The 274,594-nt window shown below is 44.4% G+C and overlaps 1 protein-coding gene across 8 annotated transcripts; it reads left to right on the top strand.

The window, feature by feature from the left end:
- The first annotated feature begins 34,138 nt into the window (after positions 1–34,138).
- IRF2 (interferon regulatory factor 2) lies at positions 34,139–186,205 on the top strand. Of its 8 annotated transcripts, none has more exons than XM_029584385.1 (11): positions 34,140–34,384; positions 94,034–94,141; positions 119,556–119,593; positions 122,816–122,934; positions 143,333–143,432; positions 143,934–144,110; positions 145,526–145,572; positions 161,763–161,880; positions 172,245–172,406; positions 175,553–175,596; positions 184,798–186,205. In XM_029584385.1, exons 4-11 carry the CDS (start codon positions 122,848–122,850, stop codon positions 185,158–185,160), a joined length of 1,098 nt encoding a protein of 365 aa, XP_029440245.1. In that variant the 5' UTR covers positions 34,140–34,384; positions 94,034–94,141; positions 119,556–119,593; positions 122,816–122,847; the 3' UTR covers positions 185,161–186,205. The 8 variants fall into 8 exon arrangements, with proteins under 8 accessions (XP_029440533.1, XP_029440379.1, XP_029440168.1 ...); XM_029584225.1 differs by having other exon boundaries at positions 34,140–34,490; XM_029584673.1 differs by lacking the exon at positions 119,556–119,593 and having other exon boundaries at positions 34,139–34,384.
- The last annotated feature ends 88,389 nt before the right edge of the window (positions 186,206–274,594 follow it).

The raw sequence follows: 274,594 nt of genomic DNA, 5'->3' as shown, positions 1-274,594 counted from the left end.
AGGCAAGTCTTGCCTCACAAATCTGCTTCACTTTTTTGAAGGAGTTAATAAACATGTGGATAAAGGTGAACCGGTAGATGTAGTATACTTGGATTTTCAGAAGGCATTTGACAAAGTTCTGCATGAGAGGCTTCTAGGAAAAGTAAAAAGTCATGGGATAGGTGGCGATGTCCTTTCGTGGATTGCAAACTGGCTAAAAGACAGGAAACAGAGAGTAGGATTAAATGGACAATTTTCTCAGTGGAAGGGAGTGGACAGTGGAGTGCCTCAGGGATCTGTATTGGGACCCTTACTTTTCAATATATTTATAAATGATCTGGAAAGAAATACGATGTGTGTGATAATCAAATTTGCAGATGACACAAAATTGTTCAGAGTAGTTAAATCACAAGCAGATTGTGATAAATTGTAGGAAGACCTTGTGAGACTGGAAAATTGGGCATCCAAATGGCAGATGAAATTTAATGTGGATAAGTGCAAGGTGATGCATATAGGGAAAAATAACCCATGCTATAATTATACAATGTTGGGTTCCATATTAAGTGCTACAGCCCAAGAAAGAGATCTAGGCTTCATAGTGGATAACACATTGAAATAATCGGTTCAGTGTGCTGCGGCAGTCAAAAAAGCAAACAGAATGTTGGGAATTATTAGAAAGGGAATGGTGAATACAACGGAAAATATCATAATGCCTCTGTATCGCTCCATGGTGAGACCGCACCTTGAATACTGTGTACAATTCTGGTCGCCGCATCTCAAAAAAGATATAATTGCGATGGAGAAGGTACAGAGAAGGGCTACCAAAATGATAAGGGGAATGGAACAGCTCCCCGATGAGAAAAGACTAAAGAGGTTAGGACTTTTCAACTTGGAGAAGAGATGGCTGAGGAGGGATATGATAGAGATGTTTAAAATCATGAGAGGTCTTAGAATAGGTAGATGTGAATCGGTTATTTACTCTTTCGGATAGTAGAAAGACTAGGGTGCACTCCATGAAGTTAGCATGGGGCACATTTAAAACTAATCAGAGAGAGTTCTTTTTTACTCAACGCACAATTAAACTCTGGAGTTTGTTGCCAGAGGATGTGGTTAGTGCAGTTAGTATAGCTGTGTTTAAAAAAGGATTGGATAAGTTCTTGGAGGAGAAGTCCATTACCTGCTATTAAGTTCACTTAGAGAATGGCCACTGCCATTAGCAATGGTAACATGGAATAGACTTAGTTTTTGGGTACTTGCCAGGTTCTTATGGCCTGGATTGACCACTGTTGGAAACAGGATGCTGGGCTTGATGGACCCTTGGTCTGACCCAGTATGGCATTTTCTTATGTTCCTATGTGTGAGAGTGAACATGAGTGTGATATCGTGTGAGAGAGAATGCTTCTACTGCCCGCCCTTGTGACAATCTCAGGGTGCTAGGAAATCAAAAGTTCCCAGGTATGATCAGGCCCTGCTAGGGGAGAAGAAGATGCATCTGAATAGCCACCACTCCTGTTGTCCTACTTTCAGCGAGCGAGTTACAGTAAGTCCTAGGTTCACCTGCAATCATGGGTGTTAGCTCTACTTTCTCTCCCAGCACACAGCTCTTCACTGCCATGACCCAGGAAACACAGATTGGCCTGCACTTTCTCTGCAGCCACAGACCATTGGACCTTTGTGGCTGCTTCGAACAGCTAATCACACTCCTGCTCCTCTGTGATGTCCACGGTAGCTAGATCAACCCCTGCTGTCATTCTCATAGCTGCAACGCAGGTGTGGGATGCCCCCAACCTCCTGTCGCCATCCTGCTAGCAGCTCCTGAGTTAAGATAGCAGGAGGGGAAGGGAAGGAAGGAGTGAACGAGTGGGGAAAGCCATGGGGGAAGGAGGGAAGGAGCCGGGTTAGTCAGAATAATTATGGGGGGAAGAGGAGGAAACTAGCATTGACCTGTGGATAAGGTGACCATGTTCTTTAAGATTAATTTTAAGACTTAAATTTCTCAACTTATAGACACGTATATATCTAACTTTAAAAACAATACAAACAACAAAACTAAGAAAAATAAGACACAGTGCCCTTGTCCTTTCATTGAATGTGAAATTAGTTTTGTGATCACATTCCACTCTAAATCCTAAAATTATGCAATTCTGGATTAAAGGCATGTGTGAATAAATAGGGCTTTAATGCTTTCTTGAACTATTTCAAGCATATTATAACTTGCAGTTGTTCAGGTAGAGACTTCCAGCACCATGCGCCCTCTATTGAAAAAGCCTTTCCCTTGTTATATCCGATGAGAAGGCAGTGGTAAAATGTTCGGTCTTTGCTTAGATAAGACTTGCGTCCAATGTAGAAATTAAAGTAGACGTTGTAATGTGCAATGCTGAGTGGATTATGCAAAAATCTGTCCTTATGGAGAGATGAACAGAAACCCAACCCATAGCCTCTTATGTATGCAGCAGTGGGCCCTCTAGTTCAATGTTCTTCAAGGTAAGGGTCGTGGGCCATTGACTCCCCCCCTGTGGACCCATAGTATGGCCCTCAGCTTGGTCCATATCGGTGTATGTATTCTTCCTCAGCTTCTGACATGCTGAACTCCTGCCTCCCTCCCACACCCAAATTACAGCTTCCGCCTGTCTGAGGAGCAGCGTTATGGCAGCATCCTCCATCAGTATGTGAGGAAAAGAGTTGGCAGGCTCAGTGCAGCACAGAGAATCAGAGGAGCATTATTGAAATTGTAGGCACAGATAAACAAATGGTGCTCTTGCTCCCTGCTCCCTCGCCCCCACACACCCACGCTGATAGGACCAACTGGGACCCAAAAGGAGTAGGAGCAGACCAGTGCCGAAAGTAAGTTACCCATATGGCAGCCCATGCATCATTGGGCCATGGTACCCCTGATATCCCTGCCAATTGAAACTATTCCCCTGGTCTGACTCCCACAACAAAACATGGTGGTGAGCTGCTCCCTACCCCCGCAGGTCAACCCATATACCTCTGGGTCCCAATACTGCAGATGCTTTATCGAGAGAGCTGCAGAACCACCATCAAACTAACAGTGGATGTGTGACCTGGCTTTGCCTCTCACTAATATTTTTCCCAATATTTTCCAGCAAGAGTGGGTTTTGCATTTTTGAGTCTTCCTTGACTTTATCCCCACCTTGTGGTGGGAAGTGTCTGAGGGATATAATAAATGTTCCCCTGAGCATGAGATCTGGTTCATTGACTTTCCCCAACAGGTTGATCAGTAATTGGTCTTTATTGCTTGTTGAGTGACTTGAGCAGGAGAAGGTGGAAGATTTTTGTAATTTTGGATTTTTGATCCAGTTCCTGAAGGAAGGGCAAACCCTGGTTTCTAAAAGGGCTGGGTCTTAGATCTTTTGTCTTTGCTACCAGCAAATAGCAGAAGTGGATGCTGGTGCAAGTGTAAGAAGAACATCTAAGGGATTAAACCATGGGTAAAGATACTATGGTGGTTTTTTGTTTTGATTCTGCTGGTGTTTTTTCTAACTTTTCTATATAAGATTGGATTCTTATTTTCAAACTCAAACTTTTATTTTGAACACCATTACTGGATTCTATGGTTCTGTTGACTACTAGTACCGAAGTGGATTGTTGGAGATTTTAATATACATAATAGATCCGGATGTGCTATTCTGGTCCTCAAGGGCTGCAAACCAATTGGGTTTTCAGAATATCCCTAATAAATATACATGAGAGAGATCTGCATGCACTCTACCTCAGTTTTATGCAAATAATGTAAAGCAAAGCATTTTTGGACCATTTGTAGCCCTGAATTTTATATAGGCCATCCATCAACCATCATGCTGGTCCTACTTTAGATCATCTCCTTTACCAATCCACAGCAACTGGAATATCCAAGGTCAGTTCATTATTTTTTTGTTATTATTTTTTTATATAGTTATTGGTCAATTGGAACCTAACAGCTGCTGTATACAAAAGGAAATGAAAACTGTTCACCCTATTATGGACTTGGAGAAGTTTGCAGAAGAATGGTGCCTATCCTGGCTTCAGGAACTTCCCATGGAGAAAAGTGCAGAGGACTTGTGTGAAGCCTACAATAGTTCATTAAGCTTAGCTTATGATGTAGTCTTATACCAGCAAGATACTTTTTAATGACCACCCATTAGATTAAGGACTTATGTTAAGGAATTAGATGCAAACAAATCAGGTACTACATGAAGCAGTGTGTAAACAAAATGTCTTGCATGCAAATAAGCAAACAAATTGGGCTATGACATTGGAGGAGGCTCTTTCCTGCCTACCATACTGTTTAGCCTATTGATAGTCCAGCCAGGCTAAACTGTACGAAAACATAGTGTGTACTCTATGTGATATAAGAACCTCCTCTTCTACAAATCTATATATGTTCGAAAGCATCCCCAAAGCTCTTCCTCTACATGCTTTCCCCCATTTTGTTTTATGTCTTGAGTTGGCAAACACCGATGCTTGGTTTTATTTTCATTAATTTAAACATTCAAAGCAGTGTTTCCATTAAGGCACCCAGTTTTTAGTTAATGTGGAAATTATCTATTGTCCAGCACGTCTGAACAGGAAATGCGAGTCTGAAAACAGATCTATGCTATTTATGTACTAATTTTAGTATTTGCGGCATAGCATGAAGTTTCAAGCGTCTTACTTCCTGCTCTTCTGAACAGGTTTCTGACCTTTAAATGTAACTGATTTTTTGGGGGGGTTTTTTTATGTTCATCACTTGCAGCATATTATGGATATTACTGTCTATAAAACTGAAATAAAATAATGAGAATGGAAGATGTTGACCATGACTACAAACCATTTCTAATTCATATAAAAAGACCAAACTTTAGAGCAGAGTTTGTCTTCTTGGGATCATCTCAGCAGAGATAACACAGAAGCTGCTATTAAATATCTGGATTATCTGCAATGTGAGAGTGTTTTTATAGTGTCTGTGCAGCCACACAAAGCAAGAGAACGGTGTAAAATAAGCTAGGAAAGAATGAACTTAGAACCAGTAATAATCAGACATTATGAGGAATTTAAGGGCACCTGTGTGCACAAAGGTGGGTATGGAGCTCGATTTTGCACATTTTTATGCACATACTAAATAGGCATTCTGAAGGGGAGAGCTAAGGCAGGATCCTGATTTATCTGCACACTTTCAGTTCTGGAAAGTAAGTGTGTAAATCTGCATGCCTGCTCGCCAGTGGGTGTGGCTTTGTGCAAGCGCAGTGTGGGGATATGTGCACACCTGCAAATTTTCAAAGCGTTTTTATGTGAATCAATGAGCTTTCAAAATTCTAGCTAAAATCTGCAGGTAAACCAGCAGCCCTTAACCTACATGGGTTGTTTGAAAATTAGGTGCAAATGTCTCAGTGTACCTAATCAATCTGCAAACAAACATCTACCCATAATGACCCCACCCCCCTTTCTAAATGTTATGTTGGAGAACTTTATAACTAGCAGACAGACTGATGAAGTTTAAGTTTGGAAACAAAATGGCTTTGCACAGTTCTGGATTTGTCGATAGGCACCCTAGGCCTGTGCCTAGGGCAGCAAAAATCTCAGGGGGCAGCTGGCTGGCTGAAGATTCACTGCCTTCCGGCTGTGCTAAATCTCACTCAGCCAGAGAATAGCCCTCTGCTTCCTGATCCAGCCCTCCCTTCTCAGGCAGCATGCAGGGAACAAAATGGGGAGGGGGTGAGCCTGGACCCCAGAGCAAAGGGGGGATCATGTATTGGTAAAATTAGGAAGGGTTGAATGGGGTTCATTGGGAGTGAGAAGAGAGGTTGAGGAATGAGAATGGTTCAGATAGGGGTAAGGGGCATGGTGTGGGTATGTGCGCCAGACTAAGAGGTTAGAGGGGAGCAGGACCAGCGTACAGGATGGATACCAACTTCCTCCCTACCCACTGCAATTCAGGTTCTCTCTCCCTTATTCTTGGATTCTAAACCCCAGCTCCTGGAACTCACCCCCCCCAACATATCCTACTCCCTTCTCAATCCCAGAACCTCCATCCCTCTCCCTCTTTTCCTCCCATCTCAGATTCCCGATTTCCCCCTTTCCTCTACCTTCCATATCTCCCATCCCTTTCCTCCTCTCCTCCCCATCCTCAATCCTCTTTCCTTCTCATACCTCTCCCTCCTCTCCCCAGTCCTCTCTCCTTCTCGAACCCTTCCCCATCCCCAGTCCTCTTTCCTTCTCAAACTCCTTCCTCCTCTCCCCAGTCCTTTCACCCTCTCTCACACCATTCTTAGTCCTCATCCTTTCTTCTCCCCATCCCTGATCCTCTTACTCTCTTCTCTTTTCTTCATCCCTGAACTATTACTTAAGATCCCTTTTCCTCTTCCAATAAAAAAAAAAAGAATTATAAAGACACAAGCAAACTTGGAAAATTACTTCATTTTTATAATATGAAAGATGGAAATGTTTGCCAATGCGCTTCAGTTTGTTCCAGTTTTTGCCACAGAATCTATGCCTGAACTGCCTCAGTAAACCGTGGGGCTGTGCCTTACCCCTCCTGCTCACTGTGGTCTGCACTTACCTGGGAGTGGGGGGTGGTGGTAAGAGGGGGGCGCAACAGCAACAACAGTGTTTAGGGATAGTAAACTCTTAAATCCGTCGCTGGGCTTGCAATGTGTCAGCAAAAGCAGCGTTTCCTCCCCTTGCGCTGACCTCTGTGCAATTTTCATTCCGTGGGCAGAGTTGCAGATTTTGAGCAGGAGTCCCTGAGTGCTGTGGGGCCTGAGTCTTCAGACTGTCTGGCACAGCTTCCCCCAAACCATTAGGAGAACTCAGATGTCTGTTACTTTGCTACAGCAATAGAACTAAAGCTGCACACACCATCGTATATTGTCCATGGGGGCAGAACACCATTTTGATTGAAGGAGGACAAACAAATCAACTAAGCTCCAACCCCTCTGGCCTCCCTCCCTGCACCTTCTCTCCCCCCAGCCTTCTCTCTTTCTCCTTCCCTGCCCTGCATCCCCCTGATCTTCTGTTTTCCTCCTCTCCTGACTCCTGCCCTCCCTGACGACTCCCAGCTAGCAAAACATAATTCCAGGCCTTCCCTTCTCCTTACTGCCTGCAGTCTCTCCTGCCAGCAGCTGACAGCAGGAAGCAACGAGAGGAAGAGGCCCCTGCTCTCGGGCCCAGCAGTAAATGTGATGATAGAGGGAGGAGATATTGGAAGTTCTATGCATATACAGCATGCACGTCTCTCCCATGTTTTCTGCAGCTGTGTCAACCTGTACTGAGAACACCAGAGCTGCAGGGCCCTCCAGGTCACTGCCCTGCCAAATGTTGATTGGGTTATTTTAGTCGGCTCCATTCCGGTGCCTATGGTGCCATCTCAGTACAAGAAGATATACCACAGGAAACAGTTGCAGTATTATGGTTTTGAAATTTCATCCATTTAAAGACACAATTTGTTTTGTACCAAAAAAAATAGAAAAATACCCAGTGCAAAATGTTTTATTTACTTTTTAAGATTTTTCTAAAAATGTTTGCTTAATTATATTGAATACTTAATGTGAATAGGAAACTATTTAATATGGAGGAAGAGGACTTCAGATGCCAATTCTCAGGCAGCCGCTTTGGGAACTAGTTCACTGGGCAAAATCCTGTCTTTAAAAAAAAAACCTTCAAATTAAAAACCCACAGGAAATGTTTTTTTTAATCTTAATAAACTTTTATGAAGAATTTTTATAGAAAATATGTTTACTCAAATCGTCAGATACAACCAACTTTAAACAGTCCCCACATTGTTCACATTAATGTGGATTTTTAATTTGGAGGTTTTTAAGACATGATTTTGCCCTATGAGCCAGTTCACAAGGCAGCTGTCAGAGAGTTGACATCTGAAGTCTTCTTCCTCCATATTAAAAATGTTCCTGTTCACATTAAGCATTCAATATAATTAAGCAAAACTTTTTAGAAAAATCTTAAAAAGTAAATAGAAAAATACCCAGTGAAAATGTTTTATTTTTATTTTTAGGTTCAAATTTATACATGGTAGTCTCCTCTTATTTGTTGTATACTCTGTTTTGTGACAATCAAGAAATAGAGACGACAATAGGAATCGGATGATAACAAGCCCTTTATTAAAATGCAGGGCATTTTAATAAAGGGCTTGTTATCATCCGATTCCTATTGTCGTCACTGTTACACAGCTCACTGGATCGGCTACCGCTTTGTTTTTTGAATCAAGAAATAGAAACATTTCAGGCTGTCTCAGACCCATGGAATATCATTTCTTTTTTTTTTTCTATCACCTCCTCCCTTTTATTGACATTGTGTTCTGGCCTGCAACCTCCAGGGTAGCATTCTCTGAAATGCTCCCTGTTCCACGTGCAGGTCACCAGAGACAGGCAGAGCTTCGGAGTCTCAATGCGTGGATGAGACGATGGTGCAAGGAAGAGGGATTCAGTTTTGTTAGGAACTGGGGAACCTTTTGGGGAAGGGAGGAGTCTCTTCCGAAGGGATGGGCTCCACCTTAACCAGGGTGGAACCAGACTGCTGGCACTAACCTTTAAAAAGGAGATAGAGCAGCTCTTAAACTAGAACAAAGGGGAAAGCTGACAGTCGCTCAGCAGCGCATGGTTCGGAGAGAAGTATCTTCAAAGGATACTAATGATGCATTAGAATTAGGGCATCCCGACAGTGAGGTTCCAATAATTAGAAAAATAGTCCAAGTGCCTGTAACTAAAAACTCACCTGAGCTAAAAAAATTCTAACTTATCCCTATCAATTAAAAAGCAGAATGAAAATACAAACAAAAAACAAACTTTGAAATGTTTGTATGCTAATGCCAGAAGTCTAAGAAGTAAGATGGGAGAATTAGAATGTATAGCAGTGAATGATGACATAGACTTAATTGGCATCTCAGAGACATGGTGGAAAGAGGATAACCAATGGGACAGTGCTATACCGGGGTACAAATTATATTGCAATGACAGAGAGGAGCACCCGGGAGGAGGTGTGGCACTTTATGTCCGGGATGGCATAGAGTCCAACAGGATAAACATCCTGCATGAGACTAAATACAAAATTGAATCTTTATGGGTAGAAATCCCTTGTATGTCGGGGAAGACTATAGAGATATTACCGTCCACCTGGTCAAGAGAGGTGAGACGGACAGTGAAATGCTAAGAGAAATTAGGGAAGCTAACCAAATTGGTAGTACAGTAATAATGGGAGACTTCAATTACCCCAATATTGACTGGGTAAATGTATCATCGGGACACGCTAGAGAGATAATGTTCCTGGATGGAATAAATGATAGTTTTATGGAGCAATTGGTTCAGGAACCAACGAGAGAGGGAGCAATTTTAGATCTAATTCTCAGTGGAGCACAGGACTTGGTGAGAGAGGTAACGGTGGTGGGGCCGGTTGGCAATAGTGATCATAATATGATCAAATTTGATTTAATGACTGGAAGAGGAACAGTGTGCAAATCTACGGCTCTCGTGCTAAACTTTCAATACCATTCTAGAAGCACAGTCCAGATGTATTCCACACATTAAGAAAGGTGGAAAGAAAGCAAAACAGAATGCTGGGAATTATTAGAAAGGGAATGGTGAATAAACCGGAAAATATCACAATGTATCGCTCCATGGTGAGACCGCACCTTGAATACTGTGTACAATTCTGGTCGCCACATCTCAAAAAATATATAATTGCGATGGAGAAGGTACAGAGAAGGGCTACCAAAATGATAAGGGGAATGCAACAGCTCCCCTATGAGGAAAGACTAAAGAGGTTAGGACTTTTCAGCTTGGAGAAGAGACGGCTGAGGGGGGATATGATAGAGGTGTTTAAAATCATGAGAGGTCTAGAACGGGTAGATGTGAATCGGTTATTTACTCTTTTGGATAGTAGAAAGACTAGGGAGCACTCCATGAAGTTAGTATGGGGCACATTTAAAACTTCTCGGAGAAAGTTCTTTTCTACTCAACGCACAATTAAACTCTGGAATTTGTTGCCAGAGGATGTGGTTAGGGCAGTTAGTACAGCTGTGTTTAAAAAAGGATTGGATAAGTTCTTGGAGAAGTCCATTACCTGCTATTATGTTCACTTAGAGAATAGCTACTGCCATTAGCAATGGTAACATGGAATAGACTTAGTTTTTGGGTACTTGCCAGGTTCTTATGGCCTGGATTGGCCACTGTTGGAAACAGGATGCTGGGCTTGATGGACCCTTGGTCTGACCCAGTATGGCATTTTCTTATGTTCTTATGTATGCGAACACTGTGGCACCCCATTCATTTTGGTGTGTATGATTCATGAGAGGTGTTTTGGTCTTTTTGATTAATTAGTGAGTACCTTTCATGTCATAAAGGGAAAGAACCTAATGTTCCATCAAAGGCAGTTTCACTCTGTGAGGACTTAAGCTAATGCAGGGAGGCAAGAGGGAATGGATGAAAGGGAAGCATGCATTACAAACAAAGAAACAGGAAACGTGGATGAAGCTGGCTCCCAAATGGTTAATTTCCAGATCTCAGAGATCCCTGGACACTAAACTACCCAGATCTCTCATTTCATTTCTAAAGGTTTGTTTTCTGTTTTAGTCGCCAATTTTTATATTTCATTTTTCTGGTTTAGCAGAGCTAAAAATGAAATGAAAAGCTTAAGGTCACAATGGAAAGAAGCAGGCTGTCAGATGTAGGCGTCGCTGCTCTCACTCTCACCCTGTGTCTAAATACACACTTTAAAAGCTGGCCTCGAGGTAACTACTCTATGACTGGTTTACTCATTAAGAACCTACCCACATCATCAGTGCAATTCTCTCCCTTATTAAAGTACAGTAATTGAGGGATGGCCAGGGGAAATCAAGGTGCACAACCCACAGACAAAAATCATCAAAGACAGGATTTTTAACATTAAGAAAAATAGGTTCTTTATTAAACAATGACTGTACTGGCTGAAGCTGCATTTTCACCCCTAAATCAACTAAGATCCCTTCACAGCTCTATAGAAGTTACAGGGGCAATCAACTTTAAATTTTTTGGAAGCCAAAAAATTCCACTTACAGCAAATAAGCATCAGCACAATGTTTGCCATTAGCAAATATTATTTGAGAATCAACAAATAGGGCATATCACAACAAAAGCATGAAAACGATGGAAATAAAAAGAAAATAGAAAAGAGAGAGAACAAAATAAAATATTTAGAAAAACCTAAAGCAGTTCTATATGGAATTGGGAAAGAAAATCAATACTCTTAAAATACCACCAACTAAAGATGAAGCAGACACATTTTGGAGAAATATATATGAAGATCCTGTACAGCACAACAGAGAAGCAAAATGACTGCCCAGCATACAGGAGAGCGTACAAAAGGCAAACATTAAAGCCATGCAATGGCCTAAAGTTACAACAATTAAGCTAGAACCCAGGTTAAAAAGAGTCCAAAATTGGAAGTGCCTTGGCCATCATAGAGTGCCTAACTTTTAGCTCAATCATTTAACATCTCTCCACCAAGAGTTGGCTAATTGCAGAAACAAATAAATAAATTTGATCAGACAGCCAGAATTAACTCAGCAATGGCTAATCACATGAAGAACATTCCTTTTTCCAAAGGGAAACTCAAATAACACCCCCGCCAAAATGACTGACCAATAATCTGCTGTTGACTGAATGAGCCACAGATGGAATATATGATTACACTGACTCTAATAACAGAAGGATAACAAAAGAGGTGCCTATGAAACCGAAGACCAGTTGATGCTGAATAAAACCATTATGGACCCTTGTATAAATAGTTGAAACCTCAGTATAACATGGTTTGACTAAAAGAAAGTTTTTGATAGCATCTCACAGTTCTGGATAATAAATTGTCTTGAAATGTATAAAGTTAACCCTGCATTGACTGAGAAAATCACGTTCACCGTGACATATGTGGCAGACCATATTATACCTGAATTATGAAGATGGATAATTTGTCATTTCTAACCCTAAGATCTGGTGAGAAATAGTCCAGGGAGATTCCCGGTCACCGCTGTTGTTTTGTGGGGCATTAAATGCACTGAACACTCTAACTAATGCCTTGGACTATGGAATTAGCCTTAATCCTAGAGCTACCGACCCCCAATTGATGACGTCTTACTATCTGTAGATGTCTTGAAACTGTACAGCTCATGTGATGGCAATTTAGCAGAACAACTCGGGGTAGTGAAGAGCTTCTAAGATGACATCAGGATAATTTTTGGTTTGGACAAATGTGCTAAAATAACTTTCCTTAGAGGAAAAATTAAGTAAAACTAAAAACATCTCCCTGATAGAAGACTGCAATATATAGGAACTGGAGCAGGAAGATAAATATAAATATCTAGGAGCAGAGGAAGGTGGAAAAAATTAGGCATAAAATACTGAGTAAAGAGTACTATAGGAGACTGAAACTAATATTGAAAAGTGCTTTAACAATCTATCAGCTCGATCCAGTAAAGTCCGCGGGAGAGCGGACGAACGCCCGCTCTCCCGGCGCGCGCACCGGCCCCTCGCCGGTGTGCGCTATCCAGTATTTAAATGAGGCGACGCGGTGCAAACGGGGAAAAGGAGGCGCTAGGGACACTAGCGCGTCCCTAGCGCCTCCTTTTGGCCTGGAGCGGCGGCTGTCAGCGGGTTTGACAGCCGACGCTCAATTTTGCCGGCGTCGGTTCTCGAGCCCGCTGACAGCCACGGGCTCGGAAACCGGACGCCGGCAAAATTGAGCGTCCGGTTTTCGGCCCGACAGCCACGGGCCGAATTCAAAATTTTTTTTTATTTTTTTTTTTACTTTTTTTTACTTTTGGGGACCTCCGACTTAATATCGCTATGATATTAAGTCGGAGGGTGCACAGAAAAGCAGTTTTTACTGCTTTTCTGTGCACTTCCCTGGCGCCGGAAGAAATTAGCGCCGACCTTTGGGCGGTGCTAATTTCTTAGAGTAAAATGTGCGGCTTGGCTGCACATTTTACTTACTGGATCGCTAGGGAATACCTAATAGGGCCATCAACATGCATTTGCATGTTGAGGGCGCTATTAGGTGCCGCGGGCGGGCCGCGTGTTTTCCTCCCCTTACTGAATAAGGGGTAAGGGAAAACACGCGTCCAGAGCAGGGTGACAGTGCGCTCCGACGGAGCACACTTTACTGGATCGAGCTGTATATAAATAAAAATGTAAATGTTCGTTTGTTCAAAATCTTAAATCTCCGAAAATTCTTCACCGATTGCTTTGAAATTTTGACACAACTTTGCATTTGAATACGCGCGTGTTTTTATATACCTATATTATATAGATGTCACACCTGTGACAGGTAAAAACATGATTTTTTGCAAAAACAGCGCCATCTGTTGGACGTAAAAGCAATGCTATCTACAATATAAATGGGCTCTGACAGATGGACCGCAAATGTGCAGTAGAGAGCAGCTCTACCATGCTTGTGCGGACAATAGAGCTCTGCGCTACGTGCTGGGTGACACAAAGGGGAGGAGGAAAGGGCAGACGAGTTGCTGCTCCGAGAAATGGCTCAGCCCGTTCCTCTGCCGCTGGGGAAGAGGGGAGGGAGTAGGGACTGCCTGGCAGTTACACACAGGAGGAGGAAAGGGTAGAAGAGTCACCGAGCCAGTCCGTCCACCGCCGGGGAAGGGGGGAGGGAGTTGGAACGGCCGGAGCAGAGCAAATGCAGAAACGTGCGCTCTCTCTTTTCTTTCTTTTCCACTTAACCAGACTGAGCCACAGCAACAGGTGGCCGGGTACAGCCGCTGGGGAAGGGGGGAGGGAGTAGGGACTGCCAGACAGTTACACACAGGAGGAGGAAAGGGTAAAAGAGTCGCCGAGCCAGTCCGTCCACTGCCGGGGAAGGGGGGGAGGGAGTTGGGATGGCCGGAGCAGAGCTAATGCGCATTGTGAAATTAAACCACACTGAGCCACGGCAACGCGTGGCCGGGTACAGCTAGTGCAAAATAAAATTCCAGGTATTAGTGAGCTTGCAATCCCTACTCTCTCATACAACTTTGGAATAGTAGACTGGCCCCATTAAGACCTTGAAAAATTAGCTGTAAAAACAAGAAAGCTCCTGCTTGCCCATCAGATATTCTATAGGAACCACTGTATACCAAGTTAGTATATCGCTAGAGCTGAAGGAGGTATGGGTCTCACAGAAACAGATTACACATATAGAGCTAGTATTATAGGCTTCCAGGCTTACTAATTGCACCAATGGAACCAAATACTCAAAAAGAGCTGAAGTATGACAGTGAACAAGCAATATCAGTGTCAGTCCTTAAGCTTGGATAATTGTTCTGGCAAATAGAAAGTATGAGTGAGAATGCAACAGCGCACAAGGAGAAAGAAGCAACAGCATTTGGAAAGCAAGAGAAAAAAAAAAACTATTTAAAGATTTAGACCAGCAAACAAGCAAAAATAACTGGCAAAAGCACAAATACAGTGGGAAGTACAAAGAGTTATTTCAGAAACCACACGTGGATCGACATCTGACATAACAGTGGTTAAGGAGAAGTGAAGTCAAACTGCAGATCAGAGATAACCGCAGCATAGGATAGTGGGCTACAGACAAGATGGTTCACAGCTAGCACAGAAAACAAATGGTAAAATGGACAAATGCGATTACATATCTCATCGCTGGAGTCAGAAGGCCTTTATGCAGGAAGACACAATAAAGTGGCACAGCTCAGCCACAGGAAACTGTGTAAACACTATAACAGTGATGTACCAAAAAAAACCCTGGAAGCACAGCCCAAATAGAATAAAGAAGTTGTGATCACCTAGGATGTTCCTATCCCAAAAGATAAGAAGACTGATGCTAGAAAACTGGATATTGTGATAAAGTAGAAAAACACAAGAGCAGCATTGCTGATAGAGGTGTCAGGATCCAGCAACTACTTTGTGGATCTTATGGAGAAAGTGAAGATTCTCAAATACCAAGACATGCAATAAGAGACCAAGAAAATGCAGCAGAAAGATACTGAAAAGGTTCCAGTTATATTGGGTGCCACTTACCTGATTAAGAAGATTGAGATCATTCCTAACATACCCTGGCTTACAAATGAGGCTCATTCCAGTCAAGGTATGTGCAAAGCAAACTCATTTGGAGATACTGCTCCCACAAGAGGTTAATTTAATATTTATCTTCTGGTTTTTTTTTTCCAAGATTGAAATTCTACTCAGGGGGGTGGATTTTTAGAGCCCTGCTCGCGTAAATCCGCCCAAAACCGGGCGGATTTACGCGAGCAGGGCCCTGCGCGCCGGGAAGCCTATTTTACATAGGCCTCCCGGCGCGCGCAGAGCCCCGGGACTCACGTAAGTCCCGGGGTTCTCCGAGGGGGGCGTGTCGGGGGCGTGTCGGGGGGCGGGCCCGGTCGTTGCGGCGTTTCGGGGGCGTGTCGGCAGCGTTTTGGGGGCGGGTACAGGGGCGTGGCTATGGCCCGGGGCGGTCCGGGGGTGTGGCCGCGCCCTCCGTACCCGCCCCCAGGTCGCGGCCCGGCGCGCAGGAGGCCCGCTGGCGCGCGGGGATTTACGCCTCCCGGAGGGAGGCGTAAATCCCCCGACAAAGGTAAGGGGGGGGGTTTAGACAGGGCCGGGCGGGTGGGTTAGGTAGGGGAAGGGAGGGGAAGGTGAGGGGAGGGCAAAGGAAAGTTCCCTCCGAGGCCGCTCCGATTTCGGAGCGGCCTTGGAGGGAACGGGGGTAGGCAGCGCGGCTCGGCGCGCGCCGGCTATACAAAGGGGCGGATTTTCAGAGCCCTGCGCGCCGGGAAGCCTATTTTACATAGGCCTCCCGGCGCGCGCAGAGCCCCGGGACTCGCGTAAGTCCCGGGGTTCTCGGAGGGGGGCGTGTCAGGGGGCGGGCCCGGTCGTCGCGGCGTTTCGGGGGCGTGTCGGCAGCGTTTTGGGGGCGGGTACGGGGGCGTGGCTGCGCCCTCCGTACCCGCCCCCAGGTCGCGGCCCGGCGCGCAGGAGGCCCGCTGGCGCGCGGGGATTTACGCCTCCCTCCAGGAGGCGTAAATCCCCCGACAAAGGTAAGGGGGGGGGTTTTAGACAGGGCCGGGCGGGTGGGTTAGGTAGGGGAAGGGAGGGGAAGGTGAGGGGAGGGCAAAGGAAAGTTCCCTCCGAGGCCTCTCCGATTTCGGAGCGGCCTTGGAGGGAACGGGGTAGGCTGCGCGGCTCGGCGCGCGCCGGCTATACAAAATTCATAGCCTTGCGCGCGCCGATCCAGGATTTTAGTGGATACGCGCGGCTCCGCGCGTATCTACTAAAATCAGGCGTACTTTTGCTTGAGTCTGATGCGCAAGCAAAAGTAGGCCTATTCGCGCTTTTTGAAAATCTACCCCAGGATGTATTTTAGATTTTGATTTAATCCACACTATCTTATGCATCAAATAGATAACTTCATCCAAAAATCTACAATTAATACATTCTAGCATATATAAAATAATCTCTTTATATATTTACAATGATTTATATTCAGCCAGATTCCAGTACTTCTGTTCAAGGAAGAATGTTGGATAGAATTACATAAAAGAGATCAATATCTTCCCATCAGAAGACACAATAACACTTTAAAAAAGGGACAAAACTTCCAGAAATCTGACATGTAGGATGCAAATGTGAATATATGGGATGAGTTTGAAGCCTGAAAAACTGGCCCAATATGTTCAGAGAACCTCCAAAAAAAAAAATTCCCCTATTGCTTTCTATGGGAAACTGTTAGAAGCTACAACTGCTATTGCTTATAATTTCTAAAGCGCTACTAGACGTACCCAGCACTGGACAGATAAGAGAGAATCCCTGCTCCATGGAGCTTACATGTTAGTCAAGGCAAACATACAATGATAAATAAGGACCTTCATTTCCAGTTTTTATTTTATTTTCCCCAAGAATTTATCAGTGTTTATTAAAACCAACAAAAACAGGAGACAATTTTGGGGAAATAAATGTCATTTTTTCCCACTGATTTTCTGCCATTTTGTTAGTTATAATAAACACTGATAAATTCCCGGGGAAAAGAAAATAAAAACTGTAAATGAACGCCTCTAATGATAAACAAGAGTCTACTGTGAAATGTATGTATTATAGAGAACCGGTTAAGATTTAAAAGTAGCCTCAAAAAGGTGAGTTTTGAGAATGGATTTAAATATGACCAGAGAAGGAGCATGACGCATGGACTCAGGAAGTCTACTCCAGGCTTACAGCACAGCAAGGCAGAAAGCTCAGAGACAGAAGTTGGTGGTGGCGGAGAAGGGCACAGATGAAAGCAACCTGTCCCATGAAATGAACGGAGTTCATGAGGAAGGATATAGGGCAGAGATGGCCAACCTCAGTCAAGAACCACAAACAGGTCTGGTTTTCAGGCTGTCTGCAATGAATATGCATACAACAGAGGCAGTGCATACAAATGTATCTCATGCATATTCATTGTAGATAGCCTGAAAACCAACCCTATTTATAGCTCTTGAGGACAAGTTAGTCACTTCTCCCTAATGTACAGGCCGATACAGTACAGTGCGCTCCGGTGGAACGCACTGTTAACCCGCAATTGGAAGCGCGTTTTTGACGCGCTAGTGTTACCTCTTATTCAGTAAGGGGTCGAAAACTCGCGTCCAACCCCCCCGAACCTAATAGCGCCCGCAACATGCAAATGAATGTTGATGGCCCTATTAGGTATTTCCGCGCGATTCAGAAAGGAAAATGTGCAGCCAAGCCGCACATTTTGCTTTCAGAAATTAGTGCCTACCCAAAGCGCCTACCCAAAGGCGCTAATTTCTCCGGGCATCGGGAAAGTGCTCAGAAAAGCAGTAAAAACTGCTTTTCTGTGCACCCTCCGACTTAATATCATGGCAATATTAAGTCGGAAGTCCCGAAAGTTACAAAAAGTTAAAAAAAAATTTTGAAGTCGGCCCGCGGCTCGTGGGTTGAAAACCAGATGCTCAATTTTGCCGGCGTCCGGTTTCCAAATCCGTGGCTGACAGCGGGTTTGAGAACCGACGCCGGCAAACTTGAGTGTCGGCTGTCAAACCCGCTGGCAGCCGCCGCTCCTGTCCAAAAAGAAGCGTTAGGGACACGCTAGGGTCCCTAACGCTTTACTGTCGATAGGGAGGGAGAAGATAGGTAATGAGGAGGAGCTCTAAAATGAATGCATTTGTTTGTGATAAGAGAAACTTGAACTATATGTGAAAGAGGATTGGAAGCCAATATACAGACCTGAGAAAAGAGATTACATAGTCATAGCAATGTTGAAAGAAGATAATTCGTGCAGCCGAATTTTGATTAGATTGTATTGAAGAAAGATGAGTCAGTGGGAGGCCTGCACAGAGCAAGTTGTATAAGTCTCAGTGGGAGGTGGTAAGACAGAAGGCGAGTGTTTTGGTAACATGCTCAGAAAGGAAAGGAATAAGGAATGGATTATAATGATGCTATAGAGAAAGAAGCAAAATGCTTTAGCAGTGTTTTGGATTGTGTGTAGAGGAGAGAGAAGAATCAAAGATATCCCCCAAGCTTATGGGGGCAAGGGGACCAGGAAGATGAGAATGCCATCCACAGAGACAGAAGCTGCAGATATTGACTAGTGCTCATTCCAAAAGCCCCACCCCCTTACGCTTCCAACACTTTGGCCCAAAGCAACACAGGCAGAGACAGGGAAAACACTTGGCGAAGAATGGGACCAAAAGGTGCTTTTAAAGCCAGCTCCCCCACACTTTCAGAATCATACCAACTCACACACCTGCCCCATGCACACCCACACTTATACGCCCCCTCCACCACCCCACAGACACAGGAAAAATAAATGAATGCAGCTGATGAAGGATGATGCTGCATGGCACCTTCCAAACCAGCTTCCCTAACATGTTTCGATTCACATACACTCCCCACCAGCACATCCATCTGCTCCATCCACATCCCTTCACCTACACACATGCAGCCCTACCTATATATACCTGTACATAGGCTAAGGAAGTGGAGAACTTTCAAGCTCGTAGCATGGTGGCAATCACCGCAGTAGAATATCTACACATCAGCAACCGAGCCCTCTCAAGGGCCATATCATAAGACAAAATCGATTCAGATCTTTGTGAAGAAAAGGTCATTGCTATAACAGATCCCTGTGTGCCAGAAACCAGAGGGGAGAGTCTACCAGGAGCCTTCACAAATCTGCATGCCATGGTCTTCTGGGCCAATCTGGTGCACCAGAAGCACCATCCCCTTGTGACTCTCGATCTTCCGAATCATTCTGCCCAACATGGGCTAAGGGGGAAAGGCATCCAGCAGCTTGTCTTCCAGCCACTCCAGCAGAGGGCATTGATGCCTAAAGACTTTGTATCTCTCCTGCGACTGAAGAAGCAAGGGACTTTCGCATTACAAGCAGTCACCAGTAAGTCCATAAACAGAAGGCCTCAGCGATTCACTATTAGCTGAAATGCCTCGTTTGACAATTCCCATTCTCCTGGATCCAGACTCTGTCTGCTGAGAAAGTCGGTGCTTACATTGACTTTTCCTGCAATGTGCAAGGTTGAGATCTCCTGAAGATGCAGTTTCTCCCATTCTATAAGATGAGCTATTGCCTGCAACACTTGCTGGCTCTTGATTCCTCCCTGCCAAATGATATAAGCCACTGTCGTTGCATTGTCCGACATTATCCAGACCATTCGATCCTCCAATCTGTCGCTAAACTGCAAGCATGCCAACTGGACCACACAGGTTTCCAGCCTATTGATGTTCCAGAGAGACTGTTCTGCACTCCAGTGCCCTTGCGCTGTCAGCTCCTGACAGTGAGCTCCCCAGGCTCACATCTGCCATGAGTACTAGCCAGTCCGGTGATCTTAGGGAAACCCCCTTTCTTAGATGATCCGCTTTTAACCACCACTGCAGTTGAGTGCAGACCTCCATTGGCGGGTGGAGCTGAATCAATTAGTTTTGAGACTGTGGGCTCCAATGAAGACAGCAGAGTGCACTGAAGGGGACGCATATGTGCTCTCACCCACCGTACCACCTCCAGGGTCACTGTCGTCAATCCAAACACCTCTGGATAGGACCACACTGTCGGGCGTATTGTGTTTATCAATAGGCGCACCTGCGCCATCAGCTTCTGAATAAGGCCCTTAGGCAGGAACACCTTGCCCTATTTCATGTCGAACTGAACACAGAGATACTCTAGTGATTGTGATGGCTGAAGATTGCTCTTGGTCAGGTTCACAACCCAACCTAGCTCCTGCAACAAGGAGATCACCTTGGGCAAGACCAGAAGGCTCTCTTCCAGACTCTTGGCCCGAATCAGCCATTCGTCCAAATACAGGTGTACCAGGATCCCATCTTTTCTCAACTCTGCTGCCACCACTACCATAACCTTGGAAAAAGTTCTGGGCACAGTGGCCAACCAAAAAATAGTGCTTAAAACTGATAATGACGCCCCAAAACTGCAAAATGCAGAAATCATTGATGCTCTAGCCAGATGGGAATATGCAGGTACAGCTCGGACAGATCCAGAGTCCTCTGAAAAGACATTCCTCTGTAGGGTCAAAAACATCTGAAATGCAACCACGACCTACCACACAGTGAACAAAATGAGCTTGAGAGTGGGGCCTAGCCGCAAAGGCTGCTCAACCCACCAGGCTGCCTGTGTCCCCTGATCTCTCTCAGAGGCGGGATTAACTGTCGGATTGTGTGCTGAGCACAAAGACCGGGGGGGGGGGGGGGGGGGAGGTGGTGGAGAAATCCCTACTCAACTCCCTTTCTTCTCTATTATTATTTTTTTAAAACTACTCTTTACCTAACTTCAGCCCATCCTGGCTGAGAACAAGGTCAGTCTCCAGCTGCGGGGGGGGGGGGGGGGGGGGGGGGGGGGGGAGAGCGCATATACCTTCACTGCTGCATTTGGCTTCCTGCAACTGCTTGCCTGTCATCTTTTTTTTTTACATCTAAGCCCACGCCAGTTGAAAAAATAGCTATCGGACCAAGGCACTCTTCTGAGGGACCATGGAAATCATCTCAGGAATTCTCAACTGAGGGAAGGACCATAAGTTATCACCATAGGAGAACGGGGCAAATAATCCTTTTCTTCTCCATTTTGTTTTAAGCAATCCCCAATAGGGAGATGCACGTCCACTATCTACTGGAGACGGAGAATACTGGCGGGCTGATTCACTGCAGGGGTGTATATACCGTGATGTCAGCTTTGCTCCATCTCCATCTGCATAACCCATTGGTTTTGGATTCACCTGTCTGAACGCTATGAAATCTAGAATTGGTGAGATTGGGTTTTTTTTATTTGCATTTCGTTTGGGTGCGATATCCAACCCTGGAACCCTATTTTTTCTATTTCTACTCTTAATATCCTGCCTTATATCCTTATGCATTTCCCAAAGTGAATTACAGCAATTTAAATATATGTTATACTACTGGACTACTGGACTACTGCAACGCCATCCTACTAGGTCTCCCAAAAAACACCCTTCAACCATTACAGCTCCTACAGAATGCTGCCGCCCGCATCCTCACAAATACTCACCGTCATGACCACATCACCCCAGTTCTTCAATCCCTACACTGGCTCCCAGTAAACTCCAGGATAATCTATAAATCCCTTACCCTCATACACAAAGCCATTCACAACCAAAACATGCACTGGTTCCCTGAACATCTCCACATCCACAACACAACCAGACCTACTAGAAAACAGCATCAAGCCAAACTCCTGACACCCTCCCCCAAAGTCATCAAACATGCCTCAATCAGAGAAAGATCATTCATTATAGCAGGCACATCCCAATGGAACAAAATGCCACCCCACCTACGCCAGGAACCTTGCCATAAAAAATTCAAACAGAATCTGAAAACCTGGCTCTTCAAACTAGCATACCCCGACTAAAGATACGACCCTCGACTGACACGCCCCCCTGAACTTAATAACCATTACCCCCCTCTTCCCCCCCACATCACTGTACCCCCCCCTCCCACCCTCCTCCTCCCCCTCCCACCCTCCTCCTCCTCCTCCTCCTCCCAACCCAACACAACACCCCATCCTCCTTCTCCCCTCCAATACCATATACCCGACACCTTTGTGAATAGTTAAAGACCGGACACCTTGTGAATAGCTGTAAATCTAAATAATGTTTACCTATGTTTATCTATTCTAAATTATTGTAAAGCCTGTTGCTACATTATCTATGTTTATCTACTCTAAATTATTGTAAAGCCCGTTGCTACGTTACGTTACACTGTGAACCGGGGTGATGTTTTTAACGTGCCCCGGTATATAAAAACCTCTTAAATAAATAAATAAATAAATAAATAATCAACTGGTTGTTTGTTATATACTGTATATTTGTAAGAAGCGAGCAGTTCAACATACAACATAATATAACTTGAAATGTAAACAAAGACCTTAGTGTGGAATAGAAAGAATCAAAAACTAAAGAAAAGATGCTAAACCTTTTTTAACTTAAGATGCAAAATACATGGGAACAAAGCTAGAACAACATGGTGACTTACACGAGCGCATTTTATGCATGACTCGGGAAGTGAGAGGATGCCTGTTATGGCCGCTTAATCCTAGACTTGTATATTTTGCATTTTAACTCTTTCGACTAATTTAATTTTTTTTTTACCTTATGCCTTTGTTCTCCCTCCCATTTCCCATCTCTCTCCTTCATTTCCTCTCTCCTTCTCTCTAGTTCTATCCTCCTTCCCTCCAAAGTACTAATGCTTCTCTCAGCCTTCTCTGACCTGCGTGGACCTTCACTTCCTGGCGGTTGGCAGTCCTTGGCAGCCCAATGGGTTGGGCTGCTGTTGCTTTGGCGGTGGACTTCAGCAGCTCAGTGGGTTGGTTCCACTGGGCAGTCAGCACACTTATATTTATTTGGACTCGATATGCCGCCTATATAAAGATCTAGGCAGTATGGTGAATTGGGGTGTGCTTATGTTAGTGGTTTGTCTACCTGCTCATAGCTGCATCATCGCAGTGTCACCGCTAGTCTCCGCCTGAAACATCAACGTAACAGTTAGACGGATAAGCCGGAAACATACGCATACTTCATTTTCATAAAACACATTAAAACAGGAAAAAGCAAGTGGGACAGGATGGGGAGATACCATGAGGAACTGAGGGGAGGAACTCTGTACCAATGCAGTAAGGACTGGCAACTCTAGGTCTTATCTCTCAAATGATTCTAGTATATTCTCCTGGGTCTGAGCTAGTCTTAGCCAATCAGCACATAGGATTCTTCCAAAATCCTTCTTAATTATACTTTTAGGGAGGGGGTCTGCGCTCTTTTCTCCATCGGAACAATCACTTGGCTGCAGCAACCCTGGTTAATTATGCTCAGGGCTCCTGGTCTCCTGTGATGCCATTGGAAGGGCTGCAAAAATTGGACCCTGACCACAGAATTGTCCAGTTCTCAGGAATTCATTGTGGGAGACAGGGAGCCAAGCCAGGTTGAGAAGTAGAGAGGTGGTGGTGGTGGGATGGTAGGAGGCTGCAGCTGGCTGGACGCCTGTTTGCAACTTTCTCCACTGGCTGATTTCCCCCTCTCCTCGTGCTGATCAGGCCAGCAGGAGGAAATTTGTTTTCAGTTAATTTATAGAAAAGCAGTTAAACTACTTGTGGATGATATGTGTTTTGGGATATGTCATTTGCACATTTCAGTTGAGATCACTTGCGTAGCTAATGGACTTTGTCAATATTGCTAGGGGAAGGGGGAACCTCTTTTATTTATTTAAAAAACTTAGATGTTGCATTATCCAGTGTCCTAGGCAGCTTATATGACTCTCCCCTCAATTCCAGACAATAAGATCATCATGGGGGCAGGGGCTTGGGACATTTGCGACCCATCCAAAGATGCTGTTTTTGCTGCTCGTGTCAGTGGTTGCAGCTGGAACCATGGAGTCCTTCCTCAGCACAGAAACGAGCTGCAGCAGAATTTCATCTCACTGCTTCCAGGAATGCTGAAAGTGAACTGGGAGCTCGCAAGCCCACCAGCCTGCTTTGAGGAAGGAAGGGATGAAGGGAGGAGGCGAGGGGGAACAGTAGTGACAGGGGAGACGAGGTAAAGATGAGGAGGGGAGACAAGCAGAGAAGATTAATTGCACAGGCTACAAATAAAATGTCACCCTCCTAAGCACCTCATCCAGCTGGTGAAACAGACTACTTAAGTAATAAATAACTCCTTTCATCTCAGAAGAACATAAAAGAATGTCACTTCTTCTGGCTTGGGAGGGTGAGATGTAAGTACAAGTGATAATGCTACTGCATTATATATTTTGCACAACTTCACATCCAAATAAGGAAGTCATATGTTCTGGAAAGCTTTTAAAATATGACATATTTTTGTTGCTCCAATGAAAGATACCCTAACCTACAATAATTCCATTTTTGTAGAAGCCAACAAGTGATACTGTAATCCAGCAAACATGGCCACCATTGTTGCTGTTATTAGAGATGTGCTTCCGGTTGTATATCATATCGGGCTTCGTTTTGGGGCCCCCCACGTGGGAATTTCGTTTTCCCCGCGGTTCAGGGTTTTTTTTTGGGGGTCCCGATTTTTGGATTTTGTGCGCACTAACTCTGCCACGTATTGAACAAAGATGTGAAGATTTTATTAACAGCTTCCCAGGTGTTGATTATATGGTCTGTACTTATTGAAAAAGGAAAAAAAAAAAAAGAAAGAATAGGCATCTGGCAGCTCCATCTGATACTAACTTTGAAAGGAAAACCACCGAACACTGTGTGGAGAGAAATAATTCAGTTTTTTAGAGCCACATGGAAGCCCTGGAATAAAGACTGTGTTAATATGTAACATTTCAAAAACCACTCAAAGCTGTGGCAATTTGTTTTTGAATGCACATTGTATGGCTGCTCCCAGGCTTGTTTATTTTTTTTAATACAAAATTTTCTCAGCTGCTCTCTGTTAGATTATTTTTTCATGTAATAGCTTACAGCTGTACAACTTCATGTGTGGAAGTTATTTTTGTACAGCTGTGCCGTGGACTGGTGCACATCTTTGATATTAAAGTCCGCTTTAAAGGTTCAGTTATCGGGCACCTTGTAAATGCATTATAGAAATCTAAAATTTAAGTTTTTAAAAATATTTTTATCTCGGCAGGCCTCACAGGGAGCTACCTGCCCTTTTAACCATGCTGTTCAATTTTCTCCTGCAGACAGGTCTTGCTTGCTCAGCTGGACAATAAAAAGAACTTCTTAAATATTAAGAGAAGCACAAAGATCTCTCTATTTAGTAACGGATAAACTTTGGGATAAAGTTCCTCAATCTTTGGCTGTAAAGGACCAACAAAATGAATTAAGAATGGTGTTGCTAGTCCAGCTCTATTATTGTCACTCAACTCCAGTCCTCATGGCCCCCGATTTGGTCTGGTTTGGATGTTATCTTAGGTGCATATGTATGAGACATTTATATAGATTTGGTTGAAGAACCTGATTCAATTGCATATTTGATTATCCCCGAAAGCCAGATCAGGTTGGAGACTGCAAGGACTGGATTTTATGTTACCAAGAGATATTAATTTGTTTCGATTTTATAATTCTCATCCCAATGCAACGGAACTAGAAAGACAGAACATGACAGCAGAAAAATACTGTCCGGCCCATCCAGTCTCCTGCTCAGCTTTATAGTGCCTGCCTCTCCTTAGAGATCTTCTATGCTTGTCCCATTTTGATCTTGAATTCTAATACTGCCTTAGTGTCCACCACCTCCACAAGGAGGCTGCTCTGTGCACCCACCACCCTTTCTTTTTCAAAGAAATTGCCATATTTATAACAGGTTGGCTCAATGAAAGTTCCATGGCTGCATCACAGGATTGTCTAGAGAACTTTTTTAGGTTTTGTACATGCACCAAAGGATTGCCAGCCACTTTCAAGTTGAGTCTACTGTCTAAGGAAGCATGTCTTACTGAGCCTCTGCTGTTGAAGCAATTTGGGGTATTTGCTAAGAACACAAGAACATGCCATGCTGGGTCAAACCAAGGGTCCATCAAGCTCAGCATCCTGTCTCCAACAGTGGCCAATCCAGGCCATAAGAATCTGGCAAGTATCCAAAAACTAAGGGCCTCATTTTCCAATATCGCATTGGTAACGCATTAGGGGGCGTTACCAATGCAAATGAGCCGCCTGTTTCACGGGGGGGGGGGGGGGGGGGGGAAGAGAGAGAGAGAGCGCCTTACTATAGTGCCTGTGCCCTAGACAGGTATTGTAATCCCTATGGGAGGGCCACCTACTAACTCGGGGTGGGGATTAGGTATCAGCGTCGGGGGTTGGGGGCCACTTTCGCATTCCACATGAGACCTACGGAAAGAACAGTGGTCTGTAGTGAAGATTTGCTGGCCGTCGGAGTGAGGAAACTCACTCAAAGAGGAGATTTGGGCAACGTTCTCTCCACCTAGCTTGCTGGACACTCTACCTGGGCAACAACAAGCTAGGTGGAGAGAACGTTGCCCAAATCTCCTCTTGGAGTGAGTTTCCTCACTCCGACAGCCAGCAAATCTTCACTAGAGACCACTGTTCTTTCCGTAGGTCTCATGTGGAATGCGAAAGTGGCCCCCAACCCCCGACGCTGATACCTAATCCCCACCCCGAGTTAGTAGGTGGCCCTCCCATCGGGATTAAAATACCTGTCTAGGGCACAGGCATTATAGTAAGGCTCTCTCTCTCTGTCTCTCTCTCCCGAAACAGGCTGTCCGGGACTATCGTGGATGGCGATAATCCTTTTCTGGCCAGTAGCGCAGTCCATAACGCAAATTTGAGGGTTGTAGTTATTAGCCGCGATAGCAGCCGCGCTAACACTGCGGCTGTTTCGCCGCACACGATAAACAGGTTCCCGCTTTACATATGCTCCGCCCCAACTCCGCCCCCTGAATACCAAATAACTAATTTGATTTCGCAAATCACGTTAACAGCTGTTAACGCGATTTGCGAATTTATCGCACGCAGTAAAGTGCTTGGAAAATGAGGCCCTAAGTCTATGCCATGTTACCGTTCCTAGTAATAGCAGTGGCTATTATCTAAGTCAACTTAATTAATAGCAGGTAATGGACTTCTCGTCCAAGAACTTATCCAATCCTTTTTTAAACACGGCTATACTAACTGCACTAACCACATCCTCTGGCAACAAATTCCAGAGTTTAATTGTGCGTTGAGTGAAAAAGAACTTTCTCCGATTAGTTTTAAATGTGCCCCATGCTAACTTCATGGAATGCCCCCTAGTCTTTCTATTATCCGAAAGAGTAAATAACTGATTCACGTCTACCCGTTCTAGACCTCTCATGATTTTAAACACCTCTATCATATCCCCCCTCAGCCGTCTCTTCTCCAAGCTGAAAAGTCCTAACCTCTTTAGTCTTTCCTCATAGGGGAGCTGTTCCATTTCCCTTATTTTGGTTGCCCTTCTCTGTACCTTCTCCATCGCAATTATATCTTTTTTGAGATGCGGCGACCAGAATTGTACACAGTATTCAAGGTGTGGTCTCACCATGGAGCGATACAGAGGCATTATGACATTTTCCGTTTTATTCACCATTCCCTTGCTGTTGCAATTTTTTTTTTATATTGTTGTTTTCACAGTTTTTTGTTCTGCCTCTTAGCTTCCTTAAGATCAGATACACTAAAGGGTTTTTCCATTTTGTGTTTATGAGAAAAAAAGCTTTCTACACGTGATCCCTAATCAGGCATTTTTACTTTTTTTTTTCTTGTTGCTACCTTGACTACTTCATGTGACTGCAGCAGTTTTGCTTCACTGGGTAGTTGTAAATGGAGTACACTCCGAGGAGGGGGGATATTCCTAGTGCTGTGCCTCAGGGATCAGTCCTTGTACCCGTTCTTTTCAACATTTTTTGTGAGTGACTCCGAGGAAAGAGTATCAGGAAAAGTTTGTCTTTTTGCCAAAATCTGTAGCAGGGTAGACAGCCAGGAAAGTATGGAAAATATGAGGAGGCACCTTTTTCTCAACAGAGTCTCCAGGGAACACCTAACCAGTCAGGTTTTCAGGATCTCCACAATACATGCAACTCTATCTCATGCATAGTCATTGTGGATATCCTGAAAACTTGACTGGCTAGGTGTGCCAGAGGACTGGATTGAGAAGCACTGATCTAAACCAACAATCAGATATTCAAGTACAGGGGTGGAGAAATAGTGTGAAAACTTGGGTGTCAGCCCCAAATTTTAAGGGCCAGGATAAAAAAAAAATGTTTATAGCTTTTTCATGTAGCCCCTTGCTTGCTGACTATATGGGCATAGGGACTCACATGGGAGTGCTGAGGCCATTTTCTGTCCCATGCTCTCTAGGTTCTTCTTCTGACAGAGGGTGGAGGAGGAAATCTTCCAAAGTCCTTAAGGCTTTTGGAGGTCTTCTGCAACAGTCCAGTGAAATAAATACACACAGCACCACTGCAAGCATTGTTTAAAATGAAACCTCTTTACTGGTAAACTCAATGGTTGGTTAAAAAAAAAAAAATCACTGTGGGCATACTTTTGTTTAGTGAACATTCAACATAGAAAAATATGGTTCCAATAGATCACAGACTCAGCCAATAGTAAATCTGCACATGCGTTTTATTAAACTCAGGACACCGCCTACTGGAGATTGTCAAACACCTTCATCACTCCTACTCTCTCTGACCTCATACTCGGGAGACTGAGGCCTACTAACAAGAGACAGTTTTGTGAATCCCCTTATATTAAAAGAATTATTTTGTTTTACTGTGTTTTGTCTTTTTTCTTGCTTTGTTTCATCTTTCTTCTGCCCTCTTTTCTATCCTCTTCAAAATCATCTGTTCAGTGGCCAAACCTGTGGCTGCCCTACTTCTGCCTACCAATAGTGATGGCTCTGGCTCCTTGCCAGGCAAGATCAGACTGCTCTTCCTCCTGCTGTAGATGGCTCCTCTCCCACTTGCCAATAGTGGCAGCAACTTGTGGTCCAGACCCAGCTCCTCTCTCATCCAGCAATGGCAATGGCACCAGCTTCTCTTTTGCCTGTTAATGGCAGTGACTCCTTGCTGGCCTGGACCTGGGTCCTCTCCAACCTACAGCTATGATTCTGGCTTCCTTTGACTTGAACCCATCTCCTTTCCCACCCGCTGATGGTAGCAGCTCAAGCTTTCTCTAGCCTGAATCAAATTCTCCTCCTGCCTGATGACAATGGCAGCATCTTGCCAACCTGTCAAAAAAAATATACAAGCAAATGAACTGCAAGGAATGTTGGGTAGAGAAGCATTATGGGCTGTCCTAAAAAAGAGGATGGTATATCCATTTTTACTGGTGTGGTTTACAGGCCTCTGACTCAAACGGAAGAACTAGAAGGTGGGAAAGAAGGGAGGTGTTGATTGTTGGAGATGTTAATCTTCTTGATGTAGACTGGAGAATCACTTCTGTGGAATCTATCACATGTAGATTCCACAGAAGGGATTTGTAACCCGCCCCGAACTTTGGAGGGTGCGGGAAATAAATACTTTAAAATAAATAAATACCAGAAGTAGAGAGACAGTGGATGCCCTGCAAGAGGCTCTGTCAAACAAATGGTAATGGAACCCACGAGGGAGGGAGTTATACTCAACCTAGTGCTCACTAATGGGGATGTCGTCTCTAATGTCTGGGTGGGTTCTCACCTCAGCACCAGTGATCATCAAACGGAATGGTTTGATATCGCAAACATGATACAGAGAAGTCACACGAAGACCCGAGTTTTGAATTTCAAAAATATGGACTTTGTCAGATATCTCAGAGAAAGGTCCAAAGTGGAATGGTGAAACTGAAAAGTGACAAAGATCAATGTGTGGAGAGAGACAAAGAAATGGCCGAAATATTAAACAAATACTTCAGTTCTGGGTTTACTAAAGAAGACCCTGGAGAAGGAGAGTTGCTAGTTGACAAGACTGTGGAAGGGGGTGGAGTAGACAATACTCCACTTACAGAAGAGAATGTATGGGAAGAACTAGGAAAACTGAAAGTGGACAAGACTATGGGGCTGGATGAGGTAAATTCTCAGGATACTGAGGGAGCTCAGAGATGTGCTGGCTGGTCCGCTGAAGGACCTGTTCAATAGATCCCTGGAAACAAGAATGGTGCCGCAGGATTGGAGAAGAGTGGTGGTGGTTTCGCTTCACAAGAGCAGGAGCAGAGAGGAGGCTGGAAACTACAGGCTGGTTAGCGTCACCTCGGTGGTGGGAAAATTAATGGAGACTTCTGAAGGAAAAGATAGTGAACTATCTACAATCCGGAGGGTTGCTGGATGAGAGACAGCATGAATTCACCAGGGGAAGGTCCTGTCAGACAAATCTGATTGATGTTTTTTATCGGGTAACTAAAGAATTGGATTGAGGAAGAGCACTTGATGTGATCTACTTGGATTTCAGCAAAGCTTCTGATACAGTGCCGCACAGGAGGCTTGTGAATAAAATGAGAAGAATGGGAGTGAGTGCCAAGGTGGTGATGTGGATTACAAACTGATTGACTGATAGGAGGCAGAGTATAAACAAAAATGGAACCTACTTTGAAGAGAAAATCGTACTAAGTGGAGTGCCACCGGGATCAGTTTTGGGTTCTGTTCAATATTTTTGTGAGCAACCTGGCGGAAGGGATAGAAGGTAAAGTTTGTCTATTAGGGGATGATACTAAGATCTACAAAAGAGTGGACCTGTCTGAAGGAGCAGACAGAATGAAAAGTGATTTAAGAAAGCTTGAAGAGTGATCGAAGTTTGGCAGCTGAGATTCAATGCCAAGAAGTAGAGTCGTGCAGCAAACCAAGAGCTTTATGTGATGGGCGGTGAAAGACTAATGTGCACGGACTGGGAGAGGGACCTTAGTGTGATAGTTTCTGATGATCTGAAGATGGCGAAGCAATGTGACAAGGTGATAGCTAAAGCCAGAATTCTGGGCTGCATAGAGAGAGGAATTACCAGTAAGAAAAAAAAAGGTGATAATGCCTTTGTACAGGTCCTTGGTGAGGCCTCACCTGGAGTACTGCATTCAATACTGGTGCCTGTATATCAAAAAAGATAGAGACAAGATAGAGGCAATCCAAAGAAGAGCGACCAAAATGATGAGGGTCAGCATTAGAGGATTTATGGGGAGAGGCTAAAGGATCTGAATATGTATACTCTGGAAGAGAGGAGGAGCAGGGGAGATATGATACAGAACTTCAGATACCTGAAAGGTTTTAATGATGCACAATCATCAAACCTTTTCCATTGGAAAGAAATCAATAGAACTAGCAGGATTGAATTCAGACAGTAATCGAGGGCCCTGACTTTTATGGTTTGAGGAACAAATAAACATGGGGGTAACTGGCTGATGTGGCACTTGCTGTCCTTATCTCTAAGCCTGATACTTTTGATGCAACTCCAACATTGCTCTCTGCTTCCACAGCAACGGTTAAGGGAAATTGGATTCAAACAGCATCTGAGGGCCCTGACTTCTACAATCTGGGAAACTGATAAGCATGGGGGTAACCTCTACAATGCAGTAGATACTGGCATAAGCTTGCTGGGCAGATTGGGTGGATCATTTGGTCCTTTTCTGCTGTCATTTCATTTTTTGGACCTAATCCATTTTCTGCCTGCCAACAGTGGTGGCTCCTTGATGACTTGGGTTTGGCTCCTCTCTTCAACTCAATAGAAGCAACTTTATCTCCTCTCTTTCCTGGACCTGGCTCCTCTTCTGCCTGCCAATGGCAATGGCTCCAACTCACCAAACTTTACCAAAGTGAAGTGTGTGGTAGATGATTTCATAGGCAGAGCCGTGACTAATCTGCAGCTGGTTTGCCACTTCATTGACTCTCATGTTGCTGAGAATCATTATGTGGACTTCTTCAATGTTCCTTTAACAGGTCGATGTGGACAAAACCCTGATCGGTCTTCGTCAGTGACACCTGTTCGGCCATTTTTTTTTTTTTTTTAAATATCAAGCCATTTGTATGCGTTGCTGTGGCAAATATCATCACCGTACTCTTCTCATAGTCTTACTGAATTTACACATCTTACACCTTTAGCCCACAAAAATCAAATCACTGCATGCTACTCTTCTTTGGTGCAGGTGATAAAGTGAGAAGCCATACTGACTGCAAACATGGAATGGAAACGCCTGTTACGGTAAGATACTGTGTGACAAGCTGAAGCCAGCATTTTGGAGTAAACACCAAAGACAGCTGTTACAAAGTGCTGTGCTGCATGACAATATTTGTCCCTATACTGTTGCCCACACTGTTGAAATACTCCAGCTGTCGTGTTTTGAGATCTTAGGACATCCATCATACAGTCCTGACCTTGCTCAGTCAGATCAGCATCTGTTTGGACCCAAGGGCAGGCGTTAACTTGAAAGCACCAGGAAAAGTGTACAGAAAAACCTGTTTTGTACACCCTCCGACTTAATATCATAGCGATATTAAGTCGGAGGCACCAAAAAAAAAAAAAAAAATCTGCCCACGGGTTTGAAAACGGACACCAGTAAAATTAAGTGTCGGTTGTCGGACCTACTGACAGACGCAGTTTCCGTTAATAAGGAGGCGCTAGTGTCCCTAGTGCCTTCCTGTTAGTGTGTGGCCTCATTTCAATATAAAATTGTACACCTAGGAGAGGTGCCTGGGCGCTCGTGGGGAGAGCGGGCGCTCGACTCGGAGCGCCGGCTCTCCCACACCTCTTATTGCATCGGCTTCTCTATCCCTATCTTGCTCCCAGGGCTGGTGCAAGAGTATTTGGTGCCTCAGGCGAACTTTTGATCCTCCAGCACAGTGCTCCCTCCTTTGGCAGTATTGGCTTTCCCCCTTGGGCCTCATATACTGGTGGATTTTGCTGCCTTTCAAAATTTTGACAGTAAAGGCAACTGCCTAGTTTGCCTAATGGAAGCGCCAGCCCTGCCTGCTCCTCTCCTCTCCCCACCCCACTCCCTGTAATTTTAGTTTATCCCTCCAACTTTCTGTTTATTCCACCTCTGCCCTCCTCCTGCTACTCATCTTTCCGTCTATCCCAGGCTAGCTAGTCTCTTTGACCTCCCCAGCATATTTCCTTCCTTCCATCCTCTACTTACCCCTTATATAGTCTGCTAACTATCTTCCCCTTATACTTAGGGCACCAAATTTTGAAGAAATGAAATATCTGGGCTGAAGAATAGTGCAACCGTGCCAAGGAAAAGCCTCTACCGCCGTCCACTTCAAAGGGTCACTACCCCCCCCTCCCCCCCTAATTTCCAGGATCTCTCACTCCTCACTATCCAATCCTGTCCATAGGTGCCTTAAGTTTAAATCCAGCCTTGCCTATACATTCCCCCACCTACCTTCCACTTTTTGGTTCTGTCCAGCAGCACCATCAACTGAGTAAATCCTGAAGCAGATAGGAACTGAAGGAAAGCAGGAAGTGCAGCATGGGGCTCAATGAGGCTTGCAAGGGGTATTTTGTCAGACTCACTAATGCCACGGCATGAAGCACTAGATGAGGAGAATGAAGAGAGAAGACAAGGAAGTAAACAAAGAATACAGAAAATGATGGCGTGTGAGGGTAATAAAACGTCTCCCACTCATTTTTACAGCAAAATCAGGATTCAACTTTGGCATATCCTTTGTAGCAGGAAAACAACCTTATCCTAAGTTTTCAGAGTACAATAAAGAATAAGAAAATTAAACAGGAGTTAAAGAAAATCAGACAAGCTTCCCCCCTCCCCGGCTCAATCATGGGAGAAAACAGGCAACAAATAAGGGAATAAAAAGGAAGTGCTGCCCTACCTGCTTTATCTCTAACTAGAATGTGAATTATAGAAGTAAAGCCTAAGGACTATAAAGAAAGCTGAAAAAGTGCCTGCAAATAGCAAAAGATATAAGTACTACACAGAACAAAACGTACGAGCTAATACCAAATAAAGGATTTGATCCTCGAAAAAAACAAAAACAGAAAGAGACCAAGTAGGACACACAAACAATTCGCGAAAAATTATCAGAAACTCAGCTAAAGCACAGGCCCTGGCAACACGGAGAAATATTTGCACGGTTCCGAGCCGATTGTCTCGGCAACAAAAGCCTCCAGTCCGCCCAACTCTCCTTCTCCTTCCCTGCTGAGCACATCCGATTGGGCTGGGCAGAGGGGGAAGTGAAAATGAAATTGACTTTTCCGAGAAATGCAGAAAGCGGCTTCGTGCACCAATAGGAGACCGGAGCAGGCTTGCGCGTTTCTCGGGTTTCAGCCACACCGCCCTACGAAGCGTCCCCTCCCCTCCCTGCCTCTGAGCAAACACGAAACAAACAAACTGGGGGGAATTTCCACCCGCGGCTCCGTTTCCTCTCCTTGTTTTGCTTTCGATCTGCTTGAGCCTAAGCTCTAACTTTAGTTTTCGTTCCTGTGATTGTTTTTTTTTCTTTACTGGGATGTTTTAACTTCCTTTTTCAAACACTGGGCATTTAAGTGATCAACAGCCTGTCCATTTTTGTAAGGTAATTTTCCCCCTCTTCTTTCTAAAGACTGTACTTCAACGTTTACTGCAGGGATCGTTTGCAAACAGGAAGTGTCCGCTTACAAAATGCTCTTCAAGATAAAAAGGTCAGCGCTGTTGGCGATCATCTGATTTTAGTTTCTGATATATGAGATTTAATTTCACTTTTGGATTTAAGGATGATGAAAGCAGGGAAGGTAAATCAAAAGCGCTTCAGGCACAGCTGACTCGTGCAGCTGAATGAAGTGCATTTTGGGCTCAAGATGTCTACTTTAGGCTTTTACGAATTTTAAATTCATTTTTGTATTCAAACATTAAGCAAACAATTGTGTCAGCACCAAAGGATTTACTATTATGCGACTAGCTACTACGATGTGCATTATGATTATTATTTCTTAGACTTGTCGAAAATAGTATAAGGCATTTAACAAATTGCTTTGGTCAGCTGAGAGGTGGCGATTGAAAATCTGCAAGTGATTTTCTTCAGCGCTGGTCTGGCTTATTTTTTTTGCCAGGAATTGTGCAAAGACATTCCTGACATGTTTTACGATTTCAGTAGCACAGGGACATGCAGATTTCCCCCCATATGACAAAGTAAAACTAGGAAGTATGCTGGGAAGGAGACGATTTTTTTTTCCTGCCCGATGTAGCTTATTTAGGACTTAGGTTACAGACTGTAGAAATATAGGACTAAAAATAAACTTGAATATCGGTGCTGTTCGTCTAGACTGTATTTCATTATATTGCTGGTTTCATGTTACTCGATAAATTGTTAGACGGGTGGGACTTCGGGTTGAATAATTTTTGCTCTCAGTAGTCTGCTATGCTCACGGGAAAAAATATAACCTCCTCACATACTTGTTGCAGTTCAATCGTAGCATTTTTTTTTCTTGGTGAGATTAAATATAGACACTTTTTCTTTTGTGTTTAAATGATGCATTCGTCTGGGTTAAAACGAGAGAAGGCAGAGCTGTTTTCTAGGTAAGCACTTAAAATGGAGCACGTCTGGAATACGGAAAACACGAAAGCCTCTCCGCGAGAGGCCTTGCAGAGGCCCTCCCAGCCCCGTTCTCTCCTCCCTCTCTGTCCGCGTGTGGAAGCTCTACGAGAAACGTACGCGCCTTGCTAGCTAGCAAGTCTTTTATTATGTTCGCACAGAAGTACCGAGGGCATTTGCAGCTGAAACTTGATTTTCTTTCCATGGCTGAGCTAGGCTTTGGCGGACATGCAGCCGGGCGGGGGAGGGGCATAAACCAAGCTGCTGTATGTCCGTCCGGCTTAAAATAGGCCGCACGTTGCACCCTGAGAATCGAATTTGAGCCCCCCCCCAAAAAAAAAACCAAAAACCCGGGATCGGTGGGACACAGGACTGCCCCCACTAAATTTTGCTCGCGCAACATGCCCAGCTCTGCCCCCGATTGTAGGCATTAACTCAACCGGAATCTTTCATTCTTCCTTTGGCTCTGCAGGCCCACCTTCAGCGTAGCCTGAGCTTTATTAGGGAGCAGCGGCCGTACGGTTCGCACATTCATTGAGTATTTCTCCTATACATCCCCCTTTGCTTACTTTCTATTTTCTCTGCAGCTGGCCTTCTATCCCCTCCCCCACCCTCTTCTCCCTGTTCTGGCGGCTCCGCCGATGATGGGCATCTCACTTGGCCAACGGGAGGAGCGCAGAGCTGCGGCCACCCAGCCAATGGCTGCGCGCTGCAGATGCGGATGCTCGCAGTGCGCGTCAGAGCCTTCAGTAGGGGCCTGGCTGAGGGTTCTGTGTGTTTAAATCATATGAATACATTTCTCTATGTGGAATAGTTACATGCAGTCTTTATTTTCCTTTGGCTTAACGTTTAATATGTTATTTTAATTGCACCTTTTTTTTCTCCCTGATTTTGTGTGACAGTTTCTCTAATTTTTTTTGTCACCGTGTTCATCACTTAAGGCCAGATGCACTAAAGGATTTTGCCTGTTTTGAGCCTTATCAAAAAAATGTTTAGCATACCTGACCCTCTAATTTTTCTGGTTTCATTCCTTTGCTGTTATTTTTCAATTTCACTTTTTTTTTTTATTCCCATGACTTATGAGAGACTTTAGATATACATAGTAATGACGTCCATACAGACTGTCCAGCAAGTTTCTTGTAGTAGTAACTATTATTTAATGAGAACCAGTATTGCCAACTGTCAGTAAAATGCCAAATTATTTCATGTAAGTAAAATTGTCTTTGGGGCTGGGCAATACTACTTGGGAGTTGGGGAATCTCAGGATCATAAATCCGGCCGTTCATAACGTGGTAAAGGTAAAAATGTGCTGAAAAAAAAGGTTGTCAGTAAAAATCTCAGACTCCGTTTAAAGCATTTTTCATCAGTTACCAACCTTGGCAAGATTACACATCAAGATCTTGTGTCCAGTTCTAGAGGCCATATCTTTTTAAGGACTTTAAAAACTTAGGGGCTGATGCAATACAGTGCATTCAGCCTGATGCGCGGTTGGACGTGCATTTTAGATGCGCTAGAATAACTCCCGATTTGGGATTACCGCTCTCAAAATGCGTGTCCACACAGGCACATAGCTAATAGCACTCATTACATGTAAATGCCATGAGATGAGGCTATTAACTCTTACCCCGAATCAAAAAATCACCGTGCACCCAATGCACACATTTTAACATGCAAAACTTTATGCCAGTCCCCCGAGCTGATGTTAAGTTTTCAAATGCGCCAAGCCTCCACAAAAAAAGCAAAAAGTACTGCTTTTCTGTGGTTCCGACTTAATATTGTCACAATACTAAGTACAAGGAACCACAGAAGGCAGTATCAGGAAAAAAAGGTTTTGATGATGGTCAAGTTAGGAAAAAGGACGCTCAGTTTATGAGCGTCCATGGTCCTAATCCGTGGCTACGTGTGGGTTAGAAAAACGGACGCAAACATAGCCACGTCTCCTGGGCTCCTGATGCCAAGGACACACTAGGGACGCACAACTGATTCTTAGCTCGTCCTTTTTAGTGCGGCAACTCATTTAGATATTTAATAAGGCGCCTAGGAGATGTGGCTGTGTGTGTTAAAAAAAACGGGCGTCTGGTTTGGACGCACATTTTTACCCGCAGCTTATTGCATCAGCCCCTTAGTAGATTGTGATACCTTTTGAAAGGATCAGCAAAAAAAAAAGATGAGCTTCTGAGACATCAGAGAAGTGGTCTGTGAGGTGCCAAAAGCTAATGTAGTACATCTTTGTAAAAGATTGCTCCTTTTAAAAAAAAAATATAACTTAAGCCTCCAGTTGTATCCAGAACCAATGTATTTATTTAAAATATTTTTTTGCCTATAATATGCTAGGTGAATTGCAATATTTAAACATCAAATACAATTAAACAAATTAAAATGCAAATGTAAAGCAAAACATTAAACACACCAATGTAGCTACTAGATCTCTACATTCAGGACATTCAAATGATGGAAGCAGAAGATCCATCAAAATGGTACAGGCACTGCAACATCGATTCTATTCAGAGAAGCATAAGGCGTGCAGAATGTACTTGCTAGATGAGACAAAGGAAAGTGGGAAACAATAGAAACATTCAAATAGATTCAGATAACTTTATTAACACAATAGTTTTACACGTCTTGCCAAAGTAATACATGATTAAAATGAGGAAGAGAGAAAATAACAATAAAGTAAAAGTACAGTAACAAGGACAAGTCTCAGGTTTTGATGCTGGCCATATTGTCCCTGTTCAGACTATATTTCTGGCCTGATTTGCTGCTATAGCTGCTGTTTCTTCTGTTTCCCTCAGGATTATACAGTTTTTCAGGGTTTTGTGTTACTTCACAGAATGCCTGGTATTGGAGAGCGTATGTATTGCTGTTAAGATGCCATCAGAATTTGAATATTTTTTTGTATGGTGCGTAGTAAGGGAAAACAACCTAGTTCTGCTCTGCACCCATAATTCTGGGTGTTTGTGTGGACACGTAGTGTCTGCAGAACCAGAAATTTAGGATTTCGGTATAGTTTGGAGTTAATGATAGACCCCCAAATCTCACTCCCACCTAAAAGGATTGGTTGAATAACGCTATGAAATAATTTTAAATAGGAGCTTTACTGGGGGGTTGAATTTATCCAGAGGTTTCTTTTTGCCTATGAGATTTTTGGAGCTTTTTCTTGTGCGTCTTTATAGCCAATTCAAAACTCCCAGGTGCATGTATCTCAAGTATCTATAGTCTAGTTTGTACTTAGATTCTTTCTACATAAAGAAGCTTCTGTAAATTACAGGAAGGGAGTGCATTCAATATAAAAATAAATTCAAGGAGAAGGGGACATGATATGAAGATGGAGGGAAGGAGGTGCAGAAGACAACATATAAGGAGATATTACTTTACTGAAAGCAGAGTAGGTTTCTGCAATAGAAACAGAGACCATATGATGTTGGGAAAAGAACGTAAGGCCCATCTGGTCTGCCCAATTTAATTCTTGTTGAGGGCCATAGACCCCAGTTAATTTCTGGCTTTTTATTCACTTCTTTACTGCCAAGAATCCTTGGTGCTTTCTTGAATTCTATTATTGATTTGGCTTCCACCATTTTCAGTGTGAGGCAATTCCATGCATCCACCAATCTTTCTGTGAAAGTATAATTTGTTACTCCTGATATTGTGACTTTAATTTTAATTTAGTTTCATACTTTTATTTTGCCTTTCATAGCTGGTCAGTCGATTCAAAGTGGATTTCATTGGACGGTTAGTCAAATTAGAATATCATAGTATAGTTAAGTAGCACTGAAAGCATTATTTTACAGGTAGTTTGCATGCATTGAAGTGTGCTGGTATAAGATCAGGGATGCTCAAACTGGTTCTTGGGGCCCTCTGGGCTTTCAGTATATGCATGAGATTTTCATATACTGCTTCTAATGTATACAAATATTTTTCATGCATATTCATTGGGGATATTCTGAAAACCTGACGGGCTTGATGGGGGGGGGGGGTGCCCGAGGACTGATTTGAGTGCCACTGCAATAAATAAGGTATGATTTACAAAACAGCTTCTTTAATTAACTCAGCAATTATTTACAAAGACCAATTTTTTCAGTAGTTATTTACATCCAGTGTGGGTGGGTTAGGTCAAATTTAGAACACTGTTAGTTTCTAGAACTTCTTTTTCACTGAAGAATGTATTGCTCCTTAGCATTTGGGTAGGTCAGTACCAAGGATTAGGTTATGCACCTCTGCAAACAGATGGAGACAGAGCAAAAGCTGACGTAATGGTATATAATGGTATAAAGTCAACAGCCTTCTAACTCATCTGCCTTCTAATCCCACCGACCCTGCTCTTTACCAGTCTCTTCAACAATCATCCCCCAACAACAATGGTCTGGAAACACTTGAACCCATCTCTATCTTAGAGATACAAACTCTTATAAGAAGAATGAAACCTTCCTCCCACCCTTTGGATACTATCCCCACCAAACTGCTCCTGGCCATCCCTGACTCCATCGCTAAAACATTGTCGGACATCATAAACTGCTCACTCTCCCAAGGACTATATCCTGACGACCTCAAATTGGCCTCCATCAAACCTCTACTCAAGAAACCCAACTTGGATCCTAAAGACCCCAACAACTTCCGTCCTATCGCCAATCTCCCATTCATAGCCAAGATTCTAGAAAAAGTTGTCAATACTCAACTCTCCGAATACATAGAAGAAAACAAAATCCTATTCCAATCACAATACGGATTTCGCAAATCACTGAACACAGAATCCCTCCTCATCTCCATGTCTGACTTCATATTAATGGGCCTTGACAAAGGCCAATCCTTCCTCTTAATTCTACTGGACCTATCAGCCGCCTTTGATACGGTCAATCATTCCATTCTCACTTCCATTCTGGCTTCTATAGGTATCTCAGGCACCGCTCTCTCATGGTTTAAATCTTTTCTCTCCAACAGAGGCTTCAAGGTTAAGATACAGAACAAAGAATCTTCACGAATGGACGCATCCATAGGAGTCCCTCAGGGCTCCTCACTGTCACCTACACTCTTTAACATTTATCTTTTACCTATCTGCCAACTCCTCTCCAACCTTAACCTCAAACATTTTCTCTACGCCGACGACATCCAGATCGTGATACCCATTAAAGAATCTTACACAAAAACATTGGTTCACTGGGAAAACTGTCTCTTCGAAATTAAACATCTCCTGGCTAACCTAAACCTAGTTTTAAACTCCTCTAAAACAGAACTGCTTCTCATCTCCCCAGATAACAATGCCATCTCTAATCCTCCAACTATCCCAACTACTTCACAGGTGAGAGATCTAGGAGTATTAATTGATAACCGGATGAACCTTAAAGCTTACATCAACAGAACCACCAAGGACTGTTTCCACAAACTCCAAGTTCTGAAAAGAATTAGACCACTCTTCCACACTCAGGACTTCAGAACCATTCTACAAGCTATCATTTTTTCTAAGATCGATTACTGTAACTCTATCCTACTGGGCCTACCTTCCTCCTATACTAGACCCCTCCAGATGTTACAAAACGCTGCGGCAAGACTACTGACAAACTCCAGGAGGAGGGACCATATATCTCCAATCCTAAAAGATCTCCACTGGTTGCCTGTTCACTTTAGAATCCTCTACAAATCTCTTTCCATAATATACAAAACCATCCATCAACACACCCCACTCGACTTACAATTCCCATTCCAAATTTATAACTCCGCCAGACCAACAAGAGACACACTCAGAGGATCTCTTCAAGTGCCCCCAGCCAGATCTACCAAACACATTACCTTGAGAGATCGGGCCTTTTCAACAGCCGGCCCCCTTCTATGGAACTCCATCCCACCGGACCTTAGACAGGAGCCCAGCCTCCCAACCTTCAGGAAGAGACTTAAGACCTGGCTGTTTAAAAAAGCTTTCCCGGACACCGATTAATTCTATTCAGCCAGATTCTACCACTTCCACATGTAAAAATGTTATTACTAATGTAAATACCTATACCTAATGTTATTCTCTCCCTTTTCTTCTCTCCTCCCAGTTCTTTTACCTTGTTATTTGTAACTGCTTCCTTCTACACAAATAGGTTATTGAATTGTTCACTGTACACCCCTGTTATATGTAAACCGGCATGATGTGTTTGCAACATGAATGCCGGTATATAAAAATTTTAAATAAATAAATAAATAAATAAATATATAGTCTTACCCTGACATCAGCCTGCCAGTATCCTCTGGTTCCAGAAGATGGTGGACATGCATTTCCCTTCAGGGGATTGCCTGTGGGTTAAAAAAAAAAAAGAAGCTGGAAAGGAGATGTTGATGTAGCTCTGTTTGCTTCCTGAGGTGATACTGTGCGGTCTCCCTCAGTAGAGAGCCTCAGTCCGGTAGCCTTGTCTGGAGTGGCCCTAAATTTCAATTAGCGGTTGTAGGCTGACTAGGGTTGCCAACTGTCCGGATGTTCTCAGGACAGTACAGAATTAAAAGTACTGTCCGGAAGCCAGATAGAGGGCTAAAATGTCTGGAAATTGTCTGGATTTTAACTCCTCAGCCAGCCTAAAGGAACGGTGGTGCTATACAACCTCCAGGAAACTGCCTGTGCATGTGCATATACCCTTTCTCCCTGCTACAATCCGGGCCGCCGACTACTTCCCTCCTGTCTGCAGCCCAACAGAAAATGTTCAGCAGAGCCTCCAGCACTTACCCCCCCCCCCCCCCCCCCCCCCCGTCCATGGACCTACAATAAAAGCCCTGTGGGGCCACTGGCACCACTCTTCCTGGCTCCTGCCTGTGGCAAAACAAGAAGAGCAGCCCCCAACGACTCACCTCGTGCCCGTGGCACCTTTCCTCCTGGCCATAGTACAACACAAAGTGGAGCCTCCATCATCTTTCCTTCTGCCTGGGGCTGAATCTGAAAAGCATCACTGGCACCACCCCTCTTAGCTCCCACCCAAGGCAAAACAGGAAAAGCTGCCGCTGGCACCGCCGAATCACCCTCCACCCACGGCACCTCTCCTCCCAGCTGCATCGCAAGAGAAAATGGGGCCACCAGTACCTCTTCTCCTTCTCACGAGCCAGTAAGTAATGGCCATTGGCATCTCCTCTCCCATCTGCAACAAAACAAGAGATCCAGAGGGATAAAGGTGTGCTGAAGCAGAGGCCAGAAGAACTTTTGAAAGTGAGAGCCTGTGTGTGTGTGAGGAAGAGTGAGTGAGAACTTGTATGTATGTGTGAGGGAGAGAGCGGCAGTGAGTATGAGAGAGCCTGTATGTGTTTATGGGATGGAGAGAGTCAGTGAGTGTAAGAGATCCTGGGTATGTATCTGAGGGAGCATGAGTCAGTGAGTGATGAGAGATTGTGTATTTGTGTGGGAGAGAGTCAGTGAGTGTGAAAATGTGTGTGAGGGAGAGTGAGTGTGAGAGATTCTGGGGGAAGGGTGTGAGGGAGGGAGAGAGTCAATGAGTGTTGAGAGCCTTATTTGAGTGTCAGTGAGCATAATAGATCCTGTATGTGTGTGGGAGGGAGGAGTGTCAGTGAGTGTGAGACAGCTGTGTGTGTGAGAGTGAATCAGTGAGTGTGAGAGATCTTGAGTGTATGTGTGGGAGAGAGTCACTGAGTGTGAGAGAGCCTGTGTGTGAGGAGGAGAAAGTACGTGAGTTTGAGAGAGTATGAGTGTATAAGGGGGAGAGAGCAAGTGAGTATGGGAGAGCCTGTGTTTGCGTGAGTGAAGGCCAGAGTTTTGTTTGAGTAGGTGAGTGAGAGAAAGAAAGTGAGCATATAAGAGAGGGCTTGTGAGTGCCTGTATGCTTTTGTGTGAGTGCGTGTTTATGAGAGAGAGAATGAATGTGTATGTGTGTGTTTGTGTATGAGAAAGAGAAGATAAAGTGTGCACCTTCCTCTCCCCCACTATATCATGACGATCTAAGATGACTGGCAATCAGAAGTTCCCAGGTATGGAGTCCTGGAATGTTTTTTACCTCTATTTGTTTGAATTATTGGACTTTGATATGTGTACTGTTTTGAAATAGTTTATTGGTGTTTGGTAAATGTTTAAAACTTTTAATGTGAGTTTATTATTGGATGTTATTCTTTTTATCAGCTTTCTTGAAATATTTTAAGAATCATATTGAAATAATGTTTAACTATTAAGATGTTTAATATTCTTGATGTAAAGGTTTTGTGAGATATGATGATGTCTCTTTTTTTTTCCATTCTTGCATTATATAAGGAGTCTGGCTTGTAGTTACCAACTGCACATTTCTGTTTATACTTTATGGTCTCTGTTTTTGGTGAGGATCTTTCTGTTCTGCTCGTGTATAGTTTCTGTGTAGGGATCAATAGCAGCCTGCCTTGTTCTGTTTCCTAATTGGAGATGTGTTGTTTTAGGGCCTGATGTAATATTTTAAGTGTTTGTCTTTTCTTAGGATTTTTACTTTTTGAGTGCTGGCAGTTACTGCTGTTTTCTTGAGATTTACCATACTGTAATTGTGTGTCTGGGTGTGAGATTTACCATACTGTAATTGTGTGCGTCTATTCTTGTTTATGCATGCAATTGGGCATTCGTTCTTCTGGATGCACATATCAGTCCTGGGCATCCAGTGTGGGCATTCAGTGGGATGAGTGGCCGAGGTGCAGGCGCTTGGACGCACATTTTTTGTGTGTCCATATTGTTTGCGCTTGTATGCGTGAAAAAGCTAGGTGCGAGCCTTTCGTGGATTGCAAACTGGCTAAAAGACAGGAAACAGAGAGCAGGATTAAATGGACAATTTTCTCAGTGGAAGGGAGTGGACAGTGGAGTGCCTCAGGGATCTGTATTGGGACCCTTACTTTTCAATATATTTATAAATGATCTGGAAAGAAATACGACCAGTGAGATAATCAAATTTGCAGATGACACAAAATTGTTCAGAGTAGTTAAATCACAAGCAGATTGTGATAAATTGCAGGAAGACCTTGTGAGACTGGAAAATTGGGCATCCAAATGGCAGATGAAATTTAATGTGGATAAGTGCAAGGTGATGCATATAGGGAAAAATAACCCATGCTATAATTACACAATGTTGGGTTCCATATTAGGTGCTACAACCCAAGAAAGAGATCTAGGTGTCATAGTGGATAACACATTAAATCGTCGGTACAGTGTGCTGCGGCAGTCAAAAAAGCAAACAGAATGTTGGGAATTATTAGAAAGGGAATGGTGCTCCATGGCGCTCCATGGTGAGACCGCACCTTGAATACTGTGTACAATTCTGGTCGCCGCATCTCAAAAAAGATATAGTTGCGATGGTGAAGGTACAGAGAAGGGTGACCAAAATGATAAAGGGGATTGAACAGCTCCCCTATGAGGAAAGTAAAGAGGTTAGGACTTTTCAGCTTGGAGAAGAGACGGCTGAGGGGGGATATGATAGAGGTGTTTAAAATCATGAGAGGTCTAGAATGGGTAAATGTGAATCAGTTGTTTACTCTTTCGAATAATAGAAGGACTAGGGGGAATTCCATGAAGTTAGCAAGTAGCACATTTAAAACTAATCGGAGAAAATTCTTTTTCACTCATCGTACAATTAAACTCTGGAATTTGTTGCCAGAGGATGTGATTAGTGCAGTTAGTGTAGCTGGGTTTAAAAAAGGATTGGATAAGTTCTTGGAGGAGAAGTCCATTACCTGCGATTAATTAAGTTAACTTATAAAATAGACACTGCTATTACTAGCAACAGTAGCATGGAATAGACTTAGTTTTTGGGAACTTGCCAGGTTCTTATGGCCTGGATTGGCCACTGTTGGAGACAGGATGCTAGGCTTGATGGACCCTTGGTCTGACCCAGTATGGCATGTTCTTATGTTCTTATCAACTGAGATCTACTGCATTGACTGAGCAGACTGGATGGGCCTTGTAGTCCTTACCTGCTGTCATGTTTGGTTTCTGTGCAATATGCTTAGAAGTTTTTTCAGCAGGCTAGTGGTGCCTAAGAAAATTGAGACTATTTCTGTATCTTTCTGCCATGGTTTCTTGGTTTTTGATTACATATCTTGTTACTTGATCATTTCGGTCCCTACATAGTGCAAAATAGTCACTTAGTACTGCTACTTCTATTAGAAAAAACATAAGAACCACATTCATTTCTTGCCATTCTCTGGGGGTTAATGTTGCTAAATCGTTTTGTTTTGCATATGTCATGACTAGAATGAACCTCACTCTTAAGTCAGGATATGTGGGGTTATGATCTCAATCTGTCATATCATCAGAGAGCAATGCTGGTTGTAGGAGGTTCCAGTTGCCTGCCTCATATTCAAGTTTACTTAGCTTGCTTTTTCCGCTTGCCCAAAACAGTAACATTAAAATTGAACAACCACAGTAAAAAGCAAAATATAAAGCTAAAATGCAATCGAGAAATAGGAATCCACCATATAGCGACACAATTAAACAAATTCATGCCACCACTTCACAGTTAGTTGTTCCTGCAGGAGGCTTTCCTGATGAAATCAGAACAGAACAAGAACGTGCATAGATTCCCTGTAGCACTGTGACATCACTTTTACCCAACAATCCTTGTGACAGGAGACTAAGATGGCAGTCCACGGGGAAAACAGGAAATGACTCCAAAAGTACTTTTGCTGGCCAGATACTAGCACATTTAAAATTTAAAATGGAAAATCAAAGACAGATTCCAAGTAAGCCAACAACAAGGTAATTTAAATCTTAAACATTTCTGACAGTACCCCCCCTTCTGTCTTACAACACCTGCTACAGGTGCAGTCTCATCTCTTGTATCTACCACCTTATACATTGGTGACAAATTCTGGCAAAGTGATTCAAAACCTGCAGATGTACCCACTGGAAGTCCTACCATCCACACACTCAATAAAAAAAAAAAATGTTGGATGCCTTGCTGAAGAAAGCCAGCCATAGTAAAGCACAACTTCCCTGAAAGGTATTTTATTCCTGCAGTGTTTTGTTTTTTTTTCAATGAAACTGAATTTTCCATGAAAGAAACTGCAGTTTAGATCTTTGGGTTTTTGTGTGGCTTCTCACCTACTCCACTTTATCCTGAATGCTCTGGGTTTTTTTTTTTGTGCCCAGAAATGTCAAATAGAAACTGATCCGTAAACCAGATGTGCTGTCTATGTAATACAAGTTTGACTAAAGTTTGGAGTGGAACCTGTTGTGGTGACGTGCTTCAGTCTTTGCTGCTGTCATGGCAGAAAACGGCCTTCCCTTTTGTGTAGGAGGTTTTAGTTTTCCATTCTAACATTAAATGTAGACCAGATAACTTGCGCCTCTCTGTATGTGACCTTTGTTCTCTTCAGTTCTGAGGCTTAGTATGTTTTGGCCCAGCAGCTTCCTCCTGATCCTTTGGCCTTCCACTCATTTGGAAGTACCCTCCTTTGAGCCAGGGTGCCATGAACCTTTATTTGCAATTGCCTGGGATCATTTCCCTCTCCTCTTTATCCCCTCCCAACTTACTGAGCCCAGCTGTTATTTCCATGCCTGAGCCAATTAAGGTTACCCTTTAAAATTTCTATTTCAATGACTGTCCCTAGACCCTGACTCTAGCTACTCAGTGTTCCTGTTGTGTGTGTGTGCGTGTGTGTGTGTGTGTGTGTCCCCTGCGCGCTCTCGCTCTCTCTCTCCAGGGCTGTGAACATTGCCTTTACAGCATGCTTGACCCCAGCCAGCCCGGGCAAGTCCAGGCCTGAGAATTCAATTCAGCTCCTCTGCATGGCAGTGCGCAGTGCTACTACTCGGCCACCAGATCGGCCCATGCTTAGCATGACTTTAAGTTTTCTTCAGATGTAAATCCAGATATTATTTTCTGCTGAAAAAAGACTTGAGTGACTCTTTTTTTTTTCTTCATTTTTAAGATGACTCCTATTTGTGTGATCTGAGAATTACTGGTGGGCTCCGTAGTGTGATCTCCTGTAGTATATCTGATACATTCAAAGCCGGTCGTGTTTTAATTGTAATGCATTGGTGCTTGTTAAAAGCAAGTATTGTGCACATGCTGGGGTAGATTTTAAAAAGCATTTACTCGAGCAAAACTGTTTTTTGTTCGAGTAAATACACTTTACTCAAGTAAGTGGGCTTTTCAAAATTGCTACAATATATGCCATTGAATTGTCCATAGGATTTACTCAAGTAAGTGCACTTTACTCGAGTAAATAGCTTTTGAAAATTGCTACGATAGTATGCAGGGCTGGTGCAAGGGTATTAGGCACCCTAGGCGAAACGTCAGCTATGCCGCCCCCCCCCCCCCACACACACACACAATTAACTTACATTGTGCATTAATGAAAATAACGAAGTCTGTATTTATAACAGAACACTTATTTGACATTTTTATGCCATGTAAACCATTGAGATGATTTGTCTTATCGACGGTATAGAAACTCTTTTATAAATAAATAAATAAAAATAAATAAAATAAACATAAACCAAAGCTATACTTGTTGCTCAAACAAAAAAAGCAGACACATCACATAATATTAAATAATTAAAATGGCAGTCAATCAAGAAAAATAAACTTAAAAAGCCATCTTTACTTACCCCCTCCAGCAGCTCTCTTACTCCTCTTCCATGCAGGCTGTAGCACACACCAGAAGCAGCAGTAGTGGCTAAGCTCTATACTCATGGTCCTCTTCCTTAATGCCCATGTCTCTCACACACACACACCATATCAGTCATGCCCCCATGACCAGTTTCTGTCTCTCACACACCAATCATCTCCCAAACAGTCTTTGGCACACACACACACCAGTCACCTTCCTGAACAGTTTCTCTCATGCCATACACACACAGGCTTCCCACTCCCGTGTTCCACTTACATATATGGGCTTCTCACTCTCATAATCACTTTCTTTCTCACACACATACCCAGAGTTCTCACTTCCATGCTTTTTCTCTCTTTCACACACACACACACACACACACACACACTCACCAGTCTCTCACTCCCATGCTTTCTTTCACATACACCCCCACACCAGGCTTCTTACTCCCATGCTTTCTCACATACCCAGAGTTCTCACTTCCATGCTTTTTCTCTCTTTCACACACACACACACACATCCCTGACTGTCTCACACATCAGTCATCTCCTTGAGCAGTCACTTTCATTGTCTCTCACATATACACATACATCAGCTCTCTGACCAGTTTCTCTCAATCACACACACATGCTCTCCATCAAATACATTCTCTCACTTACACACAGACTCTCAATCACACGCAGGCAGGCAGGCAGGCTGGCTGCTTCTCTCTCTTTCTCTCACTCACTTCCTCCCCCCCCCCCAGCACAAACGGTAGCTGCTCCTCCTCCTCCAGCCCCTGCAGGCCAAGAAGGAAGAATCCCATCGGCCGCAGGAGGCTCGTGCTGCTCTCTCCTTTCCCGATTACCGGCTGCTTCAGTTGCTCGGGGGCCGATGCTGCTGTCGCCGCTATTTTTTCACGCAGCACTTCTCTTTCTTCCCGCGCATCACTTCCTGTTCCGGTTCAAAGGGGGGGGGGGGGCGGGAAGAAGACCAGCCGCGGATGCAACAGCTTTTTTTTTTTTTTTTTTTTTGCACCGCTGCCGTTCCCGCTGGGCTTGAACGTGCTGATAGCCCGGCGGCAACGGCAGCAGGGAAGAAAGAGCAGCGGGAGGGACTGGGAGCCACGCGAACCGCTGGGGGAGGTCAGATGGGTCTTTTGGGGCGGGCTGCCGGCAGCGGCTGTTTTATTTTTATCGGGGGGGGGCGGCCCCCGGGAAGCTGGCGCCCTAGGCGACCGCCTAGTTCGCCTAGTGCTTCCGCCGGCCCTGATAGTATGTCACATTTACATGCGTAACTCCTTTGAAAATGACCCCCGCTGTGTACAAGTTTATATTGTTGTTTTTTTTCTTTCCCTAATTATGTGGTCCTCTCGTTGCTTCTTACATTATTTATTTAAACATTAATAAACCGCATTATTGCAAAACTTGTTCTAAGCAGTGTAGAGTAGGCATAAACAGCATATGTATAACCATCTGACACAAAAAGGTTAGTAAAATTCTATCACGCAACCTTTTAACTGCTTACATCATGAAGGCATTACACTGATCTGACTGGATCCTGCCATGCCCCATCCTGTACCGACCCATTTTGGTATCTTGGAGTTCTGTTTGCAAACAGCAGCCACCTTGCTCTGTTCTTGCAATATGAATATCAGTCATTTCTTTTTTATATAATTGAAATTTTATTAACCGGTATAATGCATAGCACAAATACAGAAAATAAGCATGGATAGATGGCAATACACAGTGACTAATCATTTACATCAACATTATCATCCCAGCATCCTGGATTACATGTTTCAACCCTCCCCAATGTTGGTTGCACAAAAATCCCTACAGTTCCTGAACACCCACCCAACCCCCACCCCAACCTATGTAATCGCAATACTTTAGTGTTTCCATTGTAGGTGTGGGTGCCATATTTTCTCAAAAAGAGCCAACCGATCATTTTTCATAGCTGTTTAATTTCCCCGTGTAACAAACACTATTAGTTCTAGCGCACGCATCAGCCATGGAGGGGACGGTGGGCCTGCGCCACCAATAGGCAATCTCGCAACGTGCAGCTGTGAGCGTTGAAAGTTCTCATTACCCACATCTGCCGGTATACACAATAAACATATTTTGGGATCCTTGGTAACAGTAATTCCACTCAAAGTGTTAATAAATTGAAGCACTGTATCCCACAATTTCTCAGTCACCGGACACTCCCACCACAAGTGGAAAAACATGCCCAGAGCTCCACATCCTTTCCATCATCTATCATTAGAGCCTGTAAACATTTTACTCAGTCTGACAGTAGTAGGATACCACCTGTATAACACCTTATACCCATTTTCTTTGATTAAAGTCGAAATCGAGCTCCTACTGATGGCTGAAAAACATCGATCCCACTCTTATCTTCTAGGGCACCCCCTAAGTCTGCCTCCCGGGCAATTTGACATGCCATTTTCACTTGCAATTCCTTATTTAACAAAGCACAGGTCCTGGATATTGGCTTTTTAAGCTGATTAGCTTGAGTGCAATGGTTCTCAAAGAGCGATCTGCCCTGTTTGAGTTCCAGACTCAATCTTTGCCAAACTAAAAAAGTGGATTAGTTGATTGTATCCAAACTATCAGCCACTGACACAAGATACATCGGTATATTAAGAATTTTTCCCCAGGGAATGACCATATGGAGTTAGAGAGATGGAAGAGGAAGGAACTATTTAGATGGGAGCAGATTTGAGACGGGCATGGCTTGCTTACATTTCACAAATTAAAGAGGAAGGAGGTGAAGTGGCAAGCCTGTTTTTCCCTCACCAACCTTGATTTTCACTTCCCCCACGCCTTTAGGACTGAACTGGAGAATGGAGATAGACCAGTAAGAAAAAGTTTCCCCCCTTGCCAAACTCTAACATTTAATGGCGGGTCTCTTGCCCCAGTCTGAACTATCCGAGCCCAAGGCTTAAGTTCCCCGTCTTTATTCCAAAGTATTAAAGCACTCAATTGGGAGGCATCTAAATATTAAATTAGGAACATTGAGACCCCCCTTCTCATCTTCTCTTGAAAGAGAACTAGCTTAGAAACTCTAGGGGGCCGACGTTTCCAGATGAATCTAATTAACTTATGTTGCCATAGAGTCCAGAAAGAATCTGGCATGTTCACGGGCAAGGTCTGAAAAAAGTAGCAAAAACGAGGTAATACATTAATTTTAGTGATAGCCACCCTCCCCAACCAGGAGAAATCTGTTCTTTCCCACCTGTCTAAATCTTTTTGTATACTTGATAACAAAAGAGTATAATTAATCCAGAACAACTCACCTACATTAGGTCCTATTTTTACCCTCAAATATTTCACCCATGCCTTCGCTATCCGGAAAGGAAGCTTATCCTTGATATTCACAAATTTGCTTCCCATGCATTCAATAGCTCCAATTTGTCCTCATTGACTTTGAACCCTGACATTGTCCTAAACAGTCTCAGATCCATCAGTCTCAGATCCATCAGCAGTGCACCCACCAGCATACCCTGAACCCGGCATTACGTCTCACCCTCTCTGCAAGTGGTTCTAAAGATAGAGCAAATAGCAGTGGTGACAGAGGGCATCCTTGTCTGGTACTTCTGTTTACCTCAAAGGAGGCCGAATAACCCCCATTAATTTTAAGGCAAGCCCTGTGATTTTTGTATAAATTCTGAATCCATCCAATAAACTCAGTACCCTACTGCATTTTCTCTAACACTTTAAATAGAAATGGCCAGTGAAACCTGTCAAAGGCTTTCTCAGCGTCCACTGCCAGCAGTATTGCCGGGACAATGCCTTGCTGTGCTTGCCAAATTAGTTCTAAAACCCTCTGAACATTGTCTGAAGCCAGCCTCCCTGGGATAGAACCCAACTGATTTTCATGAATAAGAAAATGAGCCACGTCCCTAAGCATATCGCTAGTACCTTGGCCAAAATTTTCAAATCTATATTAAGAAATTGGTCTGTTATGACCCACATAATGTATGATCTCTCCCCCTTTGGCCAATATGGTTATCTCATCCAAGTTAGCCTCTGATGAAATTGTACCCCCTGTCCGCAAAGAATTAAACATGTCCACTAGCAGCAGGGCTACCATAGAGTGGAATGTTTTGTTTGGCAGTGAATCCATCAAGACCTGGAGACGTCCCCAATTTCAATCCCTGAATGACTTGATACAGCTCGCTATGGAAAATTTCCCCGTTTAAAAGTTCCCTGGCTTCTTCTGGCAGAATAGGCAGTTCTATGCTCTGCAGATATCTTTCAATATCCCGTTCCTTCACATTGTCATCTGAGGCGTAAAGCTCCTCATAGAATCTTGTAAACCTATTGCTAATAAACCCTGATTCATACAAAAATGCACTGTATAATCTTTAATTTTAGTGATAAAGTTCTGTGTGGCCCTTTCCTTCAGTTTCCTCACCAGCAGTTTGCCGCTGTTAGGATTCGTGGGTGTCGTGGACCCTTGGCCCGAGGTGAGAGTTGATACCACCTGTGAGAAGGAGCCCCACAGGTCCTCACCGTTGGGAGGCAAGGCCAGTTGCAGCAGGAGGTCAGGTAGTAGTGGCAGAGAGATAGGGTGTCCTGCGTCACAGCCACGTGATCGCAGGAGCTAGTAGAGAGGATATTGTGAGGAGTCCCGAGGAGCAGGGTAGAGACACAGTTCAGAGGGGAACCCACAGTACTCAGGCAGGACTGGAGATGCAAGTGCCAGAGCAGGAGCCTCCGACAGAGGAGCACTAGCAGACCGAGGAAAGGGGGAGCGCGAGACAGGAACTGTAGAAGGAGTGCAGCAGAGACTGTCCCGAGGGGTGGGACAGCGTAGCGAGCGAGGCTCTGGTGTGATGATGTAGGAGGAGCAGGGAAGCCCGAGTTGAATCTCCGAATCAATGACGTAAGCCGCCCAGAGGAGCGGGGCTGTGCACGATGGAATCCCTGGTAGAGAAACAAGGCACTGCCCCGAGGAGCGGGGAAGCGCGGAATGTAGTCACTTATGTAGAACATTGGCACTGCCCCGAGGAGCGGGGAAGCGCGGAATGTAGTCACTTATGTAGAACATTGGCACTGCCCCGAGGAGCGGGGAAGCACGGAGTACAGTCACTTATGTAGAACATTGGCACTGCCCCGAGGAGCGGGGAAGCACGGAGTACAGTCACTTATGTAGAACATTGGCACTGCCCCGAGGAGCGGGGAAGCACGGAGTACAGTCACTTATGTAGAACGTAGGCACTGCCCCGAGGAGCGGGGAAGCACGGAGTACAGTCACTTATGTAGAACGTAGGCACTGCCCCGAGGAGCGGGGAAGCACGGAGTACAGTCACTTATGTAGAACGTAGGCACTGCCCCGAGGAGCGGGGAAGCACGGAGTACAGTCACTTATGTAGAACATTGGCACTGCCCCGAGGAGCGGGGAAGCACGGAGTACAGTCACTTATGTAGAACATTGGCACTGCCCCGAGGAGCGGGGAAGCATGGAGTACAGTCACTTATGTAGAACGTAGGCACTGCCCCGAGGAGCGGGGAAGCATGGAGTACAGTCACTTATGTAGAACATTGGCACTGCCCCGAGGAGCGGGGAAGCACGGAGTACAGTCACTTATGTAGAACGTAGGCACTGCCCCGAGGAGCGGGGAAGCACGGAGTACAGTCACTTATGTAGAACGTAGGCACTGCCCCGAGGAGCAGGGAAGCACGGAGTACAGTCACTTATGTAGAACGTAGGCACTGCCCCGAGGAGCGGGGAAGCACAGAGTACAGTCACTTATGTAGAACATTGGCACTGCCCCGAGGAGCGGGGAAGCACGGAGTACAGTCACTTATGTAGAACGTAGGCACTGCCCCGAGGAGCGGGGAAGCATGGAGTACAGTCACTTATGTAGAACATTGGCACTGCCCCGAGGAGCGGGGAAGCACGGAGTACAGTCACTTATGTAGAACATTGGCACTGCCCCGAGGAGCGGAGAAACAAGGAGTACAGTCACTTATGTAGAACGTAGGCACTGCCCCGAGGAGCGGAGAAACAAGGAGTACAGTCACTTATGTAGAACATTGGCACTGCCCCGAGGAGCGGAGAAACAAGGAGTACAGTCACTTATGTAGAACATTGGCACTGCCCCGAGGAGCGGAGAAACAAGGAGTACAGTCACTTATGTAGAACGTAGGCATTGCCCCGAGGAGTGGGGAAGCACGGAGTGCAGTCTCCCAGGCAGGAAGGTGGTCTGAGGGGCAACCCTGAGAAGCAGGGAAGCCGGCAGGCAGAGTCTCTAGAAGGCGCAGGGGCTAACCCGAGGAGCGGGAAAGCCTGGAGACAGGGTCTCCAACTGGCCCCCGAGGAGCGGGTACCCGACCTAGAGTCCAGAGCCGCAGGCAGATCCGATGCAGGAACCACAGGTCCGAGGAGACAGGAGCAAGCACTAGGCAAAGGAACTCCTTGCCAAGTCAGCTAGCAAGGGGTGAAGGAGGTCCTTAAGAATCTCAACCTTGTGATGTCATCAGTCGGAGACGCCCCTGAGGTTCCCGCCATTGGGCCTCCAAAGAGAGGCCCGGTGGCGCGCGCGTGCCTAGGAAGGCCCAGAGTTGGCGTGGGTGGCGGCGGCGGCGGCGTCCTGGCCGCCACGAGGAGCCTTGAGAACCCAGAGATGTGCGGCGGTGGCGGCTGACCCGGAGAGGAGAGCAGACCAACACATGTCGTGAGTAGAATCGGTCGCAGCCATCTGCGACAGACGGTCTTAACAGCCGGCGTTATTACTAAGCTCAAAATGCCTTTGCTTTAACATGTCTAATTGATACGCTATCTTAGCCAGATCAAGTGCCTGCAATTCCCTTTTGCTGCCTCCAGCTCTGCTAACCCGCTGGGATCTGGAGACGTTTTGTGCTTTAATTCCAATTTAGCTGTATGTTGCAAAATAAAAAAGAAAGGGCAGGCAAAAAGTACTTAAGATATGTAGCTCGGGAGATCAGCTTAACCTGCAGCACCATTTTTAAACAGTCCCATACCGTACCTGGGGAGACATCATCCATTATGTTAAGGTCTAGATATTCCTGTACCTTGCCTATAAGGGAGTCCATAAAGGTTTTATCATCTAACAGACTATCTTTTAAGCACAAAAAATGTCTGTTAGTACTCCTACTCGTCGTTCTCAAGACTGACCATACTGGAACATGATCTGACCAAGTTATGTTTCACACCTCAGCCTCAACTATTAGGTTAACCAGGGATTTATCAATCAAAAAGAAATCCAGCCGTAAGACTGATGTACATGAGAAAAGTAGGTATAATTCCGCAGGGTAGGATTTTGTAATTGCCAATCACTAGTCCACGCTCACAGATCAAACTTTTAAGTGCCTGTCTGTGACTCTAAAACCCCCCACCCCCCCAAACTCGACCCTGTATTATCAAGATATGGGTATCTTGTGAGATTAAAATACCCCCCCAGCTAGAATGTGACCCTCAGGCCACATCTCCAAAAGATTAGAAATGCGGTTAAAGAAGGGATCCTGATCTACATTCAGACCATATAAGTTGAGAAATGTGAATAGTTCGTTATCTACCATAGCCTGATTAAAATAAGTCTACCCTCCATATCCCGCAAAACTGACCGAACACCCACCACTAATGTGCGAGAGAATAATATACCCACTCCACAGTATTTCTTTTTAATCTGAGCAGAGACTTAAGTATTGTTGAGGATAGGATCTATCCCATAATAAGCGCTCTGTGCGTTTGGGTAAATGGGTTTCCTCACAGAAGGTTAGGTTGGCCTGCAAATCCCATGCCTCTCGAAATAGAAGTTTACCCTTGGCTGGGGAATTCATTAGTATTGATGGGGAGACTAAAAATAGTTTCTATCATTAAGCAAGGGCTCCATCACCTTCCCACTCCTTTAATAACATTGTGTGAAAGAACAGCGCACCCACACATTAAACCACTCCCACCCACCAGACTGTTAAAAAGCCTTACCAACCACTCACCATATCATCAACCTCCCCCCCCCCCACCCGACACCGATCCACTTCCCTGCTCCGTGGATCCCCTCCTGTAGGAATGAAGTCCTCGCACCACAATGCTGCTCAGCCTGATCCCCAACCCAACAACAGTCACAGAGGATAAAACAAAGAGGAATTCCCCTTTCTCTCCCTTGCTTAAGTAATTGAAATTGCAGGTAAACAACAAACAGCACCACTTAGTCCTTGTAGACCTTATGGAAAACAACTATTCCAGGGCTCATAAGTGTCCCGGCGCTTCCTTGGATGAAATCAAATCACCAGAGTGCCTTCGCAGCCTTCTGACTCCCTGGTCCACTCTTTGCCACCTTGTAGGTTCACTGTACAGTCGTCCACTTTCCGTAGCCCGCACGGTGGTAGTGGGAGATGAGACGTCCGTACCTGCTGCTTGTAAAATATCCACCACTTCAGGCACTGTCAACACATGTGAGAACACCCTAGCAATGCTGAAGCTCAGGCCGAATGGGAATAGCCACCTATTTTGATATTATTGCCGCTGAGCAATGACACAATGTCCTGAAATTCTCTGCGCTTGCGGATGGTGGAAATTGCCAAATCCTGATATATTTCGACTTTGTGGCCCCTCTATACCTCTGGCCCTAACTTCCCTGCTGCCACCACGACTTTCTCTTTTTGAGAGAAACTGGAAGCAAGAAACAATGTTTTGTGGTAAGTTATAAGGTGCAGCTCAAAGGGCATCATATACCTGGGTCATGTATTGGATGTGGGAGGCTCCCCTCTCTCTTTTGCTGATTTACAGGAATTCGGTGGGTTAGCAGGGACTCATAGATTTGGTTATCTGCAACTCACCCATTATATTAAGGCATTGGGACTCCCGGCCTGGCACGTGGTGGCGTTCAGCGCACTAGCTGAGCTTTTTCAATTTGACCTCTCCAAAGCACCCACTCTTTCCATGTATTATCGAGGGTTGGCGCGAGAGGTTCTCCTATAGACTCTTACCAAATAGCAGTGGATCGATGTTTGTTAACCCCAACTATTTTTTCCTTCAGTGTCCAGTGTGTGGTTCCAATTACTGGGAACATGTATTTTAGAGAAATGCACCTCAAATTTCTGCGACGGGCATATATCTCACCCCACATTGAATAACCTGGTTATTCAGCAAAACATTCAGAGATGGCGTAGGCTAAACTTCACAACCCCATCATCTACAACACCCCTGCAAGATGAAATCACTAACAGTTCCTCCGCTCCCATCGTCCTTTCTTCTTTTCCCCTCCCCTTCCGATCCCACCCCTTTCTCTCTCCCCCCCGCCCCCCCACCTTAACCTCTTGCATACTTCTTTGCCATTTTGTCTTGTTATTACTAACTCGTTTCTGAGTTCCTTTACTACTGTTAAAGTTTTAAATTAAACTTGACGCGACCTGGCTCAAGCGTTTAAAATTAGTTCTAGGACAGTCTCCTAACAGTTTGATGTAACCTATTCCATTCTATATTCCATGTACTGTTCTATGTAACAAGTTGTTCTACTGTAAACCGGGGTGAAGGCTAATTGCTAAACCTCGGTATATAAAAGCTCTGAAATAAATAAATAAATATCGTGTTGGGCTCGCCTCCACGGCTGCCTGTGTGCGCTGCCGGGTGTTGGTAGGGAATATGTCCCATGTTTCTTGGAGTTGCCCTGCCATCCATGGTTACTGGCAGCGGATTGTAAGTTACATGACTTCTCTTTTAGGCGTGCAGCTCCCAAGGTCCCCTTACCTATGGCTGTTTCATTGTATCACTTGTTTCTTGGTATCCGACGCAGGTCAGCGTTGTGTTCTTAAAAAAGCAGGTCTGGTGGGAAAAAAGGTCATCCTGCTGCATTGGCGAGATGTGGAGTTGCCCTCCTTTTGGGACTGGAGAACGCATCTTCACCTGTTAATGCAAATGGAAAATCTGCTATCTAGAAGTTCTCCAAAATACGGACGTTTCTTTTTGGAGACATGGGAACCATATCTACAATCATTATCACACAAAGCCAGGAGTTTGATTCTCAATGGTGGAGGACTTTTGACTTGGGTTAACCCGATGGGACTCTGATGTAGATCTCTGGGTCTGGGAGGGTGGGATGGCATGTTGGGAGGGGGGGAAGAGGGGAAGGGGTGTCATGGAATATGGAATACGGCAGCCTTGATACCTTATTTTGTGTGCTAGTGGAACCTGTAGGGGCACAGGAACAATGCACCTCGGGTTCCAGAAGTCAATACTGGAGGTTGCGTTCTGGGGGAGCTGGGATTGGCGATTATTTCATTTTAAAATGAAGTGATTACCTAACCCCTTTGTTGCCTTATGTGTTTGTACCAAATCAGTTACAGTTTATATGCTTCCATGTATTGTTTTTGCCTTGGTGATGTCTATTCCATGTATCACTTAATAAAATATTTTGAACATAAGGTGCAGCTCACAGCGCTCTGTGTACTCTTTCCAGCTTTATCACATGGGCCTCTGCCTGCTCCGATTCCAAGCCCAGGACCATCGCGCTGATACTGGCAACCACTTGATGACAGTCAGAAAACTTGGGTCCTTTGGGTATCCCGATGAACTGTAGGTTTGCTCTGCGGGATCTGTTTTCCAGATCCTCAATGTGTACAGCAAGGTTATCATTAGTTTGTAAAAGTTTGTTATGGGTGATTTTCCAGCTGGCCAACTCTGAGGCCTGGTCTTCCAGCCGCACCTCGGATTCTTCAACCCACCTCCCCAGGTCTGCGGTATCGCTTCTCATGTCCACCACCAAGTCTCTGATCTCTTTTTTGCGACCTACCATGTCACTACGTATGGAACCAAACCACCCCTAAAATTTGGCTCTGGTCAGTGCCCCCGCACCAGCGCAATCGCTGGGATCGCGGGCCTCCTCTGTCACCGCATGGTCGTTCTGCATGGCCTAGCTCGTTGTGTGCGGTGGTGTTCGGAAACTAAAACTGTTTCGAGTCAACGTTTTGTGTACTGCCATACCTCAGCTGAGCAGAAAGGTGGGTTGCTAAAAAAAAAACCAAAAAATGTCGCTGCTGTGCTGTGGTCGCTTGATGCAGGGGGATTTAGTTAGCTCGGGTCAGGGAGCTTCAGCCTTAGGCCGTTTATCTTTATCCTATATTTGAATTGTGTGTATATTTGAATTGTGTGCCTTCCTCTAGATTTAGTCTAGTTCAGGGCTTCCCAAACTTTTAGTTGATGTGACCCCACTTTTTCACTTGGAAATTCACTTGACCCCAGGACCATGGCCCCCTCTGTCACTCCATTCTCACCCTCCCTGCACTCCAGCTGATTCCCTTTTTCAACTTCCACCCTCTCCAGTCAATCTTTTTTTCTCAGCCTCCACCCCTTCCTGAATACTCCCCTCTGGGTTAATCTCCATTTTCCAGTTTATCCTCTCTTATACTCCAGGTCCTCTCACCTCCCCAGCCTATACGCACTCTCACCTCAACCCCTTCTTAGAACCACAAATGATCGTTTGTCATTTCTTCTCTTTCACCCAATCTCTCATTCCCTTCTCACTCTCATCTTCATCCCCTCTTTCACCTCCTCCTCTCCAACTCTTCTTTCATACATCTCCATTGATCTGTCACCCCCCCAGCAACTTTTGTACATCCCCCAGTCAACCTTCAGTTGTTCATCCTTTCTCACTCTCCACAGTTATCCCTCTCCACCTGATCCAACCCTCTTGCATCTGATCTCTCTCTTCAAACAGCCCATCCTCCAAACATTCTCTTGGCCAGGGTCAGTTTTCATTTGAGTCCCAGTCCAAAAGTGGATGGCAACTGGTGGGAAAAGATGGTAGACTGATGATAGGGACAACATTTTTCTCTTGAATAGGGTTTAGTGTTGGGTGAGGGGCGTGCAGCGGTGGCAATCTCCACTGGCTCATGCATACTTAGCTCGCCCCTCTGCTTACGGCTGGTCTGAAGCCTGACAGTGATCTACAAGCAGCAGCTGCATTAGTATTGAAAGTCAGCATGGGGCCTGTGAGCTAGTGCAACCTCACAAACCCTGCAGTGGCCCCAATCCCTCCTCATGCTGACATTCTGCATACCACAGACACTCATGCAGGGGGCAGTGCCACTGTAGGGCCTGCGTGCGTGTGCAGACTCACAGGCCCCACACTTACTTCCTTCCTCTACTAATGCTGCTGGTACCTGGAGAGCTCAGCCGTTTGAGGCACTTGTGACTTCAGCTGAAGATTTTGCGACCCACAGCTTAGGAAGTCTTGCTCTAGTTTGCTTCCTTTTCTGCTGATTGATGAACACTGTACTCTAAAGCTGTGGTGCCACTGTAATGTGCAGCTTGGAGTGTTTTATTACTGTTGTGATCATCAGGGCATTTCCTTATTTACACAAAGATAGTTAGTTACTTTTTAGATTTTAAGGTCAAAGTCCAGCAACTTGCAGCTGATTCCATCTGCGAGTACAGGTTGTAAAATTGTAAACCATTTTGCACTACCAGATATTAAAGGATAACTTTTGTACTCTTTAAAAACAGGCAGTCCTAGTGTTGCATTGTGTGTCTAGCTTCTTTCCTGCTGGACACTAGCCACACACAAAAAGAGATCTGCAGGTAAACCGGCTTAAAATCATCTTCCTCATGCTGTCAGGGTTGTGCTGCTTCTGCCCAGTAGGAGGGCACAGCCTGCCTTGTCACTTCACTCCAGCTTGCCCTCCATTCTGCTGTAGAAAGCCAGGCGTTGTCCATCTCTGCTGGAGAGAGGGATGTTCATGTGCTCAGCAGCTGCACAGAGCAGGACTTTGCACAACAATTCACTAGAAAACCACTGATTTTTTTGCCTTCAGAAGAACAATCTGGCTTGATAACCTTTCTTCTCCACTATGACCCTCTTGCTTCCTTTGTATTTGTTTTGCATGCTCTTCTCTGCATCTTCTGCACTAAACAAACCACTGTCAGGCCTTCTCACTTCTGGATCCTATCCCGTGGAATAAACTCCCCTCAGACGTCCAGGATGCCATCTTCCTCTACCTTCCAAGCCAAACTCAAAGCCCATTTATTCCCACTTAACTATCCTGAATATTAAGCATTGGGGAAAGCTCCTTACAGCTTGGGGTGGCTGATGCTGATAGAATGAATTATTTTCTTTTGGACTGTGAAACTTGCCCTGTTTAGAACAAACAGGAGGGAAGGACTGCACACAGGGTAACAACAGTTGTGCAATGGATGTGTTCCCATTGTGTACTTACTGGATAGAGAGGGCTGTAGATAATTGTATTTATGGGAAAGAAAATACTAGAATAACAAGGCGTGTTTATTTATTTATTTTTTTAAGCAATGCATTCCTGCACTGCATTTGGATACTTTTTTTTTAACTAAAAAGCATTTTTTTCTGTTAATATGGTTATTAGTGGTTTGGTTGATTTTTTTATGGTGTTTCATGAATGATTCAGATTTAGTTTAGTTGAAATTAAATTTCTCCTGTGGCAAGTCTGTCGCTTCCCATGAACTGTTTCTCACACGTCTGGTAATGCAATAACATTTCTATTGCTATATGGCAAATGCATAATTTTTATAAAGCAACACTGTAAACGGTTCTCGGTGGGGCAAAAAAAAAAATAAAAGCAGGCATATTTTAATTCTTTTTGTTCTTTTTATTTATCTACTCTACGACCAGTTAATGTCTTCTGACTCCATGGCTGCTTGCCCAAATGGAGCCTGCTCCGGTGCTGTTTTGTTATGGTGATGGGAGGTGAAGGGTTCAGAGTTGCTCAGGATGTTTGTTTTTTTTTATTTGCATACCTGGGTACTTTTTGAATTCTGGTTACCCAGAGATTGATCAGTGAGGAGAGGTGCAGAGACTTTTTCTTGGGGATTTGGGGTGAGTGTTGTATGTGGGGAGTATAAACTTTGTCTTTGCCCCCCAGAAAATCTTCCTTTCTTTTTCTCTCCCTCCCCAGGCCCGATTCCAGCCAGCTTCTAACCCTTCTTATCTGTTCTAGCTGTGACTGTTGCAGAATGATTCAGCTGCAGCTGCCACCTCCTTCCAGCCTTTGTGGGCGGCTGTGCCACCACAGCTTTCCTCCTGAGTTTTCCGGTGCTTCTTCGGAGACCCAGCAAATGATGCACAATCCCGGAGTTTGTGGGTAAAACCCAGAGAACTCTCAGGCATGTTTGTTTTGCTGCCGTCGGGTGGTTCTCTGTTTGAGCTCCATGATACCTGCTACGCTTTGCGACTTGCGGACAGGCCCTGCGCGCCGAGGCACTCGCCCAAATGCCACCGACCTCCCTGCGCGTGGCCGAATGCCGCCAGAACTGCAGCCGTTGGCGGGCGCCAACCCTTTTTGCCTTTGAAGGGCCTACGGCTGGGAAAAAAGTCGCGGCTCTCCTTGATGATATCTACTTGACCTCATCAACGAGTCACCTGCCTTCCAGTGTAGTGTGAGTCGCTGCTTCTCCTGTGTTGCTGAGCCCAGCCCGCCTCGTCTCTCCAGCCTAGTCTTATCCAGCCCTGGCCTTCCTTCCTGTTCCTGCCTTGTTAGTCCTCCTTGTTCCTACACCTGCCGTTGGACTTCATCGCATAAGCTCATTTTTTGGGGAATATGGTATCTCATAAAACATTTATATTGCATCTCTCACATAACCCCAGAGTACAAGTAATGGATCTTATTCTTTTAAAGCAGTGAATATATTGGGATTCTGTTAGCTCAAGATCTATCTTTTACTTCCAGGCCCTCAAAAGTCACCCAAAGCCTATATCTGTCTTGTTCCCCAACAATTTGTGATAGTAATAAGATATTGTGCATCAGGATAGATCCTCCACATCAAATATTTCAGACAAGAATTCCCTCTTTTCATTGACCCAGCCTAAGACTTTTAGGGATTGAAAGTAATGCCTAGTTTGGAAATACGCAAAATACTGTTTTGTTCGACCGCAAATTCTGTCTTAATCTCTTGAAAAGCTTTTATACCCCCCCCCCCCCCCATTCAAGAATTGCACAATTACTTTTAGTCCCGGTGATGCCCTTATTTCAAAGGTCTGGTAATAAGTTCTTGGCTGAAATTCTCAATTCCCAATCATAGGTAAGAATTGTGATATATTAGCTTTCAGTTTCAACATAGAACAAAGTTGTCTCCACCATTGCACCAAAAAAAACAACCAATAGGCTGTATTTAATCTTGTCTGGCAAAACAGACTTCGGGGAATGAAGAATATAACCAAGGCTAGTTTGTTAAAATAATTCTTTTTCCATATGTATAGGAGTGTAAAATGGTGTATCCAATAGCCAATTTGTGACATGGCACAGATTACAGGCCAAATTGTAAAACTTCGCCACACGGAAACCCCCATTTCTTAGCGTCTAGTCAGATGAATCCAGAACAAGTGAGTTATGCCCTCCTACCAGCAGATGGAGCTGGAACAGGCTGACCTCAGCCTGCCAGTATTCTCCGTCTCCAGCAGATGGTGGACGTGCATTTCCCCACTGGGGATTGCTTCAATTTAAGAAGGAGAATTAAGGAAGAAAATTACTACCCCGCTCTCCTGAGTTGATACTAAATGGTCCCTCCCACAGTTGAGAATTCCAAAGGTGAATTCCATGATCCCTCAGAGGGATCATGGAATTAGCCCAGTAGCTGGTTTTCTGGCGTGGGCTTAGCTGCTTGAGCAGCTGAAAGGCAGTGGGTGCTGGAAGCCGAGCGCGGCAGTGACAGTGATGGCAAATTCCCTCTTCCCCCTGCAGCTGGAGACTGTCTCTGTGCTCAGCTAGATAAGGTTGAGCGCCAGTAAGTTTTTTGGGTTTTTTTTGTTTGTTTTTAAAAACTACAGAGACTTAACAGGAGGTTTACTTGCAGGGCTTCCTCTGGTCTCTGTGCTCAGTGCGCTGTTCTGACGTTGGTCCCGCTCTATGGGAGGTTGCAGGTCATGGGCAGCCTGGCAGGTTGAGCAGCCTTTCTAGGCTAGGCCCTGCTTTGAGGCTTTTGCTGCATGCTTGTGGGAGGCCGCAACAGCTTTTCGCGTGCTTTATTAGGCTGCCATCTACAGGCTTGTTGGTTTGGCGTATGTGTCTCGCTGTTTGTTAAGTTTGTGTGCCCAGTTTTTGAGCGCACAGTGCAGCCTTATTCTTTGAGCATCCACATTACGTCCCACCTAGTGGCCACGTGCTTATGTTGGCGCACATCTGGCATTGTGTGTTTTCTTTTTTTGTGCGTCTTCCTATTGGCCACCTGGGTGATTGCTTAGGTGCGCGCGCATAACTTTTGGGCGCCTAATTAAGTGCCTATATATATTAAAAAAAATAAACACCAGCTAGATGCACACCTCTGGCCACCACTCAGCACCTTGTCAGTCATTATGGCGCCTATGCCTAAGACACCCAAGCGCTTCTCTCTTTGCACTGCTTGTCATATTCAGGCGTCTCAGCCAGGAATGCCCGCTGAATTGTGCCAGCGCTGTTTGGAGGCTCGGGGTGACTTATCTTCCTCTGATTCACTAAGCCTGGTTCTTCCCAGCCGGAAGTGGGTCTGCATAAAGTGGCTCAGGTGGGGCACCTGAATTTGGAACTCTCCTAACTGGCTCCTCAGCAGGGGATGGTAGCTCAGTGAGTACTCCTCAGATACCTCCCAGTCTGGATGCTTCTACGTTTTCTTGGGTAGAATTTTTTCAGGTCTTACAATCTTTTTTTTCAGGCACAGTCCTCTGTTCCGTCCCATGCTCCTAGTGCAGAGGCACAGGTGGGCACTTTTTCTGAACCTTTGGCTCTGCCCCAGAGTAACCCCTGAGTGACAGCGGCTCTTCTGTCTAGCGATATGGATGTCACAGATAATGACGCTGATTTTGCCTTTCTTGAGGATGGGGAAATCCCCAGTGGATTGGAACCTTATAGAACTATGTTGCGGTTCTTTCACAGAGATGAGCTGCCAGCCTTAATTTCCCAGACTTTGTTTATGCTTGGAGTTCCTGGGGCTTATCCTGTTTCTGAGCTGAAGAAAAATCTTATTTTGGAATTTTTGCAGGATATCTTGAATAAAGGCTTGGCTCTTATTCCTTAAAGGTACAAGTAGCGGCTCTCTGGTGGATCCTTGTCGGCTCATCCTGATGTGGCACATTTTCTGAAAGGAGTGAAACATCTTCATCCTCCTTTACAGTTTCCGGTGCCCCTGTGGAGTCGTAATATGGCATTGGATTTTTTTGGCAGGCCCTACATTTAGACTGCCACGTACTTTGTCCTTATGGTTGTTGACCTTGAAAACAGTGTTCCTTGTGGCAGTTTGTTTGCTGCGTAGGGTTTCCAAAAGGCCATGTCTTGCCGGGAGCCATTTCTCCACGTGACTCCAGGGGTGGTACAGCAGTGTACTATTCCTTCCTTTTTACCAAAAGTAGTCACTTTGTTTCGCTTGGATCAGACCATCTCCCTGTCGTCTCTGGATAAAGAAAGAGATGCAGAGGAGTATCGTCTGTTGTGACCCTTGGATGTCTAGAGACATATCGTCAGGTATCTGAAGGTTAATGAACCTTTGCGGAAGTCAGATCGTCTGTTTGTCCTTCATGGCGGTACTAGACAGGGAGAGCCAGCCTCGCAAGCTACCATAGCTCGCTGGATTAAGAAGGTAGTCATGGCTGCATATGTGGATGCCGGGAAGCCATTGCCTAGTCAGGTTCAGGCTCATTACACTCGGACTCGGGCAGTGTCATGGACAGAAGTGAAATTGTTGTTTCCTTTCGACATTTGCCGAGTGGCGACATGGTCCTCCTTACACACCTTTTTCAGGTATTATCGCCTGGATGTTCAGGCCCGGCCTTTGCGCAAGTGGTTTTGTCTGGACTGGGGGCAGCCTCCCACCCTGTTCAGGAGTAGCTTGGGTACATCCTGCTTGTTCTGGGTTCATCTGACTAGACGCTAAAGAAATGAGAAATGACTACTTACCTGATAATTTCCTTTTCTTTAGGACAGTCAGATGAATCCAGCTTCCCTCCCTTGGTTGCCGTGTAGTTGCATATAGTTTTTCTTGTGTGCCTACATGTTGCAGGGTTTACTGGTAAGTGTTACTCCATTCCCTAGACTAATGTTGTTAGGTTCTTTTCGGAGCTCAGTGTTGTCTGTTGGCCTAGTATTGACATGTTTAGTTGTTTTTAATCAACATTTTTGGCTTGTCTGTCCACAGTTGCTTTTGAAGAGAATATTGGCAGGCTGAGGTCACTGCAGGGGTATATATACTGTGACATCAGCTTGCTCCGTCTCCATCTGCTGGTAGGAGTGCATAAACCCACTTGTTCTGGATTCATCTGACTGTCTTAAAGAAAAGGAAATTATCAGGTAAGTAGTAATTTCTCATTCTCCCATTTACGCATCAGTTTTGCTAGAGCTAGCCTTAGCTTTTGTATTCTTCCATAAGAAAAACCTCATAATACCCTAGCCAGATGACCCATATCCTGTTTTGTTAAAATGCATGGTATCGTCTGAAGCATATTTAGCCATTTGGGCAATATGACTATTTGAAAAAGATTTATTCTTCCTACCAAAGATAGAGGAAAATCCCTCCAACAACTCATCATTGTTTTTCTATAGTTGAGCCTTTTTTTGAAAATGAACTTTATAGAGTTGCATTGGCTTGCTGTGAAGGATTATACCCTGGTAAATGTATGAATCAGGGACCCATTGCATCAGGAAATCCTCTCCCCAATCTTGTCTTATCTGACTATCAGTAGGAAGTGCCTCATACATGTCTACATTTAATTTCAGGCCAGCTACTGTGCCATATTCCTGATTATCCTTAGAACAGCTTATGAGGAAGCCCTTGAAACCATGATATGAATAAGAATATCATCCGCAAAAACTGCCACCTTAAAGATTTGTGTGGTCCATGTCCCCATTGAAACCCCTTTAATGGACTCGTTATCGCGAATGTGTATGAGAAGAGGATCTAATGATAGAATAAACAACAGTGGAGATAAGGGTCATCCCTGCCTCATGCTTTGACTTAACCTGAACACTGACAAGTTGTATCCATTAACTGAAACATATGCTTGAGGGGCGCTGTATAAAGTAAGCCTGTTATTCCAAAGGCTTGCAACATTTATTTTATTTTATTTATTTAAAGAACTTTTGTATACCGACATTCATAGGCATATCTCATCGGTTTACAGATAACAGGGGAAAATAAAAATATATCGCGACTGAAAGGAAGTATAAAGTTACATGTAACAGGGGTCTGAGAAACTTGGAAAGGTAGAGGAAAGGTCAGGTGACCTAGGCAAAAAATTAAATGTAAGAACTATCTAACTATAACACTCACACTATGTACATATAATACTTGAATTAGATTCTAAAAAGAGAGGAGGGGAATGTTTCAGGGAGGAGTCTCTGACTAAATATTTGTGTTTATTTGAAACTTTGTGTTTCAAATAAACATTTGAAACACAAAGTTTCATTCCAGTCTATCAAATGCCTTTTCAGCATCTAAGTTGAGTAGCACTCATGTTATCTGATGCTTCTTCCTGCTTTCTAATGAAGCAATAATTTTACGGATATTCATAGTGACATAATGGCCTTGGACAAAACGCACCTGTTTTTCACTAATAGTCTGAGGCAAAACTTGTGCAAGCCAGTTCGCCATTATCTTTGCCAACAATTTGACATCAAATTGTAATAATAATGATATCGGCCGATAAGATGCAGGAGACTTGAGATCTCTTCCTGCCTTAGGCAGTTCTGTGATCACACAGCAGCATTAGGTGTCAGTGGAAATGCCCCAATTCAATTAAATAACCAAATATCTTTCCCATTGGGGTAACTATTTTCAAAGCCAATAATTTATAGAATTCAGCTGAGAACCCACTAGGCCCTGGGGCTTTCATTAGCTTAGCCTCTTTAATACCTTGTTGTATCGTCTGCAGTTGCAAAGGTTGGTTCAAAGACGTCAGCTGATTCTCTGTTATTTTAGGCAGATGTACTGAGTCCAATTAATTAGCTACTTCTTGCGAGTTACCTGGAGCCACTGTATATAGTCCCTAAATACAGCATTAATATCTTTCCCTGAATTTACCAAATGACCTGCATTATGTCTGGTGGTTACATATCTAGTGCTTGTCCACTTTTATTTATTTATTTATTTATTTATTTATTTATTTATTTAAAGTTTTTATATACCGACATTCATCAATGATATCACATCGGTTCACAGTGTAACGCAAACAGACGCCTGGGGTGGCGCTTTACATCGAACAAATATAACGTCGAACAAATATAACATGTTAACAAGAGAGTAATTGAGGGGGGGGAGATATAAAGGGGAGTATAGCGTTAAATTATTATAAACAAGATTTGCAAGTTTATACAATATGTACAATAATGGGAGATAACATAAAATATAAAATTTGGGCAGAATATGAAGTGAGAGGGGGGGTGAAGGGAGAGGGGAGTGGGGAGGGTAGCGCGGTGGAGAGAGAGAGGGAAGTTAGGTGTATGCTTTAGTGAAAAGCCAGGTCTTAAGCTTCCGCTTGAAAGTTTTTAGGCATTCTTCTTGCCGTAGTTCGACTGGCATTGTGTTCCAGAGGGTCGGCCCGGCGATCGATAGCGCACGGGCTCTCGTGGAAGTTAGTTTGTAGAGTTTGGGAGAGGGGGTATTTAACTTTTGGTTTAAATTAGCTAGTGATCGACCTATTTTATTACTAAGTTGATAACATTTATATTGGTAATACATAACCCCTTTTTATGCCCTTTAATGGATTAGTATATTAAGAGCTATCTGTATCAAAATATTGCTCCCTTTTTTTCTTTACTCTTGACCAGGTCATATTGCTGCTTGTCATATTGCAGTTGTTTTTCCAAAGCCAATATGTCTACTGTCATTGCTTTAAGTTTAGCGGTTACATATGAGATGACATCCCCTTTTAGCATTGCTTTGACTGTCTCTCAAAATAATATTGATGTATTTTGATGGTCTTTATTGTGCAACAAATAATCCTCCTAGCGTTTTATCAAATATTCTCTAAAGGATATATTATACAAATATTGCTGAAACCACCAGGCCTGATTTGTATCAGTTGGACGAAACCCCTTTAGATCTACCCATATGGGTGTATGGTCTGAAATAATAAGTAGACTAATGTGTGCATTCAGAAATCTGGAAAAAGTTTCCCGATCCACTAGCAAATAAGCAGTTTTTGATTGTGAATTATATATATATGAGAGGCATATGTAACTCTCTCCCTAAAGGGTGGAGTGATCTCCATGGAGCTACCAAATCAGTATGCTCAAGGACCTTGAATGAACCACTGTAACAGAGGAGCGATCCAGCTGAGCATTCGGCACACAGTTAAAAGTTGCCTGCTGTCACCAAAGGGATATTTATATATGCCTGTAGTAGCTGAGCTAAGTGTATAAAAAATCAGTGATCGTAATTATTAGGGGCATAATCATTACAGAAAACAATTGGTTTCCCATATAAGAGCCCTTCCTTCCCCTATCAAATACCTCCCATCCTTATCAGCAATAACTTTGGTTTCTTGAAAGGCATTGTTTTTCCTACTAGAATCACTACCCCTGCTTTTCTGGTGCCAGATTGCGATGAATATATCTTCCTCACCCATTGTTTCTGTAACGTCCGATTGTTCTGCTTCATCTAAATTTGTTTCTTGAATTAGCACAATACGTGCACCCTACTTCCTCAGTGCTTGTAGAACCTTGTATCGTTTAACCACTGAACCTATACCTCCCATATTCCATGTTATGTAACGGACATCTGTCGTCATCACTCAAGTATCAAAACTTCCAAAAGTATCTAGCTGGCATTTATTCTCAATCCCATTGGGACTTCCCAGCCTAAGCCCCAACCTTCTAAACTGATAAATCTGTATATTCTTCTTTCTCCATTGTCTTGCACTGTAATTGCTCCCCTTTCATCCCCTGTCCCACAGACCCTTACCCCCTTTTCCCCCTCCCTCTCAAACAAATTGCTAACGTAAAACATTTGCTCAAACATGAGCAATTGGCCATGTGTACCCTTTGCATAAAGGCCCCACTCCCTACACTCCCCCAGCTTCTCCATAGAGTATAAACATTTCTACACTCTTATAGTATCAGACAAGTTGCGTACTGCATCTCATCATTTGTTTTCTTTCGGTTCGCAAGTCTTAGCATTCATTATTTGTTCCTTCTTTAGATCACACTCAAGCGCTAAGCTCTAATTCACCGCTGCCCTCTCCACATCGCTGGCTCTGCTCACATGTTTATCCAATGTAGCTGTGAGAAGCTTTCCAAATCGAGCAATTTATTTTTGAGGAAAGCATGCACCTATGTTCCTGATTTAAAAGGTCACTTTCAATTTTGTCAGGAACTGAAGAATAAAACTAACTTGATGATAGGTTGGGCTTGCCGATGCATGTATTATGTTAAATCGTAATGCTGTTTAAGTATAATCAAGGTGATGCAACTGTATTTGTGTTTTCTGGAATTTAATAAAATTCACACGTTAAAAAAAAACAAAAACCTAACTCGATGGAGCACGAGCCTGAAACAAATTGACTGAAAGGCTTTTGCTGCCGAATAATCTTTTGTCGATACTGCCGTAAAACATCCTCTTTCCAGCGAAAATTCAGAAATTTTGCAAGTACCGGCCTCGTTCTCTCTTAGCCACTACTCCGAATGCCCCAACGATGCGCCCGCTTGATTTGTACGACCTCGATTGTATCCGTGAGTTAAAGGGCCCTTGGCAGTCCCGATTCGTAAAAGTCCCGCTCTGCAATACTCTCCAGCAAGCCTATGAGCCTTAAATGACCTCTCCTTGAGCAAGTCTCGAGGTCCTCTAACTTTGCCTCTGTGCGGGATGCTGCCGCTTTTGCTGCTGCCATATCCTGTTCCAGGAGATGCACGTGTTCATTTACCCTGGTAAGATGCGTCTCAACATCAATAATTTGTTTAGTATTGTCCGCCAGTAAATTGTGTAACTCTTCAAAGCGCATGTGAATTTTGCCTAGATTGCTGCTATAATCGCTGCCGCAACATCTGCAGATTCGCCCTCCATGGCCTGCAGTGACAGAGGGTTGCTGGCTTACCCTAATCTTTATGGACTGTTTTTGTCCCTATCGCATTTATTTTCTCTCCATTAGTGAGCACTTAGAGTTGATGCGGTCCGATATAGGGAGTGGGGCCCCGGAGCGACAAAGGAACACGTTCTCACGCGCTTACTGCATCACATGACCTCCTCTGCAATAAACTTTTTAAAGCAGTCCTCTTGCAGGTATTTTTACAGAGCATTGATTGGGTACACAGTGCTAGAATGAATACAACCAATTTTATTTTATTTTTTTGCCAGTCTTGATCAAAGGCTGCAAAGATGGAGCAAACACTTTTTGTTTTTGGCATTCTTTTTATTTATGTAAAATGATTTTATTTAAAATTATTTATATCTTGCACCCTCCAAAGTTCGGGGAGGGTTACATAAAAACATTCATAATATCCAAATTGGCAATAACAACCACTAATTAAAACACAAATAGGAGACTAAATCTCCTCGGGGAAAACTCTTGTTGGAGGAATGTTAAGGAACCTGTGCTGGTGTTTATTAAGTCATCATATGCGCTCTTAAAGAAAGACGTTTTAAGGGCTTTATGGAATGCACTTTTTATTCAGAGGCTTTGCAGCCTGTGGTCAGCGTTACGGAGGCTGAGCAGTTATCTGAGGCTCCGGGGTGGAGCAGGGGGAGTGGGCTGAAGTCATAGCTGCCCCTGTGGCTGCTGAGTCTGGCATGGAATTGCTAGCATGCTGGGGGGCGGGGGGGGGGGGGGGGGTGTAATTAAGATCTGTGATCTTCATTTTATGTCATCAGAACTGTTTAGTTTTTAAAACCATCATTCAGTGTCTGCTTGGTGTCCCATGCCCCTGTTGCACCTCCTGATCTTTGCAGTCTGGAAATTTTGAGCCCGTTCCAGCTCTTGGGCAAGTCATGTCGGGGAAACTCAGAGGTCCATATTCAAAAGCATTTAGCAGGTAACTCAGAAGTTATCTATCTCAATGAAGATTTGGGAACTTATTCAGCTAAACTCTAAGTTAGCCAGTGGCATTCCGGGAGTGTAACTGTGAGGAGTTGTTAGCCACTTAAGTTATCCAGCTAACTCCAATATTCAGAGTTAGCTGACTACCAGAGGCAGCTAAGTCTGGTCGGACCAAAGAGCTGCCCTGAAGTTAGCCGGCCTTATTCAGTGGTGCACCTGCACTACTGAATATACTTCCAAAGTTAGCCGGATAAGTCCATCTGGCTAACTTTGCTATCCGGACAGTGATTGAACATGAACCTCTCAGTTTACAGTCCCTGCCAAGAAGATGAAGGAGTAGCGATGCCGTCTCCCTGCAGCCAGAGGTTCTGGAAGGAGCCTGCTAGGTAGATTCACTGGCATTAGAGGTTTTCTGACCGTTCTCAGTTCATGTCCCAATAGCCATGGGGTGAGGGGATGGGTTTTTAAGGACACAGCATCCCCAGATGCTGTACATGAGCGCTATGCTCTCCCTCTCCCTCTCTCGCTCTGCCCTCCCTTTCCCCTTCTCTCCTCACATTCTTATAAAGTAGGTGATTGGGGATTGATAATATGGCTCTATTAGGCCCAGAAAAGAAGTCATAAAGGACAGTGTTGGGAAAAAAAAAAAAAGAAAGCCAGGAAAATGGAAAGGGGGGGGGGGGGGGGGGGGGAAAGTAAAACATAGATCCTTACCCATGCTTCTCCAGAATGGATAAGGATCTCGCCTCTTGCCTCCTGATGCTTATGAAGGGAATTGTTGATAATGCAAAGTAAGGAAGTAAATGGTGTCTATACAGCAAGATGGTGCTTTTATCCTTTTCATTAGTGTAATACACTGCAGAAGAGGCAATTAGACTGGTAGGAGTGTCACCTTCATTTTGCAGACCTTACTCTGAAAACTTTTTAAACCCTGGAAGGTCCCTGCTCGGCTGCTGTGCCTGTTGGTTCGGTGGCACAGCAGCTGAGTCAGACCTGCGCAACACGAGATTAGCGGTTGCGGGGAAGTGGGGCAGAGGAGAAGCATTTCCAGAGGGTGTTTTATGAGACACGAGTGTGCCAGGAATTGCTGCCTTTGTATGGGTAGGTGCCACCCAAACAGCAAAGCGATGGGAAAGGACCTATTGGTAGCATCTGTATGCATATAAAGTGGCCATTTCTGGTACACTCACTTGTCCCTGCTCTACTTTCTTTGTCTTACATTTTTCCTTCTCTTCGTCTCTCTCCCCCTCTTCTCTCTTACCTACCTCAGTTCTGCTTTTGCCCCTCTTCCTCTGTCCTGTGTGCTGAACCTTGGCTTCTTCTCCCCAGAATTTTGCAAGGCCCCCCCCCCCCCCCCCCCCCACTCTCTTCCTGCCTCTGCACTCCCCTTCTTTCTCTCCTGCCCCCGTTGTACTGTGCTAAAGCACAAGTGGGCTGCAAGGAGCTGGCTGTAAGCACTTCTCGCCTGCATTTCGTAACCTACGGGTGAGCAGCCACAGGAGGAGGTGGGAGCAGCACAAGCAGAGAAAAGCATGTCCCGCCTAAAGCCACCATCCACTTGCATTGCCCCTGCAAGTCACTTTCCAGTTTTTCAGTTTCTGATTGCCATTCCCAAGCCGACAACCGAGAAATTCACACCCTGGTTTATCAGTTCCTAGCGTGAAAAAGTTTGAGAAAAATGCATTGGGTGGGGGCCAAAGACACTTACACTGTTACGTCCTTTGAGAATAAGTCTGAATTTTGTGTCTGAAATGACAGGGAAAAAAGAAATAGTTGATAGGATATGTGTTGTATATCAGCTTAGTTTCTTAAGCATCTCTGTAGGATTATTCCAGTAGGGGTTGCATGAAATGGCAGGTGGGATTGAGTCTATCGAGCAAAATAGATAACAACTGTATCTATGAATTACGGGAGAGCATTTTGGAGGTCATAGTAACATTCAGACCGATACAGTAAAGCGCGGCCGCAGTTGCCCGTTTTTTAACCCGCTTTGGACGCACGTTTTGAGCGCGTAAGGCGGACCCGCAATTCAGTATCGGCTTTTACGCGTCCTTAGCGCTTGCCGAAAAAGACACATATCCATTTCCACCCGCCGCATGTATATCATATGTTAATGATCGGATTAGCTATTCCCCCCAATACAGTAACGTGCGCCCAAATTATCGCGTTTTTAACCAGTTTATTTACCGCGTCTTTAATCTCAATATTTACCGCCTACCCTGTCCCTGCGTTAGTGTGGTATTCAGTCAGCTTCGGACCGGACAGCGTCATGGACAGCATGCATATATTGGCTCTGGCGATCTTTTTCATTCAGTTGAGAAGCAGAATAAGAAATGCTCGAAATGCTCGGCAAGCGAATTCTACAAGGCAGATTGGAGAGGCCAACAGGGGAGCCCAGCAGCAAGGAGAACCCAGCAGCAAGACCGGAGGAGGAATGTGTTCAACTGTACCATCCATCTTTGGGCGTCTCTGAGGGTCCGGACATGGACGCCTCTACGGACGCCGGACAGATGGGAGCCGCGCCAGGCCTTCCTCCGGCATCTGCTAGGCGTCCTGAGGCTCCGGGGGTCCAGCGGAGACATGGACGCCTCTATGGACGCTTTCCGGCGTCTGCTAGGCGTCCAGCGGAGACATGGACGCCTCTACTGATGCCTTCCGGCATCTGCTAGACATCCTGAGTCTCGGGGGGGGGAGGGCCAGAGGATGCCTATAGGGACGCCTTCCTCCTGCGGCCCCGATGTCCATGCGGGGTCTGTAGAAAAGAACCATCCACTTATCTGGTGGAATGACATTTGAAATGACAGGTACCAGCGCACCATGGATACTGTATAGGCACTGTATACCGCTCTATACAGTAAAATGGATTGCGAACGCCTACCGCTTCATAGGTGCGCTTTGGATGCTCGTTTGCCGCCACTTGGATTTGTGTCTAATTTGAATACTAAATCGAGCGGCTTGTGAACCAAAATGTGCGCGCGTCAAATGCGCAGGCACCTGGCACTGCCGCACTTTTTCTTACGCGTCTGTACTGTATCGGTCTGATTGTAATGACGGCAGAAAAAGGCCAAAATGGTCCATCCAGTCTGCCCAGCAAGTTTCTTATTGTAGTAACTGCCGCTCTGGGCAGGTTACCCCCATGTTTCTCTTAAGGGTAGTAACTGCCGCTCTGTGCAGGTTACCCCCATGTTTCTCTTACGGGTAGTAACTGCCGCTCCGTGCCGGTTAAGCTTTTTTTTTATTTATTCCCATCCTCTAGCCTTTTAGGGATCCACAGTGTTTATCCCATGCCCCTTTGAAATCCTTCGCAGCTTTAGTCTTCACCACTTCCTCCGGAAGGGCATTCCAGGCACCCACCACCCTCTCGGTGAAGAAATATTTCCTGACATTGTTCTAAGCCTTCCTTCCTGGCGTTTCAAATCGTGACCCCTTAGTGTTCTACTAAATTGTTTCCAATGGAAAAGGTTTGTTGACGACCATGGATCATTTAAAACCTTTCAAGTATCTGAAACCTTTCAAGCATCAGCGGCAGAGCCGGCTTTAAGAGTTTGGTGCCCGTAGGCAGTGTTGGAGACCCGAGGATCGGAACATGGTAGACATCACTCCTCCCCCCTCCCCCACACCTTCCAGAGTCCCTGAGTGCCAGAGCTGCATTCCTGTCAGGTGGATTGCTGGAGCAGGCTCCTCCTTGGCACAGTTGCACTCCTCTTTGGCCTGGTGCCTTCAAAATCTGGCACCCTAGGCAATTGCCTATGTTGCCTATGCCTAAATCCGGGCCTGATTAGAGGAGAATATCTATAAAACTGTAGGTAATGTTCGAATATACAGTAAGTGTGGGTACTGCTCTGTTTTGTGTTGGCGGCTTTGCAGATTTTTAATCTGTAAATGGATCACTGTAAACAGGATTGGCTTTTGGGATGTGCGACGGGTGTCGTGCTTAAAGGGGGGGTGACACTGCCCCCTCCCCCCCCTAAGTACCCTTCCCTACGATGTCTGTAAGTAGGAGATTGAGATTGGTATCCTGTGCCGGAGCCACTGTCACTGCTAAAGGAGCGATGACTGGGTAAGAGCTGCTGCTAAGGGGAGCAGGGCACACCAATTTCAGTTTTTGCACGGGATGCTGGTTAACCTCTTGACTGTAAACTCATACATTTAAGTAATGTTGAGGGAGAAACCACAAAATCAAAAAGGAGGAAATGTAAAGGGTAAGACATCCTTTCTGTGTGTTTAAAAGAGTGCCAAAAGCTCATTCACGGCATTTCCTCCTATTTACCTACACCCATAGTGAAGTGCTCTTTCCCTGACCTGACCCCGCGCTGACATTGGCACAGCGACTGCACTGGACCTTGCCCGGGCTCATGAAGCGTCCTCTACAGCTTGCTTCTTGTCTCGCTGTGGGATTGCGCAGCCAGTGCAGGAAGAGAGTCCACAGCACATCTGCCAGTCCAAGATCTTTCTTGTCGTTTTTATGCAGCGGGTATTATTAGTTATTTTTGCACAATTAAAAAAAAATATATAGAATTCCTTTAAGCATAAATATCATTATACCTACAAGTACCTGCACGGAACAGAAAATACAGTTCTGTGCATTTTTATTTTTTTGTGCACTGTACAAGTTAAAAAAACAAAACAAAACCAAAAACCCATACCATCGCCTTTACAGATATTAACTGCCATTATGTTGGGACGGATGGCTGCACTGCTTACGTGCCACACAGCTACTAAATGCAGTCGTGATTTCTGTTCAATTTCCTGTTACCCGGATCGTCGGGATTTTAAAATGGATGGAACTTTAGGTTTTTCCAGGGTGGTGCAGTCGCTAGCAGAAGCTTGAGATCGCCGATTCTCACCAGGGCCTGGCCTCTTCAGAACTGCCCGGCTTGTTATTTATTGGTCCCGTAGTCTCGCCCCATGTACCATGACCAGTTCTGTGACGCATGCAAACAGCAGAGGCGGGTCATTTTTTTTGGTGCAGGAATAAATCCACAGAGTAAAATCCATTTAAAGGCTTTAAGTTTTGATGAATATTGCAAAGAATCATCTTTCATGTGGCGGCATTAACTGAACTTGCTGAAGGTGTATGATTTGTAGCAGTAGTCAGATTTGGGGAAATGTTATTGATTGCTTTGGCAACACAGGTACAAAATGAAATCTATAAAGGAGGTAATTTTGTAACCATCCTCATAAATTAGACAGCAAATGTGCACATAAGTTATACCAGTTTTTAAGGGGAACGTGTGCACATGCTTTCCTTTTTGGAAGTTATCCCACTGAAACTGCTTGCGCGCAGTTTCACCTGCTAAATTGTGGGCAGAACTGTTTTTGGGGGGAATTTTTGCACACAACTTTCTGTAAATTCCAAAGTCCACCCCTCTCCCCAGCCGCGCCCCTGGGAGAATGCCTTCCGTCAGTGGCGTGCAGTCAGGGCCTTCAAAGGATTCAGGGATCCCCGGCCCTGGACCTTTTTTTTTTTTTTCCAGCTGCGTCTCTGTGCGGCCAATAGAAACAGCAGCCTGCGCCTCAGAGGGAGCCAATAAAAAGAAGGTTCGGGCAAAGCAGGTTGGGGCCTCATGGGTGGGACTAAATCAAGGGGACTGGATGCAGGCAAGTGACTGAAGCAGCAGCACTGCATGAGGTAGAAGGCGGGACTTTGCTTGGGCTGGAAGAAGGTCCTGCCCAGTGGCATACCTAAAGTATGTGGCACCTGGGGCGGATGCTACCTTTGGCACCCCCTCCCCCCCCCCCCCCCCCCACTACCCTCCTGGTTTACTCCTTCTCTATCTCCTCTGGATCCCCTCACTCAAACTTAGTAAAATCATACTAATAAGAACATTTTCAACAAACTGATGAATAGAATAACATCCAATAATTAAAAGCTGATACAAAATTTAACATTTTTTTTTAAACAGCAATAAAATATTCCCAAATGGCAGACACATCAGACCCCCCCCCCCCCAGTAATTAAAACTAATAAGGACAGAAAAATTACCCATTCTCCATACCTGAAATCTTTTAGTTTCCAGTCACCCTAAGCTTGTCTTGGATTAATGGGGCAGCACACAAGTTCTTCAAACACACAGCACAGGCATAATCCCATTCACACATACACCCACACCCACACACACCCACACACACACACACACCAACATACTTGCATATTCACTCTCATACTCATGCATACATGCTCACACACACACACATTTACCCTCATGTCTCTCATTCACTTCCCAGACTCTCATGCACATGCACACTCGGTTCCCTTCCTTTTCCACACACACTCTCACACTCATCTCAGTAACTGCAAACCCTTCACTGCCATACCCTTTGAGAACACAAACTCTTGCAAAACAAGCAAAAACCCCCCACCTAGACCCTTGCCATGCCATACCATACCAGTCCTGTCTCAGGACTGAAACAGCAGCAACCTTATCTATGACATGGCAGCAATGTAAATATTATACCATGCCCTAGGACACTAATGCACTACCTACTGGGGTTAACAGAACAAGCCGTACTGCTACAAAGCCCTACAGAAAAACTACATGACAGCAGAAGTACTGCACCTCGGTTACACATGCAGAACATAGACAGACCCTTACCTAATACAGAATAAGGGACTACAAATTAGAAACAGAAATATGCAGACAAAAATAAAGTGGAAAGCCCAAAAGAACACTATATATGCCAATCACAAAAAATGTAAAAATGTTTTTTTTACGTCTGCTGTCTGATCTTATTTTTCTAATAGGTTGGTCCCAGGCTTTTTATTTTTATGTTCTCTTTCTTGGTCTTTTACTTTTACATAGTCTCTCTCTTTTTTTTTTTCTGTTTCTTCTCTCTCCTCCTGTCTTCTTCCCTTCCTCCCTCACACACACAGGGCTGGCAGAAGCACCTAGGGCACTGGAAGTAGGTGGGCGGTAGAGTAGCTGGTAAGAGTGACAGATTTGAAGGGAGCGCAGGAGGGACAAGATGTGGCGTGGGTAAGTAATAGAGCTGGGAGCATCTTGGTTTTTTGCATGTAATGCATTTGAGAAGCTTGGGTCGTTTGCAGTATGTGTTGAGTAGAGAGAGAGAGAGAAGAGAGATCACGTGATGTCATCATCACCTAAGGCAGCTGGAACCCCTTCCACTGCGCACACACTCCGCATCTCATTCTCACATGCTGTCTGTCTTGCTTACATGCTTTCTCACATACCCAGCTTACACATACACACAGGCTCTCACTCTCACATGCTATCTCACACAAACACACATACTGTCTGTCGCACTCACATAGAGGCTCTCACATGCTGTCTCTCACAACATACAGCCTCACTTCCACACACGCTCAACTCACTCTCTCACACACATATACTTTCCTTTTCAACATGGGTCACCGCTGGATGGGCTCCACGACAGCTCTGATCTTCTCGGGTCGCTGCAAGATGAGATCCACAGCAACCCTGCTACCCAGCCTCCTCTTTTGGAGCTGCTGTGAGATGGGATCCACGGGAGTTCTGCCACAGACCCTGCTTCTCTTTCTTCCTGCCCGCGAGGCTCTGGCAATGTTTTTCTTCCAGGGCCGGTTAGGCAGGAAGGCGAAGGAGCACCTGGAGGTTTGGAGGTCTCTTGTTTTTCTTCCGGCTGTGGTGGGGTCGGCCCTGATGAACTTCCTGCGCTTGGGGAGGTGGGGGGGGGGGGGGCGGTGAGGAGGGAGGTTAAAAGTTATGTGGCAGTGCACGCGCGCAGTTTAGCGGGAACAGTGTCTATATCGCCCCCACCTCCCAAGGATGGTCCTGCTTTCCGCCAGCAGTCAGTTTCTTCTTTTTGGCCCCTGGCATATAGAGTTCTATTGGTATGGATGAGGTGGGGCCTCCCTGCTGACACCCTCTTAGCTGTCCACCCAGGGCAGACCTCTGCCCCTGCCCCCCTCAGTACACCACCGGTCCCTCCTTCTATCCCACATGCAAAACAGGCTGGCAGGGGGTGTGGGATGGGACATCCTCAAATTTTGAGCTAGCTTCTATGCACATGGGGATCCAAGGTCAGGCAACAGGAGAATAAGTAAATGTTGTGCGGCTGTTTCTTCTAGGATTTCAGTGCTGGTGTTTTGAGCTGAGAAAAATTCCGTGATCTGTGAGTGACGGTGAGGGAGGAGGGGAGGGGAGGCTGGAGAACAAGACAACTGGAGAATGGGTGGGACTGGGGAGCAAGACTGTTGGGGACTGGCAGGAGGGAACCTGACTACTGGGTGGTTGGTGGGGATATAGGACTGGGGAGCAAGACTGGGGGGGGGGGGGGTCTTGGGGGGGAGGGGCTGAAGAACAAGACTGCTGGGGGCTGGGTGAGGAGAGGAGACTGGGGAGCAAGACTGCTGGGTACTGTGGGATCTAGGTGGAGAGAGGGGGCTAGGGAATAAGACTGCTGGGGACTGGGTGGGGAGAGGAGCTTGGGAGCATGTATTTGGGAGCTGGGGAAGGGGAATCACTGTGTGAGCATTAGTGTGAGTATGAGACAGAGAGTGAGTGTGAGTGAAATCATGCAAGCGTGCACGTATGAGAAAGAATAAAGTTTGTGTGGCCCCCTTTCCCCAATCCATGACAATGTCAGGGTGACTGGGAATGAAAAAATCCCGTGTATGGCGAGCAGGACATTTTTAAAATTCTTGTAAATTTCATTATTGGATGTTTGATGCGTCTTCTCTTTTGAAATATTATATTGGTGTTTTGGGAAATTTATAAACATTTTTATGAAGTTTAAATTATTGAATGTTCTATTCATCAGTTGTCCCGAAATATTTTTTTATTTTTTTTCAGAACTGATTTTATTGAAATTTTCAAAAACAGTAACACGATTAACCCAGGCAATTATAACAACAGATAGACATGTGACCCTAACCAAGAGACCCTCCCCCATGCTATAGTTACAAATCCATGCTATAGTTACACGATGTTAGGTTCCATATTAGGAGCTACCACCCAGGAAAGAGATCTAGGCGTCATAGTGGATAATACTTTAAAATTGTCAGCTCAGTGTGCTGCAGCAGTCAAAAAAGCAAACTGAATGTTAAAAATTATTAGGAAGGGAATGGTGAATAAAACAGAAAATGTCATAATGCCTCTGTATCGCTCCATGGTGAGACCGCACCTTGAATACTGTGTACAATTCTGGTTGCTGCATCTCAAAAAAAGAAATAGTTGTGGTGGAGAAGGTACAGAGAAGGGCGACCAAAATGATGCCAGGTTCTTCTGCCCTGGTTTGGCCTATGTTGGAAACAGGATGCTGGGCTTGATGGACCCTTGGTCTGACCCAGCATGGCAATTTCTTATGTTCTTATGATGGAACTGCTCCCCTATGAGGAAAGACTAAAGAGATTAGGGCTGTTCAGCTTGGAGAAGAGACGGCTGAGGGGGGATATGATAGGGGTCTTTAAAATCATGAGAGGTCTAGAATGGGTAAATGTTTCGGTTATTTACTCTTTTGGATAATAGAAGGAATAGGGGGCACTCCATGAAGTTAGCATGTAGCACATTTAAAACTAATTGGAGAAAATTATTTTTCACTCAACCTACAATTAAACTCTGGAATTTGTTGCCAGGGGATGTGGTTAGTGCAGTTAGTGTAGCTGGGTTTAAAAAATATTTGGATAAGTTCTTGGAGGAGAAGTCCATTACCTGCTATTAATCAAGTTGACTTAGAAAATAGCCACTGCTATTACTAGCATCAGTAGCATGGGATATACTTAGTGTTTGGGTACTTGCCAGGTACTTGTAGCCTGGATTGACCATTGTTGGAAACAGGATGCGGGGCTTGATGGACCCTTGGTCTGACCCAGTATGGCAATTTCTTATGTTCTTAACACTCCAATCCCCGCAAAATGAACGGTTACATCATAAGTTTAGCCCCAGAGGGAGAAATAACTAAGATTACAAAAAACCAATAGCATTCCCCATCATGGGGGCAATATAGTCTAAAAAAACAGACCAAATTCTTAGTATGCTGGCTCATCTTTTAGAAGAGCTTGCTTGGGCAGACACATATTCATGGGTACCCTTTTCTTAAACCAATTAGGACCTTGTTGCTCCACCCAACCTGCAAGCATCACCTTGCCCACTAACCTGGGTTTTTTTTAAGGAAGGCAAGTGTCTCATCTCTTAGACCAATTATTGAGATGGTCGGAGACCCAAATAGCCAAAGATTTGGTTCGCATGGTAACCTTCTCTTTAAGAAACTGAGCATTTTTGACTGACACTTTCCCAAAATGTTAAGATTACTGGACTTTCCCAAAAACGGTGATAGTAGGTGCCAACACCTCCTTGACATTTTGAACATACCATGGACATGCTCATGCTTTTATAGGAAGTAATATAAATCTGCCACAAAAATTAATGTTGAGTCTCCCGCAAGAGTACATTATCTGTAATGCCATTTATACTGAGAAAGCTGACCTTGAAATCAGAAAAAGAAAGATGGAAGGAAGACCAATCCATCTACTTCCTGTATAAACTCTGGAGTGAGTCTGTCCCTTCCAAGGAGATCAGTGTCCTAACAAAAAGGGATACTGAAGGATGTTGCTTTTTCCCCAATTGTATGGTCTCCCGTATCTTTTTAGAGGAAGCAGTTTCTTGAAAGGAGGAAATCCTACTATGGACAAAATGTCATATCTGCAGAAAAGCAAAAAAATCAGCTTGTGGCAGGGAAAACTGTTCTTGTAGATCCTGAAAACTAAAAAAAAAAGTCCTTACAATGCCTCAAAAAGTTGATAAATGTAAGAGAGACCCCCCGCCTGTGCCACCTGTTAAAGACCATTTCCCCATGCCTGGCTGGAATATTCCATTGTCAACCATGATGAATAGGGATGTTAGCCTGCCTGGGCGCTGAGCTATTCTGCATCCTGTAGCCAAGTTTTCCGGCATGTACGAAAAAGCATGTGAGAGCGTAAATGGGGAGGAACAAGTTTAGAATCCAAATGGAGAAGAAATAATTATGATCTGCTATTTGCAGGGAGTACTGAGCTCGTGCTTGAAGGAGAGCATTAAGCCTACTTAGAATATTATGATAGGCAGCTCTATGCCCTCAGAAATGTCTCTAGCCAAATCCTTCTTAGCCGATTTAAATTGGGCTTCCAACTGTAAGATGCTCCCATTCAGACATTTGTTTCTAGAAATTAAATAAATAATTCCACCCCGGAGTACCACCTTGCCAGTTTCCCAGAATAATTGGGGAGTATCAGCATGTTGTTGGTTATGAGTTGCAAAACCCAGCCACTTTTCCCTGAGAAGTTTTTGAAAGTCTGCACCCTCTTTTAAATAATTAGGGATGTGCCAAATTCTCTCCCCCAGGCTACCAGCATCAAAGGTAACAGCTATTGAGACTGGCGAATGATCAGAAATTGCCTGAGGTTCTATGTGCGCCCTAGAAACTGAGTGAAAATGGGATTGAGAAATGAATATATAATCTGTATGAGAGAGGGACACGTGGGATCCAGAAATGTGTGTGTAGTCCCTCTTCCCGGGATGTAGAGATCTCCATACATCCAATAAATCTAAAGGATGACATAAAAAAGCCACTCCTCTCTCTTTGAAACCCCCCTTTTTTCACATTTGGTGGGCAATTATCAATGGAAGGATCATGCAGACAGTTAAAATCCCCCACCAAAAACACCATACCTTGTATATGAGTCAACAGTGTGTTCAAGATATTAACAAAAAAAACATGCAAATATTTGTTTGGGGCATAAATGTTGCAGATCGTGATCTCCATTACATTCCAATCTCCAAGAAGAAAAGAAAATTATTCCTTACCTGCTAATTTTCGTTCCTGTAGTACCATGGATCAGTCCAGACAGTGGGTTATATCCCCCGACCAGCAGATGGAGTCAGAACAGAGTTTGAGAGTGTTAGCATATAGAGTAGTGCACCCTCTGCTGGAGCTCAGTATTACGTATAGCAAAGCCCAAAAGCAAAACACAACATTTTGGATCCAGATCCATCCCCAAAAAGGAACAGAGAAAGATATAAGTAAACAAACGGTCAACGGGACCACCAACAGTCAACTTGTGAGGAGCTGTGAACAGTAACAATAATCAGAGACAAACAGAATGAAAGTTACCTGGAAGAATCCGAGCAGGACCTAATGAAACCCCTAGAGGCGGGCATCTGGACTGATCCATGGTACTACAGGAACGAAAATTAGCAGGGAAGGAATAATTTTCTTTTCCCTGTACGTACCTGGATCAGTCCAGACAGTGGGATGTACCCAAGCTTCCCTAAACCGGGTGGGGTCCTGAGAGACCTGCTCGGAGAACTTGATCGCCAAAAGAACCCGTGCACTGAGGCGCCAGGTGTAGTCTGTAATGTCTGGAAAAAGTGTGCAACGACTTCCACGTCGCCGCACGGCAGATTTCCTGGGAGGAAATGGAGCGAGATTCCGCCCAGGACGCCGCTTGGGATCGCGTGGAATGAGCCGACACGCTGCGAGGCGGCACCCACCCCGCCGCAATGTAAGCCGATGAGATGGCGTCCTTTATCCAGCGCGCAATAGTCGTCTTGAATGCCTGAGAACCTCTCCTAGGTCCTGACCAGAGGACAAACAAATGATCGGATACCCGGAAGTCATTGGTAACCTCCAGGTAACGGAGCAGCACATGCTTGACGTCCAGGAGCCGGAGAGACCGGGGTTCCTCTGAAGCGAACGCTGGAAGCTCCACTGTTTGATTGACGTGGAAGGCCGAGACCACCTTTGGTAGGAAGGATGGCACCGTACGAAGGGAAACCCCGGAGTCGGAGAAACGCAGATAAGGGTCCCGGCAGGACAAGGCTTGGAGCTCTGAGATCCGGCGAGCAGAAGAGATGGCTACCAGGAAAACCGTCTTGAGGGTCAGGTCCTTGAGGGAGGACCCCCTCAGGGGTTCAAAAGGAGGGCCCGACAGCGTTCGCAGCACCAAGTTGAGGCTCCAAGAAGGGAAAGGATCCCTGACCGGTGGCCGTAAGTGTTTGGCACACTTCAGAAAACGTGTGATATCCGGCTGAAGGGGTAGAGAGCAGTCCTTCTGTACCAAGACATTCAAGGCCGCCACCTGAACCCAGAGCGAATTATAGGCGAGACCCTTATCCAGACCATCCTGTAGGAAATGAAGGATCAGCGGGACAGTTGCCTCCATGGTTTGGACCCCGCGGTCGGAGCACCAGGCTTCGAAGACCTTCCAAACTCGAACGTAAGCGACGGAGGTCGAAGGCTTGCGGGAACGAAGCATCGTTGAGATCACTGTCTCCGGGTAGCCTCTGTGGCGGAGACGGCGCCGTTCAAAAGCCAGGCCGCAAGACAGAAGAGTTCTGCCTGCTCGAAAAATAATGGCCCCTGACGCAGAAGATGAGGAAGATGGGACAGGCGAAGTGGGCCGTCCACCATCATCTGAAGTAGATCTGCGAACCATGGCCGACGGGGCCATTCCGGGGCGACGAGAATTACAGTCCCTCGATGATGTTCCAACCTGCGGAGAACCTTGCCGACCAGAGGCCAAGGAGGAAACACATAGAGCAGTTGATCCGACGGCCACGGAAGGGTGAGGGCATCCACCCCCTCCGCGCCGCGCTCTCTTCTGCGGCTGAAGAAGCGTGGAGCCTTGGCGTTGAGAAAGGTCGCCATTAGATCGAGGCGTGGAGTCCCCCAACGACGGACGATGAGATGCATTGCCTCGGAGAGAGCCCACTCGCCCGGGGTCTAGCTGTTGACGACTCAGGAAGTCCGCCTGAACGTTGTCCACCCCGGCGATGTGGGAGGCCGCTATCCGGGCGAGATTGCTCTCCGCCCACTCCATCAGGGGAGTTGACTCGAGGGGGACATGCTTGCTTGTCCCCCCTTGACGATTGATGTAGGCCACCGTGGTGGCGTTGTCCGAGAGGATCCTCACCTCTCTGTGTCGCACCAGGGGAAGAAAACGTTGGAGAGCGAAACGCACGGCTCTCGTTTCCAGGCGATTGATCGGCCACTTTGCCTCCTCTGGCGTCCAAGTCCCCTGCGTGGCGCTTCTTTCGCAGACGGCGCCCCATCCCGCGAGGCTGGCATTGGTGGTCACCACCACCCAATTGGGAACCTCGAGCAAGACTCCCCGAGCCAGATGCGAGGGGACAAGCCACCAATCCAGGCTTTTCCTGGCTAATGGTGGAAGCGGCAGGATCACCTGATACTCCTGGGAGACTGGTTTCCAACGGGATAGCAGGGATGCCTGCAGTGGACGCAGGTGTGCAAACGCCCAGGGTACCATGTCGATGGTGGAGGCCATTACTCCCAGGAGCTGCAGATAATTCCAGGCGGTTGGTTCTTCCAAAGCCGAAAACCGAGACACGTGCTCCCTCAGGGCTTGCGCCTTGTCCTGGCGCAGGAACACCATACCCCGCCGGGTATCGAAGCTCGCTCCTAAGAAATCCAGGTGTTGCGAGGGCACAAGGGAACTCTTTTTGGAAGGTTCACCACCCAGCCCAGAGAGCGTAGGAATTGTACTACTCTGGCCACTGAGGTCTGACCATGTGAGAAGGACTTTGCTCGAATCAGCCAGTCGTCTAGGTACGGATGTACTAGGATACCCTCCTTGCGGAGGGCCGCCGCCACCACTACCATGATCTTTGTGAAGGTCCGAGGTGCGGTCGCCAAACCGAAGGGAGGCACCTTGAACTGAAAGTGTTGACCGAGATTCTTGAAGCAAAGATACCGCCAGTGAGCCGGCAGGATGGGAATGTGCAAGTATGCTTCCGAGAGATCCAGTGAAGCGAGGAATTCTCCCTCATGCACTGCGGCAATCACTGATCGAAGAGTCTCCATGCGGAACCGGCTGACCCTGAGGGCCTTGTTTACCTCCTTCAAGTCCAGGATGGGCCGAAAGGAACCGTCCTTTTTGGGAACGATGAAGTAAATGGAATAGTGGCCCAAGCCCACCTCGTCGAAGGGGACGGGAATGATGGCCCCTATTTCCTGCAGTCGGTCTAGTGTTTGTTGAACCGCTATCCTCTTGAGATCCGAACCGCAGGGGGAGAAGATGAACCAGTCCCTCGGGGGGCGGACAAACTCCAAGGCGTAACCGTCTCTTATGGTGTCCAGCACCCACTGGTCCGTGGAGATAACTGCCCACTCCTCGTAGAAGTCCATAAGGCGGCCTCCGATCCGGGGAGGTGAGAAGTGGGCTCCTTTGGCATCATTGGGAGGACTTTGTGGGCGGATTTCCCTGCCCTGGACCCTCTCTCGCAGGCCTCCGCCCACGAAAGGAACGAGACCAAGGCTGGGATCTTGTCGGCTGTGTCCGGGAACCGGACTGCCGGTAAGACCTATAACGTCGCTGTGCCCTGGCCCTGGTGCTACCGGAAGAAAATGACCTGAAGGAACGCTGTCTATCCTCCGGCATCCGATGGACCGAATTTTCCCCCAGTGACTTGATGATCTGATCCAGGTCCTCTCCAAATAAAAACTTCCCCCGAAAGGGGAGGGAGCCAAGGCTCAACTTGGAGGAAGCATCCGCCGCCCAGTTGCGAAGCCACAAGAGCCGTCGGGCTGCTACAACCGAAACCATGGACCGCGCCATTACGCGAAAGAGATCTTACAAGGCGTCCGCCCCGTATGCTATGGCAGATTCCAGACGGTCCGCCTGGGCGGCCTCTTCGGGGGGGCAACTCCTGAGAGGTGAGAAGCTGCTATACCCAGAGTAAGCTGGCCCTTTGCGGGAGCGAACTGCACATCACGGCCCGCATACCTAGGGCGGAGACTTCGAAGACCCTCTTGAGGAAGGTTTCTAGTTTACGGTCCTGCATATCCCGCAGGGCCATTCCACCCGTGACCGGGATGGTCGTCCTCTTGGTCACTGCCGACACCGCTGAATCCACCTTGGGCACCTTGATAAGATCCAAAAAATCCTCAGGGAGCGGGTATAGCTTTTCCATGGCGCGTGTGACTTTCAAGGATGCCTCGGGAGTGTCCCACTCCCTAGTGAGAAGCTGTAGGAAGGACTCATGGATAGGGAAAGCCCTTGCCCTAGGACGGAGGGCGGCAAGTACTGGATCCCCTTTGCGAGAAGAGGTGGCGACGGCAGGAGCCACAGGGATCGGCGGATCTGGAGGTGGGTCGAGGTCCAGCTCCTGAATAATATGGTGGATGAGTTCATCCAGCTCTTCTTTTTGAAAAATCCGTAGGGCTCGAGGGTCGTCCCCCTCCGTATGTCCATCCGGATGTGCCTCCGGGGGTTCCGGGGAGTCGTCTCTCACCGGCGAAGCCGCCCCCGTGGTACGCCGGGGTGGCACGGGAGAGGGACCCGGCAGGGATCCAGGCGTAACGGGCGAGGCGGTGAGACCAACAGCAAGTTTAGGAACCTTGGGGGGAGGGGCCCCCAGGGGATTCGACGCCTGCGCTCCCATACCCTGCAAATAGGCCATGTGCATTGCCAGAATAAAATCAGGTGAGAAAAATGGAGAGCTGATTGGAATCCCTGGGGGGGGACCGTCCTGGGAGCACCGGTCGGGCAAACCCCCCGCCGGGGGCAAAGCCTGTTGAGAGCCAGTGCAACCAATCCTGTCTGCATCTGGGAGCGAGTCCATCTCACGCTGTCCCCCTAAAATGGCCACCGTTCCCGCCAAAGGCGGCGTCGTGGCCGGCCCGGGCTGAGGAGGAGGCAGGTCCGAAATCGCACCGGAGGACTGCAGGGTGCCTTCCCCGTCGGGGAAGCACCGCTCACAAAGCCCCTCCCTCAGAAATTGATTCCCCGGTTCGCCGCAGGCCTCACACCTCGAGGACCGCATGTCAGCACCGGGAAAAAAGCCTCGGGGGGGGGGGGGCCAAAAACGAGCTAGTGCCGCGGGGGGGGCCTGAAATGGCCCTAACAACCCGCCGAAGGGGTCCAGGAACTGCGGGGGAAAACCCCCGTTTCAGTTGAGCACACACCCACGGGCGGAGCTTGCGAATCGCGGGACCCACAAACGACGCATGGAGCGGCCGGAACCACCGGCATCCACGGGGCACCACCAAAAAGAAGCAAACCTGTGGAGAAAGAAACTAAAAAAAAACTTCCACTTACCCCAACGGAAGAGGAAAGGAGTACAGAATAGAGAAGGCAGAGCCACAGACACACGCCTCCTCAAAAATTGAAAAGTCTTTTTTTTTTTTTTTAATTTTAAGGATCCAAAATGAAGAGAAACATAAGACAGGGAAATACTGTGGAGAAAAAGAAAGAAAGAACCAAAAATGAAGAAACCCTGTCAATCTGGGGGAGCTAGTGGATCCCCCTGCTCACATCTGCTGGAGTCAGAAGAATACTGAGCTCCAGCAGAGGGTGCACTACTCTTTATGCTGACACTCTCAAACTCTGTTCTGACTCCATCTGCTGGTCGGGGGATATAACCCACTGTCTGGACTGATCCAGGTACGTACAGGGAACAATAAATCTACCTCCTGAGTCTGAAATGGCCTTAAGGACCTTGAGATTAGTTGTTTTACTGATCAAAATAGCAACCCCCGCTTTTTTACCCTATGCTGTCAAAAAAAACGCAGAAGCCCACCCACTCCCTTTTGAGCTTCCCACTCTCTACATCAGATTGATGTGTTTCTTGTAAACAGGCATGGGATCTCTTCAAATGTTGTAGAATCTTTTTCCTCTTTATGTGAGAGCCCAAACCATTAACATTCCAGGAAATTAGTTTGTTCATGTCTCCCCACAGCTATGGAATACCCAAAGCTGATTATGTGATTCACAATTACAATGGGAGATACCCAGCCTAGCCTCCCAGTGCCTAAAACGAAACCTCAAATGCATAGATCGAGCACACAGGCCGCTTAACAAGAAAATATTGCACCGTGCAGCCTCCCAAATGTTATCGCTCCCCAAACCACCCCAATCCCCTTCCCCAGGAATAAGATGCCTGAAGAACAAACACATTAAGCCCTGTAACCCTTCCCAACCTTCCTCCCAGCTCCTTACCCCTCTATCTCCCATACTCCCAGTCTAGAGTTCTCCCCTCATAAAACGAGGGAAAAGGAGTCATGCTTTGATGCCACACACTCAAATATGGCTTGGGAATATACAGCTCTCTATGTAAGACAAAAAGGAAAAAACGAAAGGTTGCGTGACACCAATGCTGCTAAATTTGGTGAGAGCAAAAAAGAGAATAAGGAAAAGTCCCCAGTCTATGGTTCACTTAAAAAAAAAACCCTGAAACCCACTCCGGTTGGGTCAGTCCACAAAAATGTAGCTTGATGAGAGTCGCACAAACAAAGATCTCTCGGACACAAGTCCCCATCCGCTGAGTTGAGGTTCCCCATGGCTCAGCGTGAAGCAAAAGTTAGAGGGAAAGAACGAGGAGAAAAAGCCAGGACAACTGCTCCAGTTCTTACCATGGTCAAATTCCAGCTCTGTGCTGTAGAAACTACAGGATGCAGGTCACAAACTTAAGCAGTATGCCATGGCTCATTTAGATAGGGCTTCCACAAATGTTTGTGCCAACGCTGGCGAATCAAAAACTTCTATATGACTCTCATGCCAGTCCTTAAGTCTGGCCGGATACTGCAGCGAGAATTTGATCTGTTTCCTGAATAAAGAGGAACAGATTGGCGAAAAACTGCGTTGGAGCACTGAAACACGGGTTGAATAATCCTGAAAAATGCAGATCTGCTGGGAGTTGTAAAGTACTTCCGTATGCTTGCCAGATTGCTTGTTTGTGGCTGAAATTTAGGATCTTTGCAATTACAACATGAGGCCTTGTGTCTGATTCCTTCCTGACCCTGATGTGATGGGCCCATTCTATATATAGCTTCTCTATTAAGTCCAGCAAATCGAGCGCTGTTGGGAGCCAAGATGCTAGAAACTCTCCCAAGTTTCTGTCCTCTATAGATTCCGGGAGTCCCACAAAGTGCAAGTTAGACCTGCGGGCCCGGTTCTCCAGGCCATCAAGTTTATCGATGCACTAGGTCAGGGTTTTCTCCTGTGCCGCCATCTTTGCCGTGATGGTCAGGGAGTTGTCCTCCAGGATGGAGATGCGGCCTTCTTCTTGGTCTAGTTGCGGGCCAAGCTCGGTAAGCACAGCTGTTACCTCTGATAACTGAAGGAGATCCCCACCAACGTCTCGTCCAGCGCCACTAGCACTGCTGCTTTGATTTCAGCAACAGTGACAGATGCATTATATCGCTTTGCGTCTCATTCCCAGCTGCCATTTTAGGGTCCGGCCCCTGAGTTTCTTTTCTTTCTCTTTATTTTTCTGCTTTTAGTGACCATTATTTGTGAGGATCGTTGCATATAATTCATGATGGACATATGCACCAAACTGATTTAGTGGGTACTTCATGGAGAGCCGATTTTATAAATAGCTGATTTTTGTGGATGATGAGAGTGGGGCACCTGGAGCCTCAAGGGAAGCTCCACCCTGGCTTATCACATCACATGACCACCATTTATTCTTTTTATTAGTATAGTTTTAGTTTTATGATTGATGTTTTATATTTCTTGATTTTATTGTTGATCGGTCTTCCAGTGTGACCAAGAGGAAGGATTCTGCTAGTGAGTGGTGTCTGAGTAGGGAGGGGTCTTTAGCAGCCTGGCTTGTCTTGTTTTCAATAGGAGGTGTATTGGTTTTCTAGGACCTGTTGTAATATTTGCAGTGCTGCTCTTTCCTGGTATGCTGGTAACTGAGTCCTGGGAGTTAGTGTTGTTTTGATATGGCAGATTTGTTTCTTGGTGTAAACTGTAGTCTTGGCAAGCTGTGATAACTTTTATTGGCCAGTGTTTAAGTATTATCCAAAAATACTGTATGTGAGCTATTGAGAAAATGTAGGACCTGTCTTGTGAATGTCTCTGATCTGACATCTGAAGAAGGGATTTATGTAGTTTTAAAAGCTTTTCTACAATTTTTTTAGATACATTTATTTTTATATTATAGATATTTTTAGGCAGCCTGACATGTTCTGTTTTCCTAATAGAAGGTGTATTGGTGTTTAGGGCCTGGTGTAATATTTGCAGTGTTGCCTAACACTATTTTGATATGGGAGGTTTACTATATTGTAATTCCTTATTCATGCCCTTCTGAGGGCTAAGCCCACACCCAGTACCTGTTAAAACGGGCCTAATGCCATATGGGTCCCAAATATCTTCTGTGTTTTGGGGATAAGGGGATAAGGGAGTGAGACTGCACGAGACCTGGGGGGAGGGGCTATTGGAGGGGCCAGAGAACTGAACAAGCAAGACAGCTGGTTACTCGGGGTGGGGGAAGGTGAGACTGAATTCCCTGCTATAAATGTCACCGCACGCCAGTGCTCTCTGCTCAGCCTGGGAAAATTAAGTGCAGACATGACACATACGTCTAAGTCTACCCGTATATCGAGCGGCTAATTTTGTAAAAGGCCATGTCTGCGCATAAACATAATTTTACCCACACAAGTCCCATTGAAAATTACTCTCAAAGGGGCCGATGCAATATTTGTGCGTAGAAAACGAGCGCTTAACGTTGAGTGCCCATTTTCCTAGCGTGCGCCCAGCCACTTCTCCTGGGAGCGTGATATAATATTTAAATGAGGGGTTGCGCTAAAAAGGAGGTGCTAGGGAAAATTGTGCGACCCTAGCGCCTCCTTAGCATCTGGTGCACAGGAGAGGTGGCTGTCAGTGCAGGCTGGGAAAACGGACACTCAAAATGAGCGTCTGTTTTCTCCCGCGGTTGGCACAATATATATGCACAAGATACCCGGCCTGGACTGTGTATCTTGTGCATTTATATTGGGCGTTCAGGATTTTTTTTTTTTTTTTACCCGAGACATTTTTATTTTTGTATTACCAGAATCTGCTTTTGTGACAATACTAATAGGAGGAGGAATCACAGAAAGCAAGATTTTCTGTTTTTATCAATGAATCCTTGAGTGTGGTGTAAAATTTGCCGCATTGCAATGGACGCATTGGCTGCACAGGACATGTTTTTCATCGCAGGTATTAGCTGATAGCCTCATCTACATGGAATTTACGTCGGATGAGCGCTACTAGCTATGCAGTGGTTTGGACGCGCATTTTGGACACACTAATCCCCGTATTGAATCGGGAGTTATGGACGCACGTCCAATCACATGTTAAACGTGCATTAGCCGCAGTGCACGGTATTGCATCGGCCCCAAAGTGGTTAAAAAAAAGGAAAAATAGAGTAAATTTCCATAATAGTGATAACAGGAAAAGAGAATTATAGGGAACCAGAAAATTATCTGATTCTGGAATTATCCCTGCACAGATTATGCTTCTGATGGCTGGATACAACCTTTTCTGCTGCTTTAGCTGCTGCTTCTCCCAGGATTATACTTAGTTTTCTTGCTTATTCTTTTGAGGGAAGTCTTGGTTTTGGGAAATGTGCATCTCAGCTATCTTTGTGTTCTGTACAGTGCAGGAGGACTGTTTCTGTATACCTATGAATGTTTTTCCAAATATTTTTGTCTTTAATTTTGGGAATGTAATACAAATTGGTTTCAAAGATGCCCTTCTGTGAGAAGCAATTTAAAAAACCTCCTCCATCAACAAGGACTGAATTAGTCATGATAAAAGTCTCTCTTGTCCTATCTGTCTTGATTGCAAGCTCTGTTGAGCAGTGACAGTCTCTGATGTGCACTTGTATAGCTGTGCATATGTCTAGTTGTGCTATACAAATTATTAGTAGTAATAGTTTGGGAAACCCTGCTGTAGAGCTGCCAGGGACCAGTGTTGTCAACTGTCAGTGTAAAAAAACCCAAACCAAAACCAACCAAAAGAAAACAAAATATGTCTGGTTAAAAAATGACAATGGTAAAACATGTAAAAATAGATTAAAAAAACAAATCAAAATAATTGTAAAAATCTGGCAGGCAGTCATTTAATAGATTTTTATGAGTTGACTGCCCTGGGAGGGACACCCAAGTAAAATTTGCTAAGTCAGTGTCCTTAGTAAAGTTTGCTAAATTGGTGTCCTGGGTTGCCCTGGACACACATGAATGTTAGTCTGCCAGCAGGAGGGAAGTCCTACATTTGGGAGAAGTGCCAGCTGGCACAGTGATTTCCTTAGCAGCAGTTGAGGCCCCCGAAGATGATGGTGTCAAACTGCCAGCAAATTCGACCCAGTTACAATTTGGTGTGAAAGTAAGATGAGAAATTATTTTGCTTTAAAACGTGATGATTTAACTTGTGCACAATATCCTAGTTTAGATTGTTTTAAATTCTGTTTTGATGGATTTGTACTACGTGTTGTGTCATCTGTATGTAGACGAGTTCATGCAAATCCGTTTGATGGAGGAGAGTCCTAAATCTTAAGTTTCATCGCAGGCATCTTGTGCAGTGAAGCTGAAAACCCAAAATGAAACTGATCACTGAGGTAAATGAAACTGAAATGTGCCAACTTCTTTGGCTGTAATTTGCATCTCCTCACACATTGGTTTCACTTTATGTACTCCCAACTAAAATAGAAACTTTGTGTACTGAGCATTAATTTTATCTTTTGCCAGCAACAAGTTATTCAAGGGCTAGGTGTATCCTTGTAATAGGCTGCAGCTGGAATTGAACCCTTCCTTACTCCCTGTCTAGTTGCAGCTTCCTGGCCACAAAAACTTCTTCATGAGTTGCGTGTGCTCAGCAGTTGGGCAATGAAAGCCTCTCAGATGACCTTTTCTATCCTGCTCTGAGAGGAGAGCAATATCATTTAATTGTCAAATATTTTTAAAACTTTTCCTGAAGATGAATGAAGAGGAGGCAGACACCCACGGAAAAGACAAAGGCTGTTTCACCCAGCTGTATGATCTGTGCTTTATTTTCTTTGAGGGCAAGCAGGATGGCAGCCCTCACATATGGGCGACATCATCGGCTGGAGCCTGGCACGGAACACTTATGCCAAAGTTTCTAGAACTTTGACTAATCCTCTCTGAGCATGCCCAGCATGCCTACAGTGCACATCCACGTGGGGTTCCCTCAGTCTCTTTCTTTTTTTTTTTTCCCCCTTGGAGCCTTGTGGTTGTGGGTAATTGAATCTCTCTATCTCTTTCTCTCTCTCTCTCTCTCTTTCGCATTTTTTCATAGTTTTTCACTGTTTTTCCGGCAATTTTCTGTCATTGACGCGGGGTCCCTTGGTCTTGGTCATCTTAAGCTCCATGATTGATGTGTCCTCTGCCCGGGTGCATTGCACGATGTCCAGGGTTGCAGCAAATGCACCATGATGACCCCTAAAGGGCATAAGATCTGTCTTGAGAAGATGGAGCGACTCCTTGGATCAGAGAAGACCAGTCCATTAACATCGGCATTAGAGGTATCAGCATCACAGAACCAGGGAGCCACACTGATGTATTCCGAGACATTGACATCGAGGGAGCTTTTGGTTCTGTCTATGCCGATGGCTGTCAGGGACACTGGAGACGGACCATTGTCTACTTCCCCCAGGTCAAAGATATTAGGTTCATTATCTTCATCCTTGGCACTGAGGAAGGACCGATCAAGCATCAAGAAGAATCAAATAAGCATTAGCATTGGTCCCTGTTTAATGCATGGTGGTGGGCATAGAGATGCACCAGTTTTGGCTAAAATGCCCTGAAGCGTCCCTGTGGCAAGGACCACCATTTCTCCAGTTATACCCACTGGGTTTGCAATGGTCTTCGGCTCTGATGCCCTCTAACAATCCTCCTTTCAACTCTGAAGAGGATGTGGTCATACTTTCTGGATCCCGGACAGTGTTGGCATTGGCGATCTTTGAGGAGAAGTTGGAGAAGCACGTATAGATGTCTGTGTAGAAAGTGATGCAGAGTCTGGATGTTGTGGCACAGACTATTCTGGAACCGGTACCATCCCTTGTCAAGCTGCTGTAGGAATCCTTGGACACACTCATCGGTGCCTTACCAACACAGGCGGTGTTTGGTTCCTGGGGCTGCACCGATGCCTAGTGGGGCATCGGAGATGCCACTGACCGATCCAGTGTTGGTTCATGGCTCCTTGGAGGAGGAAGCTCTTCCAGAGACTACACTGGCAACAGTGCCTGAGCCTCCGCAGCCAGCAGAGCCGGTATCCATACCACTGGCCAGAGGCAGAGTGCCCAGGGCCCCGTCCCCACCATTGGGCAGTAATCACAAGGGCCTCTATGATCCCTGGGGGGGATCATACCTCCGGTGTCTCCTGTCAGAACAGTCTCCTCCCACCAACAGAAGGAAGTCTTTTCCGGAAGATCTCTCCTTCGCAGGATTTGTCTGGGAGATGGTGGAGACCATTCCGTTTCAGTTGCAAAAGGAAGAGATTACCTGGCACAAAATGCTGGACATCCTCCAGTTTGTGGAACCTCCTGAGGAGATTGTGGCAGTCCCAGTGCATGAAATCTTTGTAGAGTTACTGTTGAGAATGTAGGAACACACCTTCTCAGTTCCTCCTGTCAATAGGAAGGCAGACGCGGTTTATCTTGTCCAAAAGGCTCTCGCGTTCGACAGGTGTCAGATACCACACCAGTCTGTGGTCCTCGAATCCACTCTCAAGAAGGCCAAGTGCACTTGAACCCATACCTTGGCGCCCCCAGGGAAGGATCAGAGGGTCATGTACGTTCTTGGGAGAAAGGTGTTTCATAGCACCATGTTCATTGCCCACATAGCAACCTACCAGTTCTACATGAGCCAGTAAATGCAGGAGATTCTGAAACAGGTGCAGGGGGTGACTGAGCAGCTGCCTCAACATTAGCAGGACACTCTTGAGTTGCTGGTGCGAAAGGACCTAGAGTGCGGAAAACAAGTCCGAGCGATCTACAATGTTTTTGAAACCGCATCAAGGGTTTCGGTGCTAATTCCAGCTGCATGCAGACTTGCATGGGTGAGGGTATCTGATCTCCAACAGGAGGTACAGGACAGAGTCACTGAAGTGCCGTGTCTCAGAGAATCTCTTTTGAGATACAGTGAAGGACGTGGTGGCTCAAATGCATGAAGACTATGCGACACTTTAGCAGCTCTCCAGTAGCACCCAGGACCCACTCTCTGTTAGGAGGTCTTCGAGTTCGGGCCAAAGGAGGCCTTTCTTCCACCAGAGGAAATACTGCCCTCCTCTGCCTTGACCCTGTCAGCAAGAACAAGCCCCTTGCAGCTGTCCCAGGCAGTAGAGGGCCCCGAAGCCCCAGCAGATGTCCCAGTCAACTCCCGGGACAGGGTTTTGACTGGATCATAGGGGACATAGCCATGTCCTTTGTACCCAAGACATTGGATCCCCCAGTCAGGGGGAGGCTATGGTTTTACGTGAACAATTGGCCCTTTGTAACCTCCAACCGGTGGGTTCTAGCCATCGTCCATGGAGGTTTCAAATTAAACCTTTTGAGTACCCCTCCAAATTGCCCCCTGAGTCCCTATCGAGGACCAGTAGTGCACCAGGAAGTACTACTCATGGAGCTTTCTTCCCTCTTAATGGCCAGAGTAGTAGAGTCTATCCAACCAGGGGATTCTATTCCCAGTACTTCCTGATTCCAAAGAAAACAGGAGGACTTTATCTCATTGTAGACCTAAGGGCCTTGAACAAGTTTCTGCAGAAGAAAAAGTTCAAGATGGTTTCCCTGGGCACCTTGATCCCCTTGGCTATGCTCCCTTGATCAGAAGGACGCGTACACCAACATTGTGATCTTCCATGGTCACCAGAAGTATCTCCGATTTGTGGTGGAAAATTAGCACTTCCAGAATCATGTATTGCCATTTGGGCTAGTATAAGTGCCACGTATCTTCATAAAATGCCTTGCCGCGGTGGTCACCTGCGCCGACTGGGAGTCAATGTTTTTCCATAATAGATGATTGGCTAGTCAGGAGCACCTCTCGGGCAGTCCTTGCTCTCGACCATTCAAGTGCTAGAGTCACTAGGGTTTGTCATCAACTATCCCAAGTCCCATCTCAGCCCGACACCGCAATTGGACTTCATCAGAGCCTTGCTAGACATGGCTTAGGCCAAGGCCTTCCTGCCATGCTTGAGGGCCATCACCTTGATGTTCATTGCAGCAGAGATTCAAATGAGCAAGCATGTCTCAGCCTGGTACATGTTTAGATTGTTGGCCATATGGCCATAACAGTACATGTCATTCCCAGGGCATGCTTGCACATACAAAGAGCCCAGTGGACGCTATGGTTCTAATGGTGCCAACCCCTCAGGGACTTTGGGACAGCATTTCAGTTACCCCGACCTTCCAGGACTCCTTGCCCTGGTGGCGGGACAATTCCAATCTGGAATGGGGGTTCCTTTCCAAAGTACTCAGGAACAAATTGTCCTAAGTTTGGATGTGTCAACCCTGGGCTGGGGAGCTCAGCACCCAGGGCCTTTGGCCTGTTTGGGAACAGTTGGGACAAATCAACTTCCTGGAGCTCTGTGCAATGAGATACACTCTGTGGGCTTTCAGAGATCGGTTGTCCAACAAAATTGTGTTGATGCAAACCGACAATCAAGTGGCAATGTGGTATGTCAACAAGCAGGAAGACATAGGCTCATACCTTCTGTTTGGGAAGCAGTCCAGATTTGGTCATGGACCCTCTCCCAGGGAATGGTGCTCAAGGCCATGTATTTGGCCAGAAAGGAGAACAAGACAGCGGACAGACTGAGTCATTCCTTCTGACCCCACAAATGGTCCCTGGACCAAGGAGTGGCGAATTGGATCTTCTGCCTGTGGGGAAGCCCAGTGGTGGATCTGTTCACTGTGCTTTGGAACAGGAAGGCTCCTTAGTTCTGTTCTCTTTACAGGACACACAGCAAGCCAGCATTGGATGCTTTTGCTCACCACTGGGGCGAGGACTTCTTGTATGTGTATTCTCCAACTCCACTGGTGTCAAACACTTTGTTGAAGCTTTGTGAGGACAAAGGGGTTATGATCCTCATACTCCCTCACTGACAGAGACAGGTCTGGTTTCCACTCCTTCAGGAGATATCCATGAGGAAACCAGTCAAGCTGGGGACTTCCCCAGATCTCATCACACAGGATCGCAGCTGGTTGTGGCATCCCAACCTCCAGGCCCTGTTGTTCACTGCCTAGATGTTGAGAGATCAAGCGATCCTCCAATCGCTTGATCTCTCAGAAGGTGTGTCTTGAGTCCTGGCGGCTTCCAGAATGCCTTTCACTAGAAAACCTATGCACTGAAGTGGAGGAGGTTTTCAGTGTGGTGTAAGCCAGAGGCCCTAGATCTCTTCTCCTGCTCTGCACAAAAGCCACTTGACTATCTTTTACACCTCTCAGAGACTGGTCTGAAGACCAACTCTGTTAGGATTCACCTGAGTGCGATTGGCTCATATTACCTCAGTGTAGAAGGTAAGCCCATCTCTATACAGCCTATAGTTGTACGACTTATGAGACGTCTGCTTCAGTTGAAGCATCCCTTATGGCTTCCTGCAATATCCTGGGACCTCAAAGTAGTTTTAACCCAGCTCTTGAAAGTTTCTTTGAGTTGCTGGACTCCTGTGACTTGAAATACCTGACCTGGAAAGTCATATTTTTGGTGGCGGTCACTTCAGCTCGAAGGGTCAGCGAGTTCCATGATAGGGTAGTCTTACGCACATACCCTAAGTTCCTTCCTAAGGTGGTGTCGGACTTCCATCTCAACCAATCCATCATCCTGCCAACATTTTTTCCCAGGCCCCATTCGCACCAAGGTGAACTAGCCCTGCACATTTTGGTCTGCAAAAGACCGAAGCCCATAGACGGTCCACCCAACTTTTTGTTTCTTTTCATCGGAACAGGTTGGGGATTGCTGTTGACAAGCAGACACTTTCCAATTGGCTAGCAGACTTTATCTCCTTTTGTTATACGCAGGTGAGATTGTATCTTGGAGACCATGTCAAGGCTCACTCTCTCAGAGTCATGGCAGTGTCAGTGGTCCACTTGTGAGCAGCCCCCATGGAGGAGATTTGCAGGGCTATGACGTGGAGTTCTCTCCACACAGTCACATTGCATTGCTTTCTGGATAGGGATGGCCAACATGACAGCAGGTTTGGCCAGTCTGTCCTTCGGAACCTGTTTGAAGTATAGAACCCGACTCTGTTTCCACCTAGGGCCCGTTACCAACAAAACTGGTGGTTGTTGTGCCTTCAGCACTTGTCTGGTGTTTTGTTGGTCCCCTTTTACATTGGGAGGCAACATGTAGCTAGGGATTCACCCATGTGTGAGGATTGCCATCCTGCTTGTCCAGTGAGAAAGCAGAGTTGCTTACATGTAACAAGTGTTCTCCGAGGACAGCAGGATGTCAGTCCTCACGAAATCCGCCCTCCACTACACAGAGTTGGGTTTTACTTTGTTGGTATGGTTCTTTAATTAAATTTTGTTCCTCTGTTCTATGTCATAAGATTGAGAGGACCCTGCATGGATGCATGGTATATTGGCATGCTGGGCATGCTCAGAGCAGCTCAGTTAAAATTCTAGAATGTTTTCTGTGTCGGGCTCCATCTGATGATGTCACAAATGTGTGAAGACTGGCATGCTGCTGTCCTCGGAGAACACCTGTTACAGGTAAGCAACTCTTCTTTCTGGTGGAGCCAGAGAATGCTCCAGTGAGAGTACAATCACTGTAAGACATGTGCATGCAATGCATTCTGAACATGCTGGTTAGACATGACAGAATCTCTGATTCTGCGTGACTGGTTCTTGTAGAGGGTTGTTTCACGTGTAGGGCAGTATCTGTTGATGTCCTGTACTTTGGTAAGCATAGTTCATTTAACTGAATATGTTTTCGCATGGTATAAAGAGATAGGGTTGCCTTTCCTTGATGGTGGGTTTTCAGTGTGGTGCTTGATGCTAGTGCACCAATTTTGTGGTTTTTAGGACACTGGATGCATTAAGTGTTCATTGCCGCTCTGTTTGTCTGAGCTGTTTGGAAGGGTTTTGACGGAGTGAAGGAAGGGTTTTTTTTTTTGTTTTCCTGTGGTTGCATTGAGCTCTGTTCCACATGTTCTTTTGTTTATTTTTTTCTTTTTGCTGTTTGAAATTAGCATGTGTTTTTGGCTGGAATTATTTTCCCCCTGTTCAGTGGCTTTTCTGTTTAAAATGTTGTAACTTATTACCTAAAATATGAACTTTCAACTTTGCAAAAAATTAATTTTGTTTTCAGTCATGTTGCCATATCTGCATATGAAACTATTAAGACACAGTTCAGATAACAAAGTTAGCCAGATAAACTTATCCGGCTAACTTTGGAGGTATATTCAATAGTGCAGCCGTACTACTGAATATAGTAGTCCTGGGGGAATTCTGCACTACTGTGGAGCGCAGAATTTCCCCCCCCCCCCCGCACAGAATTGCCAAATTCTGTGCAGAAAATGATAGAGGAGACCCCAGCATGACATGAACGGAGCATGCGCCGTTTGCGGCGGGCCCCGGTGAGAGTGAATGTGTATAGAGAGTTGTGTGTGTGTGTGTGAGAGGAGGGGGAGGGGGTATGAGGAGAGAGACCGGGGAGAGGGGCGGTGAGTGAGCAGGAGGGTGTGAAATAGATCAACTGAGGTGAGAGGGTAGGAGGGAGTGCAGGAGGTGTGAGAGAGAGCGGGGGGGGGGGGTGCTTGAGTGTGGGTGCCAGAGTAAGGGAGCCTATATGAGGAGATTATGAAGGAGTGTGTATGGTGTGAGAGACTGGGAGCTGGTGTGTATGAAAAAGGGATCGTGTGTATGTGAGGCTGCTAGCCTATGTGAAGGGATTGTGTATGTGTGAGAGAGAGCCTGGGTGAAGGGGTGTGTGAGAGAGAGACATAGGTAGCCTGTGTGAGGGTGTATGCGTGAGAGAGAAAGGGAGCTTGTGTGGATGTATATGCAAGACAGAGGGACCCTGTATGAGGGGATGTGTATTTGCAAGAGTGAGAGAGCCTGTATGAGGGTGTGTGTATGTGCACTAGAGAGAGGGAGCATGTGTGTGAAAGAGGGAGGGACAGAGGGAGCCTGTGTGAGGGGCAATACTGAGAACAGGGTCAAACATATAGAAAGACATGGTTTAATGGAACAAAGTCAGCATGGCTTTACCCAAGGCAAGTCTTGCCTCACAAATCTGCTTCACTTTTTTGAAGGAGTTAATAAACATGTGAATAAAGGTGAACCGGTAGATGTTGTGTACTTGGATTTTCAGAAGGCATTTGACAAAGTTCCTCATGAGAGGCTTCTAGGAAAAATAAAGTCATGGGATAGGTGGAGATGTCCTTTCGTGGATTACAAACTGGCTAAAAGACAGGAAACAGAGAGTAGGATTAAATGGACAATTTTCTCAGTGGAAAGGAGTGGGCAGTGGAGTGCCTCAGGAATCTGTATTGGGACCCTTACTTTTCAATATATTTATAAATGATCTGGAAAGAAATACGACGAGTGAGGTAATCAAATTTGCAGATGATACAAAATTGTTCAGAGTAGTTAAATCACAAGCAGATTGTGATAAATTGCAGGAAGACCTTGTGAGGCTGGAAAATTGGGCATCAAAATGGCAGATGAAATTTAATGTGGATAAGTGCAAGGTGATAAATATAGGGAAAAATAGCCCATGCTATAGTTACACAATGTTAGGTTCCATATTAGGTGCTACAACCCAAGAAAGAGATCTAGTCGTCATAGTGGATAACACATTGAAATTGTCAGTTCAGTGTGCTGAGGCAGTCAAAAACGCAAACAGAATGTTGGGAATTTTTAGAAAGGGAATGGTGAATAAAACGGAAAATGTCATAATGCCTCTGTATCGCTCCATGGTGAGACTGTGTACAATTCTGGTCTCCGCATCTCAAAAAAGATATAATTGCGATGGAGAAGGTACAGAGAAGGGCGACCAAAATGATAAAGGGAATGGAACAGCTCCCCTATGAGGAAAGAATAAAGAGGTTAGGACTTTTCAGCTTGGAGAAGAGACGGCTGAGGGGGGATATGATAGATGTGTTTAAAATCATGAGAGTTCTAGAACGGGTAGATGTGAATCAGTTATTTATTCTTTCGGATAATAGAAAGACTAGGGGGCACTCCATGAAGTTAGCATGTGGCAGATTTAAAACTAATCGGAGAAAGTTCTTTTTCACTCAACGCACAATTAAACTCTGGAATTTGTTGCCTGAAGACGTGGTTTGTTCATTTAGTATAGCTGTGTTTAAAAAAGGATTGGATAAGTTCTTGGAGGAGAAGTCCATTACCTGCTATTAATTAAGTTGACTTAGATAATAACCACCGCTATTACTAGGAACGGTAACATGGAATAGACTTAGTTTTTGGGTACTTGCCAGGCTCTTATGGCCTGGATTGGCCACTGTTGGAAACAGGATGCTGGGCTTGATGGACCCTTGGTCTGACCCAGTATGGCATGTTCTTATGTTCTTAATTCTGGGAATGGTGATGGTGGAAGGGGTTGAGCCTAGAGGTGGAGGAGAGAGATACTGACAGGTGGAGGAGTTGGGGACTGAGAGGGCAAAGGCAGAGCGAGTGGAAGGGACACTCTTACAGTGAATTTCTAGGGAAATTCTACTCAAAATATTTAAAATTCTGCATCTTTAAGTAATAACTTTTTCTGTATTAATTTAAAATGTAATTACTTAAAGACTGTCATGTAAATTGTGTTATTTTGAGCAATATAAAGTTTGCCGAATTTTGCCGAATTTTAAGTTTTTGTGTGCAGAATTCCCCCAGGAGCAATATAGCTGGTCATCTTAGTTAGCTAACTAACTATTGCCTGCTAACTTTAGGACAGTTGTTTGGCCCAACCAGACTTGGGCAGCTAGGTTATCCATCTAACTCAACTCTTCCCAGTTACTCTCCTGGAATGCCCTTAGCTTAGCCAGCTAAATTCTAGCCAGCTAGAATTTACATGGATAAAAACCCAAATATTCATTTAGCCTGCTAACTTATGAGATAGCCAGCTAATTGCTTTTGAATATGGACTGTCATATGTTTATAAATATAACATTGTAATATAATAGATGACAGCAGATAGATTTAAATGGTCTATTTAGATTGCCCAGTTGAGATTCTTCCACTTTGGATAATTGAGCATAAAAATTCCCATATGCAACCCATCATCGACTTTATTTATGCTTTTTATATACCATCGTTCCAGCAAATGATCACAACGGTCCCCTATCTCTCCTTATCTTGACCTTTTACCTAACCTTTGAGACCCTCCGCCCTCTATATCTGCCCCAAGTATGCTCAAAATCTGTTACAATGATGGCCTCCACCACCTATGCTAGTAGGCCTTATCTTCAACTTTCTGATTTATCAAGACAAAAAAAACTGTTAATATTGAAGAAACCCATCTTGGATTGCCCTACAAGATGGCATTCTGCTGGCGTCATGTTAGACCTGTGGGTATTTTGTTACGACTTGGCATTATCAAACCATGATTGTCTCATTAGTGTCAATGACTGGATATCTGTTCAGGAACTGCAGCCTGCCAAAATGGCAACTAAAACATTGAAAGCTAAACAGCTGATCATAGGGACTTTCTGTGGGACATGGTTAATTCGCCATCTGGAAATGTGAAGAATAGCAACATAGTTTTCTAGCAGATTAATAGAAAGTGAGAAATATCTTTTTTTTTTTTAATGGATTCTCATATCTTGATTGCAAGTTTTAATTACAGTTGTCTAATATGGACAAAACTAAAGCTAAGTATCTTGTTGTCATGTAAACATGGCAGAGGATGGTGATGTCATGCCTGTGTAATCAGTTGATATCTCATTTGCAAATGAGACACAAATTACTCAAAATCATTCTTTAAGTCAAGAGAAAACTCACAGCAGCCGGAGTTACTGTCTTGCACCCATTCAGACAGGGTTGATCCATTTCTGCATTCATTTATAGATCTGTCATGATTGAATAAAGATAGAAATATTTTGAAATACTGGGAGAAAATCTCTGTGAGCTGGACCATTGATCTCAGATTAACTTGTCATCGGTTCAAGTAATCATTGAAAAGGTACTTCTAAGTTTAAAATTCTTATGGTCGCCACAAAGATCCAGTAGGAAGGAAGCAATCTTGGAGATGTTTTGATAGAGAGACTAAACAGAAATTTCATAAAACTGTTTAGCACAAAATAATAAGTTGAGCCTGTTGGAAACATACCATAGGTCTATTCAATTTAACATTTGATTAATTTTGATAATTCTTAGTTTCCCCAAGTTCATTAAATCAGTTGAAGTATATAAATCTGGAGACATTAACTGAACTAATTAGTGATATTAAATAATCACACAACTTAACTCCTTTTCTTAAGCTTTACAGTTGATTTGGTTGCTTATTCTATTTAAGTCTCTGATTGGTGGTGCAAATAGACATTTCAAATATATTATCAAGTACTTAGAATTGATTTTTTGTTTCTTACGTGCTTCACGGTACTTGTGGATGTCACAGTTTGTAACAGATTTAGACCTCTTGGCTTGCTTCATCCCTCTGAAAATAATCATTATAACGTGGCCTTCTATTTAAATTTTCTGCCGTGAACTGGAACTGAGCCAGTTGGGTTCAGAATCAACTTCAGTCACAGCTAAACCCAACCTGGAATCCAACCAAAATACAGAATGGTTTGACTCCCTGATAGGAGGGGAGGAGGTTTGCCCTAGAGGTTAAAATTCAGGAAAAGACCTGGGGCTTTCACTTTTTGCAACTGAATCCTTGTGATCTTGGGTAAGTCAGTCTATCATATGGTAAATTGTTTATTTTGATTATATATATTGTACCCTGCTTAGGGTATTATGGAATAATACCCTAAGCAGGTTATAAATTTAATAAATGCCTCTGGGATCCTGTTAAAAATATTTATCTTAATCTGGCTTTCCTTGTTGAATATGATTTTAATAGCAGCATTGTTAAGTGATCCACCCCAATGTTCTTAGTGAATTGCTCTGAGACAACCACAAACAACCAGTAAAACTCCTAAGTATCTTTATTAGAGGGCCCACACTTGGTATGCAAAGATCATGATCCTCCCCCCATATTGCATTACCTTTTAGACCCTCTTGCTATCTTTCCCTTGGTATACCCTTGAATCACACTTTATTTTTTCCTTATTTGATTTACCTCCTCACCCTCTCTTTTTTCCCTCCCCTTCCCCCTCCCCTTCCCCCTTCCCCCTTCTGACCCCCCTATTCCTTAAGAAACATTTATGAATATACCTCTTCACCACGCTCTAGTCCTCCCCTCTTCCCCCCCTAGACCCCCTGATTTTAGTATTTGACTTTATTTATCAACGCACAATATGTTAGTTGAAGTTAAATTGTTCATGCATCAAAGTTAAAATGTTATGTTTCGAAGTTAACTTGCACTGTTATCTACTTCCCCCCCCCATCTCCCATTGCCTTCCTCCCCTTTATGTTTTTGAAGTTATAACATTCCTTGTAAAGCTTTTCCGCTGCATTTACTGTTTTATGTAAACAGATATGATGTTCCCAACGAATGTCGGTCTAGAAAAACCTTAAATAAATAAAATAAATAAATGATCCAACGTGGTGAGGTTTGATATGGGCATTTTAGAGAGGGATCACCCATTGATTAGAGTGGAGAGCTGTTTTGTTTTTTTTTTGGGGGGGGGGGTTAGTTATTTTTTGGGGGTCACTTACATTTAGGAAAAATCATTCTCAGAGGACAAGCTGGCTATGACAGAATGAAAGACATATCCATAATGGATCCTCATGGGATATGTGTCCTCTGCCTGGGGGGCATTGCATGACATCCGAGGTTGTTGCTTGTGCACCCAAATGACCCCAAAGAGATGTCTGCTTTGACTCAACAAGATGGATCAGCTCTTTGGGTCAAGGATGTCCAAGCCATTGGCATCAGCAGCATCAACATCAGTGGATATTGGAGCTGCACTGTTGGACACCATGCCATCAACATCAGCGGGACCGTTGGTTCAGTTGGTGCTGCCAGCATATAGGAGCACCAGAGACCGGTCATTGTTGATCTCTGGGCAGAGGACACCGGGTTCATCGTCTTCGGCCGTGCACCATGGAAAGACTGGGCCGAGCATCAAGGATAGCCTAAGAAGCATCGGCACCAGTCCGCGTTGATGCACAGTGCTGAGTGTGGGGATGCACTGGCTTTTGCCGTGATGCCTCCGAAGCGACCTCGTAGCAAGGAGGACCCATCCTCTGTTGGTGCTCGGGGGTCCGCGATGGTCTCCACTGGTCCTAATGCCAGTCACCGATCCACCTCATGGGTCTGAAAAACACCTGGCCACCCCTCCTTCCTCCCAGTCAGTGCTGGCATAGATAACATTTGAGGGAGAGCTGGAGCATCGAGTCTAGCTGGCAGTGGATCAGGCACTGCAAGGTATTGGACCTGTAGCACCAATGGCACTGTAGCCAGTGCTGCCCATCATCCTACTGTTGCTTGAGAAGCTCCAAGTGTTCATTGGTGCATTACTGACCCAACTGGTGCTGTTTCCTGAGACAGCACCAAGGCCTCCCCCTACCGATATGGTGTTCGTTGCCGTTCCTCCAAGGAGGAAGCTCCACCAAGGCTGGCAGAGACGCCGAGGCCTGTACTCCCCAATCCAGTTCTACCGGTGCCTGCAACGTTCGACAGGCTGAGCACCTAAGCCCCATCCCCTGAGGCATACAGTGAGGAATAGGGGCCCTATGACCCCTGGGGGGATGATTCAATGGCGTCATCCTCCGAGGGCTCCCATCAGACCCTTCTTCTCCAGATGAGTGTAGGAAGTCCCTGCCTGAGGACTTGACCTTTGCAGGGTTTGTGAGGGTGATGTCGGAGACCATCCCTTTTCAACTTTTAACAAAGAAGGATGCCAGGCACAAAATGCTTGAGATCCTCCAGTTCATGGAGCCTCCTAAGGAGATCATGGCTGTCTCGGTACACGAGATCCTTAAGGAGATGCTTCTGAGGATATGGGAACCACCTCTTCACAGAGCCTCTTATTAATAAGAAGGTGGACGGGGTCTACCTCGCCCAGAAGGCTGCCAGATTTGATAAGTGTCAGCTGCTTCATCAAGCAGTGGTGGTTGAATCCGCTCTCAAGAGGGTCAGGCACTCTCGGACCCATTCCTTGGCGCCCCTGGGGAAGGATCACAGAGCGATGGACGCTCTTAGGAGGAAGGTGTTCCAAGGTGCCATGCTTATTTCCTGCATCGCTGCCTACCAGCTTTACATGAGCCAGTACTCATGGGATATCTGGAAGCAGGTGCAGGAGGTGTCTGAGCAACTGCCTCAACAGCAGCAAGACACCCTCATGTCATTGGTGCACAAGAACTTGGACTGCGTAAAACATGAGGTCTGTACAACCTATGATGTTTCCTAGACAGCATTGAGAGTCTCTGTGGCGGGAATCTGTGCCTGCAGAATGGCATGGCTGTGGGCCTTGGACCTCTAACCAGAGGTACAGGAATGACTTGCTGATGTGCCATGTACTGGAGAAATTCTTTTCGGAGATAAGGTGAGGGATGCTATGGACCATCTTTGGGACTACCATGAGACCCTCCAACAACTCTCTACCAGTATGCTGGACCCATCCTCCTCATCCAGGAGGCCGTGGAGACCGGGGCCAATGAAGTCTTTCACCAGAGAAGGTACTATCTTCCACCTCCTCGCTTCCGCAAACACCATCAGTGTTCCTGTGGCCGTCCAGGCAGCAGAGAGCCCCCAAGCCCCAACTGGCTCCTCTGTCAACTCTGGGGATGGGGTTTTGACTGGACTGTAAGGAACATAAGCCAGTTGCCTGTCTGCAGGACGATGGACCCTCTGGTTGGGGGCAGGCTGTAGTTCTTTGTGAACAAGTGGCACAGTGTAACCTCAGACCAGTGGGATCTGTCATCATCCACAAAGGGTACCAATTGAATGTATTTGGTGTCCTACGACTTGCCCTCTTTATCCACATTGGGGGCTGGTAGCACATTAGGAGATACTGGTAGCGGAGCTCTCCTCTATCTTAATGGCCAGAGTGGTTGAGCCCGTACCACCAGGGTAAAGAGGGCAGGGATTCTACTCCAGGTACTTCCTGATTCCAAATGAACAGGAGGACTCCGACCTATCCTAGACCAAAGGGCCTTGAACAAGTTTCTAAAAAGAGAAAAGTTCAAGATGGTTTCCCTGGGCACCTTGATCCCCCTTTTGCAAAAAGGGGACTGGCTATGCTCTCTCAACCTAAAGGATGCATACACTCATACCAAGATCTTCCCCAGTCACAGGAACTAACTCCAATTTGTGATGGAAACACAGCACTTTCAGTAACAGGTGTTGCCATTTGGGATAAAGTCTGCCCCTTGGGTCTACACAAAAGGCCTGGCTGTGGTGGCGGCGCACCTCCGCCCATATCTGGACATATGGCTGGTCAAGAGCATGTTTCAGGCAGGGGCCATCGGATCCATGCGCTTGACCATTTGGGTTTTGGAGTCACTAGAATTCGTTCTCAACTATGCAAAGTCCCATCTTTGCCCATTACCTCAATTGGAGGTAATTCATAGGAGCTCTGCTAGAAATGGTTCAGGCCAAGGCCTTTCTGCCTCACCAGCCATTGCAACAGAGTTTCAACAGAGCCAGCAGATGTCAGCCTGGCACATGTTGAGGCTATTGGGACATATGACTGCAACTGTCTATGTTGCTCCCTTTGCACATGCGCAGAGCCCATTGGACCCTGAGGTCACAGTGGCGCCAGGTCACTCAGAACCTCCAGGATTGTATCCGAGTCACCCCATCTCTCCAGGACTCCTTGTCCTAGTGGTAGGTGCTTTCCATTCTGGAACAGGGGATCTCGTTTCAGAGTCTCCCTACTCAAATTGACCTAACATGGATGCATCTACCCTGGGGTGGGGAGCTAATGTAGATGGGTTCAGTACCCAGGGTCTTTGGACTGCTCAGGAATGTTCTTGTCAAATCAACTTCCTGGAGCTTCGGGCAATCAGGAACACGCTATGGGCTTTCAGAGATTGGCTGTCCAACAAAGTTGTCCTGATCCAGACCGACAACCGGGTAGTTATGTGGTATGTCAACAAGCAGGGAGGCACGGGTTCATACTTCCTGTGTCAGAAAGTGGTCCAGACCTGGTCCCATGGGCTGGGACAAGAACGTGGTAGTGGACAGGCTGAGTCAAGCCTTCAGACCCCACGAGTGGTCCCTGGACCGGGGTAGCTAATTGGATATTCCATTTCTGGGGGAGCCCGGATGTAGATCTGTTCACATCCCCCTCCAACAGGAAGGTGCCTCGGTTCTGCTTCCTGTACAGGTCAGACTGCAAACCAGCCTCAGACGCCCTTGCCAGTCATTGGGACAAGGGTCTTCTGTACACGTATCCTCTGATTCCCTTAATGGCAAAGACTCTCTTGAAGCTTTGTGAGGACAAAGGGACTATGATTCTTATAGCCTCTCATTGGCTGAGACAGGTCTGGTTTCCACTCCTATGAGAGTTATCCATCCACAGACCAATCAGTCTGGGGACTTTCCCAGATCTCATCGCGCAATACCAAGGCAGGCTGCGGCATCCCAACCTTCATCCCAACCTTGTTCTGCTCACAACCTGGATGTTGAGAAGTTAATTCTGCAGCTGCTTGATCTTTCAGAGAATGTGTCTCAGGTCCTGGTGGCTTCTAGAAAGCCTTCCACTAGAAAGTCCTATGGACTGAAGTGGAGGAGGTTTTCTATGTGGTCTGAGTCAATGGCCCTAGATCTGTTCTCCTGCCCCACACAAAAACTGCTTGATTACCTTCTACATCTATCAGAAGCTGGCTTAAAAACCAACTCCGTTAGAGTTCATCTTAGTGCAATTGGGGCATACCACCAAGCTGTAGATGGTACGCCCATCTCTGTACAGCCTATAGTTGTACATTTCATGTAAGGCCTGCTTCATGTGATGTTAGCTCAGCTGAGGAAAGCTCTTTTTGAGCCGCTGCATACCTGTGACCTGAAGTACCTGACCTGGAAGGTCATGTTTTTATTGGCAGTCACTTCAGAGTGCAGAGTCACTGAGCTCCAGGCCTTAGTGACTTATCCACCTTATGCTAAGTTTTATCATGACAGGTTGGTCTTATGATTGTACACAAGGTTCCTGCTTAAGGTGATGATGGATTTCCATCTTAACCAGTCAATCGTCCTGCCAATATTCTTTCCCAGGCCTCATTCACACCAAGGTGAACAAGCACTATAGTGTACACAGTTTGGATTGCAAGCGAGCCTTAGCCTTCTGTCTGCAGTGGAGAGAAGCCTATAGACAGTCCACCCAACTTTGTATTTCTTTTGATAGGAATAGGTTGAACATTGCCATTGTCAGACAATATCCTGTTAGCTAGCAGATTGCATCTCCTTCTGTTATGCCCAGGCAGGACTACATCTTGGGGGTCATGTTAAGGCTCATTCTGTAAGAGCCATGGCCCCTGTCTGAATAGGGATGGCTGACACGACAGTAAGTTCAGCTAATCTGTCCTTCGGAACCTGTTCAAGGTGTAGAACCCAACTCTCCCACCTGGGGCTGTTGTTTAGGTTCAGGCTGTCTCCTCCTCCGTTACCAACAGCACCGGTGGTTGTTGTGCCCGTTGGCAACTGGTTAGGTGACTGTTGGTCCCCTTTTTTTGGGGGGAGCAGCCTGTAGCTAGGGATTCACCCATGTATGAGGACTACCATCCTGCTTGTCCTCAGAGAAAGCAGAGTTGTTACCTGTAACAAGTGTTCTCCAAGGACAGCAGGATGTTAGTTCTCACTAAACTCGCCCGCCACCCCTCAAGAGTTGGGATTCTCCTATTTTTTTAAATTTTTAATCCTGATTCTATGTTACGAGACTGAAGAAGGTCCCTGCATGGACGTGTGGTATAGGGCATGCTCAGTGTGCCTAATCAAAGTTCTAGAAACTTTGACATAAGTTTTCCACATTGGGGCTCCTTCAGGTGATGTCACCCATGTGTGAAGACTAACATACAACTCTCAAAGCAATGTACAACAAAAATTACCTGAAGCCTTCATGTCTGTATACTTTCTCCCTATGAATCCTAGTACTTCTTTGGTTCTGGGGGTGGGGACCAACTGGCTTGCAGAGCTTTTCTATCTGCCCTGCAACATCATATCCACCTCCGCAACCTCACCCCCCTGCCATCAGCTTGCAGTTAGGCTGCAGAGGCTCAGAGCCAGGTGTTTAAAGTGTCGCACACCGATGCAGATCTTGAAGGCAGGGAGCCACACTGCTGAAGAAGCAGAGGGGATAGGAACAAAAGCCACATCTGCTAATCCAGGAGCCATTGCAGAGCTCCCTGTCTTCCTCTGCACCTGGAGCTGCTTGAGGTAGCTGAAATCCCCAGCTACAGGAGCTCTGTGCCCTAAGCACGTAACTATATTTTCAGTACAAAATCAAATGCTGATTTAACTTTCACATCAAATATGTTGGGATACTACCCCCTTTGTTAGTGCTTACCATGGGCTCAGTATTTCTGATATTGTAGTGGATGGCCATCTGAGGGTACATATTCAGTCACTGTCTGGATAACAAAGTTAGCTGAATATCGGAGTTAGCCAGATAACTTATCCAGCTAATCTAACTCCTCCCTGAAATGCTCTTGGAATTGCTCCTAAGTTATCCGGCTAAATTGTAGCCGGATAATAAGACTTGCAGCTAAAATTTAGCCAGATAAGTGTCCAAATATTCATTTGGCCAGATAACTATTGAATTAATCCAACTAAATGCCTCTGAATGCGGACCTCCTGAGATCCAGTGACCACCAGATGGTGTGGTTCAGTATTGGAACGCAGGAGATGAAGGTTCATTCAAAGGTGAGTGTCCTAGACTTCAGAAAAACTAACCTTGTTGAAATGGGAGAGTACCTCAAGGAGTCAGCTGGATGCGAAGATCTAGGGGGAGTAGAAAGAACAGTGGTTAAAACTAAAAGGTATTTTAAGAGCAATTAACCTTTTTGTTAACAAAGTAAATAAGGGAAAGGGATAAAGAAAGGCTGCAATGTTTTCTGAACAAGTAGCTGAAAATGTGAGGGAGAAAAGGTCCACATTCCTAAACTAGAAGAGATCTCAGAATGAGGAAGAAAGGCAAGTCAGGAATGCAAACATTTGAAATGGAAGAAAAAATAGCAAAGACTATTTATTTATTTTTTTTAGCTAGGTTAGTGATAGGAGTGCAAAAATGGCATTGCGAGACTCAGAGGTGAAGGGGAGGGATATGAGGAAAAAGCAATTGCTTAACAAATATTTCTGTTCGATGTTCGCTGTGGAAGGAGCAGGACTACATAAAACAAACACTAATAAAACTGGAAGTCGGGTAAACTTCAGTCAATTTTCAGAAAAGTGTGAAAGTAGATAACACAATAGGGCTGGATGGGATACATCAGAGGGTACTAAGGGAACCTGCAGAGGTTCTGTCAGAAGTACCTTTTCAATGCTTTTTAGAGTCTGGATTTGTCCTTGATGACTGGAGATGGGTGGGTGTGGTTCCCATTTATAAATGTGGAAGTAAGGAGGAGGCTGGGAACTACGAGCTGGTTGGTCTGACCTCTGTGGTGAACAAATTAATGGAATAGCTACTAAAACATAGGATAGTGCAGTTTTTGGAATGCAGTGGATTGCAAGATCCGAGGCAGCATGGGAGTCATGGGATTTGATAAAGGATGAGCACTTCATACAGGCTGGGATAGCCTGGGTTGCCCATCTTGCTGGTTTGTGGCGGATGGGTGAAAATGGGGGAATACATTGTTTCCCATCGATAGCAGGGCTGAATTAGCCATGCTATCATGGGATCTGTCAATCAGGCCCGGGAGGCGGAGCTTGTCAAAGCAGAGAACAGAGCTTTGCTCTCTGCGGCTGCGCGTGTATTCCCGTGCAGGAAAGTAACGGAATCTTCTCAGTCTGTTTTTTCCACGAGCGGGATCGCACGCGGAGGTGTTCTTCTCCTCAGCGTTAAAGTAGTACACATGTCAAAATCGGGGTTTAAACCCTGTCATTGCAGCAAAGTAATGTCGGTCACGGACGGCCATGACCAATGTTACCAATGCCTAGGACCAGATCACAATCGGGAAGATTGTGAATTTTGCTCCAGGATGTCACCTAGAGCACTAAAGCAAAGGGCCTACAGGCTTCAGGAACTTTTTGCCTCAACGGAACCATTGGAGGCTCATTCATCGCTTGGCCCACCGACTTCATCAGCTCCCTCAAAAAAGAGAACATCTTCGTCGGATCCTCAATCCTCCTCTCTTGGAGGTAAGGAGAGGTCAAAACAACAAAGGCCAATGGATTCTAGAAAATCCACAGAGCCAGAAGTGCCGCAACAGGACATATTAGCGCCAGAAACCTCGGCGCCTACACCGTCAGCACCTAAGGCGCCGTATGCGCACAAAAAAGTATCGGTGCCCAATACTTCGGCGCCTAGAGAGGGATCATCGCACAATTCTTCTATGCGCATGACACCGACGACACTTCCGCGTACAACGCCAAAGAACCTACCCACCGACAGAATATCGCATTTCCGTCACCTTCTACACACATTGAACCATACTCAGAGTCCGTCAGCGAGACAGGTGTTGCTAGTCCTGGGCCACATTGTGGCGGCGATTTTCACGGTTCCCAACACCAGGCTACATATGAGATGCCTGCAATGGGGTCTAAAACATCAATGGAAACAACATTCACAACCATTGACACAGAAGATTTCACTGACCGCCGAAATGAAAAAGGACATAGCATGGTGGCTCCTAGACTCCACCCTGTCCAAAGGAGCATTGTTCAGTTCCCCTCCTCAAAACGCAGTCTTAACCACAGATGCGTCTCGCAAGGGCTGGGGTGCACACCTAGAGATTTACGAAACACAAGGGTTATGGACAATCTCAGAATAGAACCTGCAAATAAATTTACTGGAGCTCAGAGCGATTCGCAATGCATTACAAGTATTCCAAGACCACCTGAAAGGACGCAGGGTCATGATCTACACGGACAACCAAGTAGCAATGTTTTCCATCAACAAACAAGGAGGGTCCGGTTCATGGTCCTTTTGCAAGGAGACCCTGATAATTTTCGAACACGCTCACCGGAATTCCATACATCTCCAAGCAACTTACCTACCAGGAGTTGCAAACACAAGAGCGGACAGACTAAGTCGCATCTTTCATCCTCACGAATGGGCACTCAATACAGAAATAGCCCAGGACATATTCATGCAGTGGGGGACACCTTCGATAGATCTCTTTGCAACAGAGATCAATGCTCAAGTTCCCAAATTCTGCTCGATAAGACCAAGCCAATTCAGGATCGCTCAAGATGCCTTCCTCATTCCGTGGATGACAGGCCTCCTGTACGCCTTTCCTCCCATACCACCCATAACAAGAACAATTCAGAAGTGCATAGCGGACAAAGCTCAACTGATACTCATAGCCCCGGCCTGGCCGAGGCAACCATGGTACAGTTTCCTTCTCCGGCTATCCATCATGGATCCAATTCGATTACTGAATCGACAAGATCTTCTCTGCCAAGATCAAGGGACACTTCTGCACCCGCTACACTCATCTCTACACTTGACAGCGTGGAGATTGAGAGGCTCCTTCTGACAGAACAAGGAGTTTCCACTTCAGCACAATTCATTTTGTTAGAATCTAGGAAACTCTCAACCAGAAAAAAGTATAGCTATAAATGGAAACGTTACTCTGCCTGGTGCACTTCCAAAGGTGTACCACCATTGGACTGCTCACCGGAGTTGCTCATTGATTATCTTCATACACTATGGGGTAGATCGTAAAAAAAATACGCGATTGCGTACTTTTGTTCGCGCACCAGACGCGAACAAAAGTACGCTGGATTTTATAAGATACGCGTGTAGCCGCACGTATCTTATAAAATCCGGGGTTGGCGCGTGCAAGGGGGTGCACATTTGTGCAACCTGCGCGCGCCGAGCCCAGCGCGCGCTGCCTGTTCCCTCCGAGGCCGCTCCGATTTCGGAGCGGCCTCAGAGGGAACTTTCCTTCGCCCTCCCCCCACCTTCCCCTCCCTTCCCCTACCTAACCCCCCCCTAACTTTGCGCCCGCCGGCCGGCAGCCCCGCTCCATGTTCCGGTCCCGGGGGCTGGTCTGGAGGCCCCCGGGCTGGCGCCACGCCCCCGGGCCCGCCCCCAAAACGCCACGGCACGCCCCCTCCCCGCCCCTTTTCCAAAGCCCTGGGACTTACGCGCGTCCCGGGGCTTTACGCGCGCCGGCGGCCTATGCAAAATAGGCGCGCCGGCGCGCAAGGGCCCTCCACGCGTAAATCCAGAAGGATTTACGTGCGCAGGCCTTTTAAAATCCGCCCCTATATGTGGCTGGTCTAGCAACATCATCCATCAGAGTTCACCTCAGCGCCATAGGCGCCTATCAAAGATGAATCAATGATATTCCTATATCCATCACCCATTACTGTCTTGTTTCATCAAAGGATTAACTCACATTCGTCCTCCGGTATCTAAACCTCCAATTCCAGGGAACCTCAACATAGTTCTGGAATAGCTCATGCTTTCCCCATTTGAACCCATGGACTTGGCACACATAAAATACCTCACATGGAAATTGGTATTCCTGGTTGCAATAACATCAGCACGAAGAGTTAGTGAGTTACAGGCCTTGTTCATTACCCTCCATATTTGCAATTTCATCACCAGAAGGTAGTTCTCTGAACTCACCCATCCTTCCTACCAAAAATGGTTACTCAATTCCTTCTCAATCAGACCATGGAATTACCTACCTTTTTCCCTACACCTCATGCAAATGTTAGGGAAAAACTACTGCACACACTAGATTGTAGAAGAGCTTTAGCACACTACAAAGAAAGAACAAACTCGGACTCCTGTGTTTCTCAACTCTTTGTCTCCTTTGATCCGAAGGCACCTGGATTACCAGTGGCTAAACGCACCATCTCCAGCTGGATAGTACAGTGCATCAAATTCTGCTATGATAAACAGAATTTACAATTACATTCTACTCCTAAAGCTCACCAAGTCAGAGCAGTAGCAACCTCCTTGGCACACCTTAAGAATGTACAAGCCATAGACATTTGCAAGGCAGCTATATGGTCATCGCTTCATACCTTCACATCTTACTACTGCCTGATCAACAAGCAGCCACTGATGCGAAGATAGGGCAAGCAATACTGCCATCTCTATCCTCCTGTCCACGGTGACTGCCACACTGTCAAAGATCACGTACAAACATATATATCATAAACAACGTGATCGGGAGCTTGGGACTCCCATGACAGCATGGCTAATTCAGCCCTGCTATTGACGGGAAAAAGCAAGTTTGCTTACCGTAAACGATGTTTCTGTAGATAGCAGGATGAATTAGCCATGCTGACCCACCCTCCTCCCTGGCAGTCACCAAGTCTTCGACGACACTAAAGCTTAATCACAGACTGAGGAGATTCCGTTACTTTCCTGCGCGGGAACACATGCGCAGCCGCAGAGAGCAAAGCTCTGTTCTCTGCTTTGACAAGCTCCGCCTCCCGGGCCTGATTGACAGATCCCATGACAGCATGGCTAATTCATCCTGCTATCTACGGAAACATCGTTTACGGTAAGCAAATGTGCTTTTACATTTGCATGGCTCGGGCTCTCGGGGTGTTTAATAAAGCTGCAGCCTGTTGACTCCCAAATCTGTTGTATGTGTATTTATTTGGTTGTAAAGGGGCGGGCTTGGGAGAAGCGTCAGTCCTGGCTACCCATATTATAAGGACTTGCCCAAACCTCACAGCTGTGAGAAACAGTACTTGATTAAGAGCATAGTAGATTGCTAAAATAAAAAGGAAATGAGGTGCTGAGCATCCTCTCTGATGTAAATTCCTCATCATCCCCTCTGGATCCAGGCCCATCACAGCTTAGTAAGGGAGCGAAGGTTGGACTAGCCCCTTGCTTGACCTGGATAATAGCAGTTAACTCTTCTCTCTCAGAAGGGTATCTTCCCAAGTCTCTTAATTGATGGTAATTTGATTCCTTCTAAAAAAATAAAATTTAAAAAAGCCTTCTCTGGATCCAGTCAAGGAGATTTCGACCAGTCCCTACAATCCTTTCCCATCTCAAGTTATAAAGTGGGTGGTATTGGCACAATTGCAGGGTTTGTACAAGACTGCTGGTACGTTAACAGGGCGAGTTTGAACTGAGTTGACAAAGCCCTGCATCAAGGTATACGTTGCCTTTATTCTATCAAATGTCTCTGAATCGGCGCAGGATTGGCCACACCCCTCTCGGGACACCATCATCCGGGCCAGTGCAGCGCCAATAAAGGAGTCTGCTTGCTAGACTGGCTGCCATTTAAGGGATCCAGTAACGAGGCGCACACCTTTGTATGCCCCTTAGTGGGCCACTATGAGCATTAGCTTTTGAAATTATGCAATTTCTAGACCATTGACCACCTTTTTAGGTTGATTTACATGCTGAAGTTTATGTTTAGTAGTATGTGATATGAGAAAACAGCTGATGTGAATTTCATTTATTATAGGGTGGGGTCATTTCAAGACTTAAGAAAGAATGCTTTTATACCTGAAACTGTTAGAAAACACAAGCAAAAAGTACATCTCTCTAGGAGCCATGAAATTGACTGTACTAATTATACTTTTAATAATCATATCTTGAATCTTCAACTTGGTTAGATTAATATGAGGTCTGTAAGAAACAGAGGATCAAATTAGTGATATAATTTTACAATGCACACTAGATATGTTGTTGATAACTAAATCCTGGCATAGAGAGAGGAAGGTATTTTGTTGCTAAATTGAGCTTGTCCTTCCAGGTTCACTTTTGTCGAGCAGGCTCGGGTTGGTAAGCATGGAGGTTCTTGTCATATATACAGAGTCGTTACAAGTTCACAGGTTGGTCTTTGAGCCAAGCATAAATCTGGAAGTTTTGTTATTACAAGTTTTAGATTGGTCAGTTTGTTATACAGACCTGTTCTGAGTTTCAAATTACCCAAATATTGCAGTCAGCTGTAGCAATAGCTATTTTGCAATTAAAAAGAGTAAGTTATTAGTAATTGTTGATTTTTAACTTGCGAGTAAGATGCAGATTATTCTTTGTATGTGAAAGGATTTCCTCACTGAAATGTCTGCAGCTGGGATGGTACAGTTAATTTCAGGGCCAACATATCCGGCAAGTTTTGTAATGAAACTATTGCACAGTGGCATGATGTAAATCTGTTTCGAATTTTGTCTTTTCCATGGGCTATTTTCAAATTCGTTTAGACTTAAATGTCAAGATTGGGAGTGGTAATAATTATGTTATGAAAACATCAAGATCAGTATTTGACCTAATTGTCTTTCAAGGTGCATGTGATCTCTGCTAGAGGGGTTAGAGACTGACACTTTGTCTAAAGTAGCTTCTTTGAAAAGTGTTCATCAATATCCAGGGAAAAAACAGTCTTATGGTTTATCTATGAATTTATTCAAAACAGGCAGGGATAGTGCAAGTTTGAGAAGAACTGTTCAGAGTAATAAAGAACCATACGAGGCTGCCTTGAGAGGATATGGAGCTAGTATATGCCAGGTTATGCAGAAGTATTTTACTTATAAAATCCAGAGTTCATTAAGCTAGCCAAAAAGAGTTTCCTTAGCATCTCACTGCACCAGCCCATACTTGTGAAATATGTCCCCCATTCCAGCAAATGGAGACAGAAAGCAAAAACTTCTTCCTGATTTATTTATGGATTTATAGTCTGCAGATCTGCTTGGATTATAATTCTTCTGTTACACATGTGAGAAGCTAATTATTTTTTGAGAATTTATGCTATTATTCATTGACAGACGTGTGGCATCTTCATTTTTTTTAAGTGTTTTGTTTAACTTTCACTCATTGACATTTGCACAAATTTTATACTCAAAATATTTTTGAGAAAATTTAAAAAGACTCTTTTTTTTTGGCAGATGATGACAAGGGGTGGATGTCTACGCTTAAATCTATGGTGAGGCTCCAAATGTGATGCCTTTTCAAATATTAAATTTAAATTTATGTTGTTAAGTTTTCCTACATTAATTTTAAATGTATTTTGTTTGTTTTTTTTGGTTGGATTTTGTACATACATAGGGTATAGTCTCCTTGCGATATTTTTAAAAAAATCTTTATGCCCCCTCTCCATACCTGGAAACTTTTGATTTCCAGTCACCCTGAGATTGTCATGGTTTAATGGGTTGGGGGAGGAGGAACAGGAGAGCAGGGAACGCACAAACTTTCTCCTCTCTTTTATATACATATTCATATTTATTCACATTCACACTCACACCATTCCCCCCTCTCTTCTTCTCTCTCCCCTCTTCCACTTTCTTACACCACCTCCCCTTTCCATCCTTCTCACTTTTCAATCACTCATCCTTTTCCTCTCACTCACTCCCTTTCCCTTTCCTCTCGCTCATTCCCTTTCATCCTTCTCACTTTTCAATCACTCATCCTTTTCCTCTCGCTCACTCCCTTTCCATCCTTCTCACTTTTCAATCACTCATCCTTTTCCTCTCACTCATTCCCTTTCCATCCTTCTCACTTTGCAATCACTCATCCTTTTCCTCTCACTCACTCCCTTTCCTCTCACTCATTCCCTTTCCATCCTTCTCACTTTTCAATCACTCATCCTTTTCCTCGCACTCACTCCCTTTCCCTTTCTTCTTGCTCACTCCCTTTCCCTTTCCTCTCGCTCATTCCCTTTCCATCCTTTTCACTTTTCAATCACTCATCCTTTTTCCTCTCGCTCATTCCCTTTCCCTTTCTTTTCCCTCTCACTCATTTGCCCCTTCCCTTCCCTCTGTCTCTCACACCCACTCATTCCCTTCCCTTCACTCTTGTCACTCATTCCTATGCCCTCACTCTTGCCCCCTTCCTTCTCACTACCTCTGCTTCCCTCCTTTCTCAGTCTCTCACACTCCCACTCACCCCTTCCCCATTATCCCCTTCCATCTCCCTCAGCTCTTCCTCCCATTCACCTCCTCTTCCCTCTGTCACTCATCCTTCTTCCTTTCCCTCTCTCCTTCTGTTTCCCTCCTTCACACTTTCCCCTCTTTCGTTCCTTTTCTTTCTCTTACTCAGTCCCCTTCCCATCCCTGCCATTTGACTCATCCCTCCTCCCCACCCCTGGGCCATCATCATCGTCTTCCTGCCAGACAGGTGTGGGAAGCCCACTGGCAGATCATCATCGGGTCCGCTGCTGGTCATGGAGTGCCACTGCGCGGGCTCTCTTCTTCCTGGAGGGGTGTGGGAACTCTGCCAGAGAGTCACTAAATGATGCTGCTATGTGGGGCCTCTTCTCGCTGTCAGGATGTGGGAACCCTACTAGCACATCACCAAACTGCACCACGTCATAGGTCTTCCTACTGGCAGTGTGTGGTGGCTGCCTCACCCTGCTTAATTATAGAGCCACCCTGGAGAGAGATGAGCATGCACCTGTACCGTAATTGTGCTGCTCAAAGGAATGAACATTGGTTGCAGGCAATTCTCCTGTGATGTAGCCTCAGTGGATTTACTTTTCAGGTTTGTCTCCAGAGAGAGAGAGATTTGTAAATGTACTATTAATTATGTTTATAATAATATTGACCCAGAGAGAGGGAGGGATGAAAACCACCAATCCTGAAGGTTGAGGGGCATATTGGCCTTGCAAACTCCTGTTCTCTCAAAGGACCAGTCTTTTTGTACAGTAGGGTAAGAGAGGCCATCTAAAATTCCCTTGTTTCTCTTCTAAAAGATAGAAGGAAGTGGTGATGGATGATGCCAAAATGTTGCCTATTGCCAACTTCATGAACTGCTCTTGGATTTCTAGCATACTAATATATTTTATGTTGGCTTAGTCAGGGGTGGGCAGTTCCAGTCCTCGAGGACCACAAACCAGTCTGGTTTTCAGGATATCCCTAATGAATATGCATGCGAGAGATTTGCATACCCTCTGCCTCAGTTGTATGCAAATCTATGTCATGCATATTCATTAGGGTATCCTAAAACCTCGACAGGTTTGTGGCCCTCGAGGACTCGAATTGTTCACCCCTGGCTTATGTGATTGCCTAAACTAAGGGGAAGTACTCTTACAAACTGAAGACAATTTACCCTTCCTATCTTGTTACGAATATCTATGTGAGAATATGCATGCTTTATGTATGATTAAGAGACTTAGGGCCAGATTCATTAAGGCTTTTCTCCCATTTTGTGTCTATGGGAAAAACCCTTAGTGAATCAGGTACTTAAAATGCTGCTCCTTCCTTCTTTTTTTTTTTAACATGCTGGTTTCTCCTGCTCTGTTGGGTTTCCAGCTCATTCAGAATCAGGACTTGGATCTGGAACTGTGAGCCTTCATTCATAACTCTTTAGGGATTCTTTTCTCCTGTTTTATATCCCTTTCCAATTTACCTAGCCCAGATACTGTAGCAGGAGTCCTTAGCCAAAGGACCATGCACCAGTGCTCATTCCAGAAGCATGCCGTCATGGGGCCATAAATCCAGCCTCTAGGTGTCACCATTGCAGAATGACAAGGATACCCCCTCCTCCCCAGAGACTGTGAGCACCTCTGCAGCAATATCCCTAGATGACCAATGGAGAAGAAGATCTGACCCAGGAATCAGATTCAGGACCCTCACTGAGCCTCGGGGCTGACCCATAAAACAATTCTTTGACAAGGACCCTTCAACTTGAGATTAGATTTCATGCCCCTATATACAATCTTTTCTCATAAAGAGGGTTTGCAAACTTGTAGATTTTCTGCATGCAGGATGAAAACAGCAGAGACGGTTTATGGAAAAAAAGAGTCCCATTTTTAAATAAACTATCGTTCACAACTAATTAACTGGAAACTGATAAACCGGCTTTCGAGCACTCAGTCTTCTCTCTCTCCCCCTCTTTTCCTGCCATGAATTACAGGGCATGATGAAAAGGGGGAAAAATGGTACAGAAATGAGCTCACAGCTCTACTGTTGCTCAGTGAAGCAGTTACACTGCTTTGAGTGTGTCATTTCCCTCTCCGGTCATGCAAGAGTGTAAATTAATGGCCTTCCCTGAAGTCCGAGACATGCAGGTGAATTTTAGAGCGGTTGCTGAAGTCTCGTTGTGCTTTTCATTTTTTCTCAGGGCTGTTGGGAACTTTATTGCCTATGAAGACATGGCAATCCCCCCATCATAAAGAAAACTAACTGTTCCATGTTTCTCTTTTCTTTAGGGCTGTTTAATTGACGTAACTAGCGGGTAAATATGCCAGTAGAAAGAATGCGAATGCGACCTTGGCTAGAAGAACAGATCGAAGGGAATGCCATCCCGGGGCTGAAGTGGCTGAATAAGGTAATGGTCCTCGGGGTATTAAAAAGGTACTCGGGGGGGGGGGGGGGGGAGGGAGGGAGGGTTCACGGGTCAGAAAGATCCCAGCGGGGAAGCTAAAGATCTGTGGGACGGAAAATTCTCCCTTGCTGAGTGGATAAATATAGCCACCAAGTTTCACTAAGCAGCCGAATTGAGTTGCAGAGAAAACTGCGTTCAAGAGGTGGAGGGGAAAATACATATGTGTGTGTGTGTGTGTGTGTGTGTATTTGATGTTTAAATCTAAGTGTGAACTTTTTCAGCGTGCAGCTGACCCGCAGAAATGGGAGATACAAAGTCCATGGGTGCTTTTGTCCCGGTGGCTCTTGTAACTAATTTCCCAAGAGAAATCACCTGGATAGTTGCTTTTTGAAAATCAGCCTCGAGGTACGTGGCTAGAAAAGCACCCGTGGATCTTGCAGGTAGGTGGGATATTGAAGAGTAACCCCCATAATGGGCAGGGATCGACAGCATTGTTCAGCTGTCAGCCAGAGCGCCTGGGAATTTCTGAGGGTTCATTCGCTGGATTTCTTGTGTGAGGGGGAACATGGCTTTTCCAGCGCCTGTTCCCGTGTGCGATTGTGTTCCGAAAAATGGCTGCGCACAATTGGGTATTCAAATATTCCAATAGACAATTTTATTTTTTAATTTAAATTATTATTGTAAGTTTCTATTAAGTATGTTCATTACAAGGAAACCACATAGAACCGCCTTCTCCCTTTCAGTCAGATGCCTCCTGCAATAGTTTATACTGCTCATATGGTTTCCATATAGCCTTAAAGGCAGAAAGTATGTTTCCCATAAACAAGTCCTGAAGGGCTTGTTTATGGGGGATGTCTGATGTGGCCACTTTTTTATGATATAAACATCCCATAGCCTTTTATGCAGATACAGTAGATCTGGAGCACATGCTTTTCTCCAGTTCACTGTAGTTGTGTATCTGGCAGCGATAAAAACTTGCGTAATAAGTAGATTATCTTCTGTGATGCTGCCCCCACTGGTAAGTTAAATAAAACGAATTTTTGGATACTGAGCTATTGTGATTTGTACCATTTGTTGTAGGAGACTCTTAACTTCCCTCCAAAAGACAGCAATAAAAGAACAGCTCCACCAGATATAGCCCATAGTGTCCTCTCCACATTCTCTCCAGCATCTATTGCATACCTGGCCATACGTTTTGTGCACACGAGAAGGGGTGTGAGGTACCATGTATATAGTAAACCTTTTATGTATTTTCCGCTAAAAGTACAGAAACAGAAGTTTTAGCCACATGAAGGCGGATGTCTTCCCAGTCCTCCTCCTCTCTAAAACAATTAAGGTCCCTTTCCCAGGCCTCTTCACGTTTTAGTTTTGTCAAGGGGTTAGAGATCAAAAACTTATAAATCATTGATATAAGGCTTTTAAAAACCAAGGGCTTAGCACACAATGCTTCAAAGCTTGTTCTTTCCACTCCCAAAAAAATGTCCCTGTCACAGCTTCAAGGTAATGCCTGACTTGAAAAAAGGCAAATAAATCCTCATTAGGTAAGGAGTAGGAAAGTGCATTCGTTTCAGCTGTTTCGGCAGTACACACATGTACCTCAGTATGCATGTATTGTTAATAAAGAGATACACACATACTGTCCATTTCGTTGAGGAATGCATGTACCGCTGAAACGAATGCACATCCTTCGTAAGAAGTACTTATCTCTAGCATCAGCAAAATTCATTACCACACCTTTATCACAAAGTTGCCCTACATAGGATAATCCTTGTTATTCCCACCTTTTAAAAACCACCAATTATATCTAAGTGGGGTCAGCGGAGAAACATTTCACCAAGATATCATACTCTTGTATCTTAAGTCCCAAAGTTTTAATGTATGCATCAAGTATGGGTTAAGGTCAAACTTTATGTACACTGTCCCCTTTCACTACCCACGGATAAAATCGGATATCTCCCCATAAAAATCTGTTTGAAGTGCACCCACTTTTTCACTATTTTCCTAAACTGACACTCTACCACTGCTCTAAGCTGCAAATCTCACTAATGCTTCTCTACATGTGGCATCCCCAGCCCTCCCATACCTCTAGGCCAATACAGTAAGGCTTTACGAAGTCTCAGGTGCCTCTGCCTCCAGATAAAATCTAAACACTTCTTTTGAATCTTATTAAGCATAACATTTGGCACTTCAATAGGCAATGTTTGTAAACAATAACAGATTTCAGGTAAGGCATTCATTTTAATCCCTGCTATCCACCCAAACCACAACATTGACTCACTCTTCCACACTTGGAGATCTTTAAATATATTATTTAGCAATGGGTAATACTTTAACTCCATTACCTGTTTAATCCATCATAATTTTGCTCCCTAGATATTTCAAATATTTTTCTTCCCATTTAAAGGGGAAAAATCTCCTTCAAGCTTTCTATCAGGCCGATGCAATAAGAGGTACGAGAGAGCTGGCGCTCCGAGTCAAGCACCCGCTTTCCCGACGCGCGCCCAGGCACCTCTCCTGGGCACGCCATTTTGTATTCAAATGAGGCCACGCGCTAATAAGGAGGCGCTAAGGACACTAGCACGCGCCTAGCACCTCCTTATTAGTGGAAGCAGCGGCTGTCAGTGGGTCCGACAACCAATGCTTAATTTTAACAGCGTGGGTTTTCGAACCTGCTGACAGCCACGGGTTCGGAAAACAGATCCCGGCAAAATTGAGTGTCTGTTTTTGAACCTGCCGACCGGCAGGCAGATTTTTTTTTTTTAAATTTTTGGTGCCTCCGACTTAATTTCGCTATGATATTAAGTCGGAGGGTGTACAATTTTTTTCTGCTTTTCTGTACACTTTTCCCAGTGCTTTCAAGTTAACGCCTTTCCTTGGGCAGGCGTTAATTTCTGAGAGAAAAATGTGCGGCTTAGGGAATAACTAATAGCTATGAGAGGTTTGAGTGGCTTTTTTTGCAGGGTTTGTTACTCTACAGCATGCTTGGTAACACTGGTATATGTATTTGTAGAAGTCGTCTGCTTTGGCAATAAAATGTGCCATTTATTATTGATGTTGATGTGCTTAATTCAAATATGACAACCAGCTGATTGGCTAGTATTTCTATGCTATTTAAGTTTTTACATTTTACGTCTATATCTGTTGCATAGATAGAGCATCGATAGTAGAGTTTTAATTACACATTAACTTAGGTCTTTTTGTGTATTTATGGTTGCGTAATATTTTACCTGTCCTATTTAAGTAACATTTAAAAATTGTCAGCAAAATGATTACAGAAATAAAATTTACTACGAAACAAAAGCCAAAACCTATTATGTATATATATGTACATAGTTTAGTCCGGCTCTTCTTGACTTGTCTCTTGTATTCATTAAATAGAACATCTCTTGTCACTGTCCAGCAATAGTCTGCAAGCACTGATGGACTCCATTTGTCCTGAAACAGTTTTCCCATTGCTGCAATGTCTTGGTGAAATTGCTTGCCATGCTCATCGCTCACTGCTCCACAGTTTGATGGAAACATTCTAGATGAGAGTGCAAAAAATGTATCTTTAGTGACATGTTGCAGCTAAAGCTTGTATATGCCTTGAGGAGATTTTCCACCAACTCCTTGTAGTTGTCTGCCTTGTTGTTTCTGACAAAATTAGTTACAACTAACTGGAAGGCTTTCCATGCCATCTTTTCTTTGCCATGCAGTGCACAGTTAAATGCATCATCTCTGATTTAATGTGAGATTCTTTCCCTTCTTAACTCACTTATCTTCCGCAGTTCTCAAGTCAAAGGTCATATATACCGACCCAGTAGCATATCTTGAAAATTAAAGCCAATCAACCACTTTAAGCATCATTTTTGTTCTCAGTGACGTAGACTTAGTAAAGTTTGACTACATTAATTTTGAGTTGAAGCAGAGAGCCATGATGGAGTTGCATCAAGAACATAACAACATAAGAAATTGACATGCTGGGTCAGACCAAGGGTCCATCAAGCCCATCATCCTGTTTCCAACAGAGGCCAAAACCAGGCCACAAGAACCTGGCAATTACCCAAACACTAAGAAGATCCCATGCTACTGATGCAATTAATAGCAGTGGCTATTCCCTAAGTAAAATTGATTAATAGCCATTAATGGACTTCTCCTCCAAGAACTTATCCAAACCTTTTTTGAACCCAGCTACACTAACTGCACTAACCACATCCTCTGGCAGCAAATTCCAGAGCTTTATTGTGCGTTGAGTGAAAAATAATTTTCTCCGATTAGTCTTAAATGTGCTACTTGCTAACTTCATGGAATGCCCCCTAGTCCTTCTATTATTCGAAAGTGAAAATAACCGAGTCACATCTACTCGTTCAAGACCTCTCATGATCTTAAAGACCTCTATCATATCCCCCCTCAGCCGTCTCTTCTCCAAGCTGAACAGCCCTAACCTCTTCAGCCTTTCCTCATAGGGAAGCTGTTCCATCCCCTTTATCATTTTGGTTGCCCTTCTCTGTACCTTCTCTATCGCAACTATATCTTTTTTGATATGCAGCGACCAGAATTGTACACAGTATTCAAGGTATGGTCTCACCATGGAGCGATATAGAGGCATTATGACATTTTCCGTTCTATTAACCATTCCCTTCTTAATAATTCCTAACGTTCTATTTGCTTTTTTGACTGCTGCAGTATGAAGGCTTATTGATTAAGGGTAGTAACCACTGCACCAGTAAGTTACCCCCTTGCATTTTCTTCTACATTTCCATCCTCTAGCCTTTAGAGATCCACAGTGTTTATCCCATACCCCTTTGAATTCTCTCACAGTTTTTATCTTCACCACCTCCTCCAGAAGGGCATTCCAGGCATCTACCACCCTTTCCATGAAGAAATATTTCCTGATATTGGTTCTGAGTCGTCCTCCCTGGAGTTTCATTTTGTGACCCCTAGTTCTACTGATTTCTTTCCAATGGAAAAGGTTTGTCGAGTGTGCATCACTAAAATCTTTCAGGTATCTGGAGGTCTGTATCATATCTCTCCTGCACCTTCTCTCTTCCAAGGTATATATATTCAGATCCTTCAGCCTCTCCTCATAGATCTTCTCATGCAGACCCCACACCATTTTAGTCGCTCTTCTTCTGGACTCCAGAAGTGAACACAGTACTTCGTGAGGCCTCACCAAGGACCTGTACAAGGGCATTATCATCTCATTTTTCTTACTGGTTATTCCTCTTTCTATGCAGTCCAGCATTCTTCTGGCTTTAGCTATAGCCTTATCACATTGCTTCACCATCTTCAGATCTCCAGACACTATTTCCCCAAGATCCCTCTCTTGGTCCGTTCACATCAGTTTTTCTCCCCTCATCACATACAGCTCTTTTAGATTACCATACCACAGATACATTACTCTGAACTTCTTGCATAGAATCTTAAGAAAATGCCATACTGGGTCAGACCAAGGGTCCATCAAACCCAGCATCCTGTTTCCAACAGTGGCCAATCCAGGCCACAAGAACCTGGCAAGTACCCAAAAACTAAGTCCATTCCATGCAACCATTGCCAATGGCAGAGGCTATTCTCTAAGTGAACTTAACAGCAGGTAATGGACTTCTCCTCCAAGAACCTATCCAATCCTTTCTTAAACACAGCTATACTAACTGCATGAACCACATTCTCTGGCAACAAATTCCAGAGTTTAATTGTGCGTTGAGTAAAAAAGAACTTTCTCCGATTAGTTTTAAATGTGCCCCATGCTAACTTCATGGAGTGCCCCCTAGTCTTTCTACTATCCGAAAGAGTAAATAACCGATTCACATCTACCCGTTCTAGACCTCTCATGATTTTAAACACCTCTATCATATCCCCCCTCAGTCGTCTCTTCTCCAAGCTGAAAAGTCCTAACCTCTTTAGTCTTTCCTCATAGGGGAGTTGTTCCATTCCCCTTATCATTTTGGTAGCACTTCTCTGTACCTTCTCCATCGCAATTATATCTTTTTTGAGATGCGGCGACCAGAATTGTACACAGTATTCAAGGTGCGGTCTCACCATGGAGCGATACAGAGGCATTATGACATTTTCCATTTTATTCATCATTCCTTTTCTAATAATTCCCAACATTCTGTTTGCTTTTTTGACTGCCGCAGCACACTGCACCGACGATTTCAATGTGTTATCCACTATAACACCTAGATCTCTTTCTTGGGTTGTAGCACCTAATATGGAACCCAACATTGTGTAATTATAGCATGGGTTATTTTTCCCTATATGCATCACCTTGCACTTATCCACATTAAATTTCAACTGCCATTTGGATGCCCAATTTTCCAGTCTCACAAGGTCTTCCTGCAATTTATCACAATCTGCTTGTGATTTAACTACTCTGAACAATTTTGTGTCTTCTGCAAATTTGATTATCTCACTCGTCGTATTTCTTTCCAGATCATTTATAAATATATTGAACAGTAAGGGTCCCAATACAGATCCCTGAGGCACTCCACTGTCCACTCCCTTCCACTGAGAAAATTGCCCATTTAATCCTACTCTCTGTTTCCTTTTAGCCAGTTTGCAATCCACGAAAGGACATCGCCACCTATCCCATGACTTTTTACTTTTCCTAGAAGCCTCTCATGAGGAACTTTGTCAAACGCCTTCTGAAAATCCAAGTATATAATATCTACCGGTTCACCTTTATCCACATGTTTATTAACTCCTTCAAAAAGTGAAGCAGATTTGTGAGGCAAGACTTGCCCTGGGTAAAGCCATGCTGACTTTGTTCCATTAAACCATGTCTTTCTATATGTTCTGTGATTTTGATGTTTAGAACACTTTCCACTATTTTTCCTGGCACTGAAGTCAGGCTAACCGGTCTGTAGTTTCCCGGATCGTCCCTGGAGCCCTTTTTAAATATTGGGGTTACATTTGCTATCCTCCAATCTTCAGGTACAATGGATGATTTTAATGATAAGTTACAAATTTTTACTAATAGGTCTGAAATTTCATTTTTTAGTTCCTTCAGCACTCTGGGGTGTATACTATCTGGTCCAGGTGATTTAGTACTCTTCAGTTTGTCAATCAGGCCTACCACATCTTCTAGGTTCACCGTGATTTGATTCAGTCCATCTGAATCATTACCCATGAAAACCTTCTCCATTACGGGTACCTCCCCAACATCCTCTTCAGTAAACACCGAAGCAAAGAAATCATTTAATCTTTCCGCGATGGCCTTATCTTCTTTAAGTGCCCCTTTAACCCCTCGATCATCTAACGGTCCAACTGACTCCCTCACAGGCTTTCTGCTTCGGATATATTTTAAAAAATTTTTACTGTGAGTTTTTGCCTCTACAGCCAACTTCTTTTCAAATTCTCTCTTAGCCTGTCTTATCAATGTCTTACATTTAACTTGCCAATGTTTATGCTTTATCCTATTTTCTTCTGTTGGATCCTTCTTCCAATTTTTGAATGAAGATCTTTTGGCTAAAATAGCTTCTTTCACCTCCCCTTTTAACCATGCCGGTAATCGTTTTGCCTTCTTTCCACCTTTCTTAATGTGTGGAATACATCTGGACTGTGCTTCTAGAATGGTATTTTTTAACAATGACCACGCCTCTTTGACATTTTTTACTTTTGTAGCTGCTCCTTTCAGTTTTTTTCTAACAATTTTTCTCATTTTATCAAAGTTTCCCTTTTGAAAGTTTAGCACGAGAGCCTTGGATTTGCACACTGTTCCTTTTCCAGTCATTAAATCAAATTTGATCATATTATGATCACTATTGCCAAGCGGCCCCACCACAGTTACCTCTCTCACCAAGTCCTGTGCTCCACTGAGAATTAGATCTAAAATTGCTCCCTCTCTCGTCGGTTCCTGAACCAATTGCTCCATAAAGCTATCATTTATTCCATCCAGGAACGTTATCTCTCTAGTGTGACCCGATGATACATTTACCCAGTCTATATTGGGGTAATTGAAGTCTCGCAAAAACCACAAGTGCAGGCACACGGTTCAGTCCTGACAAAGTACTCCAAAGCGGTGTATATATTCAATACTTTTAATTCTTCAATAAGAATTCTTCAATATTGAAGAATTAAAAGTATTGAATATATACACCGCTTTGGAGTACTTTGTCAGGACTGAACCGTGTGCCTGCACTTGTGGTTTTTGCGATATTGCTTGGAGTGCAGGTTTTTGCTCCTATGTACTGTTGGTAATTGAAGTCTCCCATTATTACTGCACTACCAATTTGGTTAGCTTCCCTAATTTCTCTTAGCATTTCACTGTCCATCTCACCATCTTGACCAGGTGGACGGTAGTATATCCCTATCACTGTAGTCTTCCCTGACACACAAGGGATTTCTACCCATAAAGATTCAATTTTGTATTTAGTCTCACGCAGGATGTTTATCCTGTTGGACTCTATGCCATCCCGGACATAAAGTGCCACACCTCCTCCCGACTGCTCCTCTTCCTCCAGCTGCCAAATCTTTGACCACTCTTCCAGCTTTCTTAAATCCCTTTTCATTCTCTCTACTCCTTCAGGCAAGTCCACTCTACTGCAGATCTTAGTATCATCTGCAAATAGACAAATTTTATCTTCTATCCCTTCTGCAATATCGCTCACAACAATATTGAACTGAACCAGTCCCAAAACCGAACCCTGTGGCACTCCACTTAATATGGTTTTCTCTTCAGAGTAGGTTCCATTTACATTTACACTCTGTCTCCTACAAATCAACTAATTTGGCACTTACTCCCAAGCTTCTCATTTTATTCACAAGCCTCCTGTGTGGCACCGTATCAAAAGCTTTGCTGAAATCCAAGTAGATCACATAGAGTGCTCTTCACCCAATCAAAAAAATCAATCAGATTTGTCTAACAGGACCTTCTCCTGGTGAATACATGCTGCCTCGGGTCCAGCAACCCACCAGATTGTAGATAGTTCACTATCCTTTCATTCAGCAGAATCTCCATTAATTTTCTCACCACCGAGGTGAGGCTAACCGGTCTGTAGTTTACGGCCTCCTCTCTACTACAACTCTTGTGAAGCAGGACCACCACTGCTGTTCTCCAGTCCTGCGGCACCAGTCCTGTTTCCAGGGATCTATTGAATAGATCCTTCAGCGGACCCGCCAGCACATCTCTGAGCTGTTTCAGTATCCTGGGATGTTTCTCATCCGGACCCTTGGCCTTGTCCACTTTGTCTAGCTCCTCCCATACATTCTCTTCTATAAATGGAGGTTTGTCTACTCCATGCCCATCTACGGTCTTATTGACCAGCAATGATCCTTCTTTAAGGCCTTCTTTAGTGAATACCAAACTGAAATATTTGTTTAATATTTTTGCCATTTCTTTGTCACTCTCTACACATTGTTGCTTGTTTCACTACACCACTTCTGACCTCCCTTCTTTCAATGATATGTCTGAAAAATGTTTTGTCTCCTCGCTTGACCTCTTTGTCCATCCTTTCTTCTGCTTAACCTTTTGCTTTCCTTATATCTTTCTTTGTCTCCCTCAGTTTTGACAGATATTCTTCCTTGGTTCTTTTTTTGGGATCCTTTATACTTCTTGGACGCTATTCTTTTTGCCTTTATTTTTTTCAGTCACCTCCTTAGAGAACCAGATCTGTTTCTTTTTCCTCTTACTCTTGTTTACTTTTCTAGCATACAGATTTGTTGCCTTTGTAATAGCTCCTTTTAAATTGGCCCACTGTTGTTCCCCCTCACCCATTTTCTCCCAGTCTTCAAGTTCTTCCTCCAGGTACATTCCCATTTTGTCAAAGTCCGTATTTTTGAAATTCAAAACTCGGATCTTTGTATGACTTCTATGTGTCCTATTCGCAAAATCAAACCACATCGTTTGATGATCACTGGTGCTCAGGTGAGCCCCTACCTGAACATTAGAGACATTACCACCATTAGTGAGCACCAGATTGAGTATTATACCTTCTTTCGGGGGTTCCATTACCATTTGTTTGAGCAGAGCCCCTTGAAGGGCATTGAGTTATCACTCTACTTCTCGCAGATCCCACAGAATGGATACACCAATCCACATCAGTTAGATTAAGATCTGCAGTGAGCAACACTTTGCCCTTCTTTCCCACATTTTGGATACCTTCAATTAGTTCACTGTCCAGCTCTTCTGTTTGAATTGGTGGCCTGTAGATTACACCAATAAAAATGGAAGCACCAACTTCTTTTTTTAGGTCAGTCCACAATGCTTTTCATCTATTGGTACATCTTTTGGATATTTTTTCTTTCCTCTATGACTGCAACCATGGAATAGAAAGCCTCATGTGCTGTGATTCTTGCATAGTTTAATAGAGTGGCTTGCAGTTCATTGGATTTTAAGTCTCATCCTCTTCAGGGCCTGTCATCAAGTCCTCATCTGGTCCTTTGCAGAACTTTGACATCACTGTGGCTGAATCTATCTCTCACCTTGTTAAAGAAATTTAAGTTGCTTCAGTCTGATGTGAGTAGTGCCATTAACACCCTTAAAGATGAACTCAAAGGCTTGAAGGCAAAGGTTTCTCAAAATGAGATCCATATTGGAGAGTAGATTGACTCTACAGTGGATTTCTACAGGTGTATAAAAGGTTTGGAAAAAATAACCTTGTAAATAAAACAGTGCCAGCATAATTTGGAAAATCACCAGTATTGGAATGACATAAGAATCCTAGGAGTCCCTCAGAGGAACAGAAATGAAGATACAGCTATTATGCTCAATGACATCTTCTAGACTTGTATACTAAGTTTTGGGGGACACCTGATTAAATTTGATAGAGCCCACATGGTTGGTAATCCCTTATCTGGTGAACATAGGCTGCCGAGGGTCATTATGGCATGTGTGCACTACTTTGAGGATAAGCTAGCCCTCTTCAATCGCACCAGGAGTATCAATGAACTGGAATACAAAGGATCGAAGGTCAAAATATTTTAAGACCTGTACCAGTACACTTTGGAAAGAAGGAAAACTTTTCACCCCCTTACCTGTCCTGACCTGAGAGACAAAGGTATAAGATACCAATGGGACTTCCCCTTTGTATTGTAATTTTCTTGGGACAATGGAGACTTGTATCACAGAACTGGAGGAGAGTAAGGAGATCTTGAGCTGCCCAGCAAAAAAAGCCAAAATCCAGAAGAGATCATTTTAACCTGGCAGAGATTGAATAGGTGGATGCCTAACCCAGAAGGAAGTGCCTTCAACTTCAGAGGAAGAAACTGAGGTTCTCTTCTCTGGAGCAGTTGGATGGACTAGTCAGCCCCTGGCTGATATCTTTGCTCTCTCTTATCTGGATTTTGTTACTTTTGTCATTTTTCTTATTGGGTCATTTTATATCTGCTCTCTATTTGCCCTAAGCTGTTGATTGATGTTCTCCTGCTTTTTATTGGAAGGATGCACACATATGGGTCTATGGGTGTATCAACGAAGGTTGCTGTGGACTTTTTTTATTATTAATATTATTTCCCTTTGTTGTCTCTTCCACTTCTTTTTCTCTCTTTATTATTTACTAGTATTCTGATGTTTTGATTCCTGCAAAGTTGTTCATTCTACAGGAGTTATTCTGTTTGATTTAATAGGTTTATCTCAGGGAGTGCTCGTAGAATTTTTTTTCTTTTTTCCTGTTCTTTTTCTTTAGGGCGGCTCCTTTGTTGTCTTTATTTACTTGTGGGATTTATTTATAATTCCTTGTAGAGAGATTGCTTGGGATTGGGAGAGCTGTTTCTTCTTCCCATCTCTGGGTATTGGCAAGCTCCTGGTGCTAGCTCTGTTACCTTGGGTGCTAGAGGATTTTGAGTGGTGCTTCTGGGGGTTGGTTTTCTTTGTGTTTTCTTCTTAGTTATCTGTAGCATGGCCTGCTGTACTGCAGCTTTTGTATATTTGCTGATTCATTGTGTCCCTGATGTTAAGACTGTTTTTACTATTTTTTTCATGTCCCATTTCCTTGAATTTTCCTGTTGCTCGTTCAATGTGAAGGGAATCAAGGAGTTTCCTTTTTAGGGCAGCTGCTAGGAAAAAAAGCTCTGGTTTATTTTGTCCAAGCAAAACATTTTTAAAAAGACAAAAAATTCTGTCTTAGGTGCAAATATATTGCCTTTTCTTACTTTGCCTCTGATGTTGTTAAGAAAAGGGGAGTGGGCATCCGTTTTGCTAGGTGCTTTTCTTTTGCAGTAAGTAAAATGCGGAAGGTAGGGTGGCAGGATGTTCCATAACTCTGGCATCTGCTTACTCTCCAAACGTTGATCACATTTCTTTTATTGCAGCCTGCTTTGTTGAGTTGTTTGCTTTTTCAGAGGGGAGAGTATTTGTAGAGAGTGAATTTAATTTAATCCTTTCTCCTGGGTTGGAGAACACTAGTCCTGTTTCTAAGGACCTTCGGCACAAAGCTCTGTTGTTTGAGTAGCTGCTTGCTGAGTATGGCTTGGTAGATATCTGGAGATGCTTGTATCTCAATATTAGAGAATATTCTTTTATATCCCTCATAATTTATATTTGATGATTGATTTTATTTTTATTGATAAGAGGGGAATTGGGATCACTTAGCTCTGTCAAAGTGGGTGTAACTGAGTGGTCTGATCATGCCCCAGTTATTCTGCAATGCTTTTTAAATATTGGGTATCAGTGTTTGCCAGTATGAAAGTTGGATGATTGCTTGTTGAAGGACGAGAAAGTGTTCTCTTCTGTCAAGGACACCATTGAGGAGTTCTTTGACCTGAATCATAATGATGAGGTTTCTGGGACAACTTTGTAGAAGGTGGCTAAGGCTACTATTTGAGGAAAACTGAGAGCACTGAATATAGCTAGGAAGGGCTTGTTTCGGCTTTTAGAATATAAAGCTAGGTTGGAATTAAAAATTGTCTGCATTGCATGATATTCTAAATAAATGAGCTAGATTGAAATCTGTTGTGCAGAAAGTTGATAAAACTCCGAGTTAAGCAGCTGTTCTATAAAGGAAATAAGGCTGATAGACTGTTGGCCCATAAGTTGAAGGTGCCAACATGCTGTAACCTGATTAAGGAGATCAGAACCACTTCTGGTAAATTCTCTTGTGATGTCAGAAAAATATGTGACTCATTTAGAGAGTATTATATCAACTTAATCACTTCTGAGTTTACAACTGAGGATGAGATTTCTTCTTTCTTGGGTAGTTCATCCCTTCCTGTGTTAACAGATAAGAGAGCTGGGAATCTGGAGGTCATAATTACTGTTGAGATGAACAATGTGATTGTGACTTTGAAGGGAGTTAAGAGTTCAGGCTAAGATAGTTTGTCACTTCTATAATATAAGACTTTCTTGGATTTTCTTGCTCCCAGGCTGGTGGCACTGTACGAAGGAGTTCTGCAGAGGAGTCTCTGGCATCATCTCTTTTAGCCTCTATCTCTAGATAATAAGACAGATAAAGACTGAGTGGATTGTAGTTCCTACAGACCAATCTCACTTTTAAATTATGATAACAGGATCTTGGCTAAGATCCTGGCAAATAGGCTGGAGCAGATGCTTCCCTTGATAGTTGACGGAGATCAAACTGACATCATAAAAGGGAAGCAAGGCACAGAAACTTTTCAGAGGACCTTGGACTTGATGCATCAAGCAAGAAGTAGAGGAGTGCAATCTCTGTCAAATACTTTCTTAGTGTCTAAAGAAACCAACAATGTGGCAAGGCCCTGTTTGTTTGGATCTCTTCTTAAGTTTGATTTTGGGGGGAGTTTTCTTAAGTGAGTTCAGTGCCTTTATATGAATCCTATTGGTCAGATGAAGGTGAATGGTATGCTTTCCCAGAGTTTCCCTCTTTTTAGAGGTACCAGACAAGGATGTCACCTCGTGCCCTTTTTCTTCTCCCTAGTCATTAAAACCTTTGCAACAGTGATTAGGAAGCATCCACGTTTCTTGGGGATTGTTGGGGCTGATGGAAGTGATAACCATATTGCACTGTTTGTGGATGATGTGCTGTTATGTCTCAAACTTTGAAGGTTGTGCTAGAAGTGATTAAATTATTCAGGAGGGTTTCAGCTTATAAAGTTAATGAAGCCAAGACAGAGATTCTTAAAATTTGGACAGGCTCAGGGACAAAGAAACATTTGTAGGAGCTGTAACCTTTCAAGTGGAGCAAAGATTTCATTAAATATATGGATGTACTGATCCATTATACATTGGACATAAGCCTTCCCCAACTTAACTTTATGGGCTCTTCTCCAAATTTCATGGTTTGATAGAGTAGCTGCTATTAAAATGAATGTACTTCCCTGTTTTCTATTATTGTTTGATATACTGCCTATTCAGATTTCGCCCAGAAACTGATTGCTGATTTTGTCTGGCAAAGCAGGAAGCCTAGAGTGCGGTTCAATGTACTAACTGCCCTTAAGGGAAATGGTGATGTTGGATCTCCTTATTTTAGGATCTATTATTGATCAGTTTGGTGAAAGATATTGCAAACTCCTGGTAATATGAGTTTGCTATCATTTAGAGGATGTCAATGGATAAGGCAACCCACTTGCTGGATACAATTATGAGTGCTTGGTAAAGTGATCTGTGTGTTACAAAATGCAAGGAAGAGTGGACGGTTATCTACTAAGGAGAACAGGTTTAAAATTTTTTATAGGTGGGTTTTTATAACAGTGGGGCTATTTTAAAATGGGATGTAAGAAGGATCCTTTGTGCTGGAGAGGGTGTGGAGAGCAGAGCACTTTTTTTCCATGTTTAGTGGATTTGCCCCATATTCTCCTTATTTTGGTCTGAATTACTATCATGGATCCATTGAATATCTAAGATGAAATTCCCATCAGATCCTGCATTAATATTGCTTGGCTATAATTCTAAGATGTATACTGTTGATGCTGTTAAACACCTTTCTTTGGTGATTCATATTTTAGTAGCTGTGATATGCCTCATTGCTTTTCAATGGAACTCCCTTTCTATGCCCTCGTTATCCTTATGGTTTCAAAATTTGTGACATACTTATGCCATGGAACAATCTGACACAGCAAGTAAGGGATTCTTATTTGGATGTATTAAAAATTTGGAAGCCTTTTATGATGTGATGGGTAAGGACAGGAGGAGTTAAGTCTTTGAATGGAGGAGTAGCCTAGTAGTTAGAATAGTGGGCTACTAACCAGGAAAGCTAAGGTTCAGATTCCCACTGCTACTCCTTGTGACCTTGGTCAAGTCAGTTTACCTTCCATTGCCTCAGGTACAAACATTGCCTCAGGTACAAACTAGATTTACTAAGCTGTGATAAGGCTGTAACACATGATAAATGCTGTTTATCGAGGTGATATCGGCCCCTATTATAATTAGATGCTTTGCATGCGTTTGCATGCATGAATTTTGCAAATCAATGCAAAGCAGCTAATGCATACCTAATAAAACAGGCCAATGTAATATCGGGCGCTCAGGTCAGTGCCTTTCTAAACGTACATTTGGATGTGCTAGACTTACGCCTGATGCAATTCCGGGATTAACGCATCCAAAATGCTCATCACATGTAAATTCCATGTAAATGAGACTATTAGCTATTACACCGTGATTCAAAAAAGTCCCACGAAGCCAATGCACCTCATTGTACTGTAGCAAATTTAACGACAGCGCAGGATCTGGCATTAAGGCATGCTATGCTCAAGGGCTCAACCAAAAAAACAAAAATCCTAAACGTATTGTCACGAATCAAAGTAGGAGGAACCACAGAAAACAGAGTCATGCAAAAAATAAAGTCTTAAAAAAAAAAAATCCTGGGAACTCTATATACCCACACAATATACATGATCCAGGCCATGTTTATTGTGCCGGTAGAGGGAGAAAATGCACACTTGTATTGAGCATCCATTTTCCTAACCCGCACTGACAGCCATGTCTCCTGGGTATCCGATGCTGAGGAAACGCTTGGGTTGTACAATTTCCCCTAGCGCCTCCTTTTTAATGCCTCAGCTCATTAGCCTATTGCATCGCACGCTCGGGAGAGGTGGATGGGCGTGGGTTAGGAAAGTGGTGCTCAGTCATGACCACCTGTTTTTTGCGAATGAATATTGCATTGAACTGAAAATGCAAATAAAATTAACACGGCTGACTGAAAAAAAAATCAGCCCCATTATTTTATTTGCAGTTGAGGAAGTGTAATATTTTCCCGTGGGAGCATCGGGACATTAGTGCGTGTCCAGAAGGTCCCCTGGTAAACTTTAATGGGACCCAAAAATGACACCCTCTGCAAAGTTAAAAATTGTCCCCCAGAGGTCTTCTGAGACCTCCACCCAGTCCCCCGCCACTTCTCAAAGTTTATCTGGTTAACTTAACCAAATGCCCCACAGCTAAATACTGGCCTCCATTTGATATATGCTAAGAATGTATGTACAAAAGAATAACGTGGAGGATAACTTTCAAAACTGCTCACGTGTGCCCATTTATATGGGAATATAGGCGCACGCAAAGTTGCTGTATCACTTGCGTGGATATAATATGCGCAGGTTATAAAATACAAGGTCAATATTTAAATGTTATCCATCTAAATGGCAAATGTGGCATATTCAGCCACTTATCCAGCTAAATTATAACCAGGTAAGTAGTTATCTGACTGTAATTTAGCCGGATAAAAAAGGGGTGTTTCGGGGGCATTCCAGGGAGGGGCTAAGAGATCCAGCTAACCTAACTGAATATTTTTATATTGGCTAGATCAGCCAGATAACTTTACATCTGCTTCTGAGCCGGATAACTTTAGCCTGGTACATTCAGCATGGACGTTTATCCTGCTGAATATAAGAGACAAGTTATCTGGTTGACTTTAGCCGGTTAACTTGTCTACTAACCGGCCTACTGAATGTGGACCTTGATGAGTACATATGCTCGCACAAATGTTTGCGTATGTATAAACCATGAGCTGCACAAGTTCGGACTTATCCGCAAAAGTAGAGGCACTTAGTCAGATAAATCTGAAAAGTGCTACTTGTGTGTCTAAATAGTGATTTTTGGATTTATCCAGATATGTAAGTGCTACTTATTCAGATACGTTTTAATTTGTCTGTCTAAGTAGTGGCAAAGGCGCTACTTAGCCAGGTAAGTGTGCGCAAATGATATAATTGTATTTACCCCGTAAGTCAGAGGATTTCATAACATGTGTGCGGCAATGAAATAACCAGTTTCATCAATTAGTCTACTAATTAGTGCTAAAGTTTTCACGTGCAACTTTTGAAAATTTACCTATCAAGTGTAAATGTCAAGTAAGGAATTGGTGATGGGGGAAAGGGGTCAGAGGTTGGTTGGTTTGTTTGGCTTTCCCTTAACCAAAAAAGCATTTTGCTGTCTTTGTATGAAGGTTAAATATTGTTAGAAACCAGACATGGCCTCTGAATTATTGTCATTGGGGACTGACGGCGCAGGAAATATTTTTTGGTAGAAGTGGTGAGCTCCCATAATTTTCTCATTCTAATCCCAATTATTGGCAAAAATGCATAAAATTCTCAGAAGTTAATCTCTCAATCAATCCCAGTTTACTATAGGATTTACAAGAAGAATTTACAATATTACTAAAACTAAAACAAACCAAATATATATTTTTGCACATTGCATTTTTACAAGCAAATTGTTGGAATATGTATTTGATATCTATTTCAGCAGCTTCTGTTATGCGTGGAGATCAGTATCAGATGCATTAGATGGGGTCTCCTCCCTTGAATCTCTCCCTTCCTCATACTCTCCTATCTCTTTTGCTCCATCTTATCCCTCCCTTTACTTGTCTTCATCTCATTTTCACTCATCCTGTTCCCATTGGTCCACCTGTTTCAGTCTACACATTTGATCTTTGCCCCCCACCCCTGCCCCAACTATTTGATGCCGAGTCCTCTCTCCTGCTCGTCATCTCTATCCCTGCCAACAGGAAGAGGCCAGTGCTTCATACCCATCCAGCCTCCTCTAGTGTGCCCTTGGAGTCCCATATTTGAACTATGCAGCCCTGGGAGGCTTGTGAAGATCCCCTGAGATCTATGGGGTCCCTCATGGATGTGGAAGAGTGGCCTAGTGATTAGAGCAGCAAGCTGAGAACCATGGAAGCCAGGCTTCAAATTCTACTTCTCCCTCTGACCCACCTTGTGACCTTGGGCAAGCGACTTAACCCTCCTTTGCCAAAGATGCAGCTTAGATTGTAAGCTCTCTGGGGCAGGGAACTGCCAACTTCACGTGATTGTAACCTGCTTTGAGCTTGGATTTGGAAAGATGGGTAATTAAATCTAAAATCCAAATCTACTGTGGCAGTGTTTCTCAGCCTTTTGCTTGCCAGGGACTAGCTAGCTGTTCTCCTTAAATAAGCTGGACCGGTTGCAGTGCCAATGAAACAGGGGAGGAGGAAGAGCAAGGAGAGGGATAATACTCCCTTCCACACTTGGTCTTTAATATCCTGGGTCACAGGGGTCAGCCTGTTTCATTTTGGGAAAGTAACTTGTTATTCTTGGAGGAGAAGTCCATTACCTGCTATTAATTAAGTTGACTTAGAAAATAGCCACTGCTATTACTAGCACCAGTAGCATGGAATAGACTTAGTGTTTGGGTACTTGCCAGGTTCTTGTGGCCTGGATTGGCCACTGTTGGAAACAGGATGCTGGACTTGATGGACCCTTGGTCTGACCCAGTATGGCATGTTCTTATTCTGTCTGTTTCTTGAAGTTTATAAGCAACCGATGCATGTTACTGTATAGTGCTGTTTCTGTTAATAAACAGCTTTAAACATTAAAAGCATTTGCTTAAAAAAAAACCCTCCTCTTTCTCCTTTCCATCTTCCAGCCTCCTCAGAAAAAAAATGTCCCCTCCCATCCAGTTAGCCACCAGTTGATATTTGCAAATCCCTCCCTCTCTTTTCCTCTCCCATCCAGCCAGCCACCAGTTGGTCATTAAGAAATAACATCACTCTTTCCAAGTCAGCCACAAGCTTGCTGTAAAAGAAATCCATCCCTTATCCCTTTCTCTCTCACTCTTCCCCTGCTGGCCAGCAACGCTACTACATGGACTTTCTTCTCAGATGGGCCTGATCTCTGCAGCAGAACGTTAATGAGCTGGCATGAGACTGAGGTAGCATCTGCTCTGCTCTCAGCCTCCATGGGGGCCCTGGTCCACCCCCCTGCGTCTGTATGGGAGGTGTGGCCTGAGAGCAGAGCAGACACTGACTCAGTCTCAAGCTGGCTAATAATACATTCAGCTGCAGCTGATCCCTTCCTAAGACCAGGGGGGCGGAGGGTTAGGAAAAGTCTCTGTAGGCTTTTAGCTGGCGCAGTGCAGTGGGTGCAGCCGCAGGGCAGGTCTCGCTTCCTCCTTGCCTATCTGCAATCACTGTCACTCCGTGGACCAGCAGAAATGCTGCCGAGGACTGTTATTTATTTATTTATTTATTTATTTATCTATTTATTTATTTAAAGACTTTTATATACCGGTATTAGTGGGGGACATCATACCGGTTTACATTCGAACATTTAAGCTTGGAAAGTACATATTAACAGGGAGATGTAACTGGGAGGGGGATAACAAGATGCAGTATGGAAATATAGATTAAGAAACAAAAACAACAAGAAACCTTAACATAAGGCATGAATAATCACATTGTGAGGGGCTTATGGGCTGACAGAGGGGAAAATCTATTCTGGATATGCTCCTTTAAATCTGTTCTGGATAAGCTCGTTTAAACAACCAAGTTTTTAGATACTTTTTAAATTTAATCATACATGTTATTGGAACATGGATCTGTGATTGAGAAACAGTGTACGGTGGGGACCACCAGAGCTGCTAGAGGAGGCTGGATGGGTCTGAAGCTCAGAGATGATGAGCGCAAACACTAATCAGCTGGGGTAGGGGTCGGGGGGGGGGTTTGAGGACATCACTAGTGCAATTGAACTTAAGGAGCGGCAGCCATCTATGCAGCCGCTCTGGTTCCTGTGCCACTGTTTGAGTCTCTTACCTCAGGCAGCAGATAAGAGGAACCCCAGATCAAAGAGGGAGTGGCTGAGGGGGAAAATTCTGCTGCAGGTGCTGAGCTCTTTGTAGGTTGTGACACTTTTTTTTTTTTTTTTAATTGTTCAAAAAGACGGACTTCTCCAAAGGTGGAATGACAGATGAGCTTTCATGGCAGCAGACCCCACAGCAGAGATCAGTCAGTCAGGGATCAAATATATGCTTCTTTCCTTCACATGCAAGGAGGAGGCCTCCGGGCACACAAAAAGTCTGGTACAATGAAAGGTATTGCAGGGCACAAAGAATTCAGCTTTCTCCAGGATCAGGTGCGGCTACTAGAGCTTTACAGAAGCTGAACTGAGGCTCAGAATCGGAGCGCTATCAAAATCTGGAAAAGGACAGGGGTGGGAAAGTGACAATGAAATGGGAGAAAGTGAAATAATCAGAAAACGCAGCACTTGGCATGGACACTTCACTCTTTGTTGTTGTTCTAATCCTTATTATTATTGTTGTTTTAAGGAGCAGAAGATTTTTCAGATTCCCTGGATGCATGCTGCTCGTCATGGGTGGGACGTTGAACGAGACGCTCCTTTATTTAAGAACTGGGCAATTCATACAGGTACTGACGCTCTTTATCCTCTGGGAGGAGAGGGGTGAGGGACCTGGCCAGTTCTTTGGCTGTATAATTAAGCATGTAGAGGGTAAATTTTTCGAAGGCATTCCTTCGGGCAGAGCAGTTCTTTGCCTGTGGAAATAGCCTATTGTGAAAGTGCCTGCCTGACGCCCGGTGTAACTAAATGCGTGCGTCCTGTACACACGTACGCTTACCCATTTCTGGGGGAGAGGTGTGGGGGGGGGGGGGGGGAGTGGGCTTTTCACTTACACGCATACATTTTGCAGGATAAAAATTCTGTAAATTTTCCCCAAAAATCTCTGAATGGGAATTGATGGGTGTAAGTGTGTGCAGGTCGTTCCGCTGGGATAATCTTTCCAAGGGAAAGTGCGCACGGACGCTCCCTTTGCAAATTGGTGTCACTTGGGTGCGTATTTGATCTCAAATGCACGCGGGCCATTTCCATATTACCCCTTCATAACGTTCTCCTCCTCCTGTTTCCACTAGGAAAATTCCAGCCAGGGGTTGATAAACCGGACCCCAAGACGTGGAAAGCCAACTTTCGGTGTGCTATGAATTCTTTGCCAGATGTCGTAGAGGTTAAAGACAAAAGCATGAAGAAGGGAAACAACGCCTTCAGGGTGTACCGAATGCTTCCCTGGTCAGAAAGACCTCCTAAAAAAGGTAACTGCCCTGCAGCTCCATCCTTCCATGCTCCCAGAGATCGGGCCATGGTGAGAGCATGGGCCGGGTAACAGCGGCACAGACTTCCCTGCAGAGGTAGTTCAGCAGATATTACCGGGTGTGATAATGCTGATTTATCACAGCAGTGATGATATCCCCCTCCCTCCCCCAGGCACTTTAAGTACTTCAGGGACGTCGATGCGACGTGCTTATAGCGGGAGGCGGCTGCGACTGCTGGCGTTCAAGAGCAGTTTCTTATTAAATGTTGTTTAGTAAAAGCTCAGGAGAGGAGTTCCCGCATTACTATAAATTCCTTTTTTTTTTTTTTTATTTGTATGCACCTTTTTCTGCATCATAATATGAGAGAGAAGGTGAAGTCTGAGCTGTTTTGACCCCCCCACACCATAGATGATATTTTAAAGTCCTTGGCAATTCCAACAGCACTGTCATAAGCTGCTGTGCGTAATGCTAACGGATAAATTAATTACTGAGCTATTAGTGTTTGATGGGCAGATCTGTATCTGGTGTGGATTGTGTTCAGTCATTTTCTTAAGTTGACGAGACCCTTTGAGCAAAGTGTGTTAATGCCATTGAAAACAATGGACATTTTCAGTCTGCAGAGACAGTTTTTTGACTTCAACTGCCTCGTTTTGCATTTGTTGCTTCTATGAAATCATTCTTGTATATGTAGCTTTTAATTATGAAGACCATTCTCTCTTGACCCTGCACTCACCAAGGCTCTCTTCCCCCTCTCTCCACTTGAGGGTCACTTTTCTGGTGGGAGAGTTTTGGGAGGAAGGGCTCCACCTGGCTGGATCCACTGTCTTCCTCTGTCTTCCTGGGTTATTTCTTGCTTTTGTTTCTCTCTTCTGAGGATGCTTTTCTGAATTGGTTAATCATTGGACCTGTGTTCTGTACAGGACAAGGGTGTGCCTCTGCCACATGATCTTTGCTTGGCGTTGCCGTGTGGAAGGTCCCTGGTTCAGTTCTGCTCACTGAAGGGGCCCGGGCTGGGAATGCTATAAAGAAGCAGCATTCACAGCTTCTGGGTGGAGGTGGGAGAGAGGGGTCAGTCAGGATCGTCTCTTAACACCCACAGGCTGGGTTTTAGGGCCTGTGATTGCAGGAATCTGGGAGGAGTCCTGGTTCATGGCTCCCAGTCCAGGACCGGTGCTGCTACAGCGACTACACCTGCTAGGGGTAGGAGGGTGGTTGCGGATGAAGGCACATGGTGCCAGATCCCAGCCCTGGGTCTGATTTGAATGGAAGCTCAAGGGGAGCAGGAAGAAACTGCCTGGTGCAAAAACAAACAAACAAAAAAAACAAACCATCGTATCTGAAAGAAAAATGAATAAACCCTCATATATTCCCCTATATTTTCTTAGAATAACAGCCATCACCTTTTCTTGCTACAGGAAAGAAGCCAAAGATGGATAAGGACGAGAAGTGGAAACCTGTTAAGGTAATGCTTCAAGACTGGATCTATCACGCTGGACAGTGTAAAGGAATTGCTTCTAGGTGGGGCTCCTGATCTGGTGTAGTATTTTCCCTGTACAATCGTAAAATAATCCCAGTTTGTGCACATTTGTATTAGGTGTAGGAGGCAAAACTGCCCGATTTAATTTCAGAACATCACAGCATATTTTTCCATTGTCACTTTTTTTTTCCCTTTTTTACATTTTATATTCATTGAGTTTAAGATCATAAACACTCAAAACACCTCAATATGAAATGATGATAAGAAACTTATCACCATGTATAATCAGACTTCTCTTGGGGGGAACTGTACATTTACAGAGGAAAAAAAATGCCCTAAAGCAAACGTAGTGCGCAGAATTAAACAAAGAACAATACAAATGCTATCGCCCCAATCTATTAATACTAATGAGATGCCATATCACTGGTATTAGTCCTGTCATGAGGAAAACCACAAAGCTGATCTGATTCATAGAACACATATTTAGTACCTTGCAATTTAATTTGACATGTAAACCTCCCCCCTTCGAGGGGTGCATCAAATTTAGGGGATCGCAAAGTTCCCCAGGCAGTTCTTCTATATCCCGAACCTCACTTCTTCTCGCACATACCTCACAAGAGCCCCTGGGGATACAGGAGCTCATCTAGCGGAGGGGAAGGTTCTACCTCCTGGGCCTCTGGTGCAGTCATGGATAGTCATCAAAATCACACTCACCCCCACTGTTTCTTATCACTGGTTAGTAGTATTCACAGGGGGGAAATCTTCCACTTGGAATGCAGGTAGAAATAAACCATGGTATCAGAGGATGGGATTCAAATAAAAATGCACTTAAAGTTTAAAAAGTAAGATCAAAAATTAAAAATAGCATCAGGAAAATCATAATCCAGAAAGCAAGAAAGGAGAGATAGTCGGGTTGGTAGAGACTCTTATCTCTCTCTACTCCCCTCATGCATTCCACTCATTGGATAAGTCACTCCTATCCATGCCCTTCTCCACCACTGCCAGTTCCAGACTCTGTGCTTTCCCCCTGGCTGTGCCGTGTGCTCGGAAAAGTCTTCCTGAACTGGTGCGTCATGCTCCCTCTCTTGCCATGTTTAAATCCCATCTAAAGACCCACCTTTTGAAGCCACTTTTAAATCTTATGCCTGATTGTCTGCTTTTAGTCTTGACTAACTTTCTTTTCTTTTAACCAAGTCTCTTGTCCTGTATGTTTGTCTTATTAGATTGTAAGCTCTGTTGAGCAGGGTCTGCCTTTTTGAATGTCTGTACAGCGCTGCGTATGTCATGTAGCACTTTGGAAATGTTAAATAGTAGTGGTAATGATACATCCCCAAGTTGTTCTCCCACTTGAACCAGTCCAATTCAAAAATCCTTCCCCCCTGGAGGGAAGGGTAAGCCTCTGTAGCAACCAGCATAAGACAAGGGCTGAGATGACAAAAATACCTTGCTCCAAAAACCCTTCAAAACAGGTAACTCTTCAACACAGCAATAAATCCCCAGGCCTTTTCCTCTGCTGTTATTTACTTATTTATTTATTTAGCCATTTTATATACTATTGTTCCAAATAAAGATTACAACGGTTTACAACATGACGTACTTCGACAGGTACGTTGACTTAATGAGGTCAAACAACATGCAATTTAAAAATTGACACATACTTGGGATAAGGTATTTTGTTCAGGAGATAGGTTCTTAATGACTTTGTTCTTGAGGGTACATGCTCTGTGTTCAGATGATTTTAAGGTAGGTTATAGGCATTTTGAAATAATCAAGTTTTTAGGTCCTGTTTGAATTTCTTTGTTTCTGGAGTCAGTCGTATATACCCGGGTAGAGAGTTCCATAGCATTGGGCCTGCTATTGAGAACATGCAGGCTCTTATTTTTGTTAGGTGAGTATTCTGTAATGATGTCACAGCTAGTAGTCCTTTGTTTTGAGATCTTAAAGATCACTATGGCCATATGATTGTAGAGCTACATCTACCAAATCAGATTTATCAGAATGGATGGTAGAATGCACTAATATTAGGACTTTGTAGTTGATGCAGGATTGTACAGGTAGCCAATGAAGAGCTATTAATGAATGTGATATGTGATTGAATTTCCTTGAACCTGTTATGAGTGTAACTGTGGCATTTCGTAATAGTTGAAATTTTTTTGGAAGACAGTTAGGAACTCTGAGTAGAAGTGAATTACAGAGGTCTAAGTTTGAGAAGATGAGGGTCTGCAGGACCTTGCAGAAGTCTGTGTGAGTCAGCAATGCTTTCAGTCTATGTAGTAAGCACAGTTTGGCATATCCTGATTTGATTAATTTATGTGCTTTTCCATTGATGGGTTCTCGTCAATCTGTATACCTAAGTCCCATACTTGGTCTGAGGGTGTGATGTGGACGATACCCACGTCAAGTGTTTGAGGAGTCGCTTTAGGTAGATTTCTTCTCAGTGGAATGATTTCAGTTTTATTAGTGTTTAGAGTTAGTTTAAGTTTGGATAGTTTGTTGTATAGCCTTCATGTGTGTCACTAGAGTTAGACTTGTATTTTCAAAAGATTTGGTGCATGGTATATAGAATTGAATGTCATTAGAGTATAGGAAGAAGGCAATTCCTAGATCAGATAGAAATCTACAGAGAGGAAGCATATAGATGTTGAATAAAGTTGCCAAGACATGTGGTTGCCCAGTTTGACTTAGAATGACCTTTTTGCTAGGAATGAGGAGAACCACTTCATTACATTGCCGTCAATTCCGATTTTTCTCAACTGCGGGCATAGTAGGGTATGGTCAATGGTGTCAAAGACTGCCAATAGATCAAGTAGTACCAGGAAATAGGATTCATCATTGTTAAATCCCGTAATGTGGGGTCCATTAAGGATACAAGTAAAGTCTCGGTTGAGTGATTTTTCCTGAACTCGAATTGGTTTGGATGTAGAATGTGCTGGTCATCTAGATAGTCTTCTAGTTGTGAAAGTAAAGGGTTTTTTTTGAGAATTTTTGAGAGAAAGGGCAGGTTGGATATCTGTCCATAATTGTTTCCAACTGTCAGTACAGCTGGTATTATTTTTTAGTATGGATCTTATCACTGCTTGTTTTGCCATATCAGGGACAAAACTTTCTGAAAGTGATTGATTAAGGATGTGATTGTTGAGGTGATATTCCTGTTTATTAGTTTTAGGGAGCTAGCTGGAATGGGGTCATGTGAGGGATTTGCAGGTTAGATTTTTGTAATGATATGAGTGATTTGTAGTTTAGATACTCTGTTGAAAGCCATCCATTTGGCTGGTTTGTATTTTTCTTCATCTTCTATAGTTGGTGAGCAGGTAGAGAACTGAGCTTTTAGTCTAGTTATTTTTTCTACCAGATATTGCAGGCATTCTTTGATGAGTGGTTGTTGCTCAAGATAGAGGAAGATGGGTCCTTGATTAGGTGTTTAACGACATCAAAGAGTAATTTAGAGTTAAAAATTACCTCATGAATCTGTTTGGCATAGTATTCTTTTTTTTTTTGCTTTGTTGATTAGCAACATTAGAGAGGAGTGATCTATATTTTCCAAGTGATTCTGAAGTCGGCCTTTTCCTCCAAAGTTTCTTGGATTTTCTCAAAGATTGTTTAGCACATCTTAATTCCTCATTGTACCATAGTTTCTTTTGCTTAGAGGTATATTGATCAAGTTGGATTGTTTTTGTTTGTAATGGGCTTAGGTCATCAGCTATTTCTTTAACCATGATATCCCATGCTTCAAATGAAGCGGAGGTGTTGGCATGGTTGAAATTGGTAAGCATATTTTTAATGATTCTGCAAGTAGATCTGGCTCTTATCTTTTTCCTGAAGGTGAATGTCTGATTGTTATTTGGGTTTTGTTTATTTGGGTTGAGGAAGGTAATGTTATCTGGCACAAAGGTAGGAAACCCTCTAGGACTCAGTCTTTCAAGTTAACAGGGGTATGCCTTTCTCTCATGAAACTGTTCCAAAATGTTCAAAAATTCAATTGTTCAAAACTCCACTCTCCTTGGACATAATCCACCAGGGAAGCAGACAGGACCCTTCTGGATCAATCCTCGTAGGGAGAGGCAATGACCCTTGTCACATGCTTAGGGGGAAATTCATAGCAGGAGGAGGACCTAAAAAATGCAAAAACCTACAAGATAATGAAAAACAGGGAAATTTAAAGTAGCAGATGCTACACACATTTAAGGAAATCTAAGCAAGAAAAGGGGCTCCTAACACAATCACCTCCTGCTGCTTATTTAAAAACAGTTTACACCTTTGTTGTGTAACTTTAGATAACTCGGGAAACCTTGCTACTCTGTGGCCCAGAAAGACATTTTGTCTAGCAGAAGAAACATTTTTAAAGTCTAATTCCTATCTGGTTCCAGGGCAAAGGCAACCAAAAGTGACTTTTGACTGGGAATGCTGTTTAAAAAAAAACAAAAAAAACCGGACATTAACTTTTAATTCTAGTTGAGTTGAATATTGCTCCATCAGTGGAAGATACATGTAGGGGGTATGGGAGGGGTGGGAAATGGTTACTAGTTTATTGTTACTCCGTGAAACTGTGGATTGAGATTGTACTTTGTTGAAACTCAATAAAGATATATGTTATAAACACCCTCCCCCCACCAAAAAAAACAACAACAAACAGCTCCATACTGTCAGCAGACAGCAGAGATATTCTAGGTCCTTCCAAGTTATCCCATACCTCCTCTTTCTCCCTGGGAGCCAAAAGGCAGGTAAAACATTTTAGCAGTAGGTGATATGGAGTCTAAAGAGACCATCAGAATTGCCTGCTAACATTTTTTATTTTACCATCTCCATTGATTTAGGGAAATTTAAGATTCGAAGATTAATGATCAAGATTTTCTAATTTCTGATGAACAAGATTGTTATCCTTAATCAGAGCTGCATCACGGCCTTGTAAACCTAGAATTTCTTCCTCTAATTACGTTACTCTGGTGCCATAGTTCCCTGTTGCCTGTGCTTGTGTGTTCACCTGGCCAGATAACTGAACAGAAGTAGATAATACATTTTCTATTCTAGAAGACATGGCTTTCTCCAAAACCTATCCAGTATTACTACCAAAGGTTTTGTAGAATTGAAAAAAAACATTTTCCCTCTATGCTACCCCAAAAATAGAAATAGACAAGTCATTAAAACAGTATAAGTATCTATTTTTATTCAATATAATATTACATGAGAAGTACACTCAGGATACTTCTGAAAAACGAATCCATAAAACCAAGCTTATATAATATTCTTTATCAATTACAAAGTCATGGCTAAAAAATATTTCAGATAAACTAATCATAATTTCACTTCTTACATTTCGTTTCATCATCCTCATTCTAAATCATGGCTAAATTAACAGGTCAGCATGATACAGGCACTCATCACATTTACATACCAGTGTAGCACACTTTTTTCACAAACAAGGATAACTCAGCATTATAACTATTTTCTACCACTCATAATTCTTTAACCTTGGCATAGTGGTATTCTGCCTGTCTAAGGATTGCTTAATACTTCAGTATTTTATCTAGTGCAGGGATCAAGTTTTGCAACAACTAATACATCTGATTTTATGTAAGGAATAATATTTAGAGCAAGAATAAGTATGGGACTTTTTATGTTGAATTGAACAGAGAGATACAATAAACGTTTTGACTTCGACAATTTCTCAGGGAAGTTAAGGGTTTTTGGTTCTTTAACCCTGATAAGGAGGCACCAAAGACCTGTCACTTTTCTTTTCTAAGAATTCATTTCAATAGCCTCAAACAAAGCAACTTGAAATAGTTTAGAAGATGTATATTCATCTAAGAGCAGCAAAAATAGCGCGTGTACATGCGCACACACATTTTAATTTACATTAAACTGTTTGTAAATGTGAATAACAGCCATATTTTAGGCATCCTTCTGTTCTCAATCTAGTCCTTCGAACTTCCCTTCTCAGTCTGATTTCACTGGGCAACAATGAAAGTGTTACTGACCTAAAAAGGTCCTACTCTGTAGTATCTTGATGTGCTGAACACGAATATAACCATGAAAAGTTTTTATTGGCTCTCGTTTTGAAGATATTCAATATAGTTCACTTTCTATGTTTAGTCATGTAAATTTTTCCAGTAGGACAGTAAATAAGCCTAGAATGATGTAATATTGCATCATATTGCATAATACCATCATGCACACATCATCCAGAGTTTATTACATCATTTTCTGATGCAATGCAGTTCTACGGCCATGCTGCTGCTGAGTAAGCTGACGTCAGCAGTGTACTATATGAAGCCCAGTCAGAAAGGGTGAGCATTTGAAATATTCATGCTGGCTGACTACTGCTGGACACTCCGCAGAGATGCTCCTGAACAGGTGTACAAGAGACAAGCAAAGAAATCTAAGACGTAGTCTATGACTTCATTTTTCAAACGGTATTAACCGTAGGTCTCCTACTATTGGCATACAATTCAAGATGTAAATATAGTATTGCATATTACAAAAAAACTAGAGCCAATTTTGCATTTTCACAGTCACATTCATGTTTAGCACATGGAAATTTATAAGAATTGACTAATTTCATTTCAGTAACATGACTTTTGTGAAAATTTGTTGCCCAGTGAGCTATTGCCATACAGTTCACGATGTAATTATATTATTGCTTATTACAAAAAAACTAGAGCCAATTTTGCATTTTCACAGTCACATTCGTGTTTAGCACATGGAAATGTATAAGAATTGACTAATTTCATTTCCGTAACATGACTTTTGTGAAAATTTGTTGCCCAGTGTTCAAGATCTCCTTAACAAATATGCATGAGATTTGCCATGAGCCTGGTTCTTTCACTCAATCTATCTCATGCATATTCATTAAGTATATCCTAAAAATCAGACTGGCGAGGGAGGTCCTGAGGACTGATTGGAGAATACTGTATTAATTTGCTCTGTTTGGAAATCAGTAAGTTAGTGACTCATGAAAGGTACATTTTCCACTAGCAATAATTTAAAAAAGGCCTTTCCTGTCTTGAAAAGCCTCTCCTGCTTTTTCCATCATCAGCCCTATTATATGGCATGCCCTCCCTGCTCAGCAGGTCTGTAACACCAGTGAAACAAAAGGCTTTTAAAAAGGCCTTCACGGCCTTCCTGTTTAAGGATGTGTTTTGACTCATCTGAGTAGGTTTTTTCAATTAAGCTGAGTTGATAGAAATGGAAAACATCTGCTGACAGTTGCTAGCTTGTTGTTTGTGGGGTTTTAAAAATATTTTTGTGGATTGTTTTTTATTTAGTGTGTATGTTGTTCTGTACCTGGCCCCCAAACGTTGGAGGGTTCAGGCACGAAATACTTTAAATAAATAAAATAGACTCTATATTCATACACATATCAAAAGTTGTTATACAAAATGTGCCATTTCCACTCAACATAGCGATCTTTCGTTGTTCTTTCTCGCTTTAGAAGATTGGCTGCTTTGCAATGGATTACCTTGACACCTTGCCCAGCATGTCTTCTATCGCTAGCCATATTACAAGAAACTCCTGTTGTGAATTTTCTGAAGTCTTGTGTCTTTCTGATGCAGAGGTGTTGCATGCAGGCTGCCATGTGGCATGCAATGCTGTCTTTAGTGACCCAGGCACTAATTTCTGAAAAAGCATTGATGATCTATACTGTCTTTGAATTCTCCTTAAAAAGGGCTTCTGTAATAGGCCATTTGCGTTCATCATGCTTGTACACAATTGGTACTATATGAGTGTCCGCTCATTGAGAAAAGTTAAATTTATCCAATGAATTGGTACACAAGATATTGTATGGACAATAGCATGTCAGAGTACACATACTTTTCCGAGTGTGAAAGGGAACTGTACTGTGTATAAAGATGCCACAAAAGTGAGAGATTCAATATGAGCACCAATAGCCTCGGAATAAGTTGTTGAATCTTCACATAACATGTTAAAGGATTGTAAGAGCTACTCAAGACACAATTTAATTAATGTGAACTCTAACAGCACACATATTAATACACGATGAAAATGTGCAAGGGATTTATCCCTTTGGCGGTAAAGTGACCATACTGACATTTATGGCATCCTTTAGGATGGTCAGAGATGGGTTTAATTACCTATTTATTTATTTAAAATTCTTTTGATATACCGATGCTCAAGACTAGTGTCTTATTGTACCGGTTTACATTACCTAGGTACTGTATATAAATTACTCATAACATACAAGACATCTATAGAAAAAGTTATGGCGTAGTTGTTGGTCAGATCAAACAAGATATAGTAAATTGGGGCAAACTGGCTATTACTTGCTCCAGGCATTGTAATCTGCTTAACATGAACATATTACCCAGAATGCTGTATCTTTTTCAGCATATCCCATGCAACGTTCTGGCAAAAGACTTTTTGGAATTACTTAGTCTCATGGCAATGTTTATTTGGAGTCAGCTAAATGTGAGAACAGTGGGTGAAAAAATGTTCTGTGTTGGATAGTTGGTACTTACTACTTGACTATGCATTACACCAACATGCATCCATATCTTGAGACTTCAATGAAGCTCACAATGTAGTGTCAACAATTTCTTAGTTTTGAACTCATGGCCATCATAATAGGCTTCATCGATATAGCTGTCGCTTTATGACTTAGCCTTATATTTAATCAATTTAATCATAGTTCACAAAAGATGAGGAATTTTTAAAGATGTTTTATAATATGCAGCAATTAAAATGTTCATTCATGAACTACTTAGCTTTCTCGAAGTGCACTGATACATCAATTAAACAGTTGCCGATGGTATGTTAGCTCCAAACGTTTCCTTTCGTGTCCATTCAAACTCGTTGCTTTCGTGTCTATTCACCATTGACACTCTGGTCATCCAACACAGGACCGTGTTTCGGATGTACTTGTCCTTTTTCAAGGGTAATTCTCTGCGTCAATAAACCTTACATGTTAAAGTCCATTAATGTCAAAAAAAATTCCAAAGTTTTTTCACAAATCAATCATAATCATACTACAACACAGCAGCGCATCCAGGGTTATTCACTTATATTGACAAACATGGTGGTATGGCGTTCTCTTCCTTTTGATGTGAATCTGGGAAAACCCCCGGAACTGACTTATATAGCATTCCAACTGCGACACCCATTCTGACATCATTGTGTTCCTCCCCCTTTCTCTTTGAATCATCTTAAATGAGAGAATACTACTCTTTAGAGGCATTTAATCCTAGTGGGGCCACTGTTTTTAATTTAAAGATCCACTGTTGCTCTTTGAAGTTTAAAACTCTGTTGGGATCTCCCCCTCAAGGATTCTCCTGTATTTTTCTAAGACCCTCCATCATAAATCATCAAATGAATGTTGAAATTCCTTACAGTGTATAACCATCGGGGCTGTGATCTTATGTGTGGTGATGCAACTACGGTGTTCAATCAACCTAGTTCGGATCATCCGTTTTGTTCTGCCTTTATAATACAACTTACAGGGACACTCAATTAGGTATACAACGGATGATGATAAACAATCAGTGAATTGGTAGGCTGTATGTATGCTGCCTCGTGTGTCTTCCCAACATTCTCCTGTTATAGCTTGATCACATACAGAACAGTGTTAACATGTCCAATGTCCACGAGGGCGGCTAGGATCGGCTGTTGTCGATCTAAAAAATGAATGTATAAGTGCATCACCGATATTTTTCCCCCGACTGTAAGAGATCAATGGCTACTCAGCAAAAATATCTTTATGAGGTTTCAAGACAGTCCAGTGTCGTATGATTAAAGAAACGATCATCAGAGAAAGGCATCATACAGACTAATAGAGCATGAGTATCATCTGATGTTTTTTTGAGTAGTAGCCAGTCACGTTCTACATTGGAAGCACGTTTACATGCCCTTTTAATATATTTTGTGGGGTATCCGCGACTTAGGAATCTGCTGGCCAAAAGTTCAGCTTGATTGAAAAATTCTTCTCTTGAACTGCATAATCTTCTGAGGTGTAGGAATTGGCCAATAGGTACATTCTTACGCAGATGGTGAGGATGAAAACTGGTATAATGCAGGAGTGTGTTCTTCTCACAGGGCTTTCTATATAGACAGGTAGCAATTTTATCTCCATCCTTTTTTTATATAAATATCAAAAAAATTTATATAGGATAGATGAAATGACATCGTGAATTGGAGATGCCTATCTAAAGTGTTGATCCAACAGTTAAATTCCTGTAGAGAAGCTTCATCACCGTGCCACAAAAAAAAAATATTGTCGATATAGCATGTCCAATTCGACGTACATTGAAATTCTACGGCATCAGATATTGTTCTTCAAACGACATAACATAAAGGTTTGCCAAGCTAGGGACCATAGTGGCACCCATCGCAGTCCCATGAATCTGTTTATACCAAACGTCTTGAAATACGAAATAGTTGTGACATAAAGCCAATTCTGTGAGAGCCATTAAAAATTTGGTAGGAATACGATGGGGACGCACGCATTTCTCCAGTGTGTTGCGTACTATTTCTAATGCCTCCTGCTGTGGAATGCTGGTATAAAGAGCTTGGATGTCCATTGTGACAAAAATTGCTTGCTCAATATTGGTCATAGATTCCAATTTAACTAACATATGCTTGGTGTCCTTACAGAAAGAGCGAGCTACAGGGACAAATGGCTGTAGAAAAAAATCTACAAATGTAAATAACGGCACTAAGAGGGATCCTATCAAAGTGATTATAGGTCTGCCAGGGGGATCCACCGGATCTTTATGTACCTTTGGAACTATATAGATTGTTGGTGCCACGGGACACTGTACTTGCAAAAATTTGACTTCTTTCATCATCAGGCAACTTAATTGAAACGCATCATCTACCAGTGTTTTAATCGTGGCTTTTAAGGCGTCTGTCGGATTTATTCTCAATACTTCATAATTGTTGGGATCTTGTACATGTTGTAAGATTTTGCAAATATACACATTTCTGTCTTGCACAACTACAGAACCTCCCTTATCAGCTTTTTTGATAACAATGGTCTCATTGTCCTTAAGAGATTGTAAAGCACCGAACTCTACTTTAGACAGATTGTATCGTGGTCTAGTTGTTTGTGCTTCAATAGCTTCTAAGTCTACCAAAACTAACCAAACCTTTATGTTACTTCGTTTGAAGAACAATATCTGTTTGATGCCGTAGAATTTCAATATACGTTGAATTGGACATGCTATATCGACGATATATTTTTTTTGTGGCACGGTGACGAAGCTCTACAGAAATGTAACCGTTGGATCAACACTTTAGATAGGCATCTCCAATTCACGATGTCATTTCATCTATCCTATATAAATTTTTTGGATATTCATATAAAAAAGGATGGAGATAAAATTGCTACCAGTCTATATAGAAAGCCCTGTGAGAAGAACACACTCCTGCATTATACCAGTTTTCATCCTCACCATCTGCGTAAGAATTTACCTATTGGCCAATTCCTATGCCTCATAAGATTATGCAGTTCAAGAGAAGAATTTTTCAATCAAGCCAAAATTTTGGCCAGCAGATTCCTAAGTCATGGATACCCCACAAAATATATTACAAGGGCACGTAAATGTGCTTCCAACGCAGAACGTGATTGGCTACTACTCGATAAAGCTTTAATGATCGGTTCTTTAATCATACGACACTGGTCTGTCTTGAAACCTCATAAAGATATTTTTGCTGAGCAGCCATTGATCTCTTACAGTTGGGGGAAAAATATCGGTGATGCATTTGTGCATTCATTTTTGAGATCACCGACAACAGCGATCCTAGCTGCCCTTGCGGACATTGGACATGTCGACACTGTTTTGTATGTGATCAAGCTATAATAGGAGAATGTTGGGAAGACACACGAGGCAGCATACATACAGCCTACCAATTCACTGATTGTTTATCATCATCCGTTGTATACCTAATTGAGTGTTGTATTATAAAGTTGTATTATAAAGGCAGAACAAAGCGGATGATCCGCACTAGGTTGATTGAACATCGTAGTTGCATCACTACAGTTAAGATCACAGCCCCGATGGTTTTACACTGTAAGAAATTTCAACATTCATTTGATGATTTATGATGGAGGGTCTTAGAAAAAATACAGGAGAATTTGCGAGGGGGAGATCCCAACAGAGTTTTAAACTTCAAAGAGCAACAGTGGATCTTTAAATTAAAAACAGTGGCCCCACTGGATTAAATGCTTCTATAGAGTGGTATTCTCTCATTTAAGATGATTCAAAGAGAAAGGGGGAGGAACACAATGATGTCAGAATGGGTGTCGCATTCACATCAAAAGGAAGAGATCGCCATACCGCCATGTTTGTCAATATAAGTGAGTAACCCTGGATGCGCTGCTGTATTGTAGTATGATTATGATTGATTTGTGAAAAAACCTTGGAATGTTTTGACATTAATGGACTTTAACATGTAAGGTTTATTGACGCAGAGAATTACCCTTGAAAAAGGACGAGTATGTCCGAAACATGGTCCCGTGTCGGGTGACCAGAGTGTCAGTGATGAACAGACACGAAAGCAACGAGTTTGAATGGTCATGAAAGGAAATGTTTGGAGCTAACTGACCATCGGCAACTGTTTAATTGATGTATCGGTGCACTTTGAGAAAGCTAAGTAGTTCATGAATGAACATTTTAATTGCTGCATATTATAAAAAGTCTTAAAAAATTCTACATAGATTTATCTTTTGTGACCTTGCTTAAATATAAGGCTGAGTCCTAAAGCAACAGCTATATCGATGAAGTCTATTATGATGGTCATGAGTTCAAAACTAAGAAATTGTTGACACTACATTGTGAAAGTTTATTTGGAGACATAAGTAAGTGAGAATTCGCTTAAGTTGGCTCTGGCTGGTGAAGCAGCAGGCAGGTATGGTCCTGCCAAATCTCAGCATATATTATTGGGCGACCAGAATTCTACTGCTGATGTGTTTTTTGATATTGCCAATATTCATAAATAAAGATTTAGAAAAAAACATGCAAAAAATATAGGATGTGAACAAAACTGTATGTGTGTGTGACAAAACAGGGCATAATAAAACCTCTCTGTATAGGAGAAGCATCTGCTGCTGTGAAGATGTCAGTATGAAAGAAGGCAGAGCTGAGTGACGTCTTCGACCAGCTAGGGATGCAGCAGATCCATCTGTGTTATGGTAAACTCCTGACACAGGACCTTTCACCGAAACCCGCTGGTCTCTCTGCATCCGAATCCTGATAACTTTGCTTTTCTGGTTTGTGTTTTGTGGATATTCATCTTGTTTATTTTGCTGAATTGTTTGTTTAGGAAGTAATATCTGTGCCTTCTTAATTTTGGTCCTCGTGTATGGAGAGATGTCATCATGCCTTGCTTTGTTGCACACCGCGTTTTGTTCATATCTATATCACAAGCATTTATTTACTCACCATTCTGGGCTTCTGTGAAAAGCGGTATATAAATATTTAAAATAAAATAAATAAATACAAAGTAGTGTTAGACTACACTCTGATTAAATTGTGTCTTGAGACGCTGTGCATCTGAAGAGCGGTTTTTTTTTTTTTGAAATTTAAGGTTTATTAGAGAAATATAACACCAAAAATACAAGACCATGCAGAATCTGCGAAGCATGTACAATAACAAAATTAGCAGTGAAGTAAATGCAATAAAAAACTTACAACAGAATCTCTGTGTTTCTCAGTTATTACCCAAATGTAACCCCCCCCCCTTTACTCCCCGCACCCCCACCCCTCTCCCCTACCACCCCTGGGATCTCCTTCATAGGAAAACAAAAACACATAAAAGAACCAAACAAAAAGAAAAGAAAAATCATATCTTCGTCTCTTGTTGCTGCCATGTTAGATATAGGGTCCAAGTACGCTGAAATACCCCTATTTGTTTCCGGCGGTGCGCCGTGATCTTACTAAGGATACAGACCTTGGCCACCCGTGACTGAATCTGATGCAGAGTGGGTACTCCCTTAGCCTTCCAATGGAGAGCTATCTCGCAACGAGCAGAGGTGACCACTAGTCTAATAAAGCGTTGTTTAGCAATGTCAAGCTGTGGGTACTCTGAATTAAGTAAAGCAACTATGGGAGCTTTACTGAAGAGCGGTTTTATATGAATCACTGCATAGTTCATTTAATAAAAGATACCCAACAGAGAAGACCAGAGGTTTTTTTTCGAGCACAATTGGGAATTTTGTTAAAGACCATGTGCATACTATGGATTCAGTTGATTTCTTGTTTTAATGTTCTGTGCTTTGTATAAATGGAGCACATATGGCTTTAAGAGGGATGATAGGTTAAGGTGTTGCCAATGTTAAAGCCTGGGATTGGTGCACAGCTGTGAGACAAGACATTTAACTATTGGTTAAGGTGTTGCTGCTATGCAGTTGGTGGTCCAGGGTGAATGCTGGGAATTTACCAGAGACAAACTGGAGGCTCAGAGATAGAAGGAAAAACTGGTTTTCACTTGCTTGTTGCTCACTTAAGCCCGGATTTTAAAGGCCCTGCATGCATACATTTTGGGGGTTACGCGTGCATTTTCTAAAGGGCCCAGCCACATATGTAACCACTTCGTGCAACCCTTGTGCTTCTACAAAAAAAAAAAAATCATTTATATTTTTCTGTAATTTAACCTTTATTCCAATTCTTTACCTTTTCTTTTCGCTTGTTAACAATTTTAATTAGAAATGTTCATTGTATTAGACTATGGAAATTTATTTCCTGCTATTCTGTTTAATGTAAACCAGTATGATTTACATCAAATGTAAGAATGTCGGTATATAAAAATTAAAAATAAATAAATAAAGAATAAATAAATAAAGTGGGCAGGCCGGGGGCATGGTCTGGGAGGGGCAGGTGGGATGGGACAGCGCCATTAGACGCTGTCCTGGGGAAGTGCGCGTCAGCAACCAGACGGCGTGCGGAAGATATTTCTGCTCCAGAGGAGCAGTAAGTATGGAAACAAAAAAATAAGGGATAGTTAGGCTTAGGTTAGGGGTCGGGGAGGAGAGGGGAAAAGGTAGGAAGGGTAGGGTTAGGGAAGTTCCCTCCCAGTCTTCTTAATTGGTCTAGGCCCAATCACGTCGCCATGTTTACTTAATAAAATCCCCTCTGCGCGCGAGTCACTGGCCACACACACACACACGCGCAGATGTTAAAATCCGGCATGCATGTGCGTGCTGGTATCGCATTTTATAACATGTGCGTGTGGCGATGCGCACATGTTATAAAATCCGCGTGCACATGGATGCACGCATGCTTCTTTTAAAATCTACCCCTTAGTGAAGTCACCTGATACTAAAACTTTATTGGTGCTTTGTACTACAGAATTTCTAATTTTTATTTTACTTCTTTTGTAACTATTGGAAAAAAAGTCCAAATGTTTAATTTAAGCAAGAGCCAGATCTTTTTCCTACTGCAAAAAAGAAAGCCGAGATCATAGTAAGGAGATGAGCAAATAATCTGGCCTTCAGGATCCAGAGCAGTGCAAACTGCAACAATGCCAGAATTTCATCAGGACATCAGGGCCACAACCCAGTTTTGTAAAAGTTAAGTTCATTAAGCATTTACTAGTTTATTGATGTTTTTTACCCTCTTGAAAATGAGCCTTATTGCTACTAATTATGTGGGTTTTTTTTTTCTTTTTTAAATTCAGGATGCTAATTTATCCTTTTTCCAAAAAAATTCCCTGTGGGGAAATTTGTGCATAGAGGGGTGGGGTAATGGCCAGAAACTAACAAAGCAAATTAATTTTACAGACTGTGGCTTTTTTTTTTTTTTTTAGCATGTTTCAAAAATGCGAAAAGCATCATTAATTTCGATGTGGGTGTGTGCCTGTCCGCAAAGGGCAGAAGTTTACTCAAAGTGTAATTAATTACTAACTTAGCAACTGGTTACTTTACAATGTTTACAGCAGATGGGACTTGAGTTTGACATTTCTTTGGAAAAAATGGCATTCCTGGGGCACTGAGAAAAGAGAGCTGCACATTACACTGCATCCAGTGGCTTTTATTTTATTTTATTTTTAGGAGGCCACCTATAGATAAATTATCCAAGCCCCACTTAGCTTCTTAACTCTCGTGGGATTAAATTCAAGGCAGGATGGCTGTAGCTTGCTATAAGAATAAAAACGATTTCACCAATATAGAGGTCAGCAGCTAGTCTCCTTTTGGAGTCGGCTAACTTACATAATTTCTGTTCTTATAGCAGGAGCAAGCAGGATCATCTGCACAGTGGAGTAATGGAGTGAATCAGATTCTTTCGGAGTGCGCCGTCCCTTGGCCGTCCGTAAATGCAGAAGTTTATAGCACCCTGAACATAGTCGGTAAGCTGTGCCAACCGTCACATTTCCGTACATGAGGACAGTATTTGTGCCCTTACAATTTTTGAATATTTTGACTCTTTCATTTTGATAAGGTTTTTTTTGCCAGCTTCATTATGGAGGGTAAGTTTGTATCCACCCAAATAAGAACGCTGGCAAACATGTGCATCAGTTACATTGGTTTTCACAGTGAACTTTTATTTGTATGTTAGCTTTGAACATTATACCAACAGTACTGCCCAAACACCTGCCAATTTTCAATGCTGGAAATTTTCAAGAAAACTTGCGTGCTGACTTTCTAAAATCCAAACGTAGGCATGTCAGTCTATACCGCCCCCCCCCACCCCCCAGCTCTGTCCCCGGGAACACCTCCACTCAGTCTGGGTAAACGTAAGCTAATACAGGATGTATGTGCATACGTTTACCCACATATTGGATGGGTAATTTTATAATGAGCAATTTCTCCAGCTAGAACAGTGCTTTATCTACGGATGTGCCTTGGAAATGTCTCACTTACTGGGGAGATGCTTTAGAAAAGTTGCCAAGAGCTCTTTCACTAGAAATCGATGTGGAATAAAGGCAGTGATTATGCAGGTAATTTACGGAATGTTCAAGGAAGGATGCCCCACAGGCAGGCAAAAGAATTAGCGTGTGCTAAACGAAGCAACAGCACATCCCTAACATTAAAATGAAGTAAAAGCTTTTTCTGCCAAGTTCTACAAAAATCGTACCACAGATGGTTCACTTTCAAGGGGATGTCAGAAAGCCGGTTTTTGAAGCAGATAGGTCATATGCCAAGCCGTCTTCTCGCCTCACTTCCATCTGTGTACGGAGGCCAAAATGTTTAAATTTATTATCCCTAGTTATATCAGTAGATCTCAGTTTCATAAGTCATTTTCACTACAGATGTCACTATCCATACAATTTTGTCAAGTATCATCTAAATCAGAGATGGCGAACTCCAGTCCTCAAGGGCCACAAACAGGCCAGGTTTTCAGGATATCCACAATGAGGCAGTGCATGCAGATCTTTCTCATGCATATTCTTTGCGGATATCCTGAAAACATGGGCCTGTTTGCGGCTCTCGAGGACTGGAGTTCGCCATCCCTGATCTAAATCATCAGCTAAATAGCCTTCACCAAACAACTTTCAAATTATCAACATAAGCATAGAATTAATGAGACCGTCATAACACCCAGCAGCCAAGACCTATATTTGTACATCTGCACATCTGCTTATGTGGGTCACGTGTAATCGTCGGTCTCAGGGCACGGCAGTTCAGGAATTTTTTATAGTCATTTTTTATGCAAATAAAATGTGAGCCAAAAAGAAAGTGAATTACTTTCCTCCAAATACCTTCCTTTCTCTTCGTTGTCCTAAGAGGAGGAGTGAACAGATTACAACCGCTGAACTGCCGTGCCCTGAGTCTGATGATTATTCATGACCCACATAAACTATTAGACAAATATAGGTCTTGGCTGCTGGGTGTTATGACGGTCTCATTAATTCTATGCTTATGTTGATAATTTGAAAGTTGTCTAGTGAATGCCATTTAGCTGTTGATTATATTGGTTGCATTTCACATTAGACTCATTATAGTGGTTAAGTATCATCTAAATACTGAATTGGTCAGATGGTGCTGCTATAGTGCTGTAGCACCAGAGAGCTAACTTCAGATTTCTTGCTGGCTGTGACATGACTGCATTATGGAGGTGATGTACTTTGGTACCTGGGAGAGGAGAAGGAGGAGGAGTGAAAATATTTTCTGATGCAGAGGTTCGGCTTGCTGGCTAATGAGTAGCACTGACTATTTTAATATCGGAGGATGCTTCCCTTCAAAGCCTTAGTGAGTAAAAGAGACCAATAACCTTCCCCATTCCAAAAAGAAAAAAAACAAACTTCTGTCATGATGTGACTTGCCTGATTGTGTGGCTGGTTAGTGTTAGGCCTATGGCATGCCCTCCTCCACCACTGGGATTTATACTGGTGCAAAAACCTTTTCAAAATGCAGCCTTCCCCATTTTTCTTCTGTGCTGATATAATAGTGCAGGGACTCTGTAGAGCTTAGGGGCATTCTCGCATGCAGTTACTGGCACTTTTGGAGGCTATTGCAATTTTGCATGTATAACGGCAATTCCTAATTCACTTTCTTTTCTTAACACAGTACATTTACCTCTTTGTTCCCTGCTTTCTCCTCGGCATAGTAGAAATTTGTGTGCAGCAGGAAGAAGATGTGGCTAATCAGATGGGTTAATTCTAGAGGGTTGTTGGAGACAGGCTTTTCCATACAATCATGTTTTTAATATTCCTCTGCAAATGATGTAATCTTCAGCCCACCAAAACCAGTGTCCTTGCTGCTGTTAGACCAAAACAATACAAGCAACTAAAGTGTCTGCACTGTTGGACAGATAAGGGACTTTAAAGAAATGATTATCTGGTACTGGACCATAAATCACTTTCATTGTTTTTAACAAAGTCTTCACTGTAGCTATGGAAAAACACACCAGTCTAATATTAAATACTCCTATAGCTGCCTGCATTTTTATGTGTTTCTTTAAGAGGACTATATGTAGCTGTATTGCAAGACCTTGGAGTCAATAGTCACGAATGAAAAGCAAATAACTAAGGGCCGGATTTTTAAATCTACGCGTGTGGGGTACATTTGTGCGCGCTACCCGGAGGCAGGTGTAACTTGCGCACCCAGCAACATAAGAAAGGCCTCTGGCCACTCCCCACCCCGCCCCTGGACCGCCCATTTTTTAAAGCTCCGGGACTTGCGTGCGTCCCGGGCCTTTGGAAAATAGGCCCGGCGCGCGTAACCCTCCCCTGCACACGTAAATCCACCTGGATTTATGCGCGTAGGCTTTGAAAATCTGCCCCTAAGAATTTGGAGATCGACATTCAAAAGTATTTGTTTGGCTAAGTTCCAGATTTTGCCAGACAAACCAGGGGTTTAAATATGTCCCCTCACTACTGACCAAGTGTTAGCCAGATAAGTCATTATCTAGCTAAAATCTGTAAAAGCTCGCTGACTAGTACTCATACAGTGCTATCCCATCCTACGGATGGCGGCCCACCTATGAACCCACTCGCCATGTTTGTGGGTAGAATCGCACCACACATCAAGGACCAAGCACCACCTGTTAACAGTCATTGGCTGTGTGCCCCCAAAAAGCAAGGAAAGGCAAGAAAAGAACTGCAGCTCTAGAAAAAAAATCACTTACAAAAACTGTGAGGAGAGAGCAAAGCTGAATAACGTGTTGCACATGGCTCTGCAAAAATAAATAAATAAAGACTGAGAGATTCTGCGCCTAGGGAGCAGGGTGATGACTACAGCTGCACATGCTCAATAGGGCATGTTTGAAAGTTCTAGAATCTTTGAGATCCAAGTTCCAGACCAAGCCTCCATCCGATGATGTCACCCATGTGTGAGGACCCCACATCCTGCTGTCCTCGGAGAACACTCGTTACAGATAAACAACTCGGCTTTATCCAGCTAATTTAGACAACATTGACAGTTATCCAGCTAAGTTATCTGGATAACTCTAGGACTGCCTCAGAGCAGTCCTAAATTTATTTGGGTGTGTGTGCCCAGATAACTCTGTACTTTAACCATTTTGGTTCAGAATATAGTCTGTCAAGTTTATTTGAAGAATAAACTCCTGGGCCTTCAGGCAGATCCCCAAGCCCTCCCCAAAATACTGAAAGGTACTGCAGGCTGGTGATCAATCCCCTTTCCAACTCCCCCACCAAACAGCAAAATAAAAAAAAATAAAAATCCCAAAAACAAACACAAAGATGCAGGACATAGCAACCTGAGGCTGCCCCTCCCCACCATGCTTTCCATCCTCCCCAACCCTTGTACCCCCCAAACCCCAGCCGGGAACATAGGACTGTTTTATCCGGTCCCAGCTGCTTCCAGTATTGCTCTGACAGCAATGCTGGAAACGTACATTAATAGCACTGCTGTCAGAGCAATGCTGGAAGTGGCCAGGCGTGAGTAAGACAGTACTGTGCTCCCGGCTGGGGTTTGGGATGTACTGGAGAAGGGTGGTATTGAGGTTGTGTGTGAAGGGGGGGGGGCAAGATAGGACTCGGTGAATGTTCGTGCAATATTGGGAGGGGGAGCAGTGGCCTCAGCTCACTATGACCTGCAGGGTTTTTTGTTTTTTTTTTCCAGTTTTGGTGGTTCGGGAGATTGGGAGGGGATCAGGCATTTTGTGGGGTGGGGGATGGGCTTGAATGCCCAGAAGATTTTTTTTTTTATTCTGAAGGTACATGAGTGGAGTTAAACTTAACCAGGATACCTTTAAACCTTCCCGGCTATATTCAGAATATATCAGGTTAAGTTTAAAGGTATCCAGATAAAGATACTCCCTCTGAGTATCTGTGACAAGTTATCAAGCTAACTTTATCTAAATCCCTTTAAACTTAACCAGATATGTTCTGAATGCAAAGTTGTCCCTTCACCGGCTTACTGAATGTGGTCCCTTTGGTCTTTTAACATCCTCCACAGATTTGCATTGCTTATCCCCGGATACTGGCAGTTGTTTGATTGTTGAAATAGTGCCCTGTTGGATTTGAATTTGTAATTCCTCGCTTGATGTATTTCAAATAAGTTTTTTACTTCCTTCCATGTTTTATTTTACTTGCTCCGTTTCATTTCTTGCATACAATCATTCTGAATTTTGTAATGAGCGGATGATACATTCCTGACTGATTTGATTAATCCTCCCTGTGTGTTCTCTGTCATAACAGACAGTGCAACCATTTGCCTGCAAATTCTCTGTTCTAATGTTGTTTGTTTGCAGTTTGATTGGTGAGTTTTATTTAATTCTCTTTTTTTTTCCTCTGTGTGATCCAACTTTCAGGAGTGTGGTTATCTCAGTCCCGCTAGGGCTGAAATGTTTCATTCATTAGTACCCTTGCGATCTGATTTCATGAAACAGTTCCTTAAGTCTTAGATACCTTTTAGGAGGTGGACTGCCTTTTTATGAGCAGAATTCAAATGGTTGTAGTAGTCGTGCGTTTCCAGCACCCGGGGGGGGGGGGAGAAATATGCAGTCTGGAAAGATATTGACCAATTAACAAAGGCATGCCACGTACCCGCCACGCTGTCCAGGAGGCATGTGCTAGGTATAGCAGTAATTTGAACAGAGCTTGAAAACTTAGAAAAGCAGAATATGAAGGCAGAAGAAGACCTTAAAGCCCATCTAGTCTGCCCAATGTATTTCCTGGTACAGTGCCACGGAACCCAGGTGATCTCTGGCTTTGTCTTTGCTTCTGTGTATTGCTCTCTTTTTCTTTGCCGCCCCCCCAGCACTGGAAGGCAGTTTCCTGTCACGTATGCAGTGAGGTAAAAAGTCCGTTTCAGTTGTCTGCCTAGCAGAGGCCAGGCCTTGACAAAAGCACAGCTCCTGACGCCAGACAAAATAAAGTATAGCAAGGGCCTTTTTAGCATGGTGAGGGGATGCAAATGTTGAACGGTGGAAGGAGCTTCCACTGCAGCAAAATGCTGACTGTGTGATGGATGGAAGAGCCCTGCTAAATATAAGATATATTTGCTTTGGTGCCCAGAAGAGTTTCATATCATAGATGGGTCATTTAGAAGAGCTCCTGTGGTAAAGGAATAGATTGATTTTGGTCATTATGGCTGTATCTAGTGATGAAGCCCCCCAGACTGAATATTTCGGTACTCTGCTGTATGGTGCCGTTTTTTTGTGTGTGTGTTCATTAATGGAAATCAGCAGTGTTGCTGTGAACGGGCTGCTATGCTGAATTTTCAAAAATAGTTTTAGCTCCCGTATATGACATATGTAGCAAGAAAAGCAAAACAGAAAGCTTTGGCAAAAGAAAAGCATTTGACATTGTGGTGTTGATTTTATCAGCTCATACCAGCGCTGGCTGTTGTTTATTCAGATAAAAAGGGGATGTGCGCACGAGGTCTGGACTTTGACCACATACTGAGCTTTCTTTGCTGGAATGGCATGAATGGGCAAGTCAGACTGTTTTGATTTGAATTTATCCCCAAATTATTACACGCCTGCCACAGTTACCTTCCATAGAAAGCTGCCCAAACCAGCCTAGATTTAGATTTCTAGTGTTCAGTTGTAGTTTCTGTGGACAGTCATTCTGGCAGTACTGAGGTGAAGTCTGCAGGGTTGCCTGGCATTTTGCCTCGTTTATTGCTTATCATTTTGCTGATGTGTCTAAGAAAGGTGTGTTAGGAACCTCCGGGTAGTAAAGGGCACAGTAATGTAAATTGGTGAAGGAGTCATTATGCAGCTCTGCTGTACACAGGTGCGAGGGGTGCTGTGTCACCCTGCTGTGGCCTCAGGAATAGCTCAGAAACACAATAAGACTGGACCAACTTAATTCTGGTGCAAGTATTTATTTACAGTGCTTCAAAGAAACAAAAAAAACAAAATTAGGGGCCCACGTTACATCAGGCACATCTATCAAGTATCTGGGTGAATGGCGAGGGCCTACCAGCAACCTGGGGCCTCCCTTCACCCAGAATCCCTTTCGGTGTTCTGCCTTAAGGATGACTGGGTTAAAACTCTGAGCCAGGCTTCTTAAGGTAGAATGAGGGAGTTGTCACATACCCACCCTCCTTCAGCTTTCTGTGATAGGCACTGGGGTCAAAAGGGGTTTTTAGCACCTGCACTGTAAAAAAAAAAAAAAAAAAAAAAAAAATGGTTCCAGTGCCCCTGCAGTTGTGCCACAGTGATAACCAATGGGCATTTCAGCTTTGCTGGCCTACCTGCTCCCTAGGGAAGTGCAGCTTTAAGGACAGTGCTGTTGACTCCCAGCAGGAGAAAGCAACTTTTTTTGTAACTGAATGTCACTTTGTCCTGGGCTCACATTGGTTTTCCCTCTGGAAGCGCTGCAAGTCCCTGTGGGTGCATTTGAGGTGCTGCATGCTCCCAATAGCAGCTCCCTCCTAGATCCTGCGAGGGGTGGGAAGTAAAATTGCAAGTGCCGAGCTCCCCTGATGAAGGAAGGACCGCCCCATTGAAGTCTGCGAGCTTGAAATGTTTTTTTTATAGGGAGATTTTCTTTTTTTTTTTTTTTTCTTACTCTTTAGAGCATAGCGATTTGAATGCATCTTAGGGGCTGGTTTCAAAAGCCTGCAGGTAGTTGCAGAGTCTGCGGGTACGTGCCCTTTGCAAATTGCCTGGGGGGTGTGGTGTGGTGGGGAAGTGGCCCCAGAAATGTATCCCTGCTTTTTCTGCAGTTACTTTATCCCTGCAAGGTAGTGCACCCAGATCTGAAAATGCCAAACTAGATGCTTTGTCGAATACCCCACCCTATTCCCACTCCCAAGGACACCTCCTTTTAACGTGGATGCTTTTGCCTGGGGGGGGTTGACCCTTTTTCCCAGGTCAGTGGCTTGTGAAAATTGCCCTCTTCCTATCTCAGAACCAGCAGGCAAGTGATGCGGCGACTGACTGCAGCTGAGGAAGCAAAATGCAGTAGTCTGCTCACGGTTCTCCCATACTCACCAAAGCATTCGATTTATTTTCCTGGCTAAAGGGTTTTTCTTGCAAGCAGAAGCAGGGCTACAAGTGGGGAGACAAGAGTATTGCGTCAGCTGTTCAGTACTGGAGTGCCTCAGCTTCCGGTCCCAGTGCCCGCGTGGATAGCTGAGCTCCTTAGAGCACAGACTTAGTAGCACACTGGCGTTTTAAACTTGATAATTCACCACAGTTACTTGTTGAGGAAAATCTGTAGAAAGTGGGCCTTTCAGATTGTTTCAAACCATGCACTCGGTATTTGAAAAGAACGAGCAACATTAGGACTAAAATTGCACGTATGCTCAGGCTCAGCCTAACAACTGATCAGATTTGTTCTGCATTTGTAGCTTGGTCCTGCTATTGTGGATTGTTTTGAAGGAGGAGGCTGAGACTCTAACGAAAATGTCTCCCTCTCCACCTATGAGTGTATAAATACATTTGTCTGAAGACACTCTTAGGCATATACATTCTTCCAGAGTAGCAAAAGATCCCGGGCCTGCTTGGTATTAGGTCTAACAGTGCACCTGGGGGACTGATTTGAAGGCCCAGTAACAGATCTTTGGTTCTCAAACTCCTTCTTCTGCTCACCCGGCCAGTGGGACCTTCAGGGTGCTGCAAAAATAGCACTTGAAGCCCTGGGGATTGGGAAAAGGAATCCTACCCCTCAGACCGCATCAGCACCTGGGAGGTGAGGTTCAGGATGCACGCAGATTAGGTTTCCAGGAGCCACGGTCTGTGGCTCCTCACCAAGGACTTGTACCGCGATCACAGACTGAATTACTGGAGGAGGGTGGGACTGGTGTGTGTGTGGGGGGGGATCGCCCTGCTCACAGCCGTGAATGAAGTTTATGGTGCCTTGGGCGGACCCCTGTGTGTCATAAATGGCTCTGAGGGGAGATGGGGGCTGGTGCCGCAGTCTGCTCTGGAATTCTCACCCATTTAGGGATAGATTTTTCAAAAGGTTCAAGCTGGCAAGCTCTCAGTCTATAGAGCGTGTGCCTCCCTATGCAGCAGCTATAAAGTACCGTACATGTGGAATCGGTTTCCTGCCTCAATCAGACTGGAATCATTCACCTTTTTGAAAAACGGTGAAAACCTGGCAGTTTTTTCACTGCTGATAACCCTGATGATGATACATTTGATTATTTCAGGGTATTAGGTTAAGTTTTGTTTTTAGTCAGGGCTGTTTTATTTTACTGTTGCGATTGTATTTAATTAATGAACCCAATTTTGGGGTATGGATTAGGGTGACAAGAATGTTGGTGAGGGAGATGTAATGTAGGGTGGGATGCTTGGTATGTGTATTGCTGTTACAGTGGTTGGGTGAAATAATATTGATGATGGCTGTGCCTTCTTATGGGATCGTGTAGAATTGTACGGGGCATGCTGGGCTGGGGTTGGCTTTGAGGCTGGATGAGATAAGGGGTAGCGATGCAGCCACTGGTGTTATGCTTGGGAAAGAAAATAGATGGTGGCTCTGTGTTGTGTGGGTGTTTACTTCATAACTATTTGAGTATCATCCTGACGTGGATTTTCTTTTATGTAAGAGTTTTGTTGTATTGTTTCTATCTGTTTGTGTATTGTGTACCACTGTCCTAGACCATCCTTTGAGATCAGGAAAGAAGAGATTTCAACTAAATAAATGTGTACTTTTTCCCATAAAAATAATAGTGTTCCTGGAAGCGTCTTTCGATCGGGGAGAAAACTACTTGTGCATATTGGATTTTCCAGTTTACGCCTGTAGATTTTCCCATTTAAGTCGCTGCAGGGAAATAGCTGGTGTAAGTCTCTTTTTTTTCAGGTGGATGATCACAAAGAGTCTACCCAGTTTTCTCAGAATTTAGCCCTTAAGCGTGCACCGTTACTTCATTCTGGCACTCAACCAGAAAAATCGCGACTCGACATCCTGCAAGCACGAGAGAGGCACTGCAGAGTAGCCTCTTTACTGCCCGTGTAATCACAGAGGAGAGAGGGTTTGTCTGGCTTAACTTTAGGAGTTAGCAGGACAAAACCTGAGATTTTAATACTCCCCCCCCCCCCCCCCCCCCACTCCCTGGCTGGATTTTGTCTGGATAAATCTTTGTCCTGGGGTAAAGAGAAGCAGTGCTGGGGGTTGTTCCTGGGACGTGATTTCTCTTTGTCTGGGTAGCGCTGTTGTTCAGCACTGCCCGTCCAGAGTTAGCCAGGTAACAAATACTAAAGTAATCCTGATAATAAAGAACACTTATCTGGGTAAGTGCCGCTGAAAATCCACATCGATATTGACCTCCTAGATGTTAAGGCATGTGGGCCCATTGAAAATAATGGGCTCAGGAATAAAATGGTATTCCATCAAACCAGAGGAGAGTTCAGTTTAGTGAAGGCCATGTGCTAAAAAGATGAAGTGGAGTCTGGATATTTTTCAGGTGCGTCTGCTTTTGGATCACAATCCTAACAGCCTTGTGAAATAAAGAAATACAAAATCCCACTGACAGTGCTTCGGAGTCTTAACTTATATGTGCGTGTGTGTTTTTTTTTTTTAAGATGGGAGCTTAAAAAAAAAGGATTATTAAAAATGCAGTTTTGATAAAAAACAGGCCCACTTGTATTCCAGAAATCGGCCCTTCTCTTTATGAAACCTGTACTGGGTATGGTTTCAGCCTTTCCCAGAATGGTTTAGAAATAAACAGCGAATGGCTGGCAGCAAGCAAGCAAGCTCAGGCTCTCGCCACAGTCTTCCTAGGTGCAGAGCCAGGCTCCGTAAGCCTTCTGCACGTGCACCATCGCAAGCTCATTGTCTCTGCAAGACATGTAGATATAAAGTAAGATGAGTGGGAGAATGAACAGCGTGCCTTTCTCTTTCTGTTGCAGTATGGAGCCCGCAGTACCCTGACAGCAGCGTGGACGACCAGGTGATTGTCAGCAACCCTCCAGACGTGTGCCAAGTGGTAGAAGTGACGACAGAAAGCGACGATCAGCCATCCAGCAAGGTTCAGCACTACCCACTCCAGATCTCCCCCGTCTCCTGTGCAGGTAAGAGGAGGGCGCCAGCTCGGGATTTCACGCAGCACCCTTGGGTGCTTTGGAAGGCACCCCGGTGGAGAGGTGAGATGGGAGTGAAGAGTGGAAGCAAGCCTCATTACCTAATAATTTCTACTTTTAACCCCGGCATCCATTTCTGACCTTTAGTCTGGCATCCTCTTTGGTGCTTCTCATTTTCTGTCTGACCCAAAACTTGAAGTGCAAAAGTGTCGTCTTCAGTTATGTTGTCGCTGTCAGGTCTTCCTGAAGAGGGCGAGTAGCATCCACCTGTTGTAGCACAGGCAGGGAACATTTGTACAGGGAGAAAGAAAACACTTGTGCTCATGGCCGGCAGCTGTTCAGGAGTTGAGGTTTTCTTGAATTTTGTCCTTTAGATCTCTCAGCGAGGTCTGTGTTTCAGACTACTGGTAATGGGGGTCAGCTGAGTGGCTCAGTGGCAGTGCTAGGCTTGCAGACTTTCTAAGCAGGCCGGATGGACCTCTTGGGCCTTTTTCTGCCGACATTTGCTATGTTACTAGATGATGCAATTTTTGGATTAGGACAAAGCATAGAAACATTTCTGCCCCTAGGATTGGCCCCGTCATCTTCTCGGCTGGCATAGGCAGGAGTTGGGAGTCTGCACACATTATTTGTCTCCTGCCGCTGGCTTACATTCTAGGGCCATCTTTAGGCCTGGGCAGCATGAACGTTCTGAGGCCCAGGTGCTGTCACACTTTTTGCCTAAAGATGTCCCTGGGTAAGAGGAGGGTTCTGAGGCTGTTGGGACAAAATTGTCGGGAAGCTAGAGGATGCCAGCTGCTGGGGATAGAGCTAGGAGAGAGGTTGCTGTAAGAAGTACATGAGAGTCTGAGGGCAGGAGAAGGCAGAGACTAGGAAATGTCCTGAATAAATGTGGATCTGTTAAGGAAGTTAAAAATCCCTGTGTATTTTTTTATTAGAGTTAGTACATAATTGCAGTGTTTCAAGACATTAAGGTAGTTGAGCATTGTGCTTAGTCAGCCTGAAGGGCTGCTTTCTGTAGTGTACATCTTTTTCCGCTGATGTTGACAGCACCTCGCCAAGGTTGTGTAATATGTTAAGTACTGATTTATTGCATAATCTGAGGTGGGGCTGTGAACTTGTGTGTGAAAGCTGTCAGTGACTTCTTTCAAGTCTAATTTTTTCTTCATGTCTTGTAAATACAGTTCAGCTTTCAGTGGTTCCTCTCTGAGAGGGGGTTTTTGAGAATGGCAATTTTTTTCTTTTTGAATGCTGTACTTTGTGCATTTTAAATCTATTGGAAGGAGTGCTTAAACAATGATTGCTTGTAAAAAGAGAGAATAAAATGTATTCCTCTAGGGCTAAATAAAGCTAGCTACGTAGGAGACATTTTTAATTTCACTCCTGATAACAGATTCTAAGATGTGTGGGCTGAAGAGCCTCAGTTATAAAATGAATTTGAAAGAGAAGAAATCCGAATTTCTGAACACTGATTTTGTAGTCTGATGTCAGGGCAACTTTGGAAGGAAAGATAGTGAAGAAGTGAGGCATGTTAGCAAAAGCAGCAGATTGCCTTGGACCTTGGCTCCTCCACTCCCTTCCACACCCTCTGCACACATCTGACACTTTCACAGTATGTCTTACGCACAATATACCTGCCCATGTTTACAAAAGAATCTGTAGATCTGTTATCGTTAAAGGAAAAAAAAAAAAGCAATGTTCTAAAACCAAACCTGGGCTATGTAAACTATTAGTCTTATGTTTTGCTTTGGCAAAAAAGAGAAATGCTTCCTTGGTACACAGATGGCACTGTATGTTGGGTTTTCCCTTGATATTCTTTTTGGAAAGCAGGAAGAGATACATTTTCCCTTCTACACACGTTATTCTCCCCTCCCTCCCCCACTACAAACCGCTCAGCCCACAGGCGCTGTTCTTTGACCTTTTTCATTTAGTCTTCCTGTTTTGTCCATGGTGATAATGTTATCGTGTCTCCAGTGAGGCCAAGCGATAAGGCGTCACCTCTCACCCCGCACTGCACAGTCTCAGCCTAAAGGTAAAAAATGGACTGTCCTCCGTCCTTATCATAGGCTTTGGGCTCCATCTGTGCCGGTAGCTGGGTGTTAGGTTCACCAGGATGGGAGGAGAACTCGTTACGTGTTTGTGAAAAATCCTTAAAAAGATGGCCCAGCCGTGCACACAGTGCAGAAGATGTCTTTGCAAAAATAAAACTTGGGTTTAGCTGAGATAAAGGTGTCCTGGGACTTGGGGGAGGGTTTATCTACTAACTGGAGAAAAAATAATTTCTTATCTCTGCGCTTGCTTAGGGACTTTGATCAAAGCCATATATGACTGCTTCGTACTCTCCTCCTCCTCCTCCTGCATATTATTTCAATAGCATTACTAGATCGACAGTGTTGTACCTGAATAAGTGAAGGTACCACACGCAACACCTGAATAAAAATCCTATGAAAAAGAGTTTGAAATCTTAGGGCCTGATTTTAAAAAGCATTTATTAAGCGTGTAAACCTGGGTTTTACACAGCAAATGCATTTTACTCGAGTAAGTGGGCTTTTGAAAATTGCTACAGTGTGTGCCATCGAATTGTCCATAGGATTTACTCACGTAAATGCACTTTGCCTGAGTAAATGGCTTTTGAAAATTGCTACAATAGTAGTTACATTTCCATGTGTAAATGCTTTTTAAAATCAGACCCTTGGATTTTAGTTCAGGTGCAAACAAGGCTCGGCTGTCTCCAAAGTACTCAGCTTGACTCTTTTTACAGCAAAGGATTAGAATGTAACCCGCTTTGAAGTGCCCGAAAAGTGGAATATAAATCAAATTCATAAATAAAGCATTAAAGATGACACAGGAGGAGAATAAGAGAATGCTTGAATGTGGCTTATCTGAGCCACCTGCTTGCATGTGAAAGTTGGAGCCGTGCACTCCCAGCCAGCCTGTCGCTTCTGTGTGTGGGATGTAGCAGTGAGGCAGCAGAGCCTGGGACAGAGCACTGGCTTTGCCTGTCTGGCCTTGTCTTGAGTAGCAGCGAGATCTCTGTACCGACCCTTGGAGAAAATCCCAGCTAGGGAGAGTCCAGCCATTGTCATAGAAGATGTATATGCCTAATGTAATTTTTCCACTTCTGTGTGTTTCTACAGAAAGCGAAACGGACAGCGTGCCAAGTGATGAAGAGTGCGCGCAGGTAGGTACTGGTGCTTCACTATATCAGCCAGCAAACCCTCATGTTTTCCTTTTTGAAGTCCAGTTTTTTTTTTTCTGGGAGTCTCTGTGAGCAACGCTCCTACGCTGTCTAATTTATTTCCAGCCTTGATGGTCTACGTGGTGTAACCAAACCTTGCTCACATGCTGGTACTGTGCTTTTAATGTGATCTGCTCTGGAAGCCTTCCTCCTTTTTAAGGAAGACAACCAAAAGAAAAAGATTCTTTGAGGTCAATATTCAGACATGGCTGGCTATGTAAGTTAAGCCGGATAAGACTTATCTGCCTAACTTAAGCCAGGTTATTCAGCGGTGCGGCCTTGCCACTGAATATACCCGGATAAGTTAAAAATTAGCCAGATAAGTTATCCATCTAACTTTAGCCGGATAACATAACCAGATAATTTTGAATGTCACTACTTATCTGTTAAGGGTAGTAACTGCCGCTCCGTGCAAGTTACCTCTGAGCCTTATGTTAAGAGTACAAATATTTACAACCAAAGCTAAGCTTGATTTACAGATAGAATATGAGATATTAATGTGTATCCTGCCCAGGTGGCGTAGTCTGGCTAAAAGAATATTCCCTAGAAAGAAAGTAAATGCAGAAAAATCATGATTTTCCCACCCAAATAGTTGAGGATAGAATATTCTTGAAAATAAGCAGCTGCATCTCTGCTTCTAAACACTGCGGAAGAACAGCACCGCCTCCAAAAATGCACTAAAAATAACCTGATGGGTGACTGATGGGGTCATTGGTAAGAGCAGTGAATTTTCAGGCAATTGATTTGATTACCAAAGCATTTCGGCTGCCCAAGACGGTGGCTGCTTGACTGTGTTTAACAGATGGCACCGTATGTTCTGATTAAATAAACATTGTGCTGTGACTCAGTTTATTCAGCATTGGAAAAATTCAGTTATGCTTTTGGACAGCCACTTGCAAATACATCAGTAATGGTAAATGTGAGATTAGGTGCTTTCCTTGTAGACCTGTTCTCTGGTTTATTAGACTAAAGAAACTAGAAGGACGTAGCAACAAAAGCAAGCAGATCATGGAAAAAATGTGTGTGTGTGTGTATGTGTGTAAGGCTCGGAGGGTGATGGTCCAATGGCTGGGTTCAGGGCGCCTGACTGCAGGGTTTTGGAAAGAGCCTTGGGGCATTGCCCCTGCAATGACCAGACTTGGTAGATTGGGGGGCAGGAATCCCTGACCAGCTGTGAATGACGGTAGATGGGGTCGGATCCCAGCCATGGGTTCATCTGAGCCGGAGGCTCAATGGGAGCAGAGGGAAACTGCTGGGTCCAAAAGAAAAGAAATATGTTCAACCTTCCTTTTATGTTAATGGGGAAAGGGTATGCATCTTTCACGTAACATCATGCAGACTTTCCATATGTCTGCAAGGCTTATCGCATGTGTTGTGACTGATCACATTGCTAAAACATTTTCCTTTGAGGATGAACGGGCAGAGGTTTCTTCCTGCCCCTTGTTTGGAATTCTAGCTTGGTTGGGACTGGCCTGCCTTGAGCATGGTGCTGTGAGCCTTCATTGGAAAGAACCTGGGTTATTTTCTTCCGGTTTTCTTAATGTTCCTTTCTCCTTGCAGCAACAGTCCTTGGCCAGTAGGCCACAAGCTGCAGATCCTTCCAAAACCCAGCTAGCATGCACCCAGAGACTGCCCCTCTAGGTGTCGCCGTCGAGCAGTGGCTGACACTTACTTCCCCCAGGGCTGTGAACGCGGCCTCCACAGCATCCCTAGCCCCAACCAGGCCATCAAGCAAAAATTAAAATGATGCCTAACTAGCACAATAGTGGCTACAAAAGTCACAGTTGTTTGCAACCATCTTCACTTTCATGCCATTTAATTTTTTTTCAGGCTGTTCTCTGATTCAGGTTTTTCCTCTGTCATTTAAGATGGTGATCTCAGCCCAGTCCCCTAGGACCCCCTGGCCAGTCTGGTTTTTGGGATATCTACAATGAATATACAAGACAGATGCTTGCATGCACTACTTCCATCCTATCTCCTGCAAATTTATTGTGGGTATCCTATAAACCAGACTTGCTAAGTGGCCCTTAAAGACCAGATTGAAAACCATGAATCTAGGACAGAATGATGAACCACTCTTTTGAGGCAATAGAGTTAGTCTAATGTTAAATTTCCTAGCGTGTAGCCAGATGGACTCAGACCAGTGGGTTATGTGCTCCTCTGCTAGCAAATGGGAGACGGAGTCAGATTTCAAAGCTGATGTCACCCTAGATAGACCCCTGCACTGACCTCACTTTCTCCTAGCAGATGCGGACACTATCCCACACACTAACACAGTGTTAGGAAAATTGCTACAAGAAGATAAATTTACCTTAAGAAGATCGAGCCCTGCTCTCCTGCGGTGATACCTATGGGTCCCTCCCCGTTGAGAATTCCTGAGGTGATCTCCGATATCCCTCAGAGATGCCTTGGTCCGGCAGCCAGTTCCCGGCATGGACTTAGCCCCCAGAGTGGCTGAAAGGCAGTGGGTGCACATCCAAGCGCGGTGGTGAAGGTAAAACCCTCTCCCCCCACAGCTGGAGACCTTCCGACACACAAGTGGTAAGCACCGAGACCAGGTAAGAAGGAAACTTTAAATTCAGGTCTCCGGTCTCCAGAGCTTGGATCGCCGTACCAACTCTTCTTCCGGCGAGTTAAAAGGGAGCACCGATTGGGTTGAGCAGCCTTGGTTGGGCTAGTCCCCTATCTGGTGCAAGGGTCCACACACTTTGAGATCCTCGGGGGGCGCCATCTTGCATGCGGGGGTTTTCGGTGCCATCTTCCCTTCTCGTCGGTGGTATGTGCAGGGCATCTGGCAGCCAATGCACATAACTTGTGCACATCCTGTACAGTTGCGCACATAGCTGTGCGCACAGTGGTGTGCACAACTGGGCCCTGCGCACAACCGAGCCGCGCGCATAAGTTAGCTGCGCACACAACGGAGTGCACTCCATGCGCATAACTATGGCCGCACACAAATCCTCACTGTGCGCATAACTACGGCCGCGCACAATTCTCGTATGCAGTGAGGCTAATTACTTGTGCGCCCAAACATAGATTCAATGGCACCGGCGTCCAAGAAGACCAGACGGCACTCTCTTTGTACAGCCTGCCACATAAGAGCCGTGCAGCCTGAACTGGAGGCCTGCCTGTGTCAGCTTTGCAAAGAAGCCCAAGGGGAACCAAAGCCTGGTCCTTCACTGTCTGAGGACGGGTCTGGAACCACTACATACGATAGCTCCCCGGACCTATGCAACTCCGAGATGACTTCTCCATAGGAGGGCACCTCAAGGGCCCCTACTCCAACTCCCCCTGGAATTAACATGGACTCAGGGTCCTTCTCCTGGTTAGAATTTTTCCAGGGGCTGCAAGCCTTTGTACAGGCACAATCAGCCCCGGCTGCAACACCGGCTCAACCCCTGCCGGAAGCACAAAATCCTCCTGGCCTTACTCGAATGCCTCGCCTAACTAAGAGTCTCCCTGACAGGGACCCAGATACCTCAGGCGATGATGACGGTTCCCTGGAAAAAGGAGAAATCCCTCTAGGTCTGGAACCATACCGAACCATGCTTCGTTTTTTCCACAAGGATGAATTGCCAGCCCTTGTTTCCCAGACTCTGAAGACTCTGGGTATCCCAGGCACGGATCCTATGGTGGAACCAAAGAAGAACCCCATTTTGGTGTCCCTTCGTAAAGCCTCATGCTACATCCCGATGATGGAAGCCATCCAGGAACTGACTGACCTGGAGTGGGATGCCCCAGAGGCCAGCTTTAAAGGAAGTCGGGCCTTGGAAGCCTTATACCCTCTGGAACCAGTGGCCAAGGAATGCCTGCACTTTCCAAAAGTGGACGCATGGTCTGCGCTGTCTCAAAGCGAACAACCATTCCTGTTGAGGGAGGGGCTGCAATGAAGGACACTGAGGACAGAAGATTGGAGTTCATCCTTAAACAGGCCTTCGACACAGCAATGCACTGCAGATTGCTTCCTGCTGCGCACTGGTGGCACGTTCCTGCTTGCTCCTCTCAAGAGAGGCAAATAACTCTGGAACGTATACTGGGGAGACGATGGAACCTACAGCAGCCTTCCTGACGGACGCAAGCTCAGACCTAGTGCATACCTCAGCCAGAGGAGTAGCCTTGGTAGTAGCAGCCAGAAGACAGTTATAGCTGCAAAATTTATCTGCTGACGCGACCTCTAAAGCGAATCTCACAAGAATGCCCTTTAAAGGATCTCTCCTATTTGGAAGTGAATTGGAAAAGTTAGCCAGCAAGTGGGGCGAATCCCCATTGCCTCGACTACCGGAAGACAGGGTAAAAGATCTCAGTGCCCCTCGCCAAGAAGAGCCAGGGACAGAGGTTCTCAACACTTTAGATCCTACAGGAACTCACAGTTCCAAGCACCCCGTCCTTCCAGAAGGCCCCAGTCCTTTCAGAACCGACAGACCAAGAGAGGAACAGGCCCGGGGGCAAGCTCCGGCCGTGCTCCCCAGTGAGAAGAGGCCGATCCATCCACAGGAAGAGGAAATAGGAGGTCGAATTTCCCTCTTTACCAAAGATGGGTCAAGATCATGTCAGACAAATGGGTACTAAACATCTCTGGAGTTCCGCAACATCCCTTGGGACAAATTAATGATGTCACCCTGCCACTCCGATACCAAGAGACTGGCAGTGGAAGTCACTCTGACAAGATTACTCAATCTGAAGGCAATGACTCAGGTTCCTATGCCCCAACAAAATATGGGGCGCTATTCCATCTATTTTATCGTTACCAAGAATGAAGGATCATTCCAGCCCATCTTGGACCTAAAGAACGTCAACCGTCATCTGCGGATACTACACTTCTGCAGGGAGACCCTTTGCTCCGTAATAATGGCAGTACAACCAGGGGAGTTCCTGATCTTCCTGGACCTCTCCGAAGCCTACCTTCACATTCCAGTCCATCAAGAGCACCAGCGTTTTCTACGCTTTGCGATACTGGGTCACCATTACCAGTTCCGAGCGCTATCCTTCGGCCTAGCAACTGCCCCCAGAACATTCTCCAAAATTATGGTGGTCGTGGCGGCAACACTAAGGAAGGAAGGGATCTTAGTACACCCTTACCTGGATGACTGGCTGATCAGGGCAAAGTCTTCAGAAGAGAGCCGGCAGTTGACCATCAAAGTCAAAAACCTATTGCAGGAGCTCGGTTGGGTCGTGAACACAGGCAAGAGCAGTCTGCAGCCTTCCCAGTCTCTAGAGTTCTTGGGGGCCTGTTTTGACACCAAACAGAACAAAGTCTTTCTTCCTCCCCCGAGGAGAAGGAAGCTGATGGAACAGTTATGACGATTGATGACCAATGTGCGCCCCAGAGTATGGGACTATCTTCAAGTCGTAGGCCTCATGGCATCAACCCTGGAAGTCGTTCCATGGGCAAGGGCCCACATGCGACCGCTTCAGCGGTCCTTGCTCTCATGCTGGAACCCACTGTCCCAGGACTACTCAATTCGCCTCCAACTACCAGCAGAGGTACGTTCTCAGCTTCAGTGGTGGCTACAGGAAGACCACCTAAGCAGAGGAGTAAACCTATCACCACCAAACTAGATCTTGCTCACCACGAATGAGAGCCTGCAAGGAAGAGACCATGGACAATGGAGCAAGGAAGAGGCGGAATGGAACATAAACCGCCTGGAAGCTCGAGCAGTCAGACTGGCTTACCTGCGATTCAGCCACAGACTCCAAGGTAAAGCGATTCGAGTAATGTCAGACAACGCCACAACGGTGGCCTACATCCACCGCCAGGGAGGAACCAGGAGCCAGCAGGTGTCCCTGGAGATAGATCCTTTTGTGGCATGGGCGGAGATAAACCTACAAGGGATCTCGGCCTCCCACATCACAGGAAAAGACAACATCTCAGCAGATTTCCTCAGCAGAGAGAGCCTGGACCCGAGGGAATGGATGCTGTTGACCACAGCCTTCCAACTGATAGTGAATTGCTGGGGCCTACCAGCCATGGATCTACTGGCCTCCTATCTCAGTGCCCAAGTCCCCAGGTTCTTCAGCCGCAGACGAGAGCCACACTCCCAAGGGATCGACGCCCTCGTCCAGACCTGGCCAGAGGAAATCTTACGTATGCCTTCCCCCCATGGCCACTAGTGGGCAAGGTCATCCGCAAGATAGAACACCACAGGGGACTAGTTCTACTAGTAGCCCCAGATTGGCCAAGACGCCCATGGTACACAGACATGCAAAAACTCCTTGCGGGGAGCCCTCTGTGCCTACCTCCACACAGGGACCTTCTCCAGCAGGGCCCAATTCTTCACGAAGATGTAGAGTATGGAGGCATAGAACACACTTGAGGCAGCTTTCATCGCAGGCAGGAAGAGAAGGCAAGGGATGAGCCCTCACGAGGCTCTTCCTTTTATTGTACATTCATACAAAGGCAGATGATGTGTCATTACATGATTGGCTACTTTCCCCATAGCAACAGACGAGTCCTTACACTATTGGCTTTGGCTCAGGGGGTGTGCACGGATCATTTCATTGGCTGCTGAAATCTATACCTCCTGACTTTGTCCTGCCTCTGACTAGGGAACACCCAGCCCTACTTTCAGGCTATCAGGAATAATTATAAGCCAGAGAAATACATGACAGTCAGGTATCCTTTCCTAGGCAGAGACTTAAGCACAAGTGATACTTTTATTCAGACAAATGTCAGGGAGAAGGGAAGTTAGTGTTTAAACCCTGATGAAATGGCTTGCTGGCAAGCGCATATTTCCCACACGAAGATCCATCTCGATTCTCTCTTATGGTTTGGCCCTTGAGAGGACTCGCCTGAAGAAGTGCAGTTACTCAAAATCTGTGATTGACACCCTGCTCCGAGCTCGCAAGTTCTCCACATCCCTGACATACATACAGATCTGGAGAATATTCGAAGCCTGGTGCGAGGATCGCGGGACTCTCCCGCAGACAGCCAAAATCCCCATGATACTGGAGTTCCTAAAGGACGGTATGAGGAAGGGGCTGTCTCTCAATTCACTCAAGGTCCAAGTAGCCATTCTCTCCTGCTTCAGAGCCGAAGTGAACAGTATCCGTCTAGCAGCTCATCCGGATTTGACCCATTTCCTAAAAGGGGTTAAGCAACTCCGACCACCCCTAAAGTGGCCGGTGCCCCTATGGAACCTCAATCTGGTATTAAACTTCCTAGTGGGGGCTTTTTTCAGACCAACACGCGGTCTGTCACTATGCCTGTTAACATTGAAGACGATATTCCTGGTGGCAATATGCTCAGCTCATCGTATCTCTGAACTACAGGCACTATCCTGCCGGGAACTGTTCCTTAGGTTCACTCCTGGAACCATACAGCTGTGCACCGTTCCCTCCTTCCTACCGATAGTGGTTTCTGAGTTTCATCTGAACCGAGCTATCTCCTACCATCTCCTGATGAACATAAGGACTCTGAAGATTCACACCTTCTTCGCCATCTAAATGTCGGCAGACTCCTGGTGCGATACCTGGAAAGATCGGAACCGATGCGCAAAACGGATTGCTTGTTCGGCCTTCACAGCGGCAAGTAACAAGGAGAAGCGGCCTCGCGAGCAACCATAGCCCGCTGGTTCAAGAAAGTAATCAAGGCAGCCTACATAGAGGCAGGGAAGCCCTTACCACTGCAGGTTAAGGCTTATTCTACTAGGGCCCAAGCAGTATCTTGGGCAGAAACCAAGCTGTTATTGCCCGCCGAGATCTGTTGGGCGGCGACCTGGTCCTCCCTACACACCTTCTCCAGGTTCTACCGCCTGGATGTTCAGGCCCGAGGAGACGCAGCCTTCGCAAGGCCCGAGGAGACGCAGCCTTCGCAAGGATCACAGGCAGCTTTTTGCCCTGTCCGTGAGTAGCTTTTGTACATCCTACTGGTCTGAGTCCATCTGGCTACACACTAGGAAATGGAGAAATTACTTACCTGATAATTTTGTTTTCCTTAGTGTAGACAGATGGACTCAGCATCCCGCCCACGGCTGCCTCCAGAGAAGGAGGACCTGGGAAAGCGAACCTCGAGACTAAACTAATACGGGTAAGCCGTTGCCTACCCTTAGTTCAAGACACCCACAGTTAGTCTGGTGTCGGTGTTGACTTAGTTGAGTGCACTGATGGTCTCCAGTTTTTGAAATCAGTTGAATCAGTTAACCAGTTGAATCAGTTAACCATTTGTAATCAGGTTTTACTTTCTGTACTTTAGTTTGCCTTTCTGTATATTCCATAAGTCTTTGCTCTGATATCTATTAATCCCCCAAAGATTCCCAATTGTATCGATTGATCTCCCCTTGTAAATACAAGATGCCCCCCCCCTGCTATATATATATAACTATGCCTGTACCTCCCCGGTACTGTTCCTATCGCCCTCTTGCTGCCTTCTTTGCTGCTGTTACTTTTGCCTGTTTTCTCGCTGCTCCCCTTCCCCGCCCCCCTGTTTTTTGTACTTTTCCGCCTTTTCAGTTATTGTGTAAACTGGCATGATGTTTCGCACGAATGTCAGTATAAGAAAAGTTAATAAATAAATAAATAAATAAATAAATAATAAACCAAGTTTAATAAGTATAACCAAGTAATGCCAAATATATATATCCACAATGTCTTTTCGAGGAAGATACTGAGGAAGTGAGGTCAGTGCAGGGATATATCTAGGGTGACATCAGCTTTGAAATCTGACTCCATCTGCTAGCAGAGGAGCACATAACCCACTGGTCTGAGTCCATCTGTCTACACTAAAGAAAACAAAGTTATCAGGTAAGTAATTTCTCCATTGCTGGTGCTGGAGAAGGGTGGGAAAGGAATTTCTCATTTCAGTGGAAGGTTAGGAAAGAGCCTAGAATGTAAAGAGAAAAGTAACGGGTACAAACTTTCCCCCTCTATCTCTCTGCTATGAACCTTATAAAGGGAGTGCAAGTCATGCATTCCGTGAAGACAGGGAAAGGGGAAAGAGAAAATGCTGGATTGTTAGTGCCAGTAACTGAGTAAAGCTAACAAGAATAAGACTTGAAAAAGTAAGGGAGATACAGGATGATTAATGAGAAAACCATTCACAGGAAATTCCTTCAGCCGTTGTCACTCTGCCATGTGATTGGTTATTTTACAAATAGTCGCTAGTCTTTCATGGTATCCATCTGACGTGTTCTTGCTCCTGTTTTTAAGGAACAGCGTAAACGGAAAGGGAAGAGCCCTGAGAGGGCACAGTTTCTGAGTACTTCAGTTAAGAGGGGCACCTGCTTGCTTCCCAGCATGGCAACGTTCGTGACCTCTAGCAAGCCTGACCTCCAAGTCACTATTAAAGAAGAGAGCTGTCCAGTGCCTTACAACAGCTCATGGCCTGACCACCAAATAACTATGAAAGAAGAGAGCTGTCCAGTGCCTTACAACAGCTCGTGGCCTACGCTCCCTGAAACTACCTCTCTCTTCCCTGCATCCTCCAGCAGTAGCAGGCAGGACCACGAAACCCGAGCAAGTGTGATTAAGAAAACCTCGGATGTTGCTCAGCCACGGGTCAAGACCTGTTGAGGATTGAATATCGTTTTCAATTTTTGTTTTTCATTTTTCTCCCAGATCACTTGTTTTATTATGTCCTGTTGAAAACGACATATGTCTCTGACACTGGTTCAGCGAAACTTGGGCAGAGGGGAGGGCTGGGGGAGGTGGGGGTGGTGGTCAGGGTTAGGGAAAACCCAGATCGGTGGTGGCGCATTGATCTGACCGCAGTGGAGTTTTTAACTCGGGACTTCAGCCATCCAATACCTGCAGCCCTGTTGACTCTCCCAGGTTACTGTAGAAGACGAGCAGAGCTTTCTTTCGAGATCCAGTACTGTCAAGAGGACCAATACCTGCAGTGGCCACAGAGGTGACACTCACTGTGGATCAGGGCCACGAAAGCACTAAAAGCCTTAGAGTGGAAGAGGAAAATGTGAACCAGATGGAATTATGTTTGTTTGTTTTTCTTTAAAGAAAATAATAAAATAAAGACAAGAAAATTAACTATTGTGAATATGTACATAGTGCAGTATTAGCAACGTTGCAGTCTGCTTCTGCACCTTATAAATAGCACTTACAGAAATAGGGCCTTTCAAGACCTTGCGCTCGTTAAAAGGCACATGCTCGGTCCCCCGTTTTTTAAAGGCCATACCTGCTACAATATATTGTTGTAGAGTGAAATAGCATTTACATCTTATATGAATGTTGTACATTTTTAAGACTGCTTTTTTTTCTAATCTGCTATTCTTGAATGCTGAGGTACAATTAAAAAAAATTATGAGAGATTATGCAAATTCCAAAATAAAAAAAAATTCTAATCCTTCCCAGAGCAAGCATTTTTTTTAATTTTTTATACAGGGGGATATTTTATTCAAGATGAAATCTAAAGTGAATATAATTGTTTTCTATCTTTTCTATGGCAAATTTATAATTTTAAGATTGTTTCCTGTTTATCATCAATTACTATGTCCTTGTGGCACTTTTTTTTTCAATTTTGTAGAGGGTAAAACAGCTGTTATGAGCTATCATGTAGCATTCGAAGTATCCTGTGGATTAATAAATAAATATATATAGTTGCGTTTTGTCTTGGCTTCTTTTTGAGCAGCATTCCTCACAACTGAACTACAGACTGCGCACCAACACACTAAACTGGTATCTGCCTACAACCAATAAAGGTAAGATTTTAGTATAATATAAATTTGCTGGTGCCGGGGGAATGCAGCAGGATGTTGCTCTTTGCTTTGAGTGTACAGAAGTTGTTTCACAGTGAAAGCCTTTCTTCAGAATAGGCTTCCATGTGACCCTTGCGGCTTCATCCGGCTCCTTGGGCTTCTAGCCCAATTAGAACCTGCTCCACGAAGGATTACATCACTATGAGCTTCCTGGGGTTTTGCCTCCCATCTTATCCTTTTACTGTCCTGGGCCTGGTGTTACACAATATGGGTCCCATCAGAAACACACACACACGCACACAGACAGAGAGACAGACACACACATGTAAAATTGTCCAGCAGAACTTGAGTTCTCTTGAGTTTATTCTATGGTGATGTCCTCTCTGGGCTTGACATTATTAAGAACATAATTGCCATGCTGGATCAGACCAAAGCCATTGCGTCCAGTGGGTCACAAGTATCTGCAGATCCCATAAAGACGATTTAATTCCTGTTTCTCACACCCAGAAATAGCAATAGCTTTCTTTAGTCTACCTGGCTACTAATGTGTTAAAGACTTTTCCTCTAGAAATTTGTCCAAATATCTTTTAAATCCTGCCTATACTAGTTGCCTTGATCACATTCTCAGGCAACAGATTTCACAGTTTGTGCACTGAAGGTCAGACTTTAAAAGGCCTGCACGTGCAGAATTCGGGGGTGACGCACGTGGCTGGGCCCTGTGTGCGCCGCGCGCATTTTCTAAAGGGCCCGGCCACGCACGAAACCCCCCAATACGCACTGAAGTGCTGGGCCAGTAGAAAGGGTGAGCCAGGGGGCGGGGTCGAGGTGGGCCAGGCCAGTAAGCCACCATTAGAAACTGTCCCAGGGAAGTGCGTGCCAGCAGCTGGCTCGCACTTGTAACTTACTTCTGCTCATCATACTATGTGTCCACGTGGGGTCCCTCTTCAGTCTCTTCTTTTCCATGGAGCTGTAAGCCTTGCGGTGTGATTGAGTTCACATTGACTGTTTTTAGCCTTGTGGGAAAACGTTGTTTTTTCGTGTTTTTTTTATGGTGTTTTCTTCAAGTCTGTCGAAGGGTCCTTCTCAGTGCCTTCCTGTTTTTGACGTTTTGGGTAAGTTTTCTTGGTTGATTCCCCTGTGGAGGTGGTGCCCGCTGGCCATTGGTACCCACTGCTATTGCTTTCGAATTTGCGGCCCTTTTGTTTCGTCCCATCATTGCCATGTCTGGTTTTCATCAATACCCCCAGTGCCCAAGGACTAGGTAGATAACCAATCCTCATGATGTCTGTATCCTCTGCCTGGGGGCATCGCATGACATCTGGGGTTGCAGCTTATGCACCCAAATGACCCCGAAGGGAGGTAGGATTCGACTCGACAAGATGGATCAGTTTTTCGAGTTGAGGAAGTCTGAGCCATCAGCATTGGTGGCATCAGTATCAATGGACCTTGATGCCGCACCAGTGGACACCGTGCCATCCACATCAGCAGGACTGTCTATTGCATCAGTACTGTCAGCGGATAGGGGCGCCAGAGACAGACTGTTGTCAATCTCCGGCGGGCCGAGGATGCTGGGTTCATCATCTTCAGCCTCGGCATCAGGGAAAGACTGGGCTGAGCATTGAAGGAAGTCTAAGAAGCATTGGCACTGGTCCCTGTTGGCGAGGAGGGCCCATCCTCTATCGGTGCCTGGCGTCAGTGACTTTCTCCACTGGTCCTGGTGCCAGTCACCGATCCACCTCATGGTTCCTAGAAAGATCTGGCCATCCCTCCTTTTTCCCAGTCAGTGTTGCCATCAGCAACATTTTTTGAAGAGCTGGACCGTTGAGTCATGCTAATGATAGCCCCCTGTTCAGTTCCATCGGTTCCTGCACCTCTGGACAAAGGCCAAGCACCTAGGGCCCCATCCCCTGTGGCATACAGTGAGGATATGACCTCTGAGGGAACAGATATGACCTCTGAGGGAACGATCCGAAGTAGTCCTCCAAAGACTCTGATGGTCAGACCCTTCTCCAGATGAGCAAAGAAAGTCCCCGCCTGAGGACTTAACCTTTGCGTGTTTGTTAGGGTGATGGCAGAGGCCGTCCCATTTGAACTTTTGACAGAGGAGGAGGATGCAGGCACAAAATGCTTGAGATCCTCCAGTTCATGGAGCCTCCTAAGGAGATTGTGATGGTCTCAGTACACAAGATTCTTAAGGAGTTTTTATTTATTTATTTATTTATTTATTTATTTAACAGTTTTATATACCGACCTTCATAGTAAATAACAATATCGGATCGGTTTACAATAAACAAGAATATAACTGGGGTAGCAATTCAAGTAAACGAAAGGTAAACAATAGGTAGGAATGAGTCAAAGTTACAATCAACAGGGTAAGAGAACTTGGAAGCTGGAAGGAAGCTGGAAGGAAGACGAGGCAGGAAATAAATAAATACAAAGTGATACCATAGTGCGTACGGGTTAAAGCTTAATGGTGCTTTAATCTGGAAGAGTCAGAGTCCATTCGTGAGAGTTGCTGCTGAGGATATGGGAACACCCCTTCACAGTGCCTTCTGTCAATACGAAGGAGGATGGGGTCTACTTCATCCAGAAGGCTGCCAGATTTGATAAGCGTCGGCTGCTTCACCAGTAGGTGGTGGTCGAATCCACCCTCAAGAGGGCCAAGCGCTCTCGAACCCATTCCTTGACGCCTCCAGGGAACGACCACAAAGCAACGCACACTCTTGGGAGGAAAATGTACCAAGGCACCATGCTTATTGCCCGCATTGCTGCCTACCAACTCTAAATGAGTCAGTACTCACGGGACATCTGGAAGCAGGGGCAGAGGGTGGCCTAGCAGCTGCCTCAGCAGCAGCAAAACACCTTCATGTCGCTGGTGCACAAGGTCTGGAGTGCTGGAAACACTAGGTCCATGCAACTTACAATGTTTTCAAGATGGCATCAAGAGTCTCTGCAGCAGGAATAGACACCCGCAGAATGGCATAGCTGTGGGCCTTGGCTCTCCAAACAGAGGTACAGGATTGACTTGCTGACATGCCGTGTACTGCAGAGAATCTTTTCGGAGATAGGTTGAGGGATGCTATGACCCAGCTCTGTGACCACCATGAAACTTTCCAACAATTCTCTGCCACTACTCTGGACCCATCCTCCTCTTCCAGGAGGCTGTCGAGACCGGGGCCAAGGAAGTCTTTCTTTCACTAAAGGAAGTACTATCATCCACCTCCTCACTTCCATCAACACCATCAGAGCTCCCGTGGCCATCCCAAGCCCCAGCCGGCTCCTTACTCAGCTCCGGGGACAAGCTTTTGACTGGGCCACAGGGAGCCTAGGTCAGTCGCACATACCCGGGACGATGGGAACTCCGGTCGGGGGCAAGCTATGGTTCTTTGCAAACCAGTGACCCAGTGTAACCTCAGAGCAGTGGGTGTCTCCAACAAGGGTTCCAATTGAATCTATTGAGTGTCCCACCAAATTGCCCTCCATGCCCATATTGGGGGCCGGTAGTGCATCAGGAGGTACTATTAACAGAGCTCTCCTCCCTTTTAATGGCCAGAGTGGTCAAGCCCTTACGACCAGTGAAAAGAGGGCGGGGATTCTACTCCAGGTACTTCCTGAATCCAAAGAGAACAGGAAGACTTTGTCCTATCCTAGACCTAAGAGCCTTGAAGAAGTTTCTAAAAGAAAAGTTCAGTATGGTTTCCCTAGGCACCTTGATCCACCTTTTACAAAAAGCGACTGGCTATGCTCCCTTGACTTAAAGGACTCATACACCCACATTGAGATCTTCTCCAGCCACAGGAAGTATCTACGATTCGGGGTGGGAAAATGGCACTTCCATCACCAAGTGTTGCTGTTCTGGTTTGCGTCTGCCCCATAGATCTTCACAAAATACCTGGCTGTGGTAGCGGTGCACCTCCGAAGACTGGGGGTGTATGTCTTCCCTTACCTAGATGATTGGCTAGTCAAGAGCACATCTCACGCTGGGGCTGTCAGGTCCATGTGCTTGACCATTCAGGTGTTCCCCAGAGTCCCATCTCAGCCCGTCACCTCAATTGGACTTCTCAGGAGCCCTGCTAGATACGGTTCAGACCAAGGCCTTTCTGTCTCACAGCAGAGTTTCAACAGAGCCAGCAGGTGCCAGCCTGGCACATGTTGAGGCTGTTAGGCCATATGGCCCCAACCGTCCATGTCACTCCCTTGGCACGTTTACACATGCACAGAGCCCAATGGACCTTGAGGTCACAAAGGTGCCAGGCCACTCAGAACTTCCAACATTGCATCCAAGTCTTAGTGGCGGGTATTTTACAATCTGGAATGGGAGATTTTCTTTTGGAGTCTCTCCAGCCAAATTGTGATAACCACATATGCATCTACCCTGGGGTGGGGAGCTCATGTAGATGGACTCAGCAGCCAGGGTCTGTAGTCCGCTCAGGAATGTTCTTGTCAAATCAGCTTCCTGGAGCTCCGGGTGATCAGGTACGCGCTATGGGATTTCAGAGATTGACTGTCCAACAAAGTTGTCCTGATCCAGACCGATAATCACATAGCCATGTGGTATGTCAACAAGCAGGGAGGCAAGGGATTGTATCTCCTGTGTCAGGAGGCAGTACAGATCTAGTTGTGGGCCCTGTCCCATGGGATGGTGCTCAGGGCCATGTACCTGAGTGGGAAGGATAATATGGTAGCGGACAGATTGAGTGAGCCATCAGACCCCACGAGTGGTTCCTGGACCAGGGGGTAGTGAATCGGGTATTCTGCCTCTGGGGAGCCCAGATGTAGATCTGTTCATGTTCTCCAGCAACAGGAAGGTGCCTTGTTCTGCATTCCGTACAGGTCAGATGGCAAACCAGCTTCGGACGCCCTTGCCCATCTTTGGGGAAAGGGTCTTCTGTACACATATCTCCAATATGTGTACAGAAGACCCTTAAAGACTTAAAGCTTCACGAGAACAAAGGGACTATGATTTTCATAGCCCCTTGTTGGCCAAGACAGGTCTGGTTTCCACTCTTGCGGGAGTTGTCCATCCAGAAAGTGATCAGTCTGGGGACTTCCCCATAGTGATATATGCTTGTTCTTTCTGAATTGATTGTAAAGCCTGTTGCTAAATTATTGTTCATTGTAAACCGAGGTGATGTTTCGAAACATGCCGCGGTATATAAAAAACCTTTAAATAAATAAATAAATCGATCAATCAATCAATCATGCAAGATCAGGGCAGGATGCAACATTCCAACCTCCAGGCCCTGCCACTCACAGCCTAGATGTTGAGAGGTTAATTCTGCAGCCACTTGATCTTTCAGAGGGTGGGTCTTGGGTCCTGGTGGCTTCTAGAAAGCCTTACACTAGAAAGTCCTATGGACTGAAGTGGAGGAGATTTTCCATGTTGTGTGAGCAGAAGGCCACACCCACAAAAACTGCTTGATTATCTCCTACACCTATTGGAGGCTGGCTTAAAAAATGTTAAGAGTTCATCTGAATGCAATTGGCACATACCACCATGATACAGATGGTACGCCCATCTCTATACATCCTATAGTTGTATGTTTCATGTAGGGCCTGCTTCAGTTGAAGCCTCCCCTAAGGCCTCCTGCTATATCTTGGGACCTCAAAGTGGTGATAGCTCAGCTGACGAATGCTCCTGTGACCTGAAGTACCTGACCTGGAAGGTCATATTTTTGGTGGCGATCACTTCAGCACGCAGGATCAGCGAGCTCCAGGCCTTAGTTAATTATCCATTTTATACTAAATTTTATTTCGACAGTGTGATCTTGTGTTTGCCCCCCAAGTTCCTGCATAAAGTGGTGATGGATTTCTATCTTAACCAGTCAATCGTCCTGCCAGTATTCTTTCCCAGGCCCCATTTGCACCAAGGCAAACTAGCACTGCACAGTTTGGACTGCAAATGAGTCTTAGCCATCTATCTGGAGCAGTTATTTAGAAAAACATTGTCACTTGAATCAACCGCATCTTGAAGCACTTATCTGAGATGTAAAGTCTAAATAAGTATTCTACTCTATCCAGGCATTCAGCATTTGAACTCAATTACTAATAACCTGTCAACTGCAGTATCTAGTGTTTAGTGTAAAGTTTTATTTGCATATAAAATACTCTTAAAAAAAAAAAGTCATCATATATTGGGACCAATGATTTAAATTTGGACTTGGTAAGTACGTATTAAATGAAGAGCTGTGGTAATGCAAAATAGCCCTACATTGTGAAGGTCCTTGACTTAGTATTTAATTATTAGTGTTTTATATATATATATGGAAAAAAACACTCCAAATAGAGTGGGGCAAAAGCTCTTGTGAGATTGAGTAGATACAAATTAAAATATAATTTTTAACTACAACACTTTATTTGTATTTATCCACAAACACAAGTATAAACAGTAAAATAACACTTAAACAAAAAGTTATTCTTACAATCCCTTTGAGAGCATTAGAAACAATGTCTTACACAACCAACATTGTAAAATGTGTTTACTTTGTAACTATACAATGGTAAATCTAACCACATGGGATGACTGACTTTAGGTACAACTCAGCAAAAATAACCATAATGTTGAAATGACAAAAATACATGATTGTTAACAAAGTGTTTATATTGACAAAATGCAAAAAAGATTAACTTTTCCTGATAACCCTCTCCAATATTGCTCACAAAGATATTCAACAGAATGGCCCCAGCACAGATCCCTGAGGCACTCCAATAATCTCATTTCTTTCCTGAAAGAGATTCCATTTAACACTACCCTCTGTTGTCTGTTACTCAACTAGTTTCTAATCCAGTTGACCCAGGGGCAAATTGGCCTATCATGGGATCAGACTTCCTCTGGTGGGCTGGTTGCTCCCATTACATTTTTTTTTTTTTTTAGCTTCCAGCTCCCAGCCAAAGAAAAGAAGAGGGGCTGCTACGACCCGAAGACGAAGCTGTGGAAGTGGTGTGGTAAAGAGGCCTACGAGGCTGCTGCAGTGACCAGAAGATAGCCATGTGGGGCTGCGGCAGTGAGACCCATGAGGCCGCTGCCGTGGTCTGAAAACAGAGAAGCCTGCGAGGCTGCAGCAAAGCCCATCCTGCTGTGGCCAGAAGACAGCCATGCAGGACCACGGCAGAGCCGATTCTGCCCCAGCCAGGGGAGAAGCCTGCAAGGCCGAGCAACCCTCCCCCAACCATGCAGGAGCAGCGCAGTAGAAGTGCCATCCTTCTACCTCCTTTCCAACAGTGAGGAGCAGCGTTGCCATCCAACAGCAGCCAAAGACAAGGCCCAGCAGAAAGAGGAAGGCCTGAAAGCTGTAGGTGTGTATGGTTGTGTATATGTGTGTGTGTGAGAGAAAGTGCCTGCATGTATGTGTGTGCATGAGAGCGAGCGAGCCTGTGTGTGTATGTCAGAGTCTGTATAAGAGAACGAGAGTGCCTGCATATTTGTGAGAGACTGTATATGTATGAGAGAGCAAGGATCCTGCATGTGATTGTGAAAGTCTGTGTTTATGTGAGAGACTGCATGGGTGTGTGAGAGCAAGAGAGCCTGTGTATGTAGCATCATATATGTGAATGAGAGAGAACCTGTTTGTGTGAGATGGGGGGAGAGAGGATAAAGATTGTGAGCCCCCCCCCCCCCCCCTCAATTCACAACAATCTGGGTGTCTGGAAATCAAAAGATCCCAGGTATGGAAAGTTTTAGATTTTTAATCTTATTATTTCAAATGTTTGGGTGTTATTCCATGTGTCTGCTGTTTGGGAAATATTAGAAAAAATATGAGTCATTTTAATTACTGGATATTTGTTGGCTGTTGCCTGCTTGACAGTTCTTTTTATTAGTATGGTTTTAATATTATGAATGATTTATATTTCTTGACTTTATTGCTTAATGTTTTATGAGGAATGATGATGTTTCTGCTTTTCCATTGTTGCACTGCATAATATAGTCAGGCATGCTGTGGTTTCCAGAGCATGTATGTGAGCGAGAGTGAATGAGCCAGTGAGCATTGTGTGAGTGAGAGAACAAGTGAGCCAATGAGCATATGTGTGAGCAAGAAGACTATTTAAACCATTGAGCATTTGTGTGAGAGAATATAAGGGAGTTTGTGTAAGAATGAACATGATTGGTAGAGAGTGTGTATATATGTGAGAGGAGAGTTGTGCACACCTCCTATCCCTGACAATCTCAGTGTGATTGGAGTCTAAAGTTCCCAGGTATGGAAAGCAGGGAATTTTTTTAGCCTTAGTTTTAATTATTGGGTGTTAATTTATGTGTCTGCTGTTTTGAAATATTTCATTGATGTTTGGAATTTTTTTTAAAACAACGTTACATGTTTTTAATCATTGGATGTTCTATTCATTAGCTGCTTTGAAATATGTATTCTTTTTATGGTTTTACTATTATTACCTGGGAACTTTAGACTCCAATCACACTGAGATTGTCAGGGATAGGAGGTGTGCACAACTCACATATATATGCTTCATATATCTTGATTTTATAGTTCGATGTTTAATGAGGGATGGTGAAGTTTCTGTTTTTCCATTGTTGCACTGCATACAGAGTCTGTCTTGTTGTGGTTTCTAATTCAGATTTTGTCTGCATGATTCTAGTTATACTTTATTGTTTCTTTAACTGTGTTCTGCATATGTGACTGAGGTGAGGTATTCTGCTAGCACGTAGTTTCTGTGTAGGCTTGTTTTGTTTTCCTCGTAGATGTATTAGTGTTTTAGGGCCTGGTGTAATATTTGCAATGTTGCCTTTTCATAGGTAGGGTTGTTATTGTTTGAGTACTGGCAGTTAGTGCTGTTTTTGTATGGGAGGTTTACCATATTGTAATTCAGTTTACTTAAAGCTTTCTGAGGGCTAACATGCTTTACAATAATCCCAATAACATGTGCCTTTTTTTTCTTTTGCAGAGTTTTCTGGTTCGTACCATAGCAGTGCATATAAATAATACACTTTATAAGTGATATTTTTAACTTAGAACACTGAATATTCTTTTTTATGTAAAATCTTTTACTATAAATGCATATTTTTAAATTATTTGTGGGAAGGGTGGAGCCAGGAGTCTGTGCAAGGCTGTAAGGTTCGCCTATGATACCTAATACCTGTGCACCAGCCCTGGCTGCCTTGGCTCTAAAGAGAAAGCAGGATTCCATCTGGAGCTGTGCTACTTTGGATTAGTGGCTCTTCCCATTCTTGGCCAGGGCTTAATTTTCTCTTTTTATAAGCCCAGGGAACAGTATGGGTCACTTCTGATCCCCCCCTCCCCTGGAGTCTGTAGGCAGAGCAGAGACTGGAGAACCATAAAAGCAGCAGACTGTGTAGCCTGCAGTCAGTGGGAATGCACTGGAGTGGTGGGAGGGTTGTGGAGAAGTGGAGGCAAGCTTCAGGCACAGGAAGGAAGGGGATAAGCCAGGAGGAAGTGCCTGTGCAGTGTTGGGGAGGCTTTTGTCTGAGGTGACTGCACTGAGCTCTGAGAGAAGCAGCCGGCTGTGGAACCAGCGAGTCTCCTAGAGAATGGGATTGGGAGAGGGAGGGGGCTGCTGCAGAATGGGGAAAGGTTAGCAGCAGGCAAGAACTTTATATCATGATGCAGCAGTGCTGGACTGGGAGCATTCACTGTGTGAGCACATGAGCAGCAGTACAACAGCAGCTTGTCAGAGAGCATGTTTGTGTGTATGTGTCAGTGAGATTGAAAGAGACACGCACCATACTCACTTTATGAGAGAGATTGGGTGTGCGTGGGTATCTCTCTCTGACACAGACTCTCTGGGGCAGATTTTAAAAGGGTTACGCGCGTAACCCTTTTAAACCTGCTCCTGCGCACGCTGAGCCTATTTTGCATAGGCCCGGCGACGCGCGCAAGCCCTGGGACCCGTGTAAGTCCCGGGGCTCAAAAAAATGGGCGGAACATGGGCGGGGCGGTCCAGAGGCATGGGCGTGGCCACATAACTCTCCACTGCTGCTGAGCCCGGGGATTGCGCGCCAGCACTTGGCCGGCATGCGCAACTTACGCCTGCCCAGAGGCAGACATAAATAAAAAATAAAAATAAAGGTGGGGGGGGGGGATTTAGGTAGGGCTGGGGGGTGGGTTAGATAGGGGAAGGGAGGGGAAGGTGGGGGGGACGGAAGGAAAGTTCTCTCCGAGGCGGCTCCAATTTCGGAGCGGCGAAAGCCATCGGGGCTCCCCTAGGGCTCGGCACACGCAAGGTGCACAAGTGTGCATCCCTTGCTTGTGCCGACCCCGGATTTTATAACGTGCGTTGCTGTGCGCGCATGTTATTAAATCGGGCATAGATTTGTGCGCGCCGGGTTGCGCGCACAAATCTATGCCCGCACGTAGATATTAAAATCCGGCCCTCTGTGTGTTGGTGTGTCTTTGTGTCCGAGAGAGTGTATGTGTCTTTGTGTTTATTAATGTGTATTTGCCAATAAATTTTCTGCAATCTAAAAATCTGTTTGTGACTGAGCAAGTGTGTGTCTGACACTGGCTGGCAGTGTCATTTCTTGCAACTGGTTCAAGAGCCAGACAGGGAATCCAGGCTGTATCTCTATAAGAGATATAAGCAGATATGTAGAGGGCCCAACCAATTTGCATGGATGGAATGGGGGCTGCAGTTCTGCTCACCCCTGGTCTAGAATGTGCTCAACTTCTTAGTTTTTAGGAAAGATGAAATTTATTTTGGAGATATTTTGGCTCAATTCTGCTAGGTTCCAGGGTTGACTTTTTGTACTTTTGGGAGCTGTTGATATGTGCTGCAGGGGAAAGTGCATGAGGGCGTCAGATATCCCATGGGCCAGTTTTGAAAAAATTCCCTGGGCCAATATTTTCCTGCAATCCGCCCCCGAGTTCACCATTGTGAGACACACCCAGGCTGCTCGGTTTATTGATGAGTCTTTTATGCTGAGCAGTGTCAAAAGCTCTGCTGAAATCCAAGTAAATTATATCCAGCATATGCCCGTGAGCTAATTCTCTAGTTTCACAATCAAAAGAAATACCTGGTAGGCTATTTCAGGCATTTAATAACCTTCTCAGCAAAGAAGTATTTTCACATATTTTCCTTTTTACCTTCTTTCTTACAACTTCATATCATGATCTCATATCTTGAAATCTTCCATAGAAAAGGCAATTCAAACTTCCTGTACTTTATGAAAGCCTGTCAGATATTTTAAAGTTTATATTGTGTGCCCCTCTTTCCTCCAATGAGTATATTTTGAGAAAGCCTTTCTTTATAGGGTTCATGTTGCAGGCCTGACATCATTTAGTAGTCCTCCTCTGAACCTCTCAATGTCCTTATGAAGGTACAGCCTCCAGAACTGAACACAGAGAGGATTAAATGCTCTATTTTCAAAGGGGAAAAGGATAAAAAGTGGGATCTGTACTTGGACCAGTGCTTTTTAATTTGCAGTTGACACAAAATTATTCAGCGTAGTTAAATCACAAGCGGATTAAGATAAATTGCAGGAGGAACTTGTGAGACTTGGAAGATTGATATCCAAATGGCAGATGAAATTCAATGTGGACAAGTGCAAGATGATACATTAGGGAAAAATAACCCTTGCTATAGTTACCCGATGTTATGTTCCATATTAGGAGTTACCACCCAGGAAAGAGATCTAGTTGTCTCAGTGGATAATACATTGAAATTGTCGGCTGAGTATGCTGTAGCAGTCAAAAAACAAACAAACAGAATGTTAGGAATTATTAAGAAGGAAATGGCGAATAAAACAGTGAATGTCATGATGCCTCTGTATTGCTCCATGGTGAGACCGCACTTTGAATATTGTGTGTAATTCTGGTCACTGCATCTAAAACAAAAAATATTTGCTCTGGAGAAAGTATAGAGAAGGGCAACCAAACTGCGAGTAGAGACTGAATACATGATGCCGTTTCACAAGTTATCTTTCAGTGTGGGTTCATAGTGACTTTCCTTTGAAGGTTTTAATTCACCTGAGATTCTTGATTATTCAAGCCCCTGAGGCAGTGGCTGTTGAGCTGCGAAACTCGGCCTGAGTCGGGCATTTTATGAATACATCTCTACTCTAATAAATATTTGGAAAAGATTAAGGCATCTATTCTTTTTTGTTTACCTCACTCCATGTTGAGACTGCACTTTGAATATTGTGTGCAATTCTGGTCGCTGCATCTAAAACAAAAAATATTTGCACTGGAGAAAGTATAGAGAAGGGCAACCAAAATGATAAAGGGCATGGAACAGCTCCTCTATGAGGAAAGACTAAAGAGGTTAGAGCTGTTCAACTTTGAGAAGAGATGGCTGAGTGGGATATGATAGAGATCTACAAAATCATGAAAGGACTTGAATGGGTAAATGTGAATCACTTATTTACTCTTTCAGATAACAGAAGGACTAGGGGGCACTCCATTAAATCAGCAAGTAGCACATTTAAAACAAATCGGAGAAAACTTTTTCACTCAACGCATAGTTAAGCTCTGGAATTCATTGCCAGGGGATGTGATTAAGGCAGTTAGTTTAGCTGGGTTTAAAAAAGGTTTGGATACGTTCCTGGAGAAGAAGACCATAAACTGCTATTACTCAATAAGGAATAGCCATTGCTTGTACCAGAATTAGTAACGTGGGATCTTTTTAATGTTTGGGTACTTGCCAGGTACTTGTGACTTAGATTGGCCACTGTTGGAAACAGAATACTGGGCTTGATTGAGCCTTGGTATGACCCAGTATGGCAGTTATTTACTCTTTCGGATAATAGAAAGACTAGGGGGCACTCCATGAAGTTAGCATGTGGCACATTTAAAACTAATCGGAGAAAGCTCTTTTTCACTTAGCACACAATTAAACTCTGGAATTTGTTGCCAGAGGATGTGGTTAGTGCAGTTAATATAGCTGTGTGTAAAAAAGGATTGGATAAGTTCTTGGAGAAGTCCATTACCTGCTATTGATTTTGACTTAGAGAATAGCCACTGCTATTACTAGCAACAGTAGCATGGAATAGACTTAGTTTTTTGGGTACTTGCCAGGTTCTTATGGCCTGGATTGGCCACTGTTGGAAACAGGATGCTGGGCTTGATGGACCTTGGTCTGATCCAGTAAGGCATGTTCTTATGTACTCGAGGGTCCTTACAAGTGTCCTGTGTGGAGGCAATATTACCTTCTTTTTCCTGTTGCTAATACACTGTAGACCTGATATAACGTGTCTCGATATAATACAAAATCTCTTATAACAGTCAAAGGTTGGCTCCCAATTTTTTTAGTGTTAAAATACACATCTTGTTATTTCATGATTTTTTAAAAATTGATAACAATAGTATGGGTGTTTTGTTCTTAGCGATAAAACCTTAATTTTCCTAGCGTGTAGCAGATGGACTCAGGACCAATGGGTTTAGTGTACTCCTGATAGCAGATGGGAGACGGAGTCAGATTTCAAGCTGATGTCAGCCTACATATACCCGTGCAGGAAACTTAGCTCGTCAGTATTTCTCCGTCTCCTAAGCAGATAGGGACACTACACACTTGCACAGTGTTAGAAAATCCAAACCAAAGAAGAAAGAAATCTTACCTTTACAAAATGAGCCCCGCTCTCCTGCGGTGATACGTAAGGGTCCCTCCCCCAGTCGAGAATTCCTGAGGTGATTTCCGAGATCCCTCAGAGGCAAGCCTTGGTCTGGTAGCCGGATCCCGGCGTGGACTTAGCCCCCAGAGTGGCTGAGAGGCAGCGGGTGCAATACCGAGTACGGCGATGAAGGTAATTCCCTCTCCTCCTGCAGCCGGAGATTGCCTGGACTGGGAAGCGCCGAGACAAGGTAAGTGAAAACTTTCTTAAAGTCTCCGGTCTCCAAGGCTCAGTTAGCCGCACAGATTGTCCTTCCGACATCCGTAACATTGGGTTGAGTAGCCCCTCCTGTCTAGACCCCAATCCGGTACGAGGGTCCTCACACGTGGAGACCCTCCGGGGGGGTTGCCATCTTGTCCGCGTGGTCATTGGTGCCATTTCCCCCCCTTGACCACCGCATTGTTCGCTCACCTGAGCCGTGTGCACAACCTACTTCTGCACACCTTGGGGCGCACAGCGGCGCGCACAACAATGCCGCATGCACAACGGTGCCCGGCACACAGTTAGACCTGTGCGCACAGCAGCATGCGCATCCTGCCAAGTGCACAAATAGTGGCCTGCCTGCACATCTTCCGCATCCTGCACGCACATCGTCGGCGCACCCGGAGCGCACAACTAAGTCTCCCGTCGTGCGCACCTACACGCACAGATGGGTTTTGAGCCACTCCACGCGCACAAATCATGGCACCACCGGCCAAGAAAGCCAAGGGACAAGCCCCCTGCCCAGCCTGCCACCTGAGAGCTGCGCAGTGGCCTCTGCCCTATGCCTGCAGTGCGAAGAGACTCAAGGGGGAACCGAAGTAAGGCCCCCCTCAGCCAGTAGAGGAATACGGCTCCACCAATCTCCGACTTGGTCCCTCCTCAGATGGGCACCTCGGGGACCTCCACTGGATTCAATATGGACCCAGGGACCTTTTCCTGGGTGGAAGTCTTCAAAGGGTTGCAAACCTTTGTCCAGGCGCAATCACTATCTCCTGCGACACAGCCATAGTCTCCACCAGAAGCGCAAGACATCCAGCACCTCTCGGACCTCCCGAGACGTGCCCCATCCAGGCAAAAGTCTCCCCTTAGGGGCCACAGACACCTCGGGAGAAGAGTCTGACTCCCTGGAGGAAGGGGAAATCCATCCAGGGATGGAACCATACCAAACCATGATGCGATTCTTCTCCAAAGACGAGTTACCAGATCTCATGTCTTTGACCCTGAAGACACTGGACATTCCAGGCACAAGTACCACAGCGGAACCAAAGATGAACCCAGTTTTGGTCGGTCTCCATCAGGCCTCATGCTATTTCCCAATGCTGCAGGCTGTACAACTGATTGACCTGGAATGGAATGCCCCGGAGGCTAGCTTCAAAGGAGGATGGGCCCTAGAAGCCCTATACCCCCTGGAACCCACGGCCAAAGACCTCCTACAGTTCCCAAAAGTAGACGCCATGGTCTGTGCTATCTCAAAGCTCACTACCATCCCAGTTGAAGGAGGAGCTGCACTCAAGGATGCCTAGGACAGATGTAAGGAATCCATCCTTAAACAGTCATTTGATATCGCAGCAATAATTTATTTTATTTATTTATTTATTTAACAACTTTTAATATACCGACGTTCGTATGGCACATCACGCCGGTTTACAAGTAACTCAATTAAAGGAGGAATTACAATGAACAGGGGGCGGGGGATGGGAGCAGGCCAGAAAGAGGGGAGGGCTAAGGGAGACAGGAGAGGAGAGGGAAAGATAGGTAGCGAGAAATAGAGAATAAAGAACAACCATAAAAATAAAAGGAACTTATTTACAGAAGGATCTATTTACAATAGTTACAACTAAAGTAAAATTGTTTACCTCGGTTTATCTGAAAGATTTTGTAAAATTGCAGAGCGATAAAATGAAGGGGTGGGAGGGGGATGGCAATGAGGTATTGCCTTAGGATAAGGGGAAGGGCGGGCGGGGTGGGAGGGAGGGAGACTAGGAGACTAGACGGGGGGGACAGGGTAGGTGTGTCTAGGTTTGGTTGGTTTCAGGATAGGCCTTTCTGAAAAGCCACATTTTTATGCCTTTTTTGAAAGTGGCCAGGCAAGGTTCAAGGCGGAGGAAGGTGGGAAGAGTGTTCCAGAGTGTAGGGCCCGCTATGGTAAAGGCCCTTTCTCTCGTGGAAGTGAGATGAGCAATTTTAAGAGAGGGAGTATGTAGGGTACCTGCGTGGGAGGATCTGGTTGGACGGTTGGTTATACGGAAGTGCGGCGAATCCTTGAGCCAGGGGTTAACCCTTCAGATTGCTTCCTGCTGCACCATTGTGACATGTGCCTGCTTGCTTCTCTCCAGGGACACAACCACTTCTGCCGAAACATTAGAACTGGCGATATCTTTCCTCACAGATGCGACCTCTGACCTGGTGCGCACTTCAGCCAGGGGTGTCTCCTCCATAGTGGCAGCCAGAAGGCAACTATGGCTCCGAAATTGTTCAGCCGACGTGACCTCTAAGACGAAACTCACGAGAATGCCTTTTAAAGGATCCCTCCTGTTCGGAAGCGTACTGGAGAAGTTAGCCATCAAATGGGGTGAATCCCCAGTACCTTGGTTACCAGAGGACAGGAACAAGAGAAATCAGCACTCCTCTCCCCTCAGAACCAAGGGCAGAGGAGCCCAGCGTTTTAGACCGTACAAAAACACATACCAAGCACCTCGCCCCGCAGGCAGGGCCCAGTCCTTTCGAAACAGACATAACAAGAGGGGAGCTGGCTCAGGTACAGACCCCGGCCACACCCCACAATGAGAATCAACGGACCCATCCACAGGAAGAAATCATAGGGGCAGACTTACCCTCTTCTACCAAAGATGGGTCGAGATAACGTCGGACAAGTGGGTCCTAACCATCATTCGAGAGGGATGCTATCTGGACTTCCACAGCATCCCTCCAGACAAAATTGTGAGATCACCGTGCCACTCCCTATCCAAGAGTGGGTTTTTCATTTGCATAAAGTGATATTCTCTTGCTCGCTGAAACTGGAACTGCCTCTTCTGCTGAGTATTTTGAGAGAGATCCATTAATACTGGGGCTTGGTTGCTTGCTTTGGAAATCCCATCTCTCTGAGTAAAGTGTTTTAAAGGAGCCTGCCGCTGATGATTTGTCTGTCCTTCCTACTGCATAAACCACCTCTCCATCCTGCTACTTCTTATGGATTGATGCACTCTTGATTTGCAGTGTAAATTTCAAGTGTGCCAGAAAATTTAGCGAAATCCATCTATGGTATATATATTTCTTTTCCTTACTTGACAGAAAAGAGAGTGGCGGATGAGAGGAATAAAACTGTGCAATATCTGTGGGTCTGTAGCATTGGAGCCTGCCCCATCTTTGCTCAGCTGTGTGGCTTTAAGAAGGAAATTACCAAACACTGGGCCGGATTTTCAAAGCATTTACATGTTTAAATGCATTTTACCTAAGAGGGCTTTTGGAAATTGCTACAATTGAATTGTCAATAGGTTTTATCTCAGTTAAGTGCACTTACGCAGGTAAATGGCTTTTGAAAATTGCTACAATAGAATGTTACATTATTTACCTGTAAAGGGCTGGGCTGCAATCTGTTAAAAGAATAATCCTCTCAGGCATGACTGGCACATAAATCTTCAAAAAGGAGAAGAGTCATCTCACTACTGTCTCGGGGAAACTCGGATTGTGGATCACAGATGCCTGCTGCATGCTGTTCCTATACAAGAGATGGTGCAAAGGCAACCTCTAAAGGCAACTGACACTGAGATTAAAGTACACAAGATAATTCACAATATCAAGGACCTTACAGAAGATGGCAGAGACAGCCATCAGAAAAACAAACTGATAGCAGATTTCACCGTGAAGGATACAGAGCTGGGAAATAAACATGTGGAAAGTCAAGTCATTAGTCTTCCAAGTTCCCCAGCCTGAAGGGATGGGCAAAAAGTCCAGAAGTTGGCTAGAGACCTTCAAAAGGAAGGTGAACTGGACATCATGACAAATGGCCTAGCAAATGATAAGTTAAAAGACATTGGGGAGATGGTCACAGATTTGGCTACCTGCCTACAAGAGGGAAATTGGAGAAATTGACCTCAGTCAGGCCGATGCTATATCGTGCGCTGAGCCTAACGCACAGGCGAACGAGCTCTTGGACGCACGTTTTGGACACGCTAGGCTAACACCCCATGCAATAAGGGGATTAGCACTTCCAAATAAAAGTGAAAGGGAGGCAATGCATCTTCTTGAAGAGTCACGTATGGGAATTCTCAAAGTCTTGTTAAGAAAATCACAGGCCTGGCAACCATCATGGCAGCGATGGGCTTGGATATAGTTGCAATCACAGTCTTGATGCAATGTCAACCAGGATTGGGATGTGACCAGCTGAGGCTATCATTTTTTCAGAAAAGAGAGAAAAAGGGGCGGAGAGAATAGATTTTTAGGAACATAATAGCCGCCACTGAAATAAAGGAAGAGCAGAGAGAAGCTGAATTACTGTGCATTGCTCTGGGAAAACCAAAGAAAAATTCCATATACAAAGAGCTCCAGCACAGGGGAAGGATGAGATAAGAGACATCACTATGATAGTGTGAAAAAGCAATATCCTGTTGGTAGGTAGGGACGTCCATTCATTGGTCATTTGTTTTATTCACTTCATGTTACGCACAGGTCTAGTACATGCACATTTCCATTGTACAAGCGTGGACACCTATGCGCATACTAGACATATGCGCGCACCGCAAAACAAATGAAACGAATGACCAACAAAATGCACATCCCTGCTGGTAGGTGACTTCAGTCTGTTGCACGTGAACTGAAGCCTACCTGCTACAACATCTGCTAGTAGTGGGGAAAGCCCTGGATTCCCTAAAAGGGGCAATCTTCATGCAACTGGCGAAAGAGCCTACTTGAGGGGAGACTACATTGGATATAGTACTGGCAAATGAAGACACCATAACTAACCTTGGCTTATAGTAAAGGAAAATTTATATTCTAAAGACCACTATATTGTATGGTTCACTACTGAATTTCAACCAGAACCATACTAAAACCAGGATCTTGGATTTCAGGTGACTTCAAAAAAGAGGAGTGATAATGTTGAAGAGGTACGCTTTAGCTCCGATATAACACTGGTAAATGGGTCCAAAGATTTGATCCACATTATAAATGAGCCCTCGTTATATCGAGTTTATATATTTTGCTGTAATATTTAAGAAAGATGTGGTAATCTTATACTGTATACTTTTTTGGAGGCTGGAAATAGAGATTTCATGTAATGGAGAAATTACTTACCTGATAATTTCATTTTCCTTAGTGTAGACAGATGGACTCAGGACCAATGGATATAGTGTACTCCTGATAGCAGATGGGAGACGGAGTCAGATTTCAAGCTGACGTCAGCCTACATATACCTGTGCAGGAAGCTCAGCTCTTCAGTATTCTCCTCAAAAAGCAATTGTGGATATATGTGTGTTTTAATAACTTGGTTAACTTGATTAACTAGGACTGGTTAAACTGATTTCCAAATTGGAGACTGCCAGTGCACTCAACCAAAAAACGCCGACAGCCGGCAACTATGTGTGTCTTGAACTAGGGGTAATACCTGGCTTACCCGTGCTTATCTTGTTCTCGGGGATTGTCACCCAAGGTTTACGGATTTCGGAGCAGCCATGGGCAGGATGCTGAGTCCATCTGTCTACACTAAGGAAAACGAAATTTTCAGGTAAGTAATTCCTCCATTTCCTAGCATGTAGCAGATGGACTCAGGAACAATGAGATGTACAAAAGCTACTCCCGAACCGGGTGGGAGGCTGCCCGTGGCCCACTTAGTACTGCCCTTGCAAAGGTTGTGCCCTCCCGGGCCTGGACATCCAGGCGGTAGAACCTCGAGAAGGTATGTATGGAGGACCATGTCACCACTCGACAGATCTTGGCAGGTGATTGCATCTTGGTTTCCGCCCAGGACACTGCCTGGGCCCTTGTAGAATGGGCCTTGACTTGTAGAGGTGGTGGCTTCCCTGCCTCTACGTAGGCCGCCTTGATTACTTCTTTGATCCAGCGGGCTATGGTTACCCACGAGGCCGCTTCCCCTTGCTTCTTCCCGCTGTGAAGGACGAATAGGTGGTCCGTCTTTCGTACGGATTCCGATCTTTCCAGGTATCTGACTAGGAGTCTGCCGACATTTAGATGGCAAAGACGGCGTGAGTCTTCAGAGTCCTTATGTTCGTCTGGAGATGGTAACGATATGGTCTGGTTTAGATGAAATTGAGAAACCACTTTCGGAAGAAAGGAGGGGACCGTGCGTAGTTGTATGGATCCCAGTGTAAACCTGAGGAATGGTTCTCGACAGGTTAGGGCTTGAAGCTTGGAGATGCGACGGGCTGAACATATTGCCACTAGGAATGCAGTCTTCAAGGTTAGTAGCCGTAGGGACAGACCACGAGTAGGTCTGAAGGAAGCTCCCGCTAGGAAGTCTAGTACTACATTGAGATTCCATAGGGGCACCGGCCACTTTAATGGTGGTCGGATTTGTTTGACCCCTCTCAGGAAGCGGGAAACATCTCGATGGGTTGATAGACTGATGCTGTCCACTTTGGCTCTGAACCAGGCCAGTGCGGCCACCTGAACCTTGAGGGAGTTGAGAGACAACCCTTTCTTCAAGCCGTCCTGCAGAAATTCCAGGATCATGGGGATTTTGGCTGTCTGAGGAAGGATCTCACGGTCCTCACACCAGGCTTTGAATAGTCTCCATATTCGTATGTAAGCTAGAGACGTGGAGAACTTGCATGCTCGGAGCAAGATGTCAATCACTGCCTTAGAGTATCCGCTCTTTTTCAGGCAAGTCCTCTCAATGGCCAGACCATAAGAGAGAATCGAGTTGGGTCTTCGTGGAGGATCGGTCCTTGCCAGAGGAGGAGGTAAGCACAGAGGGTTTCCCGCAAGAAGTCTTCGCATATCTGCGTACCATGGCCTTCTTGGCCAGTCCGGGGCTACTAGAAGTACTAGCCCCCTGTGGTGTTCTATCTTGCGGATGATCCCGCCCAGTAGTGGCCATGGAGGAAAAGCGTACAGCAGGTCTTCCTGTGGCCAGGTCTGGTCGAGGGCGTCAATTCCCCGGGATTGTAGTTCTCGTCTACGGCTGAAGAACTTGGGAACTTGGGCGTTGGACCAGGTTGCCAGGAGATCCATGGCTGGGGTCCCCAGCGGTTTATTATCAACTGGAAGGCTGTGGTCGACAGCATCCATTCCCCTGGGTCTAGACTCTCTCTGCTGAGGTAGTCCGCAGTGACGTTGTCTTTTCCCGTGATGTGGGCGGCTGAGATCCCTTGCAGGTTTGCTTCCACCCACGCCATTAGGGGGTCTATTTCCAGAGACACCTGTTGGCTTCTGGTTCCTCCCTGGCGGTTGATGTAGGCAACTGTTGTGGCATTGTCCGACATGACTGACAGATTTGCCCCGGAGTCTGTGACTGAATTGTAGGCAGGCTAGTCTGACTGCTCGGGCTTCCAGTCAGTTTATGTTCCATCCCGAATCTTTCTTGTCCCATTGCCCCTGGGCCATCAGTTCCTGGCAGTGAGCTCCCCACCCTCGCAGACTCGCATCCCTGGTGAGCAAGATCCAGATTGGTGGGGATAGTCTTACTCCTTTGCTCAGATGGTCTTCCTGTAACCACCATTGGGAGCTGGGTCTGAACCTTTGCTGGTAGCTGGAGGCGAGTGGAGTAGTTCTGGGACATCGGGTTCCATCGTGACAGTAGGGAACATTGTAGTGGGCACATGTGGGACCTTGCCCATGGGACGACTTCTAGGGTTGATGTCATGAGACCGATGACTTGGACATAGTCCCATATCTTGGGGCGAGCATAGTTCAACAGTTTTCACAACTGGTCCATCAGTTTCCTTCTCCTTGTGGGGGGAAGAACAACTTTGTCTTGTTTTGTGTCTAACCAGACTCCCATATACTCTAGCGATTGGGAGGGCTGCAAGCAGCTCTTGGCTGTGTTGACAACCCATCCGAGATTCTGCAGTAGATTCTTGACTCTGGGAGTCGCCTGGAGATTTTTCCCTGATCAGCCAATTGTCCAGATATGGATATACGAGGATTCCTTCTTTCCTCAGTGTCGCCACCACTACCACCATGATTTTGGTGAATATCTGAGGAGCGATAGTTAGGCCGAAGGGTAGCACCCGGAACTGGTAATGATGGTTCCAGTATTGCAAAGCGTAGGAAGCGCTGATGGTCGTGGTGGACCAGGATGTGGAGATAGGCTTCGGATAGATCCAGTGAATGCCCTTATGACTGAGCATAGAGTTTCCATGCAGAAGTGCAGTACCCTCAAGTAGCGATTGACGATCTTCAGGTCCAGGATGGGCCTGAACGTTCCCTCCTTCTTGGGGACGATAAAATAGATGGAATAGTGACCAGTATTTTGTTAGTGCGTGGGCACCGAGGTTATCGCCTTTAGGCTGAGTAGTTTTGTCAGTGTGGGAGGATTTGAAAGTGGAAGTGGTGAGAATACAAGGCAACCGTGAGACTAGGTTTTGTCCTAAGGGGAAAAGTGCAATATTTGTGTGACAGGCCACAGATCCCTTTGAAGAATTACCGGTCAACTGCACAGGCTTATCCATGCATGCATGCATCTACAGTTCTGATATTCTTCCTTGACTTCTATAACAAAATAAGAGCTAAAAATCACAAAACTAGTTCTGGATGAACCTGGTCAGTTAACCTAGGGAGAGATCACAACCCTCATGAGAGGGGCGGATTTAAGAAAAAAAAATATGTCTGGCACCCGGATTACATAATTGTTTAGAAAAGAAGAGCTGGACATGTTCAAAAGCAGTGCTGCTTGCTATCAAAGGAGGTCGTTCAGCGGGGGTTCCGGGCCGCCGCTGAACGACCTCCTGCAGTCGATCTCCTGCCGGCGCCATTTTCCGTACGGAAAACGATTCGCGGCAAGAAATCGCTTCCTGAACCCCGCTGGACTCCCAGGAACTTTTGGCCAGCTTGGGGGGGCCTCCTGACCCCCACAAGACTTGCCAAAAGTCCAGCGGGGGTCCGGAACGACCTCCTGCGTCGAATCGTTTTTGTCTATGGCCGCCGCCATTTTGCGGCGGCCATTTTGCAAAATGGCGCCGGCTGAAGACAACAGGATTCAATTGAGGGGGCCGTTCCGGACCGCCGCCGTTCTGGACCACCGCTGGATCCCCAGGTTATTTAAAGCATTTGGGGGGGGGGTTCGGGAGGGTGGGGGATTTAATTTAAAAGGTCGGGGTGGGTTTTAGGGGGTTTTAGTGTGTCGGCTCACGATTTTAACGATTTTCACGATAGTTTACACACCCAAACGGCAACAATACGATTCCCTCCCCCTCCCAGCCGAAATCGATCGTTAAGACGATCGAGGACACGATTCACATCTCTACAGAACAGTAACAGCTCGGGCTATGTGCAGGAAGCGCTGCTCAGCGACCCCTGACTCGAGGAATGTCACAGCAATGGCAGGACTAGATTAGGGTGACATCAAAAACGGGGGAAAAAAGCACCCAGGTACTTGTGAACGAAGGCCGATTTCAACTGAGCAGGAAGCTCAATAGATGGGCAAGTCCCTTTATCTCCTACAGACGGTAAATGCATGTGCTTTGCATGTACTCAGAAATGACTCAGATCAATTGCCCTTTTAACAGGAGCTTTCACAATCCTGAATCATTGTAGTTTGAAAGATCTTCATTTTTCTGCAGCTGCTGCACACTTTTTTTGATGCTTTATTTTTGGAAGTATTGCAGGGAAATTTTTTTTTTTTAATTTTCCCCATTGAAACAAACTGCTGGCCACTTACCCAGTACAGCCATGTCCGTTGCCTGCCTGGGCTCTGTGCCTTACACAAAGTGTTACAGGGGATGCAGAACTCCTAAAGTGGTAAAAGTAGAACTGGAATATCAGGCTGGCAGCCTAAAGAAATGCTCTTTAAACCAAAAAATGGCCATGGATGATATATAGTACTCAGTCATGACCCCCCCTAACAAGCAGATGAACATGAGAGCCTATATTTCAATATCTTAATAGAGGTAACAGATTTTTTTTTAATTGCTAAGTTAATAGTTTATATATAGGACAATACTTAACACAGATATGAATAATATTTAGGGAAGAAATAAACTATGTGAAGCTTGATTGTCTGAGTAGTACACAGGACATGGGAGGTACCAAAGGAGACACCAAAGACAGTGCTGTAACTACAGTAGAGTATGAAAGAACTGTAACACATTATGCATTAAATATATGTAATATTTGACTTGCAGTAAGATGCTGGGAGCTTGGACAAATATATTTGTTTGTAAATTACTTCTGCTAATGTACATTATACCCATTTACTATTCTTTGTAAAACGTATGATGGGATCAATTAAATTGAGTACCAGGTCACTGGGAAAATGCGTAGTATGATTGTGAGGTGACATCGGGTCGTCAGAAGCAGGCCAGACAATTTCTTCCGAATCTGCCCATTGTATTCCTAGGCTTGAGGGTCCTGATTTCATAGTGGAAAAGCAGGACTTGAGTCCTCGGATGCGCCGGGAGTGAGATGTCAATAAAATGAATTTTGTGCTCTCTTTGATTTATTTATTTATTTATTTAAAGACTTTTATATACCGGTATTAGTGGGGGACGTCATACCGGTTTACATTTGAAACATTTAAGCTTGGAAAATACATATTAACAGGGAGATGAAAACTGGGAGGGGGATAACAAGAATGCAGTATGGAAAATATAGATTAAAAACAACAAAACAACAAGAAAACCTTAACATAAGGCAAGTATAATCACATTGTGAGGCTTATGGGTTGGCAGAGGGGGATAATCTGTTCTGGATGTGCTCCTTTAAATCTATTCTGGATAGGCTCGTTTAAATAGCCAAGTTTTTAGATACTTTTTAAATTTAATCATACATGGTTCAAGACGCAGGTTAGGAGGCAGGGAGTTCCAGAGGGCGGGGTCAGCAATTGAAAAGGCACTGTCGCATGTGGAGGATAGATGGGCTACTTTCAGTGATGGTACAAGTAGGGTGCCTTTGTTGACAGTTCTGGTGGGTCGAGTGGACTGGGGAGAGTTGAAAGGGATGTCTAGCCATTTGGGGTTGTGGGCATGAATAGATCTGTGTACTATGGTCAATGTTTTGTAGTGAATGCGGGAGAGGATAGGGAGCCAATGTAGGTCTCTAAGCATGGGGATGATATGTTCATGTTTACGGGTATTTGCGATAAGTCTTGCTGTGGCATTTTGTAGCATTTGTAGAGGTTTTATTGTGGAGTAGGGGAGACCTAGGAAGAGAGCGTTACAGTAGTCCAGTTTGCTAGGTATGGTGGCTTGGATCACTGTATGAAAATCTTGGTTGTATAGTAATGGTCTGAGCTTTTTTAGTACATTGAGTTTGAAGAAACCTGCTTTAAGGGATGGAATTAACGTAGTTTTTCATGTTTAGTTGATGATCAAGGAGAACTCCTAGGTCCTTTACAAATGGTTGTGCTGTAGGAGGGTTGGGCTTGGGATCAATAGTTAGGGGGGTGGAGGGGGGACATGGGAGGAGATAACCAGGAGTTCAGTTTTATTTGTATTGAGAGCAAGGTGGAGGTTTGTGAGTAGGGAGTTAATAGCCGCAAGGCAGCTTTCCCAGTGCTTTAGGGCGTCAGAAATGGAATTGTGGATGGGAATGATGATCTGGACATCATCAGCGTAGAGAGAGAACTTTAGTTTAAGATCAGAGAGAAGTTGGCAGAGAGGGGTGAGGTAGACATTAAAGAGGGTGGATGAAAGTGATGAACCTTGTGAGACTCCTTGATGTAAGGAGTAGGGGGTGGATGTGGTGTTGCCAATTTTAACAGAGAACTTTCTGTTCGATAGGAAGGATTTGAACCAGGCGAGTGCTAGGCCTGTGATGCCAATGTTTTCCAAACGGGCCAGGAGGTGGTGGTGGCTGATGGTGTCAAAGGCTGCCAAAATATCGAGGAGGGCAAGGAGGTAGCTGTGGCCTTGGTCCATGCCTCTGAGGAGGTGGTCAGATAGGGAGAGGAGTAGCGATTCAGTGTTAAAGTGTTTTCGGAAGCCGAATTGTGAGATATGGAGGATCGCATGACTTTCGAGGAAGTCCATGAGTTGTGAATTAACAACTCTTTCCATTAGCTTGGCAATAAATGGGAGGTTGGATATTGGGCGAAAATTGGCAGGGTCTTTCGGGTCTAAGGAAGGTTTCTTTAAAAGAGGTTTGACTACCGCATGCTTGAGTGGGTCTGGGACAGACCCATGGGCAAGAGAGCAATTGATGAGATCTGCAATAGCTTTGGCTATGGAGTTCAGCATGGCTAGTAGGGCTTTAGAGGGGATGGTGTCGTTGTGGTGGGAGGAAGGTTTGAGTTTTCTGAGGATGTTTTCAACTTCTTTTGAGGAGGTGAAGTCAAGGGCAGCCATTGTGGGTTGGGAGGGTGTAGATTGTGGGTGGGTGGGGTGGGGAGGTACAGTTATTGGAGTGGGGGAATCTTGAGAGGAGGTTAGAGATTTTACTCTGGAAGTAGTTGGCAAGTTCTTCGCACTTGGATGCTGCATCGGAGTCAGGTATCTTGGGGGGGGGGGGGGGATAGGTGTGGTGAGGTTTGAGACGTAAGAGAAGAGCACTTTGGGGTTGAATCTGAAATCATGGATTTTTTTGGCATAGAAGTCTCGTTTGTGTTTTTGGGTTGAGAGTCTGTAGCTGTGTAGACCAGTTTTGTAGATGGAGGAGTGTTGTGGGGTTGGGTTCTTGCGCCATTTTCTCTCCTTTTGCCTGAGATTGTTTTTAAGGTCTTTAGCTCTGGTGAATACCGTGGCTTTGTAGGTTTCGAGGTGGCATTTATGACTCGTTTGGAGATTGGGCAGAGCTTGTTTGCGATGTTTCCTGTAAAGTTATTCCAGGATGCTAGTGCTGTGTCAGGATCGGAGCAGACAAGGTTGGGTAAGGAGGTCGATAGTGCAGCTGCAAGCTCATCGCTAGGGCAGGATTTTCTGGATATTATGGTGGTGCAGTGAGTGATGCTGCTTGGGGGAGGGACATTGGTGGAGAGGAGGCATTCTATTAGGTAATGGTCAGACCAGGGGACAGGGGTACAAGAGGGGGTGGAGGGGGCAAGGACATTAGAGTTAATAAAGATTAGGTCCAGGGTATGACCGGCTTTTTGTGTGGGGGATGCTATGATTTGCTGGAAACCTATAGCGTGGAGGGACTGAGTGAAGGTTTCGCATGATGAGGAGAGAGGTAAGGAGTCTACGTGGAGATTGAAGTCTCTGAGGATGATGGAGGGGATGTCAGTTTTTATCCAGTCAACAATGAATTCAATTAAAGGTGAGGGGGTTAGACTCGAGGAAGGTGGTGGTAGGGGGGGGGGGGTACACTACACAGATTTATAGAAACATAGAAACATAGAAATGACGGCAGAAGAAGACCAAACGGCCCATCCAGTCTGCCCAGCAAGCTTTGCACTTTTTTTTTCTCATATCTGTTACTCTTGGCTCTTAGTAACCTTTTGGTTCTATTTCCCTTCCACCCCCACCATTAATGCAGACAGCAGTGTTGGAACTGCATCTATGTGAAATATTTAGCTTAATTAGTTAGGGGTAGTAACCGCCGCAATAAGCAAGCTACACCCATGCTTATTTGTTTTCCCAGACTATGTAATTCAGTCCTTTTTTGTTGTTGTCTGTATATAGATCCTCTTTTCTTCATTCCCCCTGCCGTTGAAGCAGAGAGTTATGCTGGTTATGTGTGAAGCATCAGACTTTCTCCCCTGCCATTGAAGCAGAGAACCATGCTGGTTATGTGTGAAGCATCAGTCTTTCTCCCCTGCCGTTAAAGCAGAGAGGCATGCTGGTTATGTGTGAAGCATCAGTCTTTCTCCCCTGCCGTTAAAGCAGAGAGCTATGCTGGATATGCGTAAAGTATCAGTCTTTCTCCCCTGCCGTTGAAGTAGAGAGCTATGCTGGATATGCATTGAAAGTGAAATATCAGGCTTATTTGGTTTGGGGTAGTAACCGCTGTAACAAGCAAGCTACTCCCTGATTTTTTGTGAATGCAAATCCTTTTTTCCACATTCATTCACGTCCTCTAGACTTTATGGATCCACAGTGTTTATCCCACGCCCCTTTGAAGTCCTTCACAGTTCTGGTCTTCACCACTTCCTCCGGAAGGGCATTCCAAGCATCCACCACCCTCTCTGTGAAGAAATACTTCCTGACATTGGTTCTGAGTCTTCCTCCCTGGAGCTTCAAATCGTGACCCCTGGTTCTGCTGATTTTTTTCCGACGGAAAAGGTTTGTCGTTGTCTTTGGATCATTAAAACCTTTCAAGTATCTGAAAGTCTGTATCATATCATCTGTGCTCCTCCTTTCCTCCAGGGTGTACATATTTAGATTCTTCAATCTCTCCTCATAAGTCATTCGATGAAGATCTTCTACCTTTTTGGTCGCCCTTCTCTGGACCGCCTCCATCTTGTCTCTGTCTTTTCTGAGATACGGTCTCCAGAACTGAACACAGTACTCCAGGTGAGGCCTCACCAAGGACCTGTACAAGGGGATAATCACTTCCCTTTTCCTACTCGATATTCCTCTCTCTATGCAACCCAGCATTCTTCTGGCTTTAGCTATCACCTTGTCACATTGTTTCGCCGACTTCAGATCGTTAGACATTATCACCCCAAGGTCTCTCTCCTGCTCCGTGCACATCAGCCTTTCTCCCCCCATCGAATACAGTTCATTTGGATTTCCACTCCCCATATGCATGACTCTGCACTTCTTGGCATTGAATCTCAGTTGCCACATATTCGACCACTCTTCCAGCTTCCTTAAATCCCGTCTCATTCTCTCCACTCCTTCCGGCGTGTCCACTCTATTGCAGATCTTAGTGTCGTCCGCATAAAGACAAACCTTACCTTCTATCCCGTCCGCAATGTCGCTCACAAAGATATTGAACAGGACCGGTCCCAATACCGATCCTTGTGGTACCCCGCTTAACACTGCTCTCTCTTCAGAGAGAGTTCCATTTACCAACACACATTGTTTTCTGTCCTTCAACCAGTTTGCAATCCAGGCCACCACCTCGACACTCACTCCTAAGCTTCTCATTTTATTCACCAGTCTCCTGGGTGGGACCGTGCAATGCATCTGATCTAAAAAGGCCTATTTCAAGCTTGGGTGGAGTGGTTATGCGGGTGGGTTTAAGGTTTAGATGTTTCTTGGCTGCCAAGAGGATACCTCCGCCTCTTTTTTTGGGCCTGTGGATAGAGAAGATTTCATAAGATGAGGTAGGGAGTTGGTTGATGAGGGCAGTATCTGAGTCTTTAAACCACGTCTCGGTGACAGCACAGATGTCTGGTTTGCAATCGATTAGGATATCATTGAGGATGGGTGTCTTTTTAGATAGGGATTGTGCATTGAAGAGTATTAAGGAGAGGGTGGTGAGGCCTAAGAGTTGTCAGTGGAGAGATGAGGATGGGAATTAGGGATTTGCGAAAGGGGGGGTGTGAGTGGATGGCGTGGGAGGGGAGTAGTCTGGAGCGTGGATGATGGATACGAGGGATGGGGTAGTATGCCATTGGGGACTATTGGCAGAGCACAGAGGGGATGGACAGTATGGGAAGTATCGGGGGGGGGGGGGGAGGTTGAAAAGGATAGGTTAGATACAATGAGGGGGCTGTAGTTAGTATGTAAAACATGGTACAGCAGATAAGTAGTACAGCAGATAAATGGTACAGCAAATAAATGGTGCAGACTGGTATGGCAAATAAACACCGTGAGAGCACTTTTGAATTGGGTGGTGAAGAACGAAAGGCTGCATAAAGCACAATGGTAGTTACGGTTGGTGGAGGAAGAAGTTCAGTTAGGAGTCGTCAGGTCTGTCTTTGTGAGTTGAGTTCGTCGTTGGTTCTGTGGTGAAGAGGTGCTCACTAAGGGGCGCACCAAGGGGCAGGCCCCTTAGGTCGCGCTCCTTCGTGCGTGCGATGCCCGGTGTGAGGCGCCGCGGAGAAAGCCCTGAATTTAAAGGGCTGAAGGTGCCTCCCTCCCTGGCGCTGATGTCTGGAAAGCAGCTGTGTGATTGTAAAATTAAGATATGCCAGACATGGATTCTGCCCAACTGTTTTGATTTTAAGGGTGTTGTTTTAATGAGCCAATGATTAATTTTCTCACGATCATTGTGTAAAGTTGCTGCCATGAAAATTTATAGCAAAGCCATTAAGAAAAGACACAATTTGAGACACATGCCCCAAACAACCTTTTGACTGCATTAATGGCAGGCACAGGAGTTTTCTCTGTATCACAGTCCACGAGTTGCTGCGAGGAAGGAGACTGGCCTGGACAGTCCATTCTGCTATAGATGGTCAGTCATTCTAAGGGCCTTCTTGTTGGTACTGTGTAAGGCTCTGGTGGCCTTGGCTTTGCGAAGCTACCATTTCTGAAACTTAAAAATGGAATGAGAAAGGCCTAATAAAAAAAATGTAACATTTACTTTTACCTCAAGGCTGCGTCAAAAATATTACATTTTGGATTGTTCAGTCAGGAGCTGACTTCAAGCACTAGGATGGTGCTGTCTAACCACGCCACCAGCTCCTGAAAGACTCAGTCCGAGGCCTCGGGCATTGTTACTGTGCAATAATGGAACATGAGAGATAAAAGGATTTGTGTATTAGTAAGCTGAGCACCTATGACTTCTAAATCCTAGAATAGTATCATGTAAACAATCCAAAGGTCTCATTTTTTGCAAGCTGACTTTTATCAGTGGAGGACATGCTTCACAGTAGCAGTGTGTTTGCTAAATTGCTTTTTTGTCTAAGGGAAGTGTCAGAATTAAAATTCAGCTTTAAAAAAAATTAAGAATATGGAGATCTTTAAAAGAAAAGGGGGGGAGGACAAGGCAAAAAGTGTAAAAAGAAAAACAACTCTTGGCAAAGGATATAAATGAAATCTAAAAATTAAACCAAGAAGTGAGAGTAAACAAAAAGAAACTGGTGAGTTGATAGTTGGAGGACCCTAAGTAGTACTATAGCTTGAATAAAAGGCTTTGTGTGTGTGTGTTTCTAGTGGTTATCTTGAGGTCTAGCTGATTTTGCAATAACTTGTTTAAACAAAGCTTGCTGGCTGTGTGGAATGTGTGGCAGGAGTCGTATTAACTTTCCCCCAGCGCTGCAGGCAAAAGTAACCTAGCAGCAAGAGCTTATCTGCTTTTCCTTCTGCATAAATCTTCCCCCTCTGTATTTATAGAGGAAGGGCTGGAGACTTTCCAGCCAGGCAGCCTATATATCACAGGCTAAAATCAAGGGGGAAAAATGGTTTCAGCTCCAGGCACTAATTGATTGATTAATGAGTCCTTTTTCCTCCCCCTTCTTTGGGTTATCCAGCTCAAATGGAAACAGTTCCTATTGGGACTGTGGCACAATGAGTCTAATTTTATAACCTGAATTTCTTCCCCCATATTTACCCTTACTCCCTCACTTCTATCTAGTCTAACCGGGGGCTATGCACCTTAGCTTCCTTTGGAACATAGTATGCATGTGCCCTGACCATTAGGTGTCACTGTTGCACAATGGCTGGTACGCCCTCCCTGGGGCTACGAACATTGCCTTTGCAGCATTCCTGCAGAAGCCAAGAAACAGTAGTCAGGCTTGGGAATCAACTCCTGATCTGCATGGTGGCACAGAGCACTGCTATTAAGCCTTCAGCTGCAAGTATGAAGCGTAGATCTACAGCCCATAGGAATCCATCCACGTGGCTATCTTTCCCACCCCCAAGCCTTTCATTCATTCATTCATTCACACTCATGAAACCATTAAATTATGTTTTTTCCTGCGTGACATGAGGCTAAGTTAGTATTGGAGTTCAGAAATGGGGGCATCGGGAATGGAATATTAAAAAAAAAAAAAAAAAAATGGAATAAACCAAACAAATTTAGCCACTCAATTTTTAACAAATTTTAAATGTAATGCTTTTTTTCTTTGAGACAGCTAACACTAATTTCATATCACCTGCTCTCCCACAGCATAATCATTTTGTCACTGTTGTGGTTCTGTTTTTATTTTGTTTTGCATATAAAATCTAAATAACTTAAATATGATGGCATATTTCAAGATCTCTGCACTGGGTTATTTTTTTGTCAGTAATATTTTTATTGTGTATTATATCATAAACATAAAGCAAATGTTCACAGAAGCATACAATCTGATGAATATTACACAAACAGAGGATAGCCCATCATTCCCCCTCCACCATCACTCGCATTCACCAAAGTCCATAGAAACTGAGCGGATCCCCGCCTCCTCACCCTATGTCAACTTCAAACATTTTCAAGAACATAATCAACAATTGAACCAGATAAGCCAGCCCGCAGTCCAGTCCATCAACGGGGTAGATGAGACATCTGATGGGGAGGGCTGCGTTCTTCCGAATAGGAGACCTGCCACCACCATTCCATCACTCCCCAATGGGTTACCTGCCCAGCAACCCCACTGGTAACAACAGTCCACATCAGATGCTGCTATCCTTTTCCTCTCCTGGAGTGAGGAATAGGAGTCCTACCATTCATGCAAGTGCATCCAAAGCCGGGTTGCCGACATCTGCTGGATTCCTGGTGAGACAACGTCCCCCCCTTTCCAACTCTCTGCCATTGCGGGCGGGCCTGCATGGGCACTCTGGCTGATGGCTTCTCTCCCATAGGTATTGTTATGCCTGCGGCCTGCAGTATCGGTACTGCCTCCGCTAGAGTTTTAACTTGAGAGGTTACCCCATGCAGGGTGAATGCCAGGCCCCATGAGTAAATCCACTTGTATCTCATGTTTTCGCGCCATAGGGCAGAGGTTAGGGGTTATAGCTCTCGTCTCCGCTGTAGAGTCGCGGGCGCCAGATTGTTATAGATCTGGAGCTCATGTCCCTCCCAGCTAAATGGGCTCAGACGTCGGGCACAGCACATGATGTCTTCTTTATTTAAAAAGCTATGGAGACATGCTTTCATGTCCTTCGGGGTGTTCTGCGGGGCATTCCCCAAGGCCCAAAGGGCCCTCTCAATAACAATGTCAGGGTGATGCAGTTCCCCAGTATTCGACCCTGGTTCCGAAGCTAAAAGTGCCACGCATACCTTGTGCACCACTTCCAGGGAGTTGCCAAATTCCTGGGTCTCCGGCAGGCCCCAGATTTGGATATTGGATCTCCGGGACCGATTTTCAAGATCTTCTAGTTTTAACACCGCCTCATCATGTTGCTTCTGGAGCGCTACGATATCATCGGCGAGAACTGTTAGCTACGTGCCGTGCGTCTCAAGGACCCCTTCAGTCTCTTCCACCTGCTGGCCTAAGTCGCATATGTCATTTCTGAGACCATCAATATTAGCATTAACATTATCTCGCAGCGATCGGATATCTTGCCGAATTTCCTCAAACCAGGTATGGAAGTCCCGTTTAGTTATCGAGGCGAAAAACACGTCCTGACTCGAGGACTCTCCCGGGTTGTCCTCCGACGGGGTCACATGGCCTGGGCCTGCAGGTTCAGCCACCAGGGCCGCAAATCGGGATCCCCCCGCATCGTAGGAAAATTGCGCCAGATCAAGTGTCTTTTTTTTTTGCTAGCCATGTTGTATGCAGGAGAGCCAGCAAAATTCCGCCAAATCGAGGTAATTTACCCGGGGATGATAGGCTATAAGAGCAGCTAATAGTCGTGGAGGGGACGGAGAGTCAGGCTCAGACGTCCATCTTAGTTGGTGACATCACGTCCTCCCCGATCACCAGCTATTTAAACAACTTTAGCTGTTTGTTCAACTGTCTGGCCAATTATATCTATTGAATAGATATTAATTTGTCTGCTTAGTGTTTAAGCCACCTTTTAACACATATGTAATACAAGTGCATAATGTAGATATTCACTTTATGTTCAGAATATAAATATATATGTGTTCTCAAGTTTGCTACCAGTACATCAAAGTGCACCAATACATCTAAACATGTCATATTAGACTAAACCACTCCAGTTCTAGATTCATGCTATTCGGTTCCACAGATTGTAGTGTAAAAATCAAATATTGTTCCCTAATGTTCAGGTATGTTTCCAGATCATCCCCATACCAGCTGCATACTACCTTTTCAATAATGCCCCACCTCAAATCATCAAAGTTATGTTCATGGCTTAGGCAATACTCTACACTGATTTTTTTCAATATATAGCAACTTCAATGTAAATCGGTCTAGTTTTAGTAAATCACTAAAGTAGATCTATAATTGCTTAGCTGATAACAAAAAAACAAAGGACTTGATTTAAAAAAGCATTTACATGCATAAAACTGGGTTTTACTCGAGTAAATGCACTTTACTGGATTTGGATTCCCTGGATTGCTGCCTGCACCTGATCCCTGCCTGGAACTGTTGCCTGCTGCCTGTTGCCCACCCTGACCTTGGCCTGCCTTCTGGTTCACGCTGACAGTCTTGACTCATGGCCTGCTCTTTGAATTCCGCTGTCTTCAGCCTGCTCTGACCCCTGCTTGGTACTTGACTTTCACTTCTCTGACAATCCCTGGGACCAGCCTAAGACCTGCCGACCATCAGAACCCACAGGCTCAACCTGCGGGGGATACAGTTGATAAAGGCGAAGCTCCTGTCCATCCCAACTCTGGGTACATCCACCCAGGGACATTTCTATAATGAGTCAGGGTGAGGTGGCTTCTTCAGGCGGCAGAATTTTGAAGCGCAAACAATGCCTCCCTTAGAACGCCAATGTGGCATCCGCCTCACCCTGCCTGCCTCTGCCACGGCAGAAAAGAGGAGGATCACAGCTACAGGCCCCCATTGCTGCCAGAGGCGGCTTAAGGGAGGAAGGATGCCAACGCCGCCGGAAGCCAGGCTGGTGGTGGCTGAAGGGAGAAAGGGCGAGGGGCAGAGTGAGGGGGCGCCATCTCATTCCTTGCCTCAGGTGACGGATTGCCTTGAGCTGCCCCTGCATCCACCTGCTGTAGTGTGTCATCCTACAGTCCAAGGATCCTTGAAAGTTAACATCCTGTAAAAAATGTTGCTAGCAGTAATTTTGTTATGGGTTTGACAGTTGCTTGGTTTTGATTACTACCTTTCACATAAGGCTTGGGGGTAACCTGCACAGAGCAGCAGTTACTACCCTTAACAGAAACATTGGGGTAACCTGCACGGAGCAGCAGTTACTACCATGAGAAACTTGCTGAGCAGATTGGATGGACCATTTGAACTTTTTCTGCTACAAGCTTTTTTCTGTTACAAGCTTCATCAGTGAAATGGCTGAGACCATTCCATTTCTGTTCTGAAGAGTCTAGAAACAAGATGCTGGACATTTTCCAGTATGGGGAACTTCCTAAGAAGACTGTAGCAGTCCCATTTCTCGAGACTCTTCAAAAGGTATTGATGAGGATGTGGGGAAAAAAAACCTTCTCTGGCTCCCATCAATTAGAAGGCTGACACAGTTTCTCATCCAGATTCAACAAGCATCAAATACTCCACCAATCTTTAGTGGTTAAATTTGCTCTCAAAAAGGCCAATAGGTCTAGAACCCATTTCTCAGTGTCCCTGAGAAGAGATTCTAGAGCAATGGATTCTATTGGGAGAAAGGTTTTTCAAGGTGCTATGCTTATTGCCAGCTTAGCAGCCTACCAGCTCTTCGTGAACCAGTACATGCAGCACATTCTGAAACAGATTCAGGGAGTGGACGACCAGCTTCCTCAAAAGCAACAGGACACTGTCCTGTGAATAAAGGGTTGGAATGTGGACCTATGATGTTTCTGAAGTGGCATCATGAGTCTCTGCCGTTGGGACTGGGGTTCGCAGACTTGCCTGGCTGCAGGCCTTTGACTTCCATCTGGAATTGCAGAAAAGACTTGCTAATGGGCCGTGCATTGGACAGAATCTCTTTGTATATAGAGTCAGAGATGTGATGGCACAGATCAGAGATCATTGTGCAATGCTCTAGCAGTTCTCTGTGACTACTCTGGACTCGGCCTTCTTTTTGAGAAGGTACCCTAGGTCAGGACAGAGGAAACACTTCTTCCTCCCAAGGCATTATCCTCCTTCCCCCTCAGTCCCATTCACAACAGGCTGCTCATGCCCACTTGAGGCAGTAGGGGGGGCCTAAGCCCCAGACAGCATCCCAGTCAACACCTAGGAGAGGGTTTTGACTAGACTACAGATAGCATAACCAGGATCCCAGTACCCATGCCAGGGAACCTTCCAGTCGGGTGCAGGCTGCAGTTTTATGTAAGCTGGTGCCTCAGTATAACTTTGGACAAGTGGGTCCTCAGCATCATCAAAAGAGGGTAAAAATTAAATCTATTGGATCTCCTGTTAAATTGGCCCCTCACCCATCTTACAATGAATTGCCACATCAGGAAATGCTTGTGATGGAGCTCTCCTCCCTCTTGATGGCCAAAGTCAAGCCTGTTTCACCAAGGCAAAGAGGGCAAGGATTTTACTCAGAGTATTTTCTGATTTCAAAGAAAACAGGAGGACTCCATCCCATCCTAGACCTAAGGACCTTGAACAAATTAATCAAAAGAGACAAGTTCAAGATGTTTTCCCTGGGCACCTTAATCCCCTTTTTTAAAAAGGGGAATGGCTCTGCTCTCTTGATCTAAAGGATGTGTTCACTCACATAGAGATTTTTTCAGATCATGGGAAATATCTCCAATTCATCGTAGGAAACCGCCACTCTCAGTATCGTGTTCTACCATTTGGGCTCATGTCTGCCTCATGTGTCTTCACAAAATACCTAGCCATGGTGTTGGCGCACTTATGTAAATTGAGGGAGCGTGTATTTTCTTATCTGGATGATTGGCTGGTTAAGAGCACATTCCTCAGAGCTGAGAAATCAACGCACATGACCATTCAGGTGTTGGCATTACTAGGATTCATCATCAACTACTCCCAAGTCTCATCTCAGGCCATCATCTCAACTGGAGTTTATTGGAGCTGTGCTAGACACAACTCAGGCAAAGACCTTCCTTTCACAACAAAGGGCTGCCACTTTGATGGAGATAGAAGAAGAGATACAGATGAGTCAGCAGACAGCATGGCACATGTTAAGGCTGTTGGGTCTCATGGCATCAACTGTGCATGTAACTATCATGGCACATCTTTAGATGAGAAGAGCCGAGTGAACCTTGATGTCTCAGTGACTACAGGCCACTCAAAATCTACAGGACAGCATCTAGATTACCCAACCACTTAGGGACTCTTTGTCCTGGTGGTGAGACAATTCCAATCTGGTCAGGGTAATCCCTTCCTAAATTTCTCTGATCCAAATTGTCCTGAGGATGGATGTGCCCATCCTGCATTGAGGAGCTCATGTAGATTGTCTCTGCACCCAGGGCTCTTGGTCTGCCCAGGAAAAGTTATAGTAAATAAACTCCCTGGAGCGCCAAGCGATTTGGTATGCTCTATGTCGTAGATTTTAAAAAGGAGCGTGTGGGCATACATGTGTGTGCGCTACCTGGCGCACACACATATGCCCGATTTTATAACATGCGCAATCCCTGGCACAGCGGCAAATATGGCCACTGTGCTGGGAGCCTGCCCACACCCCTGCCCCGCCCCCACTCCTTTTTGCAAGCCCCGGGACTTAGAGGCATCCCGGGGCTTTACGCGTGTCGCCGGGCCTTTATAAAATAGGCCCGGCACGCGTACATCCTCTGGATTTACGCACGTACCTTTTAAAATCCAGCCCTATGGGCTTTCAGAGATTGGCTGTCCAACAAAATCATTCTTGTACAGATGGACAATCAAGTGGCGATGTATTACATAAACAAGCAGAGAGAGGTCAGGGGGGCATACCAGGCTGTAAGGTTCACCTAGGGTACCTAATACCTTTGCACTGGCCTGGATCATGAGGAGAGGTGTAGGGAGAGATAAGAAAGGAGAGGTAATGAGGAACTGCAAAGCGAATGCACTTACAGCTGAGTCAGAAAAGCTTGAACTGTATACAGAAGTGGATGGGAAGGTAATGTAGTGATTTGATAAGGGGGTCACATGGTTGCATTGTCATTGGAGGAAGATAAGTTATGATATGATTCAGTGGGTGTTCTGGATCAGGTAAACATCCGTGTTTTGCTATCCAGGCAGCTACACTTTCTCTCCAATCAGTCCTCAAGACAAAGATTCTGTAAGTTTGAAATAATTTATTGTACAGGTAAATTCTACTTACAATTGTTGCATTTCAAACGTGAGCCCCTAGCCAAAAATCTTTGGTAACTGGAGACGAGGTAGGAGAAAGGAGAAAGGAGTCTCTTGTGTTGCAGGAGTTGGTTTATGGTAGAGGTAGGAAGCATGAGGAATATGAGGCTGATTTAGTCCTTAGACGGAGGCAATAAGAGTGAAGTAAACCTGATCCATTTCAGGGGGTATTACAGAGCGCTGCTGGCTCAGAAGCAAGCATGGAGCAAAACTGGTCTCTCGTCGAGAGCTGCTAAAGGAAACACCTCCACAAGCTGGAAGGAAGGGGACAGGGTCCAATGGCAGCGAGCCTGAGAACCATGTAACACAGGGGGAGCATGAAGGGCAGTCCTTTGAACCTATAAGGCTCCTAGGAAGACGCAAGTTAGATTGAGGGGGATTCAAACTCTTCCGATGGTGAGAGAAAGTGGAGGGGGGACGGAGCTTCTCTTAAGGGCAAAGGCTCCTCTTAAAGGCAAAGGCTCACAGATTTTTATCATGGGTTACAAACAGTGTTTCAGTATTAAAAATCCTCAGAAGAGAGGACTGCACTAAACACAGTTAAACTACAATATATATACAGATACAAACATGTACCCACTGCTGGGGACAGAACAGTGGGAGAGCTGTGAGAAACAGGTTGGAGTAGCCTAAGTGGGAGATAATGGAGTGGATAAGAGTTTTTGGTAGTGTGTTCAGAAAAAGGATGTATTTTGGAGATGTTAAAGATAAGGAAACATGTTTTAGCAATGTTATGGATGTGTGCAGAGAAGGAGATAGAGTTGAAGATGACCCTAAGGTTGCTGGCTGTGGGCCTTGGGAGAATGACCGTTCTATCCACAGAGACAGAAAAAGGAGGACAGGAGACTGGGAGCAAAGATGAGAAGTTCTGTCATCATCATGTTAAGTTTATAGTGATGGTGAGACATCCAGGCGATGATGCCGGAGAAGCAGACTGAGATTTTGGATGAAAGTTCTGGTGCAGAAGTAGATCTGGCAGTCATCAATACAAAGATGATAAAGCTGTGGGAAGAGATCAGTGCACCAAGAGAATGAGTGAGAGAGGAGATAAAAGAGCCTAGGATAGAGCTCTGGGGCAATACCAGCTATTAGTGGGATAGCATAGCAATGAAATAGAATCCACCAGTTGATACACTAAAAGTGTGATGAGAAAAGTAAGAGGAGAACCAAGATAGGATAGAGTCCTGAAATCCAAGTGATGACACAGTATGAAAGAGCAGTAGAAGGTGATTATGTTAAAAGCAATGGGTAGGTTAAGGAGGATAAGGATCATGTTGAGGCCACCAGTCTTGGTCATGAAGAGCTCATTAAAGCTTTCGCAAGGGCTGTCTCTGTGGAACGTGGAGAATGGAAGCTGGATTATCATGGGTAAAGGATGTGAGATATACAAAAGTTGACACGGCAGAGGTAAACGGCTTGCTTAAGTAGCTTGGATACAAAAAGAAGGAAGATGAGACAATAGTTAACAAGATGGGTAGTGTTCGGTGAAGATTTTTTGAGAAGTGGTATGATCACAACCTATTGGAAGGTAGCAGGAATAGTTGTAATAGAAAGTGATAGGTTGCATATATGACAGAAGAAAAGGATGACTGCATGGAAGATGGAACTGGATGGGAATGGGATCAGAGGAACAAGTAGTGAGTTTGGAGGAGGAGATCATATTGCATGATTATATGAGTAAATATTCTGCTGACCAAGATAGGTCAGGGCTATTAACCCTTGTGCTGGCGTCATTCCTTCAAATCCTCCAGGAAAAGCTAACTATTGCACTGGCCTTCTCTGTCTTCGTGGGGATATCATATTTATACATACATTGATATCCAAATTCTATGCTTTTTCTTTTTTAATTCTCATTCTTTTCTTAATGCACATGTGCAGACACTTTTAAACCCTAATTTCTGTAAAATATCAAGTTATCTGTAGAAGTTTAATTTAAAAAAAACCCCAAAACAGAACATTTACTTTTGGTCTGTCCTCTGAAAAAGTATAAAATTTAACTTTAAAATCCAAAAGGATTTATGAGGTAGGCAAATGCAAACGTTTTCAAAATTTTAAAGCTGAATATTTTAATCGATTTTGCCCTCTACTATCTTAAGTCATTGAATTTAATTTTCTGAAACTTGGCATACTAATAGGGATTAATTTAATTAATTTAAAATATTTTTATACCCCTTATCAGGATGGAGTAGCCCAGTGATTTGAGCAGTAGGCTGTGAACCAAGGAGGTCAGTCACTTGGGCAAGTCACTTCACTCTCCATTGCCTCAAGTACAAACTTACAGGGTCATTTATTAAACTACAATATTTTACTGTGTGAGGCAACCACAAAATATCGTGGCAGCACTAAATGATTTTTATTATCACAAGACAAACGCACCAAAAATCGCATGGGAAAATGGGCCTACTCGCCCAATAGCGGCCCATCTTGGCTGAGTTCACCATCGAGTTAAAGAATCTGAGACCCTAAAATCACCCTCCCCCCAAACTTCACAATTTCCCCTTAGGGGTCTTTTGAGACCCTCACCAAATTCCCGCTGCTGCCGCCTTCTGAGGTGGTACATACCCCAGAAATAAAAAAAAAAAAGACTTTTGAAACTACATGACGATGGCCTGCTCCCTTCCCACACTGCTCCCCTTTGTCATCAAACCTATCCCTCCCACCCCAAGCAAAAAACCCCTCCCTTGCATTAACTGTTGGTGTCTGAGGTAGTTGTGGGTGGATCCTTGGGCCGATGGCAGATGACGCCAGATGAGTGAAAAAGAATTTTCTCCGATTAGTCTTAAATGTGTTACTTGCTAACTTCATGGAATGCCCCCTAGTCCTTCTATTATTCGAAAGTGTAAATAACCGAGTCACTTCTACTTGTTCAAGACCTCTCAGAAGGTATTCAAAAGTATTGCCTCTCTTACGAACATCCAGGACCTCTTCGACTTTGAATTCTAAGTCGTCTTCTGCACTGATGACAGGTGGATCTTGAGGTTTGGAAGAAAATTCGCTGAGTATGAGTGGTTTCAGATGAAATGTGGAAAGCGTTATGAATATCAGCAGCAGTGGATGAGATGCTGGGACGTCACTGAACTTCAGTGGAAGTGGCGGTGTTGGGAAACGTCCATAGATCACTTTAAAAGATGACACAGTAGTGGATCTTCCAGCTTGATGGAGGGACTCCTCGCGTCTTCCACTAGACGTCTGAGATTGAAGTTGCCTTCTGCCCCTGGGTCCATTGGGGCAGGAGTCTGAACCGTGACTGGTCCGTGAGTCCAAGAAACTGGAAGAGAAGGCGGAGGAATGAGCGCAGTATGGCCTAAGAACAGTCCTCCTGCAGGACTTAGGCCCATCCGTTTTCCGGACGAATGGAGCATGTAGAGACATTTCATGTACTGTGGTCAGCCCGGCCATAATGTCTCTACATGCTCCATTCGTCCGGAAAACGGATGGGCCTAAGTCCTGCAGGAGGACTGTTCTTAGGCCATACTGCGCTCATTCCTCCGCCTTCTCTTCCAGGTGCAGAAATGGCACTAGCCTGTTTCAACCCAGGTAACACCTTGGGCTGGAGTTCCTTCACCTTGTTCCGGAGCCGTTGATCAATCCGAGTGGCCAAGGCTACTAATTCGTCCAGCGAGTCAGGTGTTTCATGAGCAGCCAGCTCGTCTTTTAAACGGGTATCCAGGCCTCTGCAAAAGAGTGTCTTGAGACATTTGGGGTCCCAGCAAAGTTCTGCCGCAAGAGTTTCGAACTCGATGGCAAATTCAGCCAATGATCTGCTGCCTTTCTTCAATTCTACCAAGGCAGAACCGGCTACAGCAGTACGGGCAGGGTCGTTGAAAACGAATTTAAACAAATCCATAAATCCTTCTATGTCCTGCAAAATGGGGTCCTTGTGCTCCCACAAGGTAGATGCCCAAGACAAGGCCCTACCATCCAGGTATGAAATGATGTAGGTGGTCTTGGAAAGAGCCATTGGAAATAAAGATGGCTGTAAGGCAAAGTGCATGCAACACTGGTTTAGGAAGCCCCGGGCCTTCTGAATTTCACCGGAAAAGCAGATAGGAGCCGCTAATGGTACAGCAGTTTTTAAAGTTACCTCCTGTAACTGACCTTCTTGGTTGGAAGCTGTGCCTTGAATCTTCTGTGTGCGTAGCTGATGAAACGCTGAAGTAAGTTTCTCTAAGGCATCTTGCTGCTCCCCAATGCGCTGGGCCAGGCCCGGTATGGCCTGCAAAGCACTCAGTTGTGCCGGATCCATGGAGTTAGCAATCTGTTGGTGTTTGAGGTAGTTGTGGGTGGATCCTTGGGCCGGTGGCAGATGACCACGCCCCCGGGGGAAGATCCCGAGAGGGACCACCGGTCAGGCTCAGAGTATGGAGACAGACACACACTAGTTCTTTTATTAAACAGTATATTGAACCACCAGAGGTGGCAGTAGTGAGCTGGAAGTGCCCGACAGGGCTGTAGTCCCTGAGGTACTGGAACAGCGATCCTGGATAACTGAGCTGTAGAGAAACTGAATATAATGAGTAGGCAGGGTATGCAGAGTTCAGGAGCAGAGCTTTGATGGTAACTCACACAATAGTCTCTAGAAGTAGTCCAGGTGTTGGAATAGGTTAGGCCCTCGAGGAGCGAGTACCTGGTTCCAGGGAAAGCTCTGAGAAAGAGAAGATAACTCACTGGTGTAGTAGGCAGCGATGACTTCCAGGCAGAAAGGGTATTCAGCAACCAGTTCGGGAACATGGGCCCTCGAGGAGCGAGTGCCGGTTCCTGACTGTGACCTGAAAAACAAAGAGAGAGCGAGGCCCCCAGGAGTGGGTACCCCTGGTAAGTCCGAGCAGGCAGAGTAGCTTGGAGAGAGCGAAACTGGTCTGTAACCAACTCCTATTCAACTTCTTGTTAACTCGATTAGTTAGCGATCTCTAAGACCTTATATATCCGGTACTGATGACGTCATCTCAGGGGGACGCCCCTGAGGTTCACACCACTGCTGGTACATCAGTCGGGGCCACGCGCACGCCCTTAGGCCCTTGTGAATCATGGCGGATCGCAGTGTCGAGCCGCTCCGGGGTTGCCGGAGGAAGACGGCAGAGAGACACCATGGCAGCCAACCTTCCATTTGAGCAAGAGGGAGTCGCCAAAGAGGTGAGGAGGGCAGAGTGGAGACGTCGAGCAGCGACAGTCGCAACATTAACCCACCAACAGCAGCCCCCACCCTCTCCTTTCTTCCTCTGGGATCAGATCAGGCCAAATCCCTGAAGTCTTGTGTCCCCCCTCCCTCAGCCCCTCTCCCACACCCCTACCAAAAAATAACACTTTGGTGGTCTAGAGGGGGTTACCTGATCCCTCCCCCATTCCTTCCCCATACCTCTTAGAAGTATCATTGGGGTAGTGTGGGGGCCCAGAATGCCCCCTAGTTCCAGGCACAGACAATACATTTTCCAAAATGATGTCGATCTGACTTTGCCCCATCAGCCTGAGTGGCAGCAATGTGCCTTCAGATTTACCACCTCAAAGGTGCAAGAGTGGGCCAGTGCCATCACTGTGGAATCAGTTCTGGCTCACCCCTGCACTTTTAAAGCAGCAGATCTGCTGGAACACTGCTGCTTCCTAGTGGAAGAGGAGGTTCTGCTTTCACTGTCATGCTTCTTCATGAAAAGGGAGTGCCCCTGCCATCGCATTTTTAGAGGTAGATCCCCACCCACACCTAGAGATACAAAAGATCTAAATCTGGCCCTGTTCTTCACAGAAAAGATAGGTGACATTTAGAACATTTAGAATAAGACTAATCAGGGCCGGATCAGGCTAACCAGCATCCTATGTGATAACTGAAATTGATGTCCCCTCTACACACCCTATTCTGGTGAAAAATACTGGCTTCACTCATGCTACCATCTGCAGCTTCTTCAGGGATTTCTCCTACCCCCCAAGACCTGATACCTACACGATCCTCCCCCTAGCTCTTCCCATCTCCAAGTGACAAATCTAGTTTTCTGCCATACCTAGGTGCTCCCTACCCTTGATCATGTCAGACAACACTAATGAAGTCTGGAGTCTATACAGGATGGGGCAGAACCCCAATATATACCCTGCACCTCAAGTTCAGTAAACATACCCTGTGTCTACAGTCATTCCTCAAACAATGAGTGCAGAGCAGAACTAGAAGGTTCTCCCTTCAACTTACTATGCAAAAAAATATTCAAATGTTGGTGTCATCTAAGTAACAGCAACACAAACTAAAAAGATGTGAGCTAAATCTACTCCATTCACTACAAGGCACTCTGTGATGCAACATAATACCCTGCAAAAAAATCAGTCAGAATCTATATAGCAAATCTGCCATACCAAAACAGCACTAACTTCTAGGACTCAAACAGCAACAGTCCTACCCATGAAAAGGCAATAGGCCCTAGAACACAAATACACCTACTACTGTAAAAACAAAATGATCAGGATTGTTACAGAACCTTCATTTTAAGTTTTATTTTTCCTGGGAATTTCAATGTTATAACAAAAACAATCGGACAAATTGCTTTGTTATAACACATTGGAAAAAAAAACAGTAAGAAAAGTCATTTTTCCACTTATTTTCTTTTGTTACAACATTGAACTTCTCAGGAAAAATAAAATAAAAACTGAAAACAAAGGTGCCTATTTATACAAAAGCTGCACACTAATAGAATATCTGACCTGTGTGTGTCTCTCTCTCACTCACTCACACATGGTACAGATAGATCCCCAACAAATACAGAATAAATAACCACAAATTAGAAGTAGAGATATGCAAACAAAAACTGAAATGGAAACCCCAAGAAACCAGACTCTGCATTCAGTGCAAACTAGAGAAAGAGAAACAGAAATGCATGTCCTCCTATATTGTGCAAAATACAAAAATATCAGAGATGCATATTCACAAAGTTGACTTACTCCTTTCACTGAACTGAAAATAGTTTTTTTTCCCCCAACCTTTGTTGTCTGGACACTTTATTCTTTTAATCAAGTTGGTCTTCACCTTTTTTCTTCTATTTTCTTGTTATTGGTCTACTAACTCCTTTTCTAAAGTCTTCTGCCCATTTTCTGTTTCTTTTCTCCCTGCCTTCTTAACTTCTTTCCATATAGCTCTCTCTGACTGATCTTTCCCTGCCATCTCATTTTTCTCTCTCATTCTGCCTTGGCCTCACTATAAAATCATAGCTAGATTTCATCCCTCCTTCTCCCCTCCATTTCTACCTGTCCTAACCCTATACCACCTCAACTTTCCCATTTATTGCTCCTCTCAGTCCTTTATCTCTTCTTTGCTGGGTTGTTCCCTTCACCATCTTAAGCTCCCTTGTCCTTTCCCTCAACAGCTGCCTCTTTTCTTGCTCTCTGAAACCCCCTTCCCTCCCTCAATTTGCATCCTTTCCTCCACTTTCCACCTTCCCCTCTTCCTCTTTCTCACTTTCCAACCCCTCTCCCTTTCCAGCCCCCTTCTATCTCCTTCCATCCTACCCCTCTCTCATCATCCAATCCTCCTTACCTCCCATCTTCCACCTCCCAACCTCCATATCTTCCATCTTACCCCTCCCTCCTATTCCAACCACCTTCACTTTCTACACTCCTCATCTTCCATCTCCCTCATCTTCCACCCTACCCTCTTCCTCACCTACCTTCCACCTCTGAACCCTGACACCTTCTAGTCTACTCCCTACCTCATCTTCCAACCAGCTCCCCTCAACCATTCTTAAATTTTCAGTCCCTTCACTTCCATCCTCCCCTTTCCTTCTATGTTTTCCCTCTCTCTCTCATCTCCCATGCCACTGAACTTCTATCCCTCTCCCTCTTCTCCCTTACTTTTCTTCCCTCAACCCCACACCACTCTGAACCAACAGGCAGGAGATCAGAATCAGTGGCTCTTCTCTCACCTATGCAGATTCGCTGTTTGAACCAAACTGCGCAGGAGGGAGAGGAGCCAATGGCAAAAGGAAAAAAATTAGGAGCACCAACTGCTGGATCCACTGTCCCATGTGTCAGGCCATAAGGTAGGAGGGCAGACACAACAGTTGATATTCAGCCCTGCCGCACAGGTTATCTCAGGAGGGGAAGGTACAGGAGCAGCGAACTGTTCTTTGGCCCAGTGGGCTATGAGGAACCAGTGATACCTGCTCTTGGCCTCTGTGGGCCATAACTGCTCTTCAGACTTGGTGCTGCAACAACTCCTGCCCTTCAGGCAGTATCAGGGAAGAGAGAGGCAGCTGTTCTGCAGCTACAATAGGATGAGGCACTGGTGCTTCCTAGTGAATGGCATCCTCTGCAACCACATAGGTCACAAACCTCAAAAGCTTGTCCTAAGATTAGTACTCTACTGGTGCTCTATGGCTAAATGAGCCATTACATTCTCCACTGTGCCTCAGTGCTTCTATTCCCTTCCTCTCCAGTGCAGAGCAATATTGTACTGAATGGTGGTCAAGCCAATCAAACAAATAATAAATAATTCTATGTAGCTGATGATAAATCATAAAGTATGATGACAGATAAATAGAAAGTAAGTAATACCTGAAGATGTTATTACTGCAAGGTTAGTGCTCTCTTAAAAGTGGGATTGATAAATTCATAATAGCAAATGGAGGTCATAGGATATAGGAGCTTAGTTGTTAAGCTCCCATTGGATCCATCGTTATGCCCTTTCCATCTAAAAGTGGTTATGAAAGCAAGAATATAGTTTGAAACAAGATAGTTTATTCTGGTGTGTTTTTCACCTTTATTCCTTCTTTTGGCTCAAGGCAAAGAAAAATGAGAGCATGTAATTGCATTGCCTTAGCTCTTAGGCTGAAGTGACATTTGTGCTCTGATTGTACCTTTTATAGCATTCACTAGTCCCTGCAATCAAGCAACTGAACGTCCTCCCTTGTAACAAGACTGCTGAATGATGAGTTTGATCTTTCTGTAGGAGAGAGGACTCAAGAAGTTAGCAAGAAAACGGGATCCTGCGGAAAACTTGCAGGCTAAGAGGAGTTAATGTTAATGCAAAAGAGGAAGACGGAGAAACACAAGGAAGAGACGGAGATCTGGAAAGGACAATGGGGTTGAGAGTTGGAAAGGTGGAGGGGTCGAGCGTGGGGGAGAAGAGGGATAGGAGAAGATGATGGATATAGGGGAGAATGGATATGGGAGAAGAGATGTGAAGGAGTGATGGAAGAGAGAGGCAGGGTCAAGAGAATTGAATAAGTGACTTGGAAGATTATAGGGGAAGATGAGGAATGGGAGTGTTAATGAGGAGGAAGAAAGCAGGAATAATTGAGTATGTGGGGATTATGGGGAAGGTGAGAGTGTACTATAACAACACTGATTACTATGCAATCCCACATTATTTTCATAATGGTTAAAAAAAACCCCAAAACATACATATGTGTGATATTGGCCCAGACTACCTGGGGTCAATATTCAGATAGCAAATGTAAAATAATAGGGACACTTATCCTGCCTCAGAGCAGTCCTAAAGTTAGCTAGCTGCGTGTGCATGGATAAATTTAAGCTTAACCTGCTTTATTCAAAAGAATATACCGTAGTTGGTTAAGTGGGCATACAGTTTAAAAAAAAAAAAAAGCAAACAAACAACCCCCCCCCCCCCCCAAAAACAAAAGTCCTGTATGGGCCTATTGGTCCAATTCACAGTTCCCCCCACCCAGAGTGACAAAAAAGGCCCTCCGGGCTCAGCCCCCCAAACCCTTCCAAGTACCAAATAAAAAAGAATTTCAGGGGTCCTCTTGGGGGCCTCCTCTGTCCACCCTTGCCCTGAATTAGGCAAAATTGTTCAGAAATGCCCCTACCCTTCTCTCCTTTCCTCTCCCCTCCTTCCCACCCGAATCCTAACCATCCCACTGACCCGGTACCTTTGCAAAGGCAATGCAAGAAGCTGCCGGGATCGCGGTATGTGCGTGCCGCAATCCCGGGGCAAAATCGGCCTTTGGGAAGGTTCTGGGTGGGTGGGAGGGTAAGGGTTGTGGTAGTTAGGGAAGAAGAGGAGGGAGGAGGGGCATTACTGAGGGAGTCTGCCTAACCAGGGAAGGGGGAGGCCTCCAAGACGAGCCCTGAAACGTTTTTCTTATTTTGTATTTGGGGAGGGTGTGGGGAAGGGCTGTGAATTGGGCCAAGAGACCCATGTGGGACTGTTTAAATTTTATTTTAACTGTATTGCCAGTAAAGCTTAAAATTATTTGGCCACATGGCTGGATAACTTTAAATCTAACTGGCTATATTCAAACACAGCTGATCAGGTTTAAAAATTATCCAGTTATAGTTAGCCGGACAATTTTAATTGTGGATATTTATTAGGACATTTATCCCACTGAATATTTTGGATAACACATTTGGCTAACTTTAACAAGATAATTTAGTAGTTTTGGGGATTTTTGGCCTCTCCTTACTTAATATCTACCTGAATGACACTAAACCTCTACCCACACTGACAATGGCTTCTATTTGGTTGTCATCCTATAAATGTGAATGGGAGTGTGTATGTCTTTAAAGTTTGGTGATGTCAATCCTGCGCATTCATGTGTCTATAAAGTGTTGCAGCTGGTGGGGTGGGCTGGCTCTCTCTTTATCTCTTAGAGGCTGTTAAACAGGTTATGTGAGTCTGCAGGCTAACAGGCCTGCTCCACAAGTATTCATGGAAGGAGAGATTAATCTGCTCCTAGGCAGTGGCCAAGCATCAGTACTTGAACCCCTGGAGGATCATGGAGACACCAGAACAATTTAACCATGCAAAGTCTCATCTTTGATATTATCATCTCCATGATAATAAGTGGACATTTTTATTATTGTGAAACTGAACCGATACTGTCAGAAGATTAACTATGTATGCTAAGTAGGAGGTTCTATTTTTGCTGCTCTTACTAATCTGTATGCTATACTCTTGTTTGTTCTTCTTTGTGTGAGTCAGAATACGTTTTGTCAAATGTGGAACCAACAAAAACCCAGTGTGGAATGAGCTCTCTTGATTGAGGTGAAGGTTGCCAGTCAGTTGATGTTTGTGGAAAGAAGCCGCTCGCTGAGGGGGAGGGGAGGGGGGGGGTTAGCCAGAGAGGAGAAAGTCTCTTATTCTAGTGAGAAAGTGCCTGGAGCTCGACCATTTTTTCCAAGAACCCAGTAGCCAAAGAAGTGAGCTGGACTCTCCTTCACCTGTATCTGCTTCCATTTTATGTACTGGAAGTTGGGGGTTGCACAGTAACATAGTAAATGTTGGAAGATAAAGGCCACAATGATCCATCCCGTCTGCCCAGCAAGGTTCCATGCATAAAATGTATAAATTACTTTCTGAGGAATATGGAGTAGGGACTTGTTTCATTATGATTTGTAATCATTATCATGTGAAAGCACACTGATATAACATTATCACCACATCACTGCTCCGGCTGTTTGCCTTCAGGTGGGAAAGAGGTATAAATGGAGCCAAAGAGACAGTCGGGCTGATTCAGTATGGTGTGCTCGACCGAGCTCACCTTTAGCCCCGGTTCGGCCGTGCATTTTCGATGTGCTATTTTTACCCCTTATACAGTAAGGGGTAATAGCGTGTGGAAAACGCGTGGCCAACCCCCCCCCCCCTGAAACTAATAGCGCCCGCAACATGCAAATGCTTGTTGATGGGCCTATTAGTCATTCCCGCGCGATACAGAAAGTATAATGTGCAGCGAAGCCGCACATTTTACTTTCAGAAATTAACGCCTGCCCAAAGGCAGAAGTTAATTTCGGCCGGCACAGGGAAAGTGTACAGAAAAGCAGAAAATACTGCTTTTCTGTACAACCTCCAACTTAATATCATAGTGTTATTAAGTTGGAGGCCCCAAAAATAAAAAAAAATTAAAAATCTGCCTGCAGGTTGGAAGACGGACACTTAATTTTGCTGGCGTCCGTTTTCCGAACCCGTGGCTGTCAGCGGGCTTGAGAACCGACACCAGTAAAATTATGCGTCAGCTGTCAAACCCGCTGACAGCCGCCGCTTCTATCAAAAAGGAGGCGCTAGGGACGCGCTAGTGTCCCTAGCGCCTCCTTTTTACCGCGGGCCCTAATTTGCATAACTTTCCGTCCTGAATTGCGTGCCCAGGAGAGTGGCTTGGTCGTGCATCGGGAGAACGGGCGCTCGCCTGCTCTCTCGCACCGTTTACTGTATCGGCCCGAGTGTAAGGCGAGGGGACTAGGGCAGGGCTTCCCACACATTTAGCCAATGTGATCCCATTTTAGCATTTGAAAATTCACATGACACCAGAGAATGACCAAAACAACTTAGCAGGGGTGCAGTTCCCCCTTCAATAATCACGCCACTCTCACCCTCCCAGCTGATCCCCTCTCTCAACCTCCACCCTTCAGAGGATCTCCTCTCTTAGTCTCCTCCCCTCCAGCAGAGCCCCTCTCTCAGTCTCTACTCCTCTCACCTCCCAAGCCTGTCCCGCCTCTCACCTCCCCAGCCTATCCCTCCTCTCTCATCCCCTCCAGCCCTTTTTGCGTCCACCCCAGCTGATCCTCTCACCCCAAGCCCTTCTTAAAACATCCAACTGATCCTCTGTCATCTTTTCCCTCTCATCCCAATCCCCATTTCCTCTCTCACCTCCCAGCATTACTTCCTTCCCTCCAACCCTTCTCTCACATTCTCCCCCAGCTGATCTCTTCTCAACCCGCACCTCCTCTTATATCCTCCAGTTGATCTTCTGTCATAGTAACAAAGTAAATGATGGCAGATAAAGATCCAAAAGAACAGCAAGTTGCTTGGGTGGTAACTGCCACTCCATGTAGGTTACTCTTCCCGTACTGCCACTCTGTGCGGGTTACTCCCATTCAGAAATGTTACATCTAAAGTTAGCAATAAGTTACCCCTTTTCTTCATTTCCTTCCTCTAGCATTAGGTATCTTCTATGTTTATCCTACACCCTATTGATCACCATTCTTGTCTTCACCACCTCTTCCAGGCAGGCATGCCATGCATTTACCACTTGTTCTGTGAAGAAATATTTCCTGATAAGGTTCCAGAGTCTACCCCCTTGGAGTTTCAAATCATGACCCTTAGTTCTATAGCTTCCTTTCCATCAGAAAACATTTGATTCTTGTACATCATTTATACCTTTTAAGGTATTTAAAAGTCTGTATCATATCTCTCCTGTCCCGTCTCTACTCTCCTCCAGTGTTTTACATATTTAGTTCTTTCAGTTTCATCTAAGTCTTTTGGTGCAGACCCCCCACCATTTTGGTTGCCTTTTTTTGAACTGCTTCCATCCTGTCTTTATCACTTTTCAGAGACGGTCTACAGAAGTGAACATAGTACTCCAGGAGAGGCCTCACCAAAGACCTGTACCGGGGCATTATCACCTCTTTTTTTTCCTGCTATTTATTCCTCTCGATCTATGCAGCCCAGTATCCTTTTGGCCTTAGCATTGCCGTATCACATTGCTTTGCTATCTTCACTAATCTTCATCACTCAGACCTCTTACTCTTTCTCAAAACCCTCTGTCTCTCATATATGTCCATCTCTTAACCCCTCTCTCAAAGTCCACTGTCTTTCACCCCATTCCTCCTTCTCTCACCCTCCCCCGACAGTCCTCCTCCACCTTATCCAACTCTGAAACCCCTCCTGCATCTCATCCCTCCCTTCAAATAGCCCCTTCTTCGTACCTCCCCCTGGCCAGGGTCAGCGGTAATAATTTTCTTTGAGCCCTGGGACAAAGGTGGGTGACGACAATTGGTGGGAAGAGAGGGCAAGATGTTGCCGGGAGCACCATTTTTTTCTTGGATAGTTCCAGAGGTGGGTGAAGCAAGAGAAGTGGCAATGTCCACTAACCCACGCACACTCAATCCTCCACTCTCCTCATGGCTGGTTCCAAGCCCAACTGTGACTTGTAAGCAGTAGCAGAAGCATTGCTAATGAAGATCAGCATGGAGCCTGTGAGCGAGTGCAGACTCACAGACCCTGCAGTGGCCCTGATCCTTCCTCATTCAGTGCTTTCTGTATCTCATGACTCATGCAAGGGCAGTGCCACGGCAGGGTCTCTGAGTGTTGGCTGGCTCATAGGTGTTGGAATGGGATGGGCCATGGCCCTACCAAATTTGGACAGGGGAAGCCACAGGTTTATGTTTATAAAAAAGTAGTTTTTGTAGGCTGTGGGAATCTAAAATTTAAACAGAAAAGCAGGCAAGCAGGCTAGCTGAGTGATTCCTCCCCCAGCCACTTCCTGAGTTCCTTCCTGCTACAGATTTCCTCAGTGCCACTCTAGGAGATCCTCCCCCCCCCCCCCCCCACACACACTTCTTTTGGGCATGCTAAATGCCTGCTACAAGCAATCCTCCCCCCCCCCTTCTGAGCAGCTTGCCGACAGCAGAAATGGTAAGACCCTTAAATTCTGCTCTGAAAGAGAAACATCACCATGTGCAGCAGGAGCTGTAGTCTGCTCTCAGCACTAGCCCTAATTTCTCCTCTCACTGCTCCTGTCTGCTGTCGCCACTGCTGCCTGCAGCCATTCCCGTCTATTGTCACCGGCTCTAGAGGAGCCAGCTGCTGCCACCACCTCAAAACTCTTCTGCCTCTGTGGCTGCCTCCCCTGCTTGACACTGGAGGAGACGCAGATGTCATCCAAATGCTGGGTGGAGGGTGGGGAAGAGAGCAAGGGAGGAGGGGATGGGGCAGGAGGAGAAAAATCAAGAAGAGGAAGAAGGAGGGAAGCTTGGGGAGAGGACAGGGGAAGAGGAGAGGGTAGGGACTGAGATGAGAAGGTGCAGACAAAAAGAGGATGGGTGGGTGAGGTGAGAAGGGGCAGTTTGGGTGCTTGAAAGGGTCAGAGGAGGGGCTGGTAGGAGGGGAGAACAAGAGGAAGGAGCTATGGTGGAGGAGGGAGGAGAAGATTGGGGGCAAGAGGAAAGAGGAGAAGGTTGGGCACGAGAGAGAAGAGGGGCAGGAGGAGAGAGGATGTGGGCAGAGGGTAAATGAGAGGGGATCAGTGGGGATGCTGGAGCTGGGTACAGCATGGAGGGGTGCATGTGAAAGGCACAGGAGGTGAGATGGGAGGTATTGCAGCTTGTGATTGGGGTTTTTTTTGGGGGTGGGGGGAGGGGTGTATTATATTAGGACTACCAGGCTTTCATTGTTCATCTTGTAAAGGAGGCTGTTATGTTGGGACCATTGAGGCTTTGTTCCTTTTCTTGTTTGGGGGCGGAGGGGGAGGCTGCTGAATGCTCAGCAGTATTTTCGTGGGGGGAAGGATATGGAACATAACAGCCCCCATTCCCCACAACAACAATGACTGAGGCTTCATTTAATAGAGCAGGAAATGCATTTCTGTTTTTAGTGCTCCAGATTTGCACTGCATACAGAATGGTTTCTTGAGGGTTTCATTTTGGTTTTTGTCTGCACATTTGTAATTTGCGGTTAATTATTCTGTATTTGGTCTGTGTTCTGTGTGTGTCAAGTGAGGTTCTCAGCTAACATGTAGTGGATTTATGGCATTTAGATTCAGGAAACCTTTTGCATAACAGTTTGTACATTATGTTTCTGGCCCGGTGGCAGGATCTGTCTATTAATAAAAGGCTGTTGTGAGAGCCTTTGGTGTTTGCTGATGTTGGGTGGATGGTGCATGTGTGCTACGTGCAATCTGTAGCCCAAACTGACACTGGCACCAGAGGCAGTGAGTGGCACAGCAGAGAGGGAGCCTGGATCCCACCTTCTGAAGGGTATGCGATCCCCGGAGGTCTGCATGTCAGGTGGGAAGGTGGAGCCCCGCTAGCACACACACACACACACCCCATGCCCACGCAACTACTCCATGAAGAAGGTCATTTTGCCATGTGATTTCTGATGGGCTTTTCCATTGGTGCAACATATTTTCCTGTTGCTACAGATTTCCCACAGGATCACATAGATTTTGTTCCTGTTCTTTTTTTTTTTTTGTGGGAAGTCTTTGATTTTTTTCTATCAGCTTTGTGAAATGCACATCTTTGTTATCTTTGTATTTTGCTCAGCACAGGAGGACATGTATGACTGTCTGTTTTTATTTCTCCAGTGTTGCATTGCATGCTGAGTCTGACTTCTTGGCATTACCATTTCAGTTTTGGGTTTTTTTTAATTCGTCTTTATTGATTCATTAAATACACAACCAAAATACAACCACAAGACAGCCAAAAACAGTTTCATTGGCTTACAATACAACTGTAATGACCCAACTTTTAGAGTTACCTCCCCCAACCCAAACAGAAACAACCACCTACAATTATAGATCCATTCACAGCCACAGATGCACTCACTCATAATCACCCATTCAGTCTTTATCTGCAAATTTCTCTTTCTAATTTGTGATGATATCTTTTGAATTTTGGGGAGGGTCATTTTGCATGACTGAAGTTAGGTATTCTGCTGGATGGGGATTAGTTGCAGTCCAGCATGTTCTGTTTTCCAATGTGCATCTCCTAATAGGAGTTTTTTTGGGTGATCTAGGGTATGTTGCAATGCTGGCAGGGCTGTTCCACTTGATGGATCTCACTGAAATTTGGTAACAGTGCCTTGCCGAGTTCTAAGGAGTGATGTCAAATTTCAGCAAGATTGTTCAAATGAAAGGGTCCCTGAAGTGTCCCGACAATGAGGTCAGCAGCGAGTTCTAGTGAGCAAAGAGGCAGCAAGAGGAATAGTGGAGGGATCTAAAATGTGCATTCTGTGTGTTACTCCATTACTGTACATGCTGACTGCTTATATTTTGTTTGGTGAGCTGTATGGGGAAATGTCCTGGTTCTGCTCTGCACCCATTGTTGGAGTAGATAGGGGTTCTAGAGATGTAGAGTATATATTTAAAGATCTGCAAGTGCAAAGTTTATATCATTTTTTACAAATCAGGTGTTGTGATTGTGGCATTGTGTGGATCCTTAGTCGCAGTGGAGATCAGGGCCGGTGGGCCGGTCGCTGTAGTCACGTGGTCTGCCGAGTGCGGCTGTGACAGAGCCGCGCTCGGCAGACCACGTGGTATCTCCTGGGCCAGCCTGAGTGGCGAATCCCCGGGCCGGTCGTCATCGGGAATCTGCTCCTGGTGGAGATGACTCCTCCCATGGGAAGGGGCCCTGTGGGGAACCACAGCGATAGGCTAACCTCAGAGAGCAGACACTTGTAGGTGGAAAGCTTTATTGTACTGCTGTAGATAGATGGCATGAGGCAGAAAGGAAAGGCACTGAAGTCTGCAAGGTGCCAATACGTTCAGACAGTCTCAGATGTAGAAGTCTCACCCAGATGTTCATGATAGCTAGGAACCCGCAGCACGGGCAAGGCCAAGCCTGGTGGATGGAGTTGGAGCACCAGATCGTATAGGTACTCACAGGAGCGTAGTGCGGCGTCTTTCTGGAAATGATGATGGTGGGACCGAAGGTCCATAGTGCAGGACACACAGACTGGTAGACCCTCAAGGAGCGAGTACCCGATAGTGTAGAAGATCCTGAAATAAAATAGTGAGAGAGAGACCCTCGAGGAGTGGTTTAGACAACCACTCCTCGGGGGTCTCTCTCTCTCGTTACCAACCACCCCAGTCCACCATGCTCCTTCCCGTGGCCCTAGGAGGCCACGGGAAGGAGCATGGTGGACTGGGACACTCATGCTGAGTTGGAGACGCCGAGGTTTTTGGCACTCGGCACCGGAGGCAGCCATCTTGCCCAAGGAGGAGGAAAAGGGAAGAAAAGAGGTAAGGCAGAGCGGTTGCAGCTGTCTGCGACTGACGGACGCAACAGTACCCCCCTTCAAAGGCCCCCCTCCAAGACCTCTTCCAGGTGGTCTGGGTTTTCATGGGTGTGCCAGGTGGAATTGACGTACCATGTCCTTGTCTGTGATGTCGGCCAGCGGTTCCCATGAGTTCTCTTCTGGGCCATAGTTCTCCCATGAGATGAGATACTCCCATGTCTTGCCTCTCTTACGGACATCCAAGATGTCATCCACGGCATATTCGATGTCGTACTCAGTGTCCAGACTAGTAGGTTCTGGGGTCTTTTTGGAGAACTCAGAGAGTATCACGGGTTTTAACAGAGAGACATGGAATGCATTGTGTATCTTCATTGATGGAGGTAGTCTCAGACTGTATGTCAGATTTCCTAATTGCCGAAGGATAGCAAAGGGTCCAACATAGCGAGGTGCAAAATGTGCTAAGGAAGTTTAAGGTGAAGATATTTGGTGCCTTTCGATGATGAGCATCGTAGGTTTTTTTTACTTTTTGTCCTGCTTTGAGGAGAAGCTTCTTTGTTTGCTTCCAAAGTTGGGATAACTCTGCTGCGGTGGCCTGCATGGCAGGGGAAGCCACTAATAGTGGAATTGGCAGAGGAGGCAGCAATTGTCATCCGTAGATGAGCTGGAAGGGAGAAGATCCTGTAGAGGTAGCAGGATGCGAGTTGATAGCAAATTCTGCCCAAGGCAGTAATTCAGCCCAGTCGTTCTGTCTAGAATTGACATAGGAGCGCAGGAATTGTTTCAGTGTTCTATTCATGCGCTCAGTCTGACTGTTAGACTGAGGATGGTAGGCGGAGGTTAAGTCCAAGGCAATGTCAAATTTTTTACATAAAGCTCTCCAAAACTTTGCAGTAAATTGCACTCCTCTGTCGGATAGGATATGCTTAGGCATCCCATGAAGGTGGAAGATGTGTTTAATAAAGAGGTTTGCTAACTCTGTAGCAGAGGGTAATCCTGGTAGTGCTACAAAATGTGCCATTTTGGAGAAGCGGTCAACAGTGACCCAAATGGTGTTGGTTCCATTAGATGGTGGCAGGTCTACCATGAAATCGGTAGCTATATGTGTCCAGGGTTCATCTGGCGATGATAGAGGCTGTAACAAACCCCAAGGACATCCGGCTTGTGGTTTTTGCTTAGCACAGACAGCACAGGAACCCACATAAGCTTGTATGTCCTTTTTCATGATTGGCCACCAATAGTACCTTTGTAACATAGCTAGGGTACGACTCTGTCCCGGATGGTCTGTCAGACAGGAATCGTGCACCCTCTTCAACAGTTTCTTCCTTAGATTTCTGGCCACAACCATCTTCCCGGCGGGTACCGCATGAGTGGCTGTGAGGACCACTCTTTCAGGATCAATGATGTGAAGGGGTTCATCTGGCACATCCTGAGGGGAGAAGGATCGTGACAAGGCATCAGCCCGAGTGTTCTTCTCTCCCGGATGATACTTCAGAAGGAAGTCAAATCTGTTAAAGAACAGAGACCATCTTGTTTGAAGGTGATTGAGTCGTTGAGCATGTCTGAGGTACTCCAAATTCTTGTGATCGGTGTACACTACTATTTGGATGTCACTCTTCAAAAGCCAGCTTGATTGTGAGTAGCTCTTTGTCTCCGATTCCATAATTTCTTTTGGCAGGTGAGAACCGCCTTGAGAAGAAGGAGCAAGGATGGAGCACATTAGATTTGCTATACTGACTTAGAACCGCTCTCTCACCAACGTCTGATGTGTCGACCTTGACAATGAAGGGACGATGTGGGTCAGGATGGCGGAGGCTCGGCTTCTTTTGAAAAGCCTCTTTGAGCGTCAGAAAGGCTGGTATGGCTTCTGGAGACCAATTGGTGGGATTGGCTCCCTTCTTGGTCATAGCAGTTAGAGGAACTGTCAATGATGAGTAGTTTTTAATAAAGGATCGATAGTAATTGGTGAAGCCCAAGAAGTGGCACAAAGCCTTCAGGCCTGTAGGTTGAGCCCAGTCCCGGATACGCTCTAATTTCTTGGGGTTCATCTGAAACCCATTCTTAGAAACAATGTATCCCAGGAAGGGTACAGACTCTTTGTGGAATTCGCACTTTTCAAGCTTTGCATATAGGTGGTACTCACGTAGGCATCTTATGACTTTCTTAACATCCTCCTGATGAGTTTGCAGATCTTGAGAGAAGATCAATATATCATCGAGATATACTACTACACATTGATAAAGTAAGTCCCGTCAGATGTCGTTCATCATATTTTGAAAGACTGCAGGTGCGTTACTCAAACCGAAGGGCATGACAAGATATTCGAAGTGTCCATCGCGGGTGTTAAAAGCAGTCTTCCATTCATCTCCTTCACGAATACGCACCAAGTTGTAAGCTCTTTTAAGGTCTAATTTGGAGAATATCTTGGCTCCTTGGAGCCTGTTAAACAGTTCTGAAATTAAAGGCAGGGGGTACCTGTCCTTGATGGTAATCTCATTCAGACCCCTGTAATCGATGCAGGAGCGTAAGGTGCCATCTATATCCCTACGAAAAAGAAGCCTGCACCAGCAGGAAATTTGGAGGGTCTGATGAATCCATTTTGTAGGTTCTCTTGTATGTAGGTGGATATAGCTTTAATCTCAGATACTGAAAGAGGATAAACTCTTCCTTTGGGAGGTTCTGAATTAGGCTTCAGATTTATGGCGCAGTCAAATACTCTGTGCGGTGAAAGTATATCAGCTGCTTGTTTTGAGAAAACATCCTGGAAGGAGGTGTATTGAGGAGGTAAGCCAGGTAATGATGGTGTAGTGGGCATGCAAATGAGCAGCAAAACTTCCACGAGGCACCGACCATGACAGTCAGGCCCCCACTGGGACAGTTCCAATGTGGCCCAATTAAATTGTGGCGTATGATCATGAAGCCAACGCAGTCCCAATACCACCGGATACATGGCCTTTTCCAATACTAGAAATGAGATGGATTCAGAGTGTAAAGCTCCAGTGCGCAGGCCAATGGCCTGGGTAGTCAATGAAACTTCTCCAGGAAGTGATTCTCCATGGATAGAGGACAATAGCAGAGGCTTAGCTATTGTTGTGGTAGGAATCTGTAGATGTTCAACTAAGCGCTTCAAAATAAAATTACCTCCTGCACCGGAGTCAATGAGAGCGAGAATCTGAAATTCAAGGCCTCCGCAGAGTAGAAACACTGGTAGGGATAATGGAGGAGTAGGAGAGGTAAGGCCCAGGAGGAAGTCTTCCTGCAGATCCTAGACCCGACAGTTTCCCGGACAAATGGGACAGGATTGGACTGCGTGGCCTGATTGGCCACAATATATGCATAACCCCATGCGTTTGCGAAAACGTCTTTCCTTGGAAGTTAAATGGCTTCGGCCTAGTTGCATAGGCTCCTCCTCTTCTAAGGACGCAGATGGTAAGCTGGAGACAATAGGCACAGGTTTAGGATGGTTAGCCCCCACCGTAGACTTTCGTGGACTTTTAGCCTCTTGAGTTCGGTCTCGGATGCGGCGGTCAATTCTCCCAGCCAGTTCCATCAGGGACTTAAGGGTATCAAGCAAATCACAAGCCACTAATTCGTCTTTTAAGCGAGAGTTGAGACCCTCCATGAATATGGCACGTAGGCATCCAGTGTCCCAATGCAGTTCGGATGCTAAGGTCTTGAATTCGATTGCAAAGTCTGTAAGCGGCTTGTTACCTTGCTGGAGATTGAGCAAAGCAGATCCAGCGACAGTCTGATGAGCCGGGTCATCAAAGACAGACTTGAAAAGTTTTAGAAATCCTGGTAGGTCATTCAGGATAGGATCTTCACGTTCCCATAACGGTAAAGCCCAAGCCAAGGCTCGTCCTTCTAGAAACGATAGGATGTAGGTGGTCTTGGAAGCTTCAGTGGGAAAGAGGGTAGGCTGTAATGAAAAATGCATGCTGCATTGATTAGCAAACCCTCTATACCTTTTGGCTTCACCCGTAAAGCGGGTAGGTGTGGATAAGGGTATAGTGGTATTGAGGGTTACCACTGGAAACAGCAATTCTTTAACAGGAGTTGCCGAAGAATTCATTTTTATTTACCTTGTTTTATTCTTTTGTTATCTCATTGTTAATCTCTCTTTTGCCTTCTCTACATTCCAAATTGCATTTATCCCTGTTTTATTGTAACTGCTACCTTATTCTTCTATCACATGTTAATGTTTTAAGTTATTAAGTATTTATTCTTTTGTCACACCTTGTTATTTGTAAACCGGCATGATGCGACTCCCATCGCGAATGCCGGTATATAAGAAATTTAAATAAATAAATAAATAAAATTTGCAAACCACTTCCTATCCACAAAACGTGGGGGTAATCCCAATAATATCACCTAACAAACCCATACACAAAGTTAATTTATTAACAATTACTTAAATGTTTTTTTAAATGTATATATTTTTTTGCCCTCATAAATAGAAGTGAATAATTTAAAAATCTTCTTGAATCACGCTCATCACACACACTAAATGAGTCCCATGAGACTCTGGCACATACCTTTCAAAAAGAAAAAATATTTAAAGGGTGTAAGGCGATGCTTCATAAATTTTCAAAAACATCATCCCGGTGTATCATATTTGTTTTAATCAAAAGCACCACCGTCCACCCAAAAATCCTTTTTATTAGTTTAACAAAAAACTATTTTCTTAAAAACATATCATGAACTTTTTAGTTGATTATATCTTCATGTGAAAATGCAACAAGCACATAAACAGAGAAATGTAGTATGCCAAGTTCACCTCTCAAAAAGGGAGCGAAAGTAAATGTCACGTAACTTTGAATATTGATCCCAACATCCAGTGTAATCATTGGCGAAACTGTCCCTTTATTATTATTATCCCTTTATTATTTATTATTATTTATCCACACTTTCCTTCCCCTGACTTAATCCTACCCCTCTCTTCCCCAAGAGTAAAAATATTTGGGAATAGTGGAGTGTGGGATAACTTTTGAGTGTGGGATAACTTTTGAACCTCCAAAGGTCAATATTCAAAAACCATTTAAATGGATAACTCACAACTTATCCATCTAAATGGCATGTTTTGCCATATTCAGCCACTTATCCAGCTAGATTTTAGTCAGATAAGTCATTATCCGGCTAACTTAGCCAAATTTCAATTATAACCAGCATTTTGTGGATGGATAACTTGCTATTTATCTGGATATCTTCAAAAGATATCCAGCGTAGGAAGCATAAGACACTTCCAGCACCAGAAGCGTGAATTGTGTATAGTTTATGCTCCTAGTGCTAGTTCTCACTGTAGCAGCACAGGAGCACCAGGAGTGGTGAGTGTTGCGCTTCTGATAGGGGTGAAGCTTATTGGAGGGCTTGGGAGGGATCTGGAGGGTGTGGGGATCCTTCAAATACTGGCACTGAGGGAGGGTAGGTGATTCAGGAAGTGGCAGCCTTAATTTGAATATATTGACAGAACAGGAACAGCAGGCGGGGGGAGAGTAATTTATGAATGGGACACAATTTATAATTTTGGAGAGGTTTGGGTGTGGGGTTTGCACGTCCTGGCAGGGCCTTATGGAAACTTTTAAGAACAAAGGAGGAGATTAGGCTGCAGGCCCGTAGACATTTTTTCTTTTTTTGTTGAGCTATGCAGTGCTACTTATCCTGACATCTTTTGAAGATATCTGGATAACTAGCAAGTTATCTGCCCACACAAGGCTGGATAAATTAGAAACCTAAATGCTATATTCAAACACAGCTGATTAGGATTTCAAGTTATCCGGCTACATTTAGTAGCCGGATAACTTTAAGCAAATATATTCAGCGGGACGTTAATCCTGTATATGGGACAAGTTATTCAGCTAATGCTAGCTGGATAATGTGTCCATTAACTGGCCTACTGAATTTTGGTCTGTCAGTACTTTTGGGAAGAAATTCCGCACACATCTAGGATACCCTTGCCCATCTGGGATGCTTGCTTTACTGTGACTGGAAGGTGAGATATTCCTGGAGCCCAAATGCTGAAAGATACCCGAATAGATAAAGAGAAGTTTAGAGAACTGAGATAACTGTCTGCTTCAGTGATAAATATTGCCAAACATTTATTACTGAAGCTCTGCAGGAATAAAAATTAATTTTGGAACACCCCACCAGTGTTCTGCCAGTTTATTTGGCAGTACCAGCCACTATATTCACACTGAAGTAGAACACCCAGGGAAGAGAGAGACAGACACACATCCTCTGTCCTTGGACACCTTGGTCCTTGGAGGTTTATCCTCCCTCTCGTCGGACGAATCCGATACCTGGGGCTGTGGGATGTTGAGTGGACAGTGTCTAGGGCTGCCAACTGTCCGGATTTTTTGCTTTCATGTCCAGAAGTCAAAAGGAGGGCTAAAATGTCCGGAAATAGTACGAATTTTAGTCCTCTGAGATTTCTTAATTTTTGTTATCTGCTGTGGGGTTTTTTTCTCCCAGTTGATGGGAGAGGTGGTGAAGGCACTGTCTGGTCTTCCCCGGCTGTAGAGGGAGCTTCACGTAGGGACTTGGGGGCGGGTGCAGGTAGCAGGATAGTCTGTCACCACGCTGTCTTTGCTTTCTGTGCCCGGGGCTTCCTTTTGCTGCTGCAGGCATGCTCTGGCTGGTGGTGCATTCAGCTGTCCACCATCAGCCAAAGGAAAAGGAGGGGGCCTCTCAACACCATCGAAATGAAGCAAAAAAAAAGAAAAAAACAGGCTAGCACTGACAAAGCCATTGGCCCGAATAAAAGATGAAGCCCTGCAGGGCTGTCGGCAGACCCATCCTGACAGCAGCCTGAAAAAGAAAAGAGGCCTGTTGTTGCTGTTGGCCAGAAGAAAGAAAAATGCACTGCAGAGCCGTCAGCGGATTCTCATCTCGCTGGCGACCCAAAGAATAGGAGAGGTCCTACAAGCGCATCAGCCCAAAGCAAAGTCAGCCTTGTTGGGTTGCAGCAAAGGAGAGGACCCGCAGGCCCATCGGCGCTTCCCATCCTGCCGATGGCCTAAGAAGAAAAGAGGCCTGGTGCTGGAAGAGAGAGGCCCCACAGAGCAGTTGATGGATCCCATCCTGCCGGTTATCCAAAGAAAAGAAGGAGCCTAGACTGAGTTTGTGTTTGTGAGATAGAGTACATGGGTGTGCACATGAGAGAGAGAGAGTGCATGGGTGTGCATGGGAGAGAGAAAAAGAGTGCATAGGTGGGTGGGGGGTGTGAGACGGCAAGTGACTGAATGGGTGGGTGGGTTTGTGTATCTGTGAGAAAGAGATTGCATGGTTGGGGTGTGTGAAAAAGAGTGACTGGGTGGGTGGGTTTATGTATCTGAGAAAGAGTGACTGAATGGGTGGGTAGGTTTATGTGTCTGTGAGAAAGAGAGTGAGTGCATGGGTGGGGTGTTTGAGAGTGAGTGAATGGGTGGGTAGGTTTATGTGTCTGTGAGAAAGAGAGTGAGTGCATGGGTAGGTGGGGGTGTGAGAGAGAGTGACTGAATGGGTGGATGTGTGAGAAAGTGACTGAATGGGTGGCTGGTTTTGTGTGTCTGTGAGAAAGAGATTGCATGGTTGGGGTGTGTGAAAAAGAGTGACTGGGTGGGTGGGTTTATGTGTCTGAGAAAGAGTGACTGAATGGTTGGGTAGGTTTATGTATCTGTGAGAAAGAGAGTGAGTGCATGGGTTGGTGGGGGTGTGAGAGAGAGTGACTGAATGGGTGGGTGTGTGAGAAAGTGACTGAATGGGTGGCTGGTTTTGTGTGTCTGTGAGAAAGAGAGTGAGTGCCTGGGTGGCTGGGTTTGTGTGTCTGTTAGAAAGAGAGTGAATGCATGGGTGGATGGGTGTGTGTGAGTGACCATGTACTTATATGACAGAGAAGAAAGTTTGTGTGATCTTCCCGCCACCCACTAATCTACGACAATCTCAGGGTGAGTGGAAATCAAAAGCTACCTGATATTGAGAGTGGGGGATTTTTAAAAGTCTTATTAGTTTTAATTATTGAGCATTGTGTGATGAGTCTGCTGGTTTGAAATATTTTATTGGTGTTTGGTTAATTTTTTTTTTAAATGTATATGAATTCTTAATTATTGGATGTTCTATTTATCAGTTGTTTTGAAATATTTATTCTAATCTGTAGATTTATATGGTTTTCTAATTATGATTGATCTTTTATATTTCTTTATTTTATTGTTTGATGTTTTATGAGACATGGTGATGTTTGTTTTTTTCTATATTTTCTCAGCATACAGGGTTTGGCTTTTGGTTTCCAGTTCAGCTTTTGTCTGCACATTTCTATTTATGCTTTATGGTCTCTTTATTCTGTATTTGATGAGGGTCTGTCTGTGCTCTATCTGTGTTCTGCTAGCATGTAGTTTCTGTGTAGAGATCTATAGCAGCCTGGTTTGTTCTGTTTTCCTGATAAGAGATGTATTGGCATTTTAAGGACTGCTGTCATATGTACAGTGTTGCCTCTTCATAGGTAGGGTTTGAGTGTGAGTGCTGGCAGTTAATGCTGTTTTGCAATGGAGGTTTATTATATTGTAATTGAAATTGTTTACTAGTGGCTTTCTGAGGGCCAAGCCCACACCAAACACACATTAAAAAGGCTTAATACCATATGGGCTCCAAGTGTCTTTTTTTTTTTTTGCAGGGTTTTCTGGTTGGCACCACAGCTGTGTATATAAATATAATATACAATGTTATTTTAAGTGATATTTTTACCTCAGAAGAGTATACTTTGAATGTCCTTTTTTATGTAAGATCTGTTATAAATGCATCATTTTTAATTGTGTGTAGAAAGGGCCATGGGGGGGGGGGGGGGGGGGGGGGGGGGGGGAGCAGAGGTTGCTGGGGGTTCAAGGCTGTACGTTTCACCTAGGATGCCTAATACCTTGCACCATTCCTGATTGGGAGCCACACAGAAAAGTGCATATGGAGAGAAAGAGGAGATCATAGCAGCACCTGGAGCCACACAGGCAGAGAGGAGAATGAGAAAGCAGGAGACTGGGAGCTGGGAGCTGGGAGGGAGATCAGAGATATATTCCCCAAATTGTTGAGCCTAGCAGTCTGACTGTTTACTGTCTTATGACAAGGAAAATGCCATCTGCCTCCCATGGTACAGGGATCAACTCAGAGGGTTCAATAGAGTTTAGATATATACCCTAGATAATGCCTGAAAACTCTCACCCTTTAGCTTTCAATCTCATTCATTGGGATGGACCACCCTTGGCATCTCTGGGGATGGGTTTAGTGTGCAGGCTGGGATCAGCCTTCACTGTACTCACAACTCTTTCTAATGGGCTTTTTTGTTTAGTTCTCCCACCACCAAGAAGAGATTGTGGGAGTAAGGAGGAGCTTTCACCACCTTGGGAGAACATTGCCCTGGCCCTTGTGAATGATTAATCAATAATAAACCATCTCCTGAAGGCTGCTTGAACATTGAAATGCAAGCTAACAGTAGACTAAACTATTTAAAAAATTTTTGTTAGTATGATTTTTCTATTATGATGTTTTATGTTTATTGATTTTGTTGTTTGATGCTTTATGAAGAATAGACATATTTCTGTTTTTTCATTGTTGTACTGTATAACAAGTTTGGCTTGTTGCAGTTTCTAGTTCAGTTTTTGTTTACATATTTCTATTTATAGTTATGATCTCTTTATTCTGAATTTGATGAGTGTCTGTCTGACCTGCATGTGTGAAGGGTGGACAATCAGCATCTTGCAAGTTGCATACACTGGCTGTGAAACCAATGAGTCTCCTGGAGAGAAGGGGTGCTGAGAAGGGGTGGGAATGAGAAAGGTAGGGAGTTGCTGTAGGTTGTGGAAGGGCTGACAGCAAGCAAGAACTTTACAAAATGATACAGCAGTGCTAGGGCAGAGGGGCACTCACTGAGGGGCGGATATTAAATGCCATGCGCGCGTAAATCCAGCCGGATTTACGTGCACAGGGCCCTTGCGCGCTGGTGTGCCTATTTTGCATAGGCCACCGGCGCGCGCAAGTCCCGGGGCTTCATAAAAAGGGCGGGAGGGGGCAGGAGGGGGGCGTGGCAGAATGACGCGGCGTTTCGGGGGCGTGACGTGGCGTTTTGGGGGCGGCGACGCGGGGTGTGGTTTCGGCCCAGGGGCATTCCGGGGGTGTGGCCACGGCCTCCGGACCAGCCCCCAGGACCGGAACACGGAGCGGGGCAGCCGGCTGGGGTGCGCAGATTTACGTCTGCTTTTAGCAGGCGTAAATCATGAAACAAAGGTAAGGGGGGGTTTTAGATAGGGCCGGGGGGGGGTGGGTTAGGTAGGGGAAGGGAGGGGAAGGTGGGGGAAGGGCGAAGGAAAGTTCCCTCCAAGGCCGCTCCAAAATCGGAGCGGCCTCGGAGGGAACAGGCAGCGTGCGCTGGGCTCAGTGCGCGCAGGTTGCACAAATGTGCAACCCCTTGCGCGCGCCGACCCTGGATTTTATAAGATACGTGCGGCTACGTCCGTCTTATAAAATCCAGCGTACTTTTGTTCGCACCTGATGCGCGAACAAAAGTACACGAACGCGCAAATTTAGAAAATCTACCCCTGAGTGAGTACATGAGCAGCAGCATAACAGCAGAATGTGAGTGTGTGTGTTTGTATATGTCTGAGTATGTGTGTGTGCGCGAGTCTTTGTGCCTGAGAAGATGTATATATGAGTCTTTGAGGGTATATGAGTCTTCGTTCTGAGAGGCTGTGTATATGTGAGTCTTTGTGTCTAAGAGGGGGTGTGTGTGTGTCTAAGAAGGTGTGTGTGTGTGTGTCTTTGTGTCTGAGATGGTATGCATGTATGTGTGTCTTTGTGTATGAGAGGGTATTGTGTGAGTCTTTGTGTCTGAGAGGGTTTATGTATGTGAATCTTTTTTTCTGAGAGGGTGTGTGTGACTGTTTGTATCTGAAATGGTGTGAATGTGTATTTGAGTCTTTGTGTGTGAGTGTCATTGTGTCTGAAAGGGTGTTTGTGTCAGTCTTTGTGCCTGAGAAGGTGAGTTTGTATGAGTCTGTGTCTTTGAGGGTGTGTATGTGAGCCTTTGTTCTGAGAGGCTATGTATATGTGAGTCTTTGTGTCTGAGAGGATGTGTGTGAGTGTCTTTGTGTCTGAGAGGGTGTGTGTGTGTATCTGTGAGTCTTTGGGTTTGGTGGGGGGAGAGAGAAGCTTAGCCTTTTCCTTCAGGTGTGGGGACATTCCCCCTCCCCCAACCTTTCCCGGTAAAAGAAATGGCGGTTCCCTTTCTCTGTGAATTCTGGGTTTGTGGCTTTCGATTTGTGAAAGGTTGGCCATCCTTGCTATACTGCATGACCTAGATACTAGGCCACACTCCTTATTAGGTATCCCAGTGGCACCCTTCACAGTGATAGTCGTGTGTGGAAGTGGCTTGACACCACTGGTGAAAATTTTCACAGTGGAAAGTTGGCAATCCTAACAGTGTCCTGGACCATCTGTGACTCTTGCCTTCACAGATCAAGATCCAAAGAGGGGCCCCAGAAATAAATTAAAATAAATCTCTAAGCCTAGGGTGGTTCTTGATGTCCACAACTGGTCAGGTTTTCAAGAGATCCCTTATGAATCTATGTGAGAGATTTTCATGTATACTGTCTCTGTTGTATACATATCTCATGCATATTTATTAGGGATATCCTGAAAGCCTGACTGATTGGTAGCCCTCGAGGACTGGAGTTGCCCATTCCTGTTCTATAGTTGGGCTCTGCTGGCAGCCCTGTGCCGGGCCTCTCTCTCTCTGTAGTCTTTGGGAACCTGTGGATTGGGATCTGCTGAGGCTGAGGTCATGTGCAAAGCCTCTCTCTCTTGTCTTCAGTCAATGGTGGGTTGAGCTCTGCCGGACCTCTCCCTCTCTTCCACACCACTGTCATTGCCACCCCCGGATGTGCTGCCCTATGCAATTGCATAGTTTATGCAAGTGGTAGCATTGGACCTGGCTTCATAGTAATGACAGCATGACATATTGGCAATGAAACTCTGTGTGTCCAACTAGAATTTTAATGAGTGAGAAAAGCTGAATGGGTCTTTGAATCTTCTTCATGAGCCATGTTGGACTGAATGATTAAATTTATGTTTCTTTACATATGATTAGTCACTTAACCCAGACATTTTCAGCAATGTTTAATTTTTGGAAAAAAAAAAATCAGCCATTTCAAAATAAAACATAATTAACAAAATTGATAATATATCTAGCACATAATCTTATACAGCTAAAGCCCCACATCCAAAAATCAGCCCCAAACCCAGCAGCATGAGGGACAGCATCAAACCTTCCAACAGCGAGAGGGGGTGAGAGAAGCAAGGTGAGTAAATGCTTCAAAATATAGGAGTTAAGTAGCTTATAATTCCCTATACTGGCTCTCTGAATCATAACCTTGTTGTGTTTTAACCATTTTCTAGGGCTGTCTCTTATCTGTATCTGTACAGAGTTGCCTATGTCTAGCAGCACCATAGAAATGAAAAACAGCAGTAATAGAGTGGCTACAAGACCATTAGTAATAGGAGTAGTAGTACTTGTAGCAGCATAAATATTTATCCTCTCAGCTTGTCAAAGCAAGAGCATAAAGATGCATACAAATACAATTCTGTTTTGCTGAACTCCATAATCACCTGCTAGCAGCCAAGCAGGTTGAATTTCACCTTGTCATGCATGGTTACTGCTGATAATTCACCCAATGGTATATTGCAATGATTAAAAAGGAACCCCATATGCAGGGTGACAGGAAGCCCGACACTTTTGGTTTTCAGAGATAAGAGTTTTTGTGGGTAGGTCCTGGGCTTTTGCTCACTTGTTCAAACTGCAGGAACTTGAGTGCTTTAGAATTTCTTCATCTAACCTGCTGTAGCTTTCCTGAATGCCTACATCCCCTAGCCTCAGTCAAAGCAAGAAATATTTGCCAAGAGTTACTACCAAAATAAGAGTGCTGAAATGTTTTTGTGGTGTAAAACTAAACAAACTAGAAGTACGTTGCTGTACTTGGCATGACACGTCCTTCAGCAGCCACTAATGAAAACGTTGTGGGGAGGGCAACGCAGAGTAGGCGGAGCAGCTTATGTTCTCTGAACAGTAATGCATTTTACTAACTGGAAAGCGTATTTATTACTCTTTGTTATCTCTGAGACTGATAGGATAGGATACAATTGGACATGGAGAAAAACAGTAAATGAGGCGAAATGGGTTGCATTTAATGTAAACGTTGCCTTAGCAGTTATGTTTCTGAGGTTATTTGTCCAGTCCTATGCTGGTTTCACTTCTTTGCCCCTAGGGGATCCTCTGTGCTTATTTCACGCTTTCTTGAATTCTGTTAATGTTTCTGTTCGTATACCCACGACTGGGTAGTATGATAGGTTACACCACAGTCAGCAATATGAATTCTGAGAACTTGTGAACCGCGCAATGGGTCATGTTTTAGTCCAGGCACACCTTGGCTTCCAGGTTTCAAGAAGAATGAGCCACCAATCGCTAGCTTTTGATAATATTGTGAGTACAATTAATTCACAAAGTCCAGTTGTACTAGGATTGTCCAGTGTTTAAATACCTGTTATTCATTCAGCAAAATCCATCTAGCAGCCACCTTGAGGTGTCATTCTTGGAAGTGCTGCTGGGAATTTCTAAGAATGACTCTAGAACACTGTGGTGCATGTACGGGTTGAAGTCAGCAAGAGCGGGGACAAAGGCATTGCCTATTGTGCACTGGCATCTACCTGCACAACCAAACACTAGAACTTTCCCAAGTGTACCTGTAATTATAATTATTATACAGAGATCACAGCCATTGATTAAGAAATCATTACAAAACAACATCCAATAGGTTTTCCACTCACACATCACTTATGGGAACAGTTTTCACACCCACTGGGGTTGCTTGCAGATAAATTGTAACCACAGACCTGCAGGCCATTTTCAAAGGGAGTTTTCCTTTGGATATATGCTAGCATGCATACCGTGGGTACAAAAGTATTCATAGATTTTGCACCTGCTTTGTGGCAAGTGCAACTTATGCACTAGAAAGTACACGTGGCGATTTCACAATGAAATCCCCCCTCTACACTTTCCTTCCCCTGACTTAGTCCTACCCCCCTCTTCCCCAAGAGTAAAAATATTGTGAAACAATGCACATACCTTTATCCAGATTAGGGGTGGGGAGAATTCTCAAAAGACATTTTTATGTGAGTAAACTTGTGTTTAATAATAATACTTTATTATCATTATCCCTTTATTATTATCCCTTTATTTTTATCCCTTTATTATTTATCCACACTTTATTATTATCCCTTTATTATTTATTATTTATCCACACTTTCCTTCCCCTGACTTAATCCTACCCCCCTCTTCCCCAAGAGTAAAAATATTGTGAAACAATGCACATACCTTTATCCAGATTAGGGGTGGGGAGAATTCTCAAAAGACATTTTTATGTGAGTAAACTTGTGTTTAATAATAATACTTTATTATCATTATCCCTTTATTTTTATCCCTTTATTATTATCCATTTATTATTTATCCACACTTTATTATTTATCCCTTTATTATTATATTTATTTATTATTTACTATTTATCCCTTTATTATTATCCCTTTATTATTATTATCCCTTCAGCCTTGCCTTATAATTGTAATATCCCCTGGCCCATTCCTGTTCTATGTAATTTCCACCTTTTATTGATGTAAACCGATATGATGTGCCTACTAATACCACTATAGAAAAGCTGTTAAATAAATAAATAAATGATTATTTTTATAGCGCTACTGAATGTATACAGCACTATACAATTGGGATAAATATTCAGGTACAAATAATCTCTTCCCTAAAAAGCTTACAATCTAAGCGGGTACCTGAGGCAATGGGAGAGAAAGTGATTTGCCGAAGGTCACAAGGAGTGCAGGGGAGAAGCAGGATTTGACCCTTGTTTTTCCACCCATTGTTGTGGTCACTAGGCCAGTGATATTCACTAGAAGCCTTTTAGGGCTGCAAACTGGTTGGGATTTCAGGATATCCCTCCCTAATGAATATGCATCAGATAGATTTGCATGCACAATACCTCCATTGTATGCAAATCTATTTCATGCATATTCATTAAAGATATCCTGTGAACACTGCACCTGTTTGCAGTCCTTGATGGCTGGGAGTGAATTGCACATTAGGCCACTCTTCCTCCCCAGAATCTGCTTTTTTTTTTTTACATTCTAGAACAAATTCAACCCTTTCTATTCTTCCTCATAAACGAGAAGAAAACATTTTGGGCTGGATTTTAAAACACCTACGCGCGTCGGGCCAATTTTCAAAGCCCCAGCCACGCGCGTAAACCCCCGGGACACGTGTAAGTCCCAGGGTTGCTGAAAGGGGTGGTCCGGGGGCGGGGCTAGAGGCGCCCGGCACGGCAGGCGCAAAAGGTAGGTTAAGGCTATTGTGGGCGTTCAGGATAGGGCTAGGGAAGTTCCCTCCCAGGCTGCTCCTAAATTGGAGCAGACTGGGAGGGAACTGCGGAAGGCTGTGGGCGAAGGCGTGCGCAGATTGCCCAAACGTGCACCCCTTGCGCGTGCCGACCCCCGATTTTATAACATGCGTGCACTGTCGCGCGCATGTTATAAAGTCGCGATTCCAAGTGTGTGTGCCGGGTAGCGCGCGCGCAGATGGACGCTCGCACGCAAGTTTTTAAAATCTACCTCTTTATTTTCCTTTTGTCTGAAATGAATATCAAATGGAGCTCATATTAAGGGGGTCATTTTATCCTTTCTCTTCATATCAGCTGTTGTAAAGGGGGGAAAAAAAAAGAGCCAGGCCTAGTCCTGAACTGGTGTTTGCTCCTTTTGAGAGCTGCAGCTCTGCCCCTGAGCCACAGGATGAGTTCCTTCATGTATAGCCAGATAAACTGAGAAGCATTACATACTTGCTTTCAACTTAGAACTGCAGTCCCATTCCTGAGGAGTCAGTCTGTCCTCACTCTTCAAAGGTTCATAAGGGATCACTGGGCTTATCTCATTGTTCCTGAGGGCTTTAGGGAGGACAGCCATGCTGTGGATCCCAAAGGAAATGCTGTGCCCAAAATATAAGCAAGTATGTGTATTTTATTGCAGAAGCCTTATGTTCAGTTATCCTGTACTGCAGACCAGTGGTGACAGGCCAGACTGTGGGGTTTGTTTTGTTTTTTTGTTTGAATTACATGGTGAAGTGACCCTGTCTGAATTGAAGAATAAAACCCTAGCGTTAAACCTGCCTTGCCCAGCCCTAGCCTGACAGTTTGCTGGGAACTTCACTCTGCTCCTAGCACAAACCAAGTCCCTACCTGTCTGCAAAGGACATTCATTGCCTTGCCAGTGACAAGCCTAGCCTTGTCTGTCTTTTCTGTTTGTTTAGTTTTTTTTCAATTGGAAAGGAACTGGTTGCTGGTTGGGTAAGTGAATGAGTGGGGGGTAACAACTGCACTTTAGCTAGTAAGTAGTCAGTGAGAGCCGGCTTTTGTTTTGTGTTGCTTTTCCTGGCTTTGTCTTGTGGCTGAAGCTTCTTGTTGTAATTGCCTGTCCTGAAGTCTGGTAACCTTGCTTTGACTCAGTTGCCTTACCCTGCAATTCATTGCCTTTGAACTTGCTTTCAGCTCAGTGATGCTTGTTTTTGCTGTTTGTTCTAGTGCCTTGTCTTGCTCCAAGTCCTTGCCAAGTTTTTTTTTTGCTCCAAGAATTGTACTTGAAGCCCTAAATGCAATATGGAAGCCTGGGCTTATACTTCTGTTGCTTTTTACTCAACACCTGTAATTCTGGAGAGGGTGTCTGTTAGTTTGGCTTTATTAGAACAGAGGAACCAAATAATTGAGGAGATACTGGACCATACGGCAGCCCAGCTGAAGAGGGGTGCTTTTATAGCATCAAAGCCCAAACTTGAGCCGGGGGGGGGGGGGGGGGGGGGCTCTGCACTTAGTGCTGAAATCATGTTGGCTAAGCCTGCTCCAACTCCAGACTCCATCCCAGACTTTGATCCAGCTTCCGAGTATATGCTAGCCTGCTATCTTGTTTTGACATCTGATTCCATGTCAGACCTTGCTTCTGATCCTAATGCAGATTCTGTGCCTGCTCCACTTGACCTAGAAACCAGTGCTGAAGCCACGTCAGACCCTACTCCTGAAGGGGAGGACACTCCAGCTAGTGTTGAAGTTACGTCAGACCCTTCTTACTCCGGAGTCGAGGGGGGAGGCTAGTGTTGATTCTACTCGGGGGGGGGGGGGATGCTCCAGCCATTGCAGGAATTGCAAGCTGATTGATAGCTTGTATCTTGGTGTTAAAGCATCAATTTCAGTCTCTTGTAGTATTCTTTACTGGTCTTCTGTCTTAGTAACTTGTGCTCAATTTGTGCACCTTCATCCATTCCCAGATATTTGTATATGCCTTCCTGCTCCAATTTTTTTGTTATGCTATAGTCCTCAGCAGAGAGATGTTTTCAGTATTACTTACCCTTCTCTGATGGAAAGTTACCTTTTAGCACATTTATCCAGGCCAAGTATCATCCTGATATCATTGGAGAAACTCTTTGCTAAGACTTCAAGTCATCTAAAAACAGTAAGTACTATGTCTGTGGATTGCCAGCATCACTGGAATTAAGGCAAAATCCATAACCCAAAGAGTTAATAAGGGTACTTGGTGGGTTCCATGCCAGGCAAAACAAGAGTCCCTTTATATCGGCCTACCTCATTCTACACTACACCCTTTACAACTAGTGCAAAACACAGCAGTCTGAATACTTGTTGGTTCATCCCGTAGAAGTCACATCACACCGATACTTTACTCCCTCTATTGGCTTCCCATAAAATTCAGAATTACATACAAAGTTTTAACAATTATTCACGTTCTTATTCATAACTCTTCATCAACCTAGCTATGTACGTCTTTACGTATTTATAAGCCAGCTAGACAGTTACGGTCCCTATCAAAAAACCTATTAAATGTACCCACAATCAAATTAGCAAGATTAGACTTAACCCTCAAGAGAGCTTTCTCCATTGCAGGTCCCTCCTTGTGGAACTCTTTACCAGATTCCCTCAAGGCTCATATCATCTGTCCATCAATTCAAGAAATCCTTAAAAACCTACTTGTTTCATAAAGCCTTTAACATTTCTTCTTCACATTAAACATCAAAAACGTCCCTTTCTGACGTTTCCAGATCCTTGCCACTATACACATCATTTTCCAGCTCCTCCATTCCCTACCCCCTTCCCCTCTCCTTTCTCCGCCATACCCTAAGTTTACATTTAAAGCGACTTAAGGCACTTTTGTTTGATAGGAGCTCATTGTTCTGCTGATTTGTCTGTACAAATTTGTTTATTTTATTGTTTTTTTTATCTGATTATGTATGTTTTAATCTGTAAACCATTTAGACTAAATTTTTATTTGTAAAGGCGGTATACAAACATGTTTAAATAAATAAATAAATAATAAGAGGGGTGAAAGGGAATCTCCCTGAAATATGCCTCACTAGATCTTGATTTTAGGGATAACATTGTCCATCTTCATAATTCAGGTGGAGTGTGCCATGCCACATTTTCATTGTAAATTTGTTATATTCACAGTCTACGATTCACTTTGTACATTTCAAGGCAATTTGTTATCCAAGAGTGTGAGATACAATTTAAAGCTTTTTTTTTTTTTTATAGTCTATCCATGCTATACTGAGGTTTCAATCTTTCTTCAGCTGGTCACAATGACTTTATTCTGCATCAACTGATATTTGGTTCCAGATGCTCCTATTTTGTTTCCCTTCTGTTCTGCTGCCATGTGTGTGTGTGTATGTGTGTGTTTTGGGTTTTTTTTTTTAGTGCATATGAGTGCTTTAAGAGCACAGCCACATAAAGGGGACATCCTCAGTGAACAATATCTGATAGCTGTTCAATTTAATTTACCTGGTCATTGACCAATGAAGAGAGGTGTAAACCACCTGGGCAAAGAACCTACTTATCTGCCCAGTCACATTGATATCTGAGGGCTTTAGGCTGTTGGGTTTCCACTTAGTTGGTTTTAGAATAGAATAGCTCACCAGATGTTGAATTTAAACTCAGGCAAATTCATAAGATTTTTTTTTTCAATGATAAAAGTCACTTCAAATAAAGAACAACATTTTACGTATCATATTACTAAACTGACAATAAGACATTGTATAAGATACTGTGAATAGTTCTTCACCAGATCATATATGGCAATAGTGTCTCACATGTTTCTTAAACATTGCAAGATATTTAATATCATTCAATTATACTCTTCACAGGCTGACAACACTTATAATAAACTATGTACTTTTCTTTCAGATACATTAATAACCTGAAAACCAGTTTCCGTTGTGAAAATATGAGCAATATCAGATAAGTACCTTTCCTCACATTTTCTTTTATTATGCTACCTGCATTTCTTTATCTCTACTTTAATTTTAAGAACTTATCCTTTGTTTGATTTTTCAGAGAAATTCTTCTGAAAAAAGCAGAACCGTAACCAAAGGTAAGTATTCTTATATGTTTCTTCTATTCTCTCTTTGTATGCTTATATTTCTCTTTTCCTTGTATGTGTATTTTCCTTTTCTCTTCTGCTCTAGCTCCATTTATGTTTGCCTCAAATATTTATCTGAATCTATTACCTCAGTTTGTTGGTGTACACGCTTAGGGGTCCATTTTAAAACCCACACGCGTGCATCCATGTGTGCGCGTCGATTTTATAACATGTGCATGCTGCTGCACATGTCATAAAATCCGATGCCTGTACCTCACTTGCATGGGCAGGGGGGATTTTTTTCAATTACGCAGCGACGCGATCGGCCTTTTCCCCAGTTCCCTCCCAGTCTGCTCCAGTTAAGGAGTGGACTGGGAGGGAACATCCCTACCTCCCTACCAAACCTTCCTCCTGGAGGCCTGTTAAAACCGGCTCTGCCTTATCTGCAACACTTTTTAATATCTTTCTCATATCACCTTGCAAACTTTTATCTGGTTTAAATCTCAATTACTTAATATGCGCAGACGATGTTCAATTTTTCATTCCCATCGAGAACTCCCTTAGTTACACACTTTAGTGCTTAGATCTGTATTTAAATGCCATAAAACACTGATTATTCCATAACAAGCTTACCTTAAACATTAATAAAACAAATAGTTTTACATTTCATGGAAGCTGCCACCAGATCCCCTATCTTGCTTTAATTTTGGCCCACACACAAATTCTATGGTTATTCTCGCCTGTAATCTAGGTGTTTTCCTCAATAGCAAACTCAATGCAGCCTCACATTTGCTCAGTCATTAAATCAGGATACAGTAAACTCCGTTCACTCAAATGTTTAAATTTTGCAGACTTCAGAACTGTTCTGCAAACATTCATATTTTCAAATATAGATTATTACAGCTTCCTTTTGTTTGGGCTCCTGCTAGTACTTTAAGATCACTACGGATGCTACAAAATGCTGCTGCACATGTCTTAACTGGGAAAAGAAAATACGATCATATCACACTTATTCTTTCATCCACACATTGGTTGCCCATTCAATTTTGTGTTCAATTTAAAATTCTATATATTAGACAAAATACCTAAACAAAGGGGGAAAGAATTCTTTTATGGCAGGAAACATTTGTCCAATGCAATGAATGTAGAGATTACAGCCATGTTTAAAGCAATAATAATAGCTAGGCTATTGTACCAATGTGATATGAATTTTTTCTTATTACAAAATACATTTTACTATTTTTCTTTGTTAATGCAAATAAAATTGTTTCAGCTTCAAACGTTCATTGTTTTCCCTCATTGTAATCCAGACACTTGGTAGGACCAGTGTATGTATAATTTACTTATCTTTAGAGCACTGTCATACTGCTCTATAAATTAAACGATGGCGTCCTGTGGCCAGGTAAAGTAAGCTGATCAACACACATACCCTCTCCAGCCCCTGAAGCAGACGAAGGTCGTTGAAACACTGTAAGTGTCAGGCATCTTACCTTGAGCAGGACGCCATTGTTTAATTTATAGAGCAGTATGACAACGCTGTAAAGATAAGTTATACATACACTGGCTATTGATATTGCCAATATATCTATGTAGGGGTTGATTTGGATGCACATTGTATTTTGGTAGAGGACAATTAAAAATTCTGACAAATACCAACAGTGTTTGGCTTGGCGCTTTGCTACACATATATACGCCTCGAAGAAGTTTGAGATCCATTGACAAAGGACTGCTAGAAGTCCCTTCTGTTCGCCACGCTCACCTGGGAGAAGTGAGAGTCAGAGCTTTCTCCATCGCAGATCCAATGCTATGGAACTCTATGCCTGAGCTATTAAGGCTAACGACTGATTTTAAATTGTTTAAAAGTTGTTTTAGAGCCTGGCTTTTAAGAACGGCTTTCGATATCAAATGATTTAGTTTTTATTTTGAGTACTCATGCTGTATTGTTTTTATATGTATGCATATTAAATAATATTGTAAACCGCCCCGAGCTCCTTTTTGCCTGGCGGAGCGATATACATAATGGTAAATAAATACGATTCAGGCTTATTTGGAATTAAAAACACCCAGAAATTAAGCAAATTATGTCTAACTGTGCAATTTGGGAAATATATACCTAACATGTTAATGCAAGTGGTTAATCAATAGACCTCACTGAAAGTAATATATTTCACAGTATGTGTCCTTTCACCCTCGTGCTATAGCGGGTACAGTACTTTCTGGCATGTGCTTTACATCTACAGGGAATTTCTGTTTGAAAGTTTGCTTGCAGGCCGGAGGATACTCTAAGAGGGGATGGGCAGGGAGGGGGAAGGGAGGGAGACGTTTCATTATCATCTTCAATAACAACTAATGAGATTATGAATCAATAGAAAAAATACAGTTGGCGTAGGTGCATTGATCTCTCTTGAGAATGCTTCAAATAATAAATCCATTTGAAAATATGACTTGGATCACTTAGATCCCAACATGTTTCATCCATAGGACTGCCCCAGGGAATGACTTATTGGGAGTACGGAGGGTGTTCCTAAAGCTGGGATAGTAATACTTTGCTGAACCTTGTGTATGTAAATCCTGTACAGAGAAATGCCTTATAACATGTGGCCATTGTACAATAATCAGCAAATGAACAATCGCTTCTAAAATTATTAAAATGCCAAAGAGATGATAGAATTTGGGAAATTTTAGCTGAAGACTGAAACCTCTGTACCCTAACTTCTCTATCTTTTAGCAAAAGAAGAGAGCAACTCTCATGGGGTACAGAGAAGCCGGGTTTTCAAAAGTTTCTCCTTTTCTGGCTAGGGCAGAAGCTTTTGGCGGCCCTATTTTACTAAGCATTTTTCCCATAGACACAAAATAGTAGAAAACCTTAGGTAAATAAGTCCCTTGATTAGCATGTAGCTAGCAAAATACAATATTAAATTCCTGACTGCTGTGATTCAGAATTATTTAATCGCACATAGGGTTGCCAACTGGCTCCAGATTTTCAGGACAGTTTGATCCAGTCCTGGATGTACTCCCCTGCAAGCTGGTACTTATAGTCTTGCTTTTCTTAGGGAATGCAACAGGGAAATCAGAACAAGTTCCCGCACGCAGTGGGGAAAAATTAGGACTGGATCAACTTGTCCTGAAAATCTGGAGCCAGTTGGTAACCCTAAAGGCCAAATTTTCAAGGGTTTATGCGTGTGGCTGGGCCTTGCGCGCACAGCGTACATTTTATAATGGGCCCGGCCACGTGCATAAACCTCGGAGTGTGCACAAATGCCGGGCCCTGAAAAAGGGGCAGGCCGGGGGCATGGTCTGGGCGAGGAGGGATAGGCTGGGGTGGGATGGAGACCGGCTGGGACAGCGGCAATTAGCCGCTGTTCCAAGGACATACACGCCGGCAGCTGGCCAGCGCACGTAACTTGCTTCTGCTCCAGAGGAGCAGTAAGTTAGAAGATAAAAAATTTAGAGAAAGGTAGGTTAGGTTTAGGGGTGGGGAGGAGGGGAAAGAGGGAGGAAGTGTAAGTAAGGGGGTAGGGAAGCTCCCTTCTAGTCCACTCCTTAATTGGAGCGGACTGGGAGGGAACTGGGTAAGGCCCGATTGCGTCACCGTGCACGCGGCCATTCAATTTTATAAGATGCGCACGCCGGGAACCGCACGCACATGGACGTGCGCTTGCTGCCTTGAAAATCTTACCCCTAAGTGCACATCACTTCAGAGCTTTGTTTTCCAGTAAGTTTTTACAGAAAATTCACATTTTGTTTCATGGAGTGTGACTTCTAACTTTTTTAGAGGGTTATTTTCTTCTGATATGACACAACTTACTGAGATATAATTCCTAAAATACACGCACACTGCTCAGAAAAATACATTAGAGAACTGGGCATTTTGGACATATGCCAACATCAATATGCCAGTTGTGCAACATCTGCTGGGTTTTGTTGCAAGTTAGTATGGACATTTTCAGGGATGCAGCTCTCCTCAAAATAACTATGTTTAAGATCCACTTTATGTGTGTGCAGATGATCCAATAGCACACACAAGAATTTAGATCTCTGGGGCTGTCTTCACTATCCTCGCCCCTTTCTGCAGTTACCCAAGGAGTGGGTTCTTTCTGTGGGGGTAAAGGCAGCCCTTCTTGGTCCAGGCAGGGGTGTGCGTTTCCCTTCTGTGTGTGTATTCCTGGTGGTCACTCTGGTGGCTAATGGTACTGTGCTGCTGAGGACAAACAGGTGGGACACAGCACTGGGGGTTGAATTGAAATTTACTGATTCTTTAAAAGTCAAATAAATGTCCAGTAATCCAAAATTGTGTGAAGTTACAGCTGTTGATTGGGCTACTTCTATGTAGATGTTTTTGAGTTTAAGTTCTCTGGGCTGTAAGATTACCACGCGTGCCATGAGTGCATATGTGTCCCAGATGACTAGGGGAATCCTACTGGTGAGGGGATTCCCTTCAGCATAAAAAAAAAATCTGAGTCCAAGGTTTTCTGCTCTTTCACCCAGCTTGCACCTGGTCCCTTAGGATGGAGATTCCTCTGCGGGCCTCCAGTGTCTTTCTCCTTCTTCCTGATGTCTGTGACCTCTCAGAAGGAAAGGTCTGATGCTAAGAAATTCAGGACTGGGCATTTACAGCCCCATCCCCAACCGAGGAGGGGTGGTAAAAACCCCTTCACCAAACAAAAAGGTGAACCACTGTCAAAAAAAACCTTCTTTGGAGTGAGTACTGTCACTGCAGCCTCTTTTTCCTCAAGAAGGGTGCTCACAGGTCTTTCATGCCTGGGCCTCCAGATCCAGGTCATGGGCATCACCATGGGCTCCAGGTTATCACCTCCTATCAGAAAAAACTCCTAAAATGAATGTAAAGCTGAACAAGGTCTCTCTTTCACTCTGGCGACTCCACATTGGCAGGTAGTGCCTGGAAGGGATTTTCCTTAAACTAACCTTCACCAAGTGAAGTGGATGGGCCTCACTCAGGAGAGTAAACTAAACAGAACTCCTTACTCTTGAGGAATTAACTCAAAGACCGCACCCCCAGCTAGCCTGACCCCTCTTTTCCAGGCAGGGATCAAGCCATCTCAGACAATACTCAGGGGAATGTGCTGGCAGGATGGTTTCTCCCTCTCTGCTGTTACCTACATGGCAGGGTTCTATGAACATCTAGTGGGTGACCAGGGGTCCCCACACTGTTAACTTACACTGTTTTCTTATGCAGGCCAGTGGGATATAGTTATCTTCCACTCTGCTTGGTCTATCAATTTTTCCACTCTTTCGCCCAGCAATCAAACCTCCATCAAGCTATGTTAACATCTCCTAGTCACTTTCATAGTTTAATAAAATTCCTAAGTGACCTCATGTGTCTGCACTCAGTGCTTTTTGGGTTTTTTGTTTTTAAATTGGACTGGCTTTCCTGCCCGATGCTCCTTTCGTGAAATCCATGTGAAATGAGGAAAGGTGATGTTGACTGAATATATAAGCAAATTACAGGTTGCATTACAATGGTGGTGTGATGGTGGTTGCTTTCAGAGTTGTAAAGTTAAATGGTGGGGTGCTGGTTTAGAATGAGATGTACTTCCTTTCCTCAGCTTGCTTTACAGCTAAATGAGGACTCTGGGTGAGGAAACCAATCTCTATTAAGCCCCTTTGTGTTTCATTCAAAGTAGGCGAGTTTTTAAATTTTGCATGCTCTGCATTCTTAATAAATGGCTATGTTTTGGGGAAAAAATAGGAACTTTTAACAATAAGAAACCATTTTTCTTTTGGCTCTATTCAACAAACACAAATATTTTAACAACCTTCCCCCCTCCCCTATTTTTAATGATTACCTAAGTTTTCCATATAAATCCTACTTATATATGCCACTATCTACAACAAATGCGATAGACCTGCTTGCCCTCTCATAAGGAGGAACCAAAACTACCCCCAACTTTATTATTACTGTCTTTGCTGAGTCTCTGCTTGCAGGCAGCAATACTTCCAAATTTCCTTTAGTTAGGGCTGAGGAAGTTACAAGCTAAGGCGGTCATTTTCACAAGGATTTACAATCATAAAACCAGGTTTTATGTGCATAAATGGGCTTTTGACAATTGTTATTATATATGCTACTTTTTTATAGCAAGTTTGATTTACGTTGCCTGTGAAAGTTCACTCCTAAGGTTACTGTAGAATTAGCCTATGCTTTTTAATTCATGTTAGAAATGTAAAGAGAAAAATTTTCACATGCTCTCATTTTGCAGATCAATCCTCTTCTCTATCTCATTTTGGATCAAGAATTTCTGGTTAAACAAGTGTTGTGGGTTTTTTAAATTTCCCAATGCATTGCACATTACTTGAAGCTGTTTCTTTTGAAGAGTTTGCAAAGTCTGCTGACTTATTTCCGATATTTTTTCTCTCTCTCTTTTTTTTTTTTGTTGCATCTGATTTAGGGCCTCATTTTCCAATATCGCATGTGATACCAAAAAGGGGTGTTACCTTATGCTAATAAGCATGTGTATCGCTAATTGCAATAACAGCTATGCAACACGCTCTTAACCCAATTTGGGCTACATTGCCACGATAAGTTCACGATGTTTCCAGACAGCCTGTTTCAGGAGAGAGAGAGAGAGAGAGAGAGAGAGAGAGAGAGAGAGAGAGAGAGAGAGAGAGAGAGAGAGAGAGAGACTTGCTATAGTGGCTCCTCCCTAGACAGGTATTTGTATCCCTATGGGAGGCCCACCTAGTAACTCGAGGTGGGGATTAGGTAAGAGTGTAGGGGGTTGGGGGCCACTTTCACATTCAACATGAGACGTACAAACAGAACAGTGGTCTCTTGTGAAGATTTGATGGCCTTCGGAGTGAGGAAACTCACTCCAAGATGAGATTTGGGCAATGTTCTCTCCACCTAGCTTGATGGACACTCTACCTGGGCAACAACAAGCTAGGTGGAGAGAACATTGCCCAAATCTCATCTTGGAGTGAGTTTCCTCAGTCCGAAGGCCATCAAATCTTCACAAGAGACCACTGTTCTGTTTGTACGTCTCATGTTGAATGTGAAAGTGGCCCCCAACCCCCTACACTCATACCTAATCCCCACCTCGAGTTACTAGGTGGGCCTCCCATAGGGATACAAATACCTGTCTAGGGAGGAGACACTATAGCCTATAGCAACTCTCTCTCTCTCTCTCTCTCTCTCTCTCTCTCTCTCTCTCTCTCTCTCTCTCTCTCTCTCCCTCCCCTAGCCTGCAGCATACTGAAACAGGCTGTCTGGAAACATCATGAACCGCGATAAACCTTTACCGGCCTCTAGCGCACAACGTAACGCAAATGAAAGAGGTGTAGTTATTGGCCACGCTAACTTCGCAGCACATGATAAATCCTCCCTACTTTACATTTGCTCCGCCCCCTAAATTAAAAATTTGCAAATCACATTAACGGCTGTTAGCGCGATTTGCGGAATTATCTCCCGCGGTAACTCCTTGGAAAATGACCCCCTTAATATGGTATTCATTCATTTTAGCAATCGGTCATATTTCTGCAAGAACCTTGTCATATCAGATTAGAAAAGATGAAAAATAATTAATAAAGATTATTAATTTGAATTGGTTCCAACAGTCTTTTCTCTTATTTTATGGACTTTAAGAAGATAACTGAATAATAGCCTGTGTAGGTCTAAAGTCAGCATGTAGAAAGTACACTTGGACTTCAGCCTGAACTTTCAAAACAGACTTAAGTACGCAATTCTGCTTTGAAAATTAGCAGGTACATATGTATCCATGCGTGACATACATGTACACCTGCTAGGGAGCATGTGGAAAGAGTACATTTACACGCATACTTCTGAAAATCAAAAGTTGTATGCATAAATGATTTCCCCACTACAATTCTGCCCCCAGGAACTCCTCTGCAGGATTTTATGCATGTAAATGCTTTTGGAAATTTGGCCCTAAATCTAAGTATAATAGAGAAAAGTTGCCCCATACCTGCATAGCTGATATGCAAATTGAGCTTTGCCCCTCTCCCTCCTTATACTGTTCAGCTCCTCCCCACTCTCCAGCTCCATGCCTCTCTCTGGGGCCAATACAATAATCTTCGTAGAAAGTGGGTGCTGACTTTTCAGCACCCGCTTTCTTAACGCACACATGGTGCCCGTGTGGTAAATTTTGAATGGAAGTATTGAGGCTTCTACCCTTAGCAGAATTTAAAACCAGGGAATCCTGCCTTGATAAAATATCCCACTTCCACTTCTATTTCCCTACCCTTTCTGCCTTGAGACAAAAAGTTTACTTTCAGGGGTGTGTTCGAATCTACCACAGAAATTTTTTATTAACCATTAATTCTTGCAGCACATCATGCATAAATAAACCAGTCAGTTTATTGTAAAAATATTTTCTTTATTTCACAGATACAGAAAGGCATAAATAAATATCTCTAAATGACTAAGAATCACTTTTATGTTCAAATCTTAACTTTACCAGAGTATATCCTACAATCAATGCAAGAGCCATTAATAAGGAAATTGAAATTATTAATATCAAATAAATGTCTATTAATATCATCTTTTTAGAAATTAATACATTTCTAATACATCTGCCAATGTAGAAACAATAGCAATTTAAAGGTTCTCATATACTTGAATAAAAGATTATATTTACCAATTATCTGAAGCACCCCGCTTGTGTCTCTCTCAATCACGTGCGAAGAAAGTCTAAGTAGCACCTCTCCCTCTCCCTCAAACTGCCACTGTTTTATACACTTAAGACCCTTTGATCCAGGGTAGCTGTTACTCTTCCATCAACACATTTATCTCTTAGCCTTTGAAGAACTTTTTCTAGGGACCTTGACTAGGGTTCAATCAATTTTTCATATCAGAACAGTAAAATATAGGATTTATTCTTATTCTGTTTATAGCTTCGCCCATTTTTGATTTTTAATTGGATTTCTTTTGTAGTTCTAAGAGAAAATCTTTTTCACTCCCTTCTGTCACAAGAGTCACGCTTAATTTATTGGCCATCTGTTTTTAGGGTGGTCAATCATGCCACCTGCGTTAGGATGCTCAATGTCATAAAATGCAGGTGTTTTCTTACTTGAGATAAGAGAAAGTGGTAAACAACTGTACTCTCAAAGTCTGAAAGTGGGACAAAGGTGAAATCTTGAGGTTTTAAGTAGGGTAAAGGTGAAAGCTATGTGCTGGAGCTTTTTCAGCACAGCCATGACCGATGTCATGGCTTTTAAAAGTAAAGGCTTATGGGTATTAAATGCTAACATGTTTCTTTATGGCTAATTGATTACTGACTTCACTAAATATAAGTAATTATCAATAAAGCACAAAATATTAAGATATTTTCTGACACCCCCCCCATGGAGTCAGTAAAACAAATACTAGACATAGCTAGATACATATAAATCAGTAAGGCACTAATAAGCCTGGGGGAAAATAATCACACAATAAACTACATATAATAAGTTGTGTCAGTGCTCAACATTGCATAGATACAAGTGAAAATCAAATGTAATAATACAAGTGTAATAAAAATTGGTTACATTACCAAATTGAATATAAAGAGATATGAGTTGACAAATCTGAGTTTGTTTCTAATAATAACCAGATATAAAGAATTTCTCAATATTTCCTTATGGGAAATAGAGAACATTCATACCCAGGGAATGTAAATTTTAAATTTGAAGCTACTCATCCAGTCAAATAAGATGAGGGTTCATAATTAAAATAATCTTTATGGGTCAGAAATCTGTGATGTGTCATCACTGATTCCATCATGTATAGGGATCTGTGGGCATTAAATGCCTATTATACTTACCAATTGATGAGCTACGATCCTGAAATGGCAAGGTGCATTTTGAATAAGACACATACCAGTCCAGTCAATAATAGACAGTTATTCACAGTTCTCAGTAGATCCAGCCGGATCAGACGTTTCAGATATCTGTGAAGTCAGTCTGACTAATTATAGATATTGGAATCTGTTTGCTCGCCTTCCACTGCTGGTCTAGTCGGAGCAGAATCTTGAGTAGGATTTGGTTGCTGATGTTGGAGAATGACTGATTGATCATCCTCAGAGGAGAGAGCTGCATTCAGCCAAAGCACAAAGTCTTGTCCTTCATCTGTTAGAGAATTAGCCGGAGCAAGGTGCATTGGATCCAATTCTTCATCCGTCGCAAAAGACTGTGGACTAGGTACTGGAAACCAATTCGAGCTTAACCCCGGACTGGAGGCTCTTGAATTTCCATCTGAAGCAACAGGATTGGCATTTGATAGGCCATGTCCATATCCTAATTGATATTCTGCCAAAGAGTAGATATTGAAGTAGCAGGGCACAAGTTCCCAGGGAGCACACTGACAAATGGGAGCACTCAAGGTTCTTCGTAGTGCTTCACGAACAGATGCCAGTCTTCTTGGCCAAGTCCAGCAATAGGAATATTGTGGGAACTTAAATAAAATATCACAGTTTTTATGCAGATAATAAGGTGCACATGTATCAGGATTGTTTTCTGAATACATCCAGCTTCCATAATCAGCATACTCATTTATGAGATCAGGTCCCAGGCAGACAATCATCGCATTCTTCCTAGGATTAGCTGGAATATGTATCTTTGAGTTTACACCTGCCATTTCTGGTTCGCTGCTCTTCGTTCTAATTTCTCCTAAGACAGAAGAAAAGAACACCAATTATTACTATGATTCCCAGGATTAATGGGAATAAATTGATCCCTAAGTCATGAAGGAGTCCACCTGCCCCTTCCATTATGGTTTTAACTACACCAACAGCTGTTTTAGCTATTCCACCCACTAATCCAGAAAAAGCACGACCCAGGGCATTTGAAAATACCTCTGGCTTCAGTAGCTCGTCTAGGATCAGCTCCCATTCACTAGCTGTTAGTTCTATCATTCTCAGATGTTGTAAAAACTCATCCTCTGACATTAACCAAAGTGAAGACAAATTTCTTAATAATACATTTACATTTAAAACATGAGTCAATAACATTTTTAACTCAGTGAATTGTACTGGTTTAAATTCCATGTACTTTATTGTTTCAGTTAACCGGGCACTAAGTGTAGGAAAAAATTCCCACGGTCCACACTTAATGACAGATAGTGCAGTAACTAAATACAATATTCCCGGTTGAAACCCACACTGTGCTTTGTTTGACCGAAGGATATAAGATCCATTGGGTAATTTCAAAAAAACTTCTACTAGAGGACCGGGATTCGGTTCTAGAGGACAATCAGCTTCTCCCTCTAGTGTGAGGCATGTATTAGAGACCTGCACCAGGGAATTACACACAGTTACAGGAACTTTGTGACAACCTTGTGCTATGATCCAGTGATAACCAGCATTATTAATACACAAGTGGGTTGGTTCAAAGATTTTAATTGTTTTAATCCAGGTGTTGCTTCCATTTGAGCTTTCCAAGAACTGACCAAAGTTCTGGATTTCCCAGCAACGTTTATAGACCTGAGTAGTGATTGGGAGAAAGATACGTCTGACCCCTTGTACTAGGGTTGAACCTAAGGTTGCCCATGGTTCTTTTCCCATTTCATGTTTGCTGACCTGCAAAATAACTTGTGAAGCCTCAACATGGGCATACTGAATTTGCTCAGCTATGAGGTTTATTTCCTCTAATATTTTTCCCAATTGAAGGTCTCCCCATTTGGGTTTTGGGGAAGTAAGACCATCAATAAAGTGAGTAAGCTGTTCCATTCTTGCTAGAACCTGTATTTTCTCATCAGTTGTGGATATGGCATCAATCCCTAACTGTAAGATTTGAGCTAAGTAATCCCTTAATTGAAAAATACCTGCTCTTAGCTGATATTCATTAGATTGAATACCTTTTATAGCAGTTTTAATTCTATCATTAAGATTAAGGAATGTATTTTGAACCTCCTGTTTCAAAGCATTCCTGCGCTTTCTGTTGGCTGTTCTCATCACCCAAGCGGGCAAGGGAAATGAGTCATTCAGCCATTTTGTCTGTACAATTAAATCTAACACAGAAGTAACCTGAGTGTCATTTAACCCCTCAGCTAAACCCCTGATACAGGCAGCGGTCAAAGACCGGCCTAGCACAGGTGCATTTTGAAAAAAATTAGCCTCCTGAGTAAAGAAGGGTCCCCATACCCTATTAGAAAACCTTTTATTACAAAGATTAACCTGATATTGCCAACTAGGGCAACAAAAGCAATTCATCTGGGTGGACGAGGAACGGGTACAAAAGAATGGATTATTCCCGCACGCATTATTCCACAAAGATAAATTATAAAAAGAAATTCCACGCCAATGTGTAAAAGAGACAGGCAATTCATCACAAAAGACATGATAATGTGTACTATTTAAAAACAGAATTTCATAAGGTAGTCTACAAACATAAGACAGAGAGTCCTTAATCATTGGAAGGGGGAATCCTGTATCCTCTCCCCCCCATGTGGAATAATTAGCGTAAGAAAGTGTTACCTCAGGAAAGATGTCCATCCAGGAGAAAATGAGACCTTTAATCAAACCTGAAAATTCATAATTAGAGCCAGACAAGGAGTCCTCCAGAGGCACCTTCGAAAGGGGATTGATGCAGGCACAAGATCCATTATGAAAACAAGGACGAAGGGCAAACAGCCGCTGGAACTGTTCAGAAGCACCAATATGTGGTTGAGAGCAGTGCTGCAGTTTCCAGGATGGAGTTTCAAGGATCCCAGTAAGATTGACACTCACTGCTCTGAAACCCAGGAACAAGTTCTGATATCTAATCGAACAGAACTCTGCACGGAAGCCATCAAGAGGAGATTCCGAAGTGATGGAAGAAAGCTGCAGGGAGGAACGCTCCAGCTGCAGAAACAGAGCAACAAGTCTGGACTCTAGACCCGCAGGCAGGGACTCCGGAGAGATGCCTTGCCAAACCTGGTGAGTGTAAAACCTGAAAGGAACATCAATATGCAATAAAACAGGATCTTGCACCAGCCAGCCATGGTATGGAACAAGAATAACACCAGAAGGCAAAGGCACTGCCAGAAGAGACAAAGGCTCAGAAGGTGAGCGCTTACTGACATGTGAGTGTGAATAACGGAGCTCCTGTGAAGCTGCGGGAGAAAAGGTGGAATGCAGCTGGGTATTAGATAAGAGATAAAATAGTGAGATAGGAGATGCAATAATTAAAAGCACCCAGCAAGCAATAACATACTTACAATAAGGTCTGTAAAAAAGAAACACAGCATGCAAAAAGGTACTGATTGGGGAACAAACCAAAAAGCATGCAAGCAAAAGCTTCTGCTGAAAGCGTGTTAAACATGGAGGACGCTCAGATGCGGGACCAGCTACACTGAGAACGACCTGGTCTTCCTGCTCCGGGGTAGGCACAGCCATGTCACTGCTGAGAATGACATCAATTGCTGGAGCAGTGGGAGCGCTGGG

Source organism: Rhinatrema bivittatum, chromosome 1 (genome assembly GCF_901001135.1).
Source record: "Rhinatrema bivittatum chromosome 1, aRhiBiv1.1, whole genome shotgun sequence".
NCBI classification, from domain to species: Eukaryota; Metazoa; Chordata; class Amphibia; order Gymnophiona; family Rhinatrematidae; genus Rhinatrema; species Rhinatrema bivittatum.
The sequence above is the reverse complement of the archived record's forward strand: the minus strand, read 5'-3'. Positions and strand labels throughout refer to the sequence as shown.

Excerpts from the sequence above, each read along its gene's own strand:
- IRF2 (XM_029584746.1), top strand. The coding sequence starts at position 122,848 with ATGCCAGTAGAAAGAATGCGAATGCGACCTTGGCTAGAAGAACAGATC. Across the intron at positions 144,111-145,525 it reads AGAAAGACCTCCTAAAAAAG|GAAAGAAGCCAAAGATGGAT; the intron begins GTAACTGCCCTG and ends TTCTTGCTACAG. Across the intron at positions 175,597-184,797 it reads GTGATGAAGAGTGCGCGCAG|GAACAGCGTAAACGGAAAGG; the intron begins GTAGGTACTGGT and ends CCTGTTTTTAAG.